The sequence below is a fragment of the Leptonotus elevatus genome, chromosome 4 (genome assembly GCF_054856555.1).
Source record: "Leptonotus elevatus isolate MCC_2025b chromosome 4, RoL_Lele_1.0, whole genome shotgun sequence".
Taxonomy (NCBI): Eukaryota; Metazoa; Chordata; class Actinopteri; order Syngnathiformes; family Syngnathidae; genus Leptonotus; species Leptonotus elevatus.
In genome coordinates this window covers 10,773,613-11,022,876 of record NC_141242.1, presented here as the reverse complement: position 1 = coordinate 11,022,876, position 249,264 = coordinate 10,773,613, and the positions used below count along the sequence as shown (strand labels likewise).

General features: G+C 40.0%; 10 protein-coding genes and 1 long non-coding RNA gene across 29 annotated transcripts; 6 read left to right on the top strand and 5 right to left on the bottom strand.

Moving 5' to 3' along the window:
- Nucleotides 1–3,288: 3,288 nt before the first annotated feature.
- nts (neurotensin) lies at nucleotides 3,289–7,458 on the bottom strand. 2 transcript variants are annotated; one of them, XM_086074308.1, is made up of 5 exons: nucleotides 7,418–7,458; nucleotides 6,703–6,823; nucleotides 5,854–5,906; nucleotides 4,618–4,899; nucleotides 3,289–3,592 (listed from the first exon to the last, which is right to left on the bottom strand). In XM_086074308.1, the coding sequence occupies exons 2-5, from the start codon at nucleotides 6,764–6,766 to the stop codon at nucleotides 3,443–3,445; spliced, it is 549 nt and encodes a 182-aa protein (XP_085930434.1). In that variant the 5' UTR covers nucleotides 6,767–6,823; nucleotides 7,418–7,458; the 3' UTR covers nucleotides 3,289–3,442. The 2 variants fall into 2 exon arrangements, with proteins under 2 accessions (XP_085930434.1, XP_085930433.1); XM_086074307.1 differs by lacking the exon at nucleotides 7,418–7,458 and having other exon boundaries at nucleotides 6,703–6,935.
- A 98-nt stretch (nucleotides 7,459–7,556) lies between these two features.
- rassf9 (Ras association domain family member 9) lies at nucleotides 7,557–16,641 on the top strand. Its single transcript, XM_086073885.1, has 2 exons — nucleotides 7,557–7,692; nucleotides 13,965–16,641. Exons 1-2 carry the CDS (start codon nucleotides 7,646–7,648, stop codon nucleotides 15,130–15,132), a joined length of 1,215 nt encoding a protein of 404 aa, XP_085930011.1. The 5' UTR covers nucleotides 7,557–7,645; the 3' UTR covers nucleotides 15,133–16,641.
- Nucleotides 16,642–34,984: 18,343 nt separating this feature from the next.
- On the bottom strand, nucleotides 34,985–42,045 carry alx1 (ALX homeobox 1). The gene is made up of 4 exons (XM_086074442.1): nucleotides 40,980–42,045; nucleotides 40,590–40,834; nucleotides 37,981–38,109; nucleotides 34,985–36,067 (listed from the first exon to the last, which is right to left on the bottom strand). Exons 1-4 carry the CDS (start codon nucleotides 41,179–41,181, stop codon nucleotides 35,732–35,734), a joined length of 912 nt encoding a protein of 303 aa, XP_085930568.1. The 5' UTR covers nucleotides 41,182–42,045; the 3' UTR covers nucleotides 34,985–35,731.
- A 914-nt stretch (nucleotides 42,046–42,959) lies between these two features.
- On the bottom strand, nucleotides 42,960–81,538 carry lrriq1 (leucine-rich repeats and IQ motif containing 1). Of its 5 annotated transcripts, none has more exons than XM_086074437.1 (27): nucleotides 81,301–81,538; nucleotides 80,771–80,867; nucleotides 80,570–80,649; nucleotides 80,071–80,167; nucleotides 79,888–79,985; nucleotides 79,751–79,825; nucleotides 77,662–79,641; nucleotides 76,469–76,621; nucleotides 76,226–76,376; nucleotides 74,985–75,178; nucleotides 74,058–74,188; nucleotides 73,213–73,286; nucleotides 73,045–73,138; nucleotides 65,747–65,929; nucleotides 60,489–60,746; nucleotides 60,185–60,296; nucleotides 57,921–58,043; nucleotides 56,838–56,921; nucleotides 56,361–56,479; nucleotides 56,146–56,214; nucleotides 55,833–55,909; nucleotides 55,093–55,194; nucleotides 48,510–48,600; nucleotides 47,379–47,442; nucleotides 47,188–47,299; nucleotides 44,917–45,017; nucleotides 42,960–43,374 (listed from the first exon to the last, which is right to left on the bottom strand). In XM_086074437.1, the coding sequence occupies exons 1-27, from the start codon at nucleotides 81,361–81,363 to the stop codon at nucleotides 43,327–43,329; spliced, it is 4,830 nt and encodes a 1,609-aa protein (XP_085930563.1). In that variant the 5' UTR covers nucleotides 81,364–81,538; the 3' UTR covers nucleotides 42,960–43,326. The 5 variants fall into 5 exon arrangements, with proteins under 5 accessions (XP_085930563.1, XP_085930564.1, XP_085930566.1 ...); XM_086074438.1 differs by having other exon boundaries at nucleotides 60,185–60,293; XM_086074440.1 differs by lacking the exon at nucleotides 60,489–60,746.
- Nucleotides 81,539–89,027: 7,489 nt separating this feature from the next.
- Nucleotides 89,028–108,645, top strand: slc6a15 (solute carrier family 6 member 15). Its single transcript, XM_086074069.1, has 12 exons — nucleotides 89,028–89,204; nucleotides 92,060–92,522; nucleotides 96,853–97,010; nucleotides 97,824–97,950; nucleotides 98,095–98,276; nucleotides 102,341–102,451; nucleotides 103,087–103,328; nucleotides 103,464–103,656; nucleotides 104,648–104,840; nucleotides 105,121–105,280; nucleotides 105,358–105,520; nucleotides 106,527–108,645. Exons 2-12 carry the CDS (start codon nucleotides 92,213–92,215, stop codon nucleotides 106,908–106,910), a joined length of 2,223 nt encoding a protein of 740 aa, XP_085930195.1. The 5' UTR covers nucleotides 89,028–89,204; nucleotides 92,060–92,212; the 3' UTR covers nucleotides 106,911–108,645.
- Nucleotides 108,479–152,497, bottom strand: lrrk2 (leucine-rich repeat kinase 2). Of its 5 annotated transcripts, none has more exons than XM_086074066.1 (51): nucleotides 152,084–152,497; nucleotides 150,846–150,931; nucleotides 149,021–149,094; nucleotides 148,309–148,421; nucleotides 146,265–146,402; nucleotides 146,067–146,201; nucleotides 143,001–143,132; nucleotides 142,039–142,158; nucleotides 141,252–141,424; nucleotides 141,121–141,191; nucleotides 140,902–141,008; nucleotides 138,840–139,094; nucleotides 138,628–138,755; nucleotides 138,325–138,469; nucleotides 138,104–138,243; nucleotides 136,947–137,078; nucleotides 136,690–136,860; nucleotides 136,319–136,583; nucleotides 134,776–134,961; nucleotides 134,599–134,711; nucleotides 133,239–133,302; nucleotides 132,962–133,158; nucleotides 125,994–126,244; nucleotides 125,763–125,914; nucleotides 125,600–125,693; nucleotides 124,291–124,477; nucleotides 124,030–124,211; nucleotides 123,382–123,608; nucleotides 123,118–123,245; nucleotides 121,564–121,782; nucleotides 121,293–121,494; nucleotides 120,596–120,684; nucleotides 119,909–120,090; nucleotides 118,983–119,137; nucleotides 118,755–118,901; nucleotides 118,463–118,654; nucleotides 118,245–118,391; nucleotides 116,886–116,998; nucleotides 116,622–116,812; nucleotides 115,515–115,675; nucleotides 114,721–114,891; nucleotides 114,344–114,444; nucleotides 114,084–114,272; nucleotides 112,754–112,947; nucleotides 112,593–112,665; nucleotides 112,298–112,503; nucleotides 110,881–111,027; nucleotides 109,467–109,699; nucleotides 109,255–109,323; nucleotides 109,042–109,177; nucleotides 108,479–108,951 (listed from the first exon to the last, which is right to left on the bottom strand). In XM_086074066.1, exons 1-50 carry the CDS (start codon nucleotides 152,217–152,219, stop codon nucleotides 109,050–109,052), a joined length of 7,611 nt encoding a protein of 2,536 aa, XP_085930192.1. In that variant the 5' UTR covers nucleotides 152,220–152,497; the 3' UTR covers nucleotides 108,479–108,951; nucleotides 109,042–109,049. The 5 variants fall into 5 exon arrangements, with proteins under 5 accessions (XP_085930192.1, XP_085930193.1, XP_085930190.1 ...); XM_086074067.1 differs by having other exon boundaries at nucleotides 148,309–148,397; XM_086074068.1 differs by having other exon boundaries at nucleotides 108,480–108,951; nucleotides 112,316–112,503; nucleotides 148,309–148,397; nucleotides 152,084–152,476.
- Nucleotides 152,472–164,926, top strand: LOC147175494 (proton myo-inositol cotransporter-like). 5 transcript variants are annotated; one of them, XM_086074073.1, is made up of 12 exons: nucleotides 152,472–152,622; nucleotides 155,380–155,828; nucleotides 156,118–156,277; nucleotides 157,556–157,764; nucleotides 157,988–158,096; nucleotides 158,172–158,335; nucleotides 159,915–160,029; nucleotides 160,124–160,252; nucleotides 160,562–160,680; nucleotides 160,962–161,114; nucleotides 161,900–162,072; nucleotides 163,584–164,926. In XM_086074073.1, exons 2-12 carry the CDS (start codon nucleotides 155,411–155,413, stop codon nucleotides 163,659–163,661), a joined length of 1,827 nt encoding a protein of 608 aa, XP_085930199.1. In that variant the 5' UTR covers nucleotides 152,472–152,622; nucleotides 155,380–155,410; the 3' UTR covers nucleotides 163,662–164,926. The 5 variants fall into 5 exon arrangements, 4 of the variants coding, with proteins under 4 accessions (XP_085930199.1, XP_085930200.1, XP_085930197.1 ...); XM_086074074.1 differs by lacking the exon at nucleotides 152,472–152,622 and adding an exon at nucleotides 154,982–155,277; XM_086074071.1 differs by lacking the exon at nucleotides 152,472–152,622 and having other exon boundaries at nucleotides 154,982–155,828; nucleotides 163,584–163,652; nucleotides 163,767–164,926.
- A 536-nt stretch (nucleotides 164,927–165,462) lies between these two features.
- On the top strand, nucleotides 165,463–195,845 carry kif21a (kinesin family member 21A). 6 transcript variants are annotated; one of them, XM_086073678.1, is made up of 35 exons: nucleotides 165,463–165,749; nucleotides 173,906–174,128; nucleotides 174,419–174,601; nucleotides 175,701–175,841; nucleotides 175,913–176,047; nucleotides 176,316–176,492; nucleotides 177,098–177,213; nucleotides 177,286–177,481; nucleotides 177,779–177,968; nucleotides 178,324–178,390; nucleotides 179,295–179,498; nucleotides 180,051–180,116; nucleotides 181,605–181,695; nucleotides 182,053–182,167; nucleotides 182,299–182,487; nucleotides 182,780–182,979; nucleotides 183,051–183,158; nucleotides 183,239–183,307; nucleotides 183,385–183,527; nucleotides 183,821–183,965; nucleotides 184,928–185,122; nucleotides 185,199–185,297; nucleotides 185,563–185,728; nucleotides 186,186–186,206; nucleotides 187,337–187,394; nucleotides 187,481–187,532; nucleotides 187,773–187,930; nucleotides 188,050–188,178; nucleotides 189,684–189,820; nucleotides 190,177–190,351; nucleotides 191,748–191,912; nucleotides 191,995–192,112; nucleotides 192,266–192,436; nucleotides 192,625–192,824; nucleotides 194,112–195,845. In XM_086073678.1, the coding sequence occupies exons 1-35, from the start codon at nucleotides 165,706–165,708 to the stop codon at nucleotides 194,206–194,208; spliced, it is 4,743 nt and encodes a 1,580-aa protein (XP_085929804.1). In that variant the 5' UTR covers nucleotides 165,463–165,705; the 3' UTR covers nucleotides 194,209–195,845. The 6 variants fall into 6 exon arrangements, with proteins under 6 accessions (XP_085929804.1, XP_085929803.1, XP_085929805.1 ...); XM_086073677.1 differs by having other exon boundaries at nucleotides 185,196–185,297; XM_086073679.1 differs by lacking the exon at nucleotides 186,186–186,206 and having other exon boundaries at nucleotides 185,196–185,297.
- Nucleotides 195,846–199,461: 3,616 nt separating this feature from the next.
- LOC147175491 (copine-8-like) lies at nucleotides 199,462–238,854 on the top strand. The gene is made up of 21 exons (XM_086073683.1): nucleotides 199,462–199,510; nucleotides 199,636–199,947; nucleotides 206,688–206,728; nucleotides 210,199–210,245; nucleotides 211,856–211,959; nucleotides 214,045–214,084; nucleotides 216,980–217,056; nucleotides 218,468–218,531; nucleotides 219,562–219,665; nucleotides 221,309–221,413; nucleotides 222,959–223,000; nucleotides 223,384–223,459; nucleotides 225,154–225,210; nucleotides 225,570–225,631; nucleotides 225,753–225,799; nucleotides 227,159–227,340; nucleotides 228,383–228,510; nucleotides 229,175–229,277; nucleotides 229,718–229,775; nucleotides 231,297–231,370; nucleotides 231,753–238,854. Exons 2-21 carry the CDS (start codon nucleotides 199,871–199,873, stop codon nucleotides 231,963–231,965), a joined length of 1,701 nt encoding a protein of 566 aa, XP_085929809.1. The 5' UTR covers nucleotides 199,462–199,510; nucleotides 199,636–199,870; the 3' UTR covers nucleotides 231,966–238,854.
- LOC147175492 (uncharacterized) lies at nucleotides 222,977–231,851 on the bottom strand. The gene is made up of 3 exons (XR_015094600.1): nucleotides 231,746–231,851; nucleotides 223,489–223,582; nucleotides 222,977–223,413 (listed from the first exon to the last, which is right to left on the bottom strand). It is a non-coding gene; the product is annotated as an uncharacterized LOC147175492 (long non-coding RNA).
- Nucleotides 238,855–244,289: 5,435 nt separating the features above from the next.
- On the top strand, nucleotides 244,290–248,952 carry cpa4 (carboxypeptidase A4). The gene is made up of 11 exons (XM_086073685.1): nucleotides 244,290–244,415; nucleotides 245,689–245,764; nucleotides 245,866–246,000; nucleotides 246,822–246,920; nucleotides 247,025–247,126; nucleotides 247,207–247,308; nucleotides 247,779–247,889; nucleotides 248,034–248,124; nucleotides 248,197–248,396; nucleotides 248,499–248,583; nucleotides 248,665–248,952. Exons 1-11 carry the CDS (start codon nucleotides 244,336–244,338, stop codon nucleotides 248,850–248,852), a joined length of 1,269 nt encoding a protein of 422 aa, XP_085929811.1. The 5' UTR covers nucleotides 244,290–244,335; the 3' UTR covers nucleotides 248,853–248,952.
- Nucleotides 248,953–249,264: the final 312 nt, after the last annotated feature.

Below are 249,264 nucleotides of genomic sequence, written 5' to 3'. Positions count from 1 at the left end.
AAAAAGCCATCATTTCTAAGGAAAAAAATATTGTGTTTGTCATGAGAAAAGTTTTTAATATAAATTTGTATATATATATATATATGATTTTTTTTGGGGGGGGAGCGCAAAAGTTGATTGTCACACTGCTGCTGCATCCCAACAGAGACAAAACCTCGTTTACTTGCGCCAAGCAATCCATCATCGCATGACGTGTTATGTGTTATCTTTTCGGCACAACAGATGTCCATCAACAGAACGATTCGAGCGACCCTGAAAAGGCATCCAACACGACTAATCGCGCCCGCCGGCAAATTATTGGACTCCATGACAAAGTTTGCTCCAACATCTGGCGGGGGATGCTTTTCCCATTTAGCTGGCATTTCGAGCTGCGCTGGATGTTGGCACTAAAACGTCTCAATGGGACGATGACACGCCAAGAAAACTTGAGAAGGAACAATAGCATTCATGAGGACGGTCAATCCTGCTTCATCACGTGGGATACATAAGGCGCAATGTAGAGATCGGATACTTTGTTGTTGTTGTTTTACTCTGCTGGTTTTAAACTCAAACTTTTTTTTTTTAAAACCCAAAAAACTTTTGAGACACATTTTAAACATTTTTTTTAACATGCAACAAAAAAATAGCAAGCATAAATGTTAATAAAATATTTTGCCATATTGTAGAGTCTGTAAATGTATGTGTCTTTAAGAGGCGGGGCCTTCTGGGGTGCCATTGGATGTCGGTGAATCCGTGTGTGAGTGTTTGGGAGTGAGCTGTGGCCAACAGCAGCTCTTTGCATGGGTTTTTCCAGAAATCCGTTTTCTGGCATTCAATAAACACCTCAGTAGTGGTATCAATGACTGTGGCTCTCCTTTCCTACATGTAAGGGCATTACATGATTATATTGTTAAAAGTTCATTTTGAAAAGACCACCTGAAAAAAAAAGTGGTGTAGCGGAATTGATGAAATGTTGATAGATTTCTTTTGAAGAAACACTAGACAAAATCAAGACAAAAAAATTTAGATTTTTTTTTTATAGAAATTCAGGGAGTAGTGTCTTTTTTTGTCTGTGTGATATAATTGTGTGATTGCAGTTTGTTTTTCTTTAGAAAAAAAAGTGGAAATATTCTATGAATAACTGAACAATTAAATACTCAAAATTTTACAAATATTAAGTTTCTAAAAAAAAATGACTTTTTCTTTGAAAATATTTATCAGAACTATTTGACGATTAGCTTTAGTTTTTTTTAAATCACAATTTTCAATCATTTGTTTTCTTAACACCATGACCTTTTTAAAAAATAGATAAGAAAAAACAATTGATTACTTAAAAGCTATATAACACAATACGTTTGGACACGTTTTCCTCCAAAAAGCTGATTTACACCCCCCTTTCTTAATTAACAAAGCAAGTAAGGACAATGCATTACCATTTGAGACGTAACATGTACGTACACATTCAGTGTCGAGAACAGACAACCTGAGAGACTTCCAATACGCTTTTTCTGAGGTTTGTTCAACACGTCTACAATATGAGATTTTGTCTTCTGGCTTTTCATTTGACAGTAGACACACATACACACACACACACGCACACACACACACACACACCCACTCGATCTTTGAAAAGTTAACTTTCTGGGCTTGGAAAAAAAGTGATGTTCCGTTGTGGTTTTTCAAAGACGTCTCCGAAATGTCTTTCAAATGAAAGTCAAGAACTTGTGGCGCCTGAAGCTCTCCAATAAAAGTATCCACAAAACAGTCCTCGTCTTTCTAGTTTGTTCCCTGCCAAGAAGGATGAGCAGTTGTACTGCGCACACGCGCGGCAAGCCGTACACAAACTCACACACAAAATACTAAATGGGAAGCTGCTTGGAGTACAATTCATGAATGGCGTATACACGAATAACCTTGGGCAATTGACCGCATGCTGCTTCACGATGTCTAAAGCCATTTAGTCCAAAGATACTTTGAGAACGGCAGGAGTGAATGTCTTAGATAACGCTGCCATCTGCTGGCTGCATAGGCCATCTGACACCTCTTTCGATCATGATCATTATCATCATCATCATTATAAATGTGTTATTACACTGTAATAAATGTGTTATTCAGCCATTGGACATCAAAAATGCCATATTCAATATATATATATGCTAAAAAAGCTAAACATTTTCATGTTTTCGACACTATTTTGCATACAGTTTGGTAAAAAAAAAAATCTATATATATTAGTGCTGTCAGCCGATTAAAAACTGTAATGTCCTTAATTACAGGATTTTTAATTAATTAATCTAATTTATCAATTTTAATCTCATATTTGCTTAAGGTCCCCAAATAAAGATTTTGAACTCTAGCACATTACAAAATGTTAGTGCATTGCCTAATCTATTGAATACACCAAGAAGAGAAGCTTGTGAAGTGTGCTTCATAAAGGAAATTCAAAAGAAAACGTTTTAGTACATCAACAAACCAATTAGGCCATGCATTATTTTAAACGATAATCTAAACTTCAATTTTGTTCAAAAAAATGAAAATAAAAATTTGACAAAATTGAATCTAAAGTTTCACAAGCTGAGATTCGGTGTATGGATGGCATGAGATGAACTGATAATAGCTGTGGTGGTTTTTGAGCTAAAACAAAAAATGCAAATATCATCATAAAATGTTTTAATTAATTAATCTAGATTAATGCGTTAAACTAAGTCTTATTTTTTGTTTAAAAATAAAATAAAAGTTAACCACTGTAAACAGAAAAGACAACAAATACATCAAAATAAGGTAAAAAAAAACACTAGTTACTCTTGTTTTTTAAAATGTTTTGTGTGAATTTAGAAGCATTTTTTTTTAAATCCATAATTCCATTTTCCAGACATACCGGTAATTAAAAAAGGTTTTAAGAAGAAAGCAACATTCTCCTTTAGTAGCACATAAATCTAACTGTCAACAGCATAGCAATGAAAAGCAATACAGCAACATGTTTTCCTAATATATGCAAAGAAAAAAAGCAGGGGACCTCAAATTGAACCTTGTGGAACCCCATGAGACAGCTGAGAAAACGATTGGAGTCGTAAAGAAAAAAAACGACAAAGGAAAAAACAAACATGCATTCATGGGACAAACCTTTGTTGATCTTTCAACTGGCCTCCTCCATCATTTCCTTTGTTGAACCCAAATCAAAGAAATCCCAAACAGCTTCTTTTTCTTTTTCTTTTTTGCCGTGAGGGCCACCGTACTTGTGCACCAGTAAAGTAAATGAGATGTTCTTTTGTACCATGACTCTTTAATGATGTACACAAACATACCAAATTAAAGTGTCAATAAAGAAATATAGTTTTTCTTTTAATGTGATACTTTTATTTCGGCGAGAGGATCGGCAGAGCGGGAAAAAGTTGGTCGCAGCATACGAGGGGGCGGCGGTAGAGACCCTGGACGGCGTCAGGAGGGAAGGGGCGCCAACCGGTTAGTAAATTCCACTCCGTTTCAAGATGTACGGCCGCCGAGACTTTGCTGCGTGACTGGCTTGCCTCTTGAGGATGTACGGTGACTTGCGCTTGAACGACGTGTCGCCGCCGCCATTTCCTGCTGCGTACTCCCTGGAGTCTTGGCGTAGCTGTTGGGAGGAAGGAGCGCTGTTAGTGGCGTTATATGTACTGTATACATATATATAACTATCTATATACTATTTAGAAAAAAACTTTAATAGAAAATAATGACTTAAAAAAAAAATTATATATATACAGTATATATAAAAAAAATTAAGTCGTTTTTTTCTATTAAGGTTTTTTTCTAAATAGTATATAGACAGTTATCTATGTTAGGTAAAAAAAAAAGGCAGCCTTTTGTTTATTAAATACATTTGCCTATTTATGATAAGTGAAATTGAGAAAGATTGCCATTGTTTGTTTTGTTTTTTGTTTTTTTCATAAAAACAAGTATTAGAGTAAAAAAAAACTATTTTTCATGAGAAGTTCATTATTAAACAATAATGTTGAAAAAATGCACTTTTAATAAAATATTGGCACCGCTGGTAGTCATTTTGTTGCTGAGGCAGTAAAATGAAGTAATCAATAAATTAATTAGGTTTCTTTGTTCAATCGAGTAAAATAATTGAGTTACTTTTAAAATCAACGATCAGAAAAGTTTACATTATTTGAAAATAAAGTAATCAGCAAAGTAATAAAGTTACTTGTAAAATCAAGAAATCAGGAAAGTAATGAAGTTACTTTTAAAATCAGGTAATTAGGAAAGTAACATTACTTTTAAAATCAAGTAGTCAGGAAAGTAGTTACATTACTTTTAATATCAAGTACTCAGGAAAGTATTTAGGTTACCTTTAAAATCAAGCAATCAGGAAAGTAATTGTTACTTTTAAAATCAAGTAATCAGGAAAGTAACTAAGTTGCTTTTAAAATCAGATGTAATCATCAAAGTAATTAAGTTACTTTTAAAATCAGGTAATCATTAAAGTAATTAAGTTACTTTTAAAATCATAGTCATCAGGAAAGTAATTGATTAATTGTTAAAATCAAGTAATCAGGAAAGTAAATTACTTTTAAAATCAGGTCATCAGGAAAGTAACTACATTATTTTCAAAATTAAGTAATCGGGAAAGTAATTAAGTAACTTTTAACTCACTCTGCCCTGGCGACTGCGCCGCAGCGCTCTGCAGATGTGCTGCAGGCTGTAGAGTTCCTCCAACCTCTGGTCGCTCCACTCCCTCATCATCATCTGCTGTTCGCCCTCCTCTTCCTCCTCCTCCTCCTCTTCCTCCTCTTCAGCCTCCTCACCGCTCCTTTTCCACCAAGCCGCCTCCTCCTCCGCCTCCACCTCCCCGTGCCGCAGCCTGCCAGCCAGCCGGCACAGCTTGTCCAGTGATAGGCGCCAGTAGGGGGCGCTCTGCTTGCTCGCCTGTTTCAGCTGTTTTAGACAGCAAGGAGAGATCAGCTCAGTCATTCGCAGATGAGATTATTATTTTTTTTAATAAAAATAAAGATTAAAATTTAATACTAAAATAATAATCACTTTGTGTTTTGTATTTTATTATTTATACTGTATTTCATTGTAAGTAATTAACCAAGTTGTGTAAAATAAAAAAAAGGTTAAATGTACTGTGTGAAACATAGGAGTTTATTTTATTTCTAAATTATGTACAATAAATTAATTGTAAAAATGATTTACTCAACAAATAACAAAAAGGCAAGTATATTTATTAAACCAATTTTAGAAAACAAATATTTAATCAACAAATAACACACAAAAAATCGAATACAGTCTATAAAAACGGCAGCGCTCTTGACATAAATTTGAAAAACTAAAATTGGCACACAACAGTGTATTTATTCTTCTTTGGCTTTTTCACATCAAGATTTTTGTGGGCGCGGAAGTAAAACATGCCTACCAAAAATCATGCTGTTACTGTAAGTAAAACTGCTTCAGGGGCTGAATCTTGCACACATTTTTATAGTGCACTGTTGAACCAATGGCGATCATCAAACTTTGCCACCATGATCCGCTTACACACAATTACAAAAATCGGATTTACCGTCCTCATATGATGAGTGGACGCGCTTACATTTGGAAGCAATCACACAAAATGACAAGTTTGTCTTTGAAGGATGCCTTGAAATGGACAAATTAAGCCAAAAATGGCCACTTAAATCAAATAAAATGGATGACATCGTGTAGGTTTTTGGGAATGTCTTCTTAAGACTTTTTCGTGCCGCTGGGACTTCATCCTGGGGCAGAGGGTTCAGTGCCCCAGGATGGCCAGCAGATGTCAGTGTTTCTCTACGTGTTCTTTACAATTAATACAGAGTAAAGAGCTGCTTTGCTTTTTCTTTTTTTCCCTTTTTCTTTTGTGTGTTGTCGTACCTTGGAAGCAAACAGGCTGCTGAGGAGTTGCTCTCCCAGCTCCTGCTCCATGTCTGAAGAGGAAGAGGAGGAAGAGGAGGAAGAGGAGGAAGAGGAGGAAGAGGAGGAAGAAGAAGACGACAACAGTATGTTATTAATATTGTGCAACACACACAATCACAGGCCAGAACATTAGGCACACCTTCCGAATCTGATCAAATCCAACACAAATATCAACTATTTTGTCCTCAGAATAAAAAATAATCATAAGAGGTGTTATTATTATTATTATTATTATTATTATTCCTATTAGTCATAGGAGTAATATAAGTAATAATATTTTTTTAAACGGCAAATTAAATTTAAAAAATGTCTATCAGAAAGCTCTTCTTATGAGTTTTTATCACTATCATTAGATATTAAACATAATCATCATCATCATCATCAAGTCAAGTTAAAATCATAATTATCATAAACTAATCATGAATCAAAAATGGGTATCAGAAATTTTGCCTGTATAAAAATAAGAGAGGTGTTGATATGTTTGTAATATTATGATTATGAATAATAATAATAATTAGTATTATTATTATTACTATTATTCGTGGTAGTAGTACAACCACAACGAATAAGGTTACAAATAATATTTAAAAATATCTACGGATCAGAGATGTATGCATTTAAGAGTGTTTCTTATGCTCGCTCACTGGACACTTCATTAGGTACACCAACGAATGACATATAATACAAGCATTACATTTTAAACTTTTTATTTTCATCACACAGAGATCATCCTCGTGTGTGTGATCATCAATAAACAGCTTCCATCCTAAATGATCTTAAGCATTCGATAGTGCGGGTGCATCTTACCTGCACAGAGCCCACTGCAGGTGAAACACAGCAGCAGCAGCACACAAGCCAAGTGAGCCTGCATCTCGCCAGCGTAAACAAACAACAACAAACAAACAAAAGAAAGCAGCGAGCGGAAAATCTAAAGAAAAAGCAACAACAACAAAAACAGATGTGGCCTGATGAGAGGGAGTCTTTTAGTCCATAGAGAGGAAACTTTGGAGGAGACTTCCCTGCTGCTTGTGCTGCTGCTGATGTGAGCCTCAGCTATATACGAGACCCCCCCTCCACCCCCTCCGAGACCCCCCACCCTACCCTCCGCTCACCCACCGTCATGCCTTCATACAGATGTGTCATCACACGGCATTCTGCCGTCACGGATTTTTTGATGAGTGTCATTTTCTTATATGACATTAAATGCAGTCTGATGGGGTGGGTGTTTCGGGGGGGGGGGGGGGGGGTGTACGTGAACCAAGCAGATTTTAGTCCTCAGTCAAGCATCACTGCAGTTGTGCTGATGATTAATTTCACACCTGACTTGAATATCTTTCCCTCCATTTTCTATAGTGCTCAAGGGTCATTTTTAAACATTTTTATTTTTGTAGTATTTTATTATTTTGACAAGTATTTTGGGTTTCTTAAAAAAAATGTGAAAGAATGACATTTAGGGTATTCTTATTTTTGTCTAATTTGACGTGTAATTTCTTCAAGTGTACAAACATGGATGTTGCAGTACCTAAATTGGCCACGTAGGTGCGTGGGGGCAGTGTTGCGCCAGTATAACGTCCCACTGTTGCCTCCTCCTCCTCCCTCTTCTCCTCCTGCTCCTCCTCCTCCTCCTCCTCCTCCTCCTCCTCCTCCTCCTCGTTTTGAGTTCCTGCCGGGACAGCAAGCAACTTTTTTAGTCAGCTTAGTGTAACAAAGTGTACGTGGTGGTGCTTGTGAGGAGTTTGGACCGACTGCAATGGCTCCATTCGGGAAGAACTTCCTGAAAGCTCGTCTGAAAAACAGGTAGAGTAATTTAAAACCAGGCTGGGAGCCCCTTCAGGGGGGTTTACATGACATTGTCTCTGTCAGGGGGGGCTTTTGGGTGGGAGTTTCCGTGCAAGTGGAAACCAGGTCAGGCATGTAAAGTGGTTTAAAGGTTAGAATTGGCAATGCAATTACCTTCAAGTGATACTAAGTGGGTCGTAGGAAGGGTTTTGGTCAATATTTGAAAGAAAAAAAGACAGAAATCATACAATTTAAAAGTGAACTTTGGGAGTAACTTCCTCATGACTATTATGTCCTTTACTTGCCATTTAATTGATTTTTGTTGATACTTTGCAATTGTTTTATCCCAGAACTAATGACCCGACCCGATATAGCTCAAATGCCACCAGTGATGATATCACTCAATTTAAACATAAATCCATACAAAACAGATTGATCTTTTAATCTATTAATCAGGGTTCAGGATTGTTCGGCCAATCACCAACCAGTGATCAGAAAATGGAGCAATATATCGATTCAATGTTTTTTTGTTTACTCTACAGTCAACTATTCGTGGGAGATTGGGACGAGCACACAAATAGCAAAAATTCACATATAATTGACGGCAATTGAAATGTATGGGGGAAAATATATTTAAAAAAATGTTGTAAATATTAAATATAACGTGATGTGTTATTTCGCGTAGCAGACTATTGACGTCATTGGTCGATCGGGCAAATTAACCCAGTCGTAGATCTATGACTGTCTCCATACATACTATTCTATACACATCTGTATTATACTGCCCGCTGGTGGCCAAAGCGCACACAGCAGAAGGAGCCGCAAAATGCCCTTTAAATTGAATCAAAAAATGTGGCAACACTTTTTAATTATTTATATTGTATTGAATTATATCTAATGAGAGGCTGGAACAGATTAATGGCATTTCTATTCATTTCAATGAAGAAAGATGATTTGAGATACAATTTTTTGAGTTACAAGTGTGCTCGTGGTATGAAATACATTTGCATTTCAAGGCAACACTGTACATACAATATACATGCATACATGCTTGCTAGAATGAATTGATGTATGCAGATGATTTTTAATTAATGCTTTTGTCACGTGTGGTCTCCTCAGTGATATTTACGTGCATAATGTTGGTCCAGACGTTCACTTATGCGCCGCCGCTCCGTAATTACCTGCAAAATGTCTATGTGCCCTTTTTTCTTCCTTTTCTGTACCTTGAAAGCCAACACTGTCATCACCACAGCGGCAATTTGGTCAAGTGGCTCACTCTTGCTTTTTCATGTATATTTCTTTGATGACGCTTTCTTGGGAAAAAAAACCCGTGTGAAATCAACATGCCACCTCCAGAAAAAACGCGGCCAAAAGCTCGCCTTGAGTGGTCTGGAGTGGGCCGACGCCGTCCTTGACTAGATGAAGGCAGCAGCAAAAGCCTCAGCTTGCTTGGATTGGATTTAATTGAAAGGCGTTTTCTTTGCCTCCAAATGTTGGAGGGAACAAAAAGTGGATTTTAGCAAAAACCCGAGCCTAAAATCCAAATACTACCTAAACGGCATTCATTTGCTATCGTATTGGTTGAACCCTTTGTCAAATGGAAGCTTTACTTATCAGCTCACTTGCACTAGCTTAATATGCTCTAAGTACAGAAATGATGAAAATCGTCATCATAATAGGATGGTTTTGTTTTTTTGGTGCACTCACACACATATATGGTCTTCCAGGCGGGGAAACAAACTGCACCGAAGGCAAGTGACGGTAACCACTCCTCCACCCAGAGCCCTATCATAATAGGCATTATGGCCCCTGGTGAAATAAGGATGACATCATCGGCAATTGGATGCTGAGTACATACACTGTACAATAAAAAATAAAATAAAGTAAAACTACTTACCTTTTCAGGATGAATAAAACATTCTCTTTGTGGTAAGAAATAATTGGCCATGCATATATATATATAAAAAAAAGAAAAAAGATTGCTTTTGTACCTTTGAATTTTTTTGTACTTGAAAAAAAAGGATATTTTTTGTGTGTGGGGGGGGGGGGTATTTTTATTTTTATTTTTAAATAAAAGTTGTGTATTCTAAAGAAAACAGTAATGTTTTATGGAGAAAAATATATATTTTAGAAAAAGTCAGACATTTTTGTGAGTCTTATTTTTTTTTTTACTTGGAAAAAACAATTATGGAGTCAACTATTCGTGGGAGATAGGGTTTAAATAAAATAAAATAAACTTTTTTTAATTAAAAAAAAAAGTGAAAAAAATATTACTCTAAAATTACAATTGAGAATAAAAAAATAAAACAAATTCCAGTCAGAGGACACTTAATAGATTTTATTTAATACAAACTGTGCATACCAACGTTTTGAAAAAGTTGTGCTTTTCTTTTTCCTTTTTTAAAGTGGAAACATTTGTTGGGGATTTTTTTTAAATAAAAAGTCAATATTTTAAAAAAGTTGCAGGTTTTGTGGAAAAAGCTGTATATTAAATAAAATCCACTTCTGATGAACATTTGTATATTTTTTAGAATTACTGTATCTTTCTTGATGAGAAAGAAATACTTTTTCAGAAAAAAATATTTACACAAAAAATTTACATTTTGGAGTAAAAAATTGTATTTTTGAGGATAGTAATTTTCAGCTATGTCTTTATAGCATCTTTGCCCCCCGCCCCTCAAAAAAAAAGATGGCTGGCCCTGTTGCTGCTGAACATATCGAAGACATAGTGCCCGATGGACGTGTGTGACATTTGTGTAGTGGTTGTTGTTGTTAGATAAGGTGGGGAAGCGGCGTGTTGTGTCTGCTCACAGATCACAAGTACGACTCATCCCGCAGATAAAGATGATGTTATTTCCCTCATTCCCCGCCCAGATAAGACCCCCGACAGGAAGTGCCGCCCGCGTTTTTCTTTTCCGCTACGCAAGCGAATGTTTACCCGTCGTTTTCACCAAAACATCAAAGCCCCTTCAACTTTTTTCCCACTGCCCATCAAATTTCCCAGTACTGCGGATTGCACTGTATAAGTGGAGTAACAGGTGGTGTGCATGTCAGCCAGGTGGAGATAAATAACGTGAAAAAACAATACTCACCGTATCTTAACTTAACTTGTAATGGAAAGAAGAAGAAGAAGAACGCTATTTTATACATCATGTGTGAAAATGCACACATTTGCACTCGTAGGCTACCTTTACTAGTTTGTTTGTGAAAATGATACAGTATCAATAAGTCAGTCCAACGTCTGTTTGCCAGATTGAGGCATCTGCCTAATGTTCATATGTTCACACACTGAGCTGATTTCAGTGGAAAATAAAGAGGCAAGGGCCATTGTTGTGCTTCCTGTCTGGCACAGGAAGTGGTGATTGTGCCTGAAGACAAATGCAGGTGCTCCCCCTCCCACACACACACACACTTGCGCGTACTGTACGATTTTCCTGCTCTGAATGTGTTTATCCACCTGTGGTTATACTCTTAGTTCATAATAATAACTTTTATGCAGTTTGACATGATTGATGACTCGTTTTACCAGATGAACTAGTAGCACAACAAAGTTACACGCGAACAATGTACTGGAACGTAAAGAGTCTGCCTTCACAAATGAAGAATGGAGCTGAAGTTTTTCTTGAATTAGTGACTTTGTTTTATAAAAGTAAACCAATTTTTTTTTTTTCAGTGTGATTTTTTTATTTTATGAATTGGCTCAGGATTATAGGATTTTTTTTTTTTTTTACTTTGTCCCTTTTTTTTTAAATTGAAATATTTTAAAAAATTACAAAATTAAAAAAAAATTATCTCAAATATAAAGTCAATAAAGTATAAAATACTACATAATGAGACTTTTATTGGCCCAAAATCTTTTTTCTCAAAGAAAAATCTGACTTTCTGGTCAAAATATTACTTGCCCACAAAAAAATGTAAAAACAAATTTTTAATTTTTTTATGAAATACTTAAAAAGTAAATATAAATATAATGGTTTTTTTTTATTCTTAAAAATACTATATCATCTGACTTTTTGAAAAAAAAAGATATTTTTCTCAAAAATATAAAAATTACTTTTTTATCACAATATGACTCTCTCAAAACTATGAAAACCACTTGTGGAAATATCTGACACAAAAAGCATCTTATTCTTTCTTGAAAATATGAAAGCTAATTATACAAAAATGTATTGCTTTTTTTTAATCTAAAATCAGATTTTTTTTAATCTCTAGAATATACATAACAAATCTGGAAAATCTATGACTTTTCAGATAAAAATGCCTGATTATTTTCTTTAAATGTATGTATTCTTTTTTTATAAAAAAATTCTCAAAAATATAACCCTTATAAATGTAAATATATACCCGTTGTCACGCTTAAGATTGATGAGACGCCTCTCCTAACATCCTATACCGCATAGCATGCCTCCTATATAGCATCAATAGATAGCATCATCTTGTTAAACAAGTAAGCTTTGCATCCCTCCGTTTGGTTTCCCACGTGGATGTGAATGCAAAGTACCGCGCGTGTTTCAAGGGGAAGTGGTGAACAAGTTGTCAGGAATGTGGCAGGCATGCAACAATGGGGGTTAATGGTTATGTGGACCCTCTGAGCAAATAGCTGAGTGACGTATTCAACAAACAAATCATCCAAATTCAACAAGTGAGCACGACTTTGACCTCCAAGAGTTTTACACTACCAAAGATGATTTAGGAAAATTAGGAAAAAGTCCTAATTTTTACGAGAATAAAATAAAGATGTAGCATGAGAAAACATAAAATTGGATTAAAAAAATTGTACATTTAACAGGAAGACAATTGTATATTTTAAATAACAAAATGTTTGTTTACAACAAAATATGGTATGATTTTAAGAAAAGTTGTATATTTTGAGGGGGGGAAATTAGCATATATTTGACAAAAAAGTTGTAAATTTTTTAGACAAACATTGAATGTATTTAGCTGAGAGGTGTACTGTATTTCGGGAAGAAAAAAAAATTCAAGAGTAAAGTGTTATTTCAAGAAAAAGTCACTTCATTTAAGAAATATATATTTTCGTCAACAAAACAAATTGCACATTTTTCAAGAATTTTTTGTTTTTTTTACATTTAACAGTAACAAATTGTATATTTTAAAGAATAAAAAAATGTGATATGTTTTTGAGAAAATTTTATGTATGTTTTTTGGCGGAAAAAGCAGCATACATTTGACCAAAAAAAAGTATATTTTCAAGATAAAAGTCCTACATTTTTGAGACAATAGTGGTTTCTTTGAAACAAAAGTAGAAAAAAGTGGCATATTTTCAATAAAAATGCATTTCTACAAAAAGTGAATTTTCCTGATTTTTTTTTATTCATATTTAAAAAAAAAATAATAATAATTGGGGGGGGGAATAGAGGGTGTGAATTTTAACACCTCACACTGACTTCGGTCACCCTGTTGTGACTTTTTAAGGCTCTGTTGCAAAGATTTAACGCCATTTCTTTCACACTGGCAGGCAGCCAGAAGTGCTGTGTTTATGTTGTCGCTGGATTTCACCAAAGTCATAAAATGGGATTAACTGACATAGCTATGACATTAACTGTAATGACGCAAACATTTCGCCTGTCATGCGACTACTAAACACGGCACACAAATCCAATCGCAATGTCTGGAAATGTCGTCACTTTATTAGATTACCTGCTGCCGCAACTTGGACGTCTGTGCCATTTAAAGTCATGTGTATTAGCGACGCTACATTAGCGCTGGCCTATTAGCCACATGTGAAGACATATATTTTGAAAAAAGGACGGTGGGCTTTTACGGTCCAAAGGTAATGAGGGGTTAAATAGCAATAGAGGATGAGTAACAGTCTAATAAGATGATGATGATGACACCATGAAGGAACATTGTCTCTTACTGTTTTGACCTCTCAGAAAAACACAAAATGCTTAAAATAGTCAATCAACATCTTAACTAGCCAAACGTCAATGGAAATTAAATTAGTCCAAAGGGCTTGCAAAGAGGGGTCTGTAACATACATGTACAAGATGTGTCAGAAAGGTTCCAGGACCAGTGTCACAAAAGATTAATAGCAAATCCAAACTCCAGACGACTACTACAATAAATCCTCAAGAAGAAAAAAACTTATTGTAAAAAACACACAACTATTTTTTTTAAATCAGACAACAAAAACAATGAAAAGCTGACTTTCTACCTGAAAAAAATATACCCCCCCCCCCCCCCACACACACACATTACAGCTTTTTGGGGGGCAAAATCTTGGATGTAAATACTTAAGACATTTATGTTCCTGCTCCTGTCTTCCCCAGGACAAAAGACAGCGAGCCCATCGCTGGGAAGGAGATCCAGGTGACAGTGTGCAATGAGGAGAAGGTGGTCTGCGGCGTGACAAAGCATACCACCTGTGCCGACATGATTCAGGCATTACTAGAGGATCACAGATCTGTCCCGGAGAGCAAGCGGCTCCTGCGCGGACAGCCCAAAGACTTCAGTCTGGTGGAGCGCTACAAGGGTTTCGAGAGGGTGTTACCGCCCCTCAGCAAAATCCTGAGGCTGTGGTACGCCTGGGGGGATCAAAGACCCTTCATCCAGTTTGTCCTAGTAAAAAGCAGCGATGTTGTGCCTCAGCGGGCTATGAAGCCTACAAAGTACCGGAGCAGATACACTAGGAACCCTCAGGCACTTCCTGCGGAAAAGCAGAAACGCGTAGTAAGGAAGGCCTTCCGGAAGCTAGAGAAACTCCACACGGGGAGCAAGACATCCGCCGGTACTGAGGAAATTGATCGCATGGTGCAGCTCATCCTCAACCAGGACCAAACTATTCGAGAGCAGATCCAGTGCATGGAGGATCTGGAGGTGGAGAGCCAGCAGTTTGAAGGGCAGGAAGACCACCCCAACGAGTCGGAAGCTTTTGGTTTAATCTCAGAGGAGCTTGACAAGCTCCTTCAGGCCAGTGACGATGTCCAGCAGCTGGAGCTCCAGGTCCAGAGGCAACAGGCGCTCGTAGCGCAGCTCTGTCGTGACATAGACGCCGAACAGAGGATGGTGGCGAGAGGCGAGCAGGAAGGAGCGTCAGCCGCTCCCTGCACACCCACAGAGGCTGATGAGTCGCTCATGGCCGAGCTGGAAAGGATGCAGGCCGAGGTGAGGCGCAGTTACTTGGCTGGCGTGTCCCTTCATAGCCAGGCGGCTGAGGTAGACAAGCAGATCGGCTGCTCTGAGGCCACTTGGCTCTCCAGGGATCAAGAGTGCTGGCAGTTGGCTTCTCAGCTCAAATCTCTGCAAATGAGTGACACCGCCCAGGAGATCACTGGCGGAAACTCGAAGGTGAAAAATGAGGCCACCGCGGTCAAACACGGCTCATTCCCCATGGATGTGACGGATACGGACTCGGACACCGGCATCAGCTCCACACATAGCCAGGACTCGCTGTCTCCTGGCCTAGACTTCCCACCGCCACTGGACACGGACGTCTAAAAGATGTCAGGACACGTAAGATATTCGGAGATGTACGTCCAAAGATCGCTGGACACAGACTTCTGAAGGATGTTTCCACCTATGGACACAGATGTGTAAAGGATGTCTGGACACGGACTTCTAAATAATGTATAGACAAGGATGTCTGAAGATGTCATGATATAGACGTCTAAAGATGTCTGGACATGGATTTCTAAACGATGTTTTCACCACTGGGCACAGAGCAGACCTCTAAAGTATTACCATTGGACATGGATGCGTAAAGGATTGAAGACGTCTAGCCATGGACATCTAAAGATGTCTAGAAACGGACATCTAAAAGATGTTTCTGCCCTATACATAGACCACACCTCTAAAGAGAATTTCTATCACTGGACACAAACCTTTAAAAGATGTCTCCACCACTGGTAACAGAAGTCAAAAATATTTCAACATTGAACACGGATACCTTCACTACTGTAGTAGGACTTCGAAACAATATTGGGGCACGGATGTCTAAAGATGTCTGGACAAAGGCATCTAAAGCATTTCTATAAATGGATCTGTAAAGGATGTTTCGACCATGGGAAACAGACAAGCCCTTCAAAGGATGTCCCAAGGACATCTACACAAGAACGTGGATGTCTGCACTACTGGACTACTGGACAGGATGTGTGAGAAGGACTTGTAATTAACTCTAAAGAGCTTATAATAACTTTTTAATTTGCTAAAGACTTTCTCTTTGTACTCCCAACGCAAATCAGGCACGGGCCAAGTTTTTAATATAAGGCATGTTTTTTAAATTCAGCCAAGTGCATTTGAGCCATTAGTAACACTATCCGTCCATCCATACTGTGCTTATTTTGGTTCATGGTCCGCATTAGTGAGCTGGAGCCTAACTTAATCTTTTACAAGGACAAAGGGTTACACCCTGGACTGGTTGGTCGCCTGTCAAGTACAAGCGTGTCGCAATCCAATCAGCGCAACTAAGATCTGCGAACCGTCCTGAAACAACAACAAAAATCTCTCTGCCACTAGTAACCCAAACTCGTGCTACGTGCTGTCTGCTCTTTTAAATACTTTGGCCACACCCATTTCCTGATTACTTCCTTGTTTTGTACCAATCATCCAGAAGTTGCCTTTAAGGAACTTCAGAACACTTTGAACTGACTGAAAAACGACTACAAACATCAAACCAGCAGTTTAATATAGAGGATTTCACACTTTTCGTTAAAAGCCATAAAACTGCACTTAATAATGTCCTTTAATAGTGTTTTATATTAAAACTCACTAAGATGTTCTGTACATATATATGAGATCTATATATTTGATTATGTTCATTATTGACATAATTGTACATATACCTGTTGTTTATCTATATTGTACCCGTTATCCATTATAAATCTGTTTAAATTCTACAGTTGTACAAAGGTTATATATTTATTTACCCCACAATTTTAATCCACACAATGAAGTTGAAATGTGCATTTACACTTTCATAATAAACAAAAGAAAATGTGTCCGTTTGAATTTGTTGAGGAACTTTTTTTTTTGTTCCGTGAATTTGCAACACAACACATCGTCATGCCACTAGCACTATAGAAACTCCCAATTATAGTTGACCCTGTCACATGACCCATCAATTGCCAACAGGAATCGGGGGACGAGTTGCTTGTATGAAAGGTAATGCCACATTGTCAGAATATGGTGGTTATGAAATGGTCACAATAAGGCAGATATGAAATTTGAATCCTGATGCTCACTTCTCCCACTCTGTTGTGGTGAAAGCTATTTTATGTCACACCAGACAACGACGTCATGTAATTAATTATCTGATTATGGAATGCTGTGTTGCTACGTGAAAGCGGCAATATCCAGCCATCGCTAGGTCGAAGGTCCTGCGTAAAAGGGGCTTCTCTTCTTTTTGGGGGGGTTCTCTGACTGAAAGAGGCTAATGTGTAGGGTGCAGCATATAATCAGAGACTGGTCTCCAGGGCAAAAAAAATAGGTATCTTCCCGTCAAACGTTTGACTGACAGCCTGCCTCTTTGTGCTGGAGACAGATGGGCCATGCTGGGGGAGAGGGTATCTATTTCACTCACACAAATCTCTTAAACATCCTCTACTACTCCCTCCAATACCACTTCCTCCGCAACCAAGTCACGTCTGAGAGGCTGAAAGACCACTGGTCTCTGCGTGCTTTTGTTTTGGACAATGAAGCAAGCCCTTTTAGCTTAGCTGGCTAATGGATAGTCATTTGGCATCAGGTTAGCACCATTAAGTTAGCATTTTGGTAACGATGTAACAACACCAAACATTATTTTACAGGTAGCCTTGGGGCAGACAAATGACAGCCTGCAGATTATGCCATTCAGTCAGTTCACGGCCACCATACTTCCTGGTTGAGGCTCGTTTGGAGCTGAAGTGTTAAGCACAAAAAAAAAAAAAAAGATTAAAAAAACGTTTGCTAACTGACTTGGCACAGTTTTTATTACAAACATTCATGATAAACGTTCCATATGTTTATTTGGACTAATACCGGCTAATAGCCTATTGCTAATGCTAACTGCCCCACTATCTCAGCTACATAACCAGCAACCGAGCTAACAGATAGTTAACTCCTTTGCCTCTTAACAAACTATAAAACTATTTAGCTATCTACAAATTGTCTTGCAATTATACTGCATAACAATATTCGACAAAATATTGGTTATGCTGTGGGGGTTTTTTAAACATAAAAGCTACCTAGTATCTAAATAACTAACTATCTAACTAACTAACACTAAGTTACCTATTTTACTGACCAGCTAATGATCCAACAACCCAACCCACTAATTAACCAACAAGCAAACATTTGTAAATAAAGAAGCTTAATTTAGGTCAATTGATTATGGCTGAAGTTGCCTTAGTTTAAGTGATTTAGCTGTTGTTTTTTTAAAGTGATATTGTTGTGCAATATTTGCATTTGCATATTAGTCTTTTAAACTGTTGCATATTTGATGTTAATGTATTATTTTAAAAAACAATTTATCAGAAGCAGCACACAAGTTACACAGTAATCTTAAATTAATATTAGCATCGTTTTTTTTTTACTACGCTACCCATTTCTGGACTGAACTAAATAGCTACAAAACTGGCATGTAGAATAACTCAATAACTGTCTGAAGGGCTACCGAGATAGCTATGTCTCTTTTTCTAAAATGTGATCCAATTCAATTTGTAATTTGATGATCGTGCTCTGACGCCATCGCTTGTCTTGTGTGTTACAGGGTCCGCAGCATAAAGAGGTCCAATTATGACGCCAGCTGCGCTGCGGTGTCACATCTGAGTTCAAGCTCCACAAGCTGAGACGCGTCCGAAACGTTCAAGGGCCTCACGGCTAATTGGCAGCACACCCAACAAGCGTGAATCATTTCATCAAACGGCCCAAGAGGCAATAAAATGGCACTAAAGTATCACTACACCTACAAGTGTGTGTTATCATTGGCAGTTTTAAAGGCAGGAAATCATACAGATAACCGCCTCAACCCCCAGGCTACAATTGCTGTATCACTTATGTAGACCTCCACCAAGGCCAGACAAAACATGTCTCTCTGACTTGAATCACAAAGCTGAAGTTTACCCCTGGTCCTTTAGGTGGCAGTAATGAGTATTACTATTACATACAAGCATGCTGTAATGTCCTTAAATTTAAAAACATCCTCTGTGTCCGTAGCTTTACCCAGATGCGTATGCCCCATTTTGAACATCGGTTATGTTGTGTTGTTGCAAACCTTCAAGCTAATACTAATGCTAACTTCTCCATTTGCGATATCAGTTATGTTATGTTTCCATAAACCTAAACGCTACATAAGCAGTTACTGAGCTACCAATGAGCTACCTAGCCTTGTTCCATTTGAAATCTGAGAGCTACCTAACTAGCTAACAAACTATCAAACGCAATAGCTAACTCAGTAGCAAACACTAACGTTCCATTTGAAATGTGTGAACTACCAAACTAACTAGCAAACTATTGATCTAACACAATTACTGACAACCAAACAAATGATCTAACCTTGTTCCATTTGGGGGTTCAGTAGTGCCAATAATGCTTACTTTTGACAAACTAACGCAGTTATTAAAACCAACAAAATACTTTATTACTATTCAAGTGTTTTTGCACAATATTTTGTAAGATAAAAATAATGATATTAAGTAATTAGTTTAAGATAAAAGTTCTAAAGTTAATGTCCATGTTCGATAACATCTCTTGTATGCAGCCTGTCATTAAAGAAAAGGTTGAAGATATTAGTATGTACTCAGACACAGAGAAGCTAACATAAAGGCATATTACAGCTATGTTTTCCACATATATGTCAGCCAGGGGTTACCCATTAGCAAAAGCCTCCAAAAGCCTTAACTGACTTTTGAAAGCTTTTCCAAACAGCACTGCTATCTTAACATTTTGCGACAATATCATAGAAATGTCAAAGCTAATGACACGTTCCAGGTTAACTATTACTTTGTTTATGTTTTGCTGAGTCATTTTTGTTTTTCTGACTGAATGTAGTCATTACTTGAAGGTAGCAATTGCCAAACTAACACGTTTGGAAAAATACAGAATAAGTACGGTGGAAGTAAATGAAAGCATTCACACTGTAGTCAATTTCAACAATTGTCGTTGAGCTGTGGCGAGCGCCTGATTGCGCCGCTTGTCGAGGAGCTACTTACGTAAACATGGAACACATTGATGTCTGCTTTGCACTTAAGTCTGAACTCCTGCTGTTGACTCGCCTGATTGGGATTAAAAATGGTCACCTATGAAACATGAAACTCATGATGATTCACTAGCGCGTTGTGCCAACCAGGACTGAATGCAAATGTGATAATGCGGTAAATGTGATAAAATGCAGAGATACAGAATCCAATTGTGGGGATTTGTAGACATAAGAAAGTTAGCATCCAAGTAGCATCCATTTCTGAGTAGGGCGTGGATTCATTCATCAGACACGGCCACAGTGTTTGACAGCGACGACAACTGTGTGATTCTTCATGATATTAAAGCCTTGTTTACTGTATTTTGTGATTCCTTAAGTGTTGTTGACAACACTCTTCTCTGTGGTGTCAAATTAAAAAAATATATATTTATTTTCACGTTACAGGGATTAAAACTGAACAGATTATTAAACACTATCTAATAAAATTCATTAATATAAAAACAAAATGGCCTGTTGGTCCATGTGCTAGCTAGTGCATTAGCGGTGCTTATGTGGGGTTGTTGTAACCCTGCCATGCAGCTACATAACCAGCAACCGAGCTAACATATAGTTAACTCCTTTGCCTCTTAACAAACTATAAAACTAGCTAGATATCTACAAAATTTCTTGCAATTATACTGCATAACAATATTGGTTATGCTGTGGGGTTTTTTAAACATAAAAGCTACCTAACTACCAACCTAAAAAGCTACCTAGTATCTAGCAAACTAACTAACACTAAGTTACCTATTTTATTGACCAGCTAATGATCCAACAACCCAACCCACTAATTAACCAACAAGCAAACATTTAAGCTAACCAGCTAACCAACCAATAATCGGACTACCTAGATAATTAGCTAATTAAATAATTAACCTTTTATGGCGTATCACTTATGTAGTTTGCATGGAGAACAACTGGCTAGCTAGCTAGCTAGCTTTCTAAGGGAACTAGCTACTGTGGAGTACTGGCAGACAAGGCAATGGTCACAAAACAACACACAACTTGCTGTTCTTTACCCGATTTACCCGAACCAGACTGGCCTCTGGTAGAAGCCACACACATTTTCCACTCTTCAAAGCCAACTGTGTTTTTTTTTACCCTATGTTGCCATGACTACTTAAGGAATACGTACTCATCGTCTAGTGCTTCTGCAGCTGCATTGTTAAAGGTGCATTTGCTGCAGTTCAATCAGATTCCCACACAACAAATAGCCTCTTTACCATAAAAAGACCATCGTGGATAAAGTCATTTTCAAATAAACAACTTTCTGTGGTCGTCAGAAAGACAGTGGGAAGGGGGGGGGGGGGGTATTCAGATTTACAGTGGCACAAAGAGACACACATTCCTCCCACCTCGCAGTGTGTGTGTTTCCCGTCAGATCTCCCATCTAAGAGGAAAGCCAAAAAGGAATGTTGAAAGTAGCAAGTGAAAAGGTCTGTGTGATGACCTTATGTAGTCTCAACACACACACATGCACGCACACACTCCTATTTTATAGTTGTTATTGTTAAGACTTAAAGCAAAATGTGTGAGAAAATCTCGTAAATGTCTAAATTGTCAAAACAATTATGAACAACAAAGACTACATACGATACTGTCAATCTGCAAAAGTTGTGAAGGTTAAAGTAAAACTACTGTAAATCTCCAAATATTGTACAAATTATAATAATAAGTTATGCATATTTAAAAATGACCCTAAATCTAAAAATGTTGGCACGTTTAGACTGCCATGAACCTCTAAAAGGTGTGCTCATTCAAATAAGAAAATCATAAATCCCGCCCCAAAATTTTGCATATTAAAAATTAGACTACCATAAATCCCACAAAAGCTTTGCAAATTAAAATAAGAGTATCATAAATCTTCCAAAAATTACATATTTTGAAATACGGCTACCATAAATTTCCAATAGTTGGCATAGGTTGTATTGAAACCTAAAGTTGTGCAAGTTAAAGTAAGACAACCATAAAACAACAAAAGTTACACATTTAGTTAGTTAGGTGGCTTGCGAGTTGACGTTAAAAACGTCAACAGAATATTCAAGAAATCCCCCCCAAAGCCCCCACCGGTTATTTACTTAGCTAATTTGTGAGCTAGCCAGTTTTGTAGTTAGTTGGTTAGTTAGGTTGGTAGATAGGTAGCTTCCAGGTTTACGTAAAAACGACATAAAAGTATTACATGCAATTTTGCTTGTCAGGTAGCTAGTTTGCTAATTCAGCAGTTTGGTGGCTGAACACTCAGTTAGTTTGGTTGATATTTTGGTCCTGTGTCTCACAAACGAATGCAAACAAATGACGTATGTGATATTCCGCGGTTGCGTTTCTGGCTCCTGAACATTCCTGGCTAACGTCAAAGCAAGACGCCTATTGATGTTGATCAGCAGCCGACTGAAGTAGCTTAGAAGCAACACGGGAAGTGCATGCAGGAAGCAGCGTGTTTGTGCAAAGAAAGGTCGGCACTCATTATGGGGTCACACAAAGTAAATAAAGTGTGCCATAGCGCTCCAGAAAACTGTTTAAAAAGAAAAAGAGAGAAAGAGAAAAACAGTTGCATTTTTCTTTGTCAACAAAGACAAAAAACAAATAAAAATGCACCTGTTTTTCTTCTGTTTTTTATTTTTTAATATAGTGTTACCAGAGATCATACATATTGTGTAAGTCATGACGCCAGCTGCTGTGATAACCTTGGTAACTGTATTATCTGTAATGCTAACAGATGTATTGGCAACTGGGTTAACTATTGTGTGAGCAGTGCTTGAACTGTTGCCATCTGTACTGCCTGATGCTCTGGACGCGCCTTGTCCCCCGTTGGAGCAGCTAAAACATGCTCCGGCACTCTTTTTTTATGGCACTCTGAATAACGGAATGGCACAGTCGGAGTGAAGCAGAGCGCACTCAGAGCATATTTCCGAATGCACCCCTTATTAGCTGTAATAGTAGCAAAAACGCTAAAAGCAAAAGCTGACAAACTTTCAATAAGTGACAGAAGGCTAAGGTGTAAAACTCACTGTGTGTAAAAATGTGCCATTCATGCAGTTTGTGGTAACATGATTAAAGACTTGTTTAATTGTTTTTGGCTCACTCATTGCATCTCTTAACGAGATTAGCGGTTGTGGCGTGTGAACATAATCCGATTTATTTTATCTGCTAATCAACACGTCACACCGCAGGACGATCATCACATTACTCCCATATAAGATTTACTTTGGAATAACTTGTCAGTCACCTGGCAGACATTTCACACTCCAGTCTCTTTGGAGGAAAATGATTGACTCCCGTCTCACTCCATCAGCTTTCAGCACAGAGTTCAAGCAGCACATTTAAATTTATGAAGTCTTTTTTGGGGGGAGGGGCACTAAAATAAAAATCTATTCAGAGATTGTTTTGAGGCTCAAAGGGCTGTTTTGACCCCCACAATTGGACTCATGAGCCCTTCCAAAAAGCACCTAGCAGAGTCCGCTAACGCAAATGTTAACGTCATTGTTAACACATTAGCTAACATCATGACTAAAAAAATAAATTAAATAAACATCATGACAAAAACAAAAAACAAACATTGTAACCAAAGTCACGGCTAACATGGTCAAAAACATAACCTAGCACATGCTAACATCATGTTAACATGAGCTAAAATTGTAGCTAACATAGCCAAAATCCTGGCAAAATTAGTCGCCAATATCATAGCTAACATTATACCTATCATTGTAGATAACATGGCTTAAAGAGTAGCTAATATAATTGCTAACATCGCGGTTTGTACTCTAGCTTTCATCATGGAAATCATAGTAGCTAACATTGTGGATAACATTATAGCTCATATTATTGTTAATATTGTAGCTTACATTGTGGCTCAACCAGTTGCTAACATCATGGCTAACAGCGCAGTTTAGATCATGACTAGCACATTAACTGCTAACTTGGCTTATGGCTAATTGCTTACATCATACCCCACATACAGCTAACATTACAGAGAACTTTGTAATATACTGCTAATATTATAGTTAACATTATATAATGGTCTATATCAGTTTACGTTTTCACCTGTTATTTTTTTCTCTACTTTTACAAAGATTTTGTGCTGCGTTTCAACAGAATGTAAACATAACCTTATTCAGCTGCGCCGTTTTCATTAGCCGATGACCACACAGGGAACTAAAAGCAAATGTCAAACACAATTTTCAATTCGATCTAAACTTTAGTTAAGTTTACATTCCAGACCGTTCCATATTCCATTTGCAGCAAGTGGAAGAAGTGGAAGAATTCTTTGACACACGCATACACACGTTGGGTTTGCATTTCTAGTGGGGACATCTCATTGACATAATGCATTTCCTAGACCCTTACCCTAACCCCAACCAAAATCGAGGTCAAACCTAAACTCTAAAACCTATTTTGACCCTCAAAAAGAGGTTTGGACTCATGGGGACCACCAAAATGTCCCCACAATGATAGTAAAAACCCAGAAAATGGCCCCCATGATGTGATATAAACCCTTAACCCGCGCGCACACACACATGCGCACACACACATCAGCAGGAAGTTAACGTCAAGGTCAGAGGAAGCCAAACTAAGATGACTAAGGGCCCTTTTACCTGGCAATATTTTAAAATTGTGGCATATAAAATTAAAGTTAAGCATTTGTAATCTAAGTATTTAAAAAAAAAAACATTTGAAATCAACTGCCAAACACAGTAGTTAAAATAATGGATAAAAACAGTTGCTAACATTCCGATTTAACACCACGTCAAATATAATAGCTAAAAACATTGCTAACGTCATAGGTAACGGCATGGCTGATAGCATTGCTAACGACAATAACTAACACAATCACAGGCTTTGTTAACATCACAGTGGCTAAGACTAAAGGCTAACACAGTACATAATGTCAATGCATCACAGCTAATATTGCTACCATCGTGGCTAATTTAGTTGCTAACACCGTGTAGCTAACTTCATTGCTAATAAAGTAGCTGACATCATGGCTAATCATATCTAACGTGCTAACGTTTGTTTGATGCTTCAGGTGTCAGGCACATGTCTGTGGTTGCTTCTCACGTTTGATCTCCATTATCAAAACATCCAAGGTTGTCATCTAGACACCAAAGTGAACATTAAAGGCCCAACGCGGCATAGCAAGGAAGCTATAATGTGGACCTCAAGTCATAAAAGCATATTTTATAGGCGCTAATTGATGTTTACTGTTTGTGCACAAGCGGTAGCACTTGAGAGCCACTTGATCTTGTCTGTCTGGAGGGAGTGTTCATCATAAACAAGTCACAACTATCACTTTTGGTTCAGTGAAGTGGAGCAAATGGGTGTTAACGCAGCAGCTATTGCTAAAACTCGAAATTCTGTCAAAAATGTCCTTTACTATTACTACGATAACTATTATTATGAGCAGTAGTCGTAGTAGAACTAGACTCGTTGTTGGGCCGGGCCTCGCCAGCAGTCAAGAACAATGGAGGGCGTTTCCTGTTCAATCAAAGCTGGTATTAGTGTGTGTGTGCTGCGTCCAGATGCTTCCACCTTAATAACTAGGAGGGGTCACGACCCTGCGTGCCCGCCACCCGCCGTCGTGCGCAAGCAAAGCAAACAGGTGTTGCCAGAACATCACGTCACCCACTCAAGCGCCGCGTATACACACACACACATACAGTACGTGGGCATGCACACACGCGCACACACACTTATTAGGTCTAACATCATGGCTAACAGATAGCTTCTAACATCATGGCTAACACTGCAGCTAATGTCATTGCTAAAATCGTGGCTATCACTGTTGCTAATGTCGTTGCTAACATCATGGTGAACACAGTAGCTAATATCATGGTGAACACAGTAGCTAATATCATGGCTAAAAGTGTTTCTAACATCATTAACTATTGTTATGTTCGCAAATATGATCCGAGCAACAATTGAAAACAATACTTTTGTTCTGCCCCATGTTATGGCATTCAAAATTTACAAATGAATAATAACGTAAATGATCATTTGTCAGTGTCGTGGTTGAGCTTGTCTTAGTCTGTACTGGTATCATCTTCAAGGGTGTACTCGCACGTCTCGTCTTGTTTAGACACCATCTTTGTTCTTATCTTCTTATCCCTTCCGTGTCTCACTTCTGTCCCGTCAAGACTCACTGCTCTGCTTTATAATATTTTCTTTGCGTCACAAGACACTCATCTTTTTATAAACACAGTTAACAATGCTGATGACAAAGTAGATTTACTTGATTAACTAAAACATTGCTTTAAAATGTTGCCTGTACAGTTAATAAAGCTTTACTTATATTTATAGTACTTGATGTCCTTTGGGAACATTGTGATGGTAGCTCAGGAGATAACTAGATAGCGTACAGTAGTGTGTGAACATAAAAGTGGTTAGCAACACGGCTAACAGACTCACATTGGAATCAAGAAACATACTTTTTTTAAAGTAAAAAAAAAAAATGTTCTTTTTAACTCATTCACTGCCATTGACAGCTATTTTAACAAATTTTAATTGCCAGATGCCCCTAATTTTTAATAATCTTTTCTTTTTCTTTTTTTAAATATATTTTTTTATTTTTAATCACTTTTTTTTTTATAAGGAAAAGATTATTAAAAATTTTGGGGCGTCAGGCGATTACAATTTTTAATCGTAATTAATCGTATTAAAAAAAATCTAGGTTTTTATACTCTTGTTAACAAAAGTGGGTAAAAAAAGTTAAACTAATAGAAATAGTTAAAATGAGTTTTTGACGTGTATAGCTGTCAATGGCAGTGAATGAGTTAAAAAGAACATCTGAATGAGTTAATGTAATGTAATGAATTGATTAATGTAAAAAAAATGAATACAAATATTTTTTTGTTTCTTTTTTTTTTATTGTATTTATATATTTTAAATGAATAATGAACAAAACTAACACTCCTGTTAGAGGCAAGTACAGTTCAGTCGTCGACATGGCGCTCAAGTATCGGCTGAGAGCCGGCGATGTAACGGGGAGGGATTTTGCTGTAACAAGAAGTTTATCTTTTTCTTTTAGCTACAGTGTTAGCCATGGTGTTAGCTACTAAGGGAACGTTCAGAAATTCACTCTGATGCTCTACACCAACACAAGTGCGATACAGTTGTTAGCCTCTTAGCATAGCTCAGAAGGATTACAGGTCTCTGTGGTTTCTTGTTTGGATGCCCCCCACTCCTTCAACACCCTCTCCCCTAAATCCCTTCCACACTACACCCCCCAACCCCCCCGCCCCCATCCTTTAAAGCCTATTCTCCTCGTCTGACGCCCGCGGCTGCAACGTGATGTGCACACACAATCACACAATAAAACTGTGTGACTGCAAAGTGTAATGGATATGCAAGAAGAAGAGGGCTTGACAATTCAAGGATGAAGCAATAGGTCACAGAGCACGTGGATCTGGTTGAAAGTGTAGGTACTCTCGTATGCTGCCTCAAGAAGAACACTTTAATTTAAAACATTATTAACTTGCGGCTAACAACACACTTCTTATTTTCACCATTTGTCTCTCGTAATGGGAAACGAAATAATCGGTTCTGGGGTCAAGCTCTGTGTTGTGTCATCGTGTCTTGCAAGGGTTAAAAGAAACAAGCCGCCGTTCATATAAACACACTTTTAACCCTAATGGAGGACGATAGAAAGCACATTGTGTGTTTTCTTTTAATGTGTGATAAGTTACAGCTAAGTCACATGATGAAACCTCTAGCAACTAAATAGTTACATGCTTTTGCTAGGTTAATGACTTATATGTATGTTTTCTTACAGTAAGTCAGTCATGTTACTTATTGTTACAATACATTAGCGACTTGGTTATGTTACCTTACCAGGCTATGCTACATTAGTGTAGTTAGTTAGTTACATTACAATAATTGTGTTACACTCGTTACATGAGTTGATTGTTAATTACATTACATTGATGTGATTACATTAGTTGGTTATGTTAGCTTAGTTACATCGTATTAGCTAGCTTAAGCTAGTAGCATTTGATATGTTACGTAATGTTAGTTACATTATGATATTTATTGGTGTTACTTTAGTTAGGTTACACTAGTTGGTTACATCTCGTTAGCTGGTTATGTTGGTTGTGTGAGCTACTCGTGCTAGTTAGGTTATGCTAACTTATGCTGACTACATAACATCAGTTGGTTGTGTTGGTTACGTGAGCTCGTAATGTTAGTTATGCTACTTGGTTGTATTGCGTTACTTGGTTAGGTTAGCTACTTTATTTTAGTTACATTACGTGTGGATTACATTAGTTACACTATGATACCCTACCATTATGGAATGTTTGGTTTAATAATGAAGAAAAGTGTACCAATGCGTTTGTCAATGTCTCATCTGTTTAGTGAAGCTAATGAACGCGTGACAGCGTGACGAAGGGTTAGCACCGTCGTTTAGGATCACTTAATGTGCTAATCGGGCGTGAGCATAAACCGCGGCTCCTTTCACTCGGTTGCTGGTGCGTGACCAAAAGTGTGGTTTCACAACATGACAAAGCGCTAAGAACGCAATGAGGAAGAAGAGCTCGCTTCTGTGCGCTAAAATGTTCTGTTTTTTACTGTACCTCCTTTCTCCCTGTCATCAGGACATTTTATTTGCGTGCGTCATTCCGCACGTCTATCGTGCGTGTGCCTTTACAAAACAGTCAGCAGGCAATGTTGCAGGCTGATAAGATGAAGACAGCAGAGAAAGAAACTGTGTGGGCCTGACTGTTCCTCTCCAGTCCTGTAGGTGGTGCTGATAAGCATTACACATACTTACACACTGTACCAAACGTCCTACAAGTCGGAACACGACCATTTGCTAGCTAACCACCACAAAATGCGGTCAGGCTACTTTTGCATGTCAACGTCATTTTACGATCGAATGCCGCTAGCGAAATTCATGTGAGTGGTGTGACAAGTTTAGATCAAACGTTTCTGCTTTTTAGCCAGGAAAAGTAAACCACGTTAAATTATTTGTTGCTGTTAAATTACAACCTTTTACCCGACACTTTTAATGTATGTGAAAATATTGCTTTTTAAAAACGATATCAAAATTTCACTTTAGTCGAGTAAGATTGAGATTAAAAAGATACAAACTGAGCATTCATTCTTGTAAGATTATCATAAATGATTTATGTATTTATTTATTTATTTTTGCATTCAGGCTTGGTCGTTACCCGTCGCAAATCGCTAGGGCCCACTGTATTTATTTATTTTTTCACCATTAAAAGTATGATTTTTCCCCACAATAATTCACATTTGTATTCCAGTAATGTTACTTTTATTCTAGTAAGATTTTTTTATCTTTAAAAAACAGTATTGTCTTCTTTTTTAAATTAATTATCTAAAAATACAACTTGAATCTTTTTTTTGTGATTATTTTTTTTAATATAAATGACTTCCTTTTGTTTTTTTAAATACTTTTTTTCGTATACACATTTTCTGTCGCCTTCTAATTTCTTCCTTTCAAATCCTTCCTCCCCGAGTGACGAGTTTTAGTCTAAAGTTTGTGCACATTTTTCTGTTCATATGAGAAGAGCCGATCCCCTCAATGTAATTGTGTAAAATAACGCAGAGAATAAATGAAAGAAGTAATTAAGTATTAGTATATAATTGCTTTCATTCCTATAGTAGGTGTTGCTTTCATTTAATGGGATAATCAGCAATGTAACAGAATATGCTTCAGCTCACATTTGACATCATAGTCCAACACATGGAGTCCAATATTTATTTGATATGTCATAAACAACTCTGCTGTCTGCTTTTTATTTAGCTTTTTTATTTATTTATTTTTTTTACACCTTAACCTCTTTTTACAGTTAAGCATGTCAAAAACATAATAGTGTGTAAAATCAATTTTCGCTTGAAGGATAAAAAACCAAACATAAATTAAAAATTATAAATTTTAAAGAAATTTAAATTATTATATGCAAATACAAATCTCTTTTTGTATGACTGTTAAGAATGTTACAAATATATAGTAGAGTGTAAACTGAATTTTCACCTTGGAAAAAAAATGTTTTTGAATAATATAAGTTTAGTAATCTCATTTCACACATACAGGACAATTGATGATCGTGTCTTAAGGGGACTTAATTCAATTTACAAATTGAGAAATTAAAATGAGTACATTAAAGTAAAATAAAAAATTGAAATTAACTGTACAATGTAAATGAATCATTATTAAAAAAGAAGAATGAAGAAAAAAAATGAAAATTTGATGACTTTTGTTAAAGGGTCACTTAAGACATTGCCTATACAATGAATAAAGGCCGCAACTTTCCTACATATAATCAATATTTGCTATCAATATGTACATATTTAAATTACCAGCCTGTGAGTCCTTAATGAGCCTGAGTGTTTTCTTCAGCTGTTTTAGCAATTAGCCGCAATTAACACGAGCACTTTACATAAGGCGCACATCTGTGCCGATTGATGAGGTCTACGCTTGCCAGCGCTCGCGCGCGCGCACACACGCACACACGCACACCCACACCCACACACCCCCACACACACCTCCCTCCCTCGCAGACATGATGATGATTACGGTGGGGATGATGATGAGGACAATGCTTTTATTAGAACAAACATCAGCTTGTCTGTGCGGAGTCCCACAGGGGTCCGTCCTCCACACCCTCACTTTGTGGCCACACCATTAGGTACACCAAAGACTGAAGCGCACAACCAATATGGACCATTTTTAGCTGTTCGTTAGCAGTTACCTGGTGGGCAAACAACATTTTTACTTTTAGTACATATGGAGCAAAAAATGGAGCGCTGCTGAATATGTTTTGCCCCCCCCCCCCGCAAAAAAACAAAACTAGCGATCAGTCGCTCAAGTGGCATGAAAACGGCATTCGAGGCATACTAGCGGGTTAGCAGGTTAGCACATTTGGCCAAGAGCGTTGCATTTTGAGAAGAGGCAATGAATACGTTTGACCTTTAGCGAGCGCTATGCGGGGGCATTAACCTTATATGAGCGACGCATAATTGCGTTGTGGCAGACACACACTCGCTCATCCATCCCATGATGACACTTCTCTACACACACACACACACACACATTTCATTTAGATCAATATGGGAACATGTGTGTGTGTTTTTTTTTTTTACTCTTTTAAAAAAATAAAACATGTAAATAATAATAATAATTTGCTGGCAGGCTTTATGTCTTGAAATTCTCTCATCGTCACGTCAGTCATTGAATGCAACACACCTGACATTTTATTACATTCAGATAAAGAAATCGCTACAAGATGAGTTCAAAGGTCACGCGATGCAATTAAGCCTTTTCATGCTGCCGGTGGAAAAATGTTGGAGCCATATCATAACTTTGTCATCACAACTCAATTGATTCTCAAGATAGCTAATGGAGGTGAAAGTTCATGAAGACTTCTATTGATTTGGATTTGGATGAGGATGTAGCGCAATAATAACGCAGGCACTTCAATTCAAAGGTTAAATGAATATATCGAAGGAAATGACATTTTAAAAAAAGGATCGTCCACATTTCAAGACTTAAATGTATATCGGATAAATTGGTACATGTTGATTGTCTTTTATTAAAAAGATAATAATTTTGAGTAATACCTACATTTATTTTACTATATTTGTTCACGTCATTAGAGTACATTTAGTTAAACGTTGACTTGATTTGGAAAACTGTATATTACGTAAGAAGCCAAGATGTAAGGTAGATAATCACGTGGAGCAAATTATTGACGGCGTGAAAGAAGGATTTCTTTCCGTTTGGTTGCGTTCATGTAGGATTGGTTTGATGAGTCATCTTCATCATCTCCGTCTCCATCACACAACAACGTCAGGCAGAAAGAAATGTTAAAAATAAACCCAACAAACTCCTCAAACTCGTCAACAATTTGCTGATAACATGAGCATGATACAATAAAATGGACCAGTGATTGTCAAAGTGTTGGTACGAGTACCACTAGTGGTATCAAACTGTGCACACTGCACATCATTTTTTGAACGTTCTTTAGTTGTACATTTTCTAACAAAACATACAACTTTAAAAAATGATGGCATTCTCCCCAAAATAATTTTTTTTCACTTACAATTATGCACTTTTACGAGAAAAACAACTTTATTTTCAAAATAATTGTTATATATTTTGAAAACAATATATATTATATTTCTCACAAAAAATATATATTTTTTTAAAATTAAATGTATTCTCACAGGCTCTCTATTCTCATATTTTCTTTTTAAAAAATCTAATTTCTTTGGCCAAATTTAAAAAATGACTTTTTCTCTGTATTTTTGTTTTAAATTTCTGTCCTTGAAAAAATGTTAAAGCTGCTGAATGCAGAAATTTGAATTTTGAATTGCTACTGCCACCTGTGGCCAAAAAATTTAACTGCACACTCCCTTCTAGACGTACACAAAGCGCACATGACGTCACAAAATTCGAAATTCGAACCCGAACTCAGTCTGAAAACCATTGGCCAGAGGCCTGCCGGAGTACCCATTGTGAAATGCTAAGGTGTTAATCTGCTAGTTCGAAGATGTTTCCGTCATAAATGGTCAAATAAAATAAAAAGTTACAATAATACAAAACAAAATGTATAATAATTATATAACCATAAATATAAATATTACAATTATTTGTAAAGACCACTTTTTGAGATAAAACAAAAAACAAAAACAGACTTGTCCTGGTTATATGTTCATTAGTTATTATATATACGCATTTGTATACAAAAGCGTATACATGTGTAAACTGTATGTGTGTTTACGTGTCACTCAAACTCACAAGTTGCCTCTTGCCGTGTCTCATCTGGTGTGTTTTGTCTCCAGAGGACCGAGCTCTCTTGTCCTCGTACCTCAATGTTGTGTGTTGCTGAGCATGTATCTCCATGATGATGATGATGATGATGAGTAGAACGTGCAGCAGGACTTGTCGCCGCTCATTATCACTCATAAGTAGAAGATGCACGGGGATGGCTGCACGTGGATTTTGTCAGTTCCTGGAAAGATTATAGTGTTTTTTAAAGGCCATGTTTGGTGCTTATAACAACATACAACATCAACATACAGTAATCTGTCTGTCAAACAAATGTTCTTATTTTTATTTTATTTATTTTTTTGCACAACCTTTTGAGGCAATCACTACAATCAAAAAACACATTTTTGAAAAAATGTGATGTAATATATATATCAGGTTTTATCTTCATTATTATGGTCATTTAAATTCAGGGGCAAGCAACCACAAGCTTCTACTTTGGTACGAGTAAGCTCAATCAGAGCCTTCATATTTAAAGTAATTACACATTGATGAGGTAACATGAGTATGCTAAACATCAATATGTATGGGATGAACGTTAATATAATTATACAGTAATGAGGTATGAATGAACTGCTGCTGGTTTGCGTCTCCAGCAGAGGGAAACAAAGTCCACTTTGTCCTCACACGAGTTAGTTGTAATTTGTGCATGAAATGTGCTCGATAAGTAAAGTTTGCTTTGCCTTGCCTTTCTACTGATTTCATCACAAAAATCATATATTTTTTAGTAAGATTGTTATATATTTATTACATGCCAAATTATACATGAAATTCCAAACAGACATACTATATATAGTCCTGCGTATAATACAGAGAGGGGGGTTAAGCCTTTTTATATTTGAAGATAGTAGCATTCGTTTGAGGTGAAATAAGTACACTTTGAGAGTACTGCATTTTTTTTTAGATAGTTAATCATGATTTTTTTTTTTTATGAAAACAATTGTATTTTCTAAAGCTATTTTTCCTCTCTCTCTAATCCATATATGCTTTTGAGAAAAATACCTTTAATCGTTTTATAGAAGATTATTAAATTAAATATATATATATATATACATATATATATATATACATATATATATATATATATATATATATATTAGGAATAAAGCTTCATCCACGTTTTTGATGGAAATGTCGGCCTACATTTTTAACTAAGTGTGTTTGATGTAAAAAATACAAAGTTTGAAAATACCCGCCCCCCCCCCCCCCCCAAATAATAGTCATTCCTCTGCTGCCATCTAGTGGACATAAAGTGTAGTGCTTCGTTCATGTACTTGTTAACATATAACATTTCTTCGTGTACACACACATTGGGGATGAATTGATTGTGATTGATTTGAATATTAAAATCACACAATCAGACTTCTGACTTTTGGCAACTGACACAAAATGGAGCTGGCAGCCAGGTTGGCCAAAAAGCTGAAAAAGACACCACAAAGTCACTCAGATTGAGATTGCTATGCTAGTTAGCTCAATTTCAGCCCTGGAGAAAGGGCAAACATTTAGTGGTTTTCATCCGTCTTTATGGATTATCAGGACGAGAGAGACAGTAGTAAATGACTTATGTCGTAGTTGCGGGGAAAACTTGAAGAGTGTAGAGTGACGTTGCTGGGTTTACTTGCCTATGATGCAGGTTGGCGTGGGTTCGCGTCCCAGCCTGGGAGACCATATTTGTATGTGTGCGTATTTGTGTGAGTGAGAGGAAGAAAATAAATAAATATATATACATTTTAAAAGAAGAAGAAAAAAAAAGAGTGACGTTGCTCACGAAGACGACGTCACGCAAATATACAAATTTGATTTGCCGGCCTGTTTTTGGCCGGTGCCGAATTGCTGTCTACGGACGCCTATCCAGACACACTTGAAAAGAAAGTGGGTGTGGCTTGGCAGGCTCGGTCAGTGTGGCGGTTTTCTGTTCGAGAAGCAGAATATGTTTTTCTAGAAATGTGTCAGTGTTTGTTGGCTCCAAAGGAGAAGCAATGTTTTTTTTTTGTTGTTTAGTTCACGTTCCATAAATGTGCTAGTGGATTTTGGGTTCCAGAAGCAAGACACTTATTTCTTTATTTTTAAATTATTATTCTAGAAGCAGGTTTACTTTTATATGCTTCCAGAAGTGGATCAGCATTTGAAGGTGAGGGTGGGAGGGTTCAAGTGGGGAGTCAATATTTTTTGTTCCAGAAATGTATCTGAATTTTTTTGTTCCATAAGTGCTATCGTTTTTTTGGGTTCTAGAAGTGGGTCAAAGTTTATTTTTGCTCTAGAAACGGGTCAGCATGTGCCCATGAAAAAAACGAAGCAATTTCCAAACACAAGACCTGGGATAACAACAATGTGATTTTTATTTTTAACTGCCTTCATGTGCATAATCTGGAGTCTACCGAACTCCAGACACTCAAATGCATTTATTTTGGTTCTAGAATCAAGGTAAAGATTCTTCAGACCTAGAAGTGGGTCAGTATGTGACCAAGAAAACATGAGGGTGCATTTCATGAACCCGAGCATTGGTTTTATTTCCTTCATGTAGGTCCATATCACTCCTTGGCTCGAGAAGTGGTTTCTTTGGTTGTAGAAGCGAGTCAAAGTTTCTTTGGTTCTAGAAGCGAGTCAGCAATTGCTAGGTTGCAGAAGACTTTCAGGATGTGTTATCACATGTGCCTCCAAACACTAGCAGCGTGTTTTTCATATTTCCTTCATGTGCGTTAACTGGAGTCCGCCTTAGTTTTGAGCCTCAAAAGTGATCCTTTGGTTCTAGAATGGGATAAAAGTTTCTTTGGCTCTTGAAGCAGGTCAACGTGTGACCATTAAAACATGAGAGTGCATGTTGTGCACCCAACCGTTGTTTTTATTGCCTTCATGTGCATTGAGTCCACCTCAATCCCGAGACTGAAAACACATTTTTGGGCTCTAGAAGGGGTCAAAGTTTGTTTGGTTCTAGAAGCGGGTCAGCATGTGACCAAGAGTCCGAAGACACATGAAAGCACCAGGAGGTGGCAACAGAGTGTTTTTAGTGCACTAACAGGAGTATGCCTCATTCCTGCGCCTCAAAAGTGTTCCTTTGGTTCTAGAAGCGGCTCAAAGTGTCTTATGTTCTAGAAGCGGGATCACATGGCCCAGGAGATATTGGCGGCGTGCTCCTTGGCCTTCATGCGCAGCACGGCGATGCTGGACGAGCGCCTCTCGAACTCGGGCTTGGTCTCGAAGGCGTGGTGGCCGCTGGCGGCCGGCGAGAGAAGCGGGTCGCCGCAGAAGTTGTTGAGGGCGACGTGGCCGAACTGGTTCTGCTGGTTGGGGAAGTAGCCGTGGCCGTGGTCGCCGGCGGCGGAGGAGGCCGAGCGCGGGGAGTAGGAGGCCACGCAGGGGGGCGAACCTCGGGGCAGCATGCAAGGGGACACCACAGGGCCGGCCGAAGGGGCGCCCGACCACAAGTTGTTTGGAATCTGGCAGGACAAGAACGAGTCATGAGTGGAGGGAAAAAGGAGATTCTTCATTTGATATGGTCCTACCTTGACTTAAGAAACGGCCATTTTGGCTTTCTCACAATAAAAAACAACAACACTACAATCGAAGAAAAACGATTCAGAACGGCGCGGTGTACATGGGAATTCCTGCGTTGTGAACGATCCCTGAATGCAGCGTGTTGCCTGCCACAAGTGTATGACGTATTTATTCTTCTGCCTTCCCCAAAACTGCTTTAAAATGTTTAATGACACACCAGTCGGAGTTTACTGTAAAACTAAACACACCACAAAAATAATTACACACATTGTTTTACAAACTGCTAGCATGGGAAATGCTAATGACGAGCTAATAGAAAATTAGCATCGCGTTCCGGGAGTGATTTCCTTCAAATAACGAATATTGACACGCAAATGGAACACATCCAGTCAAGTAATATAACAATTACTAGAAGGTATGGCTGTGCAATTAATCGAAATTAAATTACAATTTCAATTATTATGATCCACAATTACAAATTAAGCATAATCCTTAAAAATATATAATTTTTGCACATTTTAACAATTTTAAAACAACTAATTTAATAAATTTGGAAGTTGCATAATTATAGTGTTTCAAAGAATTGTATTTGTCGCAATATTTTTTCTGTTTAAACATTTCCTTGTTTTGTACCAAAAAATAAATGACCGTCCTGATCGTGAGTTCAATTATTACCAAAATAATCGTGGTTAATATTTTCTTCATAATCGAGCATTAAGCCCTACACTACTAAAAAATAAATGAATAATACAATACTTAAATAAACTAATATTTGACTTGATACTTGTTTATTTTTTGGTTGTTCTTTCAAGTATATTTTCAAAACCAATCAAAAATAATTGATCACTACTTTTCGAGATAATTGTTTTCTTTGTGATTTCTAAAATGTTGTGGATACCTCTCCTTTTTTTTAATCTGTTTTAATTACATTTATTTATTTATTTATTTTACTGTATTTTAGGCATGAAAAAAAGAACATACAAATACAAAAGTATTTAAAATATATTAACTCATTCACTGCCATTGACGGCTATAGACGTAAAAAATTAATTTGATCTATTTCTATTAGTTTAACATTTTCCCACTTTTATTTACAAGAGTATGAAAACCTAGAAAAAAAATGTATTGTACATTTAGAACAGATATAAAAGTTGTGATTAATTGTGGGTTAACTAGTAAAGTCATGCAATTAATTATGATTACAATTTGTAATCACTCGACGCCCCTAATTTTGTATAATATTTTTTTAATCGTGTCAGGTAGTTATTTTTTTTAAATTGTAATTAATCGCATGACTTCAATAGTTAACTCACGATTAATCACAAATTCTATATCTGTTTAAAATGTACAAAACAAATGTTTTCTAGGTTTTCATACTCTTGTTAAGAAAAGTGGAAAAAAATGTTAAACAACTAGAAATAGTTTCAATGTATTTTGGACGTCAATGGCAGTGAATGAGTTAATCTATTTTTCTTTCTAGGTAAAAATCAGCTTTAAAAAAATATATAATAATAATTTTTAATCCATCAAATTACATTTGTAGCAAAAGGTTGTTCTAATGATCAAGCACATGTAACTTTACTTGACCCCCAAAATCCTCACGTTTGAAAAATCCCACGTCACATTTTTACTGTTGTGTTGACAATAGGTTAACCGCGTAATTATTGACAATAAAAGTCATAAATTCAACACGTACATCAGCGTCTGTCTTTTTGACTGCTTAAACTTGTCATTTCCTCAGTTTGCTGTGACGTCTCTAATCGGCGGTCAGTCTTCTTGACGTGCGCTTCATAATATGCGGTGGCTGCATTATCGCTTTGGCGTATTCAAAATGTCAAGAGTTGGACGCGCGTACCTGCGCGTAGCTGTCAGTGCGAGGCAGCACAGACAAGTCGTAGGCGGAGGCAAAGTGGTTTTTGGCTTGCTGGATTTGCCCGTAACGTTCCCGCTTCCTCCACTTGGCTCTTCTGTTCTGGAACCACACCTGACACACGCACACACATGCCACAATAATATTAATGATCACAATAAAAAAGTAGCAATAGTACAAATATGTAACTCTAGTTGAGATTTATTTTTTAATGTCTATAAATGTTTAACAATGCTTAGAGTTTATTTTTTAAATTAAGGTCAATTTTTTTAAAAGAAAAACAAACAAATGCAATTAATGCATTTAGAGATTCTGAAATTCGTAGCCGAAGTAAAAAAAATGTTTTCAATATGTGAGGATCACACTGTTTAGAAATCCAAGTCAAGTATACAGCAATAGTAAGCAAAAGGATTTAATTGAAAAATAAGAAATAAAGTCGATAAAATATATGAACTATTACACTTAAGACACTTATTTAATTAATTTACAGAAATATATCTGATGTTAAAATTTCTTCAGAATCTAATATTTTAACTTCAGGTCAACCATATTAATGATAATAATCATTTTTTTGTTGTTGTTGATTTTAAACATCAACATTATAAGACACTGAAATATGAAGTTATGAATTGTTTAGGTTAATGCTGGAATTTAAATTGCAACTGAAACACACTTGAAAATAATCGTTAAAAAGAATCGAAAACATGTCAAACTTGAGTACAATTAGTGCCTAGAAGTTTGATGAATCATTTTTGGATTTTGACAAAAACAACACAAAACAAAACTATGAATTAAAGATTTATCTTTGAACGCACCACACTTTTAAAATGTATTATTTTTAATGAAATATATAGCTAGTTACGATTTCTTCGGAAATGTTTTTTTTAAGATAGCAACAGAAAACAAAAATCATTAAAAAATAATAATATTGCAAACATTCAACAATTTGAAAAGCTAAGAATTTGAAATACATAGCTAAAGTTAAAATGTTATTTTGAACATTTGATGATTTTTCTAAATGTTTGTGCAATTATGGGTCACATTTATCAGCAACATTATAACTAGTAAGCAACTTAAGAAAGTCGTAAGTAATTAAAGCTAAAATAAAAAAATAAAAAAATCCTGAACTGAAAGAGTTTGATGACACTCTTTTTGGGTTCCAATTCCAATCGCACTAAGAAATTTTGCCCATCTCATGAATCACATCTAGCTTAAGTTGATGCTTTTCTCTGAATCTGGTGACTCTTGACGATGCTTGAAGATTTTGAGGTCACGTATGCTGCTAATAATAATAACAAATTAATAATAATTAAAAAATTAAATAAAAGTAAACATCACGTGGAACAATTTCTTCTCAATGTTGTTTGGAGGAGCTTGACACTCTTGGCTCTATTTTTTATTTGTATTTTTTGGGACATTTGGAGGAGCTTTATTTGTTTTACATTACATGTTATGAATGATAATATTAAGTATCATGGGGTGGGGAAATAAAGTAATAATAAATGTTTTAAAATGCGAACCAACAATCTTCAGTGATATTAATAAACAATAGAAATTGACCGTATAATTGAAACCGAGCTATGCGTGCAGTTAAAGATTAAAATGTCTTGACTGATTTGTTTTGAATTACATATCAAACATATCAATAATAATAATCGTACAAGAAATTGACTAATCATTATGAAAATAAGGAAAGTAATGCTTTAATTGACGAGACCATGAAAATATGTGACTAAAATCACTTTTTTTGCCCTGAAAGTTTGGAGAAACTTGATTACATTTTTGAATTGCTTGTCAAACATGCCAATAATAATAAGAACAATCCTAAATACTACTTGACTGTTGTATATAATTTATGATGCACACGATTTATTTTAGCATGTTACCAGAAGCTTATTTTTATTATTATGAAGTCGTTATTTGAGAGACCTTTAAAATGGCCAAATTTGAGCCTGATTTCATTTGTTCTGAATTACACATCAAACATAAACAAAACAAAACGTTTTTTTTTTTAAATAAAGCAAGACCCTAAATGGAAAGACATCGGAAAATATGTAAAAACAAACAAAACGAAACTAAACAAAAAACCTGAAGAAATCAACTTTATAATTGAAAAGATTTCTTTTGAAACGTTTGCAGAGGCTTGATTACATTTGTTTTGAGTTACACGTCAAACAAAGTAAGAAAGTAACAAATTGAAAAAGACATTGAAAAATACGTAGCTACAATTGTGACTGCATTTGCCTGAATTATGTATTTAAAATTACACATCAAACACGTAAACCGAAATAAGAAGAATAATCACAACAAATAAGTTGCACGTTTGGAAGTAAATTGCTAAAATGACCTAATTATTTTTGCATTTTCCCGAGTAGCCTGACTACATTTGTTTTGAATTACACTTTGCATGTAAACAATAATAATAAGAAGAAGAAGAATCCTCTTTTCTTTTTCTTTTTTTACTAACACACTGCTAACATATCAATATAACAACACAAATAAATCTATAATAAACTTTCTTTATCTGCAGATTCTCCTCAAGCTAACGTTGCTAGCGTGCGTGCGTACGTACGTACGCGCGTACGCGTGCGTACCTGCACCCTGGCCTCCGTCAGCTCGGTCCTCGTGGCCAGCTGCTCGCGCACGTACACGTCCGGGTAGTGCGTCTTCTGGAAGACCTTCTCCAGCTCGTCGAGCTGCGCGCTGCTGAACGTGGTCCGGTGGCGTCGCTTCTTGCTGCTCGTCACCTTGTCGTCGCCCTTGTCCGCCGCCTCGTCGCCGCGGCAACACGACGCCGCCGAGCCGGCCAGCTCCTCCGCTTTGGCCGCGCCGTAGCCGCCTGGGAGTCACCAACAAAACGGCATTTTTTACAATTACACACCTTTTTTTTTTTTTTGAACCCCCGATCTAATGCTTATGTTTATACATTTAATTAAGGCATTTGACCGAGAATAAATAAAAAAATATATATATTGTGAATTTACCGTGCTGGTCGGAGCGAGGCGAAGCGCGGTGTTCGCCGAAGGCCTGCGCGCATTTCGGGGGAGACTTGGCAAAGTACACGCCGCCGTCCAGACTCTCCATTGCCGGTTCCATGAAGTAGTCCGCGGCCTTCATGGCCTGGTTCTTTAGGCCGAACTTGTCCTCCATGAAGTCCATCATCATCATCGTGAGTGCAGCGGTCATCACAGCGGCGGCACGACTTTATAGACCCCCAAAAAGTCTTCCAAGACAACCCCCACCCCACCGGCACCACCACCGGCACCACACAGACATCAACAACAACCACACTCCCTTCTCTACTCTCTCTCTCTCTTTCTCAGTACTCCTCCCACTGACGGCCCAGTTCACATCGAACCGAACCACACAAACAATCTGCTCGTGAAATGACAAACACAAATATGTAACAAAAGGCAAGATTTCTAAAGTTTGCAGTTTTGGTACCATCCTATAAGAGCGTGATTCAAACTCCAAATGACTTCCTATTTACTTCACTTTTAGAATATAAACACACATGTTGATGGTAGAATAGAAATATATTCTTTTGTAGAAAAAAAGAATAAATATTTCCTTAATGTCCCAGTATATGTTTACTTAAATATACAATTTAAAAAAATGTGCATGTGTGTCATTTCATCAAAAATTGTACAAACTGCAAATGTCGATGTAAAAAAAGTACCCACAGAAGAATATTTTGATTATAATAATTTCAGTACGTTTGATGACATTTTTTTATAAAGAGTGACAAAAAAAGTCTCTTTTTTGGGGGGTTTGACTTTTACAAAGTACTTCCAAAGCAAAAACGTTTCGTCGTATCTGTGAAAAATCACATCAATAACATCACGTAAATATGAATTGTGATATCAAATTGCAATGTTGTGATGGTAAGTGTCTTTCTGGGGTCAGCGCAACCCGGGGTCTGTGCGGTGCCACACGAGGAAAAGTCCAAATAAACATCGGTAGACGGAAGAGTGTGTGTGTGTGTGTGTGTTGGGGTTGGGGGGGGGGGGGGTGCGAGGGTCTTATTGGACTTCTAAAGTGAGCGAGTGTGGCGGCTGCACCATGCTGAGGAGGAGAATGTGAAAAGTTCACTAGAGCTTTCTGCGGATTTGAGCACCGGCGCAGACTGCGTCGGTCGCGGTTGGTCAGGAGACAACTTACTAAAAAAGATCATTCAAATATACTGGAGTAGGCTTGTTGTTTGTTTTTTTTCTTTTACGCTATTAACAGTATATTTTTGATTTTGGCGAATTCTGTGGCACCCACTGTCATTGTTAACATTAATGACAAATATAATAAAAAGGTGCACTTTAAAACATTTAATTTTAAGTTGTTAATAGCAAAATGAAAATGCAACACTGTTGACAAAGCTCGATATACTACATTCGTACACTTGGCTATTGGTATTTAGTCGTGATTTATTCAAATTGATTGACAATGTTTTCTTCCTGCGATATATCACGCAATCTTCATATCATGATATGGTCGGCAAAATTCATTTATGATGCCAAAAACGGTTGAATTGTATTACCAAACGACATCAAGTATTTTTAGAGCGTAAAATTTACAATAAATTCACTTACTGTCAATTTATTACATTTTAAAGTGCCGTTACATTTTGATATTGATTTGTGATATATCGTCAATGTTTTCTTCCTCCGATATTAGTATCGCACACTGTAAAAACAGTTCGTCAAAACTATCGGTCAAACATGGACCGATCCTCTACTTGGGTCAATTTGACCCAACTTTGAGTCAAGAAATGGGTCGTTTAGTGTAAAACAACTCATCAGTTAATTGGGTCATTTTGTATAAAACAACCCATAAAGTATAAAGTCGGGTGAAATTGATCCATAAAGTGTATCGATCCATTTTTGATCCATAATTGGGTTACTTTGGACCCAACAGTTTTTAGAGTGCACAATCGCTGTTGCCAGCAAAATATTGCGATATTACAACACCAACAATTTTCATCTTTTTACTAGACGACTACTATTACCAAGGTCCAGGTCCGTATAACCCACTTGACCAAAGTTTTTTCAATCAACAGATTTTTTTGGACTTCTTTTGCCAGCAAAAAAGAAACAAAACAGTTGATTCTATTTACAAGCATACGTATGCTATACGTCGACTTGTTTACAACTTGGTTCATGTAAAGTGAGCTAAAGGTCAACAAATACCCGACGCTCGCTGTTCAACCAAGCCGAGTCAGGACACCACTCGGCGAACATTCTTTTTTAAATTCAATTTGTAGAAAAACATCCTGCAGCCCTTATTAGAGCCACCAATTAGCTTGGACGTTTTACCCACGGTTTCTGCTAGCGCGCCACGTTATCCCCTCGACGCGGCTTCGGGTTTCTCGGGCTCTTTCCTCGGCGACTGCGAAAAAAGAAAGGTTGAATGAACTTCCATTTTGGAATCGAATTCGCTGGCAGTTTTATTTGACTTGATTTATATTGCACTGTTCATTTAAATAATAATAATGGAGAGGGTAATTAGCAATAGCTCCCCAAAAAAAAACACGAGGTGTTGAGTTTCCATTTTTTGGGGCGAGTTATCAAATCTGCCACCAAGCTTCTCCCACACTCAGTCAACCAAACTGTCATCCATCTGTCTGGTGCTTGCGCATTACATTTGGGAGCACTTGGGACACTATCTCGAGGAATAATGTTTATTTCTGAATTACTAAAATGGCCACTTCAGACCAAATGGCAGACCTTTGTCTTTTCAGGTATGGTTAACCACATTTCATGCGAGGTGAAAGCTGTGATGGCAAAATTTCATTCCTGAACCAATGGCGAGTCATCAAACTTCGCTGGCATGCTCCAACTACTGTACGTCATGGCTAAAGCTAGTTTTTTTTTTTTGGGGGGGGGGGGGGTGGGGGTGTCATTCATTTGTTGAGTATACATGCTTTAAAGCTGTATAGCAATCAAGCAAAATCTATAGAACAAGATCCTCATTGGAGAGTAGACCACCAAAATGTCTGCTTCAAACCAAAATTGCCGACTTCCTTTGTTGAAAATTGTTTGTTTTTTTTTTTTTTTTCTTAAAGAGCTCAGTATTGTTCATTCGGTAATGTCATCATCATTGTTGAAAATTGTTTAATTACAGAGGCTATTTTAGAGTTACTTTTTTCTATGGGTCTTAAAAAAAAACGAACTTATAGTGATTTAGTGACCAAATTTGAAGACGTTATGGTGAACTGGAAAACTTTTTTTTTTCATTGTGTGTGTATTGCATTGACTCCCATTTGTTTTTGTTTTGTTTAAATACAGCCCCTAGTGGCAGTTTCTCTTGGAAACATCAAATTTGATAGGCATGTCTATCACACGTAGACCCACAAAAAAGTTTCAAGAAGCCATTCCTGAAAAGACAGAGGAAGGCAGCCATTTTTGTTTGAAGCTGACCATTTTTCAGGTGTCCTTCAAAAACGAACTTCTAATCAAATTGCCACCTATTGTAAGCCACATACTGTACTGCACGTACAACGCTGGACTATGAAATATTTGAGCTGTTGTCACTGCGTGTGGGCGGAGCATGGCGGCAAAGTTTAATAACTTGACATGTAACACAACTCATCTTTTTATTGGCTCTCAACAAAATCTTCCATAACGAGTGCAACTACAAGGCCAGCCTGGCTATGGCGAAGTGCTTCAACTTAACACAAGACACGTCAGGATTTGCACTTCCAAAACTGGACTTTGTCCAAGCTTAAGAAAGGCAAAACAGCAGGTGAGCCCATACGAACCGTGCTGTGTTAAAATTGTTTGTTTAGCCTGCAATACTCAAAGTAAGCGCCTGCAGGTGTTTGGGCTCCAGGATCGAATATCCTAAAATGCATTACACAGCCCAGCAGCAAAGTTCTGTGTGTTTTTTTTTGTGTTGTTGTTTGGAACAACAGATGCATCAGTGTTTTACTTTCTGTCTCTTCTTCCCGCCGCCCCAGCCGCTGCTACGCTGCGCAGGCTCATCCCGGAAGGAGATGCGCTCCTTCCTCCACGCGGTGGGAACATCTTGCTCTAGTGGAAAAACACCAAGGGGAAAAAAACAAACATGTTTGAGAGGCGCCATTTATGGACTTTAAAAAATATTGGAAGGCACATCTTAGTCAATAATAATCCTATTATTCACGCAGCACTGTACACACCTTGTGTATGTCAACACCGCAGCCATATTGGATGTGGCAAAGTGTAGCAGTTTGACAAGTGAAGATGCTCCGTTCCCTTGCTCCTTGGAGATGTTTCAAGCCAGAACCCATGGCATTAATACTGAACCATTGCTTCTGCTTGTAACATCTCATTCTAACTCAATTTCCTGACTATAACTTGCCGGTTTTATGGCTGATACGATGGCCAAATGCAATATGGCGGACGCGCTGACGCATCACCTGCAACGAGGCCCCTATTCAACGTTGTAAATAGAGCAGAAGTAAAAAAGAAACAAAATCAATTTGATCTTGATTTTATATGTCAAAAGGTTCAAATGGCGATTTAGTTTAGCCGACCCCAACTGAATATGTATTATGTCCCTCCTAACTTGCCGCACGTATAGTAATAATATAAAGAATAAAACAGTTGCCACATCTGCCAAAATGCTGCTTGTTGTGAAGTGAGCCGAGTGGAGGTCACTGCAACCATGCCCGCAAGTCAAAGAAAAGAAAAAAATCGCCGAAACAACGGCTTGACTTGAAAGTTGGGTCACTCATCTCATATGGCACCGCAGTACAGGCAATTATAAACATTTTTCGTGAGGGCAAATAGCAAATATCTGTAAATGCCAGCAAAACTCTTTCCATGCTGGCAGTTGTGATGGATTCCACGTGTAGACCGCGGGGGGAGCGGGCGGCAAAGATGGGGGGGGGGGGGGCATAACAGGTAGCGACCCGTGCTTGAATAAGTGCACAGCTGGCAGACCACGTATAGAATGTCACTGTTTAGAACGCGAGTCGGGGCGACCTGCGGATGACATGCCGAGGAACGTGTACCGTGTGTCATCTGATATCTGACATCTGATTTGTGGAAACTGGGTTCTAGTTGCATTAAAAAAAAAAAAAGTGCAGAATTTCACAAGTTACTTCATGTTAAAGATGAGATAGCTCTTAATCTGAAAAAAAATGCACTGAGCTGTCACCAATGTCTTACAAATGCAATTATGCCATCTAGTGGCAGAAAAATGACCAACACAAATCATCAATGATTAATGAATTATTACGAAACTACTGTATCAATGACTAAAAGATTCAGCCATATTTCTATTAGTTTAACATTGTTTCCACTTTTAGAGTATGAAACTTATTTTAAATGTATATTTTATTGTACATTTAAAACAGATATAAAATGTGCGATTAATCGTGAGTTAACGATTGAAATCATGCAATTAATCAAGATAAAAAAATAATAATCGCCTGACACCCCTAATAAAAAGTAAATACAATTTTAACTTAAGGCTGCATCGCCCAGTTTTAGGCCAATAGTCAAACGCTGTCATCTTGTGGTCTGACGAGCTCATAACGATCATAAAGCTGATCAAAATGAATGACCACACGTGTTCATAATTCAGTGCAAACAGAGGCAGTCTGTCTTGACTGTCCCATCCTGTCCTTGGTGGGACTGGTGGTGGCGTCGGGACAAGGCACTCTTCTTCCTCTGGGCGCCGCGGCGCACCTCGTGGAAATCATTTTGAAATCATCATCAGAATCCAATTAGGTCTCGTTAAAGGGTTGGTGAAGGGAGGGGGGACAGGACAGGACAGGACAGGGCTCTCCTTCACTCCGCCTTCCTGAGACGCTTTCATGTGCTCATCTGCCCTCACTGGCATCTTTGTCAGCCCCCTCGGATCCTCACACAAGGCTCAGTCATCCTCCACCTTGTCTTTCTTTTTTTTTTTTGTATCGGTTTCCTGCGAGGAGAAACACCGTGTCCCCAGACTGACCTTGTGGGCCCTCTCGAGCCCCCCTTGCTGGGGCCAATCAACAATTCCTGCAGTTTGAACAAGCAACTTTTTATGGTGCATTTACACAGCAGGGATGTTAATCTAGAACTAGGAAGGGGTTTGATTAAGTACCAAGAACTAAAAAATTGAAGTGAGAATGCCTTACTTTTGGTCTTTGGGGGACAAATAGCTGTACGGGAAATAATTCTGCCTAGCAACCAATGACAGTGAATTTTGTACATGTATGAAATTACTCACTTGACTCAGCTGCAAGTTCCAAAGTATTTTTGTTCTCTCTACTGGCTCGGGCAGGTAAACCGTTGCAGGCCCAAACTCCAGCGGCGCGATATTGCGTACGTCCAGCTTCTGGCTACACACATTGCACATAAAACAATCAAGCCGTTAATATTGCAAGCATTTCAAGTGTGCGCGGTCGCTGGGTTACTCACTGCAAGTTGTCGTCGTTGTCCACCGATCAACGCGTCGGCGGAGATGTCCGGTAAGAAACGCTCGCTGAAGATGACAATATGGAAAATTACGCATTACTGTATATCGTCGCTGCTATGTGAAAAACACTTTTTTCAATGTTTACGTTTTTGGGATGTCTGCAGTTTCATCCCCAAAACATAAAAAAACATAAAAAAAATAAAAAAGGACAAAAATGGACATAAGTGTTTTCCACATAGCAGCGACGATATGCTAGGGTGACTATATTTTGATATCCGGCCTCGAGATACGCAAATGATACCGAAAGTTTACTCAAAGATGACATCAATTATAACTATTTTAACGTATGCCTTTTCTGTATAAGTAGAAAATAAAACAAAACACATTGAACCCACCACACAATTATAGCTCCGGTTTGCAAGCATATATAGTCGCTCAGGAAACAGCTGACCTACTTTTTACTTAAAAACACTTTTTAATATATAAAAATAATAACATTTGTCCCGCAATGAAAACCGGACATTTCTATGAATTTATAACACGATACAGCAGATCATTTGAAATTTAATATAATCAGGCAAGAGGAGGCAAAATGAGGACCTCTGCTTATGTAAAAAAAAATAAAAATTAAAGGCCAGAAACAGAAAGTATTGCAATATATCGTCTATGCAGCAATGCAATTTTGAAAAATGTCAATGATCTAAAGACTGACTTGGAGTCACAAGAAGGAGTCATGCCACATACTCTGCATTTTGTTACATCTGGGTGCGATAGTTTTCTTTTCTGTAACAGTTTGTTTGTCTTTTATTAACACTTCCAATGACATCATTTCATTATGTGCTCCCAAATTTTCCACGGTGAGAACGCTAAGAGCGGCTTCAAGCGCAAAACCCCTTTTTAGCACCTGCTATTTGGGATGTTAGTAAATCAGCCCCGTGAAAATCTACGCATCTAGTGCACTCCAAATCTATTGGCTCAAGTGTGATATATATTTATGTTTATATTAATATTGTACAAGTGAATGCATTTATTGTGACTTCTGGGGTTGATAGTAGATGTCGGAGATTGAACCATGTTAATTTTAAAACGTAAATCAAGACAGGTCGATCAACAATTAAAAAGATGCTGCTCACCTCTCTGAGTGCCTCAAAGTGTTCTGGTTTTGGAGCCATTCGCAAGTCCGATCCCACCTCGCTCGTCCCAGGCCCGCCTCCGCTTGGTGAACTGGGCCACCGCAAGACAACAACCAATAAATGTCACAGGTGAGTATTTGTTTTTGAGATTTGCCACCTGAAACCGGCTTTGGGGGCTGACTTTTTAAAATCTCTTTTAAAAAAAAACGTACATAAACCACAAATGCCAGTGTTGGAAAGTCCTCAATATATCAAAATCAAATTGTGTGACCTAAGAATAATGAGATTCAAAAGCCCCCCCCCCCCAAAAAAAAAAGAAAAAAAGTGTGTGTCACTATAAAAGCTTACTACAGGCAGCCTAAAGTGCAAAACTTGTGTGGTCAAATCTGCTGATGTGTTTACTTTCAGTTTAAAGAGCTTTGTGCGTTTGTTATCAAAGATTCGCAGTTGCCGAAAGACGCGTGACTGTTGTGATTCTGCAACCCGACAGCTTTCTGGAGCGAGGGGGAACTCGGCTGATTTACGAGGCGTGTTGAAATCCCATAATAAGGCCGTAATTCAGAGTAAACATTTGCGTTGTGCTGACAGTGGGGCGGCCGTAGACGGGTGTGGGCTAATAATGGATTCTGACAGGCCGTCACTGGAACTAATGACGCCTTTATTGCTGCTCACTTTTGCTGCAACGCGGCGTGGCAAAGTGCTGCAGTTTTCGTGGGTTAATTGCCGAGGACCACTAAAAGTGTCAAGTGATGGATGTTCCCCCTCGGGGGGTGCGCAAGCGGGCCCGGAAATGGATGCTCGCGCTGCCCATCGCGGGAAGATGAGGAGGCCTTTGGGAGTCACTTTCTATTACTATGAGTTAAGTTTTTATTAAATATGTGTATTTTCACAGTTAACATTATTTATATGGATGCAATATCAATTTTATGCACTAAAGCAGCAGCAAAGCAGTGCTTGACTAGTTTTATGGTTAATTATGGAGAAACAATGACTATGATCATAACAATTAAGGTTAGCAGGTTAGGAAATAAAGGATTAAGGGTTACGAGTAGGTTAAGAGTTAGAGTTTGTGGGTAACGATTAGGAGATTAGGGGTTCGGGGGTTTGAGTTAAGTGGTTTGGGTTCGATTTGGCCATTACAATTTTTTTTTATTTAAACCTTTGTTTTTAATGAAAAATTATCCAGGGAAATGTGGATGACAGGGCCTTAGGGGGTTAGGGGTAGGCTGGGGTTGGTTCGGGGATAGGCTTAGAATTACTGGGTGGAGGTCAGGTGTATTGAGGGTTTAAATCACAGGGTTGGCATTTGGGGGCTTGATTTAGGGTCATGTGGTAAGGACGAGCGCTAGTGTTAGGAAGTTATGTAAGGGAGTCCGGGCATTTGGTGGTAGGATTGGGCACAGAAGGGGTTTGGGTTGTATTAGCTAAAAACGTAGTGCCCTAATGGTGGCATGGGCACAAGACACCAAGTATAATTTAATATCTAAAATAATTCCCTTTAAAAGATACATATTTTAAAAAAAATAATAATAATAATTTAAGATGAAGAGGGAAAATATATTAAAATCTTCCTTTAAAAAATAAAATACATAAAAATAATCCGATAAAAAGACAGTGAAAAAGGGTGAGCTGTGGGCATCAAGAAATGTGGGTTCTGTGGTCTCTCCGTTCGTCTCACCTCTTTAAAAATAATAATAATAAAAGACAGTCAAGGCTATAATACATCTAAAACTGTAAGTGTTTTTTATCAAAACTATTTAATCATGGTACATGACCACACAGACACGCTCATGGTTAGTAAAACAAGTGCTTGAAGTGCTTGAAAAAATAATCAAATCACAAAAAAAGTGTGGTTATGGGTTAGGTTTGGTTTAGGGTTAGCATTAAATCTGGGTTGAAATTAGATTTAATGGGTCGCTGATAGAGTGAGATTCACTAAATCTCTCGTTCCTCCTTTGCTCATGAAAGAATTTGAGAGAGCCGGAAAAAACATTCAATAAGGCAGTAGCAAAGAGACAATCAACCCCACACCACCACCCCCCACACATCTCCCAAACTCCCGAGACCCCCTCCAGTACTCCTGCAGGATATCAGGCAGGGGGCCCCCGTAGGATTCACGCCTGTTAAGAGGGGCTCTTAAGCACATTAAGCAAGCTCGTTTCTGCGCCAAGGAAAAGACCGAATATCAGAAGGTCGGGAGGAGGAACAGAGGGTGGCCTGAAGGGCTGAAGAAATGACATGCTTCTTCCCCCATCTGGCCCCTTCTCAAGCTAGTCGGATAAACTATAAATGACAAAGATGATCATAATGCCCCATTGTGCCACCAAGTGTTTATGTTTCTGTAAAGCGCAGATCTGTTTATTTACGCTGTCTCCACATGACGCAAGATTTGAAGGCAGACCGTGCACAACCGTCACAAAGCTGCCCGGAACACAAACATGGACGCATACAACATTGTGGAGCGATCACGTCAGTCTACTGGAGCGCTAATCGTTGCTGATGACGCCGTCTCCACGCAACGCAACGTTATGAGAACACTGGGTGGAAGAAGTATATTGCATATGTTCTGCAGCCACACAAACATGGACGCAACATTGTGGAGCGACCACATCAGAGTCTACTTAAAAAAACGAATCATGGTCAGAGACTCTGCTCTTCATATGTCTAAGATTTGAGGCATATTGCGTCTGATAAATTGTGTAGCTCCCTGCAACTTGAACATGAACATGCACAACATTGTGGAGCAGGCTCATGTCAGACCCTAGCGCTAAACTTTAAGGCTAATTATCATTAAAGATGTCATCTCCACATAACCTACAATTTTGAGGCAATCTAGGTGGAACAGATAAACAAATAAACATAAACATTGAGGCACACAACATTGTGGAACAAACATCTCAGAACTTCAACATTATTCACAGTTAAAGACTCCCAGCTCCACATAACTAAGATTTGAGGCAGACGAGGTGTAATCAAACTGTGTTGCTCCCTGGAACACTAACATGGACATGCATAACATTGTGGAGTGACATGTCTGACTCTACTGGAACACTAACCGTCGTTAAAGACGCTGTCTCAACACCACATAAGATTTGAGGCAAACTGCGGTGTAACAAATAAGTTGCATAGCTGCCCCAAACACAAACATGGATACATACAACATTGCCGAGGGACCACGTCACCCACTCTGGCACACTTGACAACAGGAATCATCCGAGGAATGTTTTTTTCCCTTCACAATGAAACATCTCGAGGCTCGTCAACCCCCCCCCACACACACACACCCCTTCCATCATCTTCCCCGTCTCTCCGTGTAAGCCGATACCCGTTTCAAGTGGGTTACTCATGTCCAGCACATCCACACAAAGCCCGGATAAAATAAACACGCCGCGTCAGATATCTTGGAAAGAATCTGTCATGGCTTTTCGGGGCTAATCACCTCCAGAAGGACCCGGACTCGAAACCCCCTGAAACGTTAACCCCTGTTGGGCAGAGCGTGGCGGGCCGAGCCAGGTCTGGCTGCCTCCTCAGGCCTCGGGCACTGGGGGGAGATCCGGACGAGGAGGAGGAGGGGGAGGAAGGTGGGGTGCCTTCCACAGGTCACGGCCAGGGGTGCACCAGGGAAGGTCGGTCTGGGTCCATTAAGGATCACAGCACTGGGAGCGAGTCATTGACACACCATTGGCTTAGTGCAGTGATTCCCAACCACTGTGCTGGGAAAGTCTCCGATTTTGCTTAATTGGTAAGACATTTATTATTTAATTATTACAAATGATGTATTTTGCTTCATCTATCGATGCATTGGCGGATAGTGAAATAAAGAACAGTAAACTGCTCTCCCACTAGATGGCAGAAGATAGACTGTAATTAACCTGCACCTGTTGCAATTCATACAGCAGAATAATAAATAATAGCTCTGTGGGAGGCCAAGATTTCACATCAAGTTGATAAAATTGTGAGTCAAAAGTCACAATTTGGTACATTGCATATTTTTCCAAAAATCTATACTATTGTTGAAAATGGCTTGCCCCCCAAAAAATTGGTCAAAATTGGTAAAAAAAAATACAGTGGTGCCTTGATATACGAGTTTATTTTGCTCTGTGACCATGCTCGTAACTGAAAACACTCATATCTCAAATCATCTTTCCCCAGTGAAATTCATGGATATAGCATTGAGCACTAAGGAAAATAGCACTCGATAATATTGTACTTTATATATATTTTTAAAATAATAACAATGAGTAATAACATAATTTAATATAAAGTAAATACCTAAACAGTTTGTCCATCATCATTTAATGCTGCACTTCAATTCATTGTGCTGCTCCATCTGTGCTCTTTGGTCAACAAGAGGCAGTATAATACAGATGATTAGCATGTCAATGCCGTTTTCCATTGTAGATAGCAATAAGCTAGCACGGCCTTTCTTGAGGCTTTGGCTTTGTTATACTCATTTTATGTTTCGTTGGACAGTAAACTTGAACTGTGACTGGTATTAAACAGCGTGAAGACTCTTTTTTAATGAGTTCACTATTTGCCAAACTGCTGTTTACTGTAAAGTGAGTTGAATTGAGTTCACTGTCAGCATACGGCGCTCGTGACTTAAATTTGTGCTCGCAAGTCAAAGCAAAAAATCCACCGCATGACAATTCCTAACTCGAAAAACTCATAATTGGGCTTTGAGAGTGCCGTCCCGTCTCAATACCCACCCGCAAAGTGAAAATAAAGTTTGCTGCTGGACATGTGCACACCAAAGCAAAAGGTGGCACCATTAACTAATTTGCTCCCAAAAACATATGAATATGTTCTATTTTAAACATTACCATGCTCCCAAAGATGTATTTATAAGTTTTTTTCAATGTTTTTTTTTATGCTACAGCATACAGAAGGCTTTGATGCGGCCTCAGAACTGAAGAGAATGGTTGAAGAAATGGTAGTTATTCTAAAAAAACGGCCAGCAGGTGGCAGCAGAGTATAAGAGATCAACCAGGGCCATGTTGCAACAAAGCTCATTTACCCACAGTTTTAAACAGATTTGTGAATAATGATGAAACTTAGCTCTATTCTAATGCTAATTGCTGCTAAACGATAACAGATGGAAATACACCTTCTTGTATTCTGTGGGCCTTGCAAAATCTGTCAAAATCCAGTAAAACAGCCGAGAGCGAAGGGGGTTGTGCTTTAGTGAAAATGGCTGGGAGTGAATGAGTTAAGTGGACGCTTTTATGTCCGGTCTGAGCGGTGCTCTCTGGATGAGATGATATATGCCCACTCGCACTCTGCTATAACTCATTACTCTCTCATCCCTCCAGCTTCTTCTCTGCCTCTGAAGTCTGGCTGCCAATGTCACAATGTCAAACCATCTCGCCACCTCAGGGCAGGCCAAAGAGGCCAAGGGAGAAATGTCTCTTGGTGAACTTCCTCAAAGCCTGTCATGCTTATTTTGCAGGATCTCCGTATAAAAGGCTTTCTGGATATTTTGCAATGTGAGATTTCACTCGGCTGTATTAAAATCACTTTTATAGGTCATCAAATGATCTTATAGCTGGATTGCTTTGTCATTAACTCATTCACTGCCATTGACGGCTATAGATGTCAAAAATTCATTTGAACTATTTCTATTAGTTTAACATTTTTATGTTTATGTATGTTTATGAAAACTTAGATTTTTTTAATTGTATATTTAGAACAGATATAAAATTTGTGATTAATCGTGAGTTAACTAGTGAAGTCATGCAATTAATTACGATAAGAAAATGGAATCGCCTGATGCCCCAAATTTTTTATAATCTTTGGGGTTTTTTTATCGTGTCAAGCGATTAAATGTTTTTAATTGTAATTAATCGCATGACTTCAATAGTTAACCCACGATTAATTGCAAATGTTATATCTGTTCTAAATGTACAATAAAAAAAAAAATCTAGGTTTTCATACTTTGTTAACAAGTGGGAAAAATGTTAAATAGAAATAATTCTAATTAATTTTTTACATCTATAGCCGTCAATGGCAACGAATGAGTTAATATCTTGTGGTGTAGGCCCACCCCTTCTTTAACCCTTTAAAGCCAAACGCATCATATTAAATACAAGACATTTTGAGCCCTCTATTTCATGAGTATAATATTTGTTTCTTATTAAAACCCTGACGTATATGATGACACATGCAATGCACGGATAATCCATTAGAGGGCAGCATCACACAGCTGATAGCTTTTTCAGCGACCTTGCAGGATCGCCCAAATTGAGAAAGGAGAGACACCTATACTTAATTAATAGTGGGAAATGTTCTTTCTGATTTTTGAAAATACTAATATGTTTGATATGTCTGTTTATTATTATATTTTTGATAGTTATAAATGCACAAATTTAAAGCATTGTGACCGGATGTATCAAATATGACACAAATCAAAAGTCATATGTGGAAGTTGATTTTCAGAAAACAATTTTTTTGTATGTTCTAAAGGACAAATAAATACTTTATTTACAAAGAATCTGAATTTTCTCTGATATATTTCATGGTTCCGGCTTTATAGGGTTAAACAATGACAGGTATGGACGTACTGCCGTTAACAGCCAAGTCTTACCCCTTGTAGAACTTCTGCTGCGTCGTGCCAGCCTGTTTGGAGCCTCCAGCTGGTAGGTGGTAAGTGGTGGGGTTCTCCAGGCCTCCAGATGCCTTGATGGACCTGCAGTGGGAGGGCGGGAGGAGGTTAAATCAGGCCTAAAAAAAAAAAAGCAGAGAACCGCAACCTCACTTCTGGGAAGTATGAGAGCACGGCTCTGGTTGCCACCACGAGTTATACTCGACAAAGACCTGGCCGGCGTCGGGGCGGGATGACAAGACGACGTGCCGATCAAAGGGTTGGACTACCGTTAGAGCGGCGCGGAAGGGCCACGTCAACCTGGACCGCACGAAACCCCAGACGACGACGACACGAGACTTGTCCTTTCCCGTAAACGCAGCTCAATAAGAAGCGACAGAGTCTGGCTTCTGCTGTGCGTTACGGCTCGTTAGCGCACGCGAACTGGAAAGGTGCTCTGCTGTCAAAGCGCAGCCCAAGGAACAAACAGGACCATCAAACCGAGCAACGTTTTGGGTTTGTTTTTTTTCTTTTTAGGAAATGCCGTCAGGGGTAGTTAGTGTTAAGGAGACATATTATGCAATTTTTTTTTCCACAAGACATGTCAAAATAGATCAAGTATCAAGAATTACAGCACATTTTCTTTGAACCCTCTTTTTATAACACTACAGAAATGAGACAGTTGTGAGTGGGGTGTTTTGTCTTGAGCTTACGATTTATTACAAAGCTTACAAGTTACACACCTGTGCTTTTCCGTTGGGATTTCATCTTCTGGGCTCTCCTCAGCATCAGCTCAGCAGTGTGCCTGTTTGTGAACCCCCTAAAGGCATCAAATAATTCAAAAATCTTAGGGGGGAAAAAGAGCATTATATATGTGTTCTTAAAAGTAATATGGAACTGTGAACAATGGAATATGTCATCATTTAAATTTGTAATTGAAAGGGACTGAGAATGGAACCATGTGGGACCCCACATAGTGAAGATTCTGACGATTCTATTACTGCTTCTTGTTAGTTCCCATGTGACCTTGTTAATCTTCATCATGAGACAATTTACCATTCCTCCAGAATTCTTTCTGATCTCTCAGAGAAGTCGCTTGCCAGGGAAGTTGAAGGATACTTTTTCCTAAAGCAAAAAAAGGATATAATTTCCTCATTTACAATTCCAGAGTTAATGGTCAGAAATCATAAGTGGCGATAAACTTGATCAACTGCTCCGTTAGCTTCTGGCATTAGCATTGCACACGGCTCGCGGGCAGGTGTCCATCTTACCTATTGGAGCTCTGTGGTGAAAGCCTCTCACGTTCTTTGACTTCCCAGGCTTGCGTAAGCCTCCGTGTGGGCAGAGGTGGTAGAACCCACTGGGAATGTTCCGGATAGAAGCCTGGGAGCTAGAATGCAAACAATACTTACTACGTCAGGCCGTAAAAGCAGCCGGGCCGTTTCAGCCGGACCCGAACAGCGCACATGATGTACAGCGCAAGCGAGCCAAAGTAAAGATCCAACGGGAGGTAAATGAAGGCAGAGAAAACAAAGAAATGTGAAAAATGACATCAGGCCTCAAGGAAAAAAAAAAGCCAGCTTGTTTTTCCAGAGAACACATTTGAAGATCAATCAGCGACAGGCGGAAAGGAATCCCCTGTGGGGGGGGCGATAAAAGCCGTGACAAAAGGACAGCGAATCACTCTGACATGACAAGGACAGTACGTAGGCATAAGGAAAGAACTGCAACGATGTGTGCAATCTTACCTGCCAAAACAATGGCGGCGTGGACTCTGAAGAACATCTGGCAGGTGCACCCTCACATAAAGTCCAGCCTTGCTCCAGCATTGCCTTTTGATATAGACAGAAAATACACTTTATTGGATATTTGGAGCTAGGTTCTAGGTCCTGTTTATTATATTTATTTTTTTTAATTATTTTTTTCTGTGTGGATGGATGCATAGCTCCATTACTTAGTCAGATGGTGTAGTGTAGTGGCTATGAAGAATTGTGGATGGCCACAAACAGTAGCTTTGTTACCTTTATTACCACACATCAGATGATCTAATTTTGCGGCAAAGAGAAAATTAGGGTTACACATCGTTATATTACTTAGCAGACGGTCTACTTAAGCGTCCAAGAATAATTCAATGATTGAGATCACTATGTGGATCGCTGCATAGCTTTCCGAATTTGCCAGTTAGTCGATTAAAGCATTCAAGAATCAAGATAGATTCAAGTAGCGATGCTACAGCCACATAGCTATATCTGTTATTGAGTTAGTCTACTTTCGTGTCCAACAATTATTCATGGATTAAAAAAACACTATGCAGAGAGTCGCATAGCTTTTTGAGTTCTAAACACAATGTGGATGGCCACTCTAAGAAAATTTGGGTCAAATGTTTTGTTTGTTTTTATTTGTTCATTTTTCCTTTCGGACAATCATAGAGACAATTTACAACATTCTCTTTTCACATACAATTACACCCGTAATGAAAGACCCATTTCTTGACTCAAAGTTGGGTCAAATCCACCCAAGTAGAGAATGGGTCCATTTTTGACCCAACTGTTTTTAGAGTGTACTAACTGTAGCTTTATTTGTCCGTGAGATGTTCTACTGTAGTGACCAAAAATTATTCTGGGATTATTAATTGGTCAGACGACCTACAACAGTGTCAAAAGTATATCCAGGGACTAAAATGAATATGTTGATGAATGCATAGCTTCATGAACTCATCACACGCTCTACCCTAGCGTCCAACAATAGTTTAGATATCCATTTTGAGTTTCTGTTCTGTGATTTGAGAGTTTTTTTGTGAGTGTGTCTTAGCAAAATATTTACATACGCACCTCGTCCAGGAGAAACTCCTCCATGTCCACCACCTCAGAGGCACCGTCGTCACCTTGCAGTGATGTGACGGCGGCAAGAGCAGCCGTCAGCCTCCTCCTCAAGGTGAAGCCTCGCCATTGCGCCTGGATGTGGAGCAAAACGTTTTTGTTTTTTTTAATGCTCTATGAATCACAGCGCTAAAATACTGTGCGCTAGCTCATTCCAGAGATAAAACATGTTAATGTTACCCTGTTTTTTTTGTTTTTTTCCCTGAACTCTGCATGACTTCGGGTTGCTCCAAGACAAATGGAGCTCCAGTGTGCCTCTAAATCCTATGAGTCCCCCGTGGGAATTGTGGGGGAACAGGGGGACTCCTACTACTACACTTCTTTGGAATTTGATAAATCACTATGTACCTTCCCAACACATGGATGTGCACACATTTGTGAGTTTTTATGCATTAAGAAAAGACACTGAAATGTAATAAAACATTTTCACATAAAAATATGACATAATTGTGGTAAGTGCTGATTTTTTTCCATAAAAAAAATACAACATTACAATAAAAAACTAAATTATTGTAAGACTTAGAAAGAAATGACATTTCTTAAAGTTCACAACTTTTTTTCTCACAAAAATACCTTATTTTTGAATGATTACAAGTTTTTAAAAAATACAACTAGTTTTGTGAGATAGCCGCTTTATTCTTGTAAAATTGTACCTTTAAAAAAAAAATCTATATAGCAACATACTCTTCTTGTAAGATTTTTACTCTCATAGAAAAAAAGACTTTCTTGTAAAAATAAAACTTGTATCTTTTTAAAATATAACTTTTTAAATATTTTCTCTTTTCCTTGTAAAAACACACGCACGCACGCACGCACGCACGCACGCACACGTATCGTACCTCAAAGGACCCATTTGACACGTTGTGTGTTAAATAATAGATCTGCAGGAAGTGTTGAATTGCACGCTTTTTACAATAAAAGCCCCGTGGAGGATTAGCGCAACAAGGCAGCAAGGCACGTAGGAGGCCCACAAGATAGCCAACCAGTGAAGAACATCTCGACGAGGGTTCCGAATTGGGGGTGCGTCGCATTAAAAGTGAAATACTGCAGTTATCTAGAATACTTTACCAATCATTCATTTCCATGTGTTTTAATCATCAAATAATGCCTTTATTGGCTATAAACTGAGGGAGGTGGTGTTGAAGGCCAACTCAATCAGTCCAAAAAGATCCTGGCGTCACGTGACTTCCTCTTGAATCTGAACACGCCACCCTGCGGCAAGAAAGTATTGGCGCAGCGTTAATGGGCTACAATGGCGTGGAGGGCGAAAACTAGCGTTTATCTGTCTACTTTCCTGCCCTTTGATGAAAAGGACATGATATACATGCGCAAGGTGGACATGTTGGATTGCCGATGAAGTGTCAGGAGGATTTTTTTTTCTTTCAACTTGGCGACGCTCCCAACGTAAAACGGTGAGTGCTTTCAAATCTGATCGTACAAATGCTTTACAAGTTTGTACAATCCGGATTTATTTTCCCTTTATGTGTGGCTCAAAATGCAATCGACGTTCACGCATGTCTTGGCAGTGTTATTTATGTACGTTAGAAACTCCGCAGCCGCCGTCATTTATTCCGCAAAAAGTCTTCTTTATGGTGTTGGTCAGTTATTAAATTCAACTGTGTGCTATCGATTAAATCGTAGCAGCACAAAGGAATGAAACTGATTATTTCTCCCACATTTTGCATGTGGTAACAGTTAGCATCTGCTGATTTAGCCACCAAGTGCAACATTGGCTACGCATTGGTTCCTCTTTTGCAGAGGTGGCAAATCCGGGTCCAAAAAGTAAAAAGCCTGCCACAGTTTGGCTTTAGCCCCTTGTGCTAGCTAGCTAGCTAGCTCCTTAGCAGGTAAACAAGCACCTGGGGAGCTAGCTAGGGAGCTCGTTAGCTAGCACCTGGGGCTAAAGCCAAACTGTGGCAGGGTTTTTACTTCCTGGACCTGGATTTGCCACATCTGCTCTTTTGGTAGCCTGGATCATGCGGGATCCTTTTTTTTTTTTTTGGTGCCTCTTCTCGTTGTGGCAGCTGGTCCACAACAGCTGTCAATCATTGTTAAGGTGTGGTGTTTGCCGTTTACTCAAAGTGGCAGACGCGTTTTCTATGCTGCCAAAACGGCCATTTTGGGACACGCGACGTCAACGTCAGGTTCTCTATTGTGGTAGGTGCGTGGCTACAAACGTTTGGGAATGTTTGTTCGATTATGTCCAGTAGGTTTACCTGGATGACAGTTGCTGCTTGGTGCTGGGCAATATTGCTCCTCAGCACAGCAGACTCGGGGTTCTCCTCATCTGCTGCTTTTCCTCCTCCAACTTCTGGCGCAACAGTACTGCTGATGGAAAACGGAAAAATTGAGAGAAGAAATTCCTCTAAAAATACGAACCCGTCTGTATATTTAGTGGGACAAGCGGTTTCATTGTGACTGTTATTTGTAGTGTCTGCAAAATTCCGCCGACTAACAAACTGCGATCCAAATGATGCATTTCCACGTTTGGCGGAGCGGACAAACTGAAAAGCGAATGACCTTTTGAAGTCCCAGTCTTGATGGTATGACGTCATTTGCACACCGCTCCTTGATCCGTCACAAAATGATGTCGCACTGCCGCTGCCGGAAGCAATGGGTGAAACCCCGTCAGGAGTTTCCTCCAAGGTTGCCTGGCGGGCGGATGTCTGCCCCATGTGGGCACATTCTAAGGCATGTCGCTGCTCCTCGGCCAGGCGCAAATCTTCCATCAAGTGTCCGCAGCAAAGTTTGATGCCGTCCAGCGGGCGCGAAGATTTGCTGTTGATAAGCAACATTTTTATACACTGCTAGGCTAGCACTGCTAGCACATATAGCATCTTCCACTAGTACATCTTATTGATAGTATTGATACTCACAAAACTAGTAGTATATCCATAAATAAAATGTTTATAAGTATTTTATTATATCTTTTCATGGGAGATCACTGAAGTAAAGGCACGTTGCTACAATGTACAGTTAAGTTGCCAGTATACAGAAGAGTTTTTGCGCCTTCCGGACCCAATCCAGCCATTTTTTTTTTTGCACCCTGGCTTAGCTTCTGCACAAAGAGAAGCAGCATTTACAACACTACACTACTAAATAACTACATTTATTGTTCCTGCCATTAGAGACCAAACCGGTGGCAACAAAAGTGAGTAAACCCCTAACAGAAAGTGTCCAAATTGGGTTCAATTAGCTATTTTCCCTCCCCACTCTTGATCGCTACAGCAAGGGTAACAAACCTTTTTGAAACCGAGAGCTATTTCTTGGGTACTGATTCATGTGAACGGCTACCAGTTTGATTTCTAAAATAACAAATGTGTTGAAATTGTGGTCTTGCACACAAAATTGACCTTTGAATATATATATATATATATATATATATATATATATATATATATTAGGGGTGTGAATTGCCTAGTACTTGGCGATTCAATTCGTATCACGATTCATAGGTCCCGATACGAATCTATAAATTGATTATTGCGATTTTTTTGTTTTTTACTCAAATTTAGAAAATACTCATCAGTAAACTTGTACACTGTAAGATTTGTATGAAAATTTATTTATTTATCTGAAAATTTAATTAACAAACAGGTTGCAGTTTGTTTCATGTTTGAACAGCACTGAAATCAAATATTAAGGCTTAATGTTCCATTAATATAACATTCTTTCATGCTTAATGTGTGAATCCTAACCTTAAGTAAGACGTTTTGTTAAATATTCCCATAAAAAAAAATTCGTTTAAAAATCGATTCGGCCGCATATCGAATCGATTCAAGAATTGCGCACTGTAATATCGCGATATATTGCCGAATCGATTTTTTCCAACACCCCTAATATATATATATATATATATATTAGAGGCATCCCATGGGTGAACAATTTTTAAAACAGGCCTGCGGGCTACTCATGTGGTCTTTGGATGGGGTTACCTGGTGCCCACGGGCCAGTTTGGCGACCCCGAGTCTAAGGCATGTCCCCACTTATGTACAAATGATGTCATTTTCCTAAGAACCGAACCTCATTATAAACCGAGCACCTCCTTTACTTGTAATAGTTGCGACTAACATCAGACACACTTTAACTTTATTGCGGACCTCCAAGTGAGGGTATGTGTGTCCCCTCACATCAGATACTGACTCTTTCATTTAGGGGATTTAGTGGCTACAAAGCCACCTCAATGAAAACTTAATGAATCCATTAGCAGCGTGTCTCTGATCCCCAATTTTTGCCCTCCAGCCTGGAGGGCCCTTCTAGGCTAGCAGGCCAATAACCCGTAGACCACGTCCCTCTCTACAAAGACCTGCCTCTTCCCTCACAGTGGGACAAAGAGGGGGAGGGGTCTGGAGGTCCGAAGGGATGCGACCCCGGTAACCCCAACTCCTTTACCTGCTGGTTCACTCCGGGGTCACTCTGAGAATGGAAAAGACTGTTCCACTCAAGGTTTACGTATAAAAAACGTCTTCCAGTCTTAATAAGTGATCATTAAACGTCCAGAGGAGTACAGTGCAACGTGAGTAGCGCCCCATGGCATGTTAGAAAGAAAATTTGCCCCCCACAACAGCAGTTTCACGCAAAATTGGTTGGACATGTTTATCATAACAGGAAGTATGAAAAAGTCTCAAGGACTCATGTCTGAAATTGAACAGGAAGTTGTTCATTTAGGTTTGAAGCAGCCATTTTAGGGGCAAATTCACAGGCTTTTACTTTGACAAAGTCTTAGAGAACCCCTTTCAACATCTACGTGGGTTGACAGATAAAACGGTCATCGGAGGGAAAACAGAACTATGACGTGGCCAGTAACAAAAATGAGTTTAACACACCTGACCTACAGCATCTTACGTTGGCAGAGCATGGTGTTAAAATGTTTTGAGGATTTTAGGAAAGTAAAGAAAGAAGAGAGCTCCTGACACCAATTGCACAGATATATTAGAAATAGACCGATTATCGGCCGGGCTGATTATCGATGCAGATATTTGGCATTTTGACAAATAATTTTAAAATAATTGTCTTTTTTGACGGCTGATGAAGCTGGTGTCTCACTGAGCGGTGAATGTTTGCGAACGTAGCGAATTGAGGGTTTTCATCAGATTTGGAAGATGTTCACAGTTTTCACTTGTCGTAAAGACATTTCGATTTGAGCATATTCAGACCGTTTTTAACTGTCTGCAAAGATCTTTTGAAAGCTTTTATGAACACTGACAAAAAAAACAAAATTAGCTACAGTCGCATGCATTTGTTGCTCAGTGAGGGAACTTTTCATTTATGGATTTATTTAAATTTCCACTATATAAAAAAATGATGCTGACACTGGGAACGCCCTACATTTTTTTTTTTTATGATTTAAAAAATAAATAAGAAATTCTGTTAAAATCCTGGAAAACTTCATTTACAATAGAAAACTTTAGGGAATTATTTAAGCTGTGAATTAAAAGAAAAAGCAAATTTTGACGCTAATATTTTCTCTTTTACTGCAAATGAACATCGGCTTGAAATATCGATTATCGGTCTCCTTGACTACTAATAATCGGTATCAGTATTGGCCTTGGAGAAAAAGGTATCACTCGACTATCACTACACATAATTGGGTGGACATGTCTATCATAACAGGACGCACAAAACAGAATTCAACAGGAAGTCTTGCCATTTTAGGTTAATTCTAGGGCTTGTACTACAAAACTCCTAATCAACCGCAAAACTGATTAACAATTGAACAATCACAATTGCTCACGCACCCCCACAGATACGCGCAGTAGAATCTGGGAACTCCTGATCTACTTTTCACGAGAACAACCTTTTTGCGAACCTTGCGCCTTCTAGTTTTACACGCCTTCCCCGCATTTTTCAAGTATCGGTCCAACATATTGGATCACTTTGCAGCAGTCTTGCGCGCACCGACTTTTAAAAGTAAAAGTGATATTGTCTGCGAGCGCTCTTTCATCCTGCATCCTGTCGGGCAAAGTTGTGAAATCGTACCCCCGCCAGACCCCATGGTTCCTCCACCTCTACTGGACGGCCATGTGGGCAATGCGCTCAAGCTCGTCGAAGCCTTGCAGTGACACCGGGTCAGGCCAGAGGTTAAATGGCGGCGCTGTTCTCTGCAAAGACCACAAACGGGCTCATTGTCCAGCGGCCTGAGGGGAGCGGAGGGCGCACTGGGAGGGGTGACCAACGCCACCGGGCCTCCCTCAAGCCGCAGCAGTCCTCAGCGTGACCCGTGGGAGTCGTCGACGTCACTTTTCATCTTTTGTGCGGCGTAATTTGGACGGGTCACGAAGACCAGCGGAAAGTTGACCGCCGTTTTTAAAGCCTTGGTGGTCCGAGGAGCACCGCGGGCCGGCGACGTGGAAGACCTTGTGAAAATAGATGAACGTTGTCTTAAGGCTCGCTACACCCTGTGCATCAGACATAACAAGAAGGTAACCCGACATTCCTGACCGGCTCGTGGGTCTCTCAAGATGAGAATAAAAAGATAAGGTGTCCTTTGTGCCACCCAGTTTGTTTGTCGCTTGCTGACCTATTTGATCGTCTGCTAAAGTCAGATACCAAATGATCGCTTTTAAATCTCGGCGTGTCAACATTAGCGCGTTCATTTGGAGTCAATTTAAAGTTCCTTTAACGCCACCAAATTGTTTAATGCGCGATTAATGACCACCCTTATTTGGAAAGCCTGCACTCTAAAAACAGTTGGGTCAAAAATAACCCAACAATGGGTCAAAAATGGACTGATCCTCTTCTCTGAGTCAAAAAAAGTGTCTTTCAGCGTAAAACAAATCATAAAGTTGGGTGAAATTGACCCATCAAGTGGATCGGTCCTTTTTTTTTTTTATTATCCATAATTGGGTTACTTTTGACCCAACTGTTTTTAGAGTGTGTACTGGGGGAATTCCAGTCGCAACACGTCCACGCCAAAATTTTTGTGGAGATTGGGGTCAATTATTTACAATTTAAAAAATGTTAAAAAGTTATTTCATGTTAAAGATTAGATAGCTTAGCCTCTTAATATGAAAAAAAATGCACCGTCTTACAAATGCAATTATGCCATCTAGTGGCAGAAATACGACCTCAACGCAAATTAATATCACTCTTTTTTTACAGTACATCTTTAATTTAATTTTAGCTAAATTTTATGAATTATTATATAATTACTGTATCAATGACCAAAAAATGGCACCATATTTTGATTAGTTTAACATTTTTTTCCACTTTCATGCTTACAAGAGTATGAAAACTTAGAAAAAAATATTTTATTGTACATGAAAACAGATATAAAATTTGCAATTAATTGTGAGTTAACTATTGAAGTCATGTGATTGATTACAATCAAAAATTGTAATCGCCTAACACCCCTACAAAATCCAATAAAAGGTTTATACTCCACGGCGACAAGGGTCAGCATACTTCTCGGAAGTAAATGTTGGAATCCCAACTAACTCATGATAGAACATTATTTTTATTATTATTGCGATATTTTACCAACATTTATAAGAATATCCCACATGCTACAAATATTATTGATATATTGGGAGGAAAGCATCTATGATACTTTCAAGATATCCACAGTACTGTATCCAAAAAGGGAACACTTTTAGAAAGACTTTTTGTGTATTAGTATTAAAACAAAGTACTGGCGATAGGCTCAATTCTCGACATTAGCTTCCTATTTTATACTTCAAATTTGGTAGCAATTGCCTCTTCAAACCACAATGGCAGCCTTACTGTCTTTCCAGGCAAGGCCAGCATCTGCATTGACATAAGAATCATTTAGAATCTACCTGAGCTGCTCGATGTGCTGCTGCTGTAAATCGCTAATCTGCTGACGTTGCGTCCGGATCAAGCTGAGGAGACCGTCTGAGGCAGAGTGGATCTGCCTAGCAACAGCCGAGTCCGTCAGGTGGACGTCTGCAACTGTCCCATCGATCATCCTCAAACTGGACACCGCTGCCTGTAGCGTGCATCTGGCAACAAGAGAAAACTTGGTCATCGATCTATGCTGGTGAAAATGTACGTATTTTAGGGGATCGGAAAATTACCCCCCAAAACTCACATGACATGATGTGTCTATTAGGGACGTAACGATATCCAAACATCATGATATGAAGGTCACGATACGATAATTATCACAATATTGTGGGGAGGTTGGCGATATAAATAAATTCACAAAATTGGAGAAAAAAAACGAGGTCATACTGACAAAAACACAATATTGTGCTTTTGTACATAACGGCAATGCATATAAACAACCTATTAACTCATTCACTGCCATTGACGATTATAGACGTAAAAAATTCATGTGAACTATTTCTATTAGTGTAACACTTTTTTCACGCCATTAAATTTATTATGAAAACCTAGAATTTTTTTTATTGTACATTTATAAGAGATATCAAATTATCATGCGATTAATTATGATTAAATGGCCCTTATTTTATTTTATTTTTTTATTAGGCCCATCAGGCACTAGTTAACTAACGATTAATCCATAATTTTATAGCTTTTCTAAATTTACAATTAAACATTTTTTCTAGGTTTTCATACTCTTGTTAGCAAAAGTGGAAAAAAATTAAACTAATAGAAATAGTTTAAATTAATTTTTGGCGTATATACCCGTCAATGGCAGTGAATGAGTTAATTATAACAACACTTAATATTGAGGCATTTACTTGCTAATGCACGCACACATTGAGTTCCTCCACATCTTGACACTGTTCACAAGCATGTTACGTTCCCCTTCATCTGACCATTAGCATGGATTTTTAACATAGAAAGGCCAAAACATGCCTTGTGAAGATTAAACTGCACTAAAAAAAATAACTAGCAGAGGTTGCTAGAATAGAAGTCAACTTAAGATTTTTAACAGATGTGCTGCTTTTAATATTATGACATGAACGACGGCGATATATTGTGGCACTTTTAATATCGCGATATCACGATATTGTCATTATCGGTACATCCCTAGTATCCATCATAACACGATGTACTAAAAAGTCACCAGGTCCCATGACCAACACTAAACAGGAAGTCAGCCATTTTGGTTTGAAGCAGCAATTTCGTCATCAGTTACATACAGTATATCTGGTGAAGTATTTTCATGGATTGATTTTGTTCCAACAGATACATTTAGATCAGCTAGAACATTTGACAATATTGGCAAAATACTACGATAATATGGCATTTCAAGTTACTCGGCGATTTCCACACCAAATACGAATTTTGAATTATATGTCATGTAATTACGATTTTAGTTTTTAGCTAACAATTTAGGTAGTATTACTGGGGCATTTGGGGTCTCTAGTAACCAAATATGGTAACATGTCCTATTCTTCTTATAGACTCCATTTGTCTTCTGGGATACGTGTATGTTTTATGAGAATAGTAATACCGGTTGACACACACACAAAAAGTAGTTGTGCACTTGTAGAAAAGTCTAACAAGTGTTGTTAGTTATGTAGCAGGGTCTTGTGAGGGCAAGGGACCCCGCTGAGCGGCAGAGCATGAGAGTGGGGGCCCGGGGGGTGCTGAAATGGGGGCCCGAGGCTAAGGATGTCCGAGCAGAGGAATCCCAACTATCTGCCAGAGAAACAGACTTTTCCGGGCTGCCCAAATGTGGGAATATGTGGAGCTGGAAACTGTGCGGGACGGTGGGGAACGTCAATAATAATACAATTATTTAAAAAACACACCCTTGAGCTACAAGCTTGTTTTTTTAAACTCGAAAAAACAACAGAGATGTTCAAAAAGGATTCTCAGAGCAACATACGATGATATGAACATGATATGGGTTCAGGGTGTTTTTCAGTCCCATGTTCACTAAAGATCAGCCAATCAGAAAACTTGAAATATATTTATAAAACAGTGACTACGTCGGCGATGATCTTTTTGGGAAAACTTCTGATTGACTGATTAAGAATAGGGTGCCAATACTTTTGAATGGGTTTCTGGGGAAAAACGGCAAATAAAAAGATTGAATACGAACCTGTGGTGGGTGGCCTGCCAAAAATCGATTTCTTCTACATTAAATGTTCACATGATTAACTCATTCACTGCCATTGACATAAAAAATTCTATATTAATACTAATTTTATTCGTTTCACATTTTTTCCACTTTTGTTAACAAGAGTATTTTTATTGTACATTTAGAACATATCAAATTTGTGATTAATCATGAGTTAACTATTGAAGTCATGCAATTAATTACAATTAAAAAATGTAATCGTCTGACACCCTTAATTTTTTTTTATAAGGGGTGTCAGCCGAATTTTTTATTGTAATTACAACACTAGTTAACTGACGATTAATCACAAATTTTATATCTGTTCTAAACATACAATACATTTTTTTCATACTCTTGTTAAGAAAAGTGGAGATTTTTTTTTAAAACTAATAGAAATAGTTCAAATGAATTTTTGACGTCTATAGCCGTCAATGGCAGTGAATGAGTCAAGCATGATGCTTTAAATAGACTGTTTTAAAAGATGCAGATGGGGTCTTGAAATTTTTGTAAAAGGCTACTTTATGTTCGACAACTTTAAACACAAGATGTTTTTTTTTTCTTTTTTAAAGAACTTCCTCAGTGCTGGTGATTGACAGCTCGCTGTCGTCTGCCACGGCCTGACTGTGTTTTTGTCTCGCTGACACAGATCGGGATTCTGTTGCGCGCCTGCGGGCATGTTGTCTGGCACTCTTCAAACGGAGCACCAAATCTAAATAAATAAAACCGTCTCCGACCTCATATGAGCTCACTGAGGTGGGGAGTAAGCAGGTCGGTTGGGGGGGGGGGGGGGGGTTGGGGGGGGGGATCTCAACCTCATCATTTAGACATTAAAAAACACAAAATCACAGGACAAAAATGAAAATGGATTTCCTTTCGTCAATGAAAGTCACTCAATTTGTAGTGAGGTTTTGGATAAAAAATTACAATTAAAAAGTGACTATTTTTAGGACAAAGGAAAAATAGAAGAACTAATTCCGGAAAGCTTCAATTTTGGTTTAGGTCATAAATGTTGCTTTGTAACTTGAGATACAATTACACATTGTTTTGCCTACAATAATGAGAATGTTACAACGCAGGTGATTATGCTATGAATTAAGGATGGGAATCTTTAACGGTCCCACCATTGGATTCAATTCAAAATGATTTGACTGACAATGATTTCTGCTTCAATTTATAGCTGTGCAAAGAATCGTCACGATCTACTCCAGTCTGACTCGCTAATGCTAATTAGTGCACTACTCGCGGCACTTTTATCACTCAAAAGAACGTCTATTCACACAAAACGCTTCAGGAATGTATACAGGGAAGCATCTTAACATAACTCACCGGCATATGCTCTTCCTACGCTGCAAAAAAATCAACAACTTTTTCCTTCTACTCTCCAATGTGGCTACAACTTAACAGTGTATCAGAACGCACGGAACCACACTGCCCCTAAGTGGCCAAATCAGGTACAACACGAAGAGCGCTCCCAATAAAGGCACACACACACAAGGGCAAGACAGTATAAAATAATTTAAGAAAAATCGATTTTGGTGGCGCCCACCTGTTCGCCATTCACCATGAACCAGGAAGTAGCCCGCTCGCTAACAAACTAATTACAAATAGATGGTAAATAAACAAATATCTTTTTTCCCAGGAGGTCCGCACTTTCCTGAGTGACAACCTACTTAGCATAATATTGTTAAACCAACACATCTAAGACTTTCGCACACTCCTGTATATCATCCACATCCTCCCTCTTACCATATTTCACAGCGCAAGGACTTTCCCTCCAGAAAGCCGACTCTTAAGGTGGAAGCTAAATTTATCGGGATCAGTGTTATCTTCTGCGGTGATGAGATTCCAAACGCTTGTCACTGTTTTCGCTGGCTCTGGATGAAAGACAGACGAGTGGAAATACAAAGTGTAAATTCCACTTTTAGGCAACGGAGGAGGTCACTTCGAGTTCATGGCAAGGGGGGGGGGGGGAAAGCTAGCCTTTCAGTTTTCCACATTTTAAAGGGGTCATATTATGGAAAATCGACTTTGTGATTGTTTGTACAGCGAACCCTTGCTAGCAAAAATTTACGAATAACGGACGCCTAATGTAAAAGTATTAAAAACTGCCTAATGTTTACATTTAAGCCATAAACATTGACAAACTTTACAAAAAAATTATAATCAACTGTTAAGTTGACTATTTAACTAATAAAAACAATAATAATAAGAAGAAACTAATCTACTAAATGGGTGCACCCAGGATTTCAGGAATGTTGAAAGCCACTATAGCTACAGAACCTAAAAAGCTTCTTTTTTTTTTTTTTTTACTTCTTAAATACAGCAGACCCACTTTTACACCTGTTGCCAACAGCGCATATTATCCGTTAGCAGGACTGAACACGCAATTTAACACCTACCTTTTTGGGATATACGGTCTATGAAATTTGCCGTCACTGAGTAGCCGCTCACTTCATCACAACGCCCTAGCTCCATCCCAGTTGTCATGGTAACAAAAGCTGTTCTTGGCATTTGCATGAGACTGAAGCCCCCCCCCCCCCCCCCCCCCCCAAAAAAAATGTTGTTTCAACCACGATGTTACAATTAAGGTTAAGTGTTCTGTAATTCTTTAATCCTCTGTTGATTTTTGACGGAAAAAATGTCAGAGAGGATTTATTGAGACACCAGGGAACTGTTTTAAATGGTGGAAAACATTGCATAAGACGTCCCCTTTAGAACACTGAGGGGTCGGAATCCTTGAGCAAAGTCGTACCGCTTGCGTTTGGCTCCTCCAGTTAGCTCTTAGAGACAAAAATCCATAACGCAATTATCTTTAAGCCAAGCATTAATGGCTTTTTTGGCAGGAAGTTCAAGTTGACTTGAGCTTGTTTTGAACCTGCTGCCATTACTGAATGGTTGTGAATCCATTTTTGGGTCACGCCCATAGAAGCGCTCTGTGCATATTTACGATAGAAACTCAGAGAAAACTTGAAAATGCAATTTTTGTCGAAATTGTGCTTCGGTGGTGAAGAGATGACAAAGAACTAAAATGGCATAGAATTAAGTGAAATGTAGAATGTGAGGATTGTAAAAACTATAGTACTAATGAGAAAAATCAGTGCAATCAATAGGGATTTTTTTTACACCTTGTGTCTGTCTGTTCAAATGCTAACACGCTAGCAGTCGGTAAAATATAGCAAAAGTAGTAACCTGAAGGTAACTGAATGAATTGAACATTTTGAAGTTGGAATGGTTTAAATCAGTTGAGAAATATAGAACAAGGAGATAAATGTGCTGGGATGTAAATGGGAATTTTTGTGTAAGATTCTGTCATTATTATTGTGTAAAAATATTTTTTTGGTGAAAAATAATTCCCAAGTGGTAATGGCTTTAAACGGATGATATTTGTGGAAGCGTTAGGTGCAACATTTCTGAATTGTCTTGGAAAATGTGGGCTACTGAAAAAAGTGGTAATTTGGGCAATGTGATAGCTTAGTAGATATGCTGAATATGCTAAACATGAGGAAGCGGGAACGGTTTGAATAACAAACAAAAAAAAGTAGAGAAATACGGAAGGATGATTGAAATTTGGAAATGGCTGTTCAGCATTCACACAATACTCTGCTTTTTCCTCAAGCTCGACGGGGGTCCGTGCACGGTGGCACGAGTACAGCACTAATACTGGAAAGGATGAGAGAACGAAGGAATGTTGAGGTTATTCGAGAGACTGGAATAAAGACGCAGAATATCGGTAGCGGCGAGCGGTGGACTTCCAGTTGGGATGTCGCCCGATACTTCATTGATCCCAAAGGGAAATTTCAGGAATGCCGCTTTGACAAATCACCCTGGGCCCGGTTGTTAAAAACTCGGTTATATCTTTAACCACTGGTTAAGTAGAGTTAACCGACGGTTAACTTGAACTTGTTGTTCAAAACTCTGTTAACTTTAACCGGCTGTAAACTTGCCGTTAAAGTTAACACACCTAGGGACCGCCGCTAACTTTTTAACAGTGTAGCTAATGCTGCCTTCATGATGCCCGTGAGCAGGAAAAAAAAAAAAAGTATATCGAGGGCTTGACTTTGACATTGCCGGTTATTCTGATGAAGAGTTACGCACATGCTACCACTTCGCAGTTATACAATGCCAAGTTTCATGCTGAGGCAAAAGAGAAAGAATAAAAATGTGTTTTTTAAGACGAGTTCTAAAAATGGAGAAAAGGGGGCTTGCCCAACATTTAGTGGGAGGTTGCCTGCAATGTTTCTTGTTTGCTTTCACGTCAATAATCAAACAGACAACAACACTATGAATAGCGACTAATTACTTCAGTTAAATTCATTTGAATTGAAATTAAATATAATAATAATTATATATATTTTTTTTTAATTTAAAACAGTAATTATAAATATTTGTAATAATAATAATAATATAGAGATGGAAAAGTACACACATATTAGAACTATGTAAATACAAAAACAAGGAAAATAATTTTAAACTATTCTATCAAAATATTTTAAGAACATTTTTTTTTAAACAACATGGTAGACAAAAAAAACATGAGAAACAAAATAAGACAAAAACATGCACTATTCTATACTACAAAAATATTGCACAAAATATTCACTGAAAATACACACACTAGAAAAAAATTATTATAATGAATAAATAAAAATAATAATAAAAATAAATAATTTCACAAAAACACCTAAATTGCTTCAACCATCGATTGAATAACATTTTCTTCGTCAGCAGAAAACTTCCTGCTTCTTTTTATTCTGCGAGTGCCAGGGGTCGTTTGGATAGTGTCCATTTCTTTCGCCGACCCGGAAGTAAACAAAAAAAGGAATTGTGGGATATATCGGTGCTAACCAGCGACGTAAACGGCACGGTTTACTTTGACGGTGCCGTTAACAAATAGCGTGACTAACCATGTTTTGAACAATGCATATTTAACGGCCAGTTAGTTAACGGCGGATTAAGAATTTAACCGGCGGTTAGGGATTAAACAGTGGTTAAAATAACCGAGAATTGAACAACCGGGCCCTAATGGGCCGCAGGTGATTTTTCACTGCGTGTCCAATGTTTTCAACACCATCTTCTCACCTCCAGCTGCTCTCCCGCTGGAGAGGATTCCCAGTGAGGTGTACCTCATCTAGGGAACAGCATCCTTCCAGGCTGTGGCACACGTTCTGCACATCTACGAGACAATTATTGCTTATTCGGCGGGAGGAATGGACCAAGGGAATGACTGGCAAGTTAAAGCTTATTTACCTGACAAACAGTTGAAACGCAGGTCCAGATTAGTTAGTGATACGGCAACAGACATGTCAGGCAGTTGTGTGAGCCTTGAACACACATAGGAACACACTTTCATAATACCACAGATAGATAAGCTAGACAACGCGGACACTTTATTAGGTACACAATCTAATGAGACAAAATGCAAAAACTTTTTGTTTACAAAGAGCTATTCATTCAACGTTTATTATAGTGCTTGAAGTTTGCTGTGTACTGCTTCACACTGAGAAATGTTCCTAATATTTTGGTTACCTTATTTGACCCCGTGAGAGGGTCCGAAAATTAGAAACAGCTCTCAGTGTGAATGCGGGGCTCTTTTACAATAAAAAACTGTATTTGTATAAAAATTCAACGATTTTTCAAGTACCGGGTACTTAAAACAGGCATTGCTAAGCTTTTCAACACATAATGCACACATATATTGCACACATGTAAACACATATCTACTGCATACATAAGCAATACATATACAGTATACATATCAAATTTGATTTAGATTTATAAAGATAAGTGGAAGGTTATTCATCACAAAATTTGATGGATTTTTTATTTCATGTTAGCAATAGAAAAAACACAGTAGAACTCCACTATAATTTATTTAAAATAAAAAATACATTTTGAATTACTAACATGTGCGTAATAAATGCGAAACCATCTGTTGGTAGACTTGTTGATTTTTAGGTGGATTAAAAAAAAACATACAATACGAAAAAAAATACTCAAGCATTTCTTAAAAGATAATTAAAACACTATTATATTTGTATTGGCAAAAAAAATGTGTAAGTGAATATGTTATTCTCCTTCACGGTGTAGATTACCTGTTACGCGCCAGCGTGAGCGTGTGCAAGTGTGGCAGCCACGAGGCAGTGAGAAGGCGGCTCAGGGAAGCCAGGCTGTTGTCGTCCATGTGCAGCTCCCCGAGGAGGACATGGTCGTGCAGAGCGGGCGGCTGGAGTGGAGGAAACACAGCCCAGTTGTCACTTAACGACAGGCTCGCGCGGGGGGTTACAACAACGTTAGCTTGCTGCTGCTAAGTGGGGTCCATCCATCAATGTCAGACGGCCCAACCGGACAGAAAAGCACCGTTTCATCAAGTAATTAGACTACTGATATGTTCTTGTGTTTGTCTTGTTAATTGCTTGAAATGACACTTTTGGCCAATTATTGCTTTAACATTTTTATATATACTCAATTTATACTTTTTTTCAATGGGTACATCATTGTAAAATGACATCATAAACAGTGACCTGACTTCATTCTCCATACAAAGTCTCATTATTAAAAAAAAAATTATAATAATATATATATATATATATATATATATATATATATATATACACTAAATGTTTATTTTAACTAATTTATTTTTAAATGACAACATAAAAAAAAATAGTTCTACTTTTTTTTTAATTTACCACAGAAAATTGTGGTGACTTTTCCCAATTTTAGTTACGTAAATGTGTGCCACAGACATATAACTTTGTGATTTTTTTATTATTATTATTGTAAAACGTAAGCTTAATTCTAGTTTACAGTATATTCAAATTCTACTTTGACAATTGTAAAAAAAAAATTAAATTATTTATTTATTTCATATGAATGATTTTCTCAATTATATTTATTTAGATTTAAAAATAGACATTATTTTTTATTTTTCACAATATTTTATATTTATTATAATTGTGATAAAAGAGATTGAAAAAGCAGGTGAAATACAAATGATAGCTCAAGATAATGGCGAATACCTCAGTGAGGCTGTTGGAGGTCAGGTCCAGCGTGCGAAGCACAACGTTGCTCTCCAGACCCTCCACGCCAGCCAGGTGATTGTGGGAGCAGACGAGGTGCAGCAGGGTACAGACGTCTCTCAGGCCTTTTGTGCTAACAAGCTGGTTGTGGTCCAGATACAAGCGCTGGAGTCTCCTCAAAGAGCCAAGACCAGCTAGAAGATAGGAAAGTCATCGATGGTGACATAGTTATCATCTCAGTAGCGAAAATGGGGTGGAATTTTTCTGCATGCTTTGAATTGGAGCAGGTAGCGCCATCTGTTGCACAAAATGTCTTTAACCTTCTAAAATGTGTTGAATTATTTATGGATATCTTTCTGATGGTGCTGATATTGATAAGCTTCGCTTCTTTTTGTCCCTTCTCAAACTTGCATTTTATCATATTGTGCTTTTTGCTTTCTTTTGTTGTTTTTTTTTTTATTGCTGTGATTGTTTGAGACAAACAAAAATCAAATCAAAATGTAAAATTAAATATTGACAGCCAGTAGTATTTGTTTAAATGAAAATAAATGTGGGATTTAATTTTTAATTACATTTTCAATGGGAGATTTTTTGTCCTCCAGCCCCCTTTGGGTCTAATAATATTGATAAAATATTTCCTGAAATGTGATCAGCATAAATTATTGCATAGATTTTGCGAGTTATGAAAAATGCTGTACTTTTACGGGTTAAAATCCAGAAAAACAAACAGGCTTTGTAGTGTTATTACTCAAGAAGTCAGTGAGTTTAAAGTTAGGTCATCAATCTTGCAATGGTGAGCAAACTAGTGGCATACTTATCGTAATAGTGCCCCCTTGTGAATAATTGTAGACATTGCTCCCCAAAAGCTGTTCCCAAAAAAGTAATCGAGTTAAAACATTATCAAAATGTGACAAAATAAAAAATAAAAAAACATTAACTTTTGTTAATATTGCACACACCCTGTACACTTCATTAGGTACAGTATGCCTCCACAATCCTGCAATTTGTATCAAAGACTGCATTTGTAAAGATACAAATGCTCAGCTTTTTACAATTCAATTGGCTCGGTATGGAATAAATACAATTGCCATTTGCTTGTTGGTGATAAGTTTGAAGCATGCAAATAGTTAGGTTTGTGGAGTGAAGAAAAAAGGGCCAAAGGTAGACTCGTTGAAATGTGGGTTTTAATCTGAATAAAAGAGCAATGGACTGAATTGTAACAAGCAAAAAAAACTGTTTACCAACGCGTGTGATGGAGTTGTGTGAAAGTTCTAGAACATCCAGGTTCTCTGCACCACTTAGGCCGTGAATGGACGTCATCTGGTTATGGCTCATCTTGAGAACTCTCAGGCCACTCATATTCTCACAGTCCATCATTGAGATGTGGTTTTCCTGCTCCGAAAAAAAATTTAAACAAAAAATAAAACGGAGATCGTCTCCTTGACAAAATGGACGCCATTTAAGATGGCCAACCAAGTGCTCACCTGCACGTCGACATAGCAAAGTTCCGCTAACCGGCTGATTCCTTCCAAGACTTTCAGCCCACATCTTCTCAGTGTGAGAGACTGAAGTCGTGCGCACTGAGCCAGAGTGGACAAACTGCAGCCGGGCAAGTCCTCCAGAACTAAGACGGTTACCTGGAAGACACAGAATGGTGTCATCAGCTCACTATTTCATACTACTTTTTTTTAAGTATCCTTGAGAGATTTATACTTTTTTTTCAATGGGTAAAAGGGGGTTTTAATAAAAGTTTTTTGTTTTTACTACAGTATGGAGGACCAAAACTGCCAAAATTCTAAATAAATAAATGACCGAATAAATAAATGACTAGAAGTGAAAATAAAAATGGATACAAAAAATATATAATTCGGAAATTAAATTAAGAATATATATATATAAACGGAAATAAAAGCAAAATATGTATATACATAAATAAATACATTTGTATTAAATTGTTTTATTATATTTTTAGATTAGTTTTTATTTTCACTTTTAGCCATTTATTTAGTAATTTATTTATTTTTAATTTTGGAAGTTTTGGTCCATACTGCCAGGACGAAATGTGATTCAAATGAGGGGGCGGTCCTAAGCGTGTCTTGAGTTGGACTCCGCCGTTGCAAACTGCCTTTCATTGGTCGAGTGAGCGGCTCAGCGAACAAGGAAGTCTCGCCGGCTTGCATCGGAGAACTCCAGCCATGGACGACTATCTTGTCCACCGTCACCACAACTTGCGACTTGAGTTGCTCGACAACAAGTCGAGGTGACAGTGGACCAGATAGTCGTGCATTGCTGGACTCCATTCAAGTCGGCGAGACTTCCTTGTTCGCCCCAATGAACGACGGAGTCCAACCCACGCTTAGGCCCGCCCCCTCATTTAAATAAAAGTTTGTCCTGGCAGTATGGACCAAAACTGCCAAAATTAAAATAAATGACTAAATAAATAAATAAATTACTAAAAGTGAACATAAAAACATATATAAAAAATGTATAATTCAAAAATTAAATACAAATGTATTTATTTATGTTTATTTCCATGTATATTTATTTTTGGGGATTTAATTTTCGAAATATATTTTTTTTAGATCCATTTTTATTTTTAGTCATTTATTTATTTTGAATTTTGGCCGTTTTGGTCCTCCGTATTCAAGTGCTTGTCTTGGTGACTTCAATGGCATACCTCCTGCAGGGAGCGCCTGCCTGCAGCCCGTAGCAGCGTTTCGGGACAAAGCGGAGGAAGGTTGCTGTCTTGGCCGGAGCTCCTGGACTTTCTCCTGGACCCGACAGAACTTTGCCGCCTGCACCCGTTCTGCATTTGCGACCAGAGGATGCGTACTTTCATCCAAGAAAGCCACTTCTGACCCATGAGCTGGGAAAGACAGGTTTGGCATGAGGGGTTCTGGTGATTGTTCTTGTGGACGTTCTCATGGATGTTCTGCTGAAAGTTCTCAGGGTTATACTGATGACGGTTCTGAGGTATGTTCTTCTTATCGATGTTCTCATGAATGTTCTCTCGGATGTTTTGATTGATGTTCCCATAAAAGTTTAGTTGGAGGTTGTCACTGATGTTCTGTTGGATGTTGGCTTCAATGTTCTCCTGGACGTTCTCCTGAACGTTCTCCTGAACGTTCTCCTGGACGTTCTCCTGGATACTCTTGCCCGTTTCAGTTCTGGAGATTCTTCTGGCATGCCTTTTGTTTTGGTTTTTCCTCAAAGGTTCTTCATTCTCTTCATTCTTCTCTGTCCTTTCGTCCCTCTTTTGCGTGTTAATTCTCACCTCTTGCTCCAACCTTTGCTCCTCCCTCTTCTCCTCCTCCTGTACCTGCTCCTCTTGGCCCGTCTTGTTCATCACCTGCGACTCCTTTATCCTCAACTCTTTCAACGTCCTCGTGCCTCTGTAAACACTCTTCCTCCATTTCCTTTGTAACTCGCTACTTTTCTCTCCTTCCTGATTCTTCTTCCTCTTTTCGACTTCCTCAGTCCACGGCTCTTCCTCTCCCCCCCTCCTTCGGTCCTCTTCTACATTGGTCCCCGTCATGTCGTCTTCCAACCCGGTTTCCTCCTCCTCTTTTCCCCTCATTCGCCCTTCCCCAATTTCCGTGCTCCTTATTTCCGCTTCGTCCCTCTTCATCCTCGCACCTTCATCCTCAGTCTTCCTTTTCTTTTCTTCATTCCGAGTGAACGCCATCTTTTTCATCCCTTCTTCAGCTTCCTCCATCTTGTTGCTCTCCTCTTCCTCCTTTATTCTCCTCCCCTCTCTCTTTTTCTCTCCTTCCTGCTCCGGTTGTTTTTTCGCTTCCACTGTCACCCTCTTTTCCACTTCATCTTTCTTTACAGATTCTTGTTCCCTCGTTTCCTCTTGCTCAGTTGCCTTCCCACTCTCCTCTTCATCCACCGTTCTCCTCTTTTCCTCCTCCTGTAGTCGACTGCTCACTTCCTTTTTGCTCCTCTCGTTCTTTCTCATCACTTCTTCTGTTTGCATCACTCCTGCGTTCTTTTTCCTCCTTCCCCCTTCCTCCTGGTTTATTTCCCATTCCTCCTCCTTCCTTTTTTCCACTTCCCCTATCTTGCTTCTCCAGACTTCCTCTTCCTCCCCTTTTCCCTTCTTTTCTTTTTGCTTCCTCATCATTTCGTTCTCTTCCTTCCGTTTTCCATCTGCTTCATTCCGCCTCTTGTCTTCCTCCTTGTTCGTCACCATTTCTCCTTGCATTTGTTTGTGCCGCTCCTCTTCTTCCTTCCTCTTCATCCTTTCCTCTTCCTCAGTCTGTTTCCTCAAAGTTTCGACGTTCTCCATATTCACTCTCTTTTTGTCTTCTTCCTCTATCTGCTTCATTTTCTTGTCCTCTTCCTCCTTGCTCCGAGTCATTTCCATTTCCTCTTTCAGTTGATTTTCTGTTTCTTTCCTCCTTTTGTCATCATCCTCTTTCTTCCTCCTCTCATCCTCTGCCTCTATTTGCTTCCTGTCTGCCTTTTTCCTCTTCTCGTCCTCGTCCTCCTTCAGTTTCCTCTCGACCCTTTTCCGCCTCTCTTCGTCTTGCCTCTTTCTCGTCTTTTCTTCTTCCTCATCTTCTTCTTTCTGTCGTTGTGCCATACTCCTCTGTTCCTCTTCTCTCTTTTTCACCTCTTCCTCCACTCGTCTCTTCATGTCATGGAGTAGCTCCTGTTGGACCGATATATTATTAATACATTTTTGGAGAAAATTTCATACCCAAATAGTTGACATCATGCTTTCAAATATTCACTTCTTAGATATTCTCAACGGGACCAACCTGTTGAAGCCGGAACTCCCGCTCAAGCTCTTCCTGTGCCTTTAACTCTATCATATCAGCCTCCTGCTGACGTAGCTGCAAAACAAAACCACAAGATATTGCTCCCGGTTTTACCTCAAAGACTTTCTCAAACTCACCTTTTCCGCCTCCATCATCCTCTGCAGCTCCTCCTCAAAGTCTAGTTCCACTTGTCTCCTACTCTCCATGTCCAGCTGGAGTTCACTCACACCCGCGTCTAAAAAGGGATGTTAAGTAAATGAGACACAAAGCTAGTCCTGTGGCGCCGCCTTGCGACCGTTGACAGTCCTGCAGCATTGTACCTTGCCTGTCGTAGGGCACAGCGGAAAACTCCTGTTCATCTGCGTGACTGCCAGAGGAGGCGCTGTTGTCTTCATTTTGTTCATCAAATGTGTCTGCCTGCAGAGCAAACACATTTTGTTCAACTATTTATGCCAGCGACGTACAGTATATTGACAAGCAGAATAATTAAATATCCGTGCATCCGCTTTGCAGGCCAAATTTCACACTAAGTACATTTGTGAGTGAAGTGAGATGAAATGATTATTATTTCAGTTTATTTCACAATACTTGTTATGACTATTTTGTGGTGTGCTGTCAGAATTTTTCTTATGTCAAATATGTACCTTAGCTCAATGAAGGTTTGGAAATAACAGATCAGATATGTGTACATAAACTGTAGATTTAGTAGTCTAAGCCATGAGTAACACTATGAGGTGTAATATTATGTTTACATAAGTTACAAGTAGAGGTAAACTGAAACTTGTCAATTTAAGCAAACATGCAATGAAAGAACGTTACCGTCTCATTTATAGTATCCTTGTCTACCATAGCAACATTTTCTTGCGTTGTCCGTTCATTGCATTGCGCTGCAGTCAGATCTGGGAACACACGTATAGTCATTTGTTGTCAAGCAAGATAAAGAAGGTCAGAAATTGATTGTGGTTTGATTTTTTTCTTTGTCAATGTACATGTGTCAGTTAAATGAAGTTGATTTCGTACATTCAAGGTCCTCCAAGATGAGCTTCTCACAAGCTGCCGCTCGCCTTCTGGAGGCCTCAAAGTAGCTGAGCAGCGATGCCGGGATCTCGTTGAAGGCCTGAATTCACAAAATGCACGTTGATTACTCTAATAGCCTCAAGATATAGTGTGTTGTTTTGGTGACCTTACTAAGAGACACAAGAGTTTCAAAATAGGCTATTAAATTGTTTTTTTCATCATTCCACCCTTTCAAATATCTTTCTTCCTTCCATCCTCTTTTTTACTTCCCTCATCATTCTTTCCATCATACATCCTTGTTTCCTTCCGTCCTTCCTTCTTTATTTGCCCCATTTCTTCCTTCTATACATTCTTCTTCATGCAAATAAGTTGATTTCAAAAGTGTATACTCCTGTACCTGCTTTTAGATCACTTTGACCTTCAACCTTTCATTTGCCTTTATGCTAGCACCCACAGCCAGTTACCATAAAAGCTTCTCAATGAAACTTCTCAATTAAACAAATAAACGTGCTTCAAAAGACTTTACCACCAACCTCCTCTTCATACTCTTCAGTGGCGCCTTCCTCCTCCGCGTCAGAGAGAAGCACCTCCGACATGTTGAGACGCAGATTATCGACTTCTGTTCACATGATTTAGCTGCCAAAAATAGCTTAAAAGTTGTGCCATAACCGGCAAGGCTGTACTTAATTGTCACATTTGTTGTCTCGTCACGTAAAATGGCATTTGGCGCGAAATTTTACCTTCGTTAACAAACGTTTACTTCCACGTCCACGAGTGACTGTTACCATAGAAACAGTGGCCGCTACCGCTACGGGAAATTGGAAAGGACAATTTACGCGACATTCAAATTAACCTTTATGACTTCCCATAAAAATCCGCAATGTCAATACTAATTTACTATATATGACTCATCTATTTTACTATAACTAAAAATACATTCAATACAATTCACTGATAAATTTAAAATACCGTATATATTGCAATAGAAATTGAATTTACGGAACAGTAGAAGGGACAAATTACGGATAAAAGTTACTGGGAAATAATTAATTTTCATTCATGGCTTACAGGTATGGGGGAGGTATATATCTCTATAAAAAATAATTTTCTTAGGGATTATTTATTGGGAAACATTACTACTTTGATAAGGTACTCAAACACTTTATTTATTTATTTCTCTCTCTCTCTCTCTTTTTTTTCCTTTTTTTTTTTGAAAGTATGTATATCATGCTTTATTAATCGGTGCCCTGCAACTGACTGGTGACCAGTCCAGGGTGTAGGCCACCAAAATGCATCAAGCACGGCTCAAGGATAAGAAAATAAAAAAATAAGATTATTTTTTATCTCCTTAGGCATTTTAGAACATCAAATAAATGGTAGAAAGGTTTAACTGGGGCGACACAGATTTTTCTGACGGTGATTAAAATGGGACCGCAGAACAATTAAAAGTTCTTCCACTAGATGGCAGAAAGTACATAGTCAAACCTGTGTATCTACTTTTTGTGACATTTTACATTTAGTGGAGTGCCATAACATTTTTTCCCGTCGCCTTGATGTAATAAACATTGAGAAACACTAAGTAATACTTGGAAATTCCACATTTTAACTCCTAAAAAGTCCCCATGACCACATTCTGAGTGGCCCCTTAACTACTATTTTTTTGCAAAGTAAACAAAATGTTTTGGGGGGGAGGTGGGATGTAAGCGAAGTGCGCATCTCACTGCACGGTGCATTATGGGTAGCGGCGTGGTGCATTGTGGGTAGGCTAAACTACCATATACGGTCATTGAAAATTAATTGAATCCAATGGAATGAGTTCTGATTTTTAACATTTCAACCGCTGGAAAGTTGCTGTTTTTTATTTAATGTATTTTAAACATGCATAGCATGTGGTTTACTGACTTCGGGGGTTGACTTGCAAGTTTTAAGGTGTACAGTTACGCTAAGACTGTCACCACTCGGTTAGTTGGTAGCCTCGCTTTCGCGTGTTGAGGAGCCGTTATCACAGTTATCACAGGGTAGGTTTCAAAATGCGGTTCCTCACATTAAAACTGCAAAAAATATCCATTTTGCTTTGATAAAAATCAAATAGAAATATTAAAGGAAAAATATTACACTCAATTAGCTGCCAACATGAAACAATATTTTTTGACAACTTGTTCTGGCCTTTTGTCCTGCTACAATGCTGAATGGTGCGCTTGTGTGGTCAATGTGGTGGGCCAGACACGGGTCACGACTGTAGGTGAGAATCACAAGACGATAACAACAACAAAACAAAAATGGGACTGTGAACAATGCAGACTTTTTCCCCAGTTCCCCTCTCCCGCAGCGAAGACTTTGCACTTGTGCTGAATTTGACTTTGAGGAGATTCCAGCGAGCCTACGCCGCTTTTCCCGTCCGCATTCCCCCCGGGGCCCTCCGCAAGGAACCCAGTCTCCTTCCTTGGCCGTTCACACGGGAGGGGACGGCACGTCCAGTGCGGATTCATGGAAACAAAAGCAACCGGAACATTGTCTTATTCTTCAAGCCATGACATTAAACAGCCCTGCGCCTGCACATGTTCCTGTTCGTGCTCAGTATAGTCTGCACTTAATGTACAACTTGAAAAATGTATTTATTGATTTACCCTTAACCAGGAATGTCCAATTGAGATTAAAAACCTGCTTTTAAAGGGAGCCTTGGTCAAGAGGCAGCGAAAAGTTACAATTAAATGGAAATTGGAATGTACTTTGTATCTGGACAATATGGCATTCAAAACAAGGAACTGATACATTCTGAGAGCTGCTTCACATCCATGTTGCATGGAGTCCAACAACTTCTGGCGCCTGTGAACTGTTACTCAAGCCAAGGAAGGACCATTAGACTGCAGATGCTTATTACAGACTTAAGCATTATTTAGTTGTACAGGCACTATTTCAAACAACTGCTTCACATCCCTGTTCCATGGTGTCATCCCATTGATGATGTAGAATAATTCTAGATTGTTGGTCAGTGATGCTGGGCTGGAATAGCAGTTTACAGTTCACATTAAGGTACTGAATATTGGTAGACTTCATGCAACACAGATGCGAAGCAGCTCTCAGAAACAGTGGCAATACAACAAAATATTAGTTCATGGATTAGTCCAATGATCAATGATTTTAATGCTTATAGTAGCCATAAACCGCCCACTGGTACGAGGTCTGCCATACAACACAGATGTGCAGCAATGCTCAAAAACAGCAATTATGCAACTAAATATTAGTGTAGTGATGTTAATGTTACAATTACCATATACCGTACTGTACAGTCCAAAGTCAGCGACCTCAATGCAACACAGATGTGAAGCAGCTCTTAGAAAAGGTGTGCATGCAATCAAATAATTCTGTCAGACTTGACTTGGCCGGAATAGTAGTTCACTTCAGGTGGACTCCATGCAACTCAGATGTGACGGATTTGGAGCTTTACTGACTTCCATTACTGTGAACAAAAGTGTACGGTAAATGTCCGCTCGGGTCACAGCACAACTTCAGTGGCGATTATGGCTTATGTTTGGTTAGCTCTGTGGAGCAAGTTGAATCGGTAAAAACGCCTCCATCAGCAAGCCTTGTCCGCTCCAATTAGTTCTCGCCGGGCAAGGTGTATGCGGCTTTTGTCCGAGTGCAGGCGCGGCAGACAGCGGTCAGACAACGGCGAGCCGCAGATTTGCACAGCAGATTACACCCGTCAATGGTGATGTTTGAATAGCCAGTTTTTACTGCCCAAGGGTTTTCTGTAGCCGTTAACCTAGCCGCTCTGACGTCAAATGCTCCTGGTGCCATAGATATGAAGAATAGGTAGTCATAACATCTTCAAAATACATACAGTTAACAAATAGGCCTAATTGTTTAATCCCAGAAGGGAGCAGGACACTTGATTTGGATTTGATGTAAATATAAATTGATTTTACCAACTGACGAATCCAATGTGTAGGTCCCGCAATTGTGTTTTTTATTCCATGGTGAGGTCCTGAAATGGCCACCTGTGGCTCGTGACGTTTTGGTTCGTGCCACGGAAAGCTTCGGCGCTCTCTCGCCATTTTGCTGCTCGTAGCCTATTGATAATAGTCAATTTAAAGTGTATAGCATTAGGTGAATGTTCTCAGTGAAATTCCATGGAAAATGTCCAGTCATCTCCTTTAAAGTACCTGAACACAGGGCACAATGTAACATCCTCAGCAATCTGCCTTAGTACTTTCTCAACTTAATTTGTCATCTTGCAATATGTAAGCTAACTGTTAGCCTTTTAGCTTTTGCGCTATTGTCGTAAAAAAAAAAGCACCTAACCAAAGGGGCATAATTAATAATCCCAGTGTGTTCTGTACTCAATCGATTTTTTGCTAAATATTAGCATAACAAGTGTTAGCATGTTATCTTTGTTTTACTTATCATTAATGTCATCTATGATGTATTTCAGATCATGTTGCTATCTTGATATATAATATTAGCATGAAAACTTTGATCATGTTAGCATTTGAGCTATTGTTTTACACAAGAGTGACCCGCCCGGCAACCACAGGGCACAAAGTTAAGTTTTTTGTACTCATGTTGTTACGTGTTAAGCAACTATTTTGTACCATTGCAAGATGTTGAATCTAAATTTCATAAATGAGGATTTGCACTTAGCACCTAGCGGGCACATTAGTTTAGCCTTAGCATTCGATGAGTCCCAACAATGTCAGTGAGAAACAAAGTCACAAACATGTCTCCAGTTGAAACCCCCAAAAATACATTGTGGATGATTCTTCCCACACTGAGCTAGATTAAAGGCCAAGCTATACTTCCCACACATAGGCTATTAGTTGCACATGAGAGAAAGAGAGAAGTGGGCTAATCCGTCACCGTGTTGCATTCTTCAGTCCTGTCAGACCCACCCAGAGCGTTTTTTCCAACATCAGTGTGACCGTATCAGTAAATTAAATCTGATACAATGAGACAAAAGACAAAATTCCTCCAACATGTAGTTCATCATTTCTTATCCCTATTAGCCTTAGCCTTGTTTCTTATTTCCTGTATGACAAGAGGTTTTCTGAGTACGAGCACACATCCTCTTCGTGGTCACATGTCCTTTCGATGATTTCCTCACCGGGTTGTAGTAAGTAGCACATAACACAAGACAAGTGCATTCCGTCTGACAGCAATCATTGTGTGAAAAACCATATGACAAAAGAACCACCAATTGAATAAATTCCTTCACAATATTTCCTATGGGGAAAATGTTTTAGAATAAGAATAACACGTGGCTACGCGGTATAGTGATGAACTCTGCAGGTCCCGTGATTTGTGGGCCTTGTGTCAGAACACACACACTGTTCTGTTCTTTCTGCGTGTGCACACGCGTGTGAATGGCTCCAAGGGCAGTGTATGCAACACTTGCAGTTTAAAGAATCCCAACATAACTGATAATGCATAGCATGCGTCCTTTGAGACGTTTGTCATTCCCTAAAAAAGTAGACACATAGTCAGAACAAAAGATGAAACTTTGTATATTTAAACATCAAAATGTCCAGCCAACTATATAACTTTGTCAAATGGCAAGTCCGCCAGCTTGATGCTAACATATGACATGACACACCATAGACAGGCTAACATAAATTAGCATTGATGTTACGCACAAATGCTACGTTAACCGCATCAAAACATTCGTACAGCAGCATAACATGAAATATATTGAAAGCACATAAATCTAAATGATGACTTTCCTGTGTACTACAAAACCCATAAAAAAACCGACTTAAAAATCGACAATACACGGTGACACAAACTCTGAATTGAGATATAGCGGAGTAACATGACGTGTCAAACTGTCCACCAACTGGCACATTAGAGTGTCATTTTGGGAATTCTCCGACAGAGGGAAAACAACCTAAAGTATCCTTGGAAGTCCGAACAAAAAGACACAACAAGCAGATCGAATTTGTGTTTTTTACCTTTATCACAATAGCGCTGAGCTCGCAGGCTTCCTAGAAGACATGAAAAGACCTTGTTCTCCGCAAGGTCCCACGACTCCAAAGTTTATTGTGCCACAATGATATTCTAAACCATCAAAGCTTGGGACCACCAGGACAGGATGTTGTCGTTTTTTTTTTTTTTTGGGATTGAATAGAAAAGTATTGTGAGTAAACACGTGTGATGTTTTAGACAACACTTTCTAGGTGCTCACTGATGCCTCCTTTGGATCAATGTGGTACTACAGGATGCTGTCTTGATGTTTGTGGTGAAAAAAAAAACCCTCACGTCTCAAGGGTTAGGGTTATCAGTGTCACATAAGTGTTAACAAGGTTAAAGGACGAATGTCAAATAACCACCTTAAAACATTGACCTTTGATAAATATCTTCAAAGAGAAATTAAAAGAGAACTTATCAGGATAAAAGAGGACATCTGGGCCACCAATGTCGTTTCGTAGTTACTAAATAGTGGATTATGTCGTGTCGAGCTGCAGACATGTTAGGGTAAAAGAATATATAGTCACCTCATAGACTAAATTCCGTTTTCATTCCTACAAGACAGTGGAGAAGAGGACTTCTGGTCACCATGTTGTAGTCTATGTTGTTAAAAAAAAGACTTTTGGTCACCCCATTGTCGGGCGATTTTCATTTTCAAGCGTCACACGACTGATTGCCTCATTCATTGCTTCCGTGGCAGGGTTATCCCCATTGGCTGAGATGTAGCGTATCTGTGACGCGCAGCGAAAAACAATACCCTTCAACTTTCCATGGGCTTCATGTTACTAAAGTCACAAGCACGCCATCAACTATTCATCGGGGGACCTTAGCAAGACGTCACCTGTGACTCACGTGTATGTGTTTTGTGGTCACGGCTGAATCAAAACAGCAGTTTCTTGACGCTGTGTACCAGCAACGCAGTCACCTGACAAACAACAACTGAGGGATCATCACAGTGCTAATGGTGCTGCTAATGAGGAATCATGTGGATATTCGCCAAAGCTGACATTATCTAAGGACCAAAACTTGGCCTAGTGAGCACTTATTCTATGAAGAGTTGTTTTGATCACAGATACAGTGAGATAAGCAGTTATAATTTTGTTAGTACATCGAATTAGAAGATTAGCCAATTTTTCCATTGCTGAGGTTAGTTATTTAGTTAGCGCACAATCTTGAATCTTCATATCCAAAGTTTGTCACTTCATTTGTTCAGGTAGATTAACTATTTTTGTTTGGTTTACTGTGTTTAAAAATGCCAATATTGTCAGCTTTCAGCAAACACTACAAAATTAATGTTCAATCATGATTTGTTGAGAATGAAGGACAGCTTTCATGTTGCTCTTCCTGCAGGCAAAGTGATATTTTTAGAATTCCACATGCTCACTGAAGTTTATCTTATGATTAGCTTGGTGGGAAATAAGAATGGACCATATTTCCTTTACGGCAAAAATACTTTTTTATGCTGCCTGTTGAGCGTCACACTCATAAATTTGATGTGGAAGAAGCTAAAGCGTTTGTGGTCTTAGATGACAAGAATATCTCATGCTGACTTCTGCCAGGGCCACACCTGTCCCCAACGTAAATGGAGCGTAACTTGTGAAAGTAAGATCTTAGTTGTCAGAGAGAAAAAAAGACAAAAGAACCCTGAATGAGTTGTCCTACCACAATTAGGCATATATATATATAAAAAATAAATAAATCATCTTTCGCAGGAGTGAGTTCAGGGCCAGGAGTGGGGCCGGAGTGTCAGTGCTTTTCAGTGTTTAGGCCATTTTTTTTTTATACAGAAGGAACAATGTATTAAGTATAGAAACAAAATGGACGAATTAGTAATCAGTATCCAATAAGTGTTAACAAGGTTAGCACGAACGTCAAATAACCACATTGAACACCATTAAAAACATTGAGCTTTGAAAAAACATCTTCAAAGAGAACTTAAAAGAGAACTTAAAAGAGCAATGTATTTTCAACGTATCCTTTCTGGGCGGTTTACAAACAGAGGCACGTTGCTCGGAAAGCGCCAACCCCTTTCTGTAACGACAAGCTAGTAGTGGAACGTACCAAAGTCGAGCCAAATGAGGGGGTTACGCTTAAAACAGGTGCTCCAATACGGTAAAATCTCCATAAAAATTGTGCTTAAATGGCGTGTTGTGTTTCAAAACAATTTTAAATGGATGTAAGGGGACACTGAGGATTAGAAACTAGAATGTGGTAATTTGACGACGGTGGAAATGAGCGGAAGCACCCCCCAATTTCCGCGGAGTGGTCCGTGCCGGCTGGCAGACGAAAAAACAGCGTCGCACGAGCACGCCAGTCACCCACCGACCACCGACCACCGACCACCGACCACATCCCACCTACTTTGGACTCATTCAGAACGAGTGATAATGTCCGCCCCGTGTATGCGCTCTCACAATTTCATCCCTTGAGACGACTCCGCTTCTTCTCGGCCTTTTCCCCCCATCTCGAATAGGTGAGCCCCGCTTCGGAGCATCCTCGATATGTGTGTGCGTGCGAGCGCGTCCACGTGAATCAGACTGGGCATGGACTGGGGTACCAGCGTGCGCGCGCGTGGATGGGATGATGAAATATCACATGTGGACGCCTCGGGGTTAGCAAGGCTCACAATGGGCACATTGTGGGATCCTGCAACGAACCGTGTGGATTTATTCATATTACTGTATATATTTGTAAATGATTTAAATGCGGCGGCGTCATTTTTTCCACACTAAGGCCCCGGTTATGACAGCATGCGTGGTACCTTACGGGTTAAAATAACGTTTCCTTCCTCGCCGCATTGAAGGTTACTCAGCATCCTCCGAGGAAAGCGAGCTAATCTGCAACTATGTAAATCTATTAATCGGCCTAATACTTGTGTTCTAAATCCTGTTTCGCAAAGGAGAAAGGAATATGATATGAACAAAATGGCCTGATGCTGCGCGTGGTGCGTCGTCCACACCCTTGGATCTCTTTTCCACACATCATCACTCAGCCACCATCAGACAATTTATTAGGTACACCTGCACAGTCGTACTATCCAAAAGCCTGCATTTACAAATCAAATTGATTGATTGTCATGATTAGTGCTTGGTAGTCAGCTCTCTGTAGAGGCAGACATTTTTAGGAGGGGGGGGGGGGTGATAAAGCGAACCTTTCTTTAATCCCCACCACCCTATATTTACATTAAAACGAGTCCTCTTATATTTTTTCAATTTAATCCTGACCACCCTATATTTACATTAAAATGAGTCCTCTTATATATTTTTTGCACGAATTTAACCTCTGCTCCTAATTCATTTCTCATTATATAATTTGTTTATTGATTAATTGTAAGTGATAAAATAAGAGTATATTGCTAAAATTTACTGTTAAGTTGATGCATCATTACTAAATACGAGGCAGCAAAGTAAATTACTCACTGATGAGAGGTCCTGGGTTCGAATTTGCATGCTCACCCCTCACCGTGTACTTTGGGTTCCTCCCACATTCCAACAGCATGCATCATTGGAGACTCTATAATTGTCCAAAGAAGATTATCAAAATCAAATCCTAAATCATGTGAGTGGCAATGCATGCTTGTTGACGTGTGCCCTGCGATTGGCTGGCGACCAGGGTGCACCTCGCTTTTCGCCCAAAGTCTGCTGGCATTAGGCTTCAGCTCATCTGTGACTCTCGTCAGAAGTGCTATAGAGAATGGCTGTCTGATTGTAAATTATATAATTAAAAAAGATGAGTATGTGTGATTGTTCATATTAATTAGGGATCGGTGCGAATCTCTCCAATAAAAGACGATCGATATGTGTCTCGTAACTATCCAAGTAAAATAAATCCAAAGAAACATCAATAGCAACATCAAACCGATTTATGCCTGGTGTGCGTCTCTCGTAAAGACTTTTCGATATGTATCTCGATATATGGGTGTGATACGATTGCAGGACGGTACATCTTCGAATCGATTCGATTCGGTTTGGTTATGTAAATGCCCCGCCCCCATTCATTTAAGAGGTGGGAGAAACGCGATAGTGTCTGTCCCGCCGCTTCTCCTGCCACGCAGTGTGTTTTCATAGTTGTGAAAATAGCACCTCTAAAAACATATATTATCACATTTTCCACAGTTCCCAGGTGTCCGTGACATGCTTTGGTCATATTAGCCTAAAGATAAAGAATAAAAGCACACTTTACATCTTCTCTAAACAATGCTGTTCACAGCAGCCGCTCGAGGTTTTCGAGGTTACGAATAGCATATTTGACTTATTTAGCTCTAATGGTTTTTGCTCAAATTCATTTTTTTCTGTGTAGGTTGAGCCAAGTTAATGCTTGGGAAAAGAACGTGCTGTTTCAAAGCTTGTAATAGAAGGGCAAAAAACCCCAAAGTTTTTATAATATTTTTTTTCCATTTTTGCGAAAAGGAGAGAACAATCAATACAATTTGATTACATCTGAAATCTGATATTATTTTACCCATTAGGGTAGGTTTGTGATTGTCTACGGCGTGGTCTGACTTGTGAACAAATTCGTAAATCGAGGACACAGTGAGTATGTTCATGTGCCGAAATTCTAACGCTATGTGCATGACATTTCAATAAACACAAGTTATCTGTAAGGTGGAGCCTCGTTAATGATTTCAATTAGTTCTGACAGTCTGTCATGCAAAACGAAGTGTTGGATGGACGAATGGAAGCGTTTCATTCCAGCTCCAAAACAACAATACAGTATGTTTGCCTTTGTTTGATAAGTGACTTACTCCAAAATTAAAATATAAATCGTCATTAAAAACTGGAATGTGATCATTTGACGACGGCGGAAGTGAGCGGGAGCACCCCCCGTTTTCCGCAGAGTGGTCCGTGCCGGATGGCAGGCGAAGGAACTAATGATCTACTTCAGCACCACTTTTACACAATGTGTGCAAATGTTTGTGCAGCATCTAAAAATGTTGCATAATTTAGTCTCGCTGAGCGTCCACCAGCAAGCTCTTTTTCCTTTATTGCATCTCTGTTGGTGACAGTAGAATAGATGGTAGATTTTGCCAAATCAAACTGGGCAGCAAGGTCTCAAACATCACTCATGTCTCATGCTTAGCTACAGTACTACTACTTTCTTTTTTTTTTTCTCTCAATAGTAATGCGATTAGGCTTCCTAGTAGCACTGCTGCTCACAGTATTAGTTTCTTTGAAACCATACTGAGGGCTAATTAAGACCAAGGCAATATTTCTTCCCAAATTTTGTTCGTGACCCGAGGTTCCATTGCGATTGTGAGACAACTCAATGGCGACACATTGAAAATGCTTCAATTCGACTGCTGATCGATTTCCCCATTATGCTCCACAGATCCGGTGATAATGACGAACTAAGAACTTCTTTCAACGTCTTTCCCAAAATCCTACAGACTCATAACAAACTGAAAAGTTGAAAAGTGGGACAATCGAGCTACCTCAACACGACAACAACAAGCACTTGGCAGCCCTCGTTTGCGTTTATCAAATGCCCAAAAACAGCAAAGCCGTCAAGAGAGAGCTTGACGACGATGTCACAGAGTCGGCCCGGGACCTGCTTTCCAACGAGGACGCCTGCGACGATTCCTTCAAGAAGAGCTCGCTGATCATTGGCGGCCATGACGGCGACGGCAAGGAGCGCAACGTGGAGGAGGGCGGCTCCGACGGCGACGAAGAGGAGGAGGAGGAGCGGCCGGCCTGGAACAGCAAGCTGCAGTACATCCTGGCCCAGGTGGGCTTTTCCGTAGGCCTCGGCAACGTCTGGAGGTTCCCCTACCTGTGCCAGAAGAATGGGGGAGGTGAGTGAAATGACCGTTAGTGCTCCGGTAGATTCTGAAGTGGTCACTCCACAATGTTATGAGCATCCATGTGTATGTTGCGGGCAGCTAAACTACTCATAAATTCTGCCAAGTCTGTCTCAGATCTTAGATAATGTAGAGATGTTGTATTAAACAGAAATTAGTGGTCTATAGACTCATAAGATGGTCGCTCCACAATGGTGTGTGCGACCATGTTTAGGTTCTGGGGAGCATTGCAGCTTTTTTAGTTCTATCCAATCTCTTTCAGATCGTACTCAGTGTAGAGACGGCGCATTTAACTCATTCACTGTCATTCACTGCCATTGACGACTATAGACGTCAAAAATTCATGTGAAGTATTTCTATTAGTTTAACATTTTTTTTATGAAAACCTATAATTTTTTTATTGTACATTTATAACAGATATAAAATTATCGTGCGATTAATTACGATTAAATGTCCCTTATTTATTTATTTATTTTTTTAAATTAGGCCCGTCAGGCGATTACATTTTTTAATTGTAATTAATCACATGACTTCACTAGTTAACTAACGATTAATCTGTTTTAAATTTACAATATTTTTCTCTCTAGGTTTTCATACTATTGTTAGCAAAAGTGGAAAAAAATGTTAAACTAATAGAAATAGTTCAAATAGAGACGTCTATAGCCGTCAATGGCAGTGAATGAGTTAATGACACATAACGTTCTTTTAGACGAACAAGTAGTCACTCCAAAATGTTGTGTGCGTCCATGACTATATTCTCACTCAGTAGATTCGACGTAACTCATTAGCTCCATATAGTCTGCCTACGATCTTACATAATGGATAGATGGCGTTTTTTTTTAAATAAATGTTTATGTGCCAGGGGGCTATGAGCTCATTAGTTCCACCCAATTTGCCCCAGCATTCCACTGCATGTCATGGTTTTGTTGGTTTCCTCTAATAACCACCAAAACTGTGTGTGTGTGTGTTAAAAAAAGAAAAAGAAAATACATTTATGTTTCATTATGTTCGGCACTATTCAAGGAGGCAATAATTCATCACAATCTAGCATTATTATTAGGCCTTGGCGGAGGTCTGTGCTCCATCTTGTTATCTTTACCAAGTGTTGTCATTCAGCTTCTGTTTTTGATGTTATTAAAAAGAAGAAAAAAAGTGATTGTAAAATAGTGCCGTAGTAAAGCATTATTTATTATAGTAGTCAGGGCAAGATGGCGATATTAAAAAAGCTTTTATTATTACTATTAAAAACTCAAAAACATTGTGTTTTTGTACATCACAACAGTGATAGTGATCATTTTTATTTTAAATGTCTCGTCTATAGAATTCTAATTATCTGAGGTCATAATTACATACAGTTCCAATGGTACAGGTAACCTCAATGCGCATAAAATCACGAACATTGAAGCACTTATTTGCTATTGCACGCACACAGTGTGAATCAAGTCAATTTGTGGAGGAACTCAAACGTGTAGCGTTCCCCTTCATCTGGCCATTAGCGTGGGTCTTAAACATAGGTGGCCAAAACATGCCTAATTAAAATCAAACGGCACTAATAAACTAACCACCAGAGGGTGCCGCAACGGCATAAATGGAAATCCACCTATTTTCTCATTTGATTGAAAGATTCCACCGGGTCCTTGTATTAATGCCCGCTATACTTCATGTATATGTTAACGGAACTTATCTCATTGCAAAAACTTGAGACAGCCTGCTTACCATTTAACCGTTTTATCCACCGGTAATTTATATCCATTGTGGTGAAACTGTAACTTTTTGCTGGAAGACTCCCTTGAAAAATAGTTTTTTAATCTCAATGGGACATTCCTGGTTAAATAAAGGTTACATAAAATAAATAAATGCTAATAGCAACTAGCAGAGGACTGTATATCCTCAGCTGAACTATTTAATTGATGCCAACATATCGACAACACGGGTGTGGAGCCCTGAAAAGGTCTGCCCTCTCCCACGATCAATGTGTGATCGACGGTCTTAACAGGGTTCAACTAATAAATACTGCATGTGGCACATACAGTATTTATTAGTTGAATCCTGTGTGCTAACAGAGAGCCATAGGTAAGGAATGGCTAAGCCAGAGAGAGGTCACGTCAATCGAACAGCCAAGCTCAAGCATTATACCCGTACATGCCAAAGGGGTCGAATGTAACATGATGTTACTGTTCTACTTTTGTACAGTGAGGTGCCCGGCACACTCATGCTGTGAGTCAGGTCGTTCCCATGAGTCAGCCAGAGAGTCAGGCCTGTTTTAAACAGCTCTGGTCACCCCGCCGGGTTCAAGCGTAATTGGATTAAAACGACACGTCTGGGACCTCAGCGGCCCCATCACAACACACACATACATGCACACACCAGAAACCTCAGTGTAGTTCATATGTACGTCATTGTGCTTTCATCTATTAAAAGACACTCATTTCCTTTCGTGGTACCGCAGGCCGCGCGCTACTGTCTCTTTAAGAAAGCACAGGCCTGAGTGGAAAAAGGATTTAGGGCTACTGTACAACTTTAGGTTTAGTCAATGAGTGATTCAGCTGCTGGTTGAAGACCAGCAAGTGAGAATGGAAGAAGAATGCTCTCCTGCGGAGCAAACATAAAGTAACAAACTGTTGCTAACCAAAACAGCAGCACGCAAAACGTAATCCGATAAAAGTGTTTGTTTTTTCTGCGCAGTTTTAAAGATGGTCCTCCGTCATGTGGAAATGGCGCCTTTAAGAACAATTAGCGCGTCAGTAGATTCTAACTTGATCGCTCGACACTGTTGTGTGAGTGTGTCCACGTTTATTTATGTTCTGCTGACTTCTGCACATTCTTGGCATTTTACTACCTTTCTACATTGTAGTTACTTTAACAAAATGTGATTGTTCAAATAAATGCTTCTCTCCCTTAACAGATGGCTCCACTAGTTGATAAATAAACACCACTCTTGGAGGAAAGTAGTAATTCCCACTGTAGTTCAAGTGCATTTGTCATTTTTGGTCCGTACTTCTGTAACTTACCACAAAAAAAAAATCTATCACAGCATGAGTGTCATAAAGACAAAAAATATGAAACAATTCACAACTTTAAAATATCACTTGAACTAAAACAATAAAAAATGAAATACTCCTGAAATGAAATAAGTTAAATGTTGAATCAGAGCAAGCATGCTATTGCTCTGAGCGCTACGCTAGACATCGTCACTGCCACAGTGGAGCAAACCACAGCGTACTGCAGAGGCTATTTTTGGGCAAATATAAAAGGTGCTCATATCAGAATGTTTGCTTTTGGAAAGACAATGGGAGACCACCTGGGAGGTGGGTGTGGATTTGATGCTGATTGATGTGTCAGCCTCTCCCCGGAATGAAATAGAATAAGATGATCTAATTGTTAAGACAACATTCAGACCTGGGAGGGGCAGTGTGACTTAAAAAACATCCTGTCTGGGGAAACAAACAAAACCCTATTTGGACAGGGATTAAACTAACATTAAAACAATACACACGTGGCCAGATTGCGCAATGGCTTGTTAGCTAAAAATATCAACAATGCTAACATCATTTTGTGTGTATGAGTGGGTAAGAAAAAAAGACAGCGTGCTTTCATCATGTACTTTTGAAAGGTGTGATGCAATGCTGCTTTAACTGATTTTGGTGGTTTCGAGTATCCACGGAAGCACACCAAAAGCTAGCCTGGTACAGACTTTAATTCTAGAGAGGACTTCTTGCTGAGTGATCCCACTTATGAATCACTTTAGACTCCATCTTTAAGGTTACTGGTATTTGATAAAACTTGGGACTAAGCAGATGTCACGTGTACTTTGCCAATGCTATGCTAGTATGTCATTCATTACCTTAGCCCTCAAAAAAATTACCTAAAAGTAATAATTCGGATTCCAAGAAAAAATGGTCAGAAGCAAGAAATTCACCTTTTACTGTCTTAAGGTAAATTAACCACTGGAGCCAAAATTTCCTTCAGCTAAACCAAAACAGAACTGAGGTAGTAGTTGGTAAACATTTGGGGCCCTATTACAGAAAATGCACTAACAATTATTTTGGATTTGATACAGAAAAGAGACAAAAATGTTGATCATTGTTTTCTAAAGGTCTTTTTTATTTCAATTCAACGCATTGATAATTAGTCTGCTTTCCTGGAGGATTGATTAAAAATACAAAATTGCGAACATTTGCTATTGCGAGGCTTAAGTAATGATGATTTGCACAATTTTAGGTCTCTAAATGATTCATCGTTTATCAAAAATCATTATTGATTCATTTCATAATTGACCGCTAATATATTGTCTTTTTTTGTTTTATTGTTTTTTTACCATTAGGGGCGTACCTTGTGCCCTACTTCATCCTGCTGGTGTTGATTGGCATCCCACTTTTCTTCCTGGAGCTGGCCGTGGGTCAGCGCATCCGTCGGGGCAGCATCGGCGTGTGGAACTACATCAGCCCTCGACTGGGGGGTATCGGCTTTGCTAGCTGCGTGGTGAGTCCCGTGCTGTCCTATGGCTGGAAACGTTAGCTTGCTAGCTGGCTAGCCTTTGGGAGTAACGAGGTGGCAACGCATCCAGTTGGACACAGAGCTAGCAAAAACAAATCATTCAATGAAAACAAACATGAATAATTTATGGCATTCAAACATATTTTTAGTTTGTGAAACACCCATGCCCCAACTTAGTTCTTTGTTTTTATTATGTGTAAGCTAGGCTAGCTTTGTAAGCTATCTTAGCTAGCTTACAAATTGGCGCACTGAACTAGCCTGTTTGGACAAGTAGTCATTTCTTATCATTTTCTTAATGACTTTAGCCACTAATGCGCTAGCTGTAATGTTCAGTAAGATGATTATATATAATTCTATGTAATAATAATAATAATATATTTTTGGGATAAAGAAATGTAGCTTATTCCTGTACTGTTGTTTTTTTTTGGAACTTTATTTTCAAAGAATTGTTTTTTAGGTGCTCAGACTTAGATTGTTGAACAAATGTATGTAATTTCTTGCCTTTTTCTTATTGACGTTAGCCACTAACAAGCTAGCTGTAATATGTAAAAGGATGATGTCGCTTGCTTGATAAGGAAATGTGGTTAATCCTTCTACTGTTCTTTTAACAACCCTTTTTAAAACCACAAATAGCTCCAAGACTTGAAATCCAATTGAAATTCCGTTGCTAACAATAACAGCAGCATTTAATGTGGCACGAATCAAGGCATCCTTAAAATGAAGATTGTCTTCCTTTTCTGACACCCGGCCGACCTCCCCAAAGGCCCCACCCCCTCCAATAATAGACCTTCTGTGCAGGTGTGCTTCTTTGTGGCTCTCTACTACAACGTCATCATCAGCTGGAGCCTCTTCTACTTCTCACAGTCCTTCCAGCAACCGCTGCCATGGCACGAGTGCCCGCTGGTCAAGAACAAGAACAGCACGTGTAAGATATGTAAAAGATATATATATAAAAAAAAAAGAATAATAATAATCTGACATGTTGTAAGACTAATGAGTTAATATTACATTTGAAAAATGTTAAGACAATAAAAACAATGATGTCACAAATCTACTTTTTACCATACAGTTGTGGTGCCCGAGTGTGAGAAGAGCTCAGCCACCACCTACTACTGGTACCGCGAGGCCCTGGACATCTCCGACAGCATCTCCGAGGGCGGAGGACTCAACTGGAAGATGACGCTGTGCCTGCTGGCCGCCTGGTCCATGGTCTGCCTGGCCATGATCAAGGGCATCCAGTCTTCAGGGAAGGTATTGCTTACCTTTTCTTACACCCTAAAAAGGGATTGGTCAAAAAAGGTTACATTTGACCAATCGAGCTGGTCGTTATGTGTCTGACAGATCCTTTGGTTAAAACTACCACTCTCGAATGGTAGGTGTATATATATTGGTGATTGGGCCAACCGATACACATTTCCATATTATTTATAATATATATTATTGTAATCGCTTATAATAATAAATACATTTAGAATACAATAAAAATATATTTCCAAGTGATCTATCTAGACTTACTTTCTATTGTAACCAATTTCAGTGGTTGTTTGGCTAACCAATCAAATTGTTATGCCCATAACCACCCGGAATGATCAATGTTTTACCAATCTTGGTTAATCAACCCAATATGAGCTTAAACTACTAGATTGGTAGTTTTTTTTATTTTTTAAACAATCCATTTTTAGAGTGTAGAGGGAACTGGGGGAAAGGTCTCGGCCTACATAGCCAGGTTAAATGTAGTGTTGGATTTTGGGAACAGTGTTCATAAAACAAAAGGCCATTTCTCGCAAATCCTCTCACACCTCGTTAGCTCACATTAAGGCAGAAGATTACGGAGCGCTAACTGTATGGATGCCTTGTATACAGGCACGCACTCGGAGTGCTCAGTTATGCTTAGTTAGCCAATAGTCAGAAAATTAGAAAAGTACAAAAGTAATGTTGCAACAACAACAAAATGTTACATTCGTAATATTACCCAAGAAGTTGCAATGTCTCAAGAATAAATTGAAATATTCTAAAAAGAAAAAAAAAAGTTAATAATTAGTACTTCCTTCCGTAAAAAAAAAAAGTTAGTTGTTATATTGCAAAGCAAAAAATACGTTGTTATGAGAATAAAGGCATGAAAGTTGTAATGTTGTGAGAATAAAATTGTATTATTCGGAAAAAATACTGTAATTTTAAAAGTGGAAAAAGTAGTAATTTGTCAAAAATATATATATTCTGAAATTGTTACGTTATGATAATGAAGTCATATTCAAATAAAATGTTATGTTACAAGAATAATGACATATTGAAAAAAGTTGCAATGCTATGTCACAATTTTAAAATAGTTTCAGTATTCCAAAACATATTGTAATTTTGTGACAATATTGTCGCAATTTACTGGAAAAGTTAGTCAACCACCAACTAAAGTTATAATGTTATGAAATAATCATAATTTACACACAAAAAAAGTTGCAAAATATGAAATTATAGGCTATGTTAACATGTTATGAGATTAAAAAGGGTGTAATTTTATGTTGAATTGGAATATTCCTAAAAATGGGTTAAAGTCGTATTATTGTAATAAATTGCAATTATATGAGAATAATATTAATGTGAAAAAAAAATACGCAAATGTAGCTGTTTTACGAGGGGGAGAGTTGCAAAATTATGAGATTGAAGATGTAATTTAGTATTCTGAAATAAAGTTTTAATGTTAATCAAGGAAAGGCATTATATGTTACAGGGAATACAATTGAAATGAGAATGAAGTCACAATAGTTACAGAAAATAAAGAATAAAGTTTAAAGTCGCTAATACTACGCAGCTCTAAAAAGGTTCAATGTTATGAGATTAAAAAAAAAAAGTTGTAAAATGATGTTAAGAAGTGTCATCCTTGATGGCTCATGTGATTTTCCTGGAGGGATTCATCCTTAAGCTCACCGACTACCTACGCTGACCTGCAGCATCAAAGCTGACAGTAACGTGACGAGCATCCGGAAGGATTAAGACTTTAGCGTACCGCCGTGTTTTTTTTATTTTTTTTTATCATTCCATTGTTTGTCATATGACGAGTATTAGCCGCTGGATGTTCGGAGGTCAAGCCGGAGCTAATTGGGAACAAAATGGGCACAGCATTTAATCTTAGAGAGCTTTGATGTTTTTGACGTTTGATCCCCTCTTCTTGCGTCACGCCTCGACTTCAGCGTGCGCTAATGATGCACCTCATAATGTGTCATAAATCTTGTAGCGGAATCTTGTTATCAAGTTCTGATGATCATTTTGGTCAAATTTGTGTCGTTAAGGTGAGAACTGGAACTCTGTCAGGACGATTTTTTTTTTTTACTTTGTCGTTAGCTATGGTTTGCTTCCGCGGCAACCGTCTTGCTTTTTCTTCCCCCCGTCCAACGCAACAGGACAAGACAAAACAAGATGGATGCCCTCAACCGTACTGAAATCTCTGCCATCTTGATTAGTCGCGCCAAACCGTCCCCGTCTGGCCTCTGTGGCTTAAAATGCGGCCGATAGCCACTTGCTATTGTCAAGACGCTATCTCCCGCTGCCACTCTGGTCTGTTTTTGTGCTGCCACTTCTGTAATCGAGGAAGAACATTGAAAATAATCCCTAAAGTGTTTTACCTGGTGTGTCTAGACAGGTTTTGGGGTAAGGTCTGAGTCCCAACTTTCCCCGTCGTAGCCCCCACGAGGCGTCTTGCAAGTGTGAGCACAAAAGAATATTAATGGGAGCCTCTCCTCCTCCCTTCTTTTTTTTTTTTTTTTGCAAGGAATATCCTTGTGTGAGCGTGGGTGGGCGTGAAAGGGATCTGGTTGCCGTGGTTACACGCGCTGTTTCGGCTTGGCTTGATTGCCAGAGATGGCGAGGACGGAGAGAGGGAGGGTGGCGAGGGGGGCAGGTTGGTTTAGCAAAGAATACAATACTTCGTAAATCTCTCTGATTAACAACACATATACGAAACAGATGGGGGATGCAAAATGATGAAACATTTTGAGTTTTCGTTGTCGCTTGTGGTTGGAGCATTTCAGCGAAGGTTTGTGACTCACCGTTGGTTCAGTCGTCCTCCCTCATTTTGGGGAAATTCAGCCTCCAATGTCTCTTTCACTCAACAGCAATGCAGCCACATTTACCTAAAAAAAAAAAAAATCAAATTACTCTTTTAAAAAGTCAAAAGTGACATTACAACCGACTTTATTGTTTACATTAGCATTTATCAGAAACAACCTAAAGGTGGACACAGTAATGCAATATTAGCCAATAACGTAGCACCGAACTTAGCAACGCATGCTAACTTTAGCGCAACACAACTTAACTTATCTATTGCACACACATGAAAGTGTGCTAAAGTATAACCTTACTAAACTCCGGAAGAAGATATTTATCTTTTGTAATGTGTAAAATACTGCTTGGGCCGTAACTCAAGTCAGTATCATATTTTAGCCATGAAAATAATACCTTCAAAATTTGCTAGCAAAAAAAAAAAAGAAGAGTCCTCTGTACATAATAAATGACGTTAATCGTTACGCTACTTGTTTGCATTTCCTGAATGAATGTTTGTGTAACTTACCTGTCCTGTCTTATTGTGTTTGTATTGCGCGTTTATTTAATTTGAATTTAACTCTTACCGCAGGGTGTGTTGACTGTCACAAGTTCGTGACCTCCCAGGAATTGCCGTAAATGACTTAGCAACTGCGGGCGTGCCTTTTTGCTCACGTACTTTGACTTTTCTTGGGCAACTCATCCTTGTCGCAATAGTTAGCACAGTGACTAGAATAAGTCCTTTTAATCAGATGATCACTTTGAAAATGGTAAAGTATTCGATTACTTCATTTAGGAAAGTAGTCATATTAGAGCAGGAATGGGCAACTGACGGACCACACTCTGACTAGCCCATTGATTTAAGTTTTTTCTTCTTCAGTTTTGTAAATTAAAATAAAAAAATAAATAAATTAAATTATTCAAAAAAATGTTGATGAATATTCAATACATGGTTTCCACGGTTCGTAAATTGGGGGTTGGGGGGGATCTTGCCCCCTCCCCCAAATGTTAAAATATATTGGAGAATTTTATTTTTAAAACAATGCAAATATGGCAACTGTAGTTTTAAGTTGCAATATCACCAATCACCACTAGATGGACAAACGTCTCACAAAGCCACGTCCAAAAATACACCGGAAGACAGCCATTTTGCGTGTAAGCGGACATTTTAGTCTCATTTGAGACATTTTCCAGGGGACCTTTCGAGACAAAAAAGCAGTCCTCAAAATTTCATTTGCTGTTTTTGAACGTTTTGGTGACCTGTGCTGTGCTTGCTCTTTCAGGTGATGTACTTCAGCTCGTTGTTCCCTTACGTGGTGCTGATCTGCTTCCTGGTTCGCTCGCTACTCCTGGAGGGCTCCATGGACGGGATTCGCCACATGTTCACGCCCAAGGTAAGGCGCAGTGTTGGAATCGGTGTTTTTTTTCCTCCCGCTCTCTTCGCGACTGCAACAGTGAGCATTAAGATATCACACTTTGCATTTTTCAGGGAGATGGTCAAACAATGTGCTTATAGGAACCTGTTTTTAAAATGATGTTTCTTTCAGTACATCAAAATAACCCAGTCTGTATAAGAGGGAGAAAAAACTGGGCAAAAAAAAAAAGTGTGTGCTTTGATTGGCTGCCATCTCAGTAATATTAAACCAATCATCTGCCATGGCTGTAGATTCTGCAAAAGCTTCCATCGCCAGGGAAACAAGAGTTAGTTTGACATAATTCATAGGAAAGACGGCACTACTAACGAACGCTTTTGTGGTGCTCTGACGCCCTCTTGTGGAGCTACACACACAAAACAATGCCATGCAACCAGATCATCCATTTCCACATAGAAGCGTTACAAATACAAACAAATAATTCAAAACATTTTGAATGAGTGTATTTATTTTTTTTCAAGGAAAAAAGTTGTAATTTAAAAATAGTTATAGTAGAAAAAAATTCTAGAATAAATTCACTTTGAGTTTTTAATTTTAACCTCGTCCTCCTTGTGGAGAAATTTCTCACCATTCCCGTCGGCGTTTGTGTGTCCCAGCTGGAGATCATGCTTGAGGCCAAGGTGTGGCGCGAGGCGGCCACGCAGGTGTTCTTCGCGCTGGGCCTGGGCTTCGGCGGCGTCATCGCCTTCTCCAGCTACAACAAGCGCGACAACAACTGCCACTTTGACGCCGTGCTGGTGTCCTTCATCAACTTCTTCACGTCGGTGCTGGCCACCCTGGTGGTGTTCGCCGTGCTCGGCTTCAAGGCCAACATCATGAACGGCAGATGCGTGGCGCTGTGAGTCTCCGCCTCCTCACGTTTGCTGATGGATTAGGAAGCCTCAAAAGTCGGAAGGAAGTGAAGACCAAATAAGGAAAAGTGTCACCTTCTGTATGAAAAATGATCAACTGTATTTTGTATTCATTTTTTTAGCAACAGCAACAAGATTGTCGATCTTCTGGGCAACGGCATCGAGGCCAACCTGATCCCCAGCCACATCAACCTCAGCCACAAGGTGAGCGTGGACGACTACCGTCAGATCATCGGCATCATCAAAGGCGTCAAGGAGGACGACTTTGACAAACTCGGACTGGACTCCTGCAGCGTCGAGGACGAGCTCAACAAGGTTTGGCGACTAACGGCAACATTGACATGCCCATTAATACATTGCATTACAACAAAGGGGTTGTTGTTTTTTTCTCCAAAGAAATGACAGAATATTGTAGGGATAAAGTTCGATTTTTGTTTTCAACAATATTACTGGGGGGGGGGGGGGGTGTTAGACAAAATAGTAGTATTTGTACGAGAATAAACTCATAATTTTTCTAGTTAAAAAGTTTTTTAAATAGTCTATATACTATGAGCATCAGTTTTTCTAACCAAATAAATAACTAAAAACTCGAGTCTTGATCATTAGGCACCATTATCAATGTCAAGTACCGATACAACTATTACTTTTGATACATAACATTTCCTAAAGAGACCATTTTAAAGAAAGACCTAAGAAAGTTCTATTCTTGTAATGTCTAATTTCTAGTTCTCGATTGCAAATCAGCGATATGATATCGGTACTTGCCCATCCGTAATAATAATAAAGAAAATATTACTTTTTCAAAAGAATACGGTCATATTTTTTTTTCTTGAAAATACATATTATTGCACGAATGTTAGTAGAGATTTGTATTTATTTATTTTACAGAAAAATTTAATCTCAGGAGAATAGAGACATTTTTGTGAATACTTTTTTTTTTTTTTTACCCCAAAAACAATATGTGAGAAATAAACTAAACTAAATAAATAAATAAAACAGCAGTGATTTATGAGAATAAATAATTTTCTTTCTGGGAAGAAAGTTGTTTTTCTTTTCCAATAATTTTTTTATTAATTTGACAAAATTATAATTTTATTAATGAAAAGTAGCATTGTAAAAAAAAAAGAAAAAAAGTTGAAACTATTATTATAAGAAACTTTTTTTTAATGAAAAAGATATGGAATGGAAGGTGTGATATGGAATATTTTGCGGACAATCTTATTTTTCATGAAAATTTTGGAAAGACAAAGTGCCAAGTCCTGCCAACCATCCAACAATCTCAATCTCACCCCACCCCCACCCCCAGGCGGTGCAGGGCACAGGCCTGGCGTTCATCGCCTTCACGGAAGCCATGACGCACTTCCCGGCGTCGCCCTTCTGGTCCGTCATGTTCTTCCTCATGCTGGTCAACTTGGGCCTGGGCAGCATGTTCGGCACCATCGAGGGCATCCTCACGCCGCTCATCGACACCTTCAAAGTGCGCAAGGAGCTCCTGACCGGTCAGTGACACACATTTATTCATATCCAGAGTTGGTCAAAGTACTCGGATACTTGTGTAAGAAAAAAAAAAAAAAACGATACAAGTACTGATTCAACCCAGTAAAAATATATCTTTGACGTCTAAAGCCGTCAATGGCACTGAATGAGTAAAGTCATTTTCAACTGCAAGGGAGCTCAATAAAAAGTACACATACCTGAAAAACGTGCTTCAGTTCAGTCATGAAAGCACCGTTTTGTCGCCGTTCCTAATATTGCGACCCCGTCCCCGTGGCGGCACAGTGGGCTGCTGCGTGCTGGCCTTCTGCCTCGGCCTGGTGTTCGTGCAGCGCTCGGGCAACTACTTCGTGACCATGTTCGACGACTACTCGGCCACGCTGCCGCTGCTCATCGTGGTCATCCTGGAGAACTTGGCCATCGCCTGGTTCTACGGCATCGACAAGTACGTGCGGATACAGATGATATTTCCAACATGGCGGCTTTGCTTGGTTTTGAATCCAAAACGTCCAATTGGGTCAGGTTCTTCGAGGACCTGAAGGAGATGCTGGGCTTCACGCCGTACCGCTTCTACTACTACATGTGGAAGTTCATCACGCCCATCCTGCTGCTGGTGCTGCTGGGCTCCAGCTTCGTCCAGCTCATCATGACGCCGCCCGGATACAGCGCCTGGATAGAGGAGCAGGTCGGTCACGCCGTCGGCGCAAATATTCTTCGCAATGATATGTCGGCATTCTGATTCATATTGCGAATAGGAATTGAGCAGCAAAACCCGCCTGTGTCTCAGGGGGCGCGACCATTTTGTCAACTGAAATTGACATCATAGTGCCTAAGGGCTGAGGTGATGACCAATCACAGCTCACCTTGCCAACATCATATAACCAAATCCAGAAAGCAGGCGAGCCGTGATTGGTCGTTAGCCTGAGTCATTTGACGTGACAAAATGGCCGCCCGTTGAGATGCAGAATGCCATGTTTACACTAAAGTGGCCGGAAATGTTTGGTTTGACTTCCCCTTTCAATTATATTTTGCTTTTATTTATATTTAAAAAGAAAGTTTGAAAATAATGGTTTGACGAAAACAAAAAAAAATCTATAATTTTTTTTTCAGCATTACAGCTTAATTTAACAATAATATATTAGCATTTCTTCAGATTTGTAAAATATTATTTTCCTTTTTTTTTTATTCTTCCTTCATTTCAACATCACAAATATATATTTTTTTAACCCCCAAAATTTGGAGATGCAATTTTTGCTTATGTTATGCATTAGCAGCACGACTAATATTTTTAATACATTGTAAAATAACATTTGTTATATTTTCCACTTTTATTGTACAATAGAAATAAAGTTGTATCTTGTCATACCCATTTTTTAAATGAAGTCAACGCTTGGCATTTATTTGGGTTTTGAACTCTAGAAATTTAACAACCAGCAACAGTTTGCAGATCGTGAACGTTTCTTCAAAAAAAAAAAAAAAGTCTTCAAGCCGTTTATTGCCACTCGCAGCTGAAGTTTACTGAAAAAGTCAACATTAAAAAAAGTTACACGTGTATTGAACGCAAACCACATTACTTTGTTTGACGAATGTCTGCTAGCTTAATGCTAACGCACAACACGTAACGCCATAGACAGGCTAAAGAAACTAGCATCACCGTGGCGTGTATTTATGTCCATTACTATGCCTACTAGGCCCAAGAAAAGATGGTGGGCTTCCCTCCGTGGGGCGTGGCATTGTGCATCTCCCTGGTGGTGGTGGCCGTGCTGCCCGTGCCGGTGGTCTTCGCGCTGCGCTACTTCAACGTGATCGACGACGGCGCCGGCGGCATTTCGGCCGTGTCCTACAAGAAGGGCCGCATCATCAAGGAGAACGGCGCGCCCGGCGAAGGCGACGACGCCAGCCTCCTTCACGCCAAGACCGCCCCCAGCGAGGCGCCCTCGCCCATGCCCGCCAACGGCATCTACCGCAAGCCGAGCGGCGGCGGGGGTCCCGAGCCGGACGCCGCGCCCAACGGTCGCTACGGCATCGGCTACCTGATGGCCGACGTCCCAGATATGCCGGAGTCGGACTTGTAGAGCGGCTCCCTTCTTCCCGTCTAGTCGTCCGTGTGTGTACCGCATTCTCTTTGTTAAACAGCCTAGCTGCTTTATTTCTTATCATTTCTTCTCTGTTGTCTCTGAACCTTAACATTTTCAAACTACACACTAAGGAGTGGGAATATACACTCATAGGTCTCTTCATTAGGTACACCATCAGGGGTGCCGAGTAACATGAATTGAAATAGTTTTTATTCAACAGGGCTTTGCATGTACAATTTGGCGCCAAAGCACTACATGTACATTTGACATAAGCTCTCACTTCAACATAGCTTTTTGGCACTAGTGCACTCATTTTTTCTTTTACACGAGAATGTCACTTTAGCATAGAGTTCCTTAAGCACAAAGATGCCAAAAGATAGTGCCAAAGCACTATTTATTAATTATTTTAGTGGACCGAGCTTTTGCATCATTTGCATTTCAGAAAAGGCACTAGAAATGGTTATCAGGCGTTACTTCTTCTTCTTTCAGCGCCTAATGGATAGTTTCCCCCCGCCCAAAACAAAACCAAAAAATCAATTTAAGTTAATTTGCGAATAGTTTTGGAATTGGCAAGGAACGAACGCAAGTCAGACTCGCCAAACAGACTAAATGATCAATACAGATCTCTTGATTGATGTAGCCATTGAACAAATGTGTATATGCAGCATTTGTGGGTTTAATGTTTTTAGAGAGAAAAAAAAATCTTGAACATGTCAAAAATGTGGCCTTAGGTTACCCACCCATGACCGAGATTAAATTTAAGTACTGACAAAGGTCTTGATGAGCTCTTTCCAGATCTGTCATTATTTTTGTTAATCTAACATTGTGAGAATCCCCCCCCCCAAAAAAAGTTTTGCTTTTCTATTTTTTTTTTTTTACCAGAATGAAAAAGAACAAAATATTATTTTACTTGAAGACATAAACTTCTTATAAAGCGCAAAAGCACTTAATATTCACCATATAAGTGAGAATGTCTTTTCATATTTGTTTTTAGGAAGGCCGAATATAGCCCAACAGGATAAGAGTTTCCAATGCCAAATCTTGATCAATGCATATTGGAAAAATGTAAAAAAATAAAAATCAATTAGCGACAGCCCCCTTGACTCATACGTCATATGAAAGGTCTGGACGAGCACAGCCCAGATCTGCCATTATTTCATCAATTTGACTTCATGCGATAAAGCGATGGCAAAAAAACGGAAAACTACCAACAACTTTATCGTAAAATTCATCGGCAGGCGTACCTAATGAAGTGTCTTCCGAGTGTGACTTTTCCCCTCACCCCCCTTTCACTTACTCTTTGGACCCCCTCCTCCTTGCTGCTAAGGAAAAAAAAAGTGTGAGCAATAAGCCTACGTCAAGATGCAGAAGTCAGCAAGAAAGTGCGCGTGCGTGCATACGTTCGAAAAGTTCCACAATTGTGCGAGTAAAGCGTGCCTACGTTATCATGTATGGAATAGGCCTTGTTTGTATAGTTACAGTATTCTGTACATATAAATATATTTATCTGCCTTGTTTGGATAAACGTTTTTATTAAGGTTCAGTAAGTCATCAAATCATTATTAACGTCATTTTGTTTTTTTTTACTAATGTGTTTGTGAGGGCCGAGTCCTCGTTCTTGTAAATAGTTTGTTTTTATCCATGAAATGGCTTGAAAACATGCAGCAGAGAAATGTCTTCTTCCCCCTCCTCTTCTTCTACATTAAACATGAAATATGACCCAAAAACAACACTTAAGGTGTCGATTGGTATTTTTTTTTTGGTGATGACTACAAACCTGGCTGGGAGTTCAAACCAGTTTGAAAAGTTTAAACAGTTCAAATGGGAACGAAAACCACAAATAGGAACACATCATTACAATAAAAAAATTGTGTGGTGTTTATTCAGTCAATCATTTAATTGGTGGTCACATGACTTGAAATGGCGGATGTAATTAGCATTGTGGCTAATGCTAATGTTTTTTTTTCTCTTCTGTGCAGCAGGTAAAATATGTTATTGTTGGTCGTGGGTCAACTTAATCCCTTTGCCACCAAACGTTCTGGAAAATAAGAAAGTTAGAAGTTTTATTTTATATAAAGAGTAAAAAAAAAAAGAAGAAGAATAGAAGTAAAATAAGCCGTAAATCAACCTTAGTGTTCATTCGTGGTTGTGCAGCTGTTCTCTCATCCTGGCCGCGATGTGTTCTCTCCTCTCCCCGTGTCTGTTTAAGTCTTTGACCTCGCAGGGCAGCGTGCTGTTCCACACCATCAGCACCGACTGGGCGTCTTGCGGGCGCATAAAACAAGCACACTTAACAAAGAGTCCACATTGAAACCCCGACCAACGACGCCTCCTCACTCACCCCACTCGCTCTTGTCCCGCGGGAGTCTTCTGCCCAACACCAGCACCACATTCTTCCAGTTCTCTTTCTCTACAATACCGGATTTCAAGAATGAGATCAATCATCATCAACTTATTTGGAAGAACATGATATAATCAATAATAATAATAATAATAATAAATGATAAATGGGAGGTTTAAAAAGAGGAATGACATATGTACGATAAGATCCACCTATGAATGCAGAGGCGACGCATCGTAGCGAGTGGCATTGCGGCGGGATGACCCGCAGTACGTGGTGCTTGTTTCCCAGCTCCAGAAGCAGCAGGTGGCCCCCCCGGGTGCCCACCCACAGCGTGGACGAGCCCTGCCCAACCAGCAGGGACTTGACCCGAGCCCACCGGGCCCAAGACGGAGAGCCGTCGGCGGGCCCGTCGTCCGCCCCACCGCCGGAACCGGATTTGTGTCTGCGAGGAGGCAAAGACGCGTACTTAGCTTTATTTATAGAATACTTTAAAGCACATGTGTCAAAGTAACGGTCCGGGGGCCAGATTTGGCCCGTCACATCTTTTTACGTGGCCCGCGAAAGAAAATCATGTCTTAACTTTCACGATTCTTGACAAAATCTCTACCACAATTCCAAATTGTATTATTATTAGGGGTGTCAGGCGATTACATTTGTTAATGGTCATTAATCGCATGACTTCAATAGTTAACTCAAAAGTCGAGAAAATCTTAAACTAAGGGAAATATGGCTGCATCTTGTAGTCATTGATACAGTAATTTCATAATAATTCATTAAATTGAGTTAAAATTTTAAATATGCACTGTGCGGTAAAAAAAAGTGTGATGGTCATTTTTCTGCCACTAGATGGCATCATTGCATTTGTAAGACATTGGTGACAGCTCTGTGCATTTTTCATTTCATAATAAGAGCTATCTAATCATTAACATGAAGCAAGTTGGGAAATTCTGCACATTTTAAAAATTGTAAAATACAACTTGACCCCAGTCTCCACAAGTATGTGCATTATTATTAAATGTATTACTGCTAAATTTTGATGCGTTGCGACTGGAATTCCCCACTACAGGCTTTCCAAGTAACGGGAGGTCATTAATCACTCGTTTAAAAAATGAGTGGCATTAAAGGAACTTTAAATTAACTCAAAATTAACACACTAATTTTGACACCTCTAATTATTATTATAAATATGTTGAGATTCTTCATTGACTTTTTTTTTCTTATTGTTTTGACAGAACGTGAATAAACAATTATCCTTTGCTTTTTTTCAATTGTATATATCTAATAATATGATGATATAATGAAACATTTTTTGCTTCACGTAACATGCGGCCCTCTGAGGAAAGCCGTAACTACAATGTGGCCCGCCACAAAAATTAGCTTGACACCCCTGCTTTAAAAACAAAAATAGCTGCAGACAGTCCTGTACATCAAGTAAAAATCAGACACATATAAACAAAAACAGTCAAAACAATAAATTAACAACATAAAAACTTTTTTTTTTCTTAAGATGGAAGAGGCACAGCAAATACAATGAAAACAGCAGGGGCCCCGAAATTGAACCCTGTGGAACCCCATACGACACTGAGTTGTTGTTGTTAGGCAATTATTGGCTTTTCGCATAACCTGATGATTTGTGCGCAGTCAATGCAGTCCACCATGCGCTCGCTCCTCTTGTCCCAAACCTCGACGGTGGCCATGCCGGCTTTGCTGAGGTACACGTACTTATCCACCGCCATGCGCCACACGCTGGCCTCACCGCTGGGCTGATGTCTACAAAACCGCAAATATGGTTACACACTGGACAGTGATGGGAAGGAATTAAGTATAAATACTTAAGCACATTTTTTAAAATATTTTATTTATCCATTTCATATTTTTTACATTGATGGGAAATAACTTAGTATACATTCTCAAGTACATTATTAGCATTTTATTTATTAATTTTATATAATTTTTAGGATTAATATTATTAGTGCTGATTACATTTCAATTAATCGCACAAATTTCTGAGATGAGTCGACATGCTATGCTATTGAATTTGGCTTTGTAAAGACCACAAATTACTAAAACTGACGGTAAATCTAAATCTACCAATAGTCCGCGTTTGTCCATGTTCGCGCCAGTGACTAAGTTTGGCTGCAGGTTATAGGTCAAATACAGCAAGTAAATAAAACTGAGCTTGAGCAATGAGCTTTTTTTTTCTTTTTCTTTTTTACGCTTTAAAGATTTTTAATGAATCTCCAGAGTTAACGCGTTAAAAAAAATGTTGTTTGTTATTTATTTATTTTTATTATTATTTTATTATTCAACTCCAATAGATTTCTAGTCTTGGATAGTAAGTTTGGCTACAGTTTATAGGTCATAACAGGAAGTAAATACAACTACAATGAGCTATTATTTTTAACGCTTTAAAGATTTTAAATTAATTACCAGAGTTAACATTTAAAAAAATATATATATATTTATTTTATTTATTATTATATTATATTTATTATTATATTATATGTATTATATTTATTATTATATTATATTTATTATTATTATTATTAGTTTGGCTACAGGTTATAGGTCACAACAGGAAGTAAATAAAACAGAGCCATTTTTTCATATATTTTTTTTACGCTTTAAAGATTTTAAAATAATCTCCAGAGTGTTAAAACTTTTTATATATAAAAAAAATTGTGTTTATTGTATTTATTATTATATTATATTTAATATTATTTATTTATTATTTATTTTTATTTTTTATTATTCTTCAACTCCAATAGGTTTCCAGTCTTGGATAGTCAGTTTGGCTACAGGTTATAGGTCATAACAGGAAGTAAATAAAACAGAGCCATTTTTTCATTTTTTTTTTTTAACGCTTTAAAGATTTTAAATTAATCTCCAGAGTTAAGACTTTTTTTTTTTAAATTTTTGTTATTAATTCATTTTATATTATTATTTTATTTATTAATCAACCCCGATAGGTTTCTAGTCTTGGATAGTCACATCTTTGAAGTACTTTTTTTACTTTGACTTGAGTAAAGGAAGTATGTACGGAGTGCTCTGGACTGACGGGAGCGTTACGGCGTTCCGGGTGTCGATGTTCCGGCTCACGTCGTAGTCGGCGCTGAAGGAAAGGATCCTGGTACCGCAGCCGGCCCAAACGCAGCGGCCGTCCAGGGAGTACGACGACGTGCCCAGGCACACCACGGGAGTGTTGACCGTGCCCAGGACCACGGACTTCACGGGTTGACCGAACTCCTGGTGGAATTTTATGAGAAAAGAGCCGCAATGTCACAAGGAGACCGGCCATCATGTGAGGTGAGGAGGATTTATTGATTATCTCAAACCTTGAGAGCAGAATCTTCGTAAATGGTCAGAAGGCCGTCAGCGGTGCCAACCAGCAAGTAGTTTTTTCTTTGCCTAAAGAATAAAATTAATAGGAGACATCATCATCTTGGTTGGTCCTGTATACGAAAGCAGTTATTTCCTGATACTAGTTTTCACTCACAGGCGCGGGTGTTTTACGTGAAAGTAGAGCGAGGTGACGGCGTCAGTGACGTTGTTCAAGAGGTACCACGCAGACGTGTCCTCGCCGCTGAGGACCACCAGCGAGCCCGACTGCGTGCCGGCCACCAGCCAATCAGAAGCCTCGCCGGGGATCTGGACCGTCACCAGGCACAGAACGGGACTCCTGTCGATTTCCTGATTGGACAAGTTTCATATGGTTGAAGTTGAAGAAATGCTTGTCAGAAATAAGTGATGATAATCGGGAAATTTGACAAAAGATACAAGGGAATACATTTTTTTATTTAAAAGTTAAAAAATATGGAAAATAAATAAAATCAAACTTTCAAAAGAGCACAACTAAAAGATGTAACAAGAAATAATAGAAAATAACATTTAACGATTAAGAAAATCATTGAAAATAAAGAAAAATGAAAAATGTGCAAGAAAATTATGGAAAATAAGTAAAAGCTAAGAAAAAGAAAATAACAAAAACTCACAATTTCATAAATTGATCAAATTATAAAATGCTAAATAAAAAATGCAAAAATAAAGAAATACCAAACCAAACACATAACATAAATAAAAGTCCAAATCAAAAATTTAAATAGTAAAGTAAAAAAAAAAGAAGTATAAAACAAACTACATAAATGAAAAAATAAATGATAGAAAATAAATACAAGGAAAAAATACAAATGTAACAAATAAAAGAAAAAAATAATCGGAAAGAAAATTATTTATTACATGAATAAAATTCTAAATGACAGTAAAAAACGAGTTAAAAATAAATTAAATGTATAAAAACAAATACATAAATGAAATAGAAACTAAAGAAGTCAATAAGTAATGTATAAAAGAGAAGTACTGGTAATAGAAAAGCAAGTTAAAAATTTTATTAAAATGTAAAAAATTACCCAAAATAGAAAGAAGTGAAAGAAAAACATTACAAGAAAATATAAAAGATATGAAAAATAAATCTAAAAGTAACAGAAAATAAACATGATGTGCCAAAGAAAATAAAGAAAGTAAGCAGAATAGGAAATAACATCGATGACATGCATGAAACAAAAAGTAATAGAAATTAAATGAAATAAAAATAAATAATAATAAAAACAAGACATCTAAAAAAGCGCAATCTTTGTTCTGTTTTTCTTTAAGATGCTCCCGAAATGATGATGTTTTAAACATCACATTTTAGTTTCATTTCCTGCTATAAACTTATCATCCTATTTCCACTTTGCCATCACTTGTACAGAATACAAGAAGCCGGAGGAAGCAAAAACATTTGGAGCAAATCCCTCATTTGCTGGTGGGCGCACGCATACGCACGATACCTGCGTGGTGATGATGTTGGATTCCAGGTCCACCGCAGTGACGGTTCCCGTGCTCTGGGTGCTGCTGCCTCCTCCCAGCCAGGCCGTACCGGCGGCGCTCACGGCCACGCACTCGGCATGTACGGGCCTTGGCAGCGGCAGCTCCCTCATCAGACACAACATCTCGCCCGAGTTGAGCCTGGCGAACACCTGACCGCAACAGTTGCACACGTATGCGACGATGACGACTATGCTTCAAATGTTCACGCGGGGTCCCTCACCTGTGCGGATGTGGGTCGATCATAAGGATTAACCTTCAGACATTCCTTCATCAGAGCCTGGAAGCCAGGCCAAGGGGAGCAGCCGTAGTGTTTCACCGGATCTGCACAACAAACAATATAGAAGATAGCATTTACACTGTTATGACCAATGATGCTTGCAAAGGAGCTTGAAACTTGGATTTTTTTTTAAAAGGGAAAATTAACAAAAAAATAAAAATAAATAAGTAGAAAATACTAATAAAAAAAATAAAAATAGATAAAAGAAAAGAATAATAGAAATAAAAAGTGGCAACAGCGGGAGAAAATAAATAAATAAATCTGAAACTCAATTGAATAAATAAATAATGGAAATTGTAATTATTGACATGTTAGTTTACCTGGTAATTTTCCCTGCACGGCCACCTCATCAAACTCGCTGGGGAACCTAACGCCGTCGCAGATGCGCTCGCCGCCAGTCAGAAGGTCGTAGAGAAGGAGCCCGAACGAAAAGACGTCGGCTTGCTGGTTGTACGTCACGTTCCCTCTGGCGACCTCTGGTGCGCGGAAACCTGAATGACAGCTTTGAAATCAGCAGATGTCGCAGATTTTCACCTAGCATGCTACTGCGAGATTGTAGAGGTTTTTGTGGAAAACATTCACAGGGAGGCTCCAGTTATTTTCTGGTTCATTACTTTTTTTGGTGTACAATTACAATGCGTTTAAAAAGTTAGTTTTAAAAAGTAGATGTGGGAAGGGTAAAACATAAACAACAACAAAAGCGCAGTGGCCACGCTATATCGCAGAATATTTTTGGGAATGTAAAATGCATCTACTTGTCTACTGTAGAAATATCTGCATCTGCTACAATGTCAAAAAATTATATATATATTTTTTTACTTTTCACTTTAACTCATTTGCTCCCCAAAACGTATAAAAACGTTCTAGTTTAAATATTGCCATACTTTTTTTTTATCCTGATGAAAGAAGAGACTCTAATCTTTCTTTTAATTTTGGTGTTCAAATCAATTTTGATGTTAGCGATGGAAAAAACGACATTAAAGAATAAATGAATAAACATATTTTTCTGTATGTTCTGTGTTGTGTTTGTGTGGCTCTGGAACGTATCCACCGTGACAAAAGGAGGTTTTATTTATGTGCTGGGTGACATTAAAGTGAGCGCGCTCCATCTAACCCGGCGTGCCCTCCGAGCTGCGGACCCCCATGCTGCAGCAGTACTGAGCGATGCCGTAGTCGGTGATCTTGGCGATGACGTCGCCGTCCGTCTTGAGGTTGAACAGGAGCACGTTGTGCGGCTTCAAGTCGCGGTAGATGATCATGGCCGAGTGGAGGTACCTGACGGAACAAGGTTGACTGCCTCATTAACTCCTTCAAACCCAAAAACGTATAAATACGTTTTTTAATACTTTGTCCTTCACTCCTACAAACGGATTTATATGTTGTTGTTGTTCTTGTCAGTTTTTTGTTTTTTGGGGAGGGGGGGTATCCTAGAGCAGTGGTTCTCAACCTTTTTCCAGTGACGTACCCCCAGTGAAATATTTTTTTTGGTCTCTTGAAGTATTTGAAAATAAAAAAGATATAACAAAAAAAAAAAACATAATTCATTTAATTATAAATAAAGATTTGTGCACATAGAAATTATCAACATAAAATGTCATCTTTTGGGATCATAGTAAAGCTCTGCGCTCAAAATGAAATAATAACAGAATTCTGGTATGGGGAGCTGCTGGGTTTTTAGGACACTGAAATTGAATAGCCTATTGAAAATAAAATTTATTTTATGAACTTATATATATTTTTAGAAATATATATTGTCACGTAACCCCTGGAGTGCCTTCACGTACCTCCATTTGAAAACCACTGTGCTAGAGCATACAGAAGGCTTTGATACAGGTTCTGCAAAAGCAATGGTAGTTATAACAAAAAACGGCCAGCAGGTGGCAGCTACTGGCCATGTTGGAACCAGCTCTTTTTGCTAGTGTTTTCAACAGGTTTGTGAATAATGATGAAACTTAGCTATATTTTAATGCTAATTGCTGCAAAACGGAAACAGATGGAAATTTATTTTTTTTCCTGATGAAAGAAGAGACTCTGATCTTTCTTTTGATAGGTTCCGTGATTTTATAGCAATAGAACAAAATATTCTGTGGGCCTTGCAAAATCAGTCAAAATCGAATAAAACAGCCGAGAGCAAAGGGGGTTGCTTCAGTGAAAATGGCTAGAAGTGAATGAGTTAAAAAACACTCATAAGGGAGGTTCTTTGCAGAACGTGCCGGCTTACCGTAGTCCGTCAGCCACGTGCAGCGCGATCCTGTGCCTGAGCTTCCTGTTCAGGCTTCCTTTCTTGTGCTGGAACAGGGAGTCAAGGGAGCCTCGCATGGCCAGCTCCATCACCAGGACGTGGGGAGCCGAGCCGGCCGCCAGCAGGCCCACCAGGCTGGGGTGGCGCAGGCGACCCAGCACCACCAACTCCTGGAGAAGGATCGGTTATAGAATGGTGAGTGTCCGGTGATGCATGCTGGGTAATGGTGCGCCAGCCCAGTACCTGTCTGAGGAGTCTGTAGATGTAAAGTTCCGACGCGTGCTTGTTGAATAACTTGACAGCCACGTCCTCGTTCTTGTAGACGCCTCGGTAGACCGTGCCAAAGCCGCCGTCCCCTGCGAGTTCAACACATCACGTGATGACGTGCATTCCCAATTTATATACAGTCGCGCTTACGAACACAACTGTAAATGTACAAAAGCTCAACGTCACTTCATGACACATAAATGCTATGAATCGTCACATGCACATCTCGACTCGTGTCGACTTCAACCTCTGAAAGCATCAAAACAATTGCCACAGTATTTTGGTTTGCATTAAGCTTTTGTCTCATCGCAGAATGCTTATAAGTTTACACACCCCCTAGGGGTAAACTTTCAAGCACAACTGTATATGAAAAAAACATATACAAGTATATATTAGTTCCCTCAATCTATCTAATCTAGTATCTGATAGGCTGATTGGGTACGCTATATACTACATAAAAAAAAAAAAAAAAGGTTACGTACAATAAATGTTGGGAATTTTTTCAATTTTTCTTACATTTAATTCCTTTAGAAATTGGCAGTAAAATATATATATGTATATAAAAAAGAATTAACTTTTTTCATTCTGAATGAAAATTACTTTACACCTGTAATAATGTGTTTTATTAATTTTAATTAAATTGTATTACATATGTTGCTTGTAAATATAATCCTACATATAAAATACATTTTTATTTAGTTATTTTCCTTTAATTTAAAATTGCTACAGATGCTGTCTGTTAATATTCATCTATATATAATTTTTTTTAAATTTAATTTATTTTTGGCAATAAATGCGTATCAGTATTTTGTTTTTTTAATTCTTGGTTCCATTTTTCTGTATTTTTTACACTATTTTTCTATTCATTCACTTAAAGTGTGTTATTTATAGGCTTTATGATACATATAAAATAGAAATGTTTGCAATAAATGTTGCTATAGTTTATAGTTACATTTTTATTATTTTTTTTATTTAAAATTACTATAGACATTTCCCATGTAAAATATACCTGTGCATTGAACTTATTGTCATTTATTTAAAATGATTTTTTTCTTAATTTTTTTTTCAAATTTCATTGGATATGTTGCTTGTAAAAATATCTGGTTATACAAATACATTTTTACTTCATTTTATTCAATTTACAAATGACTGTTGATGATGACTGAGTACATTTTTTATTTTTTTCAATTTAAACAAAAGATGTCAAGTGCAAATTTATAGCCGCGCGGGTGTATGATATTTCATCAAATTAAAGTACAGTAAGAGAAAATAAACCACCAAGATCTCTGCCCATCATTAAAACTATTGTCAGTATTATCAAGTCGCATTTCTTACCGAGGAGGTTCGCTTTGGAGAGTTCCACATGCAGCTCATCACTGTCCAGGATGGTCCCAGCCGGCTGGTCGCTTAGCACCACGTCCGGAGCCACCTGAGCGATGGGAACCGTGCAGCGAGGGTCCTCGGGGTTCACCAGAAGAAAGTCTGAACAGATAGACGAGCATTGCCTACACTTTTGCCTCATGATTTTGACTTTAACGCTCCGCAGGCCGCACCCTGGTCAAAATGGGCGAAGAGGTCCTCCAGCAGCATCTTGCTCCACTCCTGTCCGTCCTGGAAGCTGTAGAGAGCCCACTTCTTCAGGACAGCCTCCCCGCTGCCATGCACGTCCGTGCTCAGCAGGCCCGGGAACCATTCCTCGAGCAGGGAGTCCACCTGGTCCACCACCTGCCCCAGGAGAACACGGCCTGGCGAGGAGTGAAACAATGACAACCACAATCTAAGTTCTTGTCGCCACGGTCGGACGGTGGAGTTGGTAACGTAGATGTCTGTTTGTCCAGTGCGTACCTTTGCGCGTGGAAGGCACGGTGATTCTGAGCACGCTGGATACGTCTTCCTGCCGAGACGTGGCCTCCGCCAGGCAGTAGGCCTCAGGTGACCAGCTCAGGTGCACGCCTCGGTTCCAGCACACTTTCTGGGGCGGGCATGCTTTTTCTGGGAAAACACGCAAACATACACACAGGTGAAGGAGTCCAAAGCGGGGATGAAGAAACGCGATCGGCAAAAGCGCGTTACCTCGTCCGTGGAGCAAATAAGCAGAGACCTCCAGCAAGCGGCTGATCTGTCGTGACCAGAAGTCGGCGGGGAAATATGGCATCTCGTACTCTCGCACGATCACCTCCGAGTTCTCGCAGTGAGGCAGATCAATGCTTGGCTTGTATTTTGCCAAACTGGAGGGGGGAAAAATGTTGAAGCATGCAAAATATATCTATAATGTAGGCTACGTTCTTTTTAGGTTGTTTTTCCATTTCACTTTTGTATTCTTTCTATTTCTTGAAACCCCCCGCAGCAAGTTTATTTTGAAAATTTACTGGCAATGGTTATTTTATTATATAGCATTTAGCTGGATTTTTTGTCAATTCTAAGATAGTTTTATTACTTTATGAGCTAGATTTATAAAATATATTTATTTAGATTGGTTAATTAATTTATTGTTTTAAATAATGTATCATTATTTTGTATTCATGTAGTTTGTGTTGATTTAAAAAAAACATTGACATGACTGCTGCGCTATTTTAATATTTATTTAATATTTAAGAAATTATTTTCATTCTTAAAAAAATATATATATATATATATACTTCATTAGTTGTAATAAAAAAAACATATATTAATTTAAATTTACAGTTTTTTAGAGTTAAAAAAACAAACAAAAAAAGTATTACTTTACTACCTCAACCTGAATTTATTTAATTTTTGAATTGGTAGTGTACATTTAATTAATTTTTTATTATGCAATCTTATCATTCTTCAACTTTATGTTGTCGTATTGTCATAATTATTTTATTTGTCACAATTTCATAACATTTAAAACAAAATATGATTATATTTATATTTATAGTGGCATTAGTATTTACATATTCCCCGAGTACAGTACTGTTAAGACGGCGCTCGTGTACCTAATGTTGTGTCCAGTGTGCTGTGTAACTAACTGCGTGTACCTGCTGGGCACAAGCAGCTGGTCTTGTCCAAAGGGCAGCGCGATCAGGAACTTCTCCAGCAATTTCAAGTAATGCGTGGCATGACTGGCGGGGAAACATTGAGTTTCAAGCAGAAAGTTTTCCAATGCTGAGCGCTGAACCACTCCTTGGGGATGATTCCATCCTTCCTTGAGAATCAGCTTCTGCAAAGGAACGCCCGATAATAATGTAAGCGGCCTATTTTAGATGACAACTCCTCATTTAAGCACACAAGGAACATCTCTTGAATAATAGCTGATTTGTTTGGTCAGTATCTAAAAACCAACACCATTAACAATATCCCTCCCCCCTCTTTCTTGGCTGGAACTCCAACCAAAAAATAAATAAATAAATAAATAAAAAATTAAGAATTTCACTGGATTTAAAATTAATAGACTTTTCTGAGTTTTTGGACGGGAAAAAAATAAAATAAATTTAAATAAATTTAAAAAACATGATTTTTAGGATATTGTGGTACCGGCGAAGAAAATTTCATTATTAGAAAAACAATGATTTTTCTTTGGATTTTTTTTTTTTTAGCTTAAAAGAAACACACACACACAAAAAAAGACATTTTGGAGGTATCACCACCTTTAAAAAAAACAAAAACAAATAATTTGTATAGATTTGCATATTAAATTCATGAAATTTGACAAAATTGTAACAAACCTGTGAGAGGACATTGCAGAGCCACTGTGGATGGATGAAGTAGAGGTCCTGTAGCTGGAGGGTGGGATCGTCAAAGTGCAGTAAGACCCCTGAAGGCGCACACAAAGAAATAAAAAACGCTCAGATTTGAGTCATTTTACTTTATTCTACAGTGTTTAACTAATGTGTTCTACCGGACTCTGATCCAGAGGTCGCGAATGTTGTTATTAATTTGGATTTATTTTTTAATATTCCCTTCTCATTAAATAATTGGTTGATTTCATATATTGTAAATAAAATACAAAAATATTAAATGTATATTTATGAATATATAAAATAAATATTTTTCTTATTTTTTATATTGATTTCTCATTAAATAATTGGTTGTTCATATATTGTAAATCAAATAAAACTATTAAATATATATTCATTAATATATAAAATAAATATTTTTACATACATTATTTTTTCTAAAAGTGAACAATGAACTATCAATAAAATAAATGATAAATTATACAATAAAAATATGACTGAATTTGTAAATAAATGTGCATGTAACTATTTTACATATGCATTTTTTTTTTTTTTAACGAATGACCTGGCTCATCTGTCTGGTTATAAAAATCAAATGTGGCCCTCGAGCACACTCATGCGGTGGTGTCACAACCCACGGCATAGAGGGCGCTAATGTGCTAATTCTCAGCGGCCAAACACTAACCAGCTTGGCTGAGGAAATGGATGGCGTGGGGAAGCTCTGCCTCCTCCAGTGGCAGTTGACTCTCCTGGATGAGCTCCAGCAGTTGTTGCCGCGAGAGCACGGGGAACTCTGTCGGAACCCTGGTTCTTTCCTGGAGAAGCCTGCGCTCCAGTTCCACGTAGCTGTCGGGAACCAACTGGCCCATCACGGGCTGACCCTGGATCTGCGGGATAGGAGGACAGGGGGAGTGAGGAGAGCTCATTCAGACGGGATGACGCCAACAACGAGCCACCTTGAAGTCGGTGGCCTCCTTGGCGATGGCCTTGCGCAGCCGGACGACAGCGTCCGAGTCCTCGCAGGCCGACACCGTGAAGTAGTCCTGGATGGTCGGGAAGCCATGGTGGTTGAGCAGTTCTTCGCGGATCTTGGTAAGGCAGGCTTGGAACGCCACGTCGTCGCTCACGTCCATGTGCGTTCCCACCAGGATGACCGGTGAGAGCGGAGCCATCGCCTTCGACCGGATGAGAAACATTTTGACACTTTAAATATATTTCCTGCCATCCATGACAATAACCGCCGCTTGCCCTGTCTCCCACCCCATTGCATCATGAGACCATCCAGATCCATTAAAGCAATGGTAGTCATTAGAAAAACGGCCAGTAGGTGGCAGCAGAGTATAAGAGATCAACCAGGGCCATTTGCAACACACTTTTCCCCCAATGTTTGTAACAGATTTGTGAGTAATGATGAAACTTAGCTATATTCTAATGCTAATTGCTGCAAAACGAAAACAGATAGAAACATACTTTTTTCTTGATGAAATAAGAGACTCTAATCTTTCTTTTGGTAGGTTCCATGTTTTTATAGCAATAGAACACAATATTGTGTGGGCTTTGCAAAATCAGTCAAAATCCAGTAAAACAGCCGGGATTGCTTCAGTGAAAATGGCTGGGAGTGAATGAGTTAAAAAGGAAGTTAGTTTTGTAAACGTAACAGTGAGATGAGAAGTTACTTTATTAGTTACATTCAACAGACGCAGACAATCCCTGTTTACATCAAATTTAAAATTCTTTGATAACCCGAAACAGTTAAGGTGCTACACCAAAGGGGTAGAGTGGGTACAGGTACATTTTTAAATAAATAAATAAATACAAATAAAATAAAACATATCAGTGCATGTACCATATATTTTTTTGTATTTTTAAATATATTAAAATGACTTTTGTACATCCCCCCCAAAAAAAAGGAAATAAAGGAGGTAGAAGAATGGAGAAAAAAAGGAAGAGAAACCAAGCGGGAAAACAAAACAAAACAAAACAAAAGAACCACAAGGTAAAAATACTGACAAATGCCCCGATCATGTCACAATTGTCCGCCATGTTTAAAGACCATTTTCAATAAAAAATGATTTATAACCCTAATTTTTCAGAAGCGGAGGCTGGAATGTACCCCAAAAGTTGTAAGTAAATAAATGAATACAAGTATTTTTAAAAAGTGTCAAAGCAAGCTTTTTTTTTTGGATGATATTGGTTCAAAATTAAGGAAGGGGAGGAACATGGTTGGGACTAAGAACATTTTTTAATTAGACTACAAAAGGGGGTGAAGGTCAAAACAGAGGTGGGGTGATTGGGATTGGAAAGAAAGAAAGAAAAAGAAAATGGGGTGTTCAGATTAGGAAAGTGGAGAGTTTAGGGTTGTTAGGTTTGTGTGAGGTCAGCTTGAGGCAGGGAGAGTCAGTTTAGGGTTAGCGTCCATGTTGGGTTTAAGCATTAGGTTAGTTTAGGGTTCGGTAGGTCAAGATTTGGGTTGACGTTAGGTTATGCTTAGTGGTTTCACTTGGTTCTACCTTGATATTGAAGAGCCAGGGCTTGAGCGCATCCAGCTGCTGTGCTCCTTTGCTCAGGTCGTGCACCACCAGGTAGAGTGCTCTGGAGGACAGGAAGTGATACTGCGAGCCGCACAGTTCGTCACCACCTGAGTGGCGGCGGGTGTCAAAATAAAAATGAGACGTCTGGACTTCATTTAGTACCTGGGCCTTCAGTGGGGATTTACCAAACTTGTAAGACAAGGCCTTGCTGACCCTGACCGAGGACCACTGCAATACCCGCACCTGAGAAGTCCCAAACGTTCAGCACCATCTTCTTCTTGTCCCGCTCCCTGATGCTCCAGTCGCGTACGTCCACGGTGCCGGCTGACCGCCTGCAAGAGGCCTGCTGCGAGCGCTTGATCTTCATCAGCTTATGGACCAAGCTGGTTTTCCCGCTGCCGGCATTTCCCACCACAATGAGCTTCATCCGGTAATACGGAACTGCCTTCTTGAGGCGTTGCTGCAGAAACCTGAACAATGGAGGAGGAATATATTTATTTTAACTCGTTCACTGCCATTGACGGCTATACACGTCAAAAATTCATTTGAACTATTTCTATTAGTTTCAATTTTTTCCCCACTTTTGTTAACAAGAGTATGAAAACCTAGAATTTTTTTTTGAAATACAGATATAAAATGTGTGATTAATCGTGAGTTAACTATTGAATTGCGTCAGGCGATAAAATGTTTTAAAGTGTTTTAGTTAACTCACAATTAATCACAAATTTTATATCTGTTCTAAATGTACAATAAAAAATATATATAAAAAGTAGAAAGTAGAAAAAATGTTAAACTAATAGAAATAGTTCAAACAAATTTTTGACGTCTATATCCGTCAATGGCAGTGAATGAGTTAAAATTAGAAAATAAAATCTTAAGTAGAGGTCCTACCTGACAATGTCTTTGGTTTTGCTTCCGATCAGTTTGAGGTCCAACTGGAGTCGCAGGCCGTCCAGCGGGAGGTCCCACAGTCGACCCAGCCTGCCCATCTCGTCGGGAAAGTAGCGCAGGCCGGCGTTGCGGCTCACGTCCAGGGACGTGAGACCCTCCAGCAGACCGACCTGCGGCGGGATCTGACATCCAGACGTACGCAAATCTTCAGTTTTGGATCCTTTGCTTCTGTTGCTCCAGACAGTCCAACGTTCAGCTCACCTCAGTGAGCTTGTTGTTGCTCAAGTGCAGCTTCTCCAGTCGGCTCCACTTGTGGACTGGCCCGCTTAAATCCAATGCGGCGATGTTGTTGTGGCTGAACATCAACTCACGCAGGTTATTGGACGCCCACGAGCCTGGGCCCGGGAATACCTCGATGTGATTGGTCCTCATGTCCACTGATCTCAAGCTGTAAAAATAATAATAATAATGTGAAAATATATAAATGAAATAATTTAACCAAACAAACTGAATAAAATGAGAAAAATAAATAACAATAAAATTAGTTAGCATTTTTACTTAGAATAGATATTGTAGCGTGGTCAAGTCAAAAATATTATTTACAATAATATGTTCTCTGTAGCCCCACGAGTCTATACATGGTTCTTTCTAATTAATACTGCGTTTGTAAAATATGAATTAAACAGCAAAATCCACCTATTTTTATTAGAGATGGATCGATATCTTTTTTTTCCAGGGCTGATACCGATATTGATTATTAGTAGTCAAAGATGCTGATAACCGGTATTTGGAGCCAATATTCATTTTCACTAAGATAATATTGGCATCAAAATAAAAATAATAATAATACACATTTCAATTGTTAAATTTGTTGAATTTGAAAGCATATGATTATTGAACAACTTTTAGGATTTGTAAAATATTTAAAAAACTAAATCAATCTTAGTCAATAGACATCTTAGTTTTAAAAATCTAACACAAACTCTTAAACAAGTAAATAGCTCACTATAAGTTTACTACAGTAAATAAAGTTTTCCAAAATGTCTAAATATATGAAGTTTCCAATTTGTACTTATCTTAGTTTTAGTTTATTTCAAACAAAAACAGAAGGTTCAGAGAGTTCCCAGGGTCAGCAGCATGTCTTATAATGTTAACTGAAAATTTGACTAAATAGTTGCCTTGAAGTTAACCTCTTATTATATCGATCTATTATTGGCCGTATGATTCTTGAAAATGGCAGATGCCGATATTTGTATAATGCGGGATATCGGCGCCGATAATCGGCTCGGCCGATAATGGGTCTATCTCTAATTTTTATCAATCTCTTGGGGCAGCCATTTTGCCACTTGCTGTCGACCGAAAATGACAGCACAGTACGTAAGTAAGGCGTTAGCCTACGAATAACCACACAGAAACCACACAGTGTGTCGTAATTGGTCATTACCTGAGCCCTTCGGCGCTGTCATGTCATTTTCAGTCAATAGCAAGTGGTAAAATGACAATTAATTAAAAAATAATCCCTCCATTAGCCATGAAGTTAAGAAAATATTTAAATTGCATTCACACTCACTTAGGTAGGCGGAGTATGTCATCAGAAATGGTAGTGAAATTGTTGTTGGCAAGCTTCAGTGCAGTTAGCTTTGCTGGTAGATGTGCCAGACAACCTGCAGGCGATAATTATCTCTGTAAATTGCAGAACAAACGATGTTGATTTTTCACATCCAGTCACTCACTTATTTTGTTGGAGGAGGCGTTGAAGATTTCCAGCTTGGGGCAGCCCGTCAGGAAGCCGGGTGAGATGTCCCTTACGGCGTTCTTGCTCACGTCCAGCAGTTTGATCTCAGGGAGGTGCGGCGGGGGCATGCAGAGCTCAGCCACGTTGTTCCTGAAGATCGTAGCCAACACTCAACATTGTTCTCGCATCCGAGTGGCGTGTCAGCACGCGGCACTTTGGAGAGTCTCACCCTTCCATGAGAAGCTCCTCGAGGTGCTCGGTGGCGCGGCCCAGCTGGCGTGGGAAGGCCGTCAGCTTGTTGAAGGACAGGTTGAGCTGCCGCAGTGACGGACAGGCGGCCGCCGCGTCCAAATCGAGGCGCGGGCCCACGCAGTTGCGCGAGACGTTAAGCGTGGCGAGCGCCGGCAACGCTAGGAGCTCCGCCGGAAGGGACTGAAGTTGGTTGCCCTGCAGGTCCAGTCGGGTCAGGCTGCTTAAGCTCTGCAACAAAGACACATGATGTTTGGTCAAGAGTTGAGGATGTGAAAAAAAGAAATGTTGGTTTTTGTGTTTTATAGCAAACCAGCTAGCCAAAACACTAAAATGGCTGACTTCCTGTGCGTTTTTGAGCATGGCTTCTGAGACTTTTTGTGGGTCTACTCACGGTAGCTATAATTGCCAAACTGCATGTAGCTAAGTGAAAGTAGCTTAAGGAGGTGATTTACTTTTTGGATTAATTAATAAATTTTCACACTGCACTACTGAAGTCTAGTTTACACATTAAATTTGGTAACTATTGGAGAAATACCTCTCGGTCAAATTCATTTTGACGGTCTCCAATAAAATGTCCCTAAAATGGAGGCTTCAAAACAAAATGGAAGACTTGCTGTATGAGTACCCCTATCCAGCCTGTTTTCCATAACCAACACAGCTGAGGATCGTTATCAGGCTTCATGCAGAGTTTGCTAATTAGCTGATCGTTTGAAACACCTGTGTTGGCTGAGGGAGACATGAGGACAGCGGTTGAGAACCACTGCTTTAGGGGTTGGTTTCCTGGGACTTTTTTTGTGGGTCTATTCATTTTTTTTTTATACATGTCTACCAAAGTTTATGCTGCTGAGGGCTAAATTGACTTTCAGAAAATTTTGGGACACAACAACAAATAGGGAGTCACCAAATTTTGCTGTCATGCCAGGTAACTACAAAAATGATTTGCAGCTTTTTTCCGCAAAACATGACTTATGCCGTTATTTGAATGTGACATACATAGCTCAAATTTATTTTTTTATTTTTTTTATTTTCTTTTTTTTATTTTTTTTTGCTTTTTCTCTTAAGAGCTCAGTATTGTTCATTCGGAAATGTCATCATCATTGCTCTTTTTTTTTTTTTTTTTAAATATATATATATATATATATATATATATATATATATATATATACACACATATACATACATATATACATATATACATACATACATTTTTTTTTTTTTTGTGTGTGTGGGTGAGTATGTGTATGTGCGTGCGTGCGTGCGTGCGTGCGTGCGTGCGTGTGTGTATTTGTTAGCTCACCAGAAAACCTATTAGAAAAAAAATCTCATACCGTTCACCTAAATCGAACACCAGGAGACCCGAGGGGACCGAAGAAAACCAAGGAAGGTGAAATCTAGCACCGACCAGACACCCCCCACCAGAACTCCTCCCCAGCCCAAGAAACATCCAGACCCCAACAAATCCAAAAAACATAAAATCAGGGAGGCCTCAAGAGACCAACGGAGAGACAGAGAAAAGGAAGGAAGGACAGACGAAGCCGCGTGAGATCCGAGACACCAGCCTCCACCGATTCAATAACCTGAGGAGGAAACAGATTGTGTCTGAGTTTCGGTAGATGCTGGTGTGGTGGATCTGGCATGCATGAAAATCTCCACCAAAGAGGGGAGCCGTCGACCCCCGCCGGAACAGAGCAAGCGCAACACCTCAGGGCCCCCCAGGCCGCGGCAGCGCCAAAGGACGACCCCCGGGCCCCACCAGGGCCACCGGCCGGAGAGCAAACCCAGGAGCAGGAGCGCCCCCCGCCCCAACACGGCCCGCGCCCCCGGCCCAACGCAGCAGGACGGGGCACTGCAGGCCCACCAGGCACCCCACCGGCCCCCAACCCCCGCCCCCCCATAACCCCCCGCCCCCCATCCACCCCCGCCACCCACCCCAACCCAGTCCCAGCCGCCCCCATGCCCCCAATCCCCCAGACACCCCCCACCCCCAGCACCCCCCCACCCCGCAACCCCCACCACCGCCCCCCCCCCCAACAAAGCCGCCCCCCCCCCCGACCCCACCCCAACCAACCGGCAGCCCCCCAACCCCCGACCCCCAGCCCCCGGGGACCACCCGCACCCAGGCACCGGCGCCGAAGAGGGGCCGGACAGCGGAGCAGAGAGGGCAGCCGCGCCCACCCCACCCCCCGCCGTGTGGAAGGACGGAACACCGGGGGCAGAAGGGGGAGATGGGGGCACCGGAGGGCGGCCGACACCCCCGAACCCCAGGCCCAGCGGGGGAAGGCCCCGGTCGTCACCCCAGCGTTCTTTGTGAAAATTAACCCCTGTTACTGAGTCCGCCAGCTCGCGGACTGGCGAACTCTACCCCTAAACCGTGAATGTGACCCCACCCAGTGTATATACAAGTGTGTGTGTGTGGTGCATTAAAATTAGGAGCAGGTGAACCGGAGCCGATGGAAATTATATTCCCACGCTCCAATCCACCCGCCACCCAAGCATGTTGCTGAGTGTATGTGGTGCATTAAAAAAAATAGATAGGGCGGGGGGGGGGGGGCGGGCGGCGACACGGACAGGGGACCGCAGCACTGCTCTATACTGCGGCCCCCAACCAATGGCACCCCCACAAGCCCCCCCCCCCCCACCCACAAGTTGTGTGGTGTATTAAAATTGGAGGGGAGTTGTAGGGTGAAGACGGTGTTTCCACCCTACCCCACCCCCCAAAGTGTGTTATGTGCCCTATATGTCTATAAAAGTGTATTGTGCAAACCTAGTGTAGTGAGTTAAGAGGTGTGACCAGCGGGGCCCCCCCCAACCGGGCGGGGGCAGGAGGCGCACCGGCCCACCAAGCCCCCACCCATCCCACCAGGACCCCGGCGGGCATATGGGACCCGTCCGGCGGGGCGATAGGGCTCGCCCCCCGGATACTGGGTCCCGCCCGAGGTGTCAGGACGCCCACCGGAGCGGGGCGGGCACGACACCAAACCCCAGCCACCCCCGCCGGCCCCCATAGCACCGAGACCCGGGCCATGGATGGAGCCCCCGGCCCAGGGGAGGGGAAGGAAGGCGTACCGGGGAAGGGGAAGGGAGGAGGGAAGGGGACGACAAGAAGGGCAGGGGGCAGCGGCAGGGATGCAAGGAGAGGGGGAGAGGAGGAGGAAGGGCGACGAGGGAGAGGGGACAGGGAGGCGGAGGACGGGCGGGGAGAGGCGAGGAGGGAGAGGCAGCAAGGGGGAGGAAGGGGGAGGGGAGAGGGAACCACCGGGCACCCCGGCGGCCCACAGGCCCCGAACCGCGTCGCCGGGCCCAGAGCGACGGACCGCGCCGGAACGGCGCCGCCCCCGACACCAGGGAAAGCCCCGCAACGCAGCACCCCCCAAGAGACCCAGGGAACGGCCAAGACGCAGCCGCCACCCAGCAGCCAACAGAGGGGCAGACCCGCCCACTCCCCGCCAGGGGGGACAGCACCCACAGAATTAACCCACTGGCATGCCGTGAATCCGAATATCAACCCCTGGTGCCCATCGGAGGTGAATCCGCTCGATCCCGCTGGCAGCAGCCGGGTTCCTGACTATGGAAACACAACCATTAGTTACAAATTGCCTAATACAGAAACATCAATGCCAGTTATAACGCTGCTGTGGCTCTCGCTAACAGGCAGAATTAAAATCCAAGTTTAGGTTAAAAAATTCTATATACGTAGACCATGTTTCTTTAAATTTTGACATTTGGTTTTTATTTGAGGCAGATATTTTTTCCATTAACATATGATTTATGAGGAGGTTAGACCATTGGTCGATATTCAAAGTTTGTTTATTTTTCCAGTTAACAAGAATTGTTTTTTTTGTGATAGTAAGGGCTACAAGTATAGATTGAAATTGTTTATGTGGTAAGTCAATTGTTGTTAAGTCACCTAGCAAACACAAGTTTGGAGAGAACGGTATCCTACAGTCCAAGACAGCGGAAAGTTTTTCTAAGACTTTAGTCCAGAAACACATAACCGGAGTACATAACCATAAAGCATGAAAATAAGTGTCTGTAGTGTTTTGTAAACACTGGAGACAAATGTCGGAGTCTGAGAGTCCCATTTTCTTCATCATATATTGAGTAATGTATGTTCTGTGAATAATTTTATATTGGATAAGTTGTAAATTTGTGTGTTTTGTCATTTTAAAAACATTTTCACAAACTTGAATCCAAAAGACAGATTCCGGAGCTATAGACAAGTCTGTTTCCCATTTTGAGATGGGTAAAGACGTTTTATCAGTATATGAAAGTAACTTATATATTTTTGAGAGTTTTTTTGTTGTTGTCGGAGAAAGCTTGGTAATATCTTTAGCTAAAACAGGCGGTTGGAGCGTACCCTGGAGTGTTGGAATTTGTTTCTTTATCATACTTTTAATTTGCAAATAATGTAAAAAGTTTCCGTTTTTTATTTTATATTTTTGGAGCAAGGATGTATATGATATAAACATATTATCTGAGAAGAGATGGTGGAGATGTGTAATTCCTTTCTGCTCCCACACATTCAAATAAAACGATTGGTTGTTAATTTGAAAGTCGGGGTTATGCCATAGGGGAGAAAGCCCGCTGGGCTCCACTTTGGCTTTTGTCATTTCTAGTGCCTTCCACCAGGCAGTCAGGGTGGCGGAAATCATTGGATTTTTAAAGCAGTTATGGAGCTTAATCGATGTTGTAATAAAGAGTAAATCTAGGAGTCTGAGGTTATTACAATCCTTCTGTTCTAGTTCCAGCCAACAGTTAGTATCTCTATTGGGTTGTGCCCATAAAATAATATATTGTAGCTGGTTGGCTATATAATAGTGCATAAAATTTGGTGCCTCTAGACCTCCTTTGGATTTATTTTTCTGAAGAGTAGATAGACTAATCTTTGCTTCTTTTTTTTTTCCAGTAAAATTTTGTAACGGCTGAGTCCAACAACTGGAACCAGTTAGCCGTAGGTTTAAATGGAATCATTGAGAAAAAATAGTTTATTTTGGGTAAAACTTTCATTTTAATAGTGGCTATTCGTCCTATTAGAGAAATAGGAAGATTATTCCAGCGCTCCAAGTCACTATAAATGCTATCCAGAAGTGGAGTGAAATTTAAATTAACTAAATCAGTTAATTTAGGTGAGATTTTTATGCCTAAGTATTTTAAATTACCTATAGGAAATGAGTAGTATGGGTCCTGGCTTGCAGGGTTCCATGAATTTTCTGTAATAGGTAGAAGTGTTGATTTTGTCCAGTTAATAGAATAGTCTGATAACTGTGAGAATTTAGTTATTAAGTTAAATACTTCCCCTAACGAAATAGCAGGCTTTTCTAAATAAAGTAAAATATCATCGGCATATAGATTAATTTTGTGTTCTGTTACCCCAGAGTGAATTCCTTGAATCCTTCTTTCCTGGCGTATGGCTAATGCAAGCGGTTAAATAAATATTGCAAATAATAAAGGCGACAGTGGGCATCCCTGTCTTGTGCCTCTCTGTAGAGTAAAACTCTTAGATATAATCCCATTAGTAGTAACAGTAGCTTTAGGAGAATCATATAATACTGACACCCAGTGAATAAATGACTTCCCAAAGCCAAATTTATTTAAAACAGCAAAGAGGAAGGACCAGTTAACTTTATCAAAACCTTTTTCTGCATCCAATGATATAATAACTGCCTTTTTATCATGCCGCTGTGACATACTAATAAGGTTAAAGAGCCTTCTAATATTATTACTAGAGTGACGCTCTTTAATAAAGCCTGTTTGGTCGCTATGAATGATTGTCGGGATTACTGTTTCTAATCTAGATGTAAAAGCCTTAGTGATAATTTTAATATCAGTGTTAATTAGTGAAATCGGACGGTAACTTGATGGAAGGGTGGGGTCTTTTTCTGGCTTTAATAAAAGTTTAATTGCTGCTGTATTCATGTGTGGGCGTATGTGACCATTAGTTTTAATTTCTGTTACTACTCTTAAGAATAGTGGAGCAAGCATTGACCAGAAGTGCTTTAGAAATATAGCCGGATAACCATCCGGGCCGGGTGCTTTGCCATTTGGCATACTATCTAGAGCACTGTACAACTCGTTTATAGTAAGTGGTGCATCTAACATATCTTTATATTCAGTAGTTACCTGAGGTATACTTAAGCTACTGAGGAATGCCTCAATATGCTCTGGGTTAGGTTTATTAGTTTCTGAGTATAAGTTGTGATAATAATTATAAAAAATTTGATTAATTTCTTCTGGTGATTGTGTACATTCACCAGTTGTACCTTTAATAGCCGTTATAAGCGATTTTTCCCGATTACGTTGAAGTTGGTTTGCAAGAAATTTACCTGATTTGTTATTATATTCAAAGTTGTTGTATCTCAATTGTTGTATTATAAACTCTGTCTTTTTAGTTAACATATCGTCTAACTGTATTTTTGTATTTTGTAAGTCAGTCCATATTTGGTTATTTGGGTTTATTGCGTACTCATCCGTCAGTTGTTTAATTTTATCTTCCAAGTCTTTTTCTAATTTTTGATCCTGTTTCTTTTTATAAGATGAATATGATATAATTTTACCTCTAATTACTGCTTTCCCGGCTTCCCAGAGAAGAGCTGGAGATAGGTCTGGAGAGTCATTTATTTCCAAAAAGTCTGCCCATTCTTTTCTTATAATTTTGTCAAATTCTGCGTCGTTTAGTAGTGAGATGTTAAAACGCCATGTAGGTGGTGGTTTAAAGGTATAATCAACTTGTAGGGAAAGGGAGACTGGTGCATGGTCGCTAATAATAATAGGATGTATTTTTGTAACGGTTTTATCAGCAATAGAATTATTTGTAAGAAAAAAATCAATTCTTGAAAAGGACCGGTGCACAGCGGAAAAGAAGGTAAATTCCTTCTTATTTGGGTTTTTAAGTCTCCAGCTCAAAAACATAGCTCAAATTTATGATAAAGTTTGTCTTTGACGCACCTGACAAAGCGCAGCGGGAAACTCCAGCAAGACGTTGTGGCTCAGGTCCAGTCTCAAGAGGGGCGCCAGATGCTGCTGAACTGGTCCGTGATCCATCAGGCACAAGAGGCAGTCCAACTCATTGCCCGACAGGTCCAGCAGGCGGATCCTCTCCTTCTCCTTGGGAAGGCCTGATGAGCTCTCCAGATACCCAAACCCTAGAAAGTGAAAGTGAAAATTGGATTAAAAAACGATCATTTCAGGACATTTTTAAATGAAAATGCATGTGTACAAATACTTTTTTGATGTCTTCCATTTCGTCTGCGTGCATGCTCGGTGTGTTCGCTGTCCATTGGACCACTCTGTGGAAAGAAACATGTAACGGTGTTGTTAGACACAATTATCAAACATGTATGCAGAGTTACATTTCAGATTGTTTGAAAATATGACTTTCTAAAAAAATAGCTTGAGTCTTAAAACACTCCTGTTTCTTCTTTCACCAGAAAAAAAGTTTGTTTCCAGCTTTTCCGTTCTTTTTCCGAGCAGAACAGTGACTTTGATGCTCGTATTTTGTTTGTTTTGTGAAACCTCAAACTAACAGAAATACAAAAACAATTGCGGCAAAGCACTTTGGATCGCAAAATAATTACTTAAATGTCGATACATGTCGCCGTAAGCAACGCTGACTCACTGCATAGCTTGAGATAAACATCAGTGCCTTTTTTTTTTTTTTACTTGCCATTTGTCATCATTCACTTCATGAACTGTATTATCTTTATTCTCAACTGTGACACACGCTTTCTACTCTTTACTGAAACACATACTCGATATACAGTATACGAGGGCTGTGTGTAATTGGTGGTAAATCAAACTTTGATGCGAACTGGCCGTTAAGAAAACGAATGCCAAATCAGAATTTTCGGATTATACACTCTAAAAACAATTGGGTGAGAAATAACCCTAATTGGGGCAAAAGTGGACGACCCAACATTTTGGTTTATTCATCTAAAGAAAAAGTTGGGCCAAATGACTAACCCACAAACAAAAAATTTTTTGGGGACCGTATTAACATTTTGGGTTATTTATTTGAAAGAAAAAAAAAGCTGGGTCAAAAGAATAACCCAACATTTTGGGTTGTTTTGAGTTCTATTCTTTTTGACAACAAAAAATAGGGGGGGGGGGATTACAACCTAATTTTCTGGGGTTCTTTTGTGCGTTATTCATTTCACCCAAATGTTTGGTTTGAGAAATAACCCAAAACATTGGGTCGGTCCCTTTTTGACCCAATTTGTGTAACATATTGTCACGTGTACTAATGTCACAGGAATGTTAGAGGGGTACACAGCGTAGTGTGATGATACCCAGAAATGTTTGCGTGAATGGGAATGTTTAGCCTGCTAATAAGCATTATATTAAACTGTTAATCAATCAGTCGATAAAACCCATCAGGGCAACGCCATTGGCCAGTGTATGGCGAGGGATCTTGGAGGTTCTTTTACGCAAAAAAGGAAAACCTTTCCATAGGTCGACGCCGCTGCCGTTTGGATCCCAGCTTATGGATATAAACGTCCCTGACAGTGAATGAGTTTATAGTAAACGCCAATAATAAAAAAAAAAAACGGTGATATAGTGTGGGATGAGCATAACATTTCAAGTACCTCCGCACTGGCGTGCCTGCGCCGTCCATGGTTCTTCTTGAACGAACCGCACCTCAGCTCCTCTGTGGAGTTGTTGTGGGGTTTCAGGGAGACCCCTGTCAATGAATCGCTCCCTAATCAACAGAAAAGGATCAATAACATCACACTGGCGTGAATGAAAATGTCATCCTCCCTCACCGTCACTCTCCATGTCATCGAGGAAGAGGCCTTCGTCCATGGAGAGGAAGCTGAAGCTGGAGTCGTCGCTCTCGTCAGAGATGTATCCCGACGTCAGACAGGGGTCCCCCAGAGACTTCAGAGGGGCTCCAATAGTGCGGGAACGTTGTAAGGAGTGAATGTAGCGCGCCAAGCTGGCTCCTTTACCTTCAAGACAAAGTATGTACATCTTATGATTGGTCTGTATGTTCAGTGTTTGACTGCATTTACAATTTGGAGACACAAGACTGTGCGCCATGCCTCAATTTGCATGCTTGTCCGTTCGCGCGATATCGTGTACAGCTCCAACTGAAAGTACGAATAACCAAGAAAGCACGGAATGCCCGGTTGTTGTTCTTGTCAGCTTGAACCAAGGACGCGTCGGTTGGTTACTTGTGAAGGCTTGGCATTCCAGTTGAGTTAACAAGTACACAGCAGTTCTGATTTACAAAGAGACTCGAGGTCATACTTTCCGTTTCTCATAATGCCTTTGTTTCTGCTTTAGAGCTATGGTGTAGGTGGAGCACTCTTAGCACACCTGGTACGCCATCTGGTATTTAGGTGTGGTTTCAGCGAAAGGAGGAAACATTTTCTTAAATAATTAAGCAAGACTTCCGTTTAGCCTTGCTTGAAAACAATGAGAATGAAAATGAAATGCAGGTACACTTTGTCCCTGTGTTGGTCATTTGCAAGTAATTCTGTGAATTTTCATTTTCCGCACTTTCTCCCTTAATTTGGTTAGATTTAGCTTTTGTATTTGTAGCTGTGCCTTTTAGCCGCCGCGGCTCCGACCACCTCTTTTGTTTGTATTAGCTATATATCTATCTACGACCTATTGTTTTTATTTATTTTTGTTACATAGTAAAATAAATGCTACTTGATTGCTCATCATGTATGTTGTCTGGTTTGTGGTCCATCCTTCCAGTATTTGAAATTCATAACATTCTCCAAATATTTCCAGGTTTTGCCAACAACACAAAGCCAGCGGTTTTGATCTACAATGGCTACAAAAAATGTCCTGGCTCAGACAAAATGTAACATTTTGCTGTAGGTAAATATATGCTAACCATAAAAAAAAAACATTATTAGCATTAGTGTGATATAATTTTTAAATTAAAACATTGCATTATGTCTTGTACCATTAAATCTATTCTTTAAGTAAATTTAAATGAATTAAATTAATTTAATTCTTGTATTTTTTTTAAACTGATATCTTCTACCTTTTTTTATGAAAAATATGACAATTTTAGTCATTTGAAATAAGTGTGATACTGAAAATTGTTACAAAACAATTGTAACAAAAGTGGAAAGTTAAAAAAAAAAGTCATGAGCCTCAAATGTCCACTGAGCTGGATTTTGGACATCATGCCAAAAAGAGTCATGAAAAGTCAGCAAAAAAAAAAAAAAAAAAAGTTGAATTAGAATAGTACCACCACTGAGTCACTTTGAGTCCGAAAAACCTGCTTGTTTAAAAACTATCAACATTAAAAAAAAAGGAAAAAAAAAGATATTCAAGCCTTCTCACTGGTGCTGTGGCTCAGACTGTGCGCCACGCCTCTCTGGGCGAGCAGGGGGCAGAGCCAGGCTGCATCGAGACGGCCTAGACGAAAACCCCCAAGGCATAAGGCGTTGTTGTTGAGATCCAGACCCAGACGGCCCAGCAGCTGGATGACCATCGGCCCGTCGCCGCGCTTCACGCTGACAGCCAGGGCTCGGCGGAGGTGCTGTTCGTGGGCGCCTTGGCTCAGCAGCAGCTCCACCAGCTCCAGCGGGCCTCCCTTCTCGCACACCTGGAACACACCCAGTGGAGAATTATGGTCAGATGTGTCTGGAACTGGTAGGGGGTCGGTTCACTGTTTTTGTGGTTATTTGTCAGCTGAAAAGTTTGATACACACCTGGTAGATGAGGGACTCCGTTTTGGTCTTCTTGTTGACGTCGGCCCCGAGCTCAATGAGACACTCTGCCATGACGGTGTCTCCATCCTCGCACGCCTTCTCCAGCATGTTATAGTGCAGCTCCGAGTTGGCGCACATCTTGGACAGAGCCAAGCACGCTGACCGACGGAGCTGAGGAAACAGAAGCGGGGATGGGGCGGACGTCATTTTCAGTGTCAAAAGGTCATCTGTAATCAAGTCCCTGTGGCGTGACTTACTGGATTCTTGCCGTGCTCGGGAATGTCGGACTCTCGGAGGTGCTGGAAGATCTGACGGTCAAAGTCTTCCCTCTGCAGCTCCACAGCTGACCCTGAACAGACATCCAGCATCCTCAGCGCCACCTGGAAACACTGCAGAGACAGAAGAAAAGTTTGCACTTTTTTTTTTTAATCTCTTTTTTTGTCTTTACAACAAAAACAAAAAAATGCCAAAAAGTGTTACATTTGCTTAGGGCACTAAATTGCTACTGCTGTTTACCAAATTCAAATTTGTTCACTAATTGGTCTTTGTGCGTCACCAAATTGACATTTTATGTTTACAATGCCAAATTGTCTTTGATATATATTTATTGTTGCTTTTGAGCTTTACCGAATTATCTCCTGAGTTTTTGGTGCTTACGAAGTGGTCTTTGAAATTTACAAAAACTCAAATGCATTTAAGCTAAAGACACTAAATACATTTGATTCAGTCACAAAATTCTCTTTTACGTTTACTAATTTGTCTTTGACAGTTACTAAATTGTCTTTGATGTTTTATGATCTTACATTTGCCAGACACTTGATTGTCTTTGATTCCTACTAAATGTTCTCCACTAAAGCCTTTGTCTTTAACTTAAAATATCTCCAATGTTTACCTGAAAATTGTCTTTAACCTAAATATTTTGGATAAAAAAAAAAATTGGGATAACAAAAAAAAACTCCAAAATGTAGCATATGCTTGGAAATAACACTAAATTGTCTTTGATGTTTCCTAAATGGTCTGTGTTTCTTTGATGTTTTGAAACGTTTGGCTGTTTCATAAATTGATTACAAAAATGTACTAATATTATGGTAGCCCATTTCTGCCAGTGTAAAAATCAAATCAAATCAAAAAGGAGTTGTTGTTTTTTCACTTGTCAGAGGACATTTTTGTTGTTGTTTTTTTACATTTTTTTCTCTCACTTTTTTTTCTCAAAGTCAGAAGCTCCCTCGCCCATATGGAGCCAAAACATACCATACAACCACCCCCCTGTATCTGTACAATATTTACTAAACTGGCTTTCCAGTGATAAAATTGCCTTTTCCGGCAGTAAGTGCAATTATCTTTCTAGATGCATTTTTTTCCTCTGAATTTCCCCATTTTAATCAGCATTTGTGCCATAAATCATGCTCCATACCTTATGCAGTAAGTCATAATCCTCCTTGTACTGGCCCAATGAGGCCACCAGGACTGAGGCCAGGATGGGAACAATCATCCTGGAGAGCTTCTTCTTGGATACCAGGTAGCTGAGCAGGGTCAGACCCCAGTAGTGGATTTCTGCAGAATAGCAAAGAAGCATTCATTTTCATTGATATTTTATTATTATTATTTTTTTTACCAGGAATTTTATGAGCACACCTCGATCCTGTGGGAACATCTGCAGCGTGTGGAGCACCGTGTCAATAGCCCCCTGTTGGCAGAGCAGGTCTACTGCACCTGAGCAGTCGGCCAGTGAGGAGAGCACCTTGAAGCCGCATACCTGGATGGTTGGACACCTGATAAACTACAGACAAATAAGATAAAGCCGTCCCAGAATTAGTTGGGACTGCAATATAAAATATGGACAATTTACAGTCAAAGGAGGGTACGTGTGCACCCCTCCTATCTCAAGACACGACTGTACTATTGTGTCAGGCTGCCATGACACTGCAGCATTCGTACCCTGTTGAGGACCTCCAAGTAGACGGCGTGCGCTCCTTCCACCACACACTGGTTCTTCAGGACCTTCAGGGACACGTCAGCCATGTCGGGGTCGGCCACCGACGCACCATGCTCTCGTAAACTCCGGTCTGGGAAAGTTTAGCACGCCACACGCTACCTTCTAACCATTCGGCAGGAGCATTTTGACTCCAGGTCTACCGACCGCATCGTACCTGGACAGAGGAAGACCAGGCTAGCACGAAGAGCCTCCAGCTGAACCTCTGGCTGGAAATTGTGGACCTTCATGACCCTCAGGATCTGACCCACGGCCATGTTGAGCTCATCCAGGCCGGTCGTCCGGCCCTGGAAAAGGAGGCTGAGGAGGCGGCAGGCGCTGACCGACACCTGGACCGAGTCTGGGTGCCTCTTCATCATCTCCACCACGTTGACATGGAGGCCGCTGGACAGCAGCGTGGAGCGCATCTTAGCTACAACAGCAACAAAACACATTCCTTTAAATATGAAGTAAAAAAAGATAGTGGACACCTGTATACTTAGATATATTTAAACTTATTTATACTTTTATATTTTTAAATAAAAATACGTAAAATGCTAATGGTGTTATATCCCCGCTAATTAAATTTTCAATTAATTTGTGCAGTTTGTCTTTTTATTTTATTCTTTTATTTATTTTTACTCGCGACTGCCACCGCTGGCCCAAAGCGTAACTGCAGCATCGGTGTCAGGCTCGTTCGTGGAGCGCGCGCGAGTACGTGCACGATTTTAAAGAGACAGCCACAGTTGACAAAAGAAAACATGACTTCAAATGAGTTGAGAGGAACCAGTTGAGGTGGCTGGGGCATCTGGTTCGGATGCCTCCTGGGCGCCTCCCTGGGGAGGTGTTCCGGGCATGTCCTACCGGCAGGAGGCCCCGGGGACGACCCAGGACACGCTGGAGAGACTACGTCTCACGGCTGGCCTGGGAACGCCTTGGGATCCCATCGGAGGAGCTGGCTGAAGTGGCTAGGGAGAGGGAAGTCTGGGCTTCCCTGCTAAAGCTGCTGCCCCCGCGACCCGACCCCGGATAAGCGGAATTGAAGACGGAACGGAACGGACTTCAAATGAGGTAAGGAAAAACTCCGCCCAGCCCCTGCCCAAAGAAACTGTGGAGTGTGAGGATCCGTGCACTCTACTATAAAGGGAAGATAAAAGCTGATCGGTGCAGTCAGAGTAAAACAGTCAGGGCTCTTCGTACTCATCTGGGCATTGGTGGAGAATGCATGATGTAGAAAAAGCTTACATTTACATTACATTTTTAAACTGCACAATGCACCTTTAAATAAAATGAATTAAAACAAATGATTTCACGTTTTTATTTTTCCAATGCAATTGAATGGATGTCAATTATTTGCGGGTTTTGACTATTCACGGGCTGGCTGATGGCTGTATCGGCTTTTTTGGTCTGTTTTAGTGCATTTATGTGTCTTTTTTTCATATACCGTGGTACCTCGGAGTTTTGAACATAATTCGTTCCTGTGAAGTGTTCAAAATCCAAAACATTTTTTCCCATAGGAAATAATGTAAATGCAATTAATCCGTTCCCAAGCTCCAAAAACAGAAAATTCCTATTAAATTCCTATTACTAATTTTGATTTCTATTTATGTAAAAAAAAAAAAACATTTAGAAATGAGTAGCGCTTCGTCTCCACTACCACAACATGAGCATTCGGCATCGCTCGGCTTCATTCGGCTACCCGATTAAGGTACGTGTTCAAATTCTGAGAATGAGGTCAAACTCTGAGGCATTTTTTACTCTGATTTTTTGGGTCGAAGTCCGATTTGTACGAGTTCCGAGACGTTCCAACTCCGAGGCTCCGCTGTATATGAGTGTGTTCATTTGTGTTGTTTGCTATTTGTAAATGTGTGTGTTTTAGTGTGTTTGTGTCAGGTCTGCTTTCTCAGCACCCTGAGATCCGCCCCTGTGTGTTTGTGCGCTGGTGTCGGAGTTATTTGCACGATTGGCATCTTGGCAGTCACTAACAGCTGTAACTCATATGACTAATTACAGCTGTCTGGGGTGTCACTTTGTCAACACTCATAAGTGGAGTTTATGCATCCAGCAACATTACATTTTCTCACTTGACTTCATGATCAAGTTACATGCCTACGCCTTTTTTTTTTTTGTCTCCAGCCCGCTTCCTGTTTTCACCATTTGGGTCCTTCTCCCCCCGTCTGAGCCCTAAGAGTATGCGCGTTGAGTTTTTGTGTGTTACCAGGAAGCCCTGGCCCACTTACGATTTTGCGTGACCAGCGTGGCAATGGCACTGGTGGCGGCCTCGAAGACGCGGGGTGAGGAGGAGTGAAGCAACATGGCCGCCATCAGCTGTCTATGAATAGGAGTCCTAAAAACATATGCACAAACAAGTTGGATCTATACTAGCAAAAGTTTTAGGTCAATAAAATAAAATTTGAAGAAATGGTCTTGGTAGTGTATGTAATATTGATGTCGCGCACCGATCTTCCTGCTCTTCTTCTCCTCTTCCTCCGTGCACCAAGAGGCTGTGAATGGCCCAGCATGCAGCTTCCTGCGAGAGGTCATCATATTTCTTTACATTTGATTCATTTTCAGATTTGCTAGTCCTGACCTGAACACGCGGGTCCGCGGCGTGGAGATCCAGCGCCGTGCAGCAGACTCCCATCCAGCCCAGATCCAAGTCCAAACCCTCCACATGCTCTGAGCCGCACCCACGGTTCTCCTCCGCCTCGCCGTCCTCCAAGCCCTGCTCGGCCGCCACTCTACTCTGCACCATGCTGGCCGCTGAGGAGCATCATTTCAATTATTACACTCCACAATTTCAAAATCGGCATAATCGTAAACAATAATAAAAGATTATTAACAGTACTTTTGAGTTGTTAACTTGATATATTTGCACCTTTTGACTCATTTAATCAATCTTAAACTAAAAGAAATGTATTTGTCTTAATATTTTTTATAAGTTTAAAACATTGTCTTTGTTTTGTACAAAAAAACAAATGGTTGACCTAATTTTGGTTGCAATTATTACCAAATTAATCGTGATGAATATTTTCTTCATTTTGTGTGTATTTGTGTGAGTTCTTAGTGTGTGTTTTGTAGTTTTTTTTTTTTTTTTACCTTTATTTAACTAGGTCAAATCTTTTTTTTCTTCCAAAAGTGGCACGGACACGAGGCAGCGGAATCTTTACAGTACATAACAAAAACTTTATTAAAATAAAAATAAAGAATTTTAAAAAAACATTAAAAAACAAAATTGTGCCATCTGATTTAAAAATAGTCGCAAAGCCCAATGCTTTTGCGTTCCTTGGTTCTAAGAAGTTTAAAAAAAGGTGTGTGTGTGTGTGTGTGTGTGTGTGTGTGTGTGTGTGTGTGTGTGTGTGCGCGTGCGTCCTCACTGAGGTCTGCCAGACAGGAGAGGGCTGCGGCCTGTAACGTGGCATTGCAGGGGAAAGTCTGACAGGCCCTAACTGCCACCCGGGCCACGCCGTTCAGCACCAGGATGTTGTAGTAGCTCTCTGCGCGGCCACACACACACGCAACCATTTATCCACGTAAACGCAATTGCACACACACATACACACACACGCAACCAGATCAATCACATTGACCTGCCTAATCAAACGACATGTACGTTTGTCGTCATTGTTATCCCAGTTGACGCAATCCAAACACAGAAGCCTCCATCTCCATATTTGATCTTTTTGTTAAACACTGTTACCGGTATTTATTTACACACACGGCAAAAAATTATTACTACTTCAACTTTGAGGTTACCTCTAGTTACCTTTTATCTTAAGTTACTTCTTGTTTAATTTCTAGGTTACTAAGAGTATTAATTTGAGGTAACTTGTCTTGGCACGTCACGTTAAGTTGATGCCGAGTACAAGCTACGCATTGGTTACGTTTTAGTTACTTTTTCAAGTTACTTTCTACTCCCTAGGATACATGCTAGCCCACGTTACATCTGGGTGCAAGTTACTTAAGTTACATTTCAGGTACTTCCTTGATAACTGGGGTACAAGTTACTCCATGTAATTCCTATATTGCCTTATTGTGACAGAATATATAGCAGATTATTGTTTATGTTTAAACTCTAAAATTGCGTGTTGAAACATTTACAATGTGTTTAAAAATTGATTAAAAAATGTGGGTTGATAAAAAACAATTTCTTTCTTTAAAAAAAAAAAAAAAATCAGTTTCCCAATACAGTATCGCTAACTTTTTTATATTTTTTATATGGTTTCTCAATATTGCAGAATTTCACATGTTGCAGTCTGGCTCTTACAGAATTCCCACAGTACTTCATCTTTATTATTACTGTACAGTGTACTATCATAAACATCATTATTGTCCTGACCTGAAGTGAACCTCCTGAACAGGCAGCAGGCTGTCTCCTGGAGTTCCTCGTCCTGCGGGAAGGCGTCCATAGCCGAGATGAGTGCACAATAGCAGCGAGCGCTGCCGGACATCAACATCTCCACGTTACTGCCTGCAAGAAGACATTACGGTACTATTACAGTAATGTCGTTCCATTTTTCCCCAAAGGAAACTATTTAAGTTTGTGAGTTCTCTCTTCCAAGATGACTTTACGTGGGAATTTTTGTTAATGGTCTTTTTTGGTGACAAAAATGATATTTCCCAAAATGGTTCGGAGAAAGTTGGAAAACTGTCCAAAATATGTTGATAAGATCAACAATTAAGATTCAGGGGACAACTAAAGACCTCTTGTTGATTGATTATTTGATTAGGAAGTGTGTCCAAGGTCACAGATCCATACAAAATTGGGAGGACGTCATGAAATTTGACAGGATGAGAGTTTCACCGATCCACACGAAATTGCGTTCCACAAAAAGGATGCACAAGAAAAGGTTGAAGGATGCACACCTGAAACTGGACAGGAAGTTGGCCATTCTGGTTTGAACCAGACATTTTGGGCAAATTTGCAGTACTTTGATGAACTCTAACAACGGAATTTCCCCAAGTGAGCCCCAATCGAAAGCAATTACAATAGACCAGTGAGTAACACTAATTCCCTTTGGATGTTCATTATTATTTCGGAATGATATGAGTGTATGATTATAGATATTATAGATAGGGACAATGTTCCCAACACGCAAATTCAATTTACGGTGCAAATAATGGTTACAGTATAAACAATTGCTTGTGCCCTAGATGTTCCATGTCTATTATCACCATGTGACCTACTTCCTGGAGAACTGTTCCAAGTTATCCTTTGCCACTTCGGAGAAAGCTAGTGGGAAAACAACGTTACGGAATAAACACACTGTGTTAGTCATAATCTTCATCACGCACATTCACTGCCAGCCCAGCAGACAATAAATCCCATTTATACGAAGACTAAAATAAGTCACTACATTACATCAGCAGAGATGAGGTTTTTTTTACGCAGGGCAATGTTAATGCAAATATGTTATAATAGAGACAAAAAGACATTATGTCCATTGGGGACTGGGGAGCGAGGGAAAAAGTGGAATTTTCCGGCAATCTTTTGCTCTTCTGTGAATACATTAATATAGCTTATCCATGGCAGTCATTATGAGGACTGAGGTAGCAGAGTTGCTAAAAGAGAAGCTCGCTAGGCTAGTTTATTACACACGTCTGATTGTGCATGATTGAAATGTATACATAAGTTCAACCACACCAGCAACACATTGGTTGCATACTTCAACCATAAAGACGTCAGAAATCCAGGTAATTCCACGGAGCTCACTTTTTTATTGCCACTGTATGAGGAGGGAGACAGAAGAATTGCTAGCTTACGCAACTTGCTAATACGGCAAAGTTAGCATACAAGACATTGGTAGCAGTCTTGGAAGACTGTCAGTATAGAATAGAAAAGTCTTTATTGTCATTGTACAAGTACAACGAAATTGAAAGTGAAAGCTTTACATGATTAAAATATATTGTACTTCTTTTATGAGTTATTTTTGGGTCTACTCTACAGACGTGGTCAACTCGCATTAACATGAGCATTTCTCTCTATCCTCGCTCTTCTTCTTTACTGTTGCTACTAGTGCTGTCACTATCGAATAGTTTTAGAATCAATTAATCTATCGATTATTCTATCGATTAATCGACTAATTGGGCCAATTTTAATTTTGCATTAAAGTGTATTACAAAGCATTTTTTTCTCTGATTACAGTTTATTAACCATTGATTGGTGTTTTTTTCGTACTTCATATTTGTATAGTGATTAAAAACAGGTGGGGCTAGATGTCGTACTATGTTACGGGTTCGGTCATTGTTTTCCAAAGTAAAAACAGATGTTTGTAAATGACTTATTTTGATTAAACACAGGAGATAATCTTGGAGGAGATCTTTCATGGAGGACTACAGAAAGCATTGAACGATTACATGTTGATTTGGACAATTTTAAATTAAAAAATGGCTCCAAATGATTACAGTAATTTCTGGACTACAAGACGCACCTGACCATAAGCCACGCAAGCTAAATTTGGGGAATACTCAAGTTTGTTACACATATAAATCACACCCGACTTTAAGCCACAGGTGTTTTAATGTTACTGCACCAGGTTCCCGCTACTCTCTTTTCCATAATGAGGGCGCAAATTGTCTCGCTCTCGTTCTGTCTCTCTTACTGTATTTGGGCTCACTTGGTTTGTTTTTGCTCTGCCTGACTCTTGCGCTTCCTTTATAGTGCGCCACATTGCGATCTGATGGATAAGCCGCACCTTTGTATTAGCCGCAGGGTCGAATGAGAGTGAAAAAAGTAGCGGCTTGGAGTCCAGAAATGACTGTACTCAATTACTAAAATAGTTGTCGATTAATTTGATAATCGATTATGTTTTGATTAATCGAGTAATTTTGACAGCTCTAGTTACTAATACCCTCTTAATCCTTGTTTTTGTCAGTTTGCAAGTTTCAATAAATATTCATCAAAATGCAAACAAACGGCCAGGGCAACCTAGCAGCTTAATAGGACAGGTTTTTTTTTTAAGTTTTAGCATTAGGATGGCACTACGTAAGCAGTTACGTTATGTACAGCAGCGGTACTGTCAATAAAGTGGCTGCTGTCAGCATGTGCTTCTAACGCAGTCAAGCCAGTCACGTCAAACTGGAACGCCCAGCTTGGCACATGTCTGCCAAATTGACAAACACATGCAGCGAGCCTTGCAAAAATCCTTCTCTATCGCATTTGCGATCCGCTGGCGGATGCGTGCTCCGAAAATGGAGCCTTAAATGTTTGCCTTGAGGTGGTTGAGTCAAGCCCAGGTAGACATTCTTTACGGATGCCAGATGGTAACGGAAAAAAACGCCAGCCAAGGCTAAGATTGTTTTAAAACTTAACATAAACAATTTGACAGACAGGCTCGCGATAAGAATTTGATCATTTGTAATACTTGATGTTTATTGTGGTGATAATGTTAGAGGAGGTTCTTACTGGGTCTAGACAGGGGAAGGAGAACCTTCATGGCCTGCAGCAGCAGCTCGGGGTTATCGGGGAATCCGTGCAGGGCGGCGAGAACCACCACAAGGTCTTGGTTCTCCACAAACTCCACCAGGTGCTCGTCGCTCACTGCACCATAACAATAGATTAGTATTGTAGGGAGAGAGAAAAAAAAAAACACTTCAGGCTCACCTCGGTGAAGAAGCGCCTGCAGAGCTCGGCAGCCTTGGAGCTGCACCTCCTCACTGGAGGGGAAAACCTTCATGGCTTGCACCGCTAAGCTGAACACGTCCTCCTCTTCGTCCTCCAGCAGCAGCAGAGCGATGACGTCTGAATGGGAGAAAGAAGCCGTGATGTCAAGTCACGTTTAGTAAACTTTACTTACAGTATATATAGCCCTTATCTTCACAGAGATCGACAACAAACCATTTGAATTCATTTGAATTTTAAGTTCATCTCAATTAACTTGATCGCTGGCAATATTTGCTGCACATTGAATCAAGCATTCTCTCAACCAGTCGTTAAGTTGCCGAAATAACGAGCATGCGAGCGTTTTTTCGTGACGCTGAAAAAGACAATAGAATATTCATTCAGTCAATCCTTTTTTATTTCTTGGTTAAATGTTAATTTTGTATTATTCAAATACAGTATTCCAAAAATGATAATCCATTTACTTTCAAGATTCATTTTGCACTAAAATGATTTATAATGTTTGTTGCAAAGTAGAGCAATATACATTTTGATGTTTACCTCAACATAATAAATCATTTAGATTAATAATCTTGATAAACATTGACCAAAATTCCAAAAATAGTATTATTACTATGGGACAGTTATGAATCAGCCCCGTGAATTCTGCTTAGCAACCAATGTCCAGTAGATGCATGACAGGGATCGTTTCCCCCCGTGAACAGCAGGGTTTATCTCAAAAAAGGAAAAGACAGTGAGAAAGTTGTACATTTCCACGAGTAGATTTAATTACGTATGCTGACAAAAGGGAACTTCCAGCATTTAATGCCATCAAAATTACATTTGGAAAGCGTTTCCTTAATTAAGCCGAGCAGTTTAACAACAGTGCTTGAAGCATAATTGTGCTTTGCACGTATCAAAAATAGATTTGACGTTCAAATGTCCAAAGCAATATGCATTATCTGAAAAGTTGTCAGTAGGAAAATAACTTGTTTAAAAGTCCATATCAGCAACATTCTCTGTTGTTTAGTATGGTCAAGTTATTGCCTTGTAAAAGTTACGTATTCACTTAAGTTACTTTCTGGGTACTTCCTGGGTTATCTCTTAGTTCAAGTTTCTGCCTGGTACAAGCTACCGACATCTACAGTACATCGACTCAAGTTACTTCAAGGTACAAGTCATTATCTAGTTATAGAACTTTCTTATACGGTACATTACTTCCTAGGTTATGTCTTAACTACAGTTAAACCAGTTATTCCTCCAGTTGTAACTTTTATGTTACATTGTAGCTGCAGCTACTTCTAGTTACTAGTTACTCTAGGTTTCATACAACATGCTACTTAAAACCTTGTCTGTATATTATGAAAAGTGTATTTGTGCTATTTTGGTTGTGCAAACAATACCGGTTAAAAAAAAATCACGGTGGTTACTTATAACTGCTTAACTCATTCACTGCCATTGACGGCTATAAACGTCAAAAATTCATTTGAACTATTTCTATTAGTTTAACATTGTTTCCACTTTTGTTAACAAGAGTATGAAAACCTAGAATTTTTTTTATTGTACATTTAGAACAGATGTAAAATGTGTGATTAATCGCGAGTTAACTAGTGAAGTCATGCGATTAATTACGATTAAAAACTTTAATTGCCTGATGCCTCAAATTTTTTTTAATTGTTTCTTTTTTTTTATCCATTCACTGTCATTGACGGCTATAAACGCCAAAAATTCATTTTAACTATTCATATTAGTTTAACATTTTTTCCACTTTTGTTAACAATAGTATGAAAACCTAGATTTTTTTTTTATTGTACATTTAGAACAGATGTAAAAATGTTGATTAATCGTGAGTTAACTAGATGCGATTAATAACAATTAAAAAAAAAATCGCCTCTTGCCTTTAATTTTTAATAATCTTTAGTTTTTAATGAATTGATGGCAGTAAATAAGTTAAGAACAAATGCTGTAGCAAACTGAAAACACTTTAAACCAAAAATGAACTGAAAGTAAAAAATAGCCACCAGTCTCCGCCCCTGCTGGAAAGTACCTGAGCGCAGGAGGAGGGACAGGGCTCGAAGCGCGACCGTGGTCACCCGGCTGTCTGCGCGGTACTGCGACAGAACCCTCAGGATGTGCCTGCACACATACACACATATAGGACTAGACAATTTCAACTGATCCTGTTCTGTATTGACATGCATGACAGGCAGTATTCATCAGAACTTGCTTAGTGCACTTTTGGCATGTGCAGCTTCTGAAAGGGGAAGTGTGACAGATGAAAATGGATTTGAAAGTAACAAACACTAACTACATACTTTAAGAGTGTTCGTTCACCTGACAGGTTATAATTAAAAGAGGTGGTTGTCAAGAAGGAACTATATTCACATTGCGTGACAGTATCTTTCAATAAAAAAACTGTACAAAGGGTGTCCAAAGTGCAGCCCGACAGCAGGTGTTTTTGTTGGTGGTATGTTTAAACATGATCAAAATGTGTGGGAGGAGTACTGTAGGGCTTAAACTGTTTTTTTTTTTGTTTGTTTTTTAAACATAGCCTCTCTAAATTGTGGATTTGTAACGTAACTCGGGAAATGAACAGGATCACTGTTTTATTAGAGAAAACTACTGCATTCATCGCAATATCGACAAGTTCTCCCACCTTTACCATTAATGAAAATAGGGTCCAAATAAAAAAAAAAGAAATACACCCCAGTAGGATGCAGAGCAGTTGTACTGAGTGTGAGCAAGACGTGTCTACTTACTGCTGAGGTGTGTTCAATTCCTCCAGCATACCTGGAGACGTTTCCAGCAGCTGACACAGCAGTGACCAGCCCACCTGTGGCAAGAGGATGACATCATCACATGGAGCCAACACCCTTTTATCGCAGGGAATCTTTTCAGATCCACTCGCCATAAGTGAAAATCTGTGATACAGATGACATTAAAAACTTATATATATATATATATATATATATATATATAGTTTGACCTAACCCTCGTGCTTTCAACTCATTTCACATTGTCCAAACAAACTTATACAAGTACACTTTTTAAAGTATTTCCTGGCCACTGTTTTCGCTCTTGTTCGCACTTGTCCCAATAAGAGGCAAAGCGTGCTCATTTCAAGCAGTTTGTCACTCCCACATGATGTCAAACTAATATAAAACAAAAGAGAATTCTATATTTAACTCATTCACTGCCATTGACGTCAAAAATTCATTTGAACTATTTCTATTAGTTTAACATTTTTTCCACTTTTGTTAACAAGAGTATGAAAACCTAGAATTTTTTTTTGTACATTTAGAACAGATATAAAAAAAAAAAATGAATCGTGAGTTAACCAGAGAAGTCATGCGATTAATTACGGAAAAAAAATTATCCCCTAATGCTCCTATTTCTGAATAATCTTTTCTTCTTTATTTTTATTTTAATTTTAATTTTTGTATTTTTTATTTTTTTTTAAGAAACAAATATTCAAATTCCAAGTAAAGCAAAAATAATGAAAGGTGACAGAAAGAAGTAAAACATATTTCGTCTCCCCTTGATCAACTAAAAAAAAAAAACACCTCACGATTAATCAAAAATGTTACCATGGTCGCGCTTCGAGCCCTGTCCCTCCTCCTGCGCTCAGGTACTTTCCAGCAGGGGCGGAGACTGGTGGCTATTTTTTACTTTCAGTTCATTTTTGGTTTAAAGTGTTTTCAGTTTGCTACAGCATTTGTTCTTAACTCATTTACTGCCACCAATTCATTAAAAACTAAAGATTATTAAAAATTAAAGGCAAGAGGCGATTTAAAAAAAAAAAATGTTATTAATTGCATGACTTCACTAGTTAACTCACAATTAATCAAAAATGTTACATCTGTTCTAAATGTACAATAAAACAATTCTAGGTTGTCATACTATTGTTAACAAAAGTGGAAAAAAATGTTAAACTAATATGAATAGTTCAAATGAATTTTTGGCGTTTATAGCCGTCAATGACAGTGAATGGATAAAAAAAAAGAAATTATTTTAAAAAATTCGAGGCATCAGGCAATTAAAGTTTTTAATCGTAATTAATCGCATGACTTCACTAGTTAACTCGCGATTAATCACAAATTTTACATCTGTTCTAAATGTACAATAAAAAAAATCTAGGTTTTCATACTCTTAACAAAAGTGGAAAAAATTTAAACTAATAGAAATTGTTAAAATGAATTTTTGACGTCTATAGCCGTTAATTGCAGTGAAAGAGTTAAACAAAAATGTTCAACAACAAATGTTTATTAGTTCAATAACAATGTAATGTATGAAATAGCAGGTGCAGCTTTGCAAAAAAATGAACTGCAATTTAGCACGAGGGCAACAACAACAACAAGGCGAGGATGATGACGTCACTACGTCTGAATATATTATGCCTCAAAGGGAATCTTTTTATATCCCGAGGGATAAGTGTTAAATGCAGAAATGACAAGAAAAGTTCAGCCATGCCACAGAAAATCTGTTATTGGCAAAGTCTTTCATTTGCTATCATTGCGGGAGCCTCTGCTTGGCTATATTTAGAAAAGATGTCTATTTCCTCCAGACGGCGGTGCATTCAAGTACCTGCTGGACTCCTCTGCTGTCCATGTGTGATGACAGTGCGGCCATGAGAGGCTCGTGGATGTCTTTGTCTGCAAACATCTGGCACGCTGCCACAAAGAGACACCACATGGTAGCATGTTAGCCTTCAGTTCTTCATAGCAGTTCAGTTTTGTGTGTTTTATGAAGTATTATTCACTATCAAGATAGAGTCAATACAAAATGGACAGAATTTGTCGGCATTAAAGTCAGGACAATACAAGTGAAGGATTATGACCTACGAGTAGACGTCATTGATCTACAAGTGAAGGTTGTTGGACATATGATCCATTAGTGGAAGTCATTAACCTGCGATTGAATGAGTAGTTGGACATTTGATCTATGAGTAAAGAAGTATAAGGACTAGTTGGACACATGACCTACAAATGAAGGTGATTGTGCATTGGCTCTGCTAGGGAAAGTAAGAGGCGAAGGAGTAGTTGGACATTTTGAGTAGGAAGGTCTAGTTGGCCTTTAGATATGTTATGGAAGGTGTAGTCGGATAACTAGTTGGAAAAGTGACCTACAAGTGACATACGATCTAATAGGGAAAGCCATCATCAACCTACAATTGAAGGAATAGTTGGACATTTAATCCGTTAGGAGTAGTTTAAAGACCAGTTGGATATTGCATCCCTCTCGGACTTGTTTGGCATATGATCTACTGAGTTAAAGTTATCAACCTGAAAGTGAAGGACTAGTTGGACATTTGGACTTCTCAAGAAAAAGTAGATGATCTCCAGGTTAAAAACACATTGTCTCTCCAAGAGAAAAGTTACAAAAGCTAGATAATTACTCTATTAGGGAAGGGGTAGTTGAAGGACTAGTTGGACATTGAAGGGCAGGACTGGTTGGACGTATTGGGCTAGCTGGACATTAACTCTATAGAGATAGAGTAATTAATAGTTGGACATTGGAGCTATCAAAGAAGGATTAATTGAAGGACTAGTTGGATACTTGTGGAGCTATATAAGTACCAGTTGGACAGTCAAAGGTGCTAGACATTGGTTGTATTAGGGATGAACTAGTGGAACACATTGAACTAGTTGGACATTGGATGTAATAGTGAAGGAGTAGTCAAACGACAAACTGGGCAAATTGTACCTATTTGGGCATTTGACCTACTAGGGAAAGAGTAAAGGGTGGCTCTACAGGAAAGGACTAGTTGAAGGGTTGGACGTGGTGCTAACGTCATGCACATGCAGCCACAAATTGTCCCCTACCATGGTCGGTGTGCGACAGGAAGAGCAAATCCTGGAGGATCTGGATGAGCGTGCACAGCTGCCTGTCCTCCTGGGGGCTCCTGAGCCTGACGAGAAGCTTCCTCAGCCTCTCCCCCAGCTCATCTTTGTTGTCCATATCTCGTCAAACGCTACCCGCGGGCGGTCAGATCACGGCAGCCTCGAGGAGAGGCTCCGAGGGGCCGAGCGGCCGCTGCAGCCTGGCCGGCGAGATGGACCGCGAGGGAGTCTGCGAGACAACCGCATCGGCACACATGTCTCACCGAGAGAGTCAACTTTCGCTGGTCTTCCTCTTTTTCAGTCAGGCTGGGTTTTTTTTTGTGTGCGTGTATGCAGTGCCCCTCTTCTCGTTGACAGACAGCCACAGACAGGCGTGTTTATGCCTCCCTCGGTCGCATCATATGACTCCACACAGGAAGAGGAAACAAACTTCCCGTTTGGAAATCGACTGAGAGAAAGAAGCGGTCTCCCAGGATTTCTATTTCTCTCCTCTCCGGTCACTTGCCTGTCATATAAACAAGGTGGGTAACTAGTTTACTCGAAAAATATTCTGTGGGTTTTTTTCTTGGTGTTTTTTATGTAAATGATTGTTTAAAGCTGTCATGTGAACTGCCCCCGTCTTCTTCTATGCCGGTGTCTGGTGACAGCCGCGATATGTAAAGCATCAGGATTGACCCAAGGCTCCGTACTGCATTGGAAAAATACACTATTTTAATTTGACTGTCGATTGTGCGAATGCTTAAAGGTGCGAATGATTCGCCGTAACCGTTTGTCTAGCTAAACTGATGTTGCCCGTTTAATTCAGCGTGTCTAAAACGCAACGACAAAAATCGGATTATTATATTATATTTCCGGGTGTGTTTTTCCCACTTGTTCTGACGTTGTTATAAACTGCATTTCAAGCTGATAATAACGTAGAAATACAGCACCGCCTGAAATGTAGATAAAACAGCGCATTGTATATGCAATTAAATGTCATTTAAAACACACAACATATACAACTATGCAGTATTACTAAATATAAACAAATCACTGAATACAGTTTAAAAAACAAGATTAAACACAATTCCCAACTCTTTATGGGAATGCCAAAGGGAAGTGGCTTTTCGTTTTAGACAATGATTTGGGGCGGGGGGGGGGGGGTGTTGAAAATACCAAAGTGGGTGCAAATCAAACTTTGGTTCTGCTCCAGTTAAGGTTTCGTTTTCCCTGTGTTTCAAATGTGACCTGGACAAGACCAGGAGATATTTACCTAGTGATGTTTGTATAATTAAGAGTTTTGTAAAAACAAAGAACAACAAACTAGTGGATTTGTAATCGAGATAAGGTATGGCCATTAAAATACACTTTTTAATGAGCACCAAATGGAAAAACACATCAAAAGTCCTACTGAATAAAAAAACATTTGGAATCTTGTTCAAACGAGAATATGAATACTGTATTGCCGCAAATATTTGTCATGTTGCCAAACAAGTCCGGCAAGCTTGTCAAGTTTATTTATATGCCCAAATTTGGAAATGTACTGCTAAACTGTGATGTACATCCTGAAAGTTTATTTAAAAATATATAACCAAATAAAAGTGTGGGTGTTTTTTACATTAAGTGCTGTTAGATTAATTAACATTGTTTTACTGTTTCTTTGTCAATGAAGGGGGAGGGAACTGTTTTGGTATAAATGAGTGAGTGTATTTTGAGAATGTTACACTTGTGGGACCAGGGCTATTTGAGCCAGGTTCTAGAGATGTCTTTCAGACTCTGAAATAAAGCTAGCAAAACTTCTCCACGAGACTTCAACTTTGAATTTTATTTGAACACGCAGAAATCAAAGAAATGATTTCCAACAGTGCCCAATTTGAACTTTAATTCCAAAATGACAATTGTCATCAGCGTGGGATGATCGTCTGCCTCAATTTGCCTGCCTTTGATTGCTTATGTTATTATGAGGATAAAGCAGTATTAGTCCTACCAAATTAATTGTGTTAATGGTAACAGATGTAAAAGTGTTGCTGTTGTTGGCACCTATGATGAGGAAAAGAAACAATGAATGCAGTTGCAATGTTGTTGTATGCTATCCAGAAAGCAAAAGTTGGGCGCACTAAAGCTTCCTATAGAAGCAGCTCTTTCATTGAGCAACAGCACTAATTCACAACTTCATACTTAAGGACGACGGAGAGTGTGTCAATATAGAACATTACCCAAAACCTACGGTAAAACAAAACAATGTTGCAACGAAGTGAAAACCAAAACATACAGTGACTAATAGCATGGGTGTTAAAACTTTACAAGTGATGCATAACTGGGCATGCTGGTATTTATTGCTTTGAAGAATTGGTAAATAAAAATGCAAGCAAAAGCGAAAAAGGCCTCATTATGTCTTGACAATCAATTGCAATTGATGTTCTCAACCATTTTCGGTCTAAATTTTAACATATCAAAAGTAAAGAGCAAGGAAGTATTCTCAACAACAAAAAGGTTGGTAATATACAGTAAAAGTACTAATGTGCCATTTTGGTGGCAGAATGTGTAGAAGGGTCTCGCACTGGGCGCATTCATGCTAAGACCGCCGCTGCATCACGTATGTTTTCAGTAATTTAGCATTTGTTGTTACTCACTTCACAACACGTTGTTTTGATGGCATAAATGTATTTTCTCAGAACGATCGATGACTATTTTACTTACAAACGTGTTGCAAGTTGTGAAAAAGTACTGTACTGTATATATTTAACAGTTAAAAAAAAAAAGTTAAATCGTCTGTTGTAATAGTTGCCGGTATTTTCTCCAGTCTACAAGAAGTTGCACTTTTTTTTTAATATTGTACATTCGACACATGTAAATGACGTCACGGGGCGGTGGGGGCGAGGAGGGTCGTATGGTTGGTGACGTAGCACAAACATGGCGGTAGAGCGACTCGGGGAGTAACTCGTACTTATAGCTCGGCAGTAATAATTAAAAAAAAGTCGTCCTAAGTCCCTTTTTTCCCCCTCGCGTATGACACGACGCTCGAGTGAGTTTTCTTGCAGCGGGGAGAGAACATTCGGGACAATAGCACGTTAGCTCGTTCAAACGTTAGCTAAACAAGTGTGTCCGCAATTTCCCGCAAAAAGCGTGTTCTGACAACCTAGACGGTTCGTAAATAATGTCCGACAAGTGTCAAGTGAAGATCGGAGGGCTTTGTTGTACGTCCACACAGACTTGACAACTCCCGAGTGAGAGGCGAGGAAAAGTTGTTGTTTTCCATTTGAGTTTGACCCCTCCTTCCCGCTTCCCATGTGCAACAGGGAGGATGAGTACAGCTTGACGCGCTTCAACATGGGCATCAAGAATAACACTGCAGAGGATGATGGCGAGCGGCGTCTCATCAACTCACCGACGTCGGAACACCTGTCGGGGAAACCGCCAACGCAGCCCTTCGTCTACGTGCTGGTCTTCTTCTCGGCTCTGGGTGGCTTCCTCTTCGGCTATGACACCGGCGTGGTGTCGGGTGCTATGCTGTTCCTCAAGCGGGAGATGAACCTCAACACCCTGTGGCAGGAGCTGGTGGTCTCCAGTACGGTGGGGGCGGCGGCCATCTCCAGCCTGAGCGGTGGCTTCCTCAATGGGGTGTTTGGGCGCAGGAAGTGCACACTGCTGGCCAGCTTCATCTTCACCGTCGGCGGGTTAATCATGACTTTTGCTCCCAACAAGGAAGTGCTCCTGGTGGGCAGGATCATCGTCGGCCTGGGGATTGGTGAGTTTCTGTTAGCGACCGTTCGTGTTGCTGAATTGCAGGGTTATTCAAAGTTGGAGACTTTCCATGGGAATTAACTAATTTTTTTTCTTTCTGGAATAAACCAGGAATTGAAAAAAATATGTTGGCTCCTCGTAGGGATCTTAACTATTGTTGGGCTACCCAATACCAATAACGTCACAACATTATGACCCATAAAGCAACCGAAAGGTGCCGCAAAACACGACGTACATATTCTAGACCAACGAATATTACTGCAGTTTACTGAGTGAGGGATTCTTCCCACCAGGCGTGGCCTCCATGACGCTCCCCGTGTACATCGCCGAGGTGTCGCCCCCTCACATGCGAGGCCAGCTGGTCACCGTCATCACCGTCCTCATCACCGCCGGACAATTCATTGCCAGCGTGGTGGACGGCGCCTTCAGCTACATGAGCCACGATGGCTGGAGGTAAACATTGTTGACAAAACAAACATTGTGGAGTGACGCAGTCAAGCTACTGCAGATGCTACTTGTAATTGAATACACAGTCTCCATATAACGTATGCGCTGAAACAGATTGGGGGAAGCTACTCACGAAACTTAAACAAGAACGCAAACAATGTTGTGGAGCAATGTTTTGTCAGTCTCGATTGAATACTGCACATTCAAGGGACTGCCTCAAGGCCAGCTTCCATTCAATGTCAGTTTAAGAAAACATCACATCTCACATGACTCATTTTAAAACTTGCTTTGTTAGTCCAGTGGCATAGTTGCCTAAGTCATATTCACGAGAAGTACAAGACTACACACAACAAATTCAACAAAGTAGAAGAGTTCCTTGGGGAGTTAAGATCACGGGATGTTGCAAATATTTGTCAAATCTGGGCTCATGAACCCCTGAACAGTCGTTTAGGATTAAGTTCCACACAAATAAACTTCACTTGACTCATGATGTAGAAGGACTGAAAATCTACACCAGGGATGGGCAACTGGCGGTAGATGGGTTGGAAAAGTCACACTATTGTGTTCATTGTGTTTTTAAGAAATAAAAAACAGTTTGTGTGTCAAATAAACTCAAAATTAATCAGTAAAATCAATCAAATCAACAAGTTATTATTATATATTTTTGAAGGTTCCAACTAAAGTCTAGATATAGTTTTTTTTCCTACTGCATGTTTTGAAAGCAGCTGCATTATTACCAAATATCAAGTCGTTAATGAATAAATGTTTAATATTCAAATCACACTATTTTTTTCCCCACTACTTTCCTTCCTTGGGGATTGCAAAGTTTGCTGAACATAAGCACACACGCATGAGAATACCTGATGTTGATGCTCAGTAAACATTACACAAGTTTACTAAATTCAAATATTACAAGCGGCCAAGGGATTACAGATAGAAACTAGCCAACGGTTGTGGCTTATTTACTTGAAAATGTTCATTTATATACACTGTCCCCTTTTAAATACAATAAAGACATTATTGTTGTATTATGATTTATGACTTACTGACTTTATGCCACAATTGCTGGGTCGAATTTTGTGAAGTTGTTATAGTGAACCGATGCGTAAAAGACTGCAGGTCAAAGCTATGGATACTAATAATTAAGATGGATACATAAGTAATCATCATGCAATTTCAAAATCTTAGTGAATTATCAAATAATAATTCTACTAAAGCTTACTGTCAATATCATTATTTGTATGGACCCTACGACCTTTTAAAATACATTTTTCATTGGTCAAGGTACATGTTGGGTCTGTCGGTGCTGCCCTCCATCTTGCAGTTTGTGGGCTTCCTCTTCCTGCCCGAAAGCCCCCGCTGGCTTCTGCAGAAGGGCCGACAAGAAGAGGCCCACCAGGTCCTGATTAGCATCCGAGGCTGCCAGGACGTGGATGAGGAGTTCAATTATATCAGGACCAGCATTGAGGAGGAAGAGCAGGAGCTGCGAGGAGGTGAGCGCGGGGGGAAAAGGCATCACATTATGCCTTTTTTGTTATTACATCGACAGCAAATTGTAATTCTGTTTGTAGGGTTTAGGGACCCAAAACATGAAATTCAGGGGCCTCAGGATTCAGAGTTTTAATGGTTTGAATTGGTTGAATAAGAACCAAGAGATACCAATAAGAACTATGGATGAATTTTGAAAGGTTAGCTGTAAAGTTGTTTCTTCTCCAGGCGGGCTCATTTTTCTGCGCATCCTCCGCCATGGGCCCACTCGCAGGGCTCTGATGGTGGGCTGCGGCATGCAGATGTTCCAGCAGCTGACGGGCATTAACACTGTCATGTAGGTCCTCTCCTTTTTCTGTGATGGATCTCAATTTCGGGCTCCGCGTGTGAGCTTCTTGTCCCCTTCTTCTAGGTACTACAGCGCCACCATTCTGCAGATGTCAGGTGTGCGCGACGAGAGGCGGGCCATCTGGCTGTCGGCCGTCACCTCCGGGACCAACTTTGTGTGCACATCCCTCAGCATCTGGCTTGTGGACAGAGTTGGACGCAGGAAGCTGTCGTTGGCTAGCCTCATGGGTGAGTTGTCACAGTGCACTACTCACCTGAACTTCACCTTATTTATAGATCACTTAAAAAGTTTTTGTCGAAAACAAAAGTTGTACTACTTTTTGAAGGTTACGCAGTAGTCCTATTTTATTTAATTTTTTTAGACAACGGAAATGTACTGTATATCTTGAAACTGTGTGGTGTTTGTCTCAAAAATAAATGCTTGTGCCCACTAATCCACAATCGCACATTCAACAATTCACATGGAGATATGAAATATTTACAAATGATCAGTCATGATAAATGCACTCGCAATATCAAAAAAATAAAAACTTGTAAATCGTGGCTAAATTTGTGCATCTGAAAAACACGTGTGAATCGTGGATACATTTGTGGATATGAAAAACGTGTAAATCGTGGATATGAAACGTGGAAATTGTTGATATATTTGTGGATCTTAAAAACGTGAAATTGCAGATATATTTATGTAAACAATTTTTAGAGAAATCTCTCCTCAGAATTTGGGTGTACAGAAGGAAGGCAAAACAGTCATTTGGAAATTGTAGCTTACTTGACTTTATTACCTTTTTCTTAAATCTTGAAATCCACAAGTACACCATATATTAAAAAATAAATAAAATAAAGCTAATATAAAAACTAAAATTAATATAAAAAAATACAATTTAATAAAAACTAACAAAGCAAATTTTAGAACTAATTAAAACTAAGTGAATTTAAAATACAAAAGTCAAAACAAACTATAATGAAAAATCCCTGAACTATCTTAACCCTGAACCCTGTCGGCGGCGGCATGGCCACTTTCCATGTTAACAATTACATTTATTTTTATTTTTTAACCACGCAAACTTGGCACGGCATGATATGTCTTTGTCTTTGAAAAGCAGGCTTTATTTGTTACCGTAAATGCCTGACTCATGAAATAAAGGACAGAAGAATCCTGCTTGCCTTGAAAGATGAGTTAAAATGCTCGAAATCGGCTGGCACTGTTGGGGTTGTTTGTCGTGTGGCAGTAAAATATTTAAACTATTCAGCCATGTTGTTAGTGGAAGCAGTGCATGGAGTCGCTTTGAACTACGGAAACTATTTAAAAAAAATACAGGTGCTTGTTACAAAATTAGAATATTCTCAAAAAGTTGAATTATTTTTGTAATTCCATTCCAAAAGTAAAATTTTAATAGATTGTAGAATCAGGGCCCACTTCAGTGATTTCAAGTATTTATTTGTTTATTTTTTACATTATTTGGGCTTGCAGCTCATAAAACCCACTAAAACAGGATGTCAAAAAATTATAATAATGTGAAGAAATCACCGTGCATACTTCCCAGTGTTTTGCATGGGGGGAAACGATGGATGGATGGTATTTTCAAAACGATATGTCAATCTTTAATCGTTGGTTGGATTCCCTTTGCCTTTATCTCTGCCTCGGTGTGCTGCAAGGTAAAAACACAAATAAAGTCAAATTAATAGATAGAAATTAGATACTCTCCAGCTCTAGTTATGTTTTTCGTTTTTTGCCATATGGTAACACAATCGGGCTCAGGAATATACTGTTTTTAATTGTTTTTATTTGTGTTTTTTTTTTAAATAGGTACCGCTGTGGGTCTCACTGTTTTGTCAGTTGGCTTCTTGCTGTCAGCACAGTACTCTCCCCCTGTGACACTGCATCCGTTCGACTCCAACAACTCCTCGTGCTCACAATATGGGTAAAAATATATCCTCTGCCCCCTATATTTGCTTTTTGATTATGTATGCCGGGTCTTTAATTAATTATAACTAATATGTGATTGCTCTCGCCAGCTTCTGTGGAGACTGCATGTTGAATCCCGCTTGTGGCTTTTGCTACCACGAGAACAGCAGCAGCAGTGTTTTTGACTCCTCCTGCCTGCCTGTCAATGCAAAGTCCACCGAACACTCAGCGTGGGGAGGGTAGGTTGTTGTGATCATTCTGGCTGACTTTTGATTGAAATTCTCACATATATTTGTTGGCATTTTTATTTATTAGTCTCTGAAAGTGATTTAGTTATTCAATAGGTTTTGTTATATTTAATGGTATTTTTGCGAGTTTTTTTTGTGGTCGTTTTAAAAAAATAAAATATTTTTTTTTACATTTACTGTATTAATTAATGCTCTTTTTTTTTTGAGAATATGAATGGATTTGACAGAAGATTAAACAAACCTGAATGCATGTAGAAATAATGTAAATGTTTCTATTTTTCTGCAATGTTAATCACACAGGTGTGCCAACCAGACGGAGACATCAGAGGGTCCATTCTGGGCCTACAACTTCTGCCCCACGTCCTACTCTTGGATCGTGCTGATGGGCCTCCTCCTCTACCTGACTTTCTTTGCACCAGGTCTGCAAGCATGCTTTTAAAACAATAACCCTTTTCACCACGACGTCACACATGCTTGCTGGTGGCTTGCAAGAGCTCACGCATTCTCAAAGTTACAAACCCCTTTTAAATGTCAACGGTGAAAAGTACAACTTTGATAACACAAACAAAAAAAAAAGGACAGCGAACCCGGAACCGGCAATGGAGGAGGTTTTACTGTAGTTTGTCCGAGTGTCAACTGTCATACATTTGTAAAGATAAGTTGTACAACCAAACACTAAATGTGACATTTTTCGTGTCAGGAATGGGCCCCATGCCTTGGACTATAAACTCTGAGATTTACCCACTGTGGGCCCGCAGTACTGGAAATGCCTGCTCCGCAGGAGTCAACTGGATCTTCAATGTCGTTCTCTCCCTCACATTTCTTCACATCGCAGAGCTCATCACCTATCAAGGTGACTGAACAGGCTTTCAAACAAGGGTTGGGTTTCAAGCCTTGGTTAGTTTTTATTTTGGTTACAAGCCTAGGTAAGGGTTTAGAATTCGATTTTCGGACAGGGTTAGGATTTTGAGGGGTTCAAAGCATAGTCTAGGTTTTGAAGCCAGAGATAAGAGTTTAAAATCAGGGTTTCAATATTGTCTTTAAGCCACCAGGGGTTAGGGTTTCAAACAAGGGTTAGAGATTGAAATTAGGGTTAAAAGGCAAAGTTATGTATATTCTTTCTTTTTCAAATTAGGGTTTACAGCATGGTTTAGGGTTTAAGATTAGGATTCCAAGCTGGTTTATAATTAGGGTAAATGTTTTGGTTTCCAGTGAGGGTTTCAAATTAATGCTTAAAGACAAGATTGTTTCAAATTAGGATCGATTAAAAACAGTTTTTTAATCAGAGTTTCAAATTAGGCTTTCAAAGTATGATATTAAGCCTTGGTTTTGGATTCAAATTAGAGCCTTTATCCAGGTTTATGGTTTTAAGTTAAGGTCTCAAGCCTGAGTTAGAGGTTTAAAGTTGGGATTTCAAGCTTAGTTGAGTGTGTATTAAATCAGGGTTTGAATTTCAAATTTGAGTTTCAAAATACGGTTAGGATTTCAAACAAGGCGTGGGTTCAAATTTGCCTTTCAGGCCAAACCATGGCTTAGAGATTCAAATGAGGGTTTGGCTTCAAATTGATTGTTAAGCTTTCAAATTGGAGTTAGGGTGGCATGTCGAGCTTCGTATTGATCAAATGTGTTTCCTGTCAGGCATCTTCACCGTATACATGGGCTTCACTGTGCTGGGCCTGTTCTTCACGTTCGGGTGCCTGCCCGAGACGAAGGGCCTGCAGCTAGAGGACATCGAGAACCTCTTCACCGGCCCATTCTGCTCCTGCGGCACCTCCCCAAACCTCAGCAATCAGAACATCCAGTACATCCGGGTAAAAGGCAACAATTACCTCCCGTCGGATAACGACACCTCCGACATAGACTAGACTGTGGCGGCGGGATTCTGGCTTTTTCTTTTCTTGTCTTGTCTTTTTTGTTTTTGTGAAGACTGCTGCAGCTGGGAGGAAAATCACCTGCTGCCCTCTAGTGGCGAAGAGCATAAATTAAGCATCATTTGCACTTTCTTTCTTTCTATTTTGTGGCACTGTCCTACTCGGGCAACTCCAATCAGTCTCTGGCTTAATTTCACTTGGGTACAACTTTCTTCTTAACATTCCGTTAACATAGATAAATAAATACAAATGCATAAATCATACACATACAAACATAGTAACATACAATAGGTACATTATATATTATCTACAAGGGAAAGTCACTATAAGAGAAAGTCACTAAAGCAAAGTAGGTATGCCAAATTACTATTAGTGTTAAACATGAACCATCTTAAAATGTTAAATCCTGTAGTATGTAAAAGATCTCAAAGATAGGAAAAATATTAAGGAACTATACATGTGTTTTTTTTCTACTGAAATAAAGTAAGTGATCATTGTAGTGCAGTCCAATTGTCCAAAACTAATGTACATAGAAATGTTATGCTATTGTCTATTTTCATCAGTGCAGAGAATAAGATGGTATTGTATGCGTCCTTGACATTTGCACAATTCAGTCAATCCCATTTCACCTGATTTTTTTTTTTACATTCTACATACATACTGGTGAAAAGCACGTAGTGTCTTGTCCAAAATGGCGTGATTCAAGACAAGAAAACAAGTGTTGGACAAACGGCACGGGAGTTCTTTCTCAAGTGACGGTGACTCATGCTTCTCAGCAAATCAGGACAGTTGTGTTAAAGTCACAGTACTCTTTATTACTTTAATATTATTACTGGCACACTCCGCCAACAAAAGTACTGTATGTTTTGGACCAATGCCTTATTATTTTAGCCGCGTTTCTAAAATATGGTTGAAGTCAGGGTTAGGGTGTCTCGTTAAGGATTCAAACCAAGTTTACAGTTTCAAATTTAGGTTTGAAGTCAGGGTTATGATTTCAAATGAGGTTTTCCATTTTAGATAAACAAGCGTGACAGTTATGCTGTTAAGCCACAGAACAATTATTACTATGACTTAATTCTTGACACTCCATCTACATGTCAAGAGTACGGTAAATTTTTGGACCAATGCCTTCATATTTTAGCCACAAGCAGTTCCATTCATTGCGGTACGGCTGGACCCAGCAATATTTGCCATTTGAGGGAATTGATTGGCAAACAGAAAAACATCAACAAACAAAAATTGTCATCTTTGGTATTCTTCCAACAGAAACATGCCGTACCAAACTGAACCGTACTCTTCGATGTAAATGGAGATTTTATGTTTTGTTTTGAAACACATTCCTGGGCCATGCTCATGATTTGGTGCTTGGTGGTGCACTTTACAAGCCTTTTTATTTATTTATTTGTTTACTGCTTTAATTGATTCACTAAAAGTGGCTGAAATGTTTTTAGAAAAGTCCGGAATTCAGCCCAGTGGACTTCGGGATGGTGGGCTTGGAAAATGGCATAGCCTATATCACTGTAAGTTAAAAAAAAAAAAAGCACAATCTTGTATATCACATACATAAGTAGAGCCACATTTAATTCTTTTTCGTGCTGCTGCTTTTCTGAAATGTATCTTCTTTATTTCCACAGCTAAAATGACCAACTTTGTGTACTCAGCACTTCTTTTTTTTTTACCACACAGCCTTAACTTTGCATGGGCGGGTAGAAGAACACCCTTAGGGTCTTGGGGGTGGGCAAACAATTGCGCTTAAGGCCCATATTTCATTTTTAAACGGGACAGATAAAGGGGGAAAAAAGGTCAAATGTGTGTTTGTGTGTGTGTGTGTAAATGCAAGTTTAGTCTAAGGATAAAAGTCATTCATCGTCATGTTTTATAAACCTGTACTATGTAATTAACCAATTATTTAATCAAATGACTTTTTTTTTCTTTTTCTAAATATGTACTTTTCATTACAATAATTAAATGAACCAATTATTTATTGAGATAATTCATCAAAACATGAATACTGTCCATCTATTTTGTTGAACTCGTTTTCGGGGGTAAAAGTAGGTCAAAGCGACCACTATGTATGGAGTTGACGTGACAGTTTGCCCACTCCTGTGATAAAGGCGGTCCTTTTTCTTTCAAAGGCCGGGGCCGCAGTGCCCTGCAAATTTCTTATGTTAATGTTTGATCATCTTTGTCATTGTATGTTCTCATTTCCATTCACTGCTATCCCTCCCAGATGCAATGCACATTTGGCATCTATAGCCATCAGAGACAGTAAATAAATTATCATGAAAAAGATTGATAAATTCTAAATTATTACATGGATACAATTTACACATTAAATGGTTGATATTGCTAGTGAAGTGGTTCACGTAGCTGAGCTCAGTGGAGGTTAATAGGGAAATTTAATAGGTGGGTTCGGTCTAAGACTTTTGCACAGTTGTGTATGGTATAGTCTGATAGCTTTATGAAGGGATTTATTTTTAATTGAATAATATTTATATGCCATTGTCACTATCCAATAAAATGCACCAAATGTTGCCCCTCACCCCACCCACCTTTTAGATACAAATACAACATAAAAATATGGAGTGTTTTTTTATTGGACAGCAACATAATGATTTCATTATATCAAATAGAATGTCATGTTGTTGAATGACTGTATACTTGTTAAAATCTGTTTCTGGAGACATTCAAGTTACTTGAAAACCAAAAGTTTTTTTGTTTTTTTTAATTAAATATGTAGGACTTGTAAATTTATTGTCCCTGAAGGGAAATAAAATGGTTTTAACAACTATAATGTGTGAAGTTTTTTTCTCCATCATTTACATATATTTTTGTGAACCTTGCCATGTATAAAAAACAAGTTATTCCAATGATTATATGGCCTATTTTGAAACAGCGTCACACTTCGCAGCCACAAGATGTCGCCAAAGCTCCAAGATGTCCTATTACAGACCCAACCTTCTAGTGATAATTATGCTCCGTGCGTGCTTGTGCATGCCTCTGATAGCACCAAGCAACGGCGGGGACATCTTGTCAAAACAAAGGGCACGTTAGAGGAGCAAAATACACGCTTAAAAACAAATTAAAGATCCTAAAAACATTTAAAACACCTCCTGACATGACGTTGTTTGCATGTCATTTAGTGCAATGGACGTTTGATTTCGCAGTTACGTTTATATATTTTTTATTTAAGCAAATACAGCAGAACATTGAAGTTATTTAAAAAAAATGGTCAAATAAAGTTAAATAAATTGTCTCGACGTCACAAGAGGGGGCGCGGCTTAGTGACGCATTGCGGTTACCTCCCCGCCTGCCAGCGCTCTTCCACACGGCGCGTGCGTGCGTTTGCGTGCACTCCACACGTTTGTTTGAGTGCGCGTTCACGTTGGCTGGTGCTGGCACCCTGGTCCTGGTGCTGGCTGTAGTTTGCGCACGCGCGTGGATGCATCCGCGGCGTCGGCGCAGGTAGAAAAAAAAAGAAACGTCTTATTTTTGGCGTTCTTTTCGACATGGCGGCGTCCGACTGGCGGTAACGCTTTCCTTTCTATATTCGAGAGGATTACGTGAGGAACCATGACGTCGGGCCAGGATGAAAGTTCGGTTCGTGTGGCGTTGAGGTGAGTCCACGTCTATGTATGTGTATGTGACACCTGTCAAGCTAGCTCGCTAGCACCTGCGCAGTAACACCGAGTCGCCAACCGGCTTCGAAACGGGCCTGGCGGCTCTCCCGTGCGGGCCTAGTTCCAGCTGTGGCCGGTCAGCTGGTGGTGTGGCCGCGGTGCAGGTGCTCGCTCGGGGGACTAGAGGATGATGGTCTAACGGTTGTGGATGAAGCAGACTGAGTGACTGGCTCTTTGTTTGGGGACGTCCTGGTGTTTTTGAACGCATTGATTTTGGGGGCCACTAGTTAGCTAGGCAGCCAGGTGCGTTTATGTTCTCTTCAAATAATGCGACTTATTGTATACTGTGACGTAATAGTGTCGCACACGCCTCTCCTGCCACCATTTCGACATTATGACGAGGTTCTTCTATCTATCTATCGTTCTATCTATCTATCGTTCTATCGTTCTATCTATCGTTCTATCTATCTATCGTTCTATCTATCTATCGTTCTATCGTTCTATCGTTCTATATATCGTTCTATCCATCTATCGTTCTCTAGCTCTTTCCCTCTATCTGGGGTCATTGAGGTTCTATCCTTCTGCCAGTGATTAATTTGACCCCAATACGCTTGGTCCCTTCAATAGCACGAGGCAAACCGTTAGGGCTGCGTGATATGGCCCAAAAATAAAATCTCGATTTTTGCAGTCATTCCGGACGATTACGATTTTAATCGATTTTAATAAACCCAAGACACATTTATTTTTGTTTATTAAAAAATAATTCCTGTGCAAAATGTTCAAACAACAATAATGTATACTGATCCTAAATTAGTTTTAACATAAACTTAACCTTCATAGTTTGTACTTAAATGCCACAATTAAGTAGTTGGTAGCTACTGTAAACATGTCTTGCAAACCACCCATCCAGCATTCTGCCACTTGTACAAAATTACAACTCACAAAAAATTGGATGTAACAGAACATAAGAACAGCAGCTTTTAATAATCCAGAAGACAAAACTCGATTTCACGATTTAGCAAATTTTCAACGATTTGATTTTTGAAATGACGATGTATCAAATTAATTCAATTTATTGCCCAGCCCTACAAACAGTATATGCAAACTGATGTGGATGTAAATACTAAATAGCCTCAAATTTCACATCCATTGTGGTGGTCTTTAGAGCCAAAAAGATGAGAATCATGTTGATGTCCCAATATTTCTGAACGTGACAATCTAGTGCAGGGGTGGGCAAACTCTGTCCTCGAGGGCCGGAGTTCTGCAGGTTTTAGAGGTCTCCCTCCTCCAACACAGGTGATGATCGTTATCAGGCTTTGCCAGAGCTTGCTGATGAACTGATCATATGAATCAGCTGTGTTGGAGAAGGGAAATATCCAAAATCAGCAGGATTCCGGCCCTCGAGGACTGAGTTTTTTTGTCTAGTATGGCTCGATCTAATAATCCATCTGTCATTCGATCTATTTTTCCTGTCAATCCTACCTGTTGTTCTATTTACCCATCCTTCCATCGACCCGTCACAATCTCCACTTCTCCGCCTTGGTCTGTTTTCTTGCAGCCCTCAGTGTCCTTTTGAATAAAGCCTGCTTGGCAACATTCACAATGCGGCGTGGTTTTCTCATTTTCTCTGAAGGGATGACAGTGTTGTGAACGTGTTTAAAAAATTTAAATAAATAAGAGTGAAGCAGCCCTTGGTTCAATTTCTGCTTTCGGTGGAGCAACTCTTCATTGTTGCTGTCCTTCGGCTTGTGTTTTTTTTTCCCTCAACAAGGATACAATTAGCAGAGGATGTGTGGGCAGCTTTTCCTCCGTTCATTGTCATATCTTTTTTTCTGTTCTTTTTTTTGTTTTTTTTAAATTCATGGAGCTCAAATATAGTCAAGATGGGACGCTGACCCCTGCTGTTAACTTACAATTAGAAACAAAGAGTGTCAAGTCAGGTCATGCAAAGACTAGCATTCAAAGATTCTTGAACGGGACGTAAAGTATGATGAAGAAGAAGACCATTTTTAAACGTACCTAACTGTGTTTATTTTTCCCTTCTACCATTTTTACCTTTTGACACTTGCACTTCCTCATCTTATTAAGGCTGAGTGTTATTGTTATTACTCATGATAAACAGGCAACAGTTAACGTCTTTTTTTAATTAATTTTTTTACTTGTCTGGGAATTAAGAATGCGAAAATGTTGGGTACACAGGAAGATAAAACTCTTAACTTCCTGTGCACCCAACATTTTCGCGTTCTTAACTTTAGAGTCACTATTAGTTGTTTTTTAACTCGGGTTAACCTGTATTTACACTTTGTTAACTTTTTAAAATGTTGATAACGAGATGGTTGCAGCACATCCAATATGCAAATTGACCTTGTGTTCTAGACAGAGTATTACTGTTTTAGTTTTTGATGGTATGATAACCGTGAGCAAGTGTATCGCAGTATCACAGTATTAAGATGACAGCTATAAAATGACCTTTTTTTGAAATATTTGGCTTAATAAAAAGTGATTTTTCCGATTAAACACAATCTATTTTATTTTAAGCAAAATATTGACTATTTGGTACAGAAGAAACGTGAACCATGTAAGGTTAGATAAATGTTATTGTTAACATTCTTCTGTCTTAATTCTTTTTTAGTAAGTCACAGTGTCCCATAACTGCTGAGTTCTTTTTTTAAATATTTTTTTTATAGAACTGATCCATGGGCTACTCGCGTTGTTTTTAGGGCTAACTAGAACCTGCTGGCACCATTATTTTTTTTAAAGGACAATGCACATTACTGATCAAAAAAGACATTCATTGCTTCCTACTCTGTGCATTAACTGCTCACCCTCCCCTCTCTGCTCGCAAAGAAGGAGAAAAAAGAAAATAAGCTTCAAAGAGGCGGCTCGTTTACTCAACTTTGCATGCAGCCAATCATATTGTGCCCTGATTAGAAGACCCTTCAAAAAAACAGAAAAGCGCTCATTAAACCATGACTTTTTAAAACCATGGTAAACTGTCAAACCGGTTATAGCAACATTCCCCACTATAGTTATAGTTTGTGTTATTAACTCATTCACTGCCATAAATTCATTTGAACTATTTCTATTAGTTTAAATTTGTTTCCACTTTTGTTAACAAGAGTATGAAAACCTAGAACATTTTTTTATTGTACATTTAGAATTGCGATTACACATCTTAATCGCCTGATGCCCCTAATTTTTTTAGTAATCTTTTTTTAATTAGGCGATTACATTTTGTAGTTGTAATTAATTGCATGACTTCACTAGTTAACTCACGATTAATCACAAAGTTTATATCTGTTGTAAATGTACAATAAAAAAAAACATTATAGGTTTTCATACTCTTGTTAACAAAAGTGGATTTTTTTTTTAAACTAATAGAAATAGTTCAAATGACTTTTTGACGTCTATAACCGTCAATGGCAGTGAATGTGTTAAAATGCAGAAACAAATAACCAAGGGGGTGGGGGGGGGGATGCGGTCGATGACGTCCACTCCTGATCGAGAATCGGGCTGTATATGCTCTGCAGTGTGCAGCGTGTGGTCGCGGGCCACTGCTTTCGCGCGTGCACATGTTGCTTCATGTTTCGCTGGTGTTTTGCTTCGGTCTGTCATTGTTCTTCCATGTGAAAATAAAGTGCATCTGCCAACCCGTGTGTTGTGCCCCGCCCATCAGTGTACACTTTAGAAACATTGAAACTGTCTTGGCGCTGTGTAAATAAAACAGGAGTACAGGAACTGCTGCACGAGCAATGCTAAGCGAGCGACGGCTCCAAGAACAGCGGGGCTTCTGTTGTGATAAGCGGGGATTAAGCAAAAAAAAAAAGGTTTCCGTGGTGACCGAAACACTCTTTCCATTGCTTAATGAAGCTCACGTGCACGCTCGGATGCACACACGTGCTCATCACCACACACACACAAACAGTACATGCAAAGGCTCTCTCTAACACACAAATACACACACTCTCTCATGTGCGCACTCTCAAACTGCCTTAAACACTCTCGCAAATGCACACAGCTACAGCTGTGACTTGTGCTTTGGAGCGAGGGCAGCATTTTGATACGAGAAGTAAACACAGGACCCGCAGGACCTGTTTTCTTGTTGTCGTCCGCAATAAAACCCGTTGACTTGGCAGCTGTAACGTACGAAAGACGTTTTCTGCCTCCCCCTGTGACAATAGTCCAACCCGATGGATTGATGAATTGATGATAAGAGCCGCGCATGTCAATGTTTTATTCCGCGCAGTTCACATCAATGTCTTGCCAGGGCTTGTTGCGGTTCGTACTGCTTGGGCACGGCACCGTAATGACATTAAATAGATCCGTAAAGACCTGAAGGCTTTAGCCGGCTCAATGTAATGAGTGGAAGGCAGGCCGCTACTCGTATAAGTGGATAAGGAAGTCAAGCAGACCTGAAGTCAGCTGACGAAGAAACAACAGCTGATAATCAGCCACTGCACGTGCTTATGATGACGTTGACTGTGATTAATGAGCATTTAAAAAAAAAAAAAAGTGCACATTTCCCCTGAAAATATGGATTTCCTATCATTTTGTGGAGGACAGCATCAAGTTTCACCAGCGTTTTACTTCTCAATTAAAATCTTCTTGCATCGATCAGGGTTCATACTCCATTTCTGAGTTCATGTTAGCCAGGTTTTAATAGTCACATTCATGTCCGTTTAGTTGTAGTGGAAGCAAAAAAAAAACCTAAACAAAGTATCCAGATGAGGATGAAGACTTGGCCTGAGGGGGGACAGGAGTGCAAACGCAGCCGCCTCGACGGTGTCCAAAGCCCCCGTGAAGCCTCCGCTTTGTTCCCAACCACTGAACCAAAGCATTCCCTCAGTTGCCCCGTCACTAGTTCGCCATATTTGTTATTGGCGACGCCCCCTGCGTGTGTGACTGACTGCTCGGGTTGGCCAAAAAAAAAGGACAGATATTGTTTAAAAATAAGTCAGGGTTCAACTTTATTTCTTATCATCTTGGGTCAGATGTTTCTCAAAATCAATTGGATTCAGCCTTGACAGAACTACTCCAAAAAGTCTGTAAAGATTTGACGTAATTAATCATGAAGAACAGTGACGGTCAAGAGGGGATAACCAACAACCTTTGGCCTCAAATGCCTTTCTAAACTTTGGTCTCAGATATTCCTTTAAATCAGTTGAATTTGCTGTTTAAAAAAAACAACCTGACCTGATTTACTTTGTCACTGATAACATAAAGCTGAGATGTATTATATGTATTTTTCCATTTTTTTTTTTTTTAACTTGCTATGTATACAGTCAATTTTTGTGTAGAGAGTAAAGAGACAGGACCTGCCTTTGTGTCCTTGTCTCACCATATAATACCACATCTCCACAATATAGACTATTGAATGATATCAATGTTTTTTTAAATTAAGAAAATTACAAAAAGAATACAGAAGATTGAATGTTATCTCTCTGCCTCTCTCACATATGCATTCTTATTATCTTCATATTTTATTTATTTATTTATTTTATTTTGTGTTTATTTAAAATAAGTTGATTGTGCCAAAATATCCCACAATTATTTTATATAAAAAAACATTAATATTATTAATAGGATTATATTACATATTATATATTATATAAATATAGCACACATTTTTTTTTACAATTCATAAAATAAAAAAGCTCTTCCAAATTATCACACCTAAAAAAAAAAAAAGTTCCACGTTATCAATTTAAAAAATGAAATAAAAAGTTGAATGTCACAATTTAATTTCGAAGGATGGATCGTTAGAAGGTACAATCACTTTTTTAAAAACGTTTTGAATAAACAGGATAATGCACTATTTCATTACAAACTACTTACAATACATACATATATATTTCATGTTTGAAATGAATTGTTCGTCCAAGCTGTCACACAAAAAATAATAAGTCTTAAAAAAAAAACCTTAAAAGATATCACAATAATACTTTTAATTTTGATATATATTTTTAAAAATATATATATTTAAATTATTTTAACCTAATCGATGTATTTCCTCCATTAAGTTAGTACTTTGACTTTTGATATTATTTTGATTTGCCATAATGTGTTGGAACCACACACGGAATTCCCGCTGATCCTCGAGCCCCCGTCAATTATTTTTGGAAAAAGTGGCGTCCAAACAAACAAGGTGGCTCAAAGTCCCCGCATGGTGCACTGATAACAGCTTTGGCTGCTTCCTGCAGGTCAAAGTTCATGCGGGCGGCAAGGGAAAGGAGGGGCTGGTGCGAATAGATGGGGTCATCATAGAGGGGGACGGGGGGGTCCAATGGAGATGTCAACATGAGGTAGGAAAGAGCAGTATGTTCCTTAAGGTGGATATCCTTTAAAATCAATAGAGTTCTTGATTGCTCATGTTGTCAGATACCATTTAGGGTTTGCACTATACTGTTATGGGCTTCAATTTATACTGGGATATGAATTTTTCGGCCATATCGCCTAGTACACATTGGTTCAGAGAGAAAATGCAGACCTGATTGATATAAATATGATGACGATGATGCTGAGACGTGTGAATCTATTTGAGAGCGTCTGCGTCCTATTTTTGAGCCCCGCTGGAGTTTCATCCTAATCCTATTTGTGGTGCGGTGTCCACTTTTAGGCCCGAGGTTGGAGCTTGGCAGGATGCTGACTCTGAGCTTGGCTCTATTTATTTTTTTTTAAATCAGCCCTTCCCCCGCTCTCCTCTGTATTGACGTCTTCCAGTGGACCACATCACTGCGATATCCTCGCTCCACGGGATTAGGATTTTAATTCATCTGCTGACGGTTGCTATGGCAACATCATCCTCCTGTGTCACGCACCCACATTGCACCAGCGTGCTTTGGATGTGGCATTACTGTCTTGGAGTGCTTTTTTTTTTTTTTTTCAACAAATGGGTAAATAATGGTGCAATCCAAATAACTGAACTCTGGTGTATGTTGAGATTCGCTTGGCAAAATATCAGCATCCACCAACAGTTTAGTCCACTTGGCCCCATATTTAAAATTTTCAGGGGCATTGGCCAACAAATGGTGTTGAACTAGCCAGCAGACGTCACATCAATGTTCAGATTCTTGGCCGGATTACACAGTTCAGCGTGCTGTCCTCGCTGTAGCGGATTACAAATGTTGCATACATATACTGTTGCTGCAAACAACTGAAAAACAGCCCGGAGGTGTCCCAGTACCTTGTCGCTCCCACAGAGTCTGTGCGCTCGGTGCCAGGGTCCAGTGTCACACTTAGGGGCGCACAATGACCGCATTGTTGGACCCCCAGACATTGTTTTGGAGGCACAATGAGGCCCTTATCCACGCTAGATGCTAAATGCTAAATGCTGCCAGGTGCCTTTCAACCCTGTTAAGGTCTTCCACAGTATGTCAGGAGAGGCGCCTCTTTCATATTGAACACAGTGACATGCAGGACTCTCTGTTGATCGGAAAACAATTGAATGAAACCTTATTAAGGTGGCTTTAAGGAGACAAATTGAAACACTAGTTCCAACATTTTAATGTCTTTCACTTTCTCACGGAGCCCAGCAATGATGACAGTAGTTTCTCAGAACAAATTCAAGCCTTTCACGCAGAGATCTAGCAAAATTGGTACATCAGAGCAAGAAGCAAATCCTAGATGGATTTGCTTGTTTGTGCCTTTACACCGAACACAGTGAAGGCGAGATATTGTCCTACTTTATTTGCATTTTCAAATAATGACCTCAATCATTTCACACAGTGATCCAGCAAAATTGGTGCATTGAAGACCTAACAGGGGATCTGCATCTGTAATTTTTGCATAGAAGCCAGCAAAGGCAAGATATTGCCACCACTGTGTACCTTTTCACATGGTGACGCAAAAGCAGAAATCCAGCCAAATATGTGCATCAGACCTGTAATAGTAGTATATTTATTGGCGCATGACTTTAACACAGAACCCTACAAAGGCGATTTATCATGGTCGCTGTGTGTGTTTTCAAACAGAGATCCAACAAAATTGGTACATCACAGACTTAACAGCAGATTTGGTAATTATTCTCCCATGCATTTTTTACACAGAACCTGCCGGTGTCAACTGAATACCTTTCACACAGAGATCCAGCCAAGTTGGTGTTTCAGAGTCATAAAATTGAGGGTGATTGAATTGAAATTGTGTTTTCTTTTCAGGATCCGCCCTCAGCTGGCACGGGAGAAGATCGAAGGATGCCACATCTGCACGTACGTGATGCCCGGCGAGCCTCAAGTGATCCTGGGCAAGGACAAATCCTTCACGTACGACTACGTGTTCGACATGGACTCGCAGCAGGACGCCATCTATCAAACCTGCACCGAGAAGCTGATCGAGGGCTGCTTCGAGGGATACAACGCCACCGTCTTCGCCTATGGACAGGCCAGTCACAAAATAGTTTATAGACATCACCTTATTGTGTGCGGTAAATTTTTTGCACAGAACCCAGAATAGCAGGAAACCGCCACAACACAGTTAAAAGAGGCAGCGGCCTCTTTCCCACAGAAATAGGACTTCAGAAAAGAAGATCTGACATTTATCCCCTTTAGTCGTAAATGGGCGTAATTTGTCATGGAAAAAATGCCATTTTTACAGGCAGTGTGAAAGGGATACTGTATTCCAGCTCAAACTTTGCAACGTGTTGACTTGGTTTTGCATCCCGGCATATGCAGACTGGTTCGGGTAAGACGTACACCATGGGAACAGGCTTCGACGTCAACATAGCCGACGACGAGCTGGGCATCATCCCCCGCGCCGTCCACCACCTCTTCCGGGGCATCGAGCGTCGCCGGCAGGCCGCGCAGGAGCAGGGACGCCCAGCGCCAGAGTTTAAGATCAACGCTCAGTTCCTCGAGGTAACCAGCCCGGCGGCAGCTGTCGTTATCAGCAGGGGGGCCGGAGGAGGCGGCACGGGGCTTTAGGAGGTGGCGATGGAAGAGTTAACAAGGAGCCACATCGGGAGGCACTTGTGCGGCTCCGTCACACTTTGACAGCGCTCGCATACCAAAAAAGACTAGCCGCAACCCGAGATGTGATAAAACGTGGACAACCACAAACCAAACTGGGCAGCAGAATCTATGGTTTTGTACCTTTACCTACTTCAAGGCTTTAACGGTTGTTTAGATGAAATGAGGAAAATATTGTCGAATGTAACACGGTCCAATAAAAGACAATTAACTCTTTTTTTGTTTTTTTATGTGGTGAATAAGGCTTTTCTTTGTGCTTGGTTTAAAAAGAATGTGAAAGCATTTTAATACAAAATATGATGTATTTTTTGACATTGATGTTGTTGCCTTTAGGTGCCACAAGATGGCACTAAAATTGTGACCTTTATATAAGTAAAGGTGTTTGTGCCATCTTGTGGCATTTTCGAGCATTTATTTTAGCACTGAATCTAGCACACACACAAAAATTCGCGAAAATCAAATATATTGACATTATATACTTTAGAAAATAATTAATTATTAAATTTGAATATTGTATAAATACATTCTTATTTATTGTAATGTTATTGACTTGATTGCATTTCTATTTTTTTTGTCAGTCACCAATGTGTGGATTCTCACTAACATTTAGTAGAAACCAAACAAAGTAAAACCGGTTAAAGCCAAAATTTCCTTGGAGGTAAAATGTTAGAAACAACCAAACTAAGACACCAGAGAAAAATAAAGCCATTATGTAAATAAGGCTGTTTATTGAACTTAATTGGGTGTCATTGATCGACAGCGAGGAACATTGGTGAGCAATTCATATGTATTATTTTCATCATCATTTAATGTTCTGAACTCCTGTCTAGATGCTTCTGATTGGCCAAAATGGCTGCTGCAAACCAAAATGGCTGATTTCCTGTTCAGTTTCAGGCATGGGTCCTTGAAGCATTTTTGTGCATCCTGTTATGGTAGACATGTATATGTAACTATATTTCTTTGCATTGTGTTTTGTGCCTTGGCGCAGCTTTACAACGAAGAAGTTCTGGATTTGTTTGACTCTGTGCGAGATGGGAAGCAGAAGTCTCACATCAGGATCCATGAGGATGCCAGCGGCGGCATCTACACCGTGGGTGTGACCACGCGCACTGTGTCCACCGAGGCTGAGGTATGACATCCAAGTAGGAGCATTTGCAGCTTTTCCAATGACGTCACTAATATTTGTCACTGCTCATTCAGATGATGCAGTGCCTGAAGCTGGGCGCTCTGTCTCGTACCACCGCCAGCACGCAAATGAACGTCCAAAGCTCCCGCTCGCACGCCATATTCACCATCCACCTGTGCCAAGTCAGAGTTTGTGCCTCCACCGATAATGTGAGTCACTTACAGAAACCTTATTCTCTGTTGGAGCGTAATTTTCTTTTTTTTTTCTTCTTTTTTTTTTCTTCAAATATAGATTTTTTTTTTTTAAACATAATACCTAAAAAACAAAATAAATATTGACAAAAAATTGTGAAAAATAATCAGCAAAAAGAGGGGCTTTATTTTTTTTCTTCAATTTATTAAATGTAAACATTTTGAAATGTAAATGCACTTACTGTTTATACATTTGACTTCAAGACCTTTCTCTTGGTCCTTGCAGCAGGAAGATGGCGACGACGGCGACAATCGGGTCTCCAACGGCAACGGAGACATGGACGAGTATGAGACGCTGAGTGCCAAATTCCACTTTGTGGACCTGGCCGGCTCCGAGAGGCTCAAGAGGACGGGCGCCACGGGAGACCGAGCCAAGGAGGGCATCTCCATCAACTGTGGACTGGTGAGAGAGCATAGTGTTGCACTGACACCTGGTGGACACCATGGATACAACAGCCTTGTTCGTATACAAGAGTATCTTACTAAATTGGAATATTATGGACATTTTTATTTATTACAGTCGTTCAATTCAAGTGAAACTCATATTCCGGTTATAGCACGGGATATGCAATAGGTGAAAATCTACCAAGTGGAGAAATAATCTAAAAAAAAAATCATTAAATAGTTAAAACATAATAATAATAATAAAATGTACCTCCTTTTTTAACATATTTAGACACATTTTAAGTGTTTCAAAGTGTGAGTAAATAGCGCGCGCCTAAAATTGGTTTGTAATTGCCTATTCTGTAAATGCCACATAATTTTAGCCAGAGACGGATTGATTTACTGTACCAACTGTAAAAGAATATTCAGCAAAGCATTAACCCCATGCATCTAACATGTACACCATCATGAACCCATGCTACATAAATGACTGTATTCAGTCGATAAGTTTAACAAAAACCAACTACCTTCACATGAGGCTCATCAATAGTACCGGTATTAGCTAGCAAACTAGACAGTGTTGAATTTATTATTGATTATTTCATGATTTTTTTGTTTTTAAAGCTGGCTCTGGGGAACGTTATCAGCGCTTTGGGCGACCGCAGCAAGCGGTCCTCTCATGTGCCTTACCGAGACTCCAAACTGACCCGACTTCTGCAGGACTCCTTGGGAGGAAACAGGTCAGTGGAGACATACTGTTCTTTGCTTTTCATCAAAAGAGCACACTAAAAAGGCCTCCTTGCGTGTCTTAGCCAAACAGTGATGATCGCGTGCATCAGCCCGTCCGACCGCGACTTCATGGAGACGCTCAATACACTCAAGTACGCCAACCGCGCCCGCAACATCAAAAACAAAGTGGTGGTCAACCAGGACAAAGCCAGCCAACAGATTAGCGCGCTCAGGACGGAGATCGCCAGGCTGCAGATGGAACTCATGGAGTACAAGACGGTGTGTGTGGGGGGGGGAACAAAACAGTTGTTTTAAAGGGGGACGTACTACGGATAGTAAAAGTTGACCCACTTGTTCTACCTTTTTCAAGAGTGCATACTGAAATAATGTGGTTGCACAAGTGTATAACTCAGATGTGGCTGTCCCATTGTTAAATGGGCGTCTATGTAAATTTGATTGCTTAATTTTAGGCCTTGCTATTTGTATACAAACATTTATTTATTTATTTATTTTTTACATAATTTGTCCACTTTAAAAGTCTTTCAAAACTATTGACTGCCAATCTCCCTTGCGTAGGGTAAACGCTTGGCGGGCGAGGACGGCGTGGAGAGCTTCAGCGATATGTACCACGAGAACACCATGCTGCAGACGGAGAACGGCAACCTGCGCGTACGGGTGAAGGCCATGCAGGAGACCATCGACGCCCAGCGGGCACGACTCACGCAGCTGCTCAGTGACCAGGCCAACCAGGCCCTCGCCAGGGCGGGTAGGCGCCACCAATCACTGCGAACACCGCAGCAAAATAGTAAACGATTCACAGTTTTCTGGAAAGAAACATAGTATAGCTCAGCCTCTGGTTACAAGTCGCACAAAAGAGTTGAGGAGCGAGTAAACTTTTGATGATAAACAATTGATGGGCCATTGATGAGTTTGGAGCTCTTATGTAATCTTAAAAAAAAAAAAAAAAAGTAGTTTCACACTAAAAATTGTATTCCCTTACTTGCATACCAAATGTGAATCAGACCATGACCATAACACAAAGATATGGAGCAAACTGTCATTTTTTTATAAAATGTTTAAAACAATAGAATAAAAATTCACAGTTTTTCTTTATTTTTCAGGTGAAGGAGGCACAGAGGAAATTGGCAACATGATTCAGAACTACATCAAAGAAATTGAAGACCTCAGGTAAACGGAGGAGGTGCCTGATGCTATCCGTTAGCCTTTAGCTTTGACTGAAACAGCACAGCCTGAGGTTAAAATTGTTTAGATGGGTCAAATTTTAGGACTGGTATTATCAAAAGTCATGTAATATTTGATGCATTAATTTTGCTGCTTTGTTCACACATTGGATAATTCAAACTGATTTATTAATTGTTTTAATATTTAATTGGCGTATTTCATTGAATTATTGTAAATAATGTTTCTAATATTTTATATTTTTATTTATTTATTTATTTATCTTTCTTTTTTTTTATTATTAACTCATTTGCTCCCCAATACATATTTTAAATGTTTTAAGTGTCCCAAAGATGTGTTTATACGTTTTTTTATGCTAGAGCATACAGAAGGCTTTGATATAGCCTCTCAACTGCCAAGAACGGTTGAAGAAATGGTAGTTATTACACAAGTGACCAGCAGGTAGCAGCAGAGTAAACAAGATCAACCAGGGTCATGTTGAAAAAAAGCTAATTTACTCACAGTTCTAAATAGATTTGTGAATAATGATGACATGTAGCTATATTCTAATGCTAATTGCTGCAAAACGGAAACAGATAGAAATATAATTTTTTTCCTGATGAAAGAAGAGACTCTACTCTTAATTGTTGGTAGGTTCCATGTTTTTATAGCAATAAAACACAATATTCTGTGGGTCTTGCAAAATCAGTCAAAATCCAGTAAAACAGCCGGGAGCGAAGGGGGTTGCTTTAGTGAAAATGGCTGGGAGTGAATGAGTTAAATGAGGTACACTACAGAGGGGAAAAAGACATGCAGTTTTGCCCTTGTATTTTACTGTATTGGTACTATGGTTGGCTGCTTGTGCAGGCTTGACTCCCAGAACGTCTTGCTTACATGCTGTTCTGGTCCACAGAGCCAAGCTTCTGGAGAGCGAGGCGATCAACGAGAGCCTGCGCAAAAACCTCTCTCGCGCCTCCAACCGCCAGACCTTCTACGGCGGGCCCGGATCCTTCTCCACTTCCTCCTCCGCCCCCGAGAAGGAGACGTCCGACATCATCGAGATGGCCAAGAAGGACCTGGAGAAGCTGAAGAAGCGAGAGAAAAAGAAGAAGAAAAGGTGATCACAGATTAAATGTCTGAATTTATACAAGTACTTTTCATGCAAACATTTATTGTAATTATGACTTTCTTTGGGGTGGAGATTAGTGATTGGGAATGGTGTGTTACAACTTGGTTACACATTTGCGTTATGTCGCCTCCATATATACAACAGATTGTAAAATAAAGGCACAGCAATTTTAAAGAGGATAATTTTTCGGGTAAAGGTATCAGTATTCGTCCTTTCTCTGCTGCCCCTTGATTGGTTGGTCCGATGAGGAAACGCCGTCTGCATACTTACCATTGTTGTCATTCTGAAGATTGCTCTAGTTGTAGCTCCAGGGAAAACAACAACAAAAGCAATCTGAATTGGACATAGACAATTAATTTAATTTTAATAATGAATTTAATAAAGGTATGGATGGAGTTCACTGATGGTGTAACTGTGCTGTAAGAACTATAGACCCTGGATTCTTGGCAAAAGATGCATTTTCTCTCACACTTCCTTCCTTCCTTCCTTTCCTCATCTCTCTCCGCTTTTCGTTTTAAACTTTCACTCACTCCCCCGAAGACTGCAGCAGCTGCTGGAGGAGCAAGAGAAGGGGGAGGAGGAAGTGGAGGAGGAGGTTGCCGTCAGGTTTGTTGGCTTCCACCCTCCTGCTGCCCCTTTTGCTGCTCACTTTTGAATTCATCCTCATCGTATTCATGAAACACAAGCCTCCTCACTCTTGCTTATAGTTCGCCATCAACGCTATTTGTGTTTGTCAGTTAGAAAGTTATTTTAATTCATATAAAGTTCTAATTTTGTGTTGCTAAAGCTGTCAAACATCTCCAAATGATTTGAAATAATGATTTCGGTAACCAACTTTGGATGAAGTATTTATCCCAAATGTCTTTAATTCTTATAACTATTTTTTTATTTTTTTTTATTTGCAGTGCACTGTCCCTCTTTTCTTTTCATGCTTTGACACGCTGTATTTTTACCACCAAGCTGGTGAGAGCATCTCATTGTCCAAAACATTAGGTACACCTGCATTATTTCTTGACAACTAATACAGCTGTATCAAAAGGACTGCCGTTTCCAATATTTTTGCACAATATCATAATTATATTTTCTGTTAAATATGTGTGCATTATTTTACAGAGTTTTTCCCACTAATATTTTTTTTTAATATATTTAAAATACTGTTTTGTGTATAATGTTTATTATTATTATTATTATTTTTTTTTCATATTTTGAGCATTGTTGCTTTGCTGTCATTACATTATGCAAGTGTACTTAATATAATTAGTTAGTTTTAATGTTATGTTTCATATCATATTGTGGATTTTACTAACCATTTTTCTCACAATAATTATTTAAACATTGGTCTTTTTCCCCAACAAGCTCTGGTGACATCATACACCGCAAGAATATCTCAGCAAATGTTTGTCTTTTTTGTAATGTTTGTGTCCTTTTTTGTATTTGAACTAAATTTTGTTGTATTTCTTTTAAATATATCATTAGATTTTTAATACACTCTCGGTCATCTCTTTTTTTGAGTTGCCTCTAAACTGCGGTGGCGCAATGCTGCTCCACATCTGGGATTAGCAGATTAACATATGGCTGGCTACTTTTTAAAATTGTTTTTATTTATTTATTTTTGGGAGGTACTTGTAATGCAGCCACACTGCACGGCAATGTATGGTATCAATTAAGTATCGCGATACCACTTAATGGATCAATACTGCGGATCGTGTGAACAAGTATCACGATATATTGCCAAACGATATTTTGTCCCAGCCCTACTAGTATTTTTGTTGTTGTTTGTTGACATGACTTTTTCATCAACAAGCTGCCTTCACAGTGACAACTTTGATAACACGTCAACAGTGAGCGTTATCATTGTAAAGTCAAAAGCGGGTGTACCTAATGATGTGGCCAATCAGTGTATATATACCTTATTTTGTGTGGCCGGTGTTAACTGAAACATTGCTGAAACTCAATGGAAACTAAAGCTTGTTATGTGCTAAAAGAAGGCGATTTTCCTCTCATAACAAATATTTAATATGTGTTTTGAGTTAATAATAGTAATAATGAAGGTATCTGGTAAACGTGAAACAAATGTGTTCTTTTGTCTTTCAGTGTAGGCAAAGAGGATATTCCAGACAACGAGCAGGAGAAGAGCAGCGACAAGGAGAACAACGCCGAGCGAGCCAGCGATGATGCAGACATAGTGAGTTGCTCCACATACACAAGCTTTCTTGAAAATAATGAATAGAACCAATCTGAACGACTGTGATAAAAGTATGTGAAATCTAAAAAATACACACAATAATACAAATTAGATCAACTTCCTCATATTTAAAAAGAATATTAAAATATAAAATATCTAATAATAATACTGGTGTGTTTGAATTTCGCGTAGTGCGATGAAGCATGTATATGATTATTTCAAAACATATTTCAAAAAACAACTTTCGGTTCAAAGTCATTTTCTTTATTGCCTTCAGTATCTTGTTACCTATGTTTCCATGATACAAAAATAACTCAAAATCTTTGTGTACTATCTGCAATTTATCTTATCCGGTAGGATGCGCAGGATGGTAGCGAGCACGATGAAGGAGAGGAGGAGGACGAAGAGGAGGACGAGGACATGGAGGTGGAGGACAGCTCAGACGATTCCGACTCTGACTCGGACGAGAAAGGTGAAAGCAGTCCAACAAGTAACATCAAGTACATGTCCCATAACACCACTTAGAAGAAGGCTGGATGGACGGGCATTGTCATGCCGTTGAATTCTCGACAACGTGCTTAAATTTCTATGGGCGTTTCACAGAGAACTTCCAGGCGGACCTAGCCAACATCACGTGCGAGATCGCCATCAAGCAAAAGCTGATCGACGAGCTGGAGAACAGCCAGCGCCGCCTGCACACGCTCAAGCAGCAGTATGAGCAGAAGCTGATGATGCTGCAGTGCAAGATCAGGGACACGCAGCTGGAGCGAGACCGCGTCCTCCAGAACATGAGTAAGCACCCGTTTAAAAGATCCCGTGTTTGGATCCATCCTTGATGGTGGATGGAGTCACAGGTGGAAGAAGTACTCGCCCTCTGAATTTAGAGTCAGAAAAGACTGAAGAAGGTCTTTGTACTGATTCAAAACCTGTATTTCAGTACAAGTAAATAAATAAAAAATACTGTCAGTTATGTACGATTGTGTAAATTTCTGAAACCTGGAAAAGCGACTCAAGTGCAGTCACAAAGTATTGGTACTTCGTTGCCTCCTACCTCTGACTATGTGCACCTGCATCTGACCTTCAGACTCTGTGGAGAGCGGATCGGACGACAAGGCCCGCAAAATCAAGACCGAGTATGAGAGGAAGCTAAACGTGATGAACAAAGAGCTGCATAAGCTGCAGTCGGCCCAGAAGGAGCACGCCCGCCTGCTCAAAAACCAGTCGCAGTACGAGAAGCAGCTACGCAAGCTCCAGATGGACGTGGCCGAAATGAAGAAGACTAAGGTATACTATACGGGAACCTTTTCGAAAAAGTCTTTGGATCTGACTTTCAAGTTGTTGTTTGTTGTGTTCAGGTTCGCCTCATGAAGCAGATGAAGGAGCAGCAGGAGAAGAACCGCATGAACGAGTCCCGCCGAAACCGGGAGATCGCTTCCCTGAAGAAGGACCAGCGCAAACAAGAGGTCAGTGAACGCCTTGTGGTCGTCGTCGTCTCCAGATGAACCGTAGATGGACAATCGTCACTTTTTCTCCCCTTCCTCAGCACCAATTGAAGCTACTGGAGGCTCAGAGGAGGCAGCAGGAGCTCATCCTCAGGAGGAAGACCGAAGAGGTGGGTTTTTGCCTCTAGGTGGCGCTCTTTCTTTTTTGTCATGCTGCATTCAAGCGTCCTGTGTGTTGTGCGGTTAGGTGACGGCTCTGAGGAGGCAGGCCAGGCCCGCCTCGGGGAAGGTCATCCGGAAGATCAACCTGCCAGATCCTAACCAGGACTCATCTCACCGTCCCCCTTCTGGGCGTGTTTACTCTGGACAAGGTGCTCCCAACGGCACCAGGTACGATTCCATTGATACTTACTGTAACACTCTCGTATGTGGGAAAGGAGAGCCACAGTCGTGGTATATACTTTTCATCTGCTTATTGAACACAGGCAAAACCGTAAAACACTATGAACGCACTAACGCCGGAGCTGCTATCCGCCACAACTCACAACCAGACAAACACACACCACGGATTTCAACAGCACAACAGCATATTTTCATGATTCATCATAAATCCTGCTTTCAATGCCTTTTGTAGTCCTATGGAGCTTCATAAACCCACTTATATCCATTCCTCTTGTGTGCAGGTCCTCCCCCAGGCGCGTCGGCGGTCTTTACTCCACCCGGATGGCCCGCAACAAGTGGCAGTCGTTAGAGCGGCGCATCTCGGACATTATCATGCAAAGGATGACCATCTCCAACATGGAGAATGACATGAACCGCCTTCTCAAGGTAGGTTTGGAAAATAAAAAGAAACTGACTGAGCCAGCTACCAGCGAACAAATGTCGAAGCCAACGCAAGCGCCTTGTAGGTGGTAAAGACACTCAGGGCTATCAAAGGATGTAGGAAGCGACCCTATAAAATGAAAATGTCTGCATAATGAAGCATCTTCTTTTGGAGCAACAAGAAGATGTAGCAGCATAAGAAGGCTGCATTATTTTCTTTTTTGTTAGTTTTTTTCAGAATAGTCATTTTTTTCAAAGATTTTTCTTTAAAAAAAATTCTGAGAATTTTTTTTCTAATACTCTTACTTAAAATAAATAAATAATCAAAAGTATTTTTTTAAGGCTAATCCCCAGATTATTCATTTATTTATTTATTTTTGCATAGTTATATTTTTCGAGAATAAAGCATGCAAATTTGTCTTTTTTTTTCAAGGATAATGTATTTTTTTCTGGAAAAATGTGTTAAAATATAGAAGTCGTATTTTTGGGTGAAGTATTTTATTTTTTTAAGAATATGTATTGTCATATTTTTTAGAGTAAATATTTTATATATATATATATATATATATATATATATATATATATATATATATAAAACACATTTTTTAAGAGTAGTCGTTTACATGGAAATTGTTTAACCTACTACAAACAAAAGTAATTCTCATTTCTTAAATTTTTAAAAAGTGTTTATTTAATTTGCAATTGAACTAAAATGGCAGCCTTGGGGTTTGATTCATTCCTCACAACATATCTGTTAATTCTTTATTTTTCATTAAGACATATCTTTATAATTCTGATGATAATAAAATTATACATTTTTATTGGAGCTGATGTCTCAATACTTTTTTTCCCTATGTGGCACATCTTAAATAGAGTTTGTCAAACAAAACAAATCAGTGTTAGGGGACAATTTTCAGCGGCACGCTTTCTCTATAAACTCCACATTGTCAAGTGTCTTGTTTCCATAGCAACGCGAGGAGCTGACCAAGCGCAAGGAGAAGGTGGTGAAGAAGCGAGAGCGACTGGCCAGGGAAGGCTCCGAAGCCGATAAGGCTGTGGGCCCGCTCAACGAAGAAGTGGACGCGCTGGCCGCCAACATCGACTACATCAACGACAGCATCGCCGACTGTCAGGCCAACATCATGCAGATAGAGGAGACCAAGGTGAGGAAATCGGATTAGACGGGCGGCGGGATCTTGCCATTGGCTGCTCGTTAAGATTTGTGTTGCTGTCCAGGAGGAAGGCGACACCGTGGACGTCTCTGCTGTGATTGGCTCATGCACTTTGGCGGAGGCTCGTTTCCTGCTGGATCACTTTATGTCCATGGCTCTAAACAAGGTACGTACGTATATGTGCACTGTATGGGCAATTTGAGTCATCCTAGTTTGCCACTTAGCGAGTTATTCTCCAAGCTCTTTCCTGTTCTTCATAAAGAATGAGGAATGGCTACTAGCTGGCTACTAAGCTTAATTTGTTTTCCCTTTGGCCCATTGGTTTGTTAGCCACCTCGCTCAACAGGACACGGCAACCAATTAGTTTGTTAGCCACTTAGCAGACTGGCTCTGTTTATGTTCCCAAACTCTTGTGTGTGGTTGTGTATCAGGGTCTGCAGGCGGCCCAGAAGGAGTCCCAGGTGAAAGTGATGGAGGGCCGCCTGAAGCAGACGGAGATCACCAGCGCCACTCAGAACCAGCTGCTCTTCCACATGCTCAAAGAGAAGGCCGAGTTCAACCCGGAGCTGGACGCGCTGCTCGGCAACGCCCTTCAAGGTACACGCTGACATTTTGACTTGGAATGTTACCTTGTCATGTAGAATTAGGTTATTAGTCTGTTGCACGACTTGTTCAATTTCCCATCGCCTGCTGCTGAATACGAGCTGGTTTCAATTGAGCCTTTTTTGAACAAAAGTAGTGAGAAAGTGACCTTTAATAAATCGATATCTTTTGTTCATGTAGCACAGCAAAGCAATAGAAGGCTCTAAAACGAGGTTTATATAATACAGTAATTCTACTGGCCCCAAATTTGGAACCTAGGAGCAGATCTCTCGATACCAGTTGAAAACCTGTAGTACAGATGGCCAGCATGTGTTCAGCGGGATGCTTTCTAAAGTGTCTTTACTCCCTTCACTTTTCCTTCCTTCCTTTCCAACTGTGGTTTTGTGATTTGTCCATTTTTTGTATTTTCTGTTTCCACACGGTTCCCTTTTGTGTTGTGGCGTTCTTGCAGAGCTAGGTAACGTGCCAGCTGGTAAGTGGAACTCACATCATCAGAGTCTGCTTTGTGAGCGCATGCTCTGTATGGAACTAACTTGAACAGGTGCATGAGGTGCAGCCAGTTTTCTCGCTCCTCTCGTTCCCCCCCGGCTCATCACCCGCTGCAGCCTCCACGCTTTAGCACCCTGCTAACCCCCTAGCACACACTCTCACACACACAGGAAGCATTCATGGATCACGCGACCATCTCTGTAGGTCAACCCCAGGAGCCCCAAACTAACGATTCCTTTAACCCCGTCTCTTTCTCTTCCTCTGGCTGAGCTCCGTGAAGAAGACGTTCCCGTTGAAGCGGCATGGCGCTGTGGTGACTTCACCTGCCATCATCTGCCTCCCTCCTTTCACATTCCAAAAATCCATTCTCTTACCTACAAACTACAGCGGAACCTCCAAAGTCCCACAAATGTGATGACTGTAACTGTGGGATAAGAAAATATTGTGATACAATTGAGCGATACACCAAATTCTACACCAATTACATGCACAAATCACAAAACAATGTCATAGATGCTAACATAAATAATACACATATTACTGTATAGTGTATACACAATGCAATACTTTTGAAATCTATCTAGTCTTTATTTTTTGTTTGTTTTTTGTTGAACATATTCATCATTAATTCCATCAAGTCTTTAAGAATATTTACCAGTAATTGTCTTGAGAAAAAAAAAGTTGCATTATTTTATTTATTTATTCATTTAGATATTTCAGGGTTGTTGTTGGGGTTTTTTTAACTTGGAGAAAAAAAGTAATTTGTACCAGAAAATTGCAAAATAGTATAAAAGGTAAAAGCTCAAATCTAACCAGGAAAAAAAAAAAGACCCAAAATTGAGTGTCTATTTTCTCTTAATACTTTGCAATTATACAGCCGTTGAGTGGTCTTGCCATTTGCGTAACCATGCAAGACTACGTGTAAACTAGTGAATAGAGATTTTATCATGGCAGCAGTGAAATCTCAAAATGGAAAAATTCACTTTACAAGACTTCCAACCAGGTAGAGTGTGGGTTTCACTTTGGAGGGTCCACTGCAAGTGTCTATGTTGACTTCTTTTTTTTTTCCTTTTTCTTTTAAGTGTCTCTTGACAAAAGTTTCTTTTTCCACAGAAAACGGGGACGACAGCAGCAGTGACGAGTCGGCCGCCAGCCCGTCTGCAGAGGGAAAGTAAGTTGAGTGTGGCATCGCTTCCTTTCCACGACTATTAACAAGATGATAGTACATGAATAAAACTGTTTGCGTTGTCCTTTCAGCACCGTGCCAGATCTCATGAAGTTTTGTGGTGAGACAAAGTCCAGGAATAAGGTAGCATATTTTTATGTATACTGTATGTTATAATATTTTTTTTATTTTGGCCAACCTACCTTGCATAGTGTTTTTTTCTTTCTTATTTTCAAATAAAGATTTTAACATAATTATACTTTTTTTTTTTTTTTTTTACTCTCCATTCCATAAAAGTGACATGATCTTAAACCGATTGGACTCTGAGGCCATACTGTGACAAGATTTTTTTTTATACGTGGGCTCACTTCCTGTCTTTTTCAGGCTCGCCGGCGGACCACCACTCAGATGGAGCTCCTGTATGCCAACAGCGAGGCAGCCCCCGACACAGCCAACTTCTCGTTGCCGCTAGCAGAGACGCCGGACGGCGGCAGTGACTTCGTGGCGCTCTCACCGGGCTTCTCCTCCAAAATGTTCAGCGTGTAAGTCGGCGAAGTTCCTCTTTGCCCTGCATGCGCCCCATCATCATTTCATCCCCACTTTTTGTTATTGTCGTTTTATGATTCATTTGTCCCCTTAAACTGTTGAATCCGACGATCAGTCCGTGCTCCAGAATGCCGTCGGCTGCTGAAAAGCGAGCTTCGCCTGCACCTTCGCCGCTTTCTCGCAGGAAGACGTATGACAAGGCCCAAGCGGCAAGTGACAGGGCAAAGTTCAAGGAGATTAAACAGTAAGAGCCAACAATAACACCCAACAGGCTGCAGTGACTCCACTAATACTGTCCCGCTTTGAAAAAATGGATCAACTCAGTTGACCAGTTTTTCCTAATTCTCTCCTCATTCTACTTTTCCCCCATCACACTTGACCATTTTTATGTAAATTTCGCTGTCACACCCGAGCACAATTACAAAAAGTCAAATGTTTTGGATTGGCATCAAATTAGGTAGCAAATGGACAACACCTGTAGGTCGGACAAGCTCCTTTTGCAAGGACCCCTAAAAAACAGCATATGGCCATTCCAAACCAAAATGATACCAAAGTTATCAGCTGTGAATTTTGGAGACTTTTTTTGGGGGGTCTAGTAATGATGTTGTTACATCAACAAATGACGTCCTCCAACTTTGAAGCCCACATGCAAAACCAATGAAGCAATGTTGCGTTGTACCATCCCACTCGTAATGATAGCCACTTGATTGGCCGCTAACGATATATCGACCAATATATGAAAGAAGAAGATTGATGAGCACAGAATGTGTATATACTGTACATGGATACAGTTTTTATTTGTTGTACCCAAAAAGACAAAAAGCAACACTACTGCTTTGAAATCAACTTTAAGTACTTACACTGTCAACATGGGGACTGTAAATGTACCTCTTATGTTCGATAATAGTGGCTGCGGGGATGAACAGTTGCATTTATCTTCATCTCAAAAGGGATTTACGCAACTTTTAAAACGCTAGTCTTAAATAATGGTGGAGACGAGAATTAACACCTGCATTTCTCTTTATTTTGCGAAGATGCTACTTTCATGACTATGAAATGCTCTAATTTACTCTCTTAAACTTGAGTGGGGAAAAAACTAGAACGTTCTTTAGTGCCCTAACAGCTTGTGTCGGTGACCAACATTGTTGTCTTGGGGGCACTAAAGTGTAACGTTATATTGTTTTACAAAGTTGCATCTTACCGTGGCATAAGAAAAAAAAAAAGTTTCTCTTGCTGTTGGGGGACGTGTGCTACACATCGTCACATGGTCCGTGTGCGAGGGGCAGCGAGTGCCGCACGTACACGCGGGAGCCGTGCAATAGAAACTGATGTCAATTTATTTGTGATTATCAGTAATTGGCAATAGTTCATTTTGCTACTATTACTCACCATCATGATAATAATAAGTCTTCTATGCTCCTTTTCAAATGGTAATTACTAGCATCACTTGCGTGTTTTGACAGCAGTCAGATAACCTCAACTCAGTGGCGCCACCTATGTCTCAAGTAACAACACTTTATTCGAGGTTGCTAAAATCTGACATGAATGCAGGCGAAGGGTGAGATCTATCTCCTTTCCCCCTCTTTTTTGTGCGTTTCATCCCTTTTTTTGTCCATCTCTTATGATTAGAATTTTCCCACAGAGCTGCATGACTTTGTGCCTGATTGCGAGTGTGGAACACCTCCCACTGAAGGTAGCCACCCCGCGATGTTAGCATGCAAATGGCCACGTTTGTGTTTGATTCTGCAGGGGCGTCATCCACCCGGCGGCGTCCACCAAGAGTCGCTCGACGTCGCTGCTGCAGTGCGTCCACGTGGCCGAGGGACACAGCAAGGCCGTCCTGTGCGTCGACTGCACCGACGACCTGCTCTTCACCGGGTCCAAAGGTATATTTAAGTCATGAAAGGACCCTATCCTGCCACCCCATACCCTCTTTTTCATGATCAAAAAGCCCTGAAATGGGCTCTTTGCACAAATCCACTACTTCCTGAACTCAGTACCACTCCTTCATTTCCTGTCTTTCATGATTGGACAAACGGATTAATCCAGGTGTGCCTGACCTCAGTAACCACAATGTCAATGGCCAGACACACCTGGATTCATCAGTTTGTCCAATCATGAAAGACAGGAAATAGAGGAGTCGTATTGAGTTCAAGTTCAAGGAAGTAGTTTCTACCTATCATACCCACAATTCCAAATCTGCCATGCTAGACGCTGACTCTGCGTCGTCCTCTTCCTTCAGACCGCAGTTGCAAGGTTTGGAATCTGGTGACGGGCCAGGAAATCATGTCGCTGGCCGGACACCCCAACAACGTGGTGTCGGTGCGTTACAGTTCCAGCCTGGTCTTCTCCGTCTCCACGTCTTACATCAAAGTGTGGGACATCCGCGACTCGGCCAAGTGCATCCGGACACTCTGGTGAGTGAGTAAGGGGGAGGTCGCCCCACAATGTTGTGTACGTCCATGTTTATGTTCCGGGGAGCTTCACAACTTATAATTTCCAGTTGGATCTTATGTTGTGGTTTAATATGCAATTACTGTTCAAGTAGACTAAACATGGGACCACACAACATTGTGGAGCGCCATTAGCATTGTCAAGTGCGTTACGCACATCTGATTTTACAAAACGTGGAGATATTTCTAGAAATTTGCATTCCAGTGGATTAACATGGACACACTACACTGTGGGTCAAACTTGTTATAAAATTATGCCTGTTCTGCATTGGTTTGTGTGTTATGTGGAAACAGTGTCTTCACCACCAATTAGTCTTCTAGTACCTAACAGGGTTGCTTCACAGTGTTGTGTGCGTGTGTCCATAGCTATGCGAAGACATTTTCCAGTCATTATCAATCAAGTAGACTGTTGGGGTCACTCCATAATGTTGTGTGTGTGTCCATTAGGGCTGAACGATATTAAGAAAAAATTGAATTGCAATTATTCTGACATATTGCGATTTCAAATTTTTGTTTTTTTACGATTACCACCCCAAATTAAACTTCAGTGCACATTTGCAAACATGATTCCTAACTCCGCTTCGAGTTCCGCAGAAGCCATCCAAAAGCCGCTAAAATACGCCAGGAAGAGATGAATACTGGTTGTTTGTCTTGACTTCTCCACGAGTAGTGTCTCACTTCGGATCGGATCACGTGACTTGCGCACGTGACTTGCGCACGTGACTTGCGCACGTGACTTGCGCACGTGACTTGCGCACGTGACTTGCGCACGTGAAGTACAGTTTCTGATTGGTGCATGTGACCTGCACGCGGTGAAGATACCGCGTCTCATTGGTCAGTCACTCAACAAGCGACGCGCACACACAAGTCACCCTCTCAGTGTGACTTGTGTGCGCGTGTCGCTTCAAACAGCGGCGAGACGGCGTGCAAACATAAAATAGAACTGATCCTGGATCATTTAGGAGCATTGCCCAAAAAACGCGGCTTTTGCGATGTCCTGATTGCGTTTCGGTTTTGAAACGATATATCGTTCATCCCTAGTGTTTATGTTCAAGGAAGCTATACAATTTATTTGTTCTGCCTACTCAACCTCAGAACTTATTTTTTCTGCTGGAAACACTTTTTCCTAAAAATTAGCATTCCAATATGCTAAACTTGGAGGCACACAACATTGTGGAGTGGTAGTGTTATATTCCGGGGATGTATTTCCACCCAGTGAATCTCCGCCTTGTGTTATGTGGAACTTGTTTTTCCTCTGTAAAGTGTTCCAGAAAACTGTCATGGTCACTCCACAGTGGGGTTTGCGTCCATCTTTTTGTTCTTTAACACTTTTTTCCTGGCACCCCCTTGTTGTCTGCAGCTCCTCCGGTCAGGTTAATGTCGGCGACGTCTGCGCAGCCAACACCAGCCGGACGGTCACCATCCCGGCAGGTGAGAACCTGATCAACCAGATTGCACTGAACCCCAACGGGACGGTCCTGTACGCCGCGGCCGGGAATTCGGTCAGGGTGTGGGATCTACGGAGGTGAGAGTCTCGATTCGTTCTTTGGATCTGTATACCGTGTGAAAATGCACAATCTATTGACAGTGATCAATTATTTTAATAGATTTGCATCGACTGGGAAACTCACCGGTCACCAGGGTCCTGTTATGTGTTTGACTGTGGACCATTCGGGGAACAACCAGGACCTGGTGATCACCGGCTCCAAAGACCACTATGTCAAGGTGCGGCATTCCAGTAGACTCGCATGTGGTCACTCCACAACGTTGTGAAGATACACACAAATAAAATGGTTTAGTCTGGCCCTCACTATGGAGCTTCTATGTAGGTTTGGTTGGTGTGTTAATGTTATATGAACTGTGTGTGTGTGTGTGTAGCTCTTTGACGTGACTGAAGGCTCGCTGGGAACAATCGGCCCGACGCACAACTTTGAGCCCCCCCACTACGACGGGATCGAGTCTCTGGTAATCCAGGGCGACTTCTTCTTCAGCGGCTCCCGCGACAACGGCATCAAGAAGTGGGACCTGGACCGCAAGGACTTGCTGCAGGTGCTGCTTGCGTAACGGCATGTGATTAGTGGCCCGTTTCGACACTGTTGTGATTGCTCCACAATGTGGTGTGTGTCCACGTTTATGTTCCATGAAGCTTTGCGACGTTTTTCTGCTTTGTGAACACTTGATGTTTCACTCATATTGGATCCTTTTGTACTCCATTGATTCAACCCTCCTCCCATCAGCAAGTCCCGAACGCCCACCGCGACTGGGTGTGCGCCCTGGGGGTGGTCCCCGGCTCTCCAGCCCTCTTAAGTGGCTGTCGAGGAGGGGTGCTCAAACTGTGGCACACGGACACTCTGGCCAGCCTGGGCGAGCTCAAGGGTCACGACAGCCCAATCAACGGCATCTCCACAAATGCCAAGCATTTGTTCACCGCCTCTGAGTGAGTTCTCATATTCATTAGGGCCCGACCGATATGGATTTTTTTGATGCCGATTCCGATATTGAGCAGAATAAAGTTCTGATGACCGATTAATGAAAAAAATATATAATGAATGAAATTACTCTTCTTCATTTTTCTTCTTTTTTTTTGGGTCCCTTAACACTTACACAATATTTTTTTGAGGGGGCAGCGGGGTATGAATTTCTTATCTTTGTCTTAGGTAATAATATTTTAGAGCAAATGTCAACTGATTAATCGTTAAGGCCCTAGTATTCACTTATTGGTTTGTCAGGTGAAGGATTAGTTTTTTTTTTTTTTTTTGGCTTAATCCAACTGACAAAATTAACAGATTCATTTAAAAGCAGGATCATGAAGAGGAGCAGAGACCTCAATTAATCTGATATGGTCCCTGTACTTGTGTCCTCTAAGTGGCGGTAATTTCAACCATTTACCTTGTATGGGAGTGTTCACACATGGAAATGTGAACATTATTGCAAATTTGTGGTGTTAGTATCGAATCTTTTTAAAATCGATTATCCTATTGACTATTCCATCGAGTACCCCCCCCCCCCCTTCCCCAATTTTCATCTATTTATTTATTTATTGTTAATCCACTAAGGTTGGACATAAATTGAATTGGTGGATATAAGATGTCATAATTTATTATCTTCTATACATTAAACACCAACAAAAATAGCCTATACTAAACGGTTAGCAATCGCGATTAGCATTAGCGCGCTAGCGATCGCCAGTCCACATAGTAAACAAACACAAACTACCATTTAGTTCACACATACATCATCATTTTTACATTACACATGTAATAGTGTCTTAAACGTCACGTACAGACGATGTTTCAAATTCAACAACATTATTTCATTCGTAAACAAGGTTAGCGCTGGATGTTAGCAATAGCTACATGAGGTCGGGACGTTTAGTGCCCTCTACTGGTTAAGTGATGAACACCTAAAACCATGTGGTAGGTGATATTTTGGAAAAATTACAGCCTGAGTGCTTTTTGGGAAGTTCAGAACTTCCTTTCATGTGTTTTGTGGAAGCTCAATGTGCTGCATTGTCTTTATAAAACATGGACGGCCCAAACATGGACGGCCCAAACATGGTTCCGGCGGAGCTTCGAGTTATAAAATGTAGGTCAACTTATCCGACTTGGTCGACTTTTTTTCCTTAGCCCTATTGCAAATGTTATCACTTGGCGAAGGTATGTGCCTTTTGATATTTCAAACGAAACCTCCATCTCAACGTTTTGTTGTCGTTTTTGTCTCACAGCGACCGGACAGTGAAGATCTGGCGTGCACGCAGCGGCGGACTCGACGGCACTTTGGATGCGGTTGACAATGCGGCGGATGAGGTGGCGAGTAACTGAATGCTTTCGCAGCACCTTGTGATGGACACTGTTGTGACGCGCACTTTGATTCCCCATATGCTTATCTCTATGCCAGTACTAAGCGCTAACACACGCGCGCTGTACGGCCGCTAAGTGATAACTACCCATCAAGGTTGCATTAAGTGTTTTCCAACCATTAGCTATTATCAGCTATTGCTTTTAGCACCGTAGTGGCCCAACATGGCCGCCGCTTGTGCTCTTGAAGTCTTGGATGGAAGGTGTCGGGTTGCTAGCCGGTCTAAACAACCCAGCGCTGCGCTTCCTGTTGATGGAAGTCCTCAAGTCGACGCTTGTACAAGTGTCTTTATGTAACCCAAAAAGCCACAAGTCCCCTTAAGTCCTCTTTTAAGTTTCACCTCCTGGTGAGTACATTCGTCAAGGTTTCAAATGTGACAAATGATGCTGGATGTGTCTTATTAATGTGTTGTGCACCAGACTTGATCTTGTGGCATTTGGTCTTTAGTCTTAGCACGTCAGTCTTAAAAGTGAGGATTTTTTTTTTTCAGGTTGTAGCCCATTAACAACTCAATACATTGATAAGGTCCACACTCCGTGTTCATTACATGTCTACCGATATTGTTGCGTTCACTGTGTGTATGTGACATGGTCCGTGCGCACTTCATGTACAATCATTTTATGACATGACCCAGGCTCACTATATGTCGGTACGGTCCGGTCGCATTTTTGTGTAAGTGTAGCAACCTCTCACAACACATATTTGACACGATCCATGCTCACTTGTGTGTATTTTGGCATGGTCCGTGTTCCCGGTTTGTTTCTTGCATGGTCTGTGTTCACGTAACATGTTGACAAGGTCCATGCTAACCTTGTCTATGTTAGCACGGTCCACTCTCAGTACTTGTATGTTGACGTAAATGGCGCTCACTACGCAAACATGGTCCATGCTTTACTACATTTTTGTTGACATGGACTGTAGTTATTTACATGTATGTTACATTATCCACTCTCACTACGTGTTGGCATGGTCCGTGCTCTCCTCTTGTGTTTTGACATGATCTGTGTTCACCACGCATATACGGAAAAGGGTTTGCGCTCACTACAAGTACACAGCATGGTCCACGCTCATTACACTAAAGTAGTCGTGGAGACGCTAACTTGATGTACAGTATGGATGTGGTCAACGCTGCGCTCGCGTCGTGCGTATTTATTGACATGGTCTACGCTCGCTCACTCAATAACCGAATGTTCACCCTTGTGTCGTCGCCTTGCTCACTTTTATCACAGGGCTTCTCGTGGCGCGTTTTGAGGTCCACACGTTAGCATAGCAACGCACCGTTTAAGTAATTTTGTGTGACAGACCTTTTTGTAGAGAAGAGGCCTTCAGATTTCGTGAATGTTTTAACGATGGCGATGCGAACGCGACTGAATGTTTTCTTTTGGGACCACCGATATGAACGCTACCTGACTTGATTTTGTTCATTCACGGTTAGATTGTTTTTGTTGTTAGCAGTTTGTTCCGGTCCATGTTCAGCATAATCCCGGACCTTCCCTCTCCCCCTTTTGGAATTGTAGAAGCCATCTTGCAAATGGTCTCTGTAGCTATTCTAATGTCAGATGATGCCTGGTGAGAATAAACGCCATCTGTCAAAAACAAAGCAGATCCCTGGTGCTTTCTTCTTTGCACAAAACACTATTTTTTACCCCATTTTTTTTTTTATACTTTCAAACCAATTGTGTAAAAATATGTATGAGAACAAACCTTTAAATATGACTACTTTCCATAGGGGACATTCTTCAAAACCAGGACTTTGACGTGGACTACGACTGTGAAATAATTATCAAACGTATCCACCAGATGGCAGCAGAGGCAAAGCAAAATATAGCTCGTGGAAGTGCAGGGTCCCAATAAAGGTGGTCATGTCACACACTACTACAATTTGCCTGCGCTTATACTTCCTGTAATGGCCTTAGCTTCTCGTACGCTTTTCCTCCTATTTTTGTACTCAAACCTTCAGACACACGCAGTGCTCCCCAGTGAGCTTTTCGTAGCATCAGAAGGGACCTCATTGTTCAAAGGTATCAAAAATATGGCACATCAGTAACATTAGCAAGAACTGGTCGTCCCTCCAAAATGGATGAAAAGATGAGACGAATGTCAGGAAAAGCCCATGAGAACATCTGAACATCATTTGGAGGTAATCAAAGGCACTGCGCTTGGTGGCAGGCAGGTGTGTACGGTCTCACATTTTACATGAATTTGAATGTGATTGGTTAATTCTGAATATTCATTCACAATCATAAGAGGATGTGCGCACTTGCGAAAACCCATTTTCTCCGAATATTTTTACATCCCATCATGATCTGTGCTCACTTGACGTCTTGGTTTTTTTTTTTTGCACCTGCTCGGTCACCACAAGTTACTGCAAACTTTCAGTCCAACTTGCCGTGTTGTTGTTTCCTCAAAGTGTCCCGGGCGGCAGCACGATGATGCTTATTAAAGCGCGGGCGTCCATTCATCCTCATTTAAAAACAGCAGCAGCAGCACGCGGGCCTTTTTGCAGCCTTGCACATGTGGGAGGAAATGCCGACTCAGCGGTAATGTAATTGTGGCTAACTTGTTTTATGCTCTCCTTTTATTGAGATCATTCTTCACATTTGTACACCTGATAAGAATCCCAAAATGTCATTTTTTTTTCTTACATTTTTAAAATAAAGTGAAGTCATTGTCTTGTCTTCAAGGTCTGATGCTGATGCTGTGCTCGTGTTTCGACAGGATCTTGTGTACGCGTCGACTGCGAGATGCAGCAATTAAATGTGTCACTTTTCACGCTGTTCACCTGTCGGCTGCGTACTTGCCAACTCAGCAGATATTTACATGATGTATTTGGAGTTAGGCCGAAGGTGGATCTTATTATTTTAGTCAATATGACCTTGTGAGATGATGAAAAAAAATCCAAATGTCTGAAAAACACTTGCATATCATAGGTGTGAACATTTCTACTTTGCTGAAATGTGACCTCCATGTTGACCAGCGCTAACAGTTGTCCAGTGTTTGTCTCTCAGCTTCACACTGGGCTCGCTACTTAACTTTGTTTTGCTCAAGCATCCATTTATCATGTAGGACTCGCTTCGCCGCCATGTTTGTTTTGGTCAAACTCTCAACGATAGCCCAAAGTGAGTCGCTATCGCCGCTTGTGGTAAAGAGTGATATTGCTGTACCGCTAGAAAAGGACTTGGTGGAAAGGGGTTAGCATGGATGCTAACAGTTTCTAGCATGTCTCGTCGCCCGCCTGCCATTTTGCTCCGAGCGCGTCCAAGGTGGTCCCCGATGGCAAACCATCTGCTGAGTCACAGCTGGCCTGGACCACCTTCACATGACTTTGACACTACTTTTCTTTTTTCTTCGGCTTTTTTGTGGTGACTTTTTTTTTTTTTATTCCAAAAGAAGATACACAGGAAGTGATGTCACATGCATGTCAATCACTGACCATACGTCCCCTTTTTTCGCCGAGACAGTCCCGTTTTTGAGCCTTGGGTTCTGCATCCCGTCGGATTTCTCCAACGGCATTGTTAATTGTCCCGTTATTACGCAGGTCCCATCCCAACGTCCCGTTTTTTGTGCCATGTGTACGTCAATCACACAGTTGTCATACGATAAACCATCAAAAGGGAATTAACTGTTATATACTTCCAAATTCCCCTTTTGCATTCTCATTCTCTTCAACATCTAATCTGTAGCGGGCGTTGACCGGAACTAGAACCAGTGGTGTAGTCCAGAGTATACGTGGTTATACGGAGTACAGTATAGCCACTTCTTTTAAATTCCTCCTGATGAACACCGTTCAGCCTTCTGCCTCTAATTGGCTGGTACCACCTGCCTACACTGATTCAATTGGCTAACTTTTGGCATGAGTATTGATGAGCCAATCGGAGGCAGAGTAGGGTCATGTCGAGGAAAACAATCCTTCAAATGCTCCCTCGAGCCACAATGGCGACACAGAAGTTTAGCTCAGGTGAATTGATTTGCCCTCGTGCAAGGGATGATTGATCGCGACGTGGGTTCGATTCCCGGGGTGGACGCTGCCGGTTACACACTAACTACATGCTCTTGTTAAGTTTTATAGTAGCTATAGGCTGGTACTTGATTTTTGAGTAGCGGTATGTTAAAACACAAGAATGGGGACAAATAGTTTACGATTCAGCACAAGACAAGACTGAGGTCTAACTAAACTGGGTTTCATTTTTAAAATTATTGTTCACTAAATATTGTCATTTGTTTTATAAATGTAGTTTGTTTTCCTTCATGATAAATACATTTCACATTATTTAAGACTGCTTGTGTACCAAACTGTTCTCAACAAGCACATTTATTAATGTAAGCAAGTACAAATGACAGATTTTTTAATTCTTACATGTGACCGTTTCTAAAAGAGGACGTTTTTCTGAACTACTTTTTAAAAAAAACGTGAAAATTAAGAGTATACTCACTTCTCCGGGGACCACTACACCACAGACTAGAACTACTTCCTGCATCAGAATCATGGGAAATATATATATATATATATATATATATATATATATATATATATATAATCAAATGGTCGACCAGTCACCCCTCAGCCAGCTTCCAATGGGGTAGATGTCACGAATTTCCGACTTCCGGGTTTCGCACATCAGCACCGTTTCCGGCCACTGCTGGCCGTTCCAACACTCGCACCCCCACCCTTGTGCCCCCCAACCGGGCCGCTCCCGCCGATGGCGTCTCAGCTCTCTGAAATGCTCAGGACAACAGACAGACAACACACTCGCACCTGTCGATGGGAACGAGCAACCGAAGGGCACAAAGGCGGAAGCGCAAGTACCTGGACATGTCGTAAACCGGGCTGATGTGTGAAAACCCGGAAGTTGGAAGTCCCGCCTCCTCCGTGGCATATTCCCCTATAGCTGTCCGGTTGGCGTCTCTCTCTCTCTCTCTCTCTCTCTCTCTCTCTCTCTCTCTCTCTCTCTCTCTCTCTCTCTCTCTCTCTCTTTCTCACTCCCTGTACTTGTTTCTCTACCTCTCACCTGTTTCCACTTTCTCCTCTCCCTGTTCTCTCTCTCTCTCTTTCCCTCTCCCAACCCTCACGTTCCCCCTGTCACTCACTCTGTTACTTTTCTTTGTCGCTCTCCCACAATCTCGCTCTCTCGCGCTCACACTTGCTTTCACCCTCTCTCTCTCTCTCTCTCTCTCTCTCTCTCTCTCTCTCTCTCTCTCTCTCTCTCTCTCTCTCTCTCCGTATCTTCCCTCTTTCATTCCTCCCGTGTGAGTGCTATAGTACAGGTACGGATGCCATTATTACACACAGCTGCTTGAATCCACAACCAATTGAACCCCCCCCCCCCCCCTCTTTCTCTGTCTCTCTCTCACGTTCTCATGCACACCCGGCTTTTTCCCGCGCTCGGAAGTATCCACACGTCGGCGCTCGGTCGGGCGGGAGCAGCGGACGGAGGATCCTCCTCTTCCCTCCTCCTCAGTTCCCACCACTTCCACTATAGCACCAACTCCCTTGCGTCTTCTTCACGACACGACCACCGCCATCATCATCATCATCATCATCATCGTCGTCGTCATCGTCACCGTCACCCAGCTCTTCTCCGTCCCTCTCATGCCCGCCACTGAGGCTTTCCTGCAGCTTGGAGCATGGCGTGCATCGGGGACGCGGACCCCTTCACCGCGGCCATCCCCGCCACCAAAGTTGAACTCACCGTGTCGTGCAGGTAGGGAATATGCCTCCTTGTGTGTGTGTGTGGGGGGGGGGGGGGGGGGGGGGTGCTGGCACGTGCGGAGATGTTTGACACGGGTGCCAAGATTGTGTTTCATTATTACTATGGTATGTGCATTGCTGCCTTGACTTACTAGCTTAATTCATTCCGTGACCAAGCTCACAAATCAAGTTTTCCTATTAAAATGTGTTGAATGCCATTAGGCTACCGTTCGGTTCCTGCCCACATTTATTTATTTTTGTTACACCTTTGTAATTAAGAAAAATAATACTGTATTGTGTGCAGAGGCGTGGTAAATTGAGTCAGGTTGGCATGTGTGTGAGCATCTGGGCGTGAGTAGTGGCATACAGCAGCTCCTTGGAAGTGCTCTCGTTTTGCATTTTGCCGTTTGACTGTTTGTTCCGCGTTCATCTGTCGTCAGTGTTTCTCTCCTTGCCCTCATGCAGTACCTTTGCGACACCGTTTTTTTTTTCATTGGCCGAAGCTGACTCTTAACAGAAATTTTTACTCGCACAACACAAAGCAAACAATTGACCAAGCGAAGGCACGTAATGCGGAAAGATTGGTGTCCAAATACGACAGGCATCCTCCCTATTTTTTATGATATTGAATATGTCCTTTATTGCGTTGTTGTTTTGTTAGTAATTACTTGTGCGCAGCAACGTGTCGTACTGAGAGCTGTTCCTAATATTTTGACCGCGTTGTGTTGCCCAACTCACCAAAAAATTAAATACAGCTCTCAGCATGATTCAATCAAAAGTCCGCTTTACCGTATTAAAGGTAGAATTCAGAAGTTTGTTTCCCCCCCCCCCACGCCCCCACCCCCGATTGGATCTGATGTAACGTTGTACCTAATGAAGTGTCCAATGGAGTGATATTTTGCATTTTGCAATTGTTTATGACGTTTTTATTTCCCCCACTAATGCTAATAATAGAGTGTCCGTCCCTCTGTGAAAGACTGCGCCCCAGTTTTGTCACCGGGTTCACTTAAGAAAAGTACATGAAAAATAAAATCATCCTGTCAGGGGATAAAAAAAGGCAATAATGATAATGATCTCTGTTGCCCGCCAATACAGCAGCACCTCAACGGTCTCCGAGATGAATTAAAAGGTATTGCAGTAGTGTAAATGGTCAACTTGGCCACTAGGGGGAGCGGATACTGATGCTCAATACATTATACTGTACTGTTATGTAGTCTTAGTTATGATTTCACGTGAGCTTCGCATGACCAAGCGATTCGTGACACTTTTAATAGCTTCCTTGACGAACGGCAGTAGACAAGAGTCACCTTCAGCGTTAATCCGGCAAATTTGGTGGGCACGTCTATCATGAGTGGACGGTAGACACACATAAAAAGTCTCAAGAAGCCACGACTGAAAAGACACAGGAAGTCTGCCGTGTTGGTTTGGAGCGGCCATTTTAGATTCAGTCGTGTACCCCAGAACCTTCTTAAAACTTCGGCCCCCAAAGCTAGTTTCACTTAGCAACATGAAATTTGGTGGGCATGTCAAAGACACAGCATGTCCGCCATTGTGGTTTTAAGCAGCCATTTTATATCAGTAAGACACCCAATAACCCTAAAAATTTAGCTACTGGAGCTAACTTTACTTAACAACTTAAAATTTGGCCGGCTTATCTCCCATAAGTAGACCCACAAAAAAGTCTCAATGAGCCACGCCCGAACAGACACAGGGAGTCTGCCATTTTGGTTTGAAGCAGCCATTTTAGATTCACTAGTGCCTTTGTCGCGAACCTTTGTAAAACTAAGTTTCACTCAGTAGCATGAAATTTGGTTGACATGTCATTCATGAATAGACCCACCAAAAAATCTCAATAAGCCAGCTTGAAAAGACACAGGAGGTCTGCCATTTTTGGTTTGAAGCGGCCATATTTTCCATTTCTAGAGCTTCCCCCTGCTGACATCAAAATACATTTCATTCCCCTGCCCCACCTAAAATGCTTCCCCCTTTTCTGCATGTGCTGGTCATTTTCTCACTTTGCTGTGGTGCGTAATGTCTGCAAGATAGTCGCCTCGCCATGTCGGCTTCACATTTACTCCAGAGCAGAAGGACTGACACGCACACACACGCACATTTGAGTGACGGCGTGTCGTGAGCAGACGGCATCGAGCGACCCCGCAGATGTTGGGAAAGTCAGAGCGTCAAAGATCACACGGCCGCCGCCGCCGCCGCCGCCGCCGCCACCGCCGCCGCCGCCGCCGCCGCCGCCGCCGCCGCCGCCTGTCTCGGGTCCGAGCGCATTGTGGAGTTCGAGCCGCCTGACATTTCGGGCCCGCAGAAGGTGGCGCGGAAGCATTGACGCGTTGAGATGTGGCGCCATCGAAGACTCCCCGCTGACCCACTGGGAGGCGGGTCGATGTGTCAGCGCCAATGTTTCGCTTCCCTCGCCTAGGTGAAGAAAGAGGACACCATGCGTGCAATAACAGCAATGAAGAAGAACCTTTAAGGGGTGGGATCAATGCGGACTACTGTATTGGCGCTTTTTGATCAAAAAGATCAATATGGTATTGCGCAATTGTTGTCCATCATCTCTTCCACACAGAGTCCGTGCATCAGCGCTCGAACAGTACTTCAGAAATATCATTTGAGACTTTCACACGGGTATCCTGCAAAATTGCTGCTTTTGAGCCATAACAGATTTTTTAAATCATAGTCGGTGTAAAATTGGCTTTAAGATGTTTCATGCGAAAGCCAGCAAACCTGCATGTAAAAAAAAAGTGGGAAGACAGAAAAAAAATCCTTGCTTTTGAAAGCTGTGTAATTAACTTGCGGACCTTTCACACAGATATCTCACAAAATTGCAGCATCAGAGCCATAATTGTAGTTCCTGCATTTTGTGTCTTTCATACAGAATCCAGCAAAGCGACATGGAAATAAATTTAAAAAAACTCACTTTTATAGACTGTGTAAAAATGGGTTTAAGACTTAAAGCTAGATCTTGCTCAATTTCCGCTTCGGATCCATCACTGGAGAGTTTGTCTTTCACACAGAATCCAGCAAAGCCACATGGGAAAATCTGGCACTAAAACTTCTGCTTTTACAGGCAGGGGGGGAAATTAGTCTAAGGGTAACTTTTATACAAGACATCTTGCAAAATTGTCACTTCAGAGCATATCCGATTTGGTCTCTTTCATATAAAACCCAGCAAACCCACATGAGAAAAAGAGGACAGTGGGGGGAAAAAAAAGGCCTCTAAAATTGGGTTTGACTTTTCAAACAGAGATGGCTGAAGATTGCCCAATCATAATCTTAACAGATGCATGCATTAGAATTTTCCCATTTAACCCAGCGAAGCTAGATATCAGAAGCAGCGCTAAAGTGTCCTGAGCCTAAAGCCTTTTACACAGAGATTCTGCAAAATTTCCACTTTAGAACACAAAGCCACATGAGGAAAAAAGGAACACTAGGGGAAAATGCCTCTAAAATTGGGTTTAAGATTTTTAACATCGTCGCAACAGAGGCTACTGCATTTGTAATTTCATACACAACCCAGCAAATCAAGATATCACCACCATCCTGCCATCAGAAGCAGTGTAAAAGTGCCATGAGACTGAAACCTCCTACACAGAGAACCTACAAAACAGATACACCCTTTTTCACACAAAACCCAGCAAAGCCAGTGTATTTCCATAACTTTGTGTTTTCACTGCAACACAGTAAATGACGTCTGCTGTCATTCATGTATTTCATTGTGTGTGTTTTTTTTTTTTTAGAAGTATCGGAAATGAATTGAAATTGCCATTATGACGCAATGTTTTGTGCGGTTCACTTCATACAGAGAAAAAGGCGGAAAAGCGCTGACGGTAACAGGCTGGCTGATAAGGTCTTAAAGGCTTTGGACAAAATGGCACCCTTGTGGTCATTCAAGTCAAAATGAGTTAGTTGTTTTCCAGTCTGACCCACTTTTCCCGCCGCACTTTTATCCCGCCCGGTGCCGTGTTCGCCGTCATAAAAGATCATAAAAGGAACTCCAAATTAACTTGGGCAAGCTTTGGACCGCCTCCAATTCTTCTTCTTCTTCTTTTTCTTCTCACTCTGTTGTGTGTGCCCATGTTTATGTTCAGGGGATCCCTGCTACTTGTTAGCTCCGCTTAGTCTGCTTCGGGTCCCACGTTATATGCAGGTGGCGGATTTTCTAGCAATCGGCATTCCAGTAGATTCAAACGTGGTCGCTCCACAATGTTGTATGAGTCTTTGTTTGTGTTCCGGTTAGCGACACAACTCAAAACGTATGCCAAGTCTCCCTTGGAGCTCACTTTATGTGGCGATTGCATCTTCAGTAACAATTAGTATTCTGGTAGAATCTGACAGGTGGTCACTCCACAATGTTGTGTACAGTCGATGCCTCCCCAATCCGCAGTTGAGTCGTTTAATACATCGTTCTTGTTACGTGTGTAAACATGTCTAATTTCAACTTGTGTCTTTTTTTTTTTTTTTAAGCATAAAAGGTTGCGGTCTCATATGGCTTAGCGTCAAAAGCTGCTTTTAAGCGGCGGGCGGCCATGTTACGGCGAACTCGTGACGAGTCGCGAGTGGGAGTTCAAATGTAATTCAAATGTAAGTCTGGTGTCGGGAGGGAACGCTGCCGTAAATGTTTGATGCGTGTCGGGCCACTCAGCCGGGGCCTCCCGCCGTGGGACACCATTTCCCTTTTTCCCTTTTTTTTTTTTAACCCGCATCACGACCACAATCAGGTACACACGCACACGCACTTTTATATTGTAATTGCTTGCTGCCTTATTTCTTGGCTTTTTATCTCCCACTTCTCACTCCCACACACTCGTGAAGCGCTTGGACGCCATCCCGTCGGCTTATTATCATTTATTTAAGGGAGGGAGCTTTGGGGGATAGAGTTTGGAGGGTGGTCGTGGGGGGGGGGGGGGGGGGGGTGCTTGTTGGTACCATCTGGGCAACGCTGGGATCAGCAGAAGCCGAGAGCCTGATCCAGAAACATCACTTGACATCAGCGGCTGCACGGTGCTGGCCGCCTGTCATGTGGGACGGGACAGGACGGGACACGAGCGACGCCCGCGCTCGCCCCGCAGCTAGCATGATAGCTTCATCATCCAAACAACCCCAACACCCTCACCAAACACTCCTTCACAGCCCCATCAGCAACACGGAGCAACTGCTGGCATTGGCACATCGCGCGCACACACTCTGTCAATGGGCAATGGCGCCCTATATGAATTCTCATTTGTAGTATGCTAATGCTACTTCCTGTCAAGCCCGTTGGACATAATTCTGTCTCCCTTACAACTTCCTGTCCTGCCTACTGTTGGCTGCAATGCAACTTGTGCTAATTCCTGTCAGGCGTAATTCTACCTTCTTCTAATCCTACTTCCTGTGCTGCTTTTTGTTGACCATATTTGTGCAGTGCTTCCTCTACCACTTCCAATACATTTTCCTGTGCTACTTCCTGATGCTAATACTACTTCCTGTAGTACTTCCTGTCGGACCAAATTCTGTGCCAATTCCTGATTCATGTCATTGGTCTTGTGTGCTACTTCCTGTGCTTCTTTCTATCAGGTGTAATTCTACTTCCTGTGCTACTTCATGTTGGACGTAATTCAACTTCCTGTGCTACATTGTCCGCAATCCTACTTTCTGCGCTAGACATAATATTACTTGTTGTACTATTACAACTTCTTTGCTACTTCCTGTGCCGCTTTTGGTTGACTATAATTGTACTTTCTCTACCATTTCCAAACATTCGTAATCCACTTTCTTGTTTTACTTCCTGATGACTATAATGCATTTTCATGTACTACTTCCTGTTGACGGTAGTACTACTTCCTGTTGTACTTTTTAGACCTAATTTCATGACTGTGCTACTTCCTTTATTCTTCAGTCTGTGATACTTCCAGTGCTTCTTTCTGTCAGATGTAATTCTACTTCCTATCGGCCATAATTCTACTTTCTGTAGTACTTCCTGTAAGCAGAACATAACTTCCTGTGCTAGAGCCTGTTCACTGCATTGACTTCGGTAGGCAAAATACAGTCGGCCTATATCTTCCTGTGTCATTGTATGACAATTATGAATTAAAAAAAAATTCTTTTGTCTCTACTTCCTGATGTTCAGAATTCTTCTTTTGGTACTACTTCCTGTCAGACATAATGCTACTTACAAAACTTGATTATTTTCACTTGTTATATCGGAACCTCATTATTTTAATTGCATTATACCAGAACCACATTGGTTTTAATTGTGTTATAATTCAGCCTTATTGGTCTTCATTGCGGCACGTCAGCACCCTATTGTTGTGTTATATCCAAATCCTTTTGCTTTTGTACGTGACATAACACTTTGGGTCCCCCTCCGAGCTCATCTTTAATTGATTTCCTCAGTTCAGAGCAGCTGCTCTGTGTCGGGTGCTCCTCCTCACCCTCATCCTCATCCTCATCCTCCTCCTCCTCCTCCCCGTTGGTCCCGAAGAGCCAAGATGGCGGCGTCATGTAAATTTGATGGCGCCCGCCGCTGAGGGAAGGCAAAAAGAGAGAGAAAACAGGCTGCTGCGCGCCTGAAATATTTAATAAGCTCCACTTTATGTTGCATTCTGGAGTCTCTTTAATGCTGCTGCCTCAGCGGCAACCAATCAAAGGCCGTCAGTCGGGGAAGAGTCTTTGATTGTTTGTCGGCGTTGGCTGAGGAAGCTTAATTAAGATGCTTTTCAATTAGCGCTAATGCTTGTCTCTTATTTTCTTGCTTTCTAGAAACCTGCTGGACCGAGACACCTTCTCCAAATCAGATCCCAGTGAGACACACGCACGCACACACATTTGTTGTACTATCTTTGCGGGGCCACCTCATTGACATAATGCATTTTCTAGCCCCTTCCTCTAACCCCAACCTAAAAAAATTATTGCCTCCCCCTATTCCTTACCCTAACCTCAACCATAACCCAATTCAAACCGAATCTCTAAAACCAAGTCTTGACCCTCAGAAAAGAGGTCTAAACTTGTGGGGCCCTATATGGACAGGTGAGCCCCAGAACACTGGGAAATCCGGAAATGTTGGCCCCACTGTGTAACAAAAACAAGACCACACACACACACACACACACACACACACACACACACACACACACACACACACACACACACACACACACACACACACACACACACACACCAGAACATAAAAATTAAAGCACACAACATTGTGGCTATGCCAGCTGTCAGTCTACTGGAACACTATAAATGTCTCCACATAACATAAGATCCAGGGCAAATTGGCAGGACGAATATGTCATGTAGTTACCTAGAAGTTAAACATGGCCACACACAACATTATGGAGTGACCACTTGTCAGGCTACTGGAACACTAACTGTCAAGACACTGCCTCCCCGATGTAAGATCTGAGTCAGATTGCTAGTTTACATAGCTCTCTGGAACATAAACATGGACAGACACAACACTGTGGAATGGCTTTGTCAATCAAATGGAATGCTTATTGTCATCAAACATGCCTCAACTATACTTAATGTAAGGTTTGAGGCGGACGAGGGAGAGACAAAAAAGTGATCTAGCTACTGGGAACATAAACATGGATGCACACAAACAACATTGTGGAGCGACTACATGTCAGCGTGTAGTTAAATGACTCTGTATTAAACATGCTATCTCCACATAATGTCAGAGCTGATGCAGACCGGGCTCGACAAATAAGTCATGAAACATAAAGTGGATGCTCACAACATTGGGAAGTGACGATGTCCGAGTCTACAGTCTAGTGAGCCTGAGAAATATCAAAGACAATTTTGAGTCTTCAATTAGCATAAATGTAACTTTTTTTTTAAACATTGAAGACAATTCTGAGTTGTTTAATTTAATCTAATTGTTCCTTTTGTAAACATCGACATTTCTTTGGTGGACTGCCAGTGGCCTGATATAAACATTAAAGGCCATTTCGTCATCAAAGAAACTCATGTAAATGAACATCAAAGACATTTTCAAGTCTTGAACGAACCTCATGTACAAATTGTCTTTGATGTTGATGTCAGGCTCACTGAACGCTCAAAATTGTGTTTACGTTAAGTTCAATGAAGACCCTGAATTGTCTTTGATGTTTACAAAAATCCATGCGTAGCCACACATTTTCTGTTTATTGATCTAGTTTGATATGTACAGTAAGGGTAGGTGAAAAAAAACGTAGGTCCAATTTTTCTCTTTTTTTTTACGTTTTTGGGATGCCTGCATTCAATTTCATCGCAAAAACGTAAACATTTAAAATTAAAACAATGGACATACGATTTTTTCCCACATAGCAGCGACAATATATTATATCATTTGTATTACTTAAGTATAGAAATAATAATTACATGAAATTAAATAAGACAAAGAGCGACTGTGGCATCATTCCGATTGGATTTTGGGGGCGTTTTCCGTAATCATTTTTCATCTTTTTTCCTCCCAGTTTCCTGAAGTATAAATCGCACGCACATGTGCATATGGAAGAGCGGCAATATGCACAAACAGTGGAATTTCATCCGGCTTTATAAGCTAATATGAATACGCCAGCGTGTGCCCGAGGCCCTGAATATGTAGCCGTGCGTGTGTGTGAGTGTGTGCGTGTGTGCTGAGGCGCTCTAATGCTGTGTGACTGTGGCCAGTGACTGTCAGCATAGCAGAGACATGGACGCAGCACAAGTGCCTCCTTGTATAAACGTTGTGCCCGGCGAGGACGCTCATCCTTCCTCCTCCGCTCGAGGTTCCCCAAAAAGAGCTACCTTGACTTACGCATTTAATTTGTTCCGTGACTCTGAAAAGAAAAGGCTCCCATCCTCCCATTTAAGTATCAATTAGCACCACGTCTTTAACATTTGGTCACTCCACAGTGTTGTGTACCTCCACGTTTATGCTCGAGCAAATTAAATTAAATACATTTAAATAAAGAAGCTGTCCTTAATGACAATTAACATTCCTACTAACTGACTGGCTCAGTTACTTAGATTCCAGTAGACTGATGAAGTCACTCCACAATGTTGTGTTCATCCGTTTTTATGTTCTCGCAACTTTTTTGTTCAACCTCGTCTGCCCTAACGCGTACACTGTGTTGAGATGGTTTAACTCCATTGAACCCATGTTTATACAGGCCAGACTCGACAACATTTTGTTATATAGAGACTTTTCAAAAACTTAAAAAATAGTTTCACCCCTCCCACTCACTTTAAACACACTTGAATTGAGGAAAACTCAGATGCTCACACAGAGGAAGGGAGGCAGAGAGAGAAAATGAATATATTAAGTTATAACTAATTAAACTTAATATATTCATTTTGGATTAACTTAATTCAATTGTGTGTTACCACTTGAAGCAATTTTATTAAGTTGGTCAACAATTCTCTTTTTAGAGTGTATTTTACAGGAATTTAGCATCAACGATTTAGTTACAACGATTGTAAACCTTCAAACAACTTCAACTTTCAAACATACAAAGTATCAAAGTTGCCCTAAATGATGATTACCATCTGCTCTCAAACCTTTCTCAATACGATGTCATTTAACATCATCAATGCTAATTGCTAACATAGTGTCTAATATGGGCTAATGAAATTAGCATCAATGTTACGACGATTGTAAAACCGCCAAACAACTTCAACTTTAACTTACGTAGCGCATCAACACATACAAACAGCCTAACGGACCTGACGCTAAAAACCATCACAAAAAAAAAAAAAAAAGATGGCTCGCTCTTCTCGAACCTTCTTCACTATGACATCATTTCCTCACACTTGGTGAGACGAGCACATCTCCAGTACAGTCGCGGCGTCGGCGCCAATGCTAATGAAATGTCACTTTAGTGCCGGATGATCGCCTCGCTGTGCTTTTCCACCAGCGCGCCGTCTTCACAGGGGAAAAAAAAAACAACAACACGGAGACTCCCCCGAGGGACGTGAGACGCTCGCATGTCAATATTATCGACCGTCCTCACTCAATGAGGACATTCCGCCGCACTCTAACCTCGTTTTTCCTCTCCCACCTACGCAAACAACAACCTCGCCCGCCCCATCCTCTCTCCCTCCATCCTCCCCCCCCCCCCCCCCCCCCCCCACTGACATATCATCACGCTGCAAGGCAAACTTCTAGTGACATTTAATTAGGGAGTTTTCCCGCCACGACGCCGTCCGGGGGGAAACACGCTCTCAGCTCGTCAACATGAAGTTGTCACTGTTGAAATGTTGTCTTTCAAGTCTTCTCTCCATCTCGTCCTCCTCTCCGCAGTCTGTGTGCTGTACACTCAGGGGATAGCAAACAGGGAATGGAGAGAGGTGAGTCACAAATGACATTCTTTATTTATTTGTTTTGCTATAAAATGGTGGCTGCTGACTGTTTGGAGACAGCGACAATCAGAACAAGACTGTTGTTTTCACAGTTTTTGCGCCACTAGGGGATGAAACGTTTCTTGCGGTGTTTAGTTGTCAACAAATGTTTTATGCATCTCACACGGGAAGGCGCACAAATGCCAGCGCGCAGGTTAGCGCGCCTCTTTGATGCTGTCTAATGGGCAAAGTCCGTATTGGTGTAATTGTGTCCCAAGTGGGATGCGGTGGCGTTGCAGGCGATGGCGTCATGAAAGGTCCGCTTGTGTGGACGGCAGCAAACGCAACAATCGCACACGTTTGAAACCAGCCTATTTCAAATAGTGGGGTGGCACGTGTTATGCATGTGTGTGTCGTGTTATGCATTGTTATGAATACAGGTATGCAATGTTATGCATACCTGTATTCATAACAATTTCATAGACAAATTGTACTATTATAGTCGTATCAGAGATTTGGGAGATTAGGAATATTTTCTTCTTCATGGGCGGACGTAGCAGGAAATTATTAAGTAGCACTGGTTTGGAACAATTCTTGAGATGGCAATGTTCATCAAAAAGGGAAATTGTTTGCGACTATGGTTATACATTTTTATTTAATATTTCATTTTAAAAGAATCTACATTTTTGTATTATGTATTTCATTTTAACATTTCAATAGTATTTCAGTTTGTTGTTTTTTCACACTATTTTTGTAGAATACAAAAATGAAATCTAATTAATGTAAGTTTTAATGTTTTATTTGCCTAGTTTTAAAATAGAAAAAAAGGAAAATTTGTAATTTTTGTAATCTTCCTTTATTTTAATTTAATTTTATTCATTTGTATTCTTAGCTTAATGTTCTTAATATTTTTTTACTATTATTTTATTTTTTATTTTAATTAGTAAATAATAATTAATGAATAAATGAATTTTGTGAATTTTTAAAAGCTTTTTTTCCCCCTTTTTTTAACCTCTAAAATCTAAATAATTTTTTAAATATTTTATTTCTCAATTATTTTCCTTTTTGGTTTATTTATGTATGTGTGTATGCATTTATTTAATTATTTTGTGCATTTTTTTAAATAAATTGTTGTAGGTTTTTTTTTGTTTTGTTTCATTTTAATTCATTTTTAATGTGTGTGTGTGTTTGTGTGTTTTTAATTGCATTTTTTTAAAAACTGTTTCCCTGTTCTTTGGGTGTCCAGAAAAGGAATGTGTATTCTCAATAAAAAAAATATATAGTTATTTTGAATTTGTTTAATACTGGAAATTTGGATTATGCAAAAAAACATATTTAAATTGTCTGATGTTTTATATATGCTCTTTTGTTTTTAGCCTTTAAACAGGACAGCTGAAGAGTTGATAGGAAATGGGAGAGAGAAAGAATTTAAATGTAAAATTGTTCAGCTGTTGTCGTGATTATTTCAGACACTCATACTGCTCTTGTATTCTTTGACAATTATCATCTTAGCATCCTTTTTTACAGTGTTCTACTGAATTTAGCAACTGTAGCATATATGATAAACGTGTATATGCAATATATTTATTTTGTTACGTTTTTCTCGTTTGTTTTTACAGTTTGGCAGGACAGAAGTGATCGACAACACACTCAACCCTGACTTTGTGCGCAAGTTCATCTTGGATTATTTCTTTGAGGAGAGGCAGAATCTACGTTTTGACTTGTGAGTTAACCATTGATTCGTGTGTGTGTGCGCGTGTGTGTGCGCGTGTGTGTGCGCGTGTGCGTACTGTTCTCCATGTATTGGAGCAAAGCTAAGCGTGAAATATTCATGCTGTGTGCGGGAGGGAAATGTACGTTATTCCGCCTTTTAAATAAAAGACACATTTTCTTGTCACTTTTTTTTTTTTCCCGAGCAGCGTTCTCATTCCGCTCGGTTGCACTCGGAGAAGAAAAATAAGTCAATTTGACTTGAAGGCGTTTTGTGGAGACGATGATGGAAGTCTGAGGTGTCCATCACCAGGAACACATCCTGAGGAGGAGATGGCACACTTCAAGTCATTATTGTCATTACTAAAGTCAAAGAACCAAAATTATGGGAGGGGGAAATGGAGTACATGGTAGGAAATTCTAAATTGTAAAAAAAAAAAAAAAAATGCTGCGTAAACCTTTTTTGTATTACAGAATTTTTACTTTAAGAGTCCTCACAAAAGCGGTCACAAAAAATATTGAAACGTTTTCTTTTTAATAAATACATAAATACATTCAATTTTGAAAAAACAACAACAACAAATTCAAACATTCAAAACACTACAAATTAAACAGATTAGAAAAAATTATCAAACAATTTTCAAAATTCATTACTTAATTAATTTTAATAGATTACTGTATAATGGGGGAGCCTGTCGGGTCGCTTTTCAGCACCCTTCGGGTCTTCGATGATTAAAAAAAAAACCTTATGGAAGGGGGACAGGAAAACAACAAAGCTCAAGCTCCACTCCTTTAAAGGGGAGGGAGGTGGGGCAGTATGAACCTGGAAAAAAACTCAACACTCAAAGACAATACATCCATAAATAAATAAAAAGACAATCTAAATTACAATTTTGTCAGTTTTACATGACATTTTCTATTATTATTAATATGATCTTTTTCTTACTTTTAGTTTAACAGTGGTTTTGGTTTCTGGACAAGGAATGGACATCCAACATAATAACATAAGTAGATAATAATAGTAATACAAATATTGATAATGATGATAATAATTGTTTTACACTATATTAATACAAAGGGAATTATTAATTATTTTTATTTTGTATTTTTTAAATATTTTGAATGAGTGCATTTATATATATATATATATATATATATATATTTTTTTTTTTTTTTTATGTATTTCCCCCGCAGTATATACTGCAGCTTAAGCAAGGAAATCAAGTAAAAAAAATTATTTCCAAACACGAGTAGGCCATTTTGTTGCTACTAGTAAAATCTACTAGTTGCGGAATCCTATGTGGCCCCGTGCCAAGTGATGTCATCTACAAATTTGTGCCCGCAAGGTGCCGCGGGATATCTTTGTGTATGCGTGCGTGCGTGTGCGTGCGTGCGTGCATGGTCGAATCAACATGCATCCATCATGTTGTTTTGTTTTCAATGTCTCCCTTCCCTTCACTATCGCTCTCGCTCTCACGCACACACACGCCGCGTGCGCACTCACTCACACTCGCACACACACACACTTGTCGGCATGTCTCATTATGAAACGGGTTCACATGAATGATTCATGAGGCGTCCAAAGTGACAGAGGCGAACGGAACGCATGAAGCGCGCACCTGTGCCTCGTGCCGCCAGCACACACTCACGTACACACGAAGCATCTCCACGTCGTTACCTACTCCAAGGTGTGTTTGTTTTCATCATGTGGTCAAAAAAAATACACTTTTGTCGAATGAAGTTAACCACTCTTCTTTTGGGGCAAATTCAGCCCCCAAAGCCAGTTTGTCTTACCAACATGAATTTTGGCCGACGTCATGTGCAGACCCAGCGAAAAGTCTGAGGAAGCCCTGCCGGAAAAAAAAACACAGGACGGCTGCCATTTTGGCTTCAAATGCTTGTTTGGGGCTCATTTGGGTCGTTGCCAGCTGACATTTCATCCATTTGCTTCCACATTTAGATCACGTACACCAGACAGATGGCCGACGGTAAATTGGGGAACGTTTGAGTTTTCGTGTTTGTGTGTGGGCGGAGCGTGCCATCAAAATGGGATTCGAATGGTGTTTTAACCTTGACTGTTTCACTCTTCTCTGCACAGGTACGACTTGGACTGCAAGAGTGACAATCTCTCCAAACATGTGAGTGTCTCTGTCTGTTTATTATTAATGTCAGTTGAATAATGCCTTGTCTTTTAAAAAGTTACGCAGTTAGATTTTTATCATAGGTTACGTTTGGCAATGTTTTTTTCAAGTATAGAGTATACAGTGTATATATATATATATATATATATATATATATATATATATATATATATATATATATATATATATATATATTCCAGTGTATATATATAGACACACGTTACAGTCTAATGAAAACCTTGCATGTTGAAAAAAACATTGCATATATATATATATATATATATATATATATATATATATACACAATGGTTTTTTATGCTCCTTAAAAATATAAATATTATACGTATATATATATAAATATTAATACACATATATATATATATATATATAATTAATATTTATATTTTTAATTGCTGTAATGTACTGAATGGCAATTAATCTTTAAAAATAAATAAATAAATAAATAAAGTGCCAAAACTGCAGATGTATACTTTTTATTGGATAGTGACGCTAAAATGAAAGAAAAAAAAATTGTAGATGCATGCTTATTATTCCACAAGAATAAACTGCAAGCTTTGGAGATACTGTACATGCTTTGATCGCCCCTGCAGCTATTCATTCCTGTCCAAATAGAATTTCCCCTTCCACACCCTAACACCTCCTCCCCTTCATCTTGGTGGCCGAGGGTGCGAACCTCTCAGCCCCTTTCCCCATATTTTACCTCCCATAATGCCCCGGGGCTCCATCTGAGCGCAGCATGAAGGCAGAGGATGCTTGGATGCACCCTGTCAGCGCTGCGGTGTGTGGGATTGCAGATCGGCCCCCTTGTCCACAAACGCGTCCCCTATCCACTTGCCTGGCTATAAATAACACCTTCATCATAAACAAACAAAAACAAAACGTTTTTCATCAAAGATCACAAGTACAGGAGCTCAGTTGTATGTTTGTTTACGTACCTTGTGCAGATGGCCGCAGGGTCCGTGTGCGCGGAACACAACATGCACTTATGTGGAATTAAGATCTTTTACTTTCTCTTTTATCCTGACATGGACAATACTTCAATCTCGTTTATTTTGCTAATGAATGCTGAAACGCACACGGCACGGCCAGTAGTAGGTCATGTTATCGCTTTTCAGCCATTTTCAGCACTTTAGATTGGTGAGTAATTTTTCACATGTGGACAGACCAATAGCCTATTTGTGTGAAGAAATATGAAATGTACCATAAAATAAAATGAACCCCCCAAAAATCATTGAGAAACAATCAATCCATGTTTTACATGAAAAACAGTGGGGGGGACTGAGAACAAAATTGACAAAAAAAGTGTGTGTGGGGGGGGGGGGGGGGGTCAGTGCAAATCCACTGTGGCGGCATGCAGATGTCAACATGCTTTTTAGTTGGGTGGTAACAAAATATGAAAATGTGACTCGATATTTGTGCTTTGAATTGGATATAGATACGGACAGGACATGTTTTCATTGGGCGATGACAACAACGAATGTATTTTTTAAATCAGCACATTTGGAAATAAACGCTTTTCATTAGGTAATGACATTAAAAGAGGAAACAAATCTCAAAATTTGGAGATACTTTTAATGGGCGAGGATGATAAAAGATGACCAAAAACCCTCAACATTTGGAGGTACTTGCTTCTCAATTACATTAAAAAAAAAAGTAAAACTGAGTAAATTTGAAAAAAAAACATGCTTTTTAACTCATTCACTCCCAGCCATTTTCACTGAAGCAACACACTTCGCTCCACGCTGGTTTACTGGATTTTGACTGATTTTGCAAGACCCACAGGATATTGTGTTCTATTGCTATAAAAACACGAGTCTCTTCTTTCACCATGAAAAAAAGTGTATTTGTATCTGTTTCCATTTTGGAGCAATTAGCATTAGAATATAGCTAAGTTTCATCATTAATCACAAATTTGTATAGAACTGTGGGGAAATCCGCTTTTTTTTGCAACATGGCCCTGGTTGATCTCTTATAATCTGCTGCCACCCGCTGGCCGTTTTTCTAATAGCTACCATTGCTTCAATCGTTCTCTTCAGTTCAGACACAATAAATTAGAAATGTATCCATCTATATTTTATTTTGTTATTTTCTGTAGTCAATCATTTTTAAATAATGAAATTTAGAGTTTTTTTTTAATTTTTTTATTTTTTTTTATGGTCAGCCAGCGATGATAAGAAACCTCCTCAGGTCCGTAGTGGATACATTGTCGTGCATTTGCAGTCGAATCTGATTTCCAGCGAGCTCCTCTTGGAAAGGTCGCAGCTTTTTTGTCATGTTTCTTAGTCGTCAAGAGGAGGAGGACCTTGCTGCGTTGCGACTCTGTTGCGGCCGGCGTCTTTGCAGCAGATTTGCGCCTGCGGGACGCGAACGCGCGTGTGAGTGTGTGCGCGCGTATATATCATTGCACAGACTTGTTGTTGTTGTTGTTGAGGCTCCTGAAGCCAATCTTCTTGCGGAGGACCCCCAAGACATGAGCAAGGACACTACTACTGGGCCTCCTCCTCATGTCAAAACGAGCATGCTGCATTCAAGACAGCTGGGAAATTGAAGTCCTCCGACAAGGAAAAAAAAATGCATCCATCCATTTTCTGTAATGCAGACGCAGATTGAGAAGATGTAAGTTCACGCGGGTCGGCCTGATGGTTTGAAGTTGCCCTCTGTAGGTCGCCGTGCTGCACGCGTCGCGATACATGAATGAATTCATGTAAAATCTGCCAAACGATAGTAAAAACAACTCAAACATGAACATGAAGGTCTTTGACTGGGCTCACTTTTTTTTGTGTGGAAAATATATTTTTGTGTACATTATGTTTTTCGTAGCATATTTATCATCTAACTTTGTTTTTTTTTTGGTGGTTTTTGCCCCTGTAGGATTTCCTAGGCCAGGCCTTTTGCACGCTGGGCGAGATTGTGGGTTCGCTGGGAAGCCGTCTGGAGAAAGCTTTGATGTGAGTTGCACAACAAGACCATTTACAGTCCCGTCCAAAAGTATTGGAACGGCAAGGTCAAAGGTCAATTCCTTTTGTTTTTGTTGCAATACTGACGAGAGTTGGGTCTCAGATCAAAACTTTGAATATATAATAATAATATTCCTAAATCTAAATGTGTTAACTCGGATCTCTGAAACCGCTTATTTTGAGCCTTGAGTAGTGGAACCTTGACATACGATTTTAATTTGTGACTTGAAACGTATTTCATATCAAATCAATTTTCCTTGTTGAAATTAATTGTTCCAGCCCCCACCCCAAAAAAATCACAATTGTTTCTATTTTCAATAAATAATAAAATAGTATGGAATACAAACAATAAAAGAGAATGTGAAGAAATAAACTGTAATGACCAAGGTAGCTGCTCAGTGAGCCTGCTACCAGCTAGCACGCTAACATCAAATGACTCTATTCCAGTCAGCTAGCTGTTATCTGCTAAGAGGGTAATGTCAAATAAATGACACGTTACCAGTTTACTAGCTTGCTATCATCAACTTGGGACAGCTAGCAAGCGTCTGTACAGCCAGATATGCTAGCTTGCCAGCAAACATCTGCTAGCTGCACACTAAGGTAACGCAAGCTAGCGGTCTAAAAATCTACTAGCGTACTTTAACTCATTCACTGCCATTGATGGCTAAAAACGTCCATCCATCCATCCATTTTCTGTACCGCTTGTCCTCACAAGGGTCGCGGTGGCTAAAAACGTCAAAAATTAATTTGAACTATTTCTATTAGTGTAACATTTTTTTCCTCTTTTGTTAACACGAGTATGAAAAGCAAGAATTTGTTTATTGTGCATTTAGAACAGATATCAAATTTGTGATTAATCGTGAGTTAACAAGTGAAGTCATACGATTAATTACGATTTCAATTTTATTCACCTGACACCCCAAAATTTAAATAATCTTTTTTTCTTTTTTTTTCATTCACTGCCATTGACGGCTATAAACGTCAAAAATTAATTGTAACTATTTCTATTAGTTTAAATTTTTTTTCTACTTTTGTTAACAAGAGTATGAAAACCTAGAAATGTTTTTCATTGTACATTTAGAACAGATATCAAATTTGCGATTAATCGTGAGTTAACTAGTGAAGTCATACGATTAATTACAATAAAAAAATGTAATTGCCTATCGGCCCTAATTTTTCATAATCTTTAAAAAAAACAAGAATTTATGGCAGTGAATGAGTTAATAACGGCATCTGTTATCAGGGTATGCCATCAAACATCTACTCGGGAGTCTCCTAATTTTCCACTTTTCTGGAACTTTGCACAAATTTAGAAAGAAAAATGGAGGACTGAAAAGTGTCTTGTGATGCTAAGCTAAGCTACTTGTCATGGTGTGTTTTTTCATTTGTTTGTTTTTTGCAGCGGAATTCCTGGGAAGAAATGCGGAACGTTTATCGTGAGAGCTGAGGAGCTGAGCAACTGCCGGGTGAGACACACAAACGTCTTACGTCCTCTAAATGCCCAACACAAAGTTTTTGTCCGTAGACACTTCGACACTCAATCGACCTACGTGTCCTAAATGCACCATCGAGAGAGTGTTTGTCACCTGACGCCCTTGTCACACAAACGTCCTACAAGTTTTAAATGCAACACATTAGGAGATCGTTTGTCAATCAATAGATGCAAATGTCCTACCTGCTGCATGTCCTAAATGCACCACAGAGTGTGTCACGAGATGCGCCAACACTTAAATGTCCTACGTGTCCTAAATGCATCATAATGAGTTTGTATTTGATTAAGACGCTAAGACACGAGCGTCTTAAGTGTCCTAAATTTACCACAGAGAGTTTGTCAAGAGACGCCTCAACACAAAAATGTCCTACGTGTCCTAAATGCACCGCACCGTGAGGGTTTGTTAGTCAAAAGACGCTCCGACACACAAACGTCCTTCATGTCCTAAATTCAGTGCAGTCCTCGTGTTTGTTTGTCAGAGGACGCTCCCAACGGGGCTAAAATTAGAAGGCGAGTGTCCAAAAGCGGACTTTCTAAAAATAGCTGCTGCTGCTGCTGCCACATATAGCGCGAGAAGAAAAAATGATGATGTCAGCGTGTATATTGTTGATTTATTTCCACCGTCTGCTATAGATGCGTTCAACAATGATGTATGTTGTATTGAGATTTACGGCGGCTACAATAATTCGCTATGTTCTAGTTGCCATGGTAACAAGAGTCTGAATTTTGGCCTCTCGAGTGTGATTTTATTTATTTTTAATACCAATAAACTCTCCAAAAATGTTTTGCTCATTAAGAGTGAGTGCGAGTGACTTCTTGTAACAACAAACCAATCGCAATGATGGCCGCATTATGAATACTGAATGACTCCGAAAGCTTTAGTTAACAATGAAACTAAGTCAAATGGAAAGTCTCCTCGCAGCATCCCGTCGTACTTTGTCGCCATGGCAGCCGTCACGCGGTGTGTTTATGTCTGTATGTTTGTGTGCACGCGATGCTGGCAGGAGTCGGTCCTGCTGCAGTTCTGCGGCAACAAATTGGACAAGAAGGACTTCTTTGGCAAGTCGGACCCTTTCCTCGTCTTCTACCGCAGTAATGAAGACGGATCGTGAGTTGACAAGCTGCTGCTCGCATCCGCTCTCGTTCCTCTAATGCAAATACTCGCACGCACACGCACACACACACATAGATAGACGCTAAATGTTCACGCTCCAGAAAGTTGCCATGTACACTCGAGATGCACTCAATGTGTTGTTCTTATATAATATTTACTGGATGTATAGATTCACGCGCGATGTGGCGGCCAGTAACCAGAAGGTTGGCGGTTCGATCCCCGCTCTCCCCAAGTCATGTGTCCTTGGGCAAGGCACTTCACACACATTGCCTCCAGTGCTACTCACGCTGGTGTATGGAAGGTGCGAATGTTTGGTGGTGGACGGAGGGGCTGTAGGCGCACACTGGCAGCCTCGCTTTCGTCAGCCTGCCCCGGGGCAGCTGTGGCTACTTAAGTAGCTTACCGCCACCACAGTGTGGATGTGTGAGTGCATGAATAATGTATCCGTTCCGTTGTAAAGTGTCTTTGAGTGTCTAATTAGATAGAAAAGTGCTATATAAATCTGATGCAATATTATTGTTATTATTATTATTATGGGCATCCAGCAAGCTGGAAAAAAATACCAATTAGTCCATTAGTCAATAATAATAATACAAAATATTATTAATAATATTAATTATCATTACTATAATAACACTAATAATAATAATAAAAACATATTATTATTGTTAATAATATAATGATAATGATAATAATTATTATTATTATTAATAAAAATGTAATAATAATTACAATTATTATTTTGAAATAAAAATACAACATTAAAAAATACAAATATAATTAAATTATAATATTAAATGTATAATTAATTATAACATTCTATAAGATGGGTAGAGTAATTTTAAAACGAAATGTGAAAAATCACAAATTAACAATATAATAATCGTTCAGTATTCTGTTTTCAATGGTTTAAAAATACAAAATGATTAAAAAAAAACTTTATAAAATACATTAAAATTATTAATAATAATATCATGGGAAAAAATATTATAGTAATGCCAATAACAATATCATCATCAATAATAGGTAATAATAATATTAATAACAATAATATCTCAGCAATTCTATAATAAAATCACATTGTGTATTATTTCAATAATCTAAAATGAATTTACAAAAAATGTGTAATAATGTAAAATAATTTTAAAAAATCAGTTTATTAAAATTATCGTTTAAAATACTCTCAGTAATACATTGATTTCGAACACAATCATGCTAATGATTATGAAAAGTATGAACTATAAAAATAAATGAAAACGTTAAAAGAATTGTTATTCAATATGGACACGTCTCACCTGACTGTTTGAGTTTCTGTCAGCCAATCAGGAGCCTCTGTTGGCACACTGCAATATCATGGCGACAAAAATGTCCCAATATGGAATAATGGCACTAGAACCCTTTGGTTCCCGGGGTCAAACTGTGGCCATTGTAAAGCTTCCCTCAACTTTAAAAGGAAAGTGCTGACATGCAAGTAGTTGGCCCCGCAGGGAAAGCAGGCTTGCCACTTATCCAATTCTGCTTTTGTCCGGATTTTGGTGTCCACGGAGGCGGCGGGAATGCTCAGCGAAGGAGCTCTGACAACGTGCGTAAACCTTAACGTGCGTGCGTGCGTGCGTGCGTGTGTGTGTGTCTGGCAGGTTCACCATTTGCCACAAGACTGAAGTGGTGAAGAACACGCTGGATCCCGTGTGGCAGGCCTTCAAGATTCCCGTTAGGGCGCTCTGTAATGGCGACTACGACAGGTCCACCATCACGTTTCATCTATCAGAATACTCATAAGAGGAATGATAATATTCATGTTATTAATAATAATCCTCGCCATCATCGTAATCTGCGTCAGAAAGAAAAGTCATTTTTTACAGTTTTATGTTTGAAAAGTACTACAGGTATCGGTACTCGGTATCGGTGATTACTCGTACTGGTATCGGTCTGAAAAAAAGTAGTATAAAGCATACTTATAATTAATCTGTTTATGTATACAAATGAATACATTACAATGGTAAAGAATATACAACTAATGTATTTTTAATTCAAACAAAATACTCCTCAAAAGTCACAAGCGACAGATTTTTTCTACTCGTTTTGAGCTGTTACAATGCACCAATTAATTTATTAATTACGATACATGTATAATATAATAATAACTACTGTGATAAAAATGAAATAATAAAGTAATAGCAATATAAAAACATACTAATGATAATAATATAAAAAAATATACAGTAAAAGAAAATAAATTGTAAAAAGAAAATAATGATAATAGTACTGTGATAAAAATTTTATAATAATGTAATTACAATATAATATAATAATGATAATAGTATAAGACAATATCGTAATATAATTTTTTTTACAATATTTATACACTGTATTATAAATCATAAATATTGAGTGACGTATAAATGTGTTTGAACATGATAATTATTTATTAAACAAAACCATTGCGTATATTGTATTATCAAGTAATAATAATAAATTGTTTTGAGTTGTTACAACATGTTCACATTTTTGCGCACAGTTCAATAGAGTTAAAGAATATCATTTTGCATAGCCACTTGTGGCAAATGTCCGTGTGAGTCGTTTCAATGCTAATTGCGTAACATTACAGCAAATTAACCTTGAGTAATGTTTCGTGTGGAACTGTTAAAGCCGTCACATGCATTCAAATATGTATTAATGTTCACTACTTAGAGGTTAATGAGTCACAGAGAAGGCAGAGTTGCTTGAGCTTTCCGTACTCTGATGAATATTTTTCGGTCTGCGGACTATCCATCATATTAAGAATGTGCGTGTCATATATTTCATTGAAATTTATAGATACTATATGTGCATAGACGAAGCGGCACTTGATGAAGATGAAAGCGTAGCCTTTGCCTACGAGATTAAAAAGAAGAAGCACAGCAGGTTTTAATGGCGTCACATTCACACTGCACTTTGCGCTGGATTACTTCGACTCCCCCACTTGTTAGGAAAAAGAAAAAAGAAAAAGAAAAAGGGGATTTGCATTTGTAATGACTTGACCTTAAACCTGCGGCAGCACATTTTTTATTCATGTATGATTTTAAGGTTAAATATCAGACCATGTGATGACAGTTCTTCTTTTACCTGTCAGGAAAGTTAAAAAAATAATAATAATCCAAATGTCACTTTTATTACAATTAATAACAATTGAAAACCTAAACATTCTGATGGCTTTATGCGAAATTCCTCAAATGTAAAAACTAAACAAAAAACTGTGCATCTTTGAAAGTATTTATTTGACATTTAACGTTTGTGTCATCTTGTAGGAGCATCAAGGTGGAAGTTTACGATTGGGACAGAGACGGAGGGTGAGGACACGCGACATCCGGCTAATTTGCTCACAGTCTCATTTCTTTACTGTCACACTTTGTACAGTAGCGACGTTTTACGTACACGTTGCAACGAGGGCAGAACGACGAGGGGCACCAACTAAGCTATATGAGCCCGATTAGCTGCTAACGTCGCTATAACTTTTATCGGCTTTCACGCAATTTCCCAATGTTAGATTTGCCTATGTGGCAATTCAAGTCCATGTCTCTCAATTATGTAAACCACCAATGGGCTCGTTAGCGGGGGCCGCTTCATATCTGCTGACATGATTAGGCGCGCGTCACGCTTTTAACATGATAAGGTTGTCTCGTGTGTGTGTGTGTGTGTGTGTGTCCCTAACCGTGTCCTTCCTCGCACACAGGCACGACTTTATCGGCGACTTCACCACCAGCTACAGAGAAATGTCCAGAAGTCAGTCGCAGTTCCATATCTATGAGGTAATGTCTTACACACACGTTTGGCTTACTGTGTTAATGGGGACATCCCGTTGACATCATGTTAGCCCAGGGGTCTGCAACCTGTGGCTCTTTAGTCCCTCTCCTCTGGCTCCCTGTGGATCACTACAAAAAAAAATTCTTAGGAATTATTTATTAAATACATTTTTATATATCTTTTTTATTTTTCAGATAAAATATCCATTAATGAATTAATGATTAAATAAAGAATATTCAAAAAGTGTCAGAGTCGAAAGTTAGAGAAACGAAAGGTGGATGAAATCGTTTTTAAAATGACTTTAAAAATGGCTAAAACGTGATCATAAAATGTGAAAAAAGAAAGAGAAAAAGCAGAAAATGACCATTAAGAAGTCCAAGAAATTAGCAAAAAATGCCAGAGAATTTATTTAAAAAAGGCAGAAAAGAAAACGTTCAAAAAGTAATTTTCTAAATCAAAAGAAGAAATCCTGAAAATGACCATAAAATGTCCACAAAATTGCCCAAAATGTCCGAGAATTCATAGCAAAAAATTGCCATAAAATCTCAACAGAAAAAAGGAGAGGCAGAAAATTACCATTCATCCATAAAATTGCCATTCATCCATAAAATTGCCAAAAATGTCAGAAATGACAGAAAGGCTGAAAAGTCTTTGTCACTCCTGTGTTGTCTCATCACTGGGCCTTTTCTCTGTTTCCCCAAAAATTTCCAAATATATCTGTTTTTTTACTCATTTTGCTAACTGGTCGATTAGCATCAGCGCTACGCGACTGAGATAATTAGCATTTTCCGAAGAATCGGTCGTAAACAAAGAGAATCCGGTCACTTTTCAAAATATTTTTAAGCTTTGGCAATCAACCGGAAGTACAATACGTTTTTTTTATTCTTTCAACTGTGCGGCCCGTCGCGACCCGGTCCAAAGTGTCCCACGGTGGTTGGGGACCACTGCATTAGATGTTTTGTGGCTCCAACAGATTTATTGTTGTTTATTTGGCCTAAAATGGCTCTTTTGACAGGAAAGGTTGCTGACCCCTGACCAAGCCCCTTACCCTAACCTTAGCCATTAAGTCAAACCTAAACTCTAAAACCAAGTCTTGACCCTCAACAAGAGGTCTGAATTTGTGGGGCCCAACAAAATGTCCCCACAAGGACAAGACGGTCCCCACTATGATATTAAAACAAAAATACACACACATTTAGTCATTTAGTTTGGTGCAGGTGTACCTAATAAAGCGTCTAGTGCATGTAATGAACTGCTGATGTCAGCACGTATACGCGCGCGTGTGTCTATATAGTGCAAATATCAGTATTAGGGCAGCATCCCTTGCTTAACAACTCGGTGGAGTTCGTCGACCTCGTCTCTGTGATCAAACCGCCAGTGAAGGTCGAGAGCGAGGAAAAATGCTGACGATAAGAAGAAGAAGAAGACGTTGCAACTCCCTTGCATGCCATCAAACATGCCACCTCCGTTTTGCCGACACGGCTTTCTTTCCAACATGCTTCCATGCCTTCTTGTGAGGCTTTCCAGCACAACGCAGCAAAATCCGTCCATGGATATTTTTGACAGCCCGCGTCAACTCTTTGGTGACGCTCGGTGGATTAAAAAACGGCGTCCCCCAGCGTGTTGACGAGCATCGGGTGTCGCCATGGCAACCAACGCAAGACAATCAGTGTAAGGTATTTGTTGTTTTCCTCCACAGGTGCTAAATCCAAAGAAGAAAGGAAAGAAGAAGAAAAAGTACCAAAACTCAGGAACGGTGAGTTGGCGTGTGCCTAAATATAATAATAATAATAATGGATACCAGTGCCAAATTATGAACTGGTATCGAGAGAATAACGACTTTCAAGTTTAATATGGGAGGGAGTTTATTATACATGGAATATTACGGATTATTGGTCTGGAAATGACGATATTTTTATTACAAATAATATATCTGTGTTCAGCTATCTATGCCAGCGTCCTATAGTGGCAGACGTAACAATAAAATGTTGTTCCACTAGATGGCAGAAGGTACATAATTAGCTCGTGAAGCCATTATAATTTCAGTAGGTACATTTGCTGACATCTTTGTTTGCGCCGTGATATTTTCCTCACGTCAGTATGATTGTTTTGCAGGTAACCTTGTTGTCGTGCCTGGTGGACACCGAGCTGTCCTTCCTGGACTACATCCGAGGCGGGTAAGCCAGAATGAAGACGGCCACGCGAGGCCGTAACGTCCTTCTTAATTGCGGGCTTTTCAACGGCACAACACGGCGCCGATTTAATATCCCGTCTTTTTTTTTTTTTTGGTCTTTGCAGGACGCAGATTAATTTCACGGTGGCGATCGATTTCACGGCATCAAACGGTGAGTGCGTGTTCTCGCTGGAAGTGACGGAAGGCAACATGCTGGGCCCGCTTTGTCGAGATTGACGTCGCCCTCTTTTGTTTGTCGAGCGACGTTCGGATTAAATGTCACTCAGATGTACTGTACGTGCCAACAGAATTGAATTTTGCTCAGTAAAGGTGACCTAATGGACAATTATTTTCCCCAAATTTTGGGGTGCACAACTTGAATTTAAAACGTGTGCTTAATTAGATCTTTGATGTTTTCATTGTGTTACGTATACCTTTTTTAAGTTTTTTTTTTAAAAATGTTTTTATTTGAATATTTAATTAAATCTGAAAATGATGTTTATTTATTTATAAAATCTTGGGGGGGGAATATATTTTTTGATCAACAAATAATTCAAATTTTAATTGCAAATTAAAAATGGGTCATTTTGTTTTTGTTTTTAAATCTAACAAAAAAGAAAATGGTATTTGTTGTGGTGATGTGGCTGTTTGCTGAGCCCCCCCCCCCCCCATATCCATACTGAGCTTCTCCCTTACAAGAGCATAGTTAAGTCTTTTTACCCCCCCTCCCCATTTCTTATGTTTTTCTTTTTCATCTGAGAGTTATGTCTCTCTTGTGTCTCTCTTGGACTGATTTGAACTAACAAGTGATTTTTGTTTATTTATTTATTTAGGCTCTGTACTGTTATTTGCGACATGTGCAATGGCAATAAATTCAATAAGTTTGGCGGAACCATGATAAAAATAGACAGAAAAAAGTGAAAAAGCACTAGTTTTTGCAAACTTTCCATTGGGAAGCACCGCTAATGTTTCTCTTGTGAGGCTTTATGAGGCGCCTGGAGGCAAACATGCGTAACAGCAGCAGAGTTATTAAACGTAATTAACTTTAGGGGCCGCGTGCCGGCGCGTCTCCCCGTCATCCCGCTGCTGCTTGGCGTGATTGCACGTAGAAATGGTGATATTAGCGGCATAATTGTTTTATTCCTGGCAGTTTGGCTGGAGGCCATGGCGAGTTTTTATTACAAAACTACTCAAAGGCACTCAAGTAGGAGGCGGGGGTTGGGGGGGGGGGGTGTATTAATGTGATACTTCTGGGGATGTCATTTCTTGAAATGTAAAAAAATAAATAAAAATGCAGCGTTGTTCTTTGAAATGATTGTAGGGGATGATAATATATTTCGGAAACAGTTTTTCTCCAAAATGAATAAATTAAATTTATTGGGGTGGCAACTTGACTCGTAACTTGGGACTTGCTTGGAAAATGAAAATTAAGACTTGAGGCTCACTTAAGACTTGCATTTAAATGAAGTCCTCGGTCCTTGTGGCGTGCGAGATCACCATGCTGACACGTGTCCGTTCTTTGCCCACGCAGGCAACCCGTCGCAGCCCACCTCGTTGCATTACATGAGCCCGTACCAGCTGAACGACTACGCCATGGCGCTTCGGGCGGTGGGCGAAATCATCCAGGACTATGACAGCGACAAGATGTTCCCGGCGCTCGGCTTCGGAGCCAAGCTGCCCCCCGATGGACGCGTCTCGCACGAGTTTGCCCTGGTGAGGACTAGAGAGGATTTGTCTTAGAGATCAAATTTGCGAGGCAACATCATGGCGTGAATTTTCACACAAAATCTGTGAAAATGGCTCAAATTACACCAAATTTTTGCTTCAAACCAAAATGGCTGACCTACTGCGTCTTTTTAGATTGGTCTACTCACAAGAGAAAAAAATTAGAAAACTGGATTTAGGTGCAAACAAACTAAAATGGCCACTTCTAACCAATATAGCAAACTTCTTGTGTCTTTTAAGACATGGCGTCTTGAGAATTTTTTGTGGGTCTACTCATGGTAGGCATGTGTACCAAATTTCATGTTGCTAATTGAAACTGGTTTCAGGGTCTGAATTTTCCCCAAATTCTAGGGTGCACTACTGAACCTAAAACCGTGACTTGCAACCAATGTAGCTGACTTCTTGTGTCTTTTCAGGCAGGGCTTCTTGCCATTTTTTTGTGGGTCTCATGCTTAACAAATTTCCTGTCGCTAACTAAAACTGGCTTTAGGAGCTAAGATTTCCCCAAATACTGCTCTACCCAAAGTTGCCGCTTCAAAACTAACATGGCCGACCTCCTGTGTCTTTTCAAGCAGGGCTTCTTAAAACTTTTTTTTGTAGGTCAACTGTCGAAAGACATGTCTACCAAGTTTCACGTTGCCAAGTCAAACTGCCTTTGGGGGCTGAATTTTCCCAAAAGTGTCCATCTTAAACCAAATTAGCCGTCTTCCTGTGTTTTTTTTGGGCCGGTTTCATGATTATGTCATTTGTTTATGTCAATCCCAAGTCTGGATTTCCATCCGTAACGCGCGCGGTGCCAGATATCCAGATCGCATCTGCTCGTCAACTCTTCCTTCCAGATGTTTCTCGTTAGCGCTCTCCGCTAATGGCTAAAACGTGGTCATCTTCTGCTGCACGTGTGACATCATTACACTAGAGCGAAGAAAGCCACCCACGTACGGAGCTCTTAAATAATGCAAACGTGGCTCCTTTAAGAGTTTGCCGCTTTCTTTGTTTCATCATCACTTTTTGTGTGTGCGTGTGTTGGCAGAACGGCAACCCGCAGAATCCGTACTGTAGCGGCATCGAGGGCGTGATGGAGGCTTATTACCAGAGTCTCAAGTCGGTGCGTCTCTACGGGCCCACCCACTTCTCCCCGGTCATCAACCACGTGGCCAGGTATTAATAAGTGTTGCACATTTTATGACCAATCATCAAACTTCATCACCGTGCTCCACCCACATGTGATGAAGAAGGTTTTGTCCATCTGTCTACTTTGTAAAAGTGGTTCAAGTTTGGGAGCAATTGGGCAAACTATGGTAGGACAAGTGATCTGGAAATGGCCGACATCCTGTGTCTATTTGGATTTGGCTTCTTTCGACGTTTTTGTGGGTCTACTCATGATAGACATGTTTACCAAATAATATGTTGCTAACAAAAACTGGATCTACGGGCTGAATTTTGGTGTGCACTTCTGAACCGAAAATGTCCACTTCAAACCAAAATGGTCGACTTCCTGTGCCTTATTGGATTTGACTTCTATAGACTTTTGTGTGGGTTTACTCATGATTGACATGTCTTCCAAATGTGTTGTTGCTAATTAAAACAGTTTCTAGGGGCTGAATTTTTTTACGGAATTTTGGTGTGATACTTCTCAAACTAGAATGTCCACTTCAAACCAAAATGGCCGACATCCTGTGTCTATTTGGATTTGGCTTCTATAGACTTTTGTGTGGGTCTACTCATGATTGACATGCCTACCAAATGTCATGATGCTAACCGAAACTGGTCTTAGAAACTGAATTTTCATTTCCTATCTTTACCAACATTCCCGCCATTGCAGGTACGCGTCGGCGGTAACGGACGGCTCTCAGTACTTCATTCTGCTCATCATCTCGGACGGCGTCATCACGGACATGGCTCAAACCAAAGAGTCCATCGTCAACGTAAGCGATTCTGTTTTTTTTTGAACAGCCTATGTTCTGTATGCTTGTGTGTATTTGCTTTTTTTTTTTTTTAATAAGAAAAGTTCTAAAATATATATTTTTTTGTGGGGGAAAAATAATTTGGGATTGATTTTTAAGGCCGTGTCACTCTGCCCAATCGTTACCTCATTGGAAGTTTCCCATCTCCGCTTTTTGGACACACCAATTATCAACAGTGAAATGAGAAAAGTGAGCAGACGAGAAAAAGGCAGATTGATTTTAGTCTTATCCCCCCCCCCCCCCCCCCCCCCACCCCCACAATGGTGCTTCCCTTTTTCTCATGGGCTCAGCCAGTAATTAGCGGCACTATTTCACTGACAGCCTGCAGCTCCAAAGATAGCAAACAGTGCCAAATCCCTCTCCTTGCCTCTGATGCCTTCTTTCTTCTCTCACCCTCACAGGCCGCCTCTCTGCCCATGTCAATTATAATTGTCGGGGTCGGACCAGCAGAATTTGATGGTAAGCGGCGTGCAGATCGCGCCCGCGTGTGCGCGTTCGTCGCTAATCCTCCATTCCGCACTCGCTATCTCCGCTCCCACATGGCACAAGGCTTCTCTCCATGCCCTCTTCTCGATAATTGTTGCTCTTCCCCGGCACGCCGCCGCTGAGGGGAAAATTCCCTGTTGTCACGCCGGCGGACGAGCGCTTATTTCCCACGTAACGTTGCAGCAAAACACTCACCCAGTAGCGTTTTTATTTATAGAACTGGGCAGGAGTAATGATACTGGCTTGAATGCAAACAGTTGCTATGCTAAAACAAAAGCAACATAACAACTTGAATAGGGAATGCGCTGAGACGGATCGATGACGATTTTATGACACGGGTACATTTCTAATACGCTAAGGCACTTTGATAAGGATACTATTTTCTAATGACAATAAAATGCTAACACGCTAACCGTCGGTGTGCCCGAATGCCGCAAGATTAACAGCCTACAAACTTTGAACAGAAAGTTCTAAGGCACATTATTAACATCTTCCCTTTAATGGGGGAGTATTTTCCAACGAGAATGATTAAATGAGAGGGTGCTAATGATTATTATGCTAAAAATCAGCAAGATAGTTAGGTGAGTACATAAAGTGCTGAAGTGCTGAATAGGATACTATTTTCTAATGACAATAAAATGCTAACACGCTAACCGTCGGTGTGCCCGAATGCCGCAAGATTAACAGCCTACAAACTTTGAACAGAAAGTTCTAAGGCACATTATTAACATCTTCCCTTTAATGGGGGAGTATTTTCCAACGAGAATGATTAAATGAGAGGGTGCTAATGATTATTATGCTAAAAATCAGCAAGATAGTTAGGTGAGTACATAAAGTGCTGAAGCAGCTTGGTAAACGGGTGCTATTTTTTTTTTTTATGTGAATGAATAAAACACTAACCTGCTTACAATTGGTATGCTAAAATACAGCAAGATAGCTGCCTAAGTAAATAAATTGCGAAAGCAGATTGATGAGGAATACATATGCTTAATATTTTGAATGAGTATTGATTAAACATAAACAGTTGGTATGCTAAATTACAGCAAGAAATCAACCTATGTTCTAAAGGGCTAAGTCAGTTAGCGATATATTTTATATATTTGTAATGAGAGTCTAAATGATAAAACACGAGCATGCTATCATCAGTATGCTACCTTATAGGTTAGCATTCGCAACAATCTACATTGTGCGCCATTTGGGTACTATTTAAGAACGGCTTGATACCGTATAAAACAGCAACATGCTAACAGTTTGCATGCTAACATCCAGATCGAAACCAGGATTGACAAAGTACGACAGCAGATTGTTAAAAATATTACATCCTGCCCTGTAGTCAGTTTCTTTTTCTGAGAGGATAGACTGCTAATATGCTAACAGCTGTTATGCTACAACACAGCAAGATAGAAACCTGGGCAGAGAAAGATGAGGTTGAAGGAAAGTCGAACATTTGTGTGTAATGTGTTCGACTGATGTCATTACCCCCCCCCCCCCCAGAAATGATCGAACTGGATGGGGACGAGGAGAGGATCTCTTCCCAAGGACGTTTTGCGGAACGGGACATCGTTCAGGTATGAAACGTTCCCAGGCTCTTGTCATGACTCAGCAGAAAATCTTCACAGGGCATTTTGAAATAAAAGGGGAAACAAATAGTTAGCTTGCTCATTAAGTCCTTGTCCTGCTTTTTGTTTGTGTACACGCTAGTCTGCTAGACAACATCACATGCTAGCAGTTGGTGTGCTTACATCGGGCAATATCCAAAGACAAGAGGCACTTTCTCTCAAGTCGAGGACTTCTGTATTTCTTGCCTACTGAGGAATTATTAAAAGCTAGCATGCTAACATATTGCAACATTTAGCAAAAAATAATTCTGTAAAGAAAGGCAGTACATATCTGACACTATTTCAAAGGACACTTGATCAAATGTTAACAACATTTATTCGTACCTTGAAGTTTGTTCCATTCCGGGACTACATCGACCGCAGGGGCAACCACATCCTCAGCATGGCCCGGCTGGCCAAGGAAGTGCTGGCGGAAATCCCCGACCAGTTCCTGTCTTACATGAGGACACGGGGGATCAAACCCGGTCCGCTGCCACCCCCTTACACGCCGTGCCCCCCGCCGGCTCTTCACCCTCTCCTCACCAGACGGGTAAGCCGGATCTAAGCTTCCGAGGACTCGTCTTCTCCTTCTTCTTCTTCCAAACCTTCACTGGAAGCTTTTGAGGTGTTGACCGATCGCTGTTGTCGGAACGCCACGCAGGTGGACGCGGCACGAACTGACAGTGGGAACGGTCGCCGTTTTAGGGTTGTGAGCTCAGCCGCGTGAATTAACGGACTGTATTTGGCGCTTCTGTGAGCGAAATGTGTCTCTCCATATATAAATGTTTACAAGTTGAGGCCTGGAAAAGGATACAACTACCAATCAATGTGAGGATGCAGTATTGGAGCGTGTGACTTTTTCATATTTACTATGTTATTAAATGGAGCATGTGCTAGTTAAAGAGAAGCATGCACTGTCGTCCTGCACTCAGGGCTTTGTCTCGCCCCACCGACTTGAACCGGCCTTACTTTTTGGCAGCGTTCTTCCACATGGCTTTTTTGGAACCGTAGCTCGGCAGTAATCCACAACCTTCACTTCAAAACAGAACTGCAGCGCGTCATCATTATTTTGGTTTGCATATCTTTTGTCCTCCTACCTCTCAGTGTGTTGCCAAAGCATGCTAGCCTGTCTGTCGTTGGTATTCAAGCCTTTGAATTCTTACTATTTCTTTTCACTGTCTGATCCCAAGCGCATTAATTTCAACAACAAAAAAAAAAAAAGAAGGAAAAAAAAAATCCAAGAGGCCGGTAGTGAATGACTGCTGAGGTTCTAGTAGCATTTGCACATTTTCCCTTCTTGAGTTAAAGTACACTTGCAGTACTTATGATAACCATCGTCAATCCTACCCATCGATAATTGATCGTACTCATCATAATACCCGTCATAACTGGTGATAACTGCTGTAAATGCTACGTTATAGTTGGTTAAAAAAAACGTAATACCGTACTTGACAATACCCGTTTTCACGAGTAATAATCGTCACAACTTATCTAAACTGGCAACAGATGTGCTATCTGTCGCAACTTTTGACGATAACAGTAGTAATTGGATATTCCTATTCTCATCGTGAGACAATGCAACAATATCGTATTTGCTGATGCCCATCGTAACTGGCGATACCCGACACGACTGATTACACCGACTGTAATTGATGATAAACATCGTAACGGACGATATGCGTCGCATATAATGAAGTAAGTAAGTGGCAATAACCGTGGTGATATCCAATATAACTGGCCGTGCCCGTTATCACCAACGATACCTTTTGGATCTGTTGATACCCGTGATAACTGGCAATTCCCGATTGACCAAACTGCTCATAATTCATGAAAGCTAACATAAATGATGGTACACGCCTTACATGACGGTCGAAATTGATGAGAGCTGTCAAACGGTTGACACACGCGCTAAATCGTACTTATGGTAGCTGACAATATTTATTGTAAATGACAATGTCATTTTTTTTTTTGTACTTAACTCACGTCAATTCCGTGTGTTTTTATTGTATAATGACAAGTGTAAATGCTTCAAAATGTTCTGAGACATTTCCTCGCCAGTTTCTCATTAAGAATAATAATAATGTGATCCATGAATAAAGTATTGCACTGATTTATTAATTGAATGGCTTCCGGCTGCCAACTTTTCAGGGCCACTTCCAATCTCAAAGAGTGCAGGGGTGATTATTCATGTTGCACAAAGTTCAGGAAAAAAAAGAGTCCGTCCCCCAAACTGCACTACTTTGAGCCACTACCCTCATTTTTTTAGTTTTGCTTTTTATTTCTTTGTTTGTTTATTTTCATGTAAAGTCAAGCACAAACAAGCGACGACTCACTTCGTATTCACGGTACGAACAATTTCTGGGCCCGATTATTAAGGTTTACAACATTTTCTAAAGTCAGGCCTCAAAAAACGCATCCAACTCACGCTTGTAAAATGTTTTCTTATACATATAAATACAGTATATATTTATACACTGTACAAATATCTGCCTTTCTTTGGTGTATGGGCTCATGATGATATTTATCTTATTATTATTACATGTAATGCTGCTTCTTTATGTATCATATTTTGTACCGAGGCCTGTAATCATATTTAAATTATGACTAACAGGCCTTAACCGTGTTTCTATGTTGAGTTATTCATATTTAAATGATGAACGACAGGCCTGTATTTTTTATAACTATATATTGTGAACACTGACACTCTGTAGCATTGTCCCCCGCCTCCAACACTTTCTTTGGTGTAATTGTTTCGTGCGATGTCGGCAATGAAAGGGTGGTCTGACAGACTTTTGATACTGTTGACAATTTATTTTATTTTTATTTTTTTTACATGTATTTGTCTTCTTTTTCACACCTGAGTGACAAATGTAGCATCAACTGCTGAAAGCAAACCGAAAATGGCTTGTTAATATAGATGCACTGGACACTTAATTAGGTACTCAGTCCAATAAGATCCAAAGCAAAAATAAATTCTGACTTAGTAAAATAATGCAATTATTTTAAATATATATATATATATATTTGTATTATTTTGTTTGGTTTAGCAAACAATTCATGAAAATGCTTAGATTTTTTTTTTAAACACATGGAGTAATGACAGAATAGAACTGTGGACATCATGTCAATTCAAAGGCTTATTCTAAACCATTTTAACATTCAATGTAAAAATGAATCCATCCAAATATAGGTAACCAAATTCAACTAAATGAACAGCCTGGTGTTCATCTGGACTTCCACTTCAGTCACCAAAGATTTGGGGACCATGGGAGAAAACAGGATCCAAATATTTGTAATAAATATTTTCTATTTCCATAGCTGAATAAGTGATATTTTTATTTCAGATCCCACTTCGAGTTCATGTGGGATCCAACTTCTGTCACCATTTTTTTTTTTTTTGCGTTGGATTTCATCCGGTTGTGTCCCTAATTCTGTGTCCAGTTGGTGTCATCGTCCATCCAGTATATAATGAGTATATAGAATATAGTGTGCAGCTCGTAGAGCGTCTATCACGAGCCATAAGGGCCTTTGGTTTCATTTATTCATGACGACAAGTTCAATGTCGCCCACGCTTTCCCCGTCTCGCGTACGTGCATTCAACGCGCGTATGAAACATGCATGACGCTTGGGTAGCCTGGTCGACTTTTGATTGTGCTCTCAGAGGAACGGTGCTTTCATGTCGCTCGCCATTAAGTGCGCCATCGGCGACCTTGTTTAAAAAAAAAAAAAAAAAGCCACATTTGACGCTTTTAAGGCGCAGGGATCAGGAATTTGTAAGACTTCACAAAGATGTGGAATAACGATGCGGCACTCGGTGATGAACAGTTGCGCTTCTCGGTAGGCTGATTAGCTAATTAGCCGAAGCTAACCAGTGCAGCTAATGCAGACTTGAGGAGACGTAGCTTGGTCCACTGCCAGTCCTGATCTTTTTGTTTCCTTATTTTTTTGTAGTAGTTATCAAGAAAAGTTAGAGTAGGAGAGATAAAGATGTGGATAATGGCTTGTTTTTATGCTGTGCTGGTCTAGAACTCCTTTGGACAAAATCACACTTTGCTATTCCTATTCATATTGCTATTAAATTTCATGACCCATGACCCTGCTGTGTATTGTTTTGTTGGGTTGGTTTATATCATTTATTTTTCTGTTAGGTTCGTCTAGGATCTCTTAGTTCCTTGTCTATGTTTTCAATATTCTCATTTCATTTTCATGCTTATGCCTGGATATGTATTTTTGGAAAGGCTTAGATCATTTGTATTTATTTTTGGTTTATTTTGCTGTTTGATCAATTTAAATCATTTACTTTTCCGTTGGGTTGGTTTGGACCACTTATTTCTCTGCTGATGTTATGTTGTTGGTTGGTCTCCAAGCTTCAACCTCCTAATTTGTTTTCCATATTTTCAGTTTCCGTCATGACCAAATGCCGTTGACTTGGTTTATCCCAACTGTTTTATTTTGGATTGGTCTAAAACCGATGAGTTCCATGTCTATGCATTCAGTCATTTTCAGTTTTCAAGACCCAATACGGTTGGACACATTGATCATTAATTTTGCCCTTTTGTTGTTTTAGAGTGTCCCCCCCCCCCACACCCCCCACCCCCCTGTAGGGTTGGTCTAAAATCTCTTGTCATGTTTACAGTATTTTCAATTTCCATCATGAACCGATACAGTTGGCTTGGGTTTGATCATTCGTCTTGTCTACTCTTGAGCCTTTTAGATCCTTGCCTATGGATTGGTTTAGACTGCTTGCGTTTCTGTTGAGCGGGTCTAGCTCTTGCTCACCAGCGATTGGTACATTGTGATTTCCCAGGAATGTTGTAGAAGTGATCATTTCAAAATTGAAAAGTTCAGATGGAAACTTATTTTATCTTGAATGCTTGCTATTCTAATCATAACAACCAGAAGACTGCATATTCTCAGTTGAAATATTTACTGGATGCCAGAAAGATCGAGTACTCGGCTTTGGAGCCTTTTCTGCTGAACGTGGAAGAAGGTCTAATCTATCCAAAATGGTATTCTTATACTGTCTTGGCCGCCTAGGCACACGGGGGACGGCTCAGCCTCGCCCAAGATGTGTGACCTGATAGTCTGAACTGGTTTCAACTGGATAAGCGTGCCAGAGTACAGGTCACAGGTCACAGCCACACAACGGCCTAGCTCAAGACTCAAAAAAATCACGCACGTCCAGTGCAAAGCTGGTCGAACTGTCGTCAAATAGACTTGAAGGCATGCATGAGTGACCAAATAGAGACGAGTGCAGGCAGGGTGAGTCATTTTTAAAAAATCAAACAACACGTGTTACAGTGTTTTGGTGGTGACAATCAGTGCTCCGTATAGATATGAACATATAGAAAGCACGTAAAGGACTATTTTTATTGGGCAATCCGTTGTTTGGCATGCTTTCACTCACTTGCCCTCGGGAAGCGTGAATGAATAGTGCTCGCATGACGACGGGGGAGTTGCAGGGTGGGCTTTGGATGTCTTCCAGCAGTTTGCTTGCATGATGCCGCCAAGTGTGAAATCACTGTTCCTCTGAGTCCGTGTAGGAGTAACAATGGAGAGCATTGACGGTCGCAGAGGCAAGCAAAACGGTGGTCGCCGCCTCCGTCCATCGCTTCATTCACATTGCAGCCCGCCAGGCCATGTGACCTCAGCGCTGTTTTTTTTTGGGGGGGGGGGGGGGCTGTCTCTTATGATATGTACACGGTTATTCCACGGAATGCTTCTGATGAATATCCTCTCTTATCCCAGCATGCATTGAGTTTGCATGTGTACGTTATTTTCTAACTAAGTGGATTTTCAAAATAAGAGTATCATTGGAGTTTGTTTGTACTGTTTTGCCTTAACAATCTTGCAGGTTGATTTTGGAATTGTGCAGCTATTCCTAAAGATCAAGATTTTTGTTCCGTTGTTCTTTTACTTTACAAAGTCACTCCTCTGTCAGACTCATCCAAGTTGTTTGCCACGTTTCCAACAAGCAGTACAGTTCACTTTGAAACAACCGAATAATCCCTGGACCCCCCCCCCCCCCCAAAAAAAAGAGCCATGTGAGTACGATTTCAGTGCTGTAGTTACTAGGAATTGAATGATCCTTGAACTCTTAAAACCCCTAAAACTCAATTTGGTGCATCCCTATGTCACAAGGATTGTGTCAAACAAGAATTTTCTGGAAAGAACTTAGTTTCAACCCTGTATGAGATTCTACTCTAAAGGGATTTCAAACAGTATAAAAAACAAAACCAAGCCGACGTCGGCCAAATGCGACCGACACCTGCCCTCTGTGGCGTCAGCCGAGACGTCCGCACGTCGCGTAGAAAAATGACGTAACCCTGACTATTACGTACCTTCAGCGCATGCGCGAGAAGCAATTCCCCTCCATACCATCGGCGGCGGTAGTCATTATTCCTAAAAGCGACCGAAAACCGAGCGTCTTTTGTCGGTGTTGTTAACCATGTTGTTAGCCAGCTAACGTGAAAAAGTGATTATATTTACTAATTACTAACAGTTGCTAAAAGGTAAATCCTAACTGCTATATCCAGTCACGTCCCCGTGTCATGCCATAGTTTGGCTGTCACACCTTCGTCGGCATACCCTTTAACGATAATATCATACAATGCCAGTCTCTCTTGAACCAAAGAGACAAAGTCATCTTCCCGATCTTCTGTCCAGACAGACATTGTACGTTCAAAAGCGGAGGGTACAGCAGGGTGACGATAAAAAAAGAAAAGAAAAAAAAGGTGCAGGTCAGTACTCTTTATCTGCGTTCGTCACTTCCTCGTCTTGCTGATTCGCTAGCTAAAAGCCAATCACAGTGCTCAAATTAAACATGTCGAATTTGCTGAAAACGCCCCCCCCGACGTATTCCAACTTGATCCGACTACAGTAATTTATACACTTATTAGACAGCGCATGCCGTCTTGGCCCAACGCTGTCCGACTCCCGACGTCGGATTGGTGTATCGAGACCTATACATTCCAAATGTACTTTCCTGATCCTTAGAACCCCATAAATCTTGCTTTTGGTCGGTTGGGGTCGGTTGGGGTCGGTAGCATTGGACAGCTCAACCACAAAATTGCCTGGGGAAAAACCTGGTTTTGCCCATGTATGATGGAACCATCCATGAATACCAATTCTGATGCTGGGGTGACATATTTCGTGGTATCAAATCCCTACAAAACAGAACTGTACCGCTTGATGGAAAGCAACCTTTTTATGGAGCCAAGCTGGTGCGCCTGATCCCATGAAAAAGTGAGCACAGGTTAGACCGCAGATCCCGCTGCATAATGAAACAGTCGGTCTTCCTTAACTCCAAAGTAAACGAGCCTTTACTTCTCTTCTGGCTGTTGACGGCATTCGCATGACGTTTGTGTAAACACGACAACACCCATGATGATGAGAACATGTGCCATCTGTTTGCCACGTCACAAACCAGCACCGGTTCTACTCTTCTTGTATATGGAAGCCATGATGAAATTGGTTTAAAAGGATTATTTCTGTAAGAATCTTTCAATAAATATTACTATTTAAAATCTCTTTTGTCACCTCGTATATATTAGCATGACAGCACTGGCACGAACCAGGAACGATCTGCTTGCTCAAGCAGGCGGATAAACAAACACAAATGTTGCGACCTCAGTGGAGGTCTGCCTTTAGCAAGTGACTAGTTGTCTTTTTTATAGTATGGTTTAAAAAAAAAAAGAAAGAAAGAAGGGAAAAAATGGCTGGATGCTTAATACGCAGCTCATCCCATCGACCAAGTGCGTGGGCTGCTTTGCTAACAAGTGACAGGGTGCTAATTACAACTTCTATTTATTTAAGTTCTGTCCAACATGTAATGAGCCTCTGTCTGTGCTTATCAGCGTATGACTTTTAACTCCCTCTTCAGTCCTTCTTATTATTTTCTTATAATACTTGCCTCCTACTGGTAGCCAAGTATAGAAGCGGTAATTGGCACTCACGCACAACACATAGGAAACACGTGGCCGGTTAATATTTGAAAGAAAATGCACTTTGTATCACAGTTTTGTTGACAAGAGTAGAAAAGCAGCAGAATAGAACACACAAAAGCTCCCACGTAAAGCTAGGACAGTCACACGTCACACAGCCGTGGCGGCTCACAAACCGGCGCAGATGCTACACTCCGACATACGACGGCAGCCCAAACCACACAAAATGCGCAAAACAACGCAGCACGTTTTTTATAACCTTGCGAAAGATCGAGCATGTGACAGAAGGTCCGTCAATCCGTCAATGATGGACGCCCGTGTTGTTGACAAATGATGGGAAACTTTGAAAATTTGACGGAAATGCTTTTTTGTCCGTCGATCGTCAATAACCGAGTCAGTACCGACTGACGAAGTCCCTTCATTTCCACACTGAACACCTACGAAAATTTAGAACCTACACTGACCACAGACCACTGATCTGAATATATGACTGGATAGCCGAAAGGCCAAGACTTTTGGAGCTGTGAGGCCGCCATCTTGCTCCTCCCAAGAAAAACGTTTCTCGGCATACCGTATCGTACCGTAAGCTTTATTTGTATAGCGCTTTTCACAAAGTACGATCCTTTTTATTTTTTACTTGTTAAAAAATAGTGACCACCCCGCCACAAAACCCCCCACCCCACCCCCGGCCTTATACTAATTGCCTACAAGATGTGCTCGCGAGATGGGATGAGCAAGATGGCCGCCCTGTGACTTCAACGGCTTGCACGGGCGTATCGGCTATCCAGTCATATATTCAGATCAGTGCCACATAGTTCATAAATTGTTTAGTTTCCTATGGTTTGGAGTGGCTGTGAAAGCAACACGAGTAAGGATTTTGGAGGGAGGGGGCGAAGGAAGAGCAAAACAAACTAAGTTATTGTTTTAGCGTGGTAGCGCTTTTCTGTGTTCTAATTAAAGAGTGTGATGCTAGCTAGCTACAATGCTACTTTAATAACATGAACCTGCTCGTCGGCTCTCGTGGCTGAGGGCAGAGGGCGGCCATCTTGTGTTGCCTATGTTACACTCCACTTCCAAATCTCATTTTTAATCCCTAATTTCAACTGGTCGCGTTACTTATTGAAGTTTGTTTATTTAAAAAATATATACATTATTTCACCACTCACGGCTTTATCCCACTTCAACAACTTTATCTGAGGACACAAACATCTCACAACAGCCCAGCGTGCTTTTTTTTCTTCTTTCCTTTTGTTTTTTTCTATCTTTTGAGGTTGTGCACTGAGGGAATCACACATCAAGTCTTCCTCTTCACTCGCTGCCGGACCGCCTGTTTGGTGCTCCAAAGCTATAAAGCCTACTTGAACAAGCTCAGCAGGAATCTCACATCGCTCCATGCCTCGTACCGCTTTTTTATTTCCCATGAGCGCGGAATATGCACGCGAGCAGGATTGGTTTGCGAAGAAGCAAGAGTGTGCGCGCATTTGATGAGATCCGAGAGAGCCAGACCTCAGAGGGCGGCATGTGTCTCTTTGACTCACGGAGCGCACGTTACACGGAGACGTCCTGGCAAGTACAAGGCACACTCAGGACCGAAAGCAACATCGCCTGTTATTAATAGAAGCGGAGGGGGTGTCTCTTTGGCTAAATATAACCCCGTCCTTTCCTTTTCGTGCCCAGCGTTCTATTTTTAGCTTCTCCCAGGCCTTCGTAAGACGTGGATATTCTTTTTTTGGAATGTTACGTAACGAGCCACTGATTCTTAAGGCGAATGATGCGGACTTTGAGAATGAAATATTACATCACAATCTGACGCAAACGAGACAAGCCGTGCTAGTATTAAAAGGGGCGTAATCACGCTCAAAAGATGGTTTGTACGTCAAAGTTTGGTCACATTTGATCCCTCTACACACACACAAAAAAAAAACTTGTTAACTGCTGCCAAGATTAAATATAAATCAATCAATTTAACATGGTACAGTGTGTATGTGAATAACGGGCTGGTTATGGGCTTCAAAGTAGGGTTTCAAAGTATTGCCACAATTTATAGCAGTGGCTATAACATTATTTAAAAAAACAACAATAACTCAAAATGCAGTTTCCAAGCAGGGTTTCAAATGAGGGTTTCAAAGTATGATTAGTGTTTCCAATATGAGGTTCAAAAGTAGGGTTTTAAATTAGGGTTAGCATTTCAAAGCAGGATTTTAAATTACTATAGGTTTTTAAAGTAGGGTTTAAACGAGGGTTAGGGTTTCTTTCAGAGTGGGAGTAAACTTTCAAAGCAGGGTTACAATTTATTGCAATGGCTACGAAATGATGGGCTCAACATTTAAACTGTCAAAATGCGTGACTTCAGTTTTCGAAGTGGGGTTTCAAACTATGGTTAGGGTTTTAAATTGGGGTTTTACCATATTGTTGGGGTTTCAAATCAGAGTTTCAAAGTCAGATTTTAAATTGTGGTTAGGGTTTCAAAGTGGAGTTTAAAACTAGGGGTTGGCATTTAAATAGGGTTTTAATTAAACAATATCCAGGGTTTCAAATGATGTTTTGAAAGTAATTTTAGGATTTCAAAGTAGGGTTTTAAACTAGGGTTGGGGTTTAGAAGTAGGGTTTCAGAGTAGAAGTAGGGGTTCAAAGCAAGGTCACATTTTAGAACAATTGATTGTATACAAAAATTCAACTGTCACAATGGGTGACCTCAGTTTTCAAAGTAAGGTTTCAAATGAGAGTTTTAAACTATGGTTCGGGTTTCAAATTGGTTTAGGATTAGGTTTAGCATTCGGTTTGGTCCTGCTGTTTGGATGAGGTTAGGATAGGTTAAGGTATTGATGGGCTTGTGCTTGGTGAATTCTGCCTAGCAACAAGTGACAGCTCACATGGCAGGGCCTTTCCTAATGTGCTCACATTTAAACGCCTCCATTAGGCTTGCTCCATGTTGCCCAGGCTGTGGAAGCGAGCGAGCATTTGACGTAATCCTCATGTGTCGACGTCTGAGGGCGTAATAATAACAAACTCCCTGTGAATGGCGAGCGCTGTCAACAAAGCTGTTATTGAATATGATTACTGCTTATATAGCTCCGTGTTCCCAATTCAATGTGTTTACACTTTGACAAGTAAGTGGTAATACAAAAAGTCATGTGAAATGAATATGTTCATCGAGAAAAGAAGTGTGGGGGGGAGTCAGCAATCATCAGCTATCGTCTTGTTATATTTAATACAGAGTTGAAGCTAATTTTCCATTAGGACATAAAAGAAATATCCCAACTTTTAGTTTGTTACGTCATATATATTTTTTGTAATATTTGTCACAAAAAAAGCATGCAATATAAATAAATATCAAGGGTTGGTTGCCCTTACCATTTTCCTATGTTGCACGGTTCCATTCCCCGTTCCGTGGTTATCATCACAATTTCCTTAGCGTCTGTAGAAAATGAAATGAATGAACAAGGAATGAATGATTAATGTTCAAGTGAGTGTCGGGGCTTGTGAAATATTGAAGTCAACATGTAACATCATCTATTTATAGCGTCGCAGTGGAACAATGCGGGCCGAGGTCCGCCGTCGTGTTCCTATAGGCGGGAGAAAGAGGAGAAAGAAAGCCCATTGCACTTACAGAAAGACACTCTTCATGCCGCCGTGAAACTTTTTTACGCAGCAGCACAATCCATCAATAATTTCCATTGTTGAGGGGCCTCCCGCACACTTTGCGTACGGGGCTCGTTCATTAGAAGCGACACCTTCAAACTTTTGATTACAGACAGTTTCATAATGTTTGTAAACATTATCATCCAGGAGGGATCACATTGTTTCACTGCCGCTGACCTGAACTAAATTGTTGACAATTTTTTGAAACCCTAACTCAACTAACTCAACTTTGAAATCCTACTGGGAAACCCTAACCGCTAAACTATCATTTGAACCCAAACCCTAATCCAAGTTTAAACCTGTAATTCGAAATCCGGTCTGACTTTTTCAACAAAACAAAACTGCATGAAAATCACTTCATCGAATTCATCGAGTTGTGTTACAGTGTGCTCATGCCCAAAATGTGATTGAACGTAGTGGACTGGTGAACCAAATTCCAGTTCAGATTTCTTTCTGGTTCACGCAAATGTGAAAATATCTGAAATGTCTGTTATGTTTTTGTTTTTTTGTTTTCATTTTCCATTTGTGCACAAAATCGAAACTCAGACGAGTCGTTTACCATTTTTTCATTCAGGTTTTTGTAATGAATAATGAGAAAAATGTTTTTTCTTTTTCTATTTTGTTTTGAAAAATGAATGGTACAAGTATTATTACCAATATGCATTATAATAACACAAAAAGGAGGGAGATTCCCACTGGGAGCGTCATAAAGTAAATGGCAGTGTACTGCCATCTATTGACAAAAAAGTAGTTATAACAAGGCAAATGTGTAAAGGTTAAAAAAATACACACTCACACACAGCATTGTGTTTTTAACCTGAACTATCAATTTAGAACAGCCATTCCCAACCAGGTTGCTGTGGAAATTAAGTGTTCAATGAGAGAATTAAAATTTCATTTAAATTGGTCAAAAATAATTATTTAGTATTTACTTTTTTATTTTTTATTAATCTAATAATGCTAGAGATGTATTGTGACCGTGCCAATTAAATGGTCTTCAATTAGATGACAGAAGCTATCATTCATATCAACTTTGCGTTGACACAAAACACACTAAAAATTAGTTAATACAAGTTTGGAATTTTTTTTTAATTATTAATCAAACTAAATCAAACATCACCTTCCTATCACGTGTTGGACTTCCTCAAAAGTGTGGAAAAGCCAAAGTATTCCGCAGCTGCGCACCTGCAGAGATTAACAAAAAGCACAATCAGCACATCTCGAGCTGCACTTTTTTTTCCCCCCCTGGCAGGATTGGCAGCTGTGTCCTTGGGAACGTCGCACCTGTTTCAGCGACTTGTATTTAGCCGGCCAGCAGCAGCGCAGTGCCGTGCACAGCGTCGTGAGAAGATGAAAATGGAGATGAGAGGCCTTTGGGTGCTGCTGGTGCTGCTGGTGGCCGAGGCCAAAGCTGAGCGCGTCTTCACCGGGTATGCCCGAGTACATTCGCAATTTTATCCCCAAAAAATAATAATCATATCTTTAGTTTTTATGGTGATTTAATTCCTCCGTGACCTTTAAGAGAAACCCTGCTGGATATCTGATGATGAACTCTGCTTATTCAAATGATTTATTAATCATTTGAATCAACTGCAATCAGCATTTGTGATTAAAAAAAAAGAAGTGATTTTAAGAGGCAAATATGGCTGAAATTCAAGAGGTGAAGACAGCCACATTGTGAAGTTTGGTACCGGCATTTAATTGACCAAAACAATTGCAGGGTTCGATCATATGATGTTTAACTTTAACCCATTGAAGCCAAAACAAAAAGCTTGCTTCATCATATGTTAAATAAGGAAGTTCAATGCCACTGTTTTTTCAGACCGATACCAGTACGATTACTTACGCAATAACATGTGGTCCAAATAGGACTTTTGCTACCCGCCCTCCCAAAAAAAAATCTATGACAGATCATTTTAGGTACAGTGTCTGTATCATGCCAATATATATATACGGTAAATAGAAAATTCCCATTAATTGCGTGCAATTTTCAGGGAAAATGTCACATTGGAATATCTAGTTCTTGCTTTAAAATGATCTGTCATATTGTTTTTTTAGAGGGAAATTTAATGTATCAAACGTACGAGTGGTATCAGTACTTGTTATAGGTATCGGTGACTACTCAAGTGTTGAATACTCGTATTGGTATAGTTCTGGGTGGAAAAAATGTGTCGAACATCCCTATTATTATTGCTGACGCATCATGCAACATCTTTTCTTTGTTTATTATTTTTACTGTGCTTATAATGTGCTAGTACTAATCTGTGGTGTATTACACATGTGCTCCTCAAGTTATGACCCCACTCATATCACTCAAAAATATTTATGCAATTATAATTTCGTCATGAATAATTGTACGCTAATGAAAAAAAATACACGCGTAATAGGGTTGGCTATTGATGACAAATATGGCTATCCTTCCATGCGGGCAAGCGTACCTAATGAAGTGTCCCGCTCATCTAACTATTTGCCGGAGAAAATACCTTCACACTTGAATGCCCTTTCAATGATATACGGAATTATGAAGTGCCTCTCAGTAGCCATCTGTTCGGTGGTAAAGATAATTACATCAAGACTAATTACAGAGAAACCGGGCTGCAATTAGCAATAAACAGCGATTGTAATATTCAGCGCGCTTCGTCTCGTCATATGGCTTTTGATGCATGTTGCAAAAATATGAACGAGAAGATGAATCTCCTGCAGCGATCAAGTCATCCGGGTCAATGTGCAGTCACAGGAACAGATCCAACTCCTGCGGGCGCTGGAGGAGGAACAGGAGGTGTGCCATCACACGCGCGCGTGCGCGCACGCACCCACCCACGCACGCACACAAGGAGTGTGCGATTAAATTGTACTTGACTCTACTCTCGACCACGCCAGCTGGACTTTTGGCTCCATCCGGTCTCCACCGATCGTCCCGTGGACATCCGAGTGCCTCGCTCGGGTCAGAGTGCCGTCAGGGAATACCTGGACGCCCACGGCATCCCCTTCACCGTCATGATTGACGACCTCCAGGTGGGTCAGAAAGCTTGAAGTTGGTCCCACCCACTCCCACAAAAAAAAACACCTACAGTACGGCATCGGAGGTGTGTTTGATATTTAATACAGAGCTGTGATTCAAATAAATGTGTGTACATGGACTTTTCCAAAAACACAAATACAGTACCGGTAGTTTTTGTTCTTATTTTTTCGCGTTATGTCCTGAGTATGTCTGTCATTGGCCAATGGGGAAATTCTGCCTAGCAACAAGTGGTTGAGAACAAAATATTGGAGCTGTTTTAAAACGTCTTACAATCCTTATAGTGTTCTTTTGTGAGGAAGTTACAGTTCAACTACATGAACTCTGCCTAGCAACAAGTGACCATTGAAACATGTGACATAAGCAATATTGATAACAGTTCTGTGAAGTCGTTTTAAAAAAAAATGCACCAGTGGTACCAGTGTTTCTTTCTTTCTTTCTTCCAATAGTGGTTTATATTTAATAAGACCTGTCATTCAAATTAATGTGCGTAAAATCATTGTATGTCTGTCATTGGCGCAGTAAGATTGAGCATTCTGCCTAGCAACAAAGAGCCAGGTAAACATTTATTAGCCCAACAAAGATTTTTTTTAAAGTTTTTTTGGGGAACTTTCCTAGTGTATATGTATGTGATAAATATAAATTTTCATCATTCAAATAATTTCCCCAGCTATTATTTCTCCCTAGGAATTCTGCCTAGCAACAATGTTTTTCAAAGTGCTTCAAGAAATCTACCTTTTTCATTGTTTTCATTTGACAGACATAATTATTTTTTTTGAGTTAACATTACATGAAACAAATACCATGTCACATTCAGGACCTTCTGAATACTGAGAAAGCAGAGATGGAGGAGAACCAGAGGAAAGAGCGCAGCACTCGGAGCTTCAACTTTGGGGCCTATCATCGCCTGGAGACAGTAGGCTGTGTTGATATAATAATAATGAAATGAATATGAATCATTAAGATATAATTAAATTGCACATGGGCCTAATGTATTAACTGTTGGACACGGTGCCACAGATTTACAGCTGGATGGACACATTGGTGGCTCACTACCCTAAATTGGTAACAAAGGAGCTGATCGGGGAAACCTATGAGAACAGGCCTATGTATGTGCTCAAGGTAGGATGTTATTAGAGTTGTTTTGTTTTTTTTGCAAAGTTTGTTCAAATGTAGTGTTTCTGATGGTGTGTACGGTATAGTTTAGCACAGGTGGTACCAAGCGTCCTGCCATCTGGATCGACACGGGCATCCATTCTAGAGAGTGGGTGTCACAGGCTACTGGTGTGTGGACGGCCAACAAGGTAAAAAAAAAAGTCTTCTTCCACAGGTTTAAGGGGGACCCCCCCAATTTTTGGGGGACAGTAATATGTTCTATGCAGCCCCATTAGTCGAAATATTGTATTCTGTTTAATATTGTGTTAGTGCAATTTGAGTTTTTATCCATTTCTGGGGGCGGCCATTTTGTCACTTGCTGTCGAGTGAAAATGACATCACAGTTGCTCAGGTCTCGGGTAACAACCAATCACAGCGCAGCTTCAGAAATCAGGTGAACTGCGATTGGTCGTTGCCTGAGCTTTTGCTGCATAACTCATATTCCACAAATGTAAATGAATCAGAATGTCATGTTTCGACTCGTAAGGTCACATATAACATTATTGTCAAGAAATGTTGACGGTTAACTTCCACTTTAAGTAAATCTCTCTCTGAGTGTGTAATCCACTGTGGAGGAATGCCAATGACCAACAAGGGAGAACTTTATGTTGTGGTTCAGATCGCCACGGATTACGGTACAGACGCCTCTCTGACATCCCTGCTGGACAACATGGACGTTTACATGCTGATCCTGGCCAATCCTGACGGCTATGCCTACACGCATACCAACGTAAGACAACTGTGCTATTTTCAATTTAGGCATACGTGTTTATCCCTCATCACACCTCACAGATTTAAACACTAGGTCCAAGTTTTTTAGTGATAACATTTCACGTCATCTCCGCATTTCTGAATGGATAATGGCCTCATCAAGGATCGAATGTGGCGCAAAACCCGCTCCAGGAACCCAAGCTCCAGGTGCCGTGGTGTTGACCCCAACAGGAACTGGGACGCAGGCTTTGGCGGTCAGTAGATGCAAAAATGTTTTCTCTTTCTTTAAAAACTCTGGGCCGGCCTTGACTGTGACTTCAACGCAGGCCCTGGGGCCAGCAGGAACCCCTGCTCCGACGCCTACCACGGCCCCTCGCCCCACTCGGAGGTGGAGGTGAAGAACGTGGTCAACCTGATCAAGAGCCACGGCAACTTCAAGGCCTTCGTCTCGGTTCACGCCTACTCGCAGCTGCTCATGTACCCTTACGGATACACCTGCAACTCTGTGCCACATCAGGGCGAGTTGGTAAGAAAAAAACGTATTCTGTAAATGGTCAAAAAAACGCGGCCCACGCTTCATGTAAGAAGCCACAGTTTGATGTTACCGTGTCACTCTGCTTCTTTTTAGGATTCCCTGGGCAGAGCTGCAGTGCAGAAACTGGCCTCACTTCATGGCACCCGGTACAAGGTTGGAAGCATCTGTAGAATCATCTGTAAGTGCTACTATAACTGTCCCTTACGAACGCAATAACCCACTGATATGCTGTAACAAAATATGAATAATGTGCCTGCAGACCAAGCCAGCGGCGGCAGCATTGACTGGTCCTACAACCTTGGCATCAAGTACTCCTTCGCCTTTGAGCTGAGGGACACGGGCCGCTACGGGTTCATCCTGCCAGCCAATCAGATCATCCCCACCGCCTCCGAGACCTGGCTGGCTCTCAAGCACATCATGGAGTACACGCGGGACCATCCTTACTGATGTCCATCATGCCAAGGCTAGCAGAGAAGCTGTCAATAATGTGGAAATAGAAAAATAAATACAAAAAGTGTTGTACTGTACAAGTACCACAGTAATACAACTTTGTACTGTGCATGTGCTGTACTTTTTTAAAAAAAAATTATTTAGCCCTTCCATGTTTTTTCTCAATGGTCACAAAAAGAAAAAATTGCATTGTAATATAACTTTGTACTTTTTAATCATCTTGGTGATACTTTTGTTCTTCCATGGCAGGAACAGCGCTACGCACGGAAAAGGCGCTGTAGCCACGTTACCGTCAGAAATATGTATAGCCTTGTTTCTGCCCATCCAGTTTTATATTTTACATTCTAAAATATTTTTTTTATTCATTTAATAAGGGAGGATTACTTTACGTTAGTAAGTGTAAAGCCAC

Coding starts and splice junctions, on each gene's coding strand:
- nts (XM_086074308.1), bottom strand. CDS start 6,766: ATGCAGGCTCACTTGGCTTGTGTGCTGCTGCTGCTGTGTTTCACCTGC. Junction 4,900..5,853: donor GCAGCCTGTTTGCTTCCAAG/GTACGACAACAC, acceptor TGTCTAAAACAG/CTGAAACAGGCGAGCAAGCA. Junction 3,593..4,617: donor GGCGCAGTCGCCAGGGCAGA/GTGAGTTAAAAG, acceptor TCCTCCCAACAG/CTACGCCAAGACTCCAGGGA.
- rassf9 (XM_086073885.1), top strand. CDS start 7,646: ATGGCTCCATTCGGGAAGAACTTCCTGAAAGCTCGTCTGAAAAACAG. Junction 7,693..13,964: donor AAAGCTCGTCTGAAAAACAG/GTAGAGTAATTT, acceptor TGTCTTCCCCAG/GACAAAAGACAGCGAGCCCA.
- alx1 (XM_086074442.1), bottom strand. CDS start 41,181: ATGACCGCTGCACTCACGATGATGATGATGGACTTCATGGAGGACAAG. Junction 38,110..40,589: donor TGACGGAGGCCAGGGTGCAG/GTACGCACGCGT, acceptor TGCGTGTGTCAG/GTGTGGTTCCAGAACAGAAG. Junction 36,068..37,980: donor GCACTGACAGCTACGCGCAG/GTACGCGCGTCC, acceptor TTGTCCTGCCAG/ATTCCAAACAACTTGTGGTC.
- lrriq1 (XM_086074437.1), bottom strand. CDS start 81,363: ATGTCGGAGGTGCTTCTCTCTGACGCGGAGGAGGAAGGCGCCACTGAA. Junction 79,642..79,750: donor GGGAGTTCCGGCTTCAACAG/GTTGGTCCCGTT, acceptor TCGGTCCAACAG/GAGCTACTCCATGACATGAA. Junction 76,622..77,661: donor GCAGGCGCTCCCTGCAGGAG/GTATGCCATTGA, acceptor TGTGTCTTCCAG/GTAACCGTCTTAGTTCTGGA.
- slc6a15 (XM_086074069.1), top strand. CDS start 92,213: ATGCCCAAAAACAGCAAAGCCGTCAAGAGAGAGCTTGACGACGATGTC. Junction 92,523..96,852: donor GTGCCAGAAGAATGGGGGAG/GTGAGTGAAATG, acceptor TTTTACCATTAG/GGGCGTACCTTGTGCCCTAC. Junction 103,657..104,647: donor TCGAGGACGAGCTCAACAAG/GTTTGGCGACTA, acceptor CCCCACCCCCAG/GCGGTGCAGGGCACAGGCCT.
- lrrk2 (XM_086074064.1), bottom strand. CDS start 152,219: ATGGACAACAAAGATGAGCTGGGGGAGAGGCTGAGGAAGCTTCTCGTC. Junction 150,932..152,083: donor CCTGTCGCACACCGACCATG/GTAGGGGACAAT, acceptor TCTTTGTGGCAG/CGTGCCAGATGTTTGCAGAC. Junction 125,915..125,993: donor GAGGAGCTTCTCATGGAAGG/GTGAGACTCTCC, acceptor TACGATCTTCAG/GAACAACGTGGCTGAGCTCT.
- LOC147175494 (XM_086074071.1), top strand. CDS start 155,369: ATGTGCAACAGGGAGGATGAGTACAGCTTGACGCGCTTCAACATGGGC. Junction 158,336..159,914: donor GTCGTTGGCTAGCCTCATGG/GTGAGTTGTCAC, acceptor TTTTTTAAATAG/GTACCGCTGTGGGTCTCACT. Junction 162,073..163,583: donor AGAACATCCAGTACATCCGG/GTAAAAGGCAAC, acceptor AAATGTTTTTAG/AAAAGTCCGGAATTCAGCCC.
- kif21a (XM_086073677.1), top strand. CDS start 165,706: ATGACGTCGGGCCAGGATGAAAGTTCGGTTCGTGTGGCGTTGAG. Junction 185,123..185,195: donor TGCAGATAGAGGAGACCAAG/GTGAGGAAATCG, acceptor GTTGCTGTCCAG/GAGGAAGGCGACACCGTGGA. Junction 190,352..191,747: donor AAGTGCATCCGGACACTCTG/GTGAGTGAGTAA, acceptor TGTTGTCTGCAG/CTCCTCCGGTCAGGTTAATG.
- LOC147175491 (XM_086073683.1), top strand. CDS start 199,871: ATGGCGTGCATCGGGGACGCGGACCCCTTCACCGCGGCCATCCCCGCC. Junction 217,057..218,467: donor CGTCTGGAGAAAGCTTTGAT/GTGAGTTGCACA, acceptor TGTTTTTTGCAG/CGGAATTCCTGGGAAGAAAT. Junction 227,341..228,382: donor TCTCGCACGAGTTTGCCCTG/GTGAGGACTAGA, acceptor GTGTGTTGGCAG/AACGGCAACCCGCAGAATCC.
- cpa4 (XM_086073685.1), top strand. CDS start 244,336: ATGAAAATGGAGATGAGAGGCCTTTGGGTGCTGCTGGTGCTGCTGGTG. Junction 247,127..247,206: donor GGCCTATGTATGTGCTCAAG/GTAGGATGTTAT, acceptor TGTACGGTATAG/TTTAGCACAGGTGGTACCAA. Junction 248,397..248,498: donor TGCCACATCAGGGCGAGTTG/GTAAGAAAAAAA, acceptor GCTTCTTTTTAG/GATTCCCTGGGCAGAGCTGC.